At 46.2% G+C, this 288,358-nt stretch overlaps 5 protein-coding genes and 1 pseudogene across 5 annotated transcripts; 5 read left to right on the top strand and 1 right to left on the bottom strand.

The window, feature by feature from the left end:
- Positions 1-75,464: 75,464 nt before the first annotated feature.
- LOC142560735 (uncharacterized) lies at positions 75,465-78,094 on the top strand (annotated as a pseudogene).
- A 2,015-nt stretch (positions 78,095-80,109) lies between these two features.
- Positions 80,110-81,040, top strand: LOC142559306 (uncharacterized). The gene has a single exon (XM_075670923.1). It carries the CDS (start codon positions 80,192-80,194, stop codon positions 81,038-81,040), a length of 849 nt encoding a protein of 282 aa, XP_075527038.1. The 5' UTR covers positions 80,110-80,191.
- A 53,173-nt stretch (positions 81,041-134,213) lies between these two features.
- Positions 134,214-202,899, top strand: LOC142560733 (uncharacterized). The gene is made up of 14 exons (XM_075673029.1): positions 134,214-134,315; positions 137,552-137,816; positions 141,892-142,242; positions 150,058-150,411; positions 151,218-151,574; positions 158,988-159,214; positions 165,531-165,795; positions 169,696-169,882; positions 175,019-175,276; positions 177,399-177,496; positions 179,006-179,228; positions 189,485-189,609; positions 192,032-193,720; positions 202,012-202,899. The coding sequence occupies exons 2-14, from the start codon at positions 137,553-137,555 to the stop codon at positions 202,264-202,266; spliced, it is 4,653 nt and encodes a 1,550-aa protein (XP_075529144.1). The 5' UTR covers positions 134,214-134,315; position 137,552; the 3' UTR covers positions 202,267-202,899.
- Positions 202,900-208,633: 5,734 nt separating this feature from the next.
- On the bottom strand, positions 208,634-235,721 carry gny (ALG6 alpha-1,3-glucosyltransferase garnysstan). Its single transcript, XM_075673027.1, has 15 exons — positions 235,646-235,721; positions 235,416-235,496; positions 233,746-233,830; positions 232,715-232,804; positions 230,450-230,538; positions 229,505-229,596; positions 227,110-227,174; positions 225,570-225,755; positions 223,403-223,538; positions 219,945-220,030; positions 218,891-218,975; positions 215,994-216,064; positions 215,835-215,903; positions 213,981-214,107; positions 208,634-211,696 (listed from the first exon to the last, which is right to left on the bottom strand). Exons 1-15 carry the CDS (start codon positions 235,653-235,655, stop codon positions 211,499-211,501), a joined length of 1,470 nt encoding a protein of 489 aa, XP_075529142.1. The 5' UTR covers positions 235,656-235,721; the 3' UTR covers positions 208,634-211,498.
- A 195-nt stretch (positions 235,722-235,916) lies between these two features.
- LOC142560730 (asparagine synthetase domain-containing protein 1) lies at positions 235,917-285,523 on the top strand. Its single transcript, XM_075673026.1, has 15 exons — positions 235,917-236,103; positions 252,029-252,229; positions 256,144-256,266; positions 257,692-257,808; positions 259,919-260,179; positions 262,628-262,851; positions 264,799-264,988; positions 266,689-266,723; positions 273,948-274,095; positions 274,504-274,571; positions 274,665-274,748; positions 276,692-276,782; positions 280,717-280,896; positions 281,722-281,771; positions 285,383-285,523. Coding segments are annotated over exons 1-15 (1,842 nt in total). The 5' UTR covers positions 235,917-236,034; the 3' UTR covers positions 285,384-285,523.
- Scamp (secretory carrier membrane protein) lies at positions 236,375-240,529 on the top strand. Its single transcript, XM_075673028.1, has one exon. The coding sequence runs from the start codon at positions 236,946-236,948 to the stop codon at positions 238,014-238,016; it is 1,071 nt and encodes a 356-aa protein (XP_075529143.1). The 5' UTR covers positions 236,375-236,945; the 3' UTR covers positions 238,017-240,529.
- Positions 285,524-288,358: the final 2,835 nt, after the last annotated feature.

Here is a 288,358-nt window from a genome sequence, read left to right as displayed (position 1 = left end):
AACACAGATTCACAGTTAGTAATATTCAACTCCAAGTCAGGCCGTCGTTTATATGGAATGTTAGATGAGACAAATATAGCTGAACCGCCGTGATTACTCGTCTCTCTGTGGGAATGCTCAGAAGTGTATCAGTTAAAGCAGAATAGGTCCTTGTCAACATTACTAAGACAGGTTTCAGACACACATATTATTGAAAAGGCGTTGTTGTTAAGTGTCGAAAACAGGTGCTGAAAATCATCAAAATGCTTGCGGAGGCTTCTAGCATTGAAGTGAATAATTGAATGGTAGTCGCACGACATGAGTTTATTCAGCGCAGATGTTGAGAGGTAAGAATCCATGGGGGACGGTAATGACAATTTAGAATCGAGGCAGTTAGTTGAAAATAGAAAGGTCAGACTCATCCGCAATGCGACAAACACGGCTCTCATTCGTCTTTCTAGCCTTAATGAGAGCCGTGTTTGTCACACTGCGGATGAATCTGACCTTTTAGCAACCCAGTTGTTAACTGATTGGCGATGTCATTAGTATATCGAATTGCGCCAACGTCACTGGTATATTCAAGATGGTCGCCAATTGATGACGCCACCGATAAATCCAAGATGGCGCCCCATAGTAAATGAATAGCAAGCAATTGGTGATTGGTGACGTCACGTGACCGTGACATCATAATCCAAGATGGCGGCCGAATTCTGGTGCCAATGATCACGTCGTAATCCCATATGGCAGCTAGAAGTGAAACCACGTAATTATGACGTCATAATCAAAAATGCTGGCCTAGTTTAGGAATCTGAAATCCAAGATGGCGGCCAAATTTGGGTGCCAATGATGACGCAATGGCCCAATATGGCGGATAGAGGTGGAACCACGGGATTCTGAGGTCATGGGACGAAATGGCGCCATAGTTTCGGTTTCCAAATATAATATGGCGGCTTTTGGTGTGACGTAATAGCCAAAATGGCGGCCACTAAAATTAGGTGGCGCTGCGGTCAAAGTGGATTTAAAACCCCTCAATCTCCAAAACTAGCGCCAACCACTTCCCTAGTCCTCCGCTCCACGCCCGGCGCGGCCTCGACAGTGGCGCCGCCCACGCTGTCCCTGCCGTAGCAGACGCCGGCGGTCATGCTACCGGAGGAAATCTGCGGCAAATTTGATCGAGTTCTGCGGAGCAGTTTCTCAGGCAAGATTCTGCTTCCTCAGTTGGTAACTGGCCTGAATAATGTTGTGTTGGAATTGTGCAAAAAAGTACAGAAAAGGACCATTATTTAAGGCGTAAAGCGCCCGCGCGTTGAGAGTACGTGTTGCTCAAACGCAACGCATGCACACGGTGTGCTCAAACGCGTGCGTAATTACCTCAATCTCAAGTTTTCATTGCGTGAAAGTATGCGTACTTGCTTTTGTAGGTTCATTTACGTACCTGTAACATACTTTTGTTCGGCCGGCGCTTGAGAGATTCCAACTGTCTGGGGCCAGCAACGCCTAGCAACAGATTCGCTTCTGCTCTGCGCCTTTTACAGGTGTGTGTAGCTCATGCACAGGTTGTGCATGAGCAACGTTTTCACACGTAGAAGTTATTGATAATTTGAAGAACGTACCCGCACATGAAAATATTTATTTATTTATTTATTTATTTATTTAATACAGCGCAAGTGGTTGGAATTTGATAACAAGAACGAGCTTGATGAGACAACTGGACAGAGGTTCCGAAAATAATTATCCCTACCCCTCATTGCACCACTAACAATTTTGTTGAAGCGGTAATTTTTTATGTGTATACTACGTGTGTCTGTATTCTTCTGCGTTGCAAGTTTTCGCGTGGAAGCAGTGTTGCTTTAACTGGAGCACTCAAGGCACAAAAGACAGAGAAAAAAAGATATTCTTTGGTTTTTCGTGCCAAAACCACGATCTGATTCTAAGGCACGCCGTAGTGGGCGACTCCGGATTATTTTGACCAGCTGGGGTTCCTTACCGAGCCCCTGATGCAGGGGACACCGGCGTCCTTGCCGATCGCCCCCATCGAAATGCGGCCGACTTGGCAGCCATTTGAGCCCGCGAACTCGCTCGATCAATCCGTATGCGCTTACTTTTGTCACACTGGGCCGACAATGGCGGTCGGAGCGCGATAGAACGAAAAAAATACACAAAAGCGCGTCGCGTGCTTCCACATGGCACAGATTGGCCAATGGAGTAGCGGAGGAGGCTGGGGCGGCAGGATGCGTGGAGGAGGAAACGCCGGGGAGAGCGGGGTGGCGGAAAGGACTAAGAATTGCGCTACTTTTGGAAACTCGAGCGGTTTTATTCAAAACTTCACCGGGTCAGCCCCATAGCGGAGAAAGAAGGCGAAGCATCGCGGAGGAGGAAGGTAGGCGGAGGCGCGCTGGGTTGTCCTCCTCTTGCAGTTGCTACGGTTGCCACGAGGGAAGTTTTTAACTGTCAAAATAGTAATCTTGGGATAACAGAAAGCACAGAATGGTTTCCAGACGCCATCTCTTTACTAAATACGTACAGGGTACGCTGTTAGGAACGCCCTGCCGAGGGGCCAACATGCAAAGTTTCTCAGCCAGCTGCAGCAGCGGGGTTGGCATTTTCTAGGAACCGACCATCTTTCTCGAGCCGGACGGCGCCACTGAATCTATTGTGTGAGGAGGACAATACGCCGCGTCAGTGACTCTCCGTCGCGGGAAGGCCGAGAGGAGTTCGATGAACCAGGCTTGGTTACTGAACTCGCCACCGCCGATCTGGTCTGCCGTGAGCGGGGGAGTTCCCGAAGTAAGGTATTTGGCGACACCTTTCCACGCGTCTTTCAAGACGTAACCCCGGAGTTCTGCGAAGCCCGTCTCACCTCAGTAGGGGCAGTGAAACCAGTGTGTACGTGTGTGTGTGTGAGACCTCCTCCTTCAAAAAGGCGGGTCAACTACGCTGACGTTGGACGCTACGAATAGGCGGTGAACCAACGTTTACCATCTCCTAGGGATCTAGGGAGGACATAGTGTTTATAAGCAGCTGTTGTCGGGTGCTAGAGTATGTTCGGGTACTCGTGCTCAAGAAACTGTGTGTTTGGAGCCTCGTTCTCGTATGCTGCAGGCTTCGTCTTGCGTGCTCCATTTGGGAGCCACGCAAGACTGTCGAATGTATCCCCTGTTCTAATGAAAAAGCACCTGTAAACCTAGTTTCTCCCAAGTTCCTCCCTACGACCTACAACCCTTACAACTGGACATTAGTGGCGAGATCGTCCTACAACCCCGACAACGCCCACTGCGCGCGGCCGCCACGATGGAGTCCCCCTAACCGGCCTTTTGCGTAAAAGGTCGACATTCGCTGAGGGCGACCTATGTAAAATTATAGGGAATATGTGTTTAACCAAACAGAGCATAAAGAATGAAGCCTCTAAGCTTCGATCGCACGGGTTTGAAGCGATTGACTGCGCGTCTTCGTACATGACCGCGACAATGTGTCGCTTCGTGGCATGAGCTTTAGGCCGCAGCACGCGAGCATTTTATCAACGGTACACAATCAACCAAATTGTTGCGTGGACTATCAGAGCTATTCCAAATTACTTTGTTAGAACTAAGGACATCGACTCCTGCGGAGACTTGCGACATGCCGTCAGGACGATACAATCATTTGTTTTCTTCGAAATTCTTGGACGCTTCAGTATCAGTATTGCTCAGGTTGCGTCGCACTGTGTGTTGTTGCGTACTCCAGGGTAGCGTACCGTACTGCTGCCGAGAAGCAGCGGCGCCTGCCTAACGAAGCTCGACCGACATTACTTATTGGGTAGCGTGGCGTTGTCGGCGGGCTTCAGGCATCCGGTAGATCATGGCGACCAAGCAGGGGCGAGACGATTTGCTAGTGCGAAACTTGCACGGTTTATTCAAAGGTAGTTGAAAGAAAATAAGGAAAGCAGGAAGTATGAAGTCTCAAGTAAGAAGTATATCAAAGTACATTTCGGAGCCCCTTAAATAGCTCTCTACAAGTGTGAGCGGGATCTTCCTTCCATTGATGACACGTGACAGGCACGGAGAGAGGGCCCCTCCTCCTGCAATACCAAGCACGGGTAGGAGAGGTCGATCCTCTCATCGACGAATCCAGGGAGAAGGTCGGGTGAATGACCCCTCCGGAGCACGTGGGCTCCGGTTCAGAAAAGGTCGGGTGAATGACCCCTCCAGTGCAAGTGGCCTCCGGTTCAGGCTTAGGGTCAATGACCTCTCCGGTGCACGTGGGGTCAGACGCCAACCCTAACAGCATCTCAGGCGGGGGAGGAAGATCCGGACGTGTAGGGGCCAGCAGCCTCTGTACGAGGGATCGGCGTTTCGGTATCAGGATTCCCCGTGGAGGTGACGAACCCTTCGTTCGTAGCAGGTAGATTCTGGGGAGTGGTCTTCCGTCCTTGGTGGCGCTCTTGATTTTTCTCCTTGGTCCGGTCCGGTGAAATTGGTCTTTGCCAGCAAGTCTCGCAACTTTTCGTCTCCTGCGAGGGCAAGCAATCACCCCAGAACAGTGCCGGACCCACAACCACAAAGCAGCGGGCACACGGCCACTCTCACCCAAGACACACCCGGCTTTTAACAAAAAAAGAAAACCCGCTACACCTTTCCCATTTCCTACGCGCGTCCTTCCCCCCTTAACACTAAAAACAGCCATTTCTTGAAGCGCTAAGACGTGGTTATTAAAATCAGCTAACAATCGGCTTCACTTCGGAAAAACATATGAATGCACGAAAAATATGCCACGGAAACCCGCATGAGCACGACGCTTTCGATACTCTAGGGGCAACGACTTAAACCGTCGGCATTGCCGTTAAGCTTACCCTTCTTGTAGCGAATATCGAAGGTGTACTGTTGAAGAGCCAAGCTCCAGCGCAGAAGACGACCGTTTTTCGTAGACATGAACTGCAGCCATGTGAGGGGACAGTGGTCAGTCTCTATGGTGAATCTTGAGCCAGTGACATAGCAAGCTAGCTTCTGTAACGCCCAAACTACGCAGGCGCATTCCTTTTCTGATGCACTGTATGCTTCCTCACGAACTGAAAGCTTTCTACTGGCGTACAGTACAGAGTGTTCGTTCTCGTCATCTTTCTTTTGACAGAGCACCACCCCCATACCCAACCCGCCGTGGTTGCTCAGTGGCTATGGTGTTGGGCTGCTGAGCACGAGGTCGCGGGATCGAATCCCGGCCACGGCGGCCGCATTTCGATGGGGGCGAAATGCGAAAACACCCGTGTGCTTAGATTTAGGTGCACGTTAAAGAACCCCAGGTGGTCAAAATTTCCGGAGTCCTCCACTACGGCGTGCCTCATAATCAGAAAGTGGTTTTGCCACGTAAAACCCCAAATATTATTATTATTATTACCCCCATACCCCTGTCACTGGCATCACACTGAAGAATGAATGGCTTAGAGTAGTCGGGCGCGTCCAACACTGGCTGACTCGTTAGTGCGTTCTTCAGCATACTAAACGGATTTTCTTTCGCGTCATCCCACTTTACCGTTTGTGGTTCTGTTTTTCTGAGAGCATCCGTTAAAGGACTCGCAATCTCGGAATACCACGGAATATATCTTTGGTAATAACCCGCCAAGCCAAGGAATGATCTGATGTCCCGCTTGGTGCGTGGTTGCGGGAAGTTGTCTATCGCGGTCAGTTTGACCTCGGAAGGCCGACGATGGCCTTGTCCTATTACGTGACCTAGATAAGCTACCTCCGCGCGCCCTAATTGGCATTTGGGAGCCTTAACAGTTAAGTTGGCCTCTCGTAGCCGACACAACACGGTTCGCAGGTGTTGCATATGGTCAGCCCATGATGAAGAAAAGATAGCTGTGTCATCGAGATAGGGAAGTGCAAAGTCCTCCATTCCTCGTAGCACGTGGTCCATAAGGCTAGAGAAGCAATATGGCGCATTCTTCAATCCAAGGCTCAGGACTTTCGGACGAAAGGTTCCCATCGGGGAAATAAACGCTGCAAGCCAGCTTGCCCTCTCGGTCAACGGAACCTGCCAATACCCTCTGACTAAATCGAGCGTAGAGATGAAATTAGCACTGCTCACTTTCTCAAGCCTTTCCTCGATATGCGGTATTGGATAAGTCTGGTCCTTCGTGATTAAATTAAGCCTGCGGTAGTCGATACATGGCCGCGGCTCTTTTCCTGGGACCTCAACCAAGATAAGAGGTGAGGTATAATCACTCTCTCCTGGCTCGATTACGCCTAGCTCTAACATCTTGTTTATTTCAGCGGTCATGACTTCACGTTGACGAGGCGAAACGCGATAAGCTTTCGAACGAACTGGGTCCGACGAGGTTAACTCGATATCGTGAACGATCGCAGTCGTCCTGCCCGGTGTGTATGAAAATACGTCTTTAAATTCAAACACGTGTTCCCTCAGTTCGGCCCTCTGATTGGGATTCAACTTCGCCTGTTCCACTAACTTATCAATGGTCTCGTGAATGTCTTTTGTCTCCGTCACGGCTGTTGACTCTGGAAAGTCGACAGGCATTTCCTCAGATTGGTTATTCAAAGAGGGTTTCACGATCATTCGCTTTTCCCAAACTTCAAAGCGTCGCATGCGAGCCGTCCTGTCATAGTAATGCTCAGCATTGTTTTGTGCTTTACGCATTTCCTGCTCGGCAATCATTGTGGCATGGCTTACGTTCAATAACTTGCTGCATTCTGCTTCTCGCGACATTTCAGGCTCCGCTGCTTTGCTGGTTTTTTCATTAGCTGGCGTACTTTCCGCCTCATCCCCTATAGGGCTATCCTGTTCAGTACTAGTTGACCAATCAGCGGCCAAACCGGTTTCTTTCACCACTGGACTTTCATCCACTGCTTTAGCCGCGAGCTCCTTTGCCTTGGAACGAGTTAGGGCTTGCACTGTTCCCTCACTAAACCCGATTCCCTTGCGTCGTAGCAAATCCTCTGATTTGTTAGAAAACAAACACGGATACTGCGGCGGAAGATGTGCCGAGACGGCGGCTTCAGTGTCCAGTACTCCGAAAAGGCCTTCAATACGAATTTTGGCCACCGGGAGACAAACACTGGAGGTTTCCACGGCTTGTCTTATCCAAGCACATTCTCCCGTGAAATGGCCTTCCTCTACGTACGACGGATGCACTACGTCCATTGTGGCTGCCGAGTCGCGAAGCACTCTACACGGTTTGCCGTTTACCACGAGGTCTCGAATGTACGGTTCGAGCAAGTTCAGATTCTCTGCGCTACTACTTAGTGACATCAACACTAGTTTGGGATTTCTGCATCCCACGGAGATATGCCCCGTTTGCCGGCAGTTGTAGCAAACTACTGGTTTCTTGGCCTCGAAAGCCCTTTTCTTTTGCTTTTCTGCCCTCTGTTCGGGTGACTCCTTTTCTCCTTCGCTGTCCTCGTCACTACTTTTCCCTGAATCTGATCTTTCCTTTGTTTTATACCGACTCGACTTTGACCATCGCTCTGGCTTGTCGGGTATGTATTTAGTCACCTCCTTCTTAGGAGCTTCGTTGCCTTCGAACGCACGGCGGGTTACGTACTCCTCAGCGAGATTGGCCGCCCTCGTGATAGTGTCTACGCCTGGCCTATCCTGAACCCAATACTTGGTGTTTACTGGCAGCCGGCGGTAGAACTGTTCTAAGGCAACGCACTGCATTGTCTTTTCGGCATCGCCGAGTGCACCCTCTTCTCTGAGCCATTCCTTCAGGTTTACCTCCAAGGTGTATGCAAAATCTGAATATGACTCACTCTTGGTCTTCTCGACTTCCCTGAACTTTCGCCTGAATGCTTCCGCTGATAATCTATACTTTCTAAGCAGGGTCGCTTTGACTTCATCGAAGTCCTCTGCTCCTTCTTTCCCCATGCAGGCGATAATATCAGCTACCTCACGTGGCAGTAACGTAAGCAAGCGTGGCGGCCACGTGTTTCTCGCCAATTTTGCCTGCTCACACGTGCGCTCAAACAGCACCAGAAAAAGACCTATGTCCCCTCCTAGTGCGTAGGGTGCCATCAAATCTGTCATTCTGCGCTCGCTTTCACATGCCTCTGTGCTAGGTCTTTCGCTATTTTGTGCTTTCAGAAGCTCAATCTCTAGGCGCTTCATTTCGAGGTCGCGCTCTTCCTTGGCCTCACGTGCAGCCCGCTCGCGCTCCTCTTTTTCCTCTCTTTCTTTAATGCCCTCTAGGCATTCCGTCAGTTCCTCGTCGTCTGCCCCGGTCACTTCGATTGCCTCAATGACCTCCGGCTTTCTCTTTGATTCGGCAATTTGGAGGCCCAACTCTTTGGCCAAGCTCAACAATTCCGGCTTCTTTAGTGCCTTCAAGTTCATGGCTGCCCTTAAGGCACATTCACACCGAAAGCGGAGCGTCTAAGCGGACAAGCGGATTTTCAAGGCGGCGAGGCGGCGAGCGCCCGCGCCTGTTCAGACCGGCCGCGTTGTCTAGCTATCCGCGCCGCCGGGAAGGCGGGGCATCTCACAATTTCTTTAGCAATTTCAGGGACGTGCCGCCATCTCGCGGCACTTTGGGTTTGTGCGCGCACTTTCGATATCTTTTTCTTCGTGGGTCGGCGCGCTCCCGTCCGCTATTTACTTCTGCAAAATGATGAGCTCAGACGAAGAAGACGAGATCGTTGGCATTTTACTCGCCACTTGCCTAGTCCATTTTCAAGATTTGTTACAGCGCAACACAAGACAAGGACAAAAGAAGATATAAAGCGACGACACGGCGCCGTGTCGTCGTTTTATACTTTCTTTTGTCCTTGTCTTGTGTTGCGCTGTAACAAACCTTACTATGAATCCCAACCAACTGGCCCAACTTGCCGTTTTGACGCATTTGAATAACAGAAGCGAAAAGCCCAGAGAAAGACATTCGTTTACTTTCCACCAGCGCTTCCGCAGTGTCGGGTTCTGATTGGCTGCGGCCAAAGCGGCCAACTTATCCGCGCGGAAAAAATCGGTCCGGGCGCGATCCGATCCGTATTTTCCGCAAAGCGGAAAATCCGCGGCCGCTTGGCCGGATCCGCTTGTCCGCTTGTCCGCTCCGCCTTCGGTGTGAACGTGCCTTTAGTGCTGCTAAACATTCACTCAATACAACCTGGACGTACTCAAACTTCCGTCAACGGTTTAAAGAAAAATCACTGCTATGTACTTTCCAAAAAATACGTAAAAGCCAAGTGATATCTCAGTGAAGAAAAGCCGTGCACTCACCATATGCAGTCATGATCCAGACACCTTCCTTCCGAACGTCGTTGCCAGGACGAAGAGGCTACGATCTCGTAGTTGTCGTCCAAGTTGGGGTCTCCAGGATGCCGTATCCCAATCGCTGCCAGCCAGTTTGTTGCGTACTCCAGGGTAGCGTACCGTACTGCTGCCGAGAAGTAGCGGCGCCTGCCTAACGAAGCTCGACCGACATTACTTATAGGGTAGCATGGCGTTGTCGGCGGGCTGCACGCATACGGTAGATCATGGCGACCAAGCAGGGGCGAGACGATTTGTTAGTGCGAAACTTGCAGGGTTTATTCAAAGGTAGTTGAAAGAAAATAAGGAAAGCATAAAGTATGAAGTCTCAAGTAAGAAGTATATCAAAGTACATTTCGGAGCCCCTTAAATAGCTCTCTACAAGTGTGGGCGGGATCTTGCTTCCATTGATGACACGTGACAGGCACGGAGAGAGGGCCCCTCCTCCTGTAATACCAAGCACGGGTAGGAGAGGTCGATCCTTTCATCGACGAATCCGGGGAGAAGGTCGGCTGAATGACCCCTCCGGTGCACGTGGGCTCCGGTTCAGTAAAGGTCGGGTGAATGACCCCTCCGGTGCACGTGGGCTCCGGTCCAGTTAGGTCGGGTGAATGACCCCTCCGGTGCACGTGGGCTCCGGTTCAGAGAAGGTCGGGTGAATGACCTCTCCGGTGCACGTGGGGTCAGACGCCAACCCTAACAGTGTTTACCTATCTTCTCAGCGAACCATTTCCCGCTGCTTCTTTTTCTTAATCCAGCACATTCATTGTTTGGTGCTAATACAAACATGAGCAGTTGTCACGCCTTTTTATAATCTATAAATGTATAATGTATTAAGATGTCATGCCTTTTTATAATCTATAAATAGCGGAACAGCCCGAAAAAATTCACCGAGAATGTATGAAAGTGCGTAAAATCCATACCATTGGGAATGTATCATGCGGCCGCTGGCTGCGTGGTACTGGGTATGTATGTGCTCCATGAGCCAACGGGTATCTGCCACTCTTCACTTTATTGACGTCAGTTTGAGTCATTTCAAGTATCACAACATCACACCAACACGGTGACGTTCACGTAATGCGATTTTTTTTTCCAAATGAGGTCGGCGTCGACGATGCGCTTTTTTCCACCGACTCTCAAAAAGCGCGTTTTTGCCAAATATTATCTTCAACATCACGTTGATGATCTTTAAGGAGTTAGCCTGCGAGATATTGAGCTAAGAGGTCTTTGTTACTGCCGAAGCGATGCAGGAGCATTGTTCCGATTTTATGGTTAAAACATAAATTGCTGAAGCATTTTTCAGAAGACTGCAGACATTTTCAGAATTACTGCGGTGGTTATCAGCGATGACTTATTGGCCTGTGAGGGTATGATTCTGGCTCCATCGACACTCAACCCCACGGGTGCGATTCGCTTTGCAATGTGCTTTTAAGACAGTTCAGTGTAATGTGGTTCTGTGGGCCTAAGCGCACTTCCCCTTATGTCGCCTAGTACGCGTGATTATTCACGCTTTGTATTGCATTTTGAAAACATGGCGCGTACAAATATGCGAATAATGTTGAAATGCTTAATGAGCTGCCTCAAGTTCCGAATGAGGTCCTAAAGTCTTTGTGTACGACCGGCAGCTGACGAGGTGAAAACAGCATTACCTTCCATGAAGCGTGACGCGGCCCCGGGGCTGGACGGGTTACCCGTAGAGTTCTGTCTAACATTCTGAGAAGATATTAACGCGATAGCGTTAAGGAGCTCGTGTCGCAGAAAAGCCGGTGTCGTCGGCGTCGGTGTCGGTGTCGGCGTCGGCGTCCGCGGCGTTGGCCGTGAGCGATAAATCACAGCAGGCACTTCATAAATAAAAAGCAACTTCCAAGATGGGCTGGGTGGGAATCGAACCAGGGTCTCCGGAGTGTGAGACGGAGACGTTACCACTGAGACACGAGTTCCATGTTTCAAAGCGGTGCAAAAGCGACTCTAGTGAACGCGGTGTTGCCTTAGAAAAGAGCTGTTTCTAAGGCTCAGGCGTGCGTCGCTTGCTCAGGCGCACATTTCGTTGTCGCGCCGAACGCTGCGTTGCTCGACGCTCACCTCGTCCGATGCGGGGCACGTAGTCGCTGCGCCGTAGCCCATTGTCTTACACCCCTTGGCGGGTCGACGGGAACGCTGTCGCGTTCCACTCTTGAAGGCGAAGCTTAAGCGTCCTCCAATTTTTGGAGCCACTTTCGTGTCTGTTATCAGCCGCTACTTTGAGAACTTTGAATTCCCGTGTAGTTTTCGCGACGGCCGTATTGTCCTGATACCTAAGCACGATCCATCATCAGTTCCTGCAGAGGAATGGAGGCCAATCACGCTTCTCATTGTTGACTACAACATCTTCACAGCTATTCTCATGCGACGCTTCGGAAGACTCATGCTTTCCTTAACAGGACACCATCAGGCATGATCAGTCCCTGGCAGAGAGATTCAGTCTCTCATTCGTTACGCGTGACCTAATGACGTACACGTTGACAAGATCAGCACGTGGTCTCTTAGTTTCACTAGATCAAGAAAAGGCATTCGATCTCCTTGAAGATAGCTACATGTTTAATCTACTTCCCTCGTTTCGCATTTCGTGAATTGTTTTCAACTTATTAGGACTGCCTATCATATATCCGAAGTACATTGTGTCATGACGGTCGTGAAAGTGTACCATTTCCCGTTACTCGTGGTGTTTGTCAAGGGTGTCCTCTATCCCAAGTACTCGTTGTGATCAGCCATAGACCCATACGTGTGCGGTCTCCCACTGCCTGGTTGCGGTGTTGTGAAGGTGACAGCCTTCGCCGATAACGTCATATTGTATTTCAGGAATGCAGACAGCTTATCCCGTGGCCTTCGAATTTTCACTGAGTACGGAAATATTTCAGGTGCAGCGCTAAATTTTACAAAATATCGTTGTTTCTTCATTGGTTCACCACAGGTACGACCAAGTCCCCTTTTCCATCTTCAAAACAGCGACTCCCTTCATATTTTAGGCCTTGATTACACCTATGATGGCATATCAGACTCTGAGTGGCCCTCAATTCTTGAAGATATGAGGCGAAATATTCAAGATGTTCAAGTTCATGACTTACCCCTATTAGAAAGAAGGTGCTTAGCAGAGTCTGTATTTTGCGGCCGAGTGTGGTACGTTTGTCACGTTGTACCACCACGGTTACAGGTTACTAGGTCCTTGCAGTCGCTTCTTGGTTCCTTCTGGTCGGGCAGTACAGAACTGGTCTGTCGCGTGGCTCTTGGGCAACCGCGCTCTCGCGGTAGGTTCCCGTTCCCATTCGTGTCTGTCAGCTGCCGGTTACTTGCTCTGCGATTTCAGCTCTGCCTGTTGCAGCGTGATCAGTGTCCTCCGCGCGAACTCGCCTGCTGATCCCTTGGCACAAAAATTGGTTACATGTTACCGGGAGTGAACTTAAATCACGGACCATAAGTGTTAAACGCACCTGCATTTTACTCTACGGCCATAGCATTTTATCGCCACATACACCAGGTATGTACTGATGTAGACGTTCTCTAAAACCGTGTTGTAGCTGCTATGTCAGCCTTACTGCTTCCTCTAGTTCCCCCTGCGCACCGCACATGTTCTAATAATGTGTCGTGGGATGCGATAATGGCTTCATTTCTGCCTGGCCCCCTACGCGATTTCTTGTGGCGTCTAGGTTGGCAAGTGCTTCTAACTCTTGACAGGCTAGAGCTTTGGTGATGAGTCCCATCTCCGCTGTGTCCCAATTGCCCCTTTCAAGAATCCAACAAACATGTGCTGCTGCAATGCGCCGATGCCAGGTTAATTTGGATGGCCGTGCATGCTGGTTTTCGCGGCCTTGGAGTTAACCGCTTTATTACATCTGATCGCTGCTCACGTGGCAGCTTTGCGAGGCTTTTGATTGCTTCGGGGGCTTTTGTCTCTGGTGTAACCGGTGCGAGGCAGTTGCCGCGCGGCATCGTCACCACGCTCTGTATCCACTTCTGGGGAGGCTCTACTTTGAGCTATATTATAGTGTCGTTTCCGTCAGAGGAGTTACTCTTCCTTGGGGAAGAAGAGTTCTGTCGAGAGGGGCTATGGCTTTTCCTATCAGTGGCAGATAAATGCGTAAGGCTTCATTTTAGACCAGCCCGGTACTTATAACCAGGCCATCAAGAGTATTCATTGAATGTGAATAGAATGTAGGTGCTCGTGATTTCTCTCTCTGTGTGTGCTCTCACATACATGACCATTTTTGCATATACAGATCTCATAGCATCACTTCAAAATTATGTCATGTGTGCCTGACAGAACGTCCTTGTATATAGTGATAGTGTACGCTGTATATATTGAACATCATTTTACGCATGGGACAATTAGTTTATGTGTAACTATGCCTGTCCGTGGGTCTGTGTGGTTATAGGTTAGTGAGTGAGGACTCGGACACTACTTTGAAAACGTGCCGTGTACACAACGCTTCGGTTTATGTATATGTTATAGTCCTGGTGGAATTGTTCCGTGATTATCACTGAACATGGCAACGTTTAACGCTAGAACGTTATCTAGTGAGGCGGGTCTAGCAATGCTATTGGAAGAATTAGCGGGCAGTAAACGGGATATAATAGGGCTCAGTGAGGTTAGGAGGACAAAAAAAAGCATATACATTGCTAAAAAGCGGGCACGTCCTGTGATACAGGGGCTTAGCGGAGAGACGAGAACTATGAGTCGGATTACTGATTAATAAGGATATAGCTTGTAACATACAGGAATTCTATAGCACTAACGAGAGGGTGGCAGGTCTTTTTGTGAAACTTATTAAGAGGTACAAATTGAAGGTCATACAGGTCTACGCCCCCTCATCCAGTCATGACGACCAGGAAGTCGAAAGCTTCTATGAAGGCGTGGAATTGGCGATGGGTAAAGTGAAAGCAAAATACGCTATACTGATTGGCGACTTCAATGCCAGCGTAGGCAAGAAGCAGGCTGGAGACACGTCAGTGGGGGAATATGGCATAGGCTCTAAGAATAGCAGGGGAAATTTGTTAGTAGAGTTTGCAGAACGGAATATTATGCGGATAATGAATACCTTCTTCCGCAAGCGGTATAGCCAAAAGTGGACGTGGAGGAGCCCGAACGACGAGACTAGAAATTAAATAGACTTCATACACTGCGCTAACACTGGCATCATACAAGAAGTGGACGTGCTCGTCAAGGTGCACTGCAGTGACCATAGGACGGTAACAACTCGAATTAACCTAGACTTGAGAAGGTAACGGAAGAAACTGGTGCAAAAGGAGCCGATGAATGAGTTAGCGGTAACAGGGAAAATACAGGAATTACGGGTAAAGCAACAGAACAGATATTCGACTTTAACTCAGGAAGAGCACCTTAGTGTTGAAACAATGAACGACAATCTTATGGGCATCAATAAGGAGTGTGCAATAGAATTCGATGCTAATTTCGTTAGACAGGATTCCAGTAAGCTATCGAAGGAGACGAAACATATGACTAAGAAACGCCAATGTATGAAAGCACTTAACCCTACAGCTAGAATATAATTGGCCGAACATTCGAAGTTAATCAACAAGCGTAAGACAGCTGATATAAGGAAGTAAAATGTGGATAGAATGGAACACGCTCTCAGGAATGGATGAAGCCTAAAAGCACTCAAGAAGAAACTAGGAATAGGCAAGTATCATATCTATGCGCTAAGAGACAAAGCCGGCAATATCAGTACTAATATGGGTAAGATAGTTCCTGTGGCTGAGTAGTTCTATAGAGATTTATACAGTACCAGTGGCACCCATAACGATAATGGACGAGGGCATAGTCTAGAGGAATTTGACATCCCACAAGTTACACAGGGAGAAGAAAAGAAAGCCTTGGGAGCTATGCAAAGGGGGAAGGCAGCTAGGAAAGATCAGGTAACAGCAGATTTGTTGAAGAATGGTGGGCAGATTGTTCTAGAAAAACTGGCTACCCTGTAATCGCAATGCCACATGACCTCGAGCGTACCGGAATCTTGGAAGAACGCCCACAAAATCTTAATCCATAGGAAAGGGGACGCCAAAGACTTGAAAAATAATAGACCTATCAGCTTACTGTCCGTTGCCTATAAAGTATTTACTAAGGTAATCGCAAATAGAATCAGGAACACCTTAGACTTCTGTCAAGCAAATGACCAGACAGGATTTCGTAAAGGCTACTCAACAATAGACTGTATTCACACTATCAATCAGGTGATAGAGAAAGGTGCGGAATATAACCAACCCTTATATATAGCTTTCATTGATGACGGTAAAACGTTTGACTCAGTCGAAACCTCAGCAATCATGAAGGCATTACGAAATCACGGTGTAGACGAGCCGTATGTAAAAATACTGAATGATATCTGCAGCGGCTCCACAGCCACCGTAGTCCTCCGTAAATAAAGCAACAAAATCCCAATAAAGAAAGGCGTCACGCCGGGAGAGATGATCGCTCCAATGCTATTCACAGCGTGTTTACAGGAGGTATTCAGAGACCTACATTGGGAAGAATTGGGGATAAAAGCTAATGGAGAATACGTTAGAAACTTGCGATTCGCTGATGATACTGCCTTGCTTAGTAACTCAGGAGGCCAAATGCAATGCAACCTCACTGACCTGGACAGGCACAGCAGAAGCGTGGGTCTAAAGATTATTCTGCAGAAAACTAAAGTAATGTTTAACAGTCTTGGATGAGAACAGCAGTTTACGATAGGTGTCGAGGCACTGGAAGTGGGAAGGGAATATATCCACTTAGGGCGGGTAGTGAACGTGGATCCGGATCATGAGACTGAATCTGAAGAATAAGAATGGGCTGGGGTGCATTTTGCAGGCATTCTCAGATCATGAGCAGCAGGTTGCCATTATCTATCAAGAGAAAAGTGTAAAACAGCTGTGTCTAACCAGTACTCACCTACGGGGCAGAAACCTGGAGGCTCACGAAAAGGGTCTACTTAAATTGAGGACGGCGCAACGAGCTATGGAAAGAAGAATGATGGGTGTAACGTTAAGGGATAAGAAAAGAGCAGATTGGGTGAGGGAACAAACGCGAGTTAATGACATCTTAGTTGAAATCAAGAAAAAGAAATGAGCATATTCAGGACATGTAAAGAGGAGGGAAGATAACCGATGGTCATGAAGGGTTATGAATTCAATTCCAAGGGAAGGGGAGCGTCGCAGGGGGCGGCAGAAATTTAGGTGGGTGGATGAGATTAAGAAGTTTACAGCGACATTGCCAGAATCAGCACAAGACCGGGGTAATTGGAGAAGTATGGGAGAGGCATTTGCCCTGCAGTTGGTGTAGCCAGGGAAATGATGATGATGATGATGATGATGATGATGATGATGATGATGATGATGATGATGATGATGATGATGATGATGATGATGATGATGTCATTCAGTGTTGGTATCATCTCTTGTTGACACAAACTTTTTCTAAACACCGAAACCCTCACGTAAAACGCAGCAGCGCAATGTTCAAGCCGTACACATGCTTCTCTCTTTTTCAAAGCTGTGCGCTGCGCGACCTTTGATTTCGGACGCCCCAAGCATTTCGTCAGAAAGGAGTTCCACTGCATTACACTTCTTTGACACGACTGGAACGAATGCGTTACGCTCCACATAGTGCGAGCTAAGGCACTTGTGTGCGCTCTAGCTTCCATTCGGCCACCACAATTAATCACTTTCTTCCTTGCGTAACGCCCGGGAGCGTGTCAGTCGGTCCCATTCTCCTCTCGTGGCAGCTAACGCTTTGGGCCACTGTGTTAAACTGAACCCGCGTCCTTCTTTGTCGGCTCTCATTCCCCAGTCCTTTCCTCGTAGCAGAATGCTACGAAAATGCTGCCAGAAAATGCACCGACTTCGGGTTCGGCCCAGGTACGCTGTATTGTTTCCTTCTGCGGTGAAAAATTCACAGATGATTACGATACTCCCTAATTCGAAAGCCATACATATTTTCATTTGACAATGTATCGGCTGGCGCGGACAACCTGTCTCGTGCAGCCACGGAGCAAAGTGTGGCGCCTCTGCCTGCCTAATCCAGAGGCCGCGAGAGGCAGTGCGTGGGTGAAGCGTGGGCGCGATTCAGATCAGCCGCCTGTTAAGAACGGCCCGCTGAGGTGCAAGTTTTGCGAGCCAGTTGCGACAGCGGCGTCAACTTTTCTTGGAAAGTCACCGTTACGCTCTAGCCAAGCGGCGTCACTAAATCTACTGTGTACGGAGGACAATGCCGCGTCCTCGCCTCACCGTCGCGGGAGCCGAGATGAGTTCGACGAACCAGGCTTTATGACTGAACACGCCATCGCCGACTCGGTCTGCGGGGAACAAGGGAGTCCCCGAGTGAACGTAGTACGAGGCCCCTTCCCACGCACCGTTCCTGACGTCAGCCCCGAGTTCTGCGAAGACCGTCTGACCTCGGTTGAGGACCGTGAACCTGTGCAGATGTATGTGTCTAATCCCTCTCGCAGAAAGGCGGCTTCTTTACAATGGCTGGTCGAACGTTTCCCTCACCTTGGGATCGAGGGAGGACCGAGTGTTTATAAACCGCTGTTGTGCGGCTGCTCAGTGTACTTTCTCTCGCAGCCATGTTAGACTGATGAACTACAACGTCCTGATGTAGATACTGTAAATAAATCCATATTCGTCGTTCTCGATGGGAAACAGTCCTTCCCTTCAACAACGTCCTCAGCGTGGATAAGTTGGACGACGGCATGGGGCAGCTACCATCTAATTCATGCCCGACTCCAATCCTGACAACTGGTTACGAACGGTGGGATTGACCTCCCAATCCTCACACGCCGCAGACAGAGCCTCGCTCATGCAGCGCTTTGTTTCCATATATGGCATCGGTCGACGCGCTTTCCACATGCCATCAGTGAACAGACGACGATACTCTGGCGCCATCTTGTAGCGGTCATCGCCGCAGAGCCCGTCTTGCGCGGCACTACCCTTTTCTTCTCACGCTCTAGCCATACCCTCCTCTCCCGCTTTCCTCCTCGCGTGCTCTTCGCTATCGCCGTCTTTCATGCCTCGCTGCGCTCCGCGTTCGCTCGGCTACGTTGACGCCGGTGGTCGACGCAGGAACAGGCGCATCCATGAATACTTTGTTAAGCGCAAAAAGACAGACACAAGAAAGACGACAGGACAAGGCGCTACTCTCAACTGACATCATTTTATTGCGTCACTCCTTTATAGACCGCTCAAACCAGAGGAACATGCGCAGTGAGCACCATGCGGTGGAGCCACCAACATCCGATCACAAGAGCGCACTCATGCGACCGAATCCAAAAAACCAAATTCAGCGCTGTACAAGGCTAAGGAAGGCACACTAATGCACAGTGACCCCAATGACTGAATGAAAAATGCTTCTGATAACTCTCGGGCGGTGGTGTCACGACTCTTCTTCAAAATTGTGGTATCACGAAACATGGGTTTGCATTTGCATGTTTTACAATGCTGAGCCAAATGCGAACCTGTGCCTGTTGGTATGGATCGCTCATGTTCTCTCAGGCGCTCGTTAACACAGCGGCCTGACTGCCCTACATACACTTTGCCACATGACAAGGGAATTTTATAAACCACACCGACGCTGCAATCTACAAACTTCACGTGGTTCTTTTCACAATCCGGTTTTTTACTTGTTTGAGAAATACGGCTGCACAACATCGACAGTTTCTGAGGAGCGGAAAACACTACCGGAATTTTGTATCTGGTGGCGACATTCTTCAGATTGTGAGCCACTCTGTGGCAATACGGCACAACTTCAGGCCTTTTCTTTTGTGTGCTGCAGTTACTTTTATGCCGCTTGCCTTTCAGTTTTTGAAGCAATACTTCCGAGACTGACGTCACCACCACACTTGGGTAACCAGCAGCCTGCAACCTATTTAACTGTGCAAGGAAACTCATGTTCGCAGAGTGATGACAAGACTTCTTTAAGGAAGATTCTAAACACATCAAAGCAATGGCGCGTTTCACAGTCTTTGAATGCGCAGACGCGTAAGGTAAAAGTTCTTTACGTGCACGTGGCGAGTACATCCAACAGGCGTGGCCTGTTTGTAAGGATAGCTGCAAATCTAAAAACTGGAGTTTACCGTCCCTAGATAGCTCATGTGTGAAAGTTAGACCTTTGCCATTGTCATTGAACAGAGTTAAAATATCAGCTACCGTCACGGAGCATTCGTTGTTAGTCTGTTTTATCACAACAAGAAAATCGTCAACATATCTAAAAATTTGAACAGAGTCATTGTTTAAGGCACTCTTAAGGGCGCGATCGACAAACGATAAAAAAATATTACAAAGAGCAGGCGCCACACATGAACCAATACACACACCATTTTTCTGGATAAAAAGGTTATTTTCGAACTGGATAAAAGTTGCACTTAAATAAAATTCAAGAAGGGACATGAAACTTTCCGAAGACAACCATGAGCGATCCATACCAACAGGCACAGGTTCGCATTTGGCTCAGCATTGTAAAACATGCAAATGCAAACCCATGTTTCGTGATACCACAATTTTGAAGAAGAGTCGTGACACCACCGCCCGAGAGTTATCAGAAGCATTTTTCATTCAGTCATTGGGGTCACTGTGCATTAGTGTGCCTTCCTTAGCCTTGTACAGCGCTGAATTTGGTTTTTTGGATTCGGTCGCATGAGTGCGCTCTTGGGATCGGATGTTGGTGGCTCCACCGCATGGTGCTCACTGCGCATGTTCCTCTGGTTTGAGCGGTCTATAAAGGAGTGACGCAATAAAATGATGTCAGTTGAGAGTAGCGCCTTGTCCTGTCGTCTTTCTTGTGTCTGTCTTTTTGCGCTTAACAAAGTATTCATGGATTCGCACCAACTAGCCCGCCAACGCATTGTGCAGGAACAGGCGCCTAAGAGCTGCTCTCTAAAATTATGGACAAAAAGAAAGGAGGCGTAGTTCTCCCTTTTTTTTTGTTTCTTGAGCTGATTCGCCCATCGCACATATGTCCGTAAGTTCCCGTTCTCTCTCCGTTACAATTATTTTTATCTTTGCAATGCTTCGTCATTCTTAATGTCTTAGAAACTAGCCCAATATTAAGTCATGGTTCATTTCACACGGCTCAGCACGACTACACCGTTCTGGAAGGGGGTATTGTGTTCAGAGAGGGCCCACGGCTGAGGTTCCTTCTGTAGACGTCACCAGGTAGTGCCACTTCAGCATGGACTGTATGGAAGCCGTCGTTTTTACTCTGACACGGTCGGCAATGACGGCTGGCTGCACCGGTTGCGCTTGTGAGTGTTTGTAGCTTAATTTTTTTTATTCAAGGCCCTCATATGCTACGATGTGGAGTATTGGGTGAGGTGTCTAAAAAATGCTAAACGTATTGAAAAGGAGAGCGAGCCAGCTCGTTACATAAAATTTGGCATTGCGAAATCAAGTGTTATACAACAGTTAGTCGTAGAAGTCACAATTGTTGCTTATACATCGTTAGGCTGCAGATAATCAACAAGTGTCGAAATGCACATGCGATTCATACAATTACGTGCCACACATGAAAAAAAGATTATGAATGAATACCTACTCCATCGTATGCAGATATCACTCAAACAATACGTGGACATTCTGTAAAGAGGCTGGCTCCTTAATTTCTGCAACTCCCAGAATCAACACTCTATTGGAGATAGCAAAAGAAATGAATAGAAAAATGATCATTTACCTAGCTTCTATGTTATTTAGGCAATATGCGTAATGCAAGCCAACCGCAAATTTAGTTTTAATTAGGTCATGAATTAAGTAATCAGCCAAAACGATTAATTAGTTAATTAGTTCATTTTTCGATTTATTGGTTGTCTCGTTTGAAATTATTTAATTAATCGGTATTTATACATTTCCCTTACACGAGTTCTTTCAAAGTTCCTTAATTAAAAGAAGACTTGAATACTTTATACTGCATTTCCATTTTTATGTTGCGGTGACAGCCGCTGTTTATAATTCAAAAATGGGACACCTCAGGGAAAAGCAAGCTTTTATTTTAAACGAATACGTCGTTTGAACTGCATAAACTGCAAAAAAAAAAGAGATCACTAACAACACAAAGTTCGATGCATACGATATCGGAGGGGAGGAGGGGGGTCGTCACTGCGACTGTGATTTTCGTCGCATACGACGGAAATCGCACTTCCGGTGCGACGAAAATGGCATCAAGGCTGTTTCACATGCTGCGACTGCAACGACGAAAATCGGTGCTGTCGCACGCGTCGCAATACGATTTTTAGAGGGCTCATTTCACATGATTGCGATTTCAACAATGCGACTGGTGCCACGCCCAGGGTTGCTTACTGCCAGGTTTCGTGGCACACGCTGCATAATTCTTTTATTGTAGTGAATAAAACGCTTACACTACAATATTATTGACTTCTCTTGATTAGAAGCAAATAATATGTACGTTTACTAATTTAAACAACTTTAGTTAAGGTCTGTCTTGGAGTGCGCGACGGCGGTTTCTGTAGTTCAGTGCGACATCGCGCACGTAAACAGGTGGTTCAGCTATTCTTTTTTCTATGGTTCAGCGCTGTGTGTTGTCTTATCTACCTACTATGACCGTTTCGTTCTGCCTGCGCTACAACAATCTACAAGGTGACCTATCGACAAGTTCATGTAGCTACCCTCACCGTATATGCAGTATTCGGAATTCGGCTGCCACGAAGTCATGTCAGCCCAACAAGATCCTCGCGCTACCCGTGCTCGGCTTCAGCTTCTGGAGAGATGATGCGTGTATATTGCCCGTCATTGCGCATATGTGGTGCCTGCTCCTAGCCATATTCTTGTGCCAAACGCAACAGGAAGCACCAACCCGAACGCCCGCGTGTGCCCCTGAACGAAGCCTCAAACGATCTGTGTGATTACGACGTGGAATGAAAATTGTGTTGTGAAATTCAACCTTAGCGCTAGCCTGGTTCGTCCATCGCCGTGCTTGCGCTGCGAATATATATATGGGAGCCCTCTCTAAATATTTCTAAAGGCGCAAAAGCCGACGCGTCAAATGTTTCGAGCAGTTACCGTCGCTTTTGTAGAAACCTGTACGTTGTAACATAGCATGCTAAAAGACACGCTTCTCGTCCACTTTGTTGTCCCGTGTCTCGCGCTGGTAGTATACTCGGAACTTCTAACATGGAGACCATATCAATACGCGCTATTCATAATGCAGGATCGTAGGCCCACGGCAGGCGCACTTGCCGTAGAATTTTTCAGCTTTCTGCTCAGCCTCGCACGCCTCTCACGGTTAGCCTGTTTTGTGGAAATAAGTATTATTATTATATTATTAATGTTATTAGATATTATTGTTTCTTCACTGTAATTTATAGCAATCATCCAGATTTCTTAAGCTAGTCATGCATTTAACCTGTATTAGATCAACATTGTTACGGCATGCTTATGGAGTCATTTCAAACTAGATTGCTCAGTCAGAGAAAGTACAAATGCAAGTCTCAATGTTTATTCCAATTTGGTATTCCTAAACAGATTACATTGGCAGAATTTTATGCCTGCTTGCATTTCCTGCAATTCAATGCTCAAAGCTGGAAAAAACTGATTCCTTTTCTTGCTGTCGAAAGGCTGCTTCAATGTCAATAGCAAGCTATAATTATTCATTTCGAAAGTGTTAAGCAATGACTATATGTCTAAGCTTATCAATGCGTTTTTGTTCCACGAACACAATTAAGTTTTCTCTCTCCCTCTCATTAACAGCCATGGAATGAAACCGTTCACTTTCATAAGTATCAGGATGCAAACATTCTGGAGTTTGTCCTGAGCATTTGTCTGCATTCTATAGTGTACATGTTTGCATCAAGTTCTCGTGTTACAATCGCAGTGATCTACACATATTGCTATATTGCAACAAACAAATTTATTTCAATTTGTTTTCAAATCTACAATGTGGCCAAGCAGTAACGACTGCATTAATAAGCAAAAAAGAAAACTGCAGATTCAGTGTACGTGTTGGAATTTATGCTAAGTGAAGTTTTTGTCAAGTGGTCAATTAATGCTGTTAAAGTAACTGCAATATATACAATTTGTCTTATTTTCAACAATCCAACATGTCATCTTTTGCAACGTTTGCTTATGCACCGCATAGGTCACAACCTTAATGTCATGTTATCTTTATGCATTACACTGTTCACAAACAATGCCGAAACGCAAATGGCAGTTAATGTAGGTGCACGCTGCGAGACAACAACACAGTGACGTTTGTTGAGCAAGGAATGGTGCGAGGTGTATGCAGATGAATGACTGACGTGCTTCTGTACTTATTTATTTATATACCTCACAGGCTGCAAGGTTCGAGTATTATGCAAGGGGGAATAAAAAAGTTGTTACAAAAGGAAGAAGGGCGCAACATTATGAAAAAAACCAGCAAAAAAAGCAGTACCAATACATTGCACCAACTAGCCCAACCTGTTTTACTGGCACAACATTATACAATACTTAACAAACAATAACAGAAAAAGTTACTGCCCATGCATCCTGTACAGACGGTAAACCAGCGAAGCTGAAATGTGCAGCCCCGGTGTTTATCACTGGGTTAAATACAATGATTTATTCAAGTCTTTCTATATTATTGGTTATGTCTGTGTTTCTTAATGAGGTTATGCGCATGTTTGGCTTGGGTTTAACACATTGTTTATTTGGAATGCCACACATTGCACTTTGCAAGATCACCATCATGGAAAGTGCAATGAGTGCTTCATTGTGTTAATCCAGCGGGTCCATCAAAGTCTTTCTGAATTATGTTATGCACTTGTGTTTTGTAATGCGTTAATCATAATGTTTATGACTCAGTTATACACTGTAGTTACGAAGTGACACACCGGGGCTGCACATTTCATTTAATTAAATACAGGGACACATTTTCGAACCTATTGGGAAGTCGGAAAGAGACTGCTGCACGCGCGCTCTGCTGCTAGAGAGAAACGACGTCACTATCGGTCTAGCCAATGGCCCACCACACCTTTGCTGCGAGATATTAAAGACATCATGATCTTGTCCTAACCCCATCCCCCTCTGCGTTCCTTCCCTGCATTAATATGCAAGTAAATGTATGTTTGAAATGCATAAGCATTTCTGTGTCTACCCAACAAGAAATGTCTCCGCCATCATGCAAGACGAATGCAATGGCTCACACCCCCTTAAACAATGGCTCATACCCCTATACTAGGGTTTTTAGGATCGGACCATGAGTGTTTCGCCTAGGCACATACAGCTTCACTGTAAGAAGAATGAACACCTTTCTGCTAGAGACCAAGACAATCACGAGGTGTATTAACAAATGAAAGTTAATTGAACATGCCGAGTAAATGCTGTTCGACAAGCAATAAACCGAATTTACACAAAAAGCAGAAGCAAGATCTGATGTGTGTCCATACAGATCCCAACAGGAAACGCATCCATCTTTGAAAGTGTAACAGAGGCCATGCTGACAAGATTATCCCAGTGTTTTTGCATCTACAGCTTCCATAATTTCTCTAGGCAGCCGATCTCCACAGAACGCTAGCTTCTTCCGCGACAATGCACTCTCCACATCTGAGCGTGCATTGTAGAGGAAGAAGCTAGCATTCTGTACAGATCGGCTGCCTAGAGAAATTACGGAAGCTGTAGATCTAAAAATGCTGGGTTAATCTTGTCAGCACGGCCTCCGTTAGAAATGGATGCATTTCCTGTCAGGCAACGCACATGAATTTTTGCTTCTCCTTTTTGTGTATGTTCAGTCTATTGCTTGTCAGCGAGCATTTACTCGGTATGTACATTAAACTTTTGGTTGTTAGATCATCTCGGTTTTCTTGTTTGTCCTATGTGTTCTCTGGTGCCATTTGCAGCAAGGGTACTCGTTTTTTTTTTTTAGACTGCAACAAGTCAATTTAAAGGCCCTCACGATACCTTATAAAATCTTTTATTTGGCCAATGTAGCAAGAATGTACAGTATGAAGCAGTACGAACAGGGTATGCTAACTTCTAATTAAAAGGTTTATTGTGGAAATGCAGTGATCTATAAAGGTTACCACAAAGTAGTACAGCAATAAAACCTGATAAAGACTAGTGCTTGATGAAACCAAACATGAAAGCAGGAAAGGGAGAAAATACATATAGATATAAAGTCCAGGGAAAAAAACATTGTGATCACCAAGTGTGCATGTGGCTACCTTCCAGGAAACTCATTTTTTTCCCAATGGCATGGAACTGGAAGAATGTGCTTGCATAAGCAAGCTGTCAGTCTGTCTATTGGAATAACAACAGTGTTTCTTGAAAGGTGCTGGCATGCAGGATTGGCAATTGTAATGATTTTTTCCTGCGCTTGGAATTTTTCTCTGTTTTCTTTCTGTAGCATTTTTATTTATGTTTGGCTGTATCAAGCACCAATGTTTATCTATCCTTCAAAGATGTCTTTCTTTTTCTGGGTAAAACTCGGGGAAGGCAGGAGATGGAAATTCAAGACGATGAGCAACATGAGAACAAGGTGAAAGTAGGAGCCAACGTTTCCACACGTGGACCTTGAAGAAGACAAGTCCACTTGTCGAAACGTTGGCTCCTGCTTTCACCATGTTCTCGTTTTGCTCATCGTCCTTTTTTTCTGATAATTTATATAACTCGCCACATTTTTACAAATGAACCTCAGTTGAAAGTTAGTCCTCATCCATATATAGTGTGATCCTGCGTGTGTGTGTGTGTGTGTGTGTGTGTGTGTGTGTGTGTGTGTGTGTGTGTGTGTGTGTGTGTGTGTGTGTGTGTGTGTGTGTGTGTGTGCGTGCGTGCGCGTGTGCGTGTGCGTGTGTGTGTGTGTGTGTGTGTGTGTGTGTGTGTGTGTGTGTGTGTGTGTGTGTGTGTGCACACGCTTGGATTTGGATGTGAGATCGGGCCCTTGGGCAGAGGTATCATTCTTCTCCTGTGCAGCCTTATGAATTCATTAACTATAGTGCAACAGAAATGCGATGGACAGGAACGAAGTGAACACACAGAGCGCTTCGTTCTTGTCTCTTGTCTATCTGTTGCACTTTAGTTAATAACGAATTCACACAAACTCATCTAGTTTTCAATTATTATGTCGGGCTTATAAGCCCGCTTGTGTCCTAGAATATCTGCATGGCTATGTATCCTGTAATTTAATTTCTGGCCATGTGCTTGCAAGTCGCGTGTCAATCTCCTGATTTTCCTGACAATCTTGTGTGATGAGCAGGCCCAGACAGTTTCTGGTGAATCCATGCAGGGTGTTGTGCAGGGTGTAATCTGCACTACAAGTGCTACTTTGATTGCTTTCATTACAGCTTTTCTAGGTGTATGATGACCTGGAATGGTACTCACTTATATGGAGTTTAGTTTTATGTAGTGTCATACTACTGTTACACTGCTATTGCCAGATCAGTGTACTATATGTGACTTATGTTTGTTTGCATCTTCATGATTAGCAACCTCCTCTGTGTGTTTGGCAGTTGCATATAGTCTTCTGGCCTAATTGTTTGCCCCCATATTTCACGGTATGGGCCTGTTGTGCTTCAAGTCCAGGTACTCCCTAGGTTGTGTTTCTGAAGGGAGGGGTAGTCGTCTTTGCATCTCATATGCTAGCTGGCATAGTATCTTGGGACCATGTTCTGAGCTCTTGAGACAAAGAATTTCTGCTGCAGGCTGCAACTCTACTCTGTTTAGGTGCTTGTTCGTTAGCTCTTTCTCATAGAGGTCTTCAAGCACGGTAAAGTTGGCGAGACCTGTTATTACTACCCGATGCCTGTATTCGATGAGTTGTCTTTTCTGTGTGCTGCTGGTAATTTATACCGTACCATACCTTGGCCACAAGCACAGCATCTGCGATTTTCCTTAGTATCAACTCGCCCACCGCCATGATTTCGAGATTATTCTTTTCACCAGGTGTGGAAGTTGTGTCCAGGCATTGCATAATTGTTTCACCCACGTGCTGGCTCTGCCGTCATGGTTTTACACTACCTGAGGATTTGTGGATGTTGACTTGCTGGCATATTTGTCCAGCTATGTGGATCACAATGTTCAATCTGGGGTAGTTCTTGATTCTAGTCTTTCTTTTTTTTTCCGACGTCGATATGAGCTGACTTATCAGAAAGCGAGAGGCGAGACTGGCCAAGAAAGTCTGCAGTGTTGTCGAGGGCTTGTTGCATCATTCTTGATTTCTGTATAAGATAGCTTTCCCATAGACTGTACTACACCATAGGCTGTAGTGTTTCTTGTAGTATGCCAGTGTTGTTGGTGTGGGTGTGAGCCAAATGTACCTCCAACTCTCACCTGGAATTTTCTGTCTTTCAGAAAGTTACTGTTTAAGTGCTCTACCAGAAATGTTCTTGCTCATCGTTCCTCTTATTAGAGCAGCATGCGATACTGCTGTTAAAAGCCTCTTCACTCTTTTCATTCTTTCATAAGCGGTATTACACGATGTCCTGCAATAATGTTTCTGCTGGTTATGGCCCAGTTATATCTGCCAGAAGGGACAACTCTTGAAAAAGGTTTTCTTTGTGCTATGTGTACGACATAGTATGAGCATTCATGCCTTGACATTTATACATATTGTGAGCATTATTCATACGCTTTATATTCTCACCTGTACATACTCATCATCACCGTTTTCGACCCTGGTGGTGGGGCTCTCACTCGGGAGAATAAAGAAGAGACTGATTGCCTAAACCTCGTCTCGCAAGTGGTGGAGTGTGCTGTCCGGTTCCTTCGCCCTCTCGCTCCCGGTCTCTCTCCAGCTTCACCTACGCTACATCCCTGGAGCTCCGCTCGGGTCGCCGCCTCTACCAACTGCACTCAACCATGTCGCAAGACCAGCAGACCAGTACCACGACATCCACCTTGCCTACTCCTGCGGGAACCCCTTCTTGGACCGTCACCACCCCTCAGAAGGATCCACCGCTATTTGCTGGGCTTCCAGGCGACGACGTTGAAGACTGGTTGGAGCTATACGAGCGCGTGAGTGACTTTAACCACTGGAACGAATCAGCAAAACTTGCTCATGTCGCCTTCTACCTAACCGGAGTTGCGAAAACTTGGTTTTCCAATCATGAGCTCGATTTGGTCAACTGGAGCATCTTTAAACACCATCTACGCCAGATATTCGCGAACTCGTCTGTCCGCTCCGATATCGCTAAGAAGAAGCTTGCTGAGCGTGTACAGCACTCAGGCGAGTCCTACACTTCGTACATAGAGGACGTCCTCGCCCTCTGCCGCCGCGTGAACACCTCGATGGCAGAGAGTGACCGTGTACGCCACCTGCTCAAGGGTATTGGGACTGTGGCATTCAATGCTCTTGTAGTGCTGAATCCCACTACCGTCGCCGACATCATCAGTACGTGTCAGCGTCTCGATGACCTTCATATGCTCCGCTTACACCCTGACACGTCTGATTTCAAGGCGTCCAACGACAGCGAGCTACGTGCTTTGATTCGCTCCATCATCCGTGAGGAACTGCACACCCAAGCTTCGTCAAACCCTCCTGAGGTCCATCTGATGCCCCCTGGTGGCGGCCTACGCCATATCGTGAGGGAAGAGATAGCTGCCGTGACCTGCCCGCAAATCACGAGCCCGCGCCCTATCCATACGCCAACGTACGCTCAGGTTGCCTCTATAGCGCCACCCTCCCAGCAGCCACCACAACAGGCACCTGCACCGCACATGTCCCTGAATCCTATCACTGCAAAGCCATCGCCTGTTCCGTCTTATAACGCATGGAGCCCACCTCGACCGGTTTGTTACTACTGCGGCATCCGTGGCCACATTTCCAGGTTTTGCCGACGCCGTCAGCAAGATGAAAGACGTGGCTATGACGGCTTTGAAAGGGATCAGTTTTCTGGCCGTGTACCACGACGTCGGCGTTCTGACTACGATTATTATCCACGACGTTCCCCATCTCCACAGGACTTCAACACTGCCGGTTCATTGCGTTTCCCGCGTCGTCTCTCTCCATCACCGATGCGGCGCTCTTCTTCCCCTCTACGACCGGCTACTTCGTCCTCCGATCACCGCCCGGAAAACTAAATGGTGCAGCTTCAGGAGGGAAAGCTGCATCTTTTGGACAACGTGAAACTCCTCCGGAGCGCCCGTCAAATGTACTTTTGGTGTGTGTTGAAGGTGTCCGAATCGAAGCCTTGGTTGATACAGGTGCATCGCTTTCCGTTATTACTGCTGACTTGTGTTCTCGATTGCGAAAAGTGAAGACACCGTATAATGGCCCTCCCCTTCGTTGTGTTAATACAGTTCTTGTTCAGCCCTCCAGTGTTTGCCCTGCGCGCGTTTTCATTGATGGCATCCTCCACCACATTCAGTTCGTCGTGCTATCTTCGTGCACTTACGCGATGATTTTGGGATGGGACTTCCTGTCCTCCGCCTCAGCTTTCATCTCTTGCCGTCAGCGAACTATTCATATGACGGACACTGAATCTTCGTCCGCTGTCAATGCTCATAGCCTGCGTTTTGTCACGTCTACCGACTGTTTCATTCCCGCGGGTAATGCGCATATTCTGACGCTGACTTCCGACACTATTATTAATGGTGATGTGTTCCTTGCACCGAGCGGTTACTGCGTTTCTGGTGGGCTTAGCCTTACTCCTAGCCTAGTACGGTTTCAGGACGGTAGAGCGTTAGTCGCTGTTCATAACCCTACTTCTTCGCCAGTTGTGCTCTCCCAGGGCTCTACTGTGACCTGCTTTACTGACACCGAACCTCTTTCGCTGGTACCGCTTCACACCGAATCACCACCTTTGTCTACCACAACTGATTATCACATTGCTACCGCTGCTTTAACGGCCGCGATAAATCCCGATTTGACCGCTGCGCAGAAAGAAGACCTTCTGGCACTCCTGCACAAACACAGAGCCTTATTTGACGTCCACTCCAAGCTTCTGGGGCGCACTTCCGTCGCAGTACATCGCATCGAAACCGAAGGCAGTTCGATTGTACGCCGCCGCCCGTATCGCGTGTCTTCCGCAGAACGGAAAATCATTGCGGATAACGTTGATGACATGCTCAAGAGAGACATCATTCGGTCATCCTCCAGTTCTTGGTCGTCTCCTGTCATGCTGGTTCGCAAGAAAGACGGCTCTGTACGATTCTGCGTCGATTATCGAGCCCTTAATAAGATCACGCGCAAAGACGTATATCCGATGCCAAGAATTGACGATGCCATTGACTCCCTCCAGGGTGCAGAATATTTCTCTAGTCTAGACCTCCGATCCGGATACTGGCAAATCCCCATGCACGATGCGGACAAGGACAAGACAGCCTTTGCAACACCAGACGGACTTTACGAGTTCAACGTCATGCCATTCGGTTTATGTAATGCCCCTGCAACATTTGAACGCATGATCGACACAGTTTTACGTGGCCTTAAGTGGAAGACCTGTCTGTGCTATTTAGATGACATCGTTATTTTTTCTACAACTTTTCGTCAGCACCTTGAGCGCTTGGACGAAGTTTTCACATGCATTTCCAACGCTGGACTCCAACTCAACACAAAGAAATGCCATTTTGCCAGAAAGAACATCAAAGTGTTGGGCCATCTTATCAGCAAAGATGGCGTTCGACCGGATCCCGAAAAGGTTGCTGCCGTGCTTCGCTTCCCTCGCCCTGAAAATCAAAAGCAATTAAGAAGTTTCTTGGGCCTGGCATCCTACTTCCGCCGCTTCATCAGTCATTTTGCGGCCGTGGCGTCGCCGCTACACAAGTTGCTCACGTCGGGCACTGCTTTCCCTTGGACAGATGAATGCGAACTTTCTTTTCTAGCCCTCAAGCAGGCATTAACCACCGACCCTGTCCTCTGTCACTTCGATGAGAACGCACCAACTTGCTTGCACACCGACGCTAGTGGCCATAGGATCGGTGCTGTACTTTTACAGCGTGATACCACCTCACGAGAGAGAGTTGTTGCCTATGCCAGTCGCGCTCTAACACCTGCCGAAAAGAATTACTCGTTCACAGAACAGGAATGTCTCGCAGTAGTTTGGGCACTCCAAAAATTTCGACCATATCTTTACGGACGCCATTTCACGGTCATAACCGACCACCACGCCTTATGCTGGTTGTCGTCAATCAAAAATTTGTCCGGACGACTTGGTCGCTGGGTGGTACGCTTACAAGAGTACGATTTTGACGTTGTCTACAAGTCTGGGAAAAAGCATCAAGATGCCGACGCTCTCTCTCGCTGCCCGCTGCCACTATTAGCTTCGAGTACACCTCCCCATTGCGCGCCACTTGATGATGAGACTAAGTCGTCACTCCCGTTATTACCGTTATTACTTCTATCGGTTACTGATACGTTATCTTCCAATCGCGTCACTCACCTCGCCTCGTGTCAACGTTCTGACCCCTACTGCGACAGCATCATCCAACGCCTGTGCGGAACTACATCTGCACCAAATGCCAGATTACGTCGACAACTGCGACTCTTTAAGCTTGACAACGATGTGCTGTACCGCTACGTATACAACTCCGACGGACACCGCTGGGTACCTATTCTTCCACGTTCGATGCGCACACAAGTCCTTGAAGCCTTCCACGACGACCCATCTGCTGGCCATTTGGGATTCCACAAAACATACCACCACGTTAGGAGCCGTTTCTTTTGGCCAGGCATGTCTACCTTTGTGGCCAAGTACGTCGCTTCTTGCGTTCAGTGTCAACGGCGGAAACGACCGACTTCGCCTCCTGCTGGGCTTTTACAGCCCATTCCATGTCCCGAGACACCGTTTGCCATCGTTGGGATAGACCTAGTCGGCCCTCTGCCCATAACGCCAGCGGGTCATCGATGGGTCGTGACAGCTGTTGACCAGCTCACACGTTACGCAGAGACCGCTCCTCTACGCTCTAGTTCGGCCTCCGACGTTGCCACCTTCTTTCTAGATGCCATTGTGCTGCGCCATGGTGCACCTCGTGTACTGTTCAGCGACCGCGGCAAGACTTTCATGTCAACAATGCTAGCAGAAGTACTCGGAGCTTGTGGCACAGTTCATAAGACAACATCCGCATATCACCCACAAACAAATGGCTTAACCGAGCGATTTCATCGCACACTAATAGATATGATATCCATGTATATCGGGCCAAACCACGACAACTGGGACAAACTTTTACCTTTCGTCACTTTTGCTCACAACACCGCTATCCAACGAACTACGGGATACTCACCTTGTCTACCTAGTTTACGGCCGTTCCCCGACATTCACCATCGACGCCGCTTTCTTCAATGCCCCAACTAACACCTCGGCCAGTATACCCGAACAGTTCGTCTCGAGACTTGAGGAATGCCGTCAACGTGCTCGCTTCAACACAGAAGTCAGTCAGCTAGATCGCAAGCAACGTTACGACATCTCTCGTCGCGACGTCTCCTTTCGTCCTGGAGAGGAAGTGCTCCTTTGGACGCCCATTCGTACACCCGGTTTGTGCGAGAAGTTTGAATCCCGCTTTCTTGGACCCTATATTATTAACGAACAAACATCCCCCGTGAACTATCGCGTTACTCCCGTAGACGTTTCTTCCGACCATCGTTGTCGTGGTTCGGAGATCGTTCCCGTTTCGCGCCTAAAACAATTCGTTCGGCGTTCCCCTCCTGGCTAAGTCGCGGCCTGGCTGGCCGCTTGCGCGTGCGGGGAAATTAGTGTGAGCATTATTCATACGCTTCATATTCACACCTGTACATACTCATCATCACCGTTTTGGACCCTGGTGGTGGGGCTCTCACTCGGGAGAATAAAGAAGAGACTGGCTGCCTAAACCTCGTCTCACAATATGTATAACCAGCTTCCTGACAGAGCACTTGCTATACCTGATCATGCTTGCTTGTGCAGTGCTGTTGAACAATACATATTGATGCAATGAATATTTACACACTCGAATTATCATGAAAGATGGTTGTTTTACAATTCTGCCCTTTGCTTTCTATTGGTGTTAGATTTTGCATAAGCATGTCCCCCTATGCAATAGTATTTTGAAGTGTAAGGGTTCAATAAAAGGTGATGAACTAAATCTAAGTGCAAGAGCTTTTTTGTCACCTATGACTCCCATCGAAATGGGACTTCCATGGCTGGCAAATCAACCCCTCGCCTTGTGTTAGCAGCAGAATGCTATAGCCACAGTGGCAGGTGAACAAATTGAAGAACAATATTTCTGTCTATAATTTTTTTCTTGCCTGTATGTAAGTAAAGTTTGGAATAAGTCTGTCATTGCAAAAAAGCCCAGTTTGTGGTCTTTTATTGAATGAACCACATATTGTGTATAGTTGAAATGCAGAAATTTGTTCTAAAATCATCGGGTGATATATGTTCTTGCAAGTAGCATGGTATTTCATTACTTATAAAGATAGGAATCGCAGCGGATATCGTTATATGGGTTTACACGCTGATATATGTCATCACAAACTTAGTAGAAACTTACTAGAAACATGTAAGGCATGAATGTTTCTGCACTGGTGGTGGGGGCGCCCGTCGTAATGACGAAATTTCTGTAGCGCTTGTTCTTGCCTTGTAAGGGAGCGAGCTAGTTGCCGACATTCTTCTGCATACCGGGCGGCTTCGGAAACCGGTGTACCCTCTGATAAGTCGGGACGGTAAGGGAGAATAGTGTCAATGGGAAATGATGGTTCGCGGCCATATAGAAGAAAGAAGGGAGAAAAGCCCGTCGTTGACTGGGGTGCCGTGTTGTAGGCGTACGTGACATAGGGAAGGATGAGGTCCCAGTTGGTGTGGTTGGAGGCGACATACATCGAAAGCATGTCGCCAAGAGTCCGGTTAAAGCGTTCTGTCAAGCCGTTTGTTTGCGGGTGATATGCGGTGGTACAGCGATGAATAATGCGGCATTCAGCGAGAAGTTCTTGAATGACATCGGCGAGAAAGACGCGGCCACGGTCGCTCAGGAGTTCGCGGGGAGCGCCGTGACGTAGAACGAAGCGTTGAAGGAGGAAGGAGGCAACGTCACGAGCCGTCGCGGCTGGCAGAGCGGCCGTTTCTGCATACCTCGTGAGATGGTCCACAGCTACAATGACCCAGCGATTGCCAGCAGCTGTGTATGGCAGAGGCCCGTAGAGGTCTATCCCAACCCGGTCAAAGGGTCGCGAAGGGCACGGCAAAGGTTGCATTGGTCCAGAAGGGCGGCAAGGATCGGGCTTCCGGCGTTGACATTCTGTGCAAGAGCGAATGTACTTTTGCACAAATGTGTACATACCACGCCAATAAAACCTATGACGTAGTCTGGTGTAGGTCTTGAAGAGACCAGCGTGTGCGCACTGAGGGTCGGCGTGGAAAGCGGCGCATACATCAGTGCGGAGCTGCCGAGGTATTACAAGCAGCCATTTGTGGCCGTCAGAACTGTAGTTACGGCGATAGACAATTCCGTCGCGGATGGCGAAGTGCGAAGCTTGTCGGCGTAATGCTCGGGATGGTGGGCGTGTAGGTGAATTAGAGATGTAATCTATCAAAGATGAAATCCAGGAGTCCTTGCGCTGCTCCAAAGCCATGTCGACAGAAGCGAATGGGAGAAGTGGGTCGTCTAGGACGGACACACTGACAATTTCGGTGTGGACAGGCGAGCGCGAAAGAGCATCGGCATCGGCGTGCCTCTTGCCTGAGCGGTAGACAACCCGGATATCGTACTCTTGGAGCCTCAGTGCCCACCGGGATAGGCGGCCGCAGGGATCCTTGAGAGACGACAACCAGCAAAGTGCGTGGTGATCGGTAACGACATCGAAAGACCGGCCGTACAGGTATGGGCGAAATTTTGTGATGGCCCAGATGATCGCGAGACATTCTTTTTCCGTGACGGAATAGTTGGCTTCAGCTTTCGTCAGAGTGCGGCTCGCGTAAGCAACAACATATTCTTGGCAGCCAGGCTTTCGCTGGGCGAGGACAGCGCCAAGACCAACACCGCTAGTATCCGTATGGATTTCCGTGGGAGCAGTTGGATCGAAATGGCGCAGTATCGGTGGTGTTGTGAGCAGGCGACGTAGCGTCGCAAAGGCATCATCGCAAGCCGGGGACCATGAGGAAAGATTGGGGTCTCCTTGAAGAAGCTCTGTCAGTGGTGCCATAATCGAAGCGAAATTTCGAATAAAGCGGCGGAAATACGAGCAGAGGCCAATGAAACTGCGCAAGTCTTTTAGTGACGTTGGCCTCGGGAATTCTGTAACAGCACGGAGCTTAGCGGCATCAGGGAGAACGCCGTCCTTCGACACGACATGTCCGAGAATTGTGAGCTTGCGTGCGCCAAAGTGACATTCTTTCAGGTTTAGTTGGAGGCCAGCGTCACTGAGACAGCGTAAAACCTGCTCCAAGCGATGAAGGTGAGTAGGAAAATCTGGTGCAAACACTACTACATCATCCAAATAACACAAGCACGTGTTCCATTTGAGGCCTCGGAGAATAGTGTCCATCATCCGCTCAAAAGTCGCGGGCGCGTTGCAAAGTCCGAATGGCATCACACGAAATTCGTATAAGCCATCTGGTGTGATGAAAGCAGTTTTAGGCTTATCGTCTGCAGCCATAGGCACCTGCCAATAACCAGAGCGCAGATCGAGGGAGGAAAAGAACTCAGCGCCTTGTAAGCAGTCTAGGGCGTCGTCGATCCGCGGCAATGGATAAACATCCTTTCGGGTTATATTGTTTAGCCGACGGTAATCCACACAAAAGCGGATCGAGCCATCTTTCTTTTTAACTAAACCTACTGGCGATGCCCATGGGCTGTCGGATGGTTCAATGACACCACGCTTTAGCATGTCACCTACTTGCTCATCAATGACGCGCCGTTCGGTCGACGATACGCGGTATGGGCGCTGCCGTAGCGGTGAGTGAGAACCGGTGTCAATCCGGTGACATACAGTCGTCGTTCGGCCCAGAGAAGTGGTATGGCTGTCAAAAGCAGGGCGAAATTTCTCGAGGAGACAAAGAAGGTCATGACGTTGTTTGGGGTTTAAGGCATTGTCGATGACATGGTTGAAAACGTCTTCAGGCGATGTAGACGTCACGGGACTACAGTAGAGGGTGTTGACCTCTGACGATCCAATAGGAAGTTGCAACGTGGTAATGGCGTCGTAAAGCTCCACAGTGCCGAGAGATTCACCGCGAAGCAACGTGATCGGGAATGGGAAGTAATTGTACACAGGAAGGTGAGTCGCGCCAGCTTGAAGGCCAAGCAGCGCAGTTGGGAGTGGCGAGAGGTGGTGATGAACGAAAGCAGTCGAAGGTGTGAAGAGTACGGTAGCGTCGGAGGCAACGGAACAGGATACAGGTGCCAGAACGGATGCGTGTGGCGGTATTTGGATGTCGTCAGTGAGGGACAACTTGGTACAGGAAAGCGAAACGTCATCAGATATGGCATTGCCAAGCGAAGAGAAGGCGACTTCTGCACGGGAGCAATCAATGACAGCTTGGTGACGGGAGAGAAAATCCCAACCTAAAATAATATCGTGGGAACAGTTGGGAAGAAAGACGAACTCGACTGCGTAGAGCACTCCTTGAATTTCAAGTCTGGCGGTGCACGCAGCCACCGGCTGGACGTGCTGTGCTGTGGCCGTGCGGAGTAAAGTACCGAAGAAAGGCGTCGTGACTTTTCGTATTGAGAGGCAAAGTTTTTCGGCAATTACAGATATGGCGGCACCTGTGTCAATGAGGGCAAGCACAGAGACACCTTCAACAGCGACATCAATAACGTTGGTCGGCGACAGAAGGGGGCTTGAGCGTTGCGGCGATGACGCAGTTCTTGCCTCAGGAACTGCGCCATCTAGTTTTCCGTGTCAGCAGGAGAGGGACGTCGACGCATCGGGGAGGGCGAGCGACGACGAGGAGAAGGAGAACGGCGGTCAGAAACTTGGCGAAGGCTTTGGCGGGAAAGGGGTAAATCGCGGTCAGGAGCGTAAGGCAACGGATGGTCGTACGCGGCTGTGCGTGGGTCGTCACGTGGATGAAGTGGACGGCGGCGGCACAGGCGTGCAACGTGACCGGGAATACCGCACGAATAGCAGATGGGCCGATTGTCCGCTGTACGCCAGGGATTCATTACTCGATTAACTGGAGATCGTGGCGGCGTGGGGGTAAAAACAGGGCTAGACATCGGAGGCGGAGCCCGGAAGGTCTGTGGTCGTGGTCGTACGACGGCGTCGGCGTAAGTCAATGGGGCGGTGAGTTGAGGCGCCCGTTCCAGAGGAAGGACCTCGGACACTTGTTCTTCTATAACGTGTCGTAGGGTCGGACTAAGGGACGAACGTGACTCCGGTGGGTTGGAGATGAGGGAGAGCTGGCGAGCAACTTCTTCCCGGACGAAAGCCTTGATTTGCGAGAGGAGGGTGGCATCTGGGAAAGGAGAGGTCAAGCCGGACAACGATTCCTGATGGGGAACCCGACGACGGGTGAGGAGGCGTTGACGGCGAAGCTCGTCATAGCTTTGGCACAGTTCAATAACTTGGGCAACAGTAGAGGGGCTCTTTGAAATGAGCATCTGAAACGCGTCCTCGTCGATACCCTTCATGATATGCTTGATTTTATTGCCCTCATTCATAAATGCATCGACGCGTTTACAGAGATCGATGACATCTTCGATATAGCTGGTAAAGTTCTCACCAGGCTGCTGAGAGCGCGACTGCAGACGCTGTTCGGCACGAAGCTTTTGAACAGCAGGGCGGCCGAAGACCTCGCTGAACTTTGTCTTGAACACCGGCCAGCTTGGGACTTCGCTTTCGTGGTTCCGAAACCACAAGTGGGCAATTCCGGTGAGGTAGAAAGGGACGGTGGTCAATTTCGTGATGTCATCCCATTTGTTGTTCCGACTGACGCGTTCGTATGATGAGAGCCAGTCATCAACGTCGTGGTCGTCAGTGCCGCTGGAGATAGGCGGGTCCCGCTGGCGGAACGTGCCGGGGCATACGGTAGACTGGGGAGCAGGTGGTGGTAAGCTCGTGGCGCTTTCGGTGGTCATGATGGCAGGGAGAGTCCGGCTGCGCAATTCCAGGATTGCAGGAGACCCAGCAAACCTCCACCAATTATGGCAAAGAAGTCCGACACGGCTGTGGACGACACGAAGGACGCGGACAAGAAGACGCAACAACGTAGGCTTAGCCAGTCACAACCGGAACAGCGTCTAGCCCGAGCCCCACTTCAGTAGCGCTGGCGGTCCGGCTGCGGAGCTCGGCATGGCGCACTTCTTCTTCCTTACACTGCACACTTGACCAACTGTGAATGTGCAAGAACTACTTGTACTGGCTGACTTCACTGCACAGTTTTGATTTACTTTTCTTCAGCGTGTCGTTTTATACTGTTTTATCCCCACAAGAACAGGCCGTTTGCCTGCTTTTCGCATTGTTGCACGAGTTCTACATAATCGTGCAGGAGGGTACGTTGTCACTGTGCCACTATAGCAAGCAATTTACTTAATCTACTAGCTGTACAGTTAATTACCTTGCAGAGCAAGTGTTCATACAGATTCAGTAAGGATACAAAGTCCGCAACATACTCAATGTTTATTGGTTCCTTGGCAAGAAAAAAAAATTCTCCAGAGAAGAGGTGCAACTTAACGTGCATGTAATATTTTATTCAAGCCACGGATTTAATGCTATCGTAGCAAATTCATTACGATAGCCGACACTTTTTCTCTGTCAAATTTAATAGAAGGCAAGATAAGCTTTCAAGATGCATCGGGAAATTCGTGCTTGAAAACCGACAAGAAAATGCAACTGAACGGCACCGCGTTCAGCGCAACGTTGAAGCTTCCGGTACTTTGCTGTCTTGCCATTTGCCCTTGCCGAGGTTGAAATAATTCAAGCTGCTCCGTAAGCGCGATTTTTGCATGCTACTCAACAAAAGAAAATTGTGACGACCTCGTCGTCTGCTGGGGATCGAACACCTCCTAGCACTGAAAACTCGCAAAGGCGTACGAAGCAAATGTGAAAATGCACTTCATTTGCTGTGTAGCGTGTCAACAAACGCATAGCAATCGGAGAATGCAATCTGCGGTACAAGTTCTTTATTCTCCCTTCGCGTACGTACCGAATTCGACGATCCACGTCTCCGCGCATTGCACCTGTCGTGCGAGATGCCATTTTCCAAAACGAACCGGCGAAATAGCTCCGTTGGCAGCTCTCCGCGCAATTTCGACGGAAAATCGCAGCGATCGGTGCGACGGTGCGACTGTGCGACAAACCGGTTGGTCGCAGCCGAAAATTGGGGGGTCGGCACTGCGACTGCGATTTTCATCGCAAACGACGGAAATCGCCCTTCCGGTGCGACGAAAATCGCATCATGTGAAACAGGCTTCATGTGAAAAAACACGCTTGAAGGCTGTTTCACATGCCGCGACTGGAACGTCAAAAATTGGTGCAGTTGCAGGCGTCGCAATGCGATTTTTGGAGGGCCCACTTCACATGATTGCGATTTCAACAATGCGAGTGCTGTAACGCCCAGGGTTGCTTACTGCCAGGTTTCGTGGTACACGCTGCATAATTCATTTACTGTAATGAATAAAGCGTTAACATTATAATATTGTTGACTTTTCTTTATTAGGAGCAAAAATTATGCGTGTTTTGTCATTTAAAAACTTGTTGAAGTTAAGATTTGTTTTGAAATGCGCAGCGGGCGGTTTCTGAAGTTCAGTGAGATGAGACACGGCGCATGGAACTGGTTCAGCGCATTGTGTTGTCTCATCTGCCTTCTACGATTGTTTCGTTCTGCCTGCCCTTCAACAGCCTACAAGATGACCTATAAACAAGTTCATATATCTACCCTCACAGCATATGCAGTATTCGGAATTCGGCTGCCACGAAGTCGTCGTGTCAGCCTGACAAGATCGTCGCGCTGCCCGTGGTCAGCGTCAGCTTCTGGAGAAATGGTGTGTGTATATTGCTCAAGATTTCGCATGTGCGGTGCGTTCTCCTAGCCATATTCTTGCACCAAACGCAGTAACAATCACCAACCCGAAATCCTGCGTCTGCCCCTGAACGAATCCGCAAACGATCTCTGTGTGCTTACTGGACGTGGAGGAGGAGGAATAAACTTTTATTGTAGAATCAGCACTTTATGATGGCCGGGCCTAAGCCTCCCACGAAGGGACGTCGAGGGCTTGCCTCGCCGCCGCCTCGCGGGCGTGCTGGGTCGCCCAGGTTTGGTCGTCGAGGGCGGAGCTCCGCAGAGCCCCGTGCATCCTCGACGAGAGAGTCGTGGTGTTAGTCTGTGTGTACTGTGCTGGGCACTCCCATAGCATATGCGGAAGCGTAGCCGGGTGAATTCCACAGCACCGGCAGTTGAGGGTCGTGTAGACGTCCGGAAATATAAGGTGGAGGCGGGCGGGTGAAGGGTACGTGTTTGTTTGTAGTAGACGCAGGGTGGTAGCCTGCGCCCGGCTGAACTTTGGGTGAGGCGGGGGGAAGATTCGGCGACTGAGGTAAAAGGCCTTAACGAGATCGTTATAAGTTGTCAGACTGTCCCTGGTGTCCAACTCATCTCCAGTGACTCCGGCGCGGTTGACTAGGCCTCGCGCAATGGAGTGGGTGACCTCGTTGAGATTGGGGAGGTGTGGGTGGACAGGACCCGCATGGGCCGGGATCCATGTTAGGGAGATTATGCTGTCTTTAGAGTGTGGTGCCTGGCAGAGGATCCGAACAGCTTGGGGAGAAATATGGCCTTTGCCTAAGTTAGTAACGGCTTAGCGAGAGTCACACACTATGGTGAGACAGGTGGGATCTAAAGTGGCCAGGGCGATGGCCACTTCTTCAGCCGTCTCGGCAGGGGGGGTAGTGACGCTGCAGGCGTGGTGTAGGACTCCATCGCGTGTGGCGACGGCCACACGTGGAATGAAAACTATATATATATATATATATATATATATATATATATATATATATATATATATATATATATATATATATATATATGGGAGTCCTGTCTGAATAATTCTGAAGGGGCAAAAGCCGACGCATCAAATTTTGTTAAGCAGTTACCGTCACTCACTTTTGTGGAAACGAGTACGTTGTATCATTGCATTCTAAAATACACGCTTTTCGTCCACTTTGTTGACCTGTGTCTCGCGCTGGTAGTGTACTCTGAACTTCTAACAAGGCCATATAATACGCGTAATCCATAATGCAGGATCGTAGGCCCACGGCAGGCGCTCTTGCGGTAGGGTTTTTCACCTTTCTGCACACCCTCGCACGCCGCTCATGGTTAGCCTGTTTTGCGTAAATAAACATTATTACTGCATTGTTAATGTGTTTAGAGATTATCACTGTATCAGTGATATTATCACTGTAATTTATAGCAATCATCCAGATTTCCTAAACTAGTCATGCATTTAACCTGTATTAAACCAACATTGTTATGACATGCTTATGGGAGTCATTTCAAACTAGATTGCTCAGCCAGAGAGAATAGAAATGAAAGCCCCAATATTTATTTCAACCTGGTATTCCTAAACAGATTATATAGGCAGAATTTTATGCCCGCTTGCATTTCCTGCAATTCAATGCTCAAAGCTGGAAAAAACTGATTCCTTTTCTTTCTGTCGAAAGGCTGCTTCAATGTCGACAGGAAGCTATAATTATTCATTTCGAAAGTGTTAAGCAATGACTATATATCTAGGCTTATCAATGCCGCTTTCTTCCATGAACACAGTTTCCTTTCTCCCTCTCATTAACAGCTATGGAATGAAACTGTTAACTTTCATAATTATCAGGATTCAAACATTCTGGAGTTCGTCCTGAGTATTTGTCCACATCCTATAGTGCGCGTGTTTGTATTAAGTTCTGATGTTGCAATCACAGTGATGCAAGCATTTTTTTATTATGTTGCAACAAACTAATTTATTAAACTTTGTTTTCAACTCTACAATGTGGCCATTCAGTAACTACCACATTAATAAGCAAAAACAAAAACTGCAGATTCAGTGTACGCGTTGGAATCTATGCGAAGTGAAGTCTCTGTCAAGTGGTCAATTAATGCTGGTAAAGTTAGTGCAGTATGTACAATTGGTCTTATTTTCAAGAATCCCACATGTCACCTTTTGCAGGGTTTGTTTATGCACCACATAGGTCACAACCTTAATGCCATGTAATGTTTATGCGCTACACCGTTCACAAACTATACCTAAATGCAAACGGCACCTAATGTAGATGCACAATGCGAGACATCAACACAGTGACATTTGTTGAGCAAGGAATGGTGCGACGTGCATGCAGATGAATGAGTGAGATGTACTTATTTATTTATATAACTTGCAGGTTGCAAGGGTGGAGTATTGGGTGAGGGGGAATAAAAAAGTTCCAAAAGGAAGAAGCGCACAACATTAAGAAAAAAGCAGCACCAATACAATGCAACTACTCCAACAACGTGTTTTACTGCCACAGCATTACACAATAGTTTACAAACAATAACAGAAAAAACTACCGCCCATGCACCCTGTACAGATGGTAAACTAGGAAAGCTGGAATGTGCCGCCCCGGTGTTTATCACAGGGTTATTCGACGGTTTATTAAGGTCTTTCTGAATTATCGGTTACGTCTGTGTTTCTTAATGAAGTTACGCGCACGTTGGGTTGGGTTTATCACAATGTCTATTTGAAATGCCACACATTGCGCTTCACACAATCACCATCATGGGAGGGTGCAATGAGTGGTTCATTGTGTTAATCTAGCGGGTCCACCAAATTGTTTCTCAATTATGATATGCATTTGCGTTTCGTAATGCATTAATCGTAATTTTTATCACTCCGTTTTGCACTGTAGTTACCACGTGACACAACGGGGCTGCACATTTCATTTATTTAAATTACAGGGACACATTTTTGAACCTATTGCAAAGTCGGAGAGGGACTGCTGCACGCGTACTCTGCTGCGAGATAATTAGGTCATCTTGGTCTTGTCTTAATCCTGTCCCCCTCTGTGTCCCTTCCCTGCGGTAATACGTAGATAAATATATAATATATAAGTAAATAAATATATAGAATAATAAATTAATATATAAATATTATGTATATAAATAAATATATTAATAAATGATATATAATAATAAATTAATATATAAATAAATAAATAAGACGAATGCAATGGCTCATACCCCCGCAGTAGGGTTTCTGTGGTCGGACCACGAGTGTTTTGCCTAGGCATATACAGGTTCGCTGTAAAGAGAATGAACACCTTTCCGCTAGAGAGCAAGACGATCATAAGGCTTACTAACAAATGAAAGTTTATTGAACAGGCTAAGTAAATGCTGGTTGACAAACAATAAATCGAAGTAAAACAAAAAGGTGAAGCAAAAACTGATGTGTGTTCACACAGATTCCATCAGGAAACGCATCCACCTCTGACAGTGTAACAGAGGCCCTGCTGACTCAGGTTTCTCCCAGTGCCTTTGCATTTACAGCTTCCATATTTTCTTTAGGGAGCCAATCCCCACAGAATGCTAGCTTCTTCCTCTACAATACACTCTCGACATCTGGCCATGCATTGTAGCGGAAGAGGCTAGCATTCTGTGCAGATCGGCTGCCTAGAGAAATTATGGACGCTGCAGATCTGAAATCGCTGGGGGAATCTGTCTGCATGGCCTCCGTTAGAGATGGATGCATTTCCTGTCAGGAAACACGCATGAATTATTGCTTCTCGTTTTTGTGTATGATTGGTTTATTGCTTGTCAGCCACCATTTACTCCGCGAGTACATTAAACTCTCGGTTGTTAGATCATCTCGGTTTTCTTGCTCGTCCTATGTGTTCTTTTGGGCCGTTTGCAACCAGGCTATTCTTATCTTCTTTTAGACGGCAACAAGTCATTTTATTGGCACTAAAGTGCTTCTGTGTACCTTATAAAATCATTTATTTGGGCAATGTTGCAGGAGCGTACAGTGTGAAGCAGTAAGAACGGAGTACGTTAACTTCTTATTAAAACGTTTATTGTGAAAATTCAGTGATTTATAACGATTACCAGAAAGTAGTATAGCAAGAAAGTCTGATAAAAACTAGTGCTTGATGAAATCAAACATAATCAAAAATAGAAAACAGAGAAAGTACAAATAAATATACATGTCGAGGGGGAAGAAACATTGTGATCACGAAGTGCGCATGCGGCTACATTTTAAGAAACTCGTCTTTTCCCCAGTGTCATGGAACTGGAAGAGTGTGCTTGCATAAACATGCTGTCAGTCTGTCTACTGGAATAAGAACAGTGTTTCTTGAAAGATGCCGGCATGCACGATTGGCGATTGTAATAATGTTTTACTGCACTTGAAATTTTTGTGTATTTTCTTTCTGTGGCGTTTTTAGTTATGTTTGGTTGCATCAAGCAGCAGTTTTTATTTAACCTTCAAAGCTTTCTGTTTTTCTGGTAAACTGTATAAATCACCGCATTTTTACAATGAACCTTAGTTGGAAGTTAGCCCTCATCCGACGCTAGTTCCACCCTGTTGATACCGCTTCATACTATGCACCCTCGCAACACTTATGTGCAGGCGTGTGTGCGCACACGCGTTTGTCTGTGTGCGTACACACATATGTACACACACGCACACACACACGCTATGTGAAATCGGGGCCTTGGACGGGGGTATCGCTCTTCTCCTGTGCAGCCTCATGAATTCATTAACTATATATATATATATATATATATATATATATATATATAGTGCAACGTAAATACAATTGACAAGAAGGAAGTGAACACACAGAGCTCTTCGTTCTTGTCCGTTGTCTATCTGTCGCGCTTTAGTCAGTAATGAATACACACTAACTCGTCCCCTTTTCAGTTCTTATGACGGGCTCAAAAGCCCTCATTAGTCCTGGAATATTTGCTTGGCTATGTATCCTGCGCTTTAATTTTTGGCTATGTGCTTGGAATCGCATGTCCATCTCCTGATTTTCCTGACAATCTCGTGTGATGTGCAGGCGCCGGCAGTTTCTCGTGAATCCATGCAGGTGTGCAGGGTGTTGTAGTCTGCAAAGTTGCACTGCAAGTGCTGCTTTGATTGCTTTCAGTTCACCTTTTCTATGTGTAGGACGACCTGGAATGGTACTCACTTGTATGGGGTTTAATTTTATGTAGTGTCATACTACTGTCACATTGCTATTGCCACATCAGTGTACTATATGTGCCTGATGTTTGCTTGCATCTTCATGATTAGCAACCTCCTAGGTGTGTTTGGCAGTTGCATATTGTTTACTGGCCTAATTGTTTGCCCCCATATTATACGGTATGGGCCTGTTGTGTTTCAAGTTCAGGTGCTCCGGAGGTTGTGCTCTGAAGGGAGAGGTAGTCGTCTTTGCATCTCATGTGCTAGCTGGCAGAGTATCTTGCGACCAGGCTCTGAGCTCTTGAGGCAAAGAATTTGTGCTGCAGGCTGCAAGTTTACTTTGTCTAGGTGCTTGTTCGTTTGCTCTTTCTCAGAGAGGTATTCAAGCATGGTAAAGATGGAAAGACCGGTGATTACCCGATGCATGTATTCGATGAGTTGTTTTTTTTTGTGCGCTGCTGATAATTCATACCGCACAATACCTTGGACACAAGTACAGAATCTGCGATTTTACAAAGTGTCCGCTCATCGGCCGCCCATGATTTCGAGAGTATTCTTTTCCCTAGGTTCAAAATTTGCGTCCAGGCAAGGCATAATTGTTTCGCCCGTGTGCTGGCTCTGCCGTAATGGTCTTACACTAGCTGAAGATTTGTGGTTGTTGACTTGCGAATATATTGGCCCAGCTATGTGGATCACAATGTGCAATCTGGGGTAGTTCTTGATTCTAGTCTTTCTTTTTTTCCGACGTCGATATGAGCTGATTTATCAGAAAACGAGAGGTCAGACTGGCCAAGAAAGTCTGCAGTGTTGTCGACAGCTTGTTGCATCATTCTTGATTTCTGTATAAGATAGCTTTCCCATAGACTGTAGTACTTATTGTAGTATGCCTGTGTTGCTGGTGTGGGTTGGCCAAATGTACCTCGAATTCTCACCTGGAATTTTCTGTCTTTCAAAAAGTTACCGTTGAACTTAAGTGCTCTACCAGAAATTTTCTAGCTCAACGTTCATCTTATTAGAGTAGCATGATGTGCTGCTGTTAAAAGCCTCTTCACTCACTTCATTCTTTGATAAGTAATATTTGTACTCCTATCTGCCAGAAGGGACAACTCTTGAAAAAGGTTTTTATTGTGCTATGTGTCTGATGTAGTATGAGCATTCATGTCCTGTCATTTATACATCTGTAGAACCAGCTTCCTGACAGAGTATTTTATATACCTGATTATGCTTATTTGTGCAGTTCTGTTGAACAATACATAATGATGCAATGAATGTTAACACAATCGAAGTATCAGAAAAGATGCTTGTTTTACAATTGCGCCTTTTGCTTTCGATTGGCGTTAGCTTTTGCATAAGCATGCTTCCCTATGCAATAGCATTTTGAAGTTTAAGAGTTCAATAAATGATGGTGAAATAAATGTAAGTGCAAGAGCTTCTTTTTGCCTTTGACTCCCATCGAAATGCGACTGCCATGGCTGGCATTTCAACCGCTCGCCTTGTGTTAGCAGGAGAATGTTATAGCCACAGTGGCAGGTGAATAACTTTAGCATTTTTGTTGTCTACAAATAAGTTTTTCTTTCTTGCCTGTACATGTATGTAGGCTAAAGTTGGAATAAGTTTGTCATTGCAAAAAAAGCAGTTTGTAGTCCTTTGTTGAATAAACCGCATGTTGTGTATAGTTGAAATGCGGAAATTTCTTCTAAAACCCCAAGGTGATATGTTCTTGCAAGTAGCATGGTATTAAAAATAATAATCACGGCGGATGTCGTTATATTGGTTTGCACACTAGTGTATGTGAGCACAAACTTATTAGAAGCCTTTACTAGAAACATGTAAGGCATTGATGTTTCTGTACACTTGATCAGCTGTGAACGTGTAAGAACCGTTTGCACTTAAAAGATTCAGTGATTCAGTGAAGGGATGCAACTGGCCGACTTCACTGCGCAGTTTTGATTTACTTTTCTTTAACGGGTCGTTTTCTACAGTTTCATCGCCACAAGAACAGGCTGTGAGCCTGCTTTTCGCATTGTTGCACGAGTTATACATGATGGTGCAGGAGGGTACGTTGTCACTGTGACACTATAGCAAGCGAATAATTTACTTGGCTTACTAACTGTAGCGTTAATTACTGTTCAAAGCAAATGTTAATGCAGGTTCAGTAAGCATACAAAGTCCGCAACATATTCAGTGTTTATTGGCTTTTGTGGAAGAAAAAAAATTATCCAGAGAATAGATGCAACTTAACCTGCGTGAAATATTCGAAAACAATTTAACGACGCGGTTTATTCAAGGCACAAAGCTAATGCTATCGTAGAAAATTCATTTCGATAGCCTACACGTTTGCTCTGTGAAATTTAATGTGTAAGTGAGATAAGATTACCTTTCAACATGCATCTGGAAGTTCACGCTTGAAAACCGATAAGAAAATGCAACTGAACAGTAACGCGTTCAGCACAATAGTTGTAACTTCGGGTACTTTGCTTTCCTGTCATTTGCCCTTGCCGACGTTGAAATTATTTAAGCTGCTCCGTACGCTAGATTTTTGTATGCTATTCAACAAAAGAAAATTATAAAGACTCCAAAAGGCCATGTCGTCTCCTGGCAACTCGCAAAGATGTGCGAAGCAAACGTGAAAATGCGCTTCATTTGCTGCGTAGGCTGTCAGCGAACGCATAGAAATGGGAGAATGGAATCTGCGGTACAAGTTTTCTATTCTCCCTTCGCGTACGTACCAAATTCGGCAATCTACGTCTCCGCGCATTGTACTTGTTGAGCGAGGCGCCATTTCCCAAAACAAACCGGCGAAATAGCTTTTAGCGCAATTTCGACGGAGGAGGAGGAGGAGCAGGAAAGAAACTTTATTCTTGTCCTGTACAAGGTGCTGCCACCTGCCTGGCTAGTCCCATGTTGGGACCGGGAGGTCAAGCCTCCTAGCCCTATCACGGGCGTACTGGACAGCCAGGACTTGAGGGATATGATCATGAGATCTGATCATTCCTAAAAACCGATTCCGGGAAATGCCAGGGCCGAGCGACCCACACTACCAGAGCATATGTTCAAGCGTGAATATCTCCTTTTTGCATGCCTTGCATATAATATTCATGTGTGCAATGTCATACCATTCCTTTATTTGTGCAAGTGAATAATAAGACTCTGTTTGGAATTGCATAAGTGTAACTGCTTGTGCTCTGTTTAGTCTATAGTGAGGGGGTGGAAACTCCCTCCTTCCCATGTAGTAATGTTTTGTAATTTCATTGTATGTAATGAGCGTATCTCTCTAAGTTCTCCAATCCAGCAGAATCAAAACCATACGTAAAAGCGGCCAGGTCTGTAAGGTCGCGGACGACGCTGTTGGCCGATTCATTTTGATTGACAGGAATACCATCAAGTGAACCAAGGTGCGCCGGGAACCAATAAATGTAACGTGTAACATTTGTTTGCCTTTTGTTAATTATTTTCGCAGCCTGTGGGGCAGTTTTTCCCCTATTGAAAGCTCCAATAGCTGTTTTCGAGTCGATATAAATTTCTGTAAGTCTATCATCTGTTAGTGCCAATGCAATGGCAACTTGTTCAGTGACTTCAGGTTCAGGTAGACCGTGGCGCAGTTGGTGCAATTGCTCTGATGATCCACCACTGCTGCCACGAACTTAGTTCGATCGTTGTAGGCAGCAAATTAAACAAAGCAGGCTCCTCTGCCCCTTTTGTCCATTTTCTTGATTAACGCCCTGGCTCGTGCAACTCCCCTGTTGATGTTATGTTTTGGCTGCATATTCCTGGGTAGCGGTGCGACAATTACGTTGTCTGCGAATTATTGATTAACTTTAGTGTACTGTGCTGGATCCGTAATCTGGTTGATCATGATCTTGTCCAGGATTGATCTTCCCGTGCTGGTTGTAGATAGTCTCACTATTTGTGATGTTTCTTGAGCCTCCGCGATCTCCATGGTCGTGTTGTTTATTCCTAACTTGAGCAATTTTGCTGTGCTGGTTCGAATTGGGAGCCCCAATGCGCTTTTAACAACTTTCTTGATCGCTGAGTCAAGCTTCTTGAGTTGAACCTGCGTCCTGTTGTACATGGCAGCGGCGTATGAAATATGACAGAGCACGAAAGAGTTGATTAACCTGATGAGGTTATCTTCTTTCATGCCCTTGTGTCTTCCTGCCAGGTGTCTGATCATCCTGCACGCGTTATCCGTTTTAAGGATGATTTTCTTGACCTCCGTATGGTTTCCACCGTTTGCATCAATGAAAAAGCCTAGTACCCTGATCACGTTGACTCTGGGTATATTGGCATCATTTTCTGTATGTAGGTGTATATTGCTTTCCGATAGAGGTTTCCAGCCCTTAGGGCTGCCCCCTTTTTAACGTCTATAACGTAGCAACTCCGATTTATGTGGAGAGCACCTGAGTCCAGTGGGTCTCAGGTATTCTTCCACCGTCTTGATCGCTTCAGTCAATGCGTCCTGTATCTGCCCTTCACTGCCACCAGCACACCATACAGTGAGATCATCAGCATAAATGGTATGGTCAATGCTCTTAATGTTGCCCAGCTTTCTGGACAGACCAATCATGCACAGGTTGAAAAGGACGGGAGGGATTACCGATCCTTGGGGGGTTCCTCGATCTCCGAGCTGAACCACTTCCGAGTTTGTGTCTCCAACCTTTATCTTCGCCATGCGTGCTTCGAGAAAGGATTTGATGTATTTAAACATCCTCAACCCGAGTCCAATGTCTTCTATTGTTTTGAGGATGTACTCATGCTTGATGCTGTCGAACGCTTTCTCCAAGTCAAATCCCAGTATGGCCTTAGTATTTCTAGAATATCCATCGAGTATGTGATGTTTAATTTGCTTCATGGCATCCTGCGTGGCAAGTGCGGACCTAAAACCCAGCATGTTGTGGGTGTATATATTATTGTCCTCTAAGTGGTCCTTTAGCCTGTTAAGGATTGCGTGTTCAGTGACCTTCGCCACGCATGATGTAAGTGATATTGGCCTTAAGTTGTCCAAGCTTGGAGGTTTACCCGGTTTCGGTATTAGTATAACTTGTGAAGTTTTCCATTCTTCTGGCACTTCGCCTGAGATCCATGCTTCATTGATGAAGTCTGTCAGCGATTCAATTGACGGCTCATCGAGATTGCTAAGTGATCTGTTTGTTACTCCATCAGAACCGGGGGCTGACTTTCACTTTAGTTCACTTAACACCCTCCGGATTTCGGATGTGGTGAAGGGTTGGTCGAGTTCAGGTTGAGCGGCTCCCCTGTATTCTGATGGAAGTGGCTGGTCCTGCTCATTTCTAACTGGTAGGTATTTGTCAATTAGTTGTTTGGTTACTGTTTCGACAGGCTGATCCTTAAGGGCTACGTGTACAGCTTGGGCAAGGCTGTGTCTCTGGTTGGATTTAGTGCCTTTTTCATCCAGCAGATGCTTGATCAATTTCCACGCCTTGCCGTTCCTTATTTGCCCATCGATTGACTCAAAAAACTCGTCCCACTGTTGCTGGCAGAGGGTGTTACAGTATTGTTCGATTTGTTTATTAAGTTCTGCGATTCTTTTTCTCAGCCTACGATTTAATCTTTGGGCCCGCCACCTTCGGGTTACGGCTTCCTTGGCTTCTATTAAGTGGGCACGTTTCGAGTCCATTGCCTCTACATTAGTGTCTGTAACAATTCTTTTGGACGCTGTTTTAATGTCCCTTCTGATGCCCTCACACCAGTCTCTGAGATTGAGTTTGGTGCTTTCTTTTCCGCTTTGGGCTCTTAACTTACGAAGAAGGTCCCAATCCACGACCTAGAATTCTCGAGTTCGGCGTTTCTCTACTTCCAGTTTGACATCTATTACGTAATGATCGCTGCCAAAATTCACGTTTGTGTTAGTCCATGAAACATGCTCTGTGTTCTTAATGAACGTAAGGTCAAGTGTGGCGTCTCTGCAGGCAGAATTGCCAACCGTTGTAGGATGTGCGTTATCCGTGATTGAGACGAGGTCTAGCTCATCCGCGTGGTTCCACAGATTCCTGCCCTTGACATTCGTCGTAACGTAGCCCCACAGCTCGTGGGCTACATTGAAGTCTCCTAATATAATCAGAGGTGTACTTCCACCTAGATTAGTAGCCTTTTCGAATAATCTCTTGAAGTGTTGTTTCTGGTGTTTCGGATTGCTGTAGATGTTGAGTAGGAATAAGCTATTGTTCCTTTTATTTTTGTGTGAAGTTGGTACTACAACCTCAACCATGAGGTACTCTAGATTTTTGTCTACGATGCCTAAGTCATGTGGGATGTGTGTAAGCTTATTTACAAGCACGTACAGGCCCCTACCGAAGGTTTGACACTCTATGGCTCTGTATCCAGTGAGTGTGGCATATCCATATCATATCATATAAGAAGCCAACAAACACTGACACCAAGGACAACATAGGGGAAATTACTTGTGCTTAATAAATGAAATAAAGAAACGATAAATTAGTGGAAATTAAAGCGGATGAAAAAACAACTTGCCGCAGGTTGGAGCCGAACCCCCAACCTTCGCATTTCGCGTACGATGCTCTACCAATTGAGCTACCGCGGCGGCGTTTCTCCATCCACTTTCTTGGGTATTTATGTGTACTAGTAGAACCTTGGGAGTGTTAGCCAGCGCCACCACTCACAGACCTAGGCGGCGGACGTGGAACGTCGTTTTTGCCGCAGGCGTCACGAGAACGTGATCTTTTTTGGGTAAAGGCAACTGGTCAATAAACCCACATATGCTACCTGAAGGCATCAATGTTGCCGGATTCGAGATCCTCGTTATGTAATAGACGAGAAGAAAGGGGGTTAACCGAGGGTCCCGATTTTACTAAATCGGGCCCCTCGGTTAACCCCCTTTCCGGCAACAGTGATGCCTTCAGGTAGCATATGTCGGTTTATTGACCAGTTGCCTTCACCCAAAAAAGATCACGTTCTCGTGACGCCTGCGGCAAAAACGACGTTCCACGTCCGCCGCCTAGGTCTGTGAGTGGTGGCGATGGCTAACACTCCCAGGATTCTACTAGTACACATAAATACCCAAGAAAGTGAATGGGGAAACGCCGCCGCGGTAGCTCAATTGGTAGAGCATCGCACGCGAAATGCGAAGGTTGTGGGTTCGGCTCCCACCTGCGGCAAGTTGTTTTTTCATCCACTTTAATTTCCAATAATTTATCGTTTCTTTATTTCATTTATTAAGCACAAGTAATTTCCCCTATGTTGTCCTTGCTATCAGTGTTTGTTGGCTTCTTATGATATGACTAATAAAAATCGGGCCCCTCGGTTAACCCCCTTTCGTCTCGTTTATATCCATATCCTGTCCCTTGAAGTGCGATAATATCCGGTTTAGACTGAAGTGACCTAAGGTATTGCTGGATGATGTTACGTTTGTTATTGTACCCCCGCTATTCCACTGCCATATTCGAAATTCCTTCTCATTGTGAGCCATATTGTAAATTCATCTCCCCCACCTGGGCAGTCAGTGTAGCTCTCAGGAATGACGACCCGCACTGTTCCATTACGTCCATTGACATAGTCATCATTTTGAGGGTTTTGATTCTTTCGCCAAAAGCCTTCAGTCCCTCCTTAGGGTCATACTGTGCCGTCTGTATTTGGCCTACATTCATTGTCAACTGTGAGACACTGTCCATAAACATCTGCATGTTGTCTTTGAAAGACGCCAGCGCTTGTTTGACTTCCTTCATCTGTGTTTCAGTGTTCTTGAGCTTACTTTCAACAGCCCTACGCTTGGCTGACATGGGTCCCTCACCAGCAGGCGCGGGGACTGGGGCTTCTTTGCGTGTATTAGTGCTATCTTTGTTTTCTGCTTGTTTAGCCTCGATTAGGAGTTTCCTTATTGCCGTCATCTCTCTAATCATGTTCTGATTCATTTCCTTTAGTTCTGCATTCTCTTGAGTCTTTCTATTTCACTATCCTTACTTTGCTCTGGGGGTGGGTCACAAAGCATGGCACCTACCGGATCGGTACGCGCGTCGGCGGCCCAGATAAGTCTTGTTTTATTGGTGTCCTGGTGAGGAGGCGTCTTGTCCGCTATGGCTGTTCCCTTGACTTTCTCGGCCCGCGTGGATCCATTGCTTCCTTCCCCGGGTTTCGATGCAGCCTGTTGACTCCGATCTCTTGATCCGGATGGCGCCCTGGATTGGGATCTGGATCTGAATCGGGATCTGGACACGCTTCTTCCCCTGGAGCGCGAGCGACTGCGGGACCTGGACCTGCCGCGGGACCTTCATCTTGGCTGCGGGTCGTTATTGTCCTTGTTGACGTTGATTGCTAGTGCTCTTTCGTTTCTCCGTTTTCTGACCACGTATGGAGTTGTATAGCGCTGCTTAGACATTTTGTCCGCCGTTGGACGTGGGCCACCACACAGTTCACACCTGGGTTGGCACTGATGTTTGTCAGACGGATTCCCTGCACCACAGCCTCGGCATATTCTCTCTTGGGGAGACGGGCACACGTCGGCTCTGTGACCGAGCCGACCGCAAGCGTAGCATACGTCGACTTCTTTCCTGTATAGTGAGCACCTTACAAGGACCGGGCCGTACCTGACGAAATTCGGAACCTTGTGTCCATCAAAGGCGATGATCACCGTACCGGTATTCTTGATTCTTTTAACGGCGAGAGCCAAAGGGTTTCATGAGTTTACTATGTTCTTCTCCAGCTCCGTCGGGCCATCTGCTAAGTCAATGTTCCTTATCACTCCCTTGCACGTGTTGTGAGGTGCAGCCTCAAATGGATTGATCTTGAAGCTGCATCCATCCAGGTTAATTGACCTTATTCTCACATATTTCTCAGCATTCTCTCGTTGGGGTGTACTCGCTACAATTATGTTTTGGTTGACGCTCGGGCATATGATGTCTGATGCATTGTGGTCTGAGCTTAGACCAGCTGCTTCGACGATGGTTTTACCTATCTTGGTGGAGCCAATCTTGCTAATATTGAGGCCGCCGCGTGGTCGGTGTATGATCTTAAAGTGATCTCTCGGCAAGTATGGCATTCGGGACGCCCTGGCAACACTGTTCTTGACTCGACTGCCGTTCTCGTATGTTCTAGGCGACGTAGCCATATGAGGCCTAGCTCCGGCTGAATTGTCGCTAACAGCGGATCTGGTCAAAATTCGCCTAGAAACTGCTGCCTGCCATCCGCACTCTTCGGTGCACTCATCGGGAGGTAGTTCCTCCCCTTCCATCATGACTTGCATGTCTGACTCGCCTCCAATTGCCACACTCAGGCAGCACCTGGCCTAGCGCGGCGGCGATGGTGGCGGCTCAAGAAGTCTCTTAAGATGCGAATAGTCGACCCACCGTAGAACCATCGAGAGGATCCCGGTGTCGCAGGGATCCTCTCGATGCTAAGCGTCGATTGATGTAACCGAACCAAGGATACACTCTGATTAACGGGTCAAAACCGATGTTGAAAGCGGGAGCCGATCTTTCTCCATGGTATGGTATGGTATGGTATTCCTTATGCGATGGCGCACACCCACTGTGGGGGATTGGCCAAGATTTGGATGAAATTAGGCTATCTTTATTAAAAACTGAAAATGGTAAAGCTAACTGGAGGAAATGAACAAAAATAAAATGTTTAAGAATTCAAGAAAATCTCTTTGTAGCAATTATAAAATCCTCCACGGTTGAGCAAATATCCCTGTGGCACTGTCCAAGAGAGGAGGCTCCTAGAGAAAGGATATTTATAATTGAAAAGCTCAAACCAAGCTGTGTAAATCTTGATTCTAGATTTTTTCTTAAAGAAGTGAAACGGCGGCAGAATAAGAAAAAATGCTCTATTGTTTCACCTTCTCCACAGACTGGGCACAGAGGGGAGGGCACCAGACCAGCCCTGTGACGATAGAAGTTTAATTTTGGTATTCGACAACGTAATCGGGTAAAGATGACTTCAGTTTTTCTGGTGTGAAAAGAATTTTTAGGCCAAGGGAATAGGAGCTGTCGATATTCTGAAAAATTCGCTACAGCTGGGTTCAAAAAGTCTTGAGTAATTGTATATCTCCTGAATCTAGTAGACGTCAGATAAGCTATTGTAGGAAGTAATGGTAATACAGGGCCACTGAGGGCCGCTCTCGCGAGACTGTCAGCCATTTCGTTCATGACTAATCCTTTATGCCCAGGCACCCAAAGCAATCTAACTAAATTTATGTGGGCAGGCACTAGAAAATGAAATGTACGTAAAAGGTTAGTGACACCATTTGCTGTGAGCGAGGAACATAAGGATAAAGAATCGGTTACAATTACTACCGCCGATGTTGAAAAATTTAGTTTGCGTAAGGCTAGGACCACAGCTAGAAATTCAGCCAAAAATACGGAATAAAAGTCCGGAATCCTGATTGCAAATGACCAGTTTAGAGCAGGAGAGAAAATGCCAATTCCAGATTTTTCTTCACACTGTGAGGCGTCTGTCGCAATGACCGTACTTATAGATAAACTCAATAAATGGTCCTGTAATAGGCCGTTTAATATATTATAAGAGAGATGTTTTGCATTATTTGGGTAGATGTCATCATATATAATTTGTAGGTTCTCTCGCACATCGCAAATAGGCGGTACCTCCCAGAGACATACATTTAAGAGATTTATCAATGTTTGTACGAAGACCACCTGTGGTGTATGAAAACGATGCCAGTGTACTCCGAAGAAAAGTGCAGGCTGGGAAATGAATATGTATTTCAATCTTGTAATAGGGGATTCATACAATTTCAAGACTGTTTGCACCGTCAGTAACCGAAATCTACACAATATTGAGGGCAACCTGACTTCTTGGTGTAATATGTTATTGGCAACACATTTCGGTAATCCGCAACACAGTCGCAGGGCTTCCCGCTCAAGTAGAACAAGGGGACGTAATTTATAAGCTGGGGCACCAGAAAATAAAACACATCCAAATTCTAAAATGGGCCGCACATACATTTTGTATATCATTAAAAGTGGATCTCTCCGCATTCCGGACCGACTATTGCACAGCTTACGTAGCATACCAACTGCTCGTACTCCTTTTTTAACTATATGGTCAATATGGCCGAGCCAGTTGAGGGAACCGTCATATACTACACCCAAGTATTTCACCGACTCCACTTGAGGTATAGTCTCGAGGCGATAGGATATCGATATATTAACGGGAGTGTTAAGAGGGAAAACCAATATCGAGGATTTGCTAACGTTAAGTGAAAGGCGAATTTTGTTTAACCAGGTTTCTATGGCGTTGAGGTAGTTTTGTAGTCGATAATATAGAGAGTGAATATCACTGTCTGATGCGAAGAAAGCAATGTCATCCGCGTATACGTATGTTTGTACATCTTGATGAAGAGGAATGGAACACATCAGAATATTAAATAGTAATGGTGAAGTGACAGCGCCTTGAGGAACACCTCGTGATTGATTATATGTACTCGAGGAAACGCCTCTCAGACTGCAGTAAAATGTTCTTCCATTTAAAAATTCCCTAATCCAGTTTGAAAAATAATTTGGAATCTCTAAATTTCGCAATACATCTAATAAAATTAAGTGTTCTACACTGTCGTAGGCTTTGGAAATGTCTAATGTCACAAGAGCACCTATTTGCCTCTGTCGCCGAGCTAATTTTATTCTACTTTCTAGGTCCACGTGAGCATGCCAAATTGAACATGATGGTCGGAATCCAATTTGGCAGGGGCTAAGCAAGTCCTTGTTCTGTATAAATTTAATCATGCGGGCATATAGAATTCTTTCAATTAATTTAACCAAATTTGAAGTTAGCGCAATTGGCCTAATGTTATCTAGTGTATATCCTTCCTCATGATTTTTAAGAATAGGGATGATTTTAGCAATTTTCCACGCAGACGGAATCCATGAGAAGCGAATTGAGTCATTTACAATAGCTAAAAGGTCATCAGGAGCTTCCTTAAATAAAATTCTGATCATAGTAGATGTTAACCCATCCACACCGGGAGCTGAATCTGGAAGTCGCTCCACGATTTCAGCCAATTCTAACATGGAGATTTCTGTAAAATCATCTGATGCCCTTCGTAAGCGAGAACCACGTGGCAAGACAGAAGAAAATCGTATTTCTAATCCCTTCGCGATTTCTTCTAGTGATTGTTTCATTTCATCGCTACTTAAGATTATAGAGGCAATATTAATTTGACGCGGAAGAATCTTTCTACCGCGGAGAAAACGGAACAATGCACGCTTATTTTTATTGTTAGATAAGAAATCAAAATGCTTACAGTCGAATTCATCTTTGGCTTTAGAAACTGTATGTTTAAAGACAGCTCGAAAAAATTTATACTCACTCCGATTTTGGGGACTCTGGTTATGCAATAATTTTTTCCAAGCAGCTTTTCTCTTTCTGTAGTCTCGGGTGCATTCTTCATTCCACCAAGGACTGTAAGAGTTTCTTTTATTCAATCCAATCTCAAATTGAGCCTTTTTTTGAGAACTTTCCAAAGCGGAACAGATAATCGTGGTTTTTTGTTCTGTAGGCGCATCAGACAGAGATGAAAGAACATTTCGTAAGCATTTTTTAAAGATGTTGCAATTTATGAAGGTTCGAACCTGATCGCTTATAAATGTTACCGGACGTGCAACGTCAAATACTATTGGAAGGTGATCACTGCTTGTCGAACAATCAATAGTCGACCAAGAAGTTACGGAGAGACTCGGGCCAGAGAATGTAAGATCTAGTGAAGAGTAAGATCGGCCTCTAACAAACGTAATAGATCCGGGGTTTACACACGTGAGGCGATTGTCCAACGACCAGTTCCACAATCGGGTGCCGCATAAATCTGTTCTTAAACCCCATGAGATATGGTGAGAATTGAAATCACCTGAGATTACAATGTCACGTCCACAAGAGTTAATAACACTATCCAGTCTGCTAGTGTCCTGTACGCCAGATGGAAAATATGCATTAACTATGGTAAAAGGACAACATCCCGGGAGAGCCAATTTTATAGCTAGGATTTCACACTCTGGAGTAGAAACTTGAAATGAAATGTTAGCCTTATGGCAAATTTTAGATGAGATAAGTGTAAGTAACCCGACACCTCTTGTAGGACGGTCTAATCGAAATGACCTGTAGAATTTCAGTTGAAAAGATTTCTCAGGTTTTAGCCACGTTTCTTGTAAAATAATTAAATCAGGATTAAGTTGAGAAGTTAAACAAGTTAAATCTACTGATGCAGAATATAAAGAGCGGCAGTTCCACTGAAGCACTTTTAGTGATCCTATTTTTTGGAAAGTGCCGCAGTCGAAACTGCCTTCTCACATCCGCTCACCCACTGCTGCGCTCACTAGTACGCTCACCCACTATTACGCTCACTACTACACGGTAGCAATGAGGCAGCTTACGGATCGAGGCTCGGTTAGCCCCGACTCACCAACTACCAAGGAGTGGTAGCGGGAAGATCGAATGACCATATTCCACAGAATTACACAACACCACACACTGCAGAGGCGCACATTCCCACCGCCGCATCCAAAATTAAGCAAAAATCAGCCTGTCGAATAGCGGCAGTTACAAACCAGGTCGTTTCAGAGTACAGCTATCATGCACCTCATACACCCAGATTTATACACGACTGACAAGTGCAGACATTGCGACTCTAGAGCCGCCCTAGAACATATCATATGGGAATGTACGGGTATGATGCAAACTAACGGTGATGCTGCCTCGAGCAGCGACAGCCTCCGCGCCCTCTGGGAGTCTGCGTTGCTCAGCTCGGACCTGCAGCACCAACTCTGGGACGTCCAGAGAGCCGAGGAAGCCGCTAAGGGCCAGAAACCCTTGGCCTAAACTTATGCGGGGTCAAAGCCCAGAACGCAGGGCAATCAATAAAGGCATTTGAATGAACGAATATACGGCCTCATAAGCGCTATCAAAAGCGCTAGTCGCACGTAGCGACAGCTTTTGATTCGGAGAGCGTCTGCTAGTTCCGGGGAGCCAACGCCGGAGCAGGAGGCGGAGAGAAGAAATATTGCTTGCTTTATTTTATTTAGGGGCAAATTTAGTTCGCTCAAAGCGCCCTCGCACAATTTTTCCTCACGCGGCGCCTCATCGTGAGAGCCCCATTCGGCCCTCTGCACCGTTGTTTGTACACTGTTGTGTTGGATGGGCATCTTGCGCTGGTGTATAAGGTATTGGGGGCGAGCTCCACCACTGGAAAAGCTGGCGCCACCGTCGGCGTGACGTGGCATGTGGGATCACGTGAAAACAGCGGTCACGTCGGCTGCTTCGGAAGCGCCGAAACGAACTGAAAACGAAAGTTTAAAGTCCCACCTGTGCAACGGTTCTTATTAAGTGGTGAGGATTTACCGCCTTGGGTGTCTGCTTGACAACATTTAAAGCACTATGATAGGTAGTGGCGGCCTTTGGAGGCGTGCAGCAGGGTAGGCTACTGTTCGGTGCCTGACGCACGCAACGGAGCCCGGTGCCAGCCTTATTGACACGTAGCCGCAGGACAAGGAGCTGCGTGAAGCTTGGCTCGCGAAACTTAGAACCGGCAGACAGCCATCGGCTACAACTCGGGTTTACGGTGCCGGGACTGCGATGTTCGGTGAGTAGCAGAAAACGCGCACTGAGACGTTCGCCCTTGCCCGCTGCCCGGCTAATGTCGTGATGGTTTGGTCTATGAACTTGTTTATGCTAGACACCGGTAAGTTCACTGGAACGGAGAGGGAGCGGTAAGACGCACATTAAAAAAAGGCATCGCATATTGCCATGCATGTTTGCGTTATGAATGAATGCACTGCATTACGAAAAAGAAGCAGGGGAAAATCGCATGCTGAGCAGACCAATAAACATACAGTGCGACGCAACTTGAGAAATAATATTGGAATGTCCAACAATTTAGGAGCCAAAAAAAGATTGAATCGGCGCGACGGCACATCACAGTCGCCGTAGGCGTCAAACTTTCTATGACGAAATTATTTTTGAACAGTGCTGATAGCGTCCACGCAACAATGGTTGCTAGTGTACTGTCAAATGCTGCGGCCTAAACCTCACGCCACGGTGCGAAAACGCACTCACAGAGAAAGCAAAACATTGTAGCATGCATGCAGACGCGCAGTTGGTCGCTGCGAACCCGTGCGCTCGCTGCATCGAGGCTTCATTCTGTTGTGCTCCATATGGTTATACAGACAGCCCACTATAAGAACATATTTCACATAGTTTACTCTCAGCGTTTGCCTACCTTTCACCCAAGAAGCCGGTTCGGGAGACTCCATCGCGGCGACCGCGCTTAGTGGTGTTCACTATGCGTATTGGTACAGAGATAGCGTCTTTAAACGAGTCTGTGCTTTCAGTTTGCCCAAGATTACTATAACCACAATCAAAAACTTCCCTAATTTTGAGAGTACTTACATAAATGCCCAGGGGAGGCGCTTCCGACATATGGCGACTCCGCCCCAACCACTGGCGCGCGTCGGCAAGCTTCGGCGCGCGCCGACAAGCGAACGCTTCGCTTCGCGTTGGTCGGAGGAAGAGGTCACGCAACCACGGCACAGAAGCTCTGACGCGCGCCGAAGCTCGCACCTCGGCTGCGGCGCACTGTTGCTGGACTATTCCGCCTTCATCCGTCAAAGTACGGCCTAAAACAGCCTGCTGTAAACTAAGCTTGAAACAATAAGTTAGTGATCTGTATGCGCTTTTAGATATAAAAAAACACCTTTGAATAATGAATATACGCCTGCCGCAACAGTTTGTTTTTTATTTTTGAAGTAACAATAGTGCACAAAATATCGACATCAGCGCTCGCGCGTCGTCTGTCTGTAAGATCGCTTTGCAAACACCTGCACGACGATGCCATATCATATCAAAAACTGTTGTACTATTTCATTTTTTGATAGCTCATGCACAGCCAACTAAAATATCTGTGTTGGAAATATTGCCACGTAGTAGGGGTGGTAAATAAATAGTGCCGACTCAATAGCAACGATAGCGGCAAGCAATGCCAGCAATCGTCGAAAATCACATCTGCGGGTCAAGCGCGTCGGTTCGCATACATCAGTCGTCGAAAGTTACAGCCTATTCACTGGTGCCCGCGCGCCTTTCACAAACTGCTACACAATTCGTGTCGCGTACGCAATCATATTAACAAGGTTCGTCGATAACATTCGCTAAACTTCCGATACGTTCAGGCGCATCCCGCACCGAGCGAAAACGCTTAACAATCTTTAGCCGGTGAAATACGGTAAACGGATAAGATAAATCATCCCTGTCAATATAATTATGCTTGTTGGCGCATGAAAGAAACGTGAAAAAGTGGGTTCTGAGAATATCAGCAAAAAAGATTTGAAACACCTGTAACACTCACAAAAAAAAATAGAATAGCTAAAATTTATGTAATTCGTAGCTGCTCTCCCGCCGATTCTTGATTCTGTCAAATCTAGCCCATGGAGCGCCTCCATTATTCTAGGTTGTTTTGATGCATCAACACCGCATCCGGAGGCCTTCACTTTGAGTGTATTGCTACAAAACATTTTCAAAGTGTAAGGGCCCTGTTCTATTGTAACTGGTTTCCACATGTCAAGTTTGTCTTTCTTTACATTAATGAAATGACATACCGTCAGATAATACAAGCTTGAGAATTGGAGGGTTTTAATAGGGGTCTTTTGTTGCCCTTTGCCAAGTCGTACTATTGAAGCGCTAATTCGAACGCATGGGAGCAGCTCATTTGCATAGTATAATAAATATATAAACAGGTTATTTTCACAATTTATACACTTCGTCACCACAAAAAAAATTGCAGTTTATTGTTTTCAGCCTGCTATGATGCTTTGACTTAGAAAGATATATTCAATTTGTTCTGCGAGGCACGCAATAATTGCTGTGGCATATTATTTTATTGCACAACACTGGATACAGTAGCCAGCCATTATCAAAACTCAGAAGAAATTAATAGCACAATGCATATGATCAGGTACATTGCATATTATTATTGCACTTTCTTAATTCATGCCCTTTCTTTTAAGTGCACGAAAGCTACTGCCCTGAAATACTATAGTAGTACATACTTAAGAAGCACGATATTATACTATAAAAATCAATCATTCAAATGTTTATTGTAGTGCCCAGGAACAGCTGGAGGGCGCTTATACTGGTGCGCTTAACGAGCACTGTGTGAGACAAAATGTACAGAAATCATGAATGTGCTAGACAAAAAAATGCAAGATAGAGAAACAAATAGGGAAAAAGGAAACGAGGAAAAGTAAAAGGGAGTTAATCCTAGGTGATTATCTAGGTACACAAAACACAGGAAGTGAACTTCGGCTACAGGTCCGACAAGCGATTGTTACTTGTGTATAATAACCTTAAAAAATAAACATCTTTCTTTCTTACTTTCTAACTCTGAAGTATGTTTTGGAGTCGAGTCTTATATAGCACAATCTTGCAACAAGGCCAGGCAACGAATGTGGAATGCTACCTGGTATACTGTTGCGGCACGAACAAATGCCTATGATCAAGAAGATTTAGGGAATGTATAATGTAATGGACCACCTTATACAGGAAGAAAAGGTGTGATTAATTAAGTCTTGAATCTAGAGGTGCAAGTTGAAGTATACTTGAGAAGGCTCAACTGTGGTCGCCAGAATGGCAAAAGTGGCGCTTTAAGGTAGATATCAATTTATTCTGGATGTGTTCAATGAGGCCACAATTAGAATTTCTCGTTGCACCCAGAAGCGTAGTTAGGTCGTCTGGCACCCGGGGCCCATAGGTTTTCTGGCACCCCCCCCCCCCGGGTGTAGCCGGCGAAAAGAGGGGTGTCTTCAAACGTAAATGACCCCCCCCCCCCTCTGGCCCCTTAAACCGGCGGCCCGCGGCCCCTCAGCCCCTCCTGTTGCTATGCCACTGGTTGCACCCTCTCCTACAGAGGCATACTCTAGTAGTTGGAGGCACACAGCAGAATTTCAGAAACACAACACGTGAGTGGAAATCATGCAATTCCAAGAGCGTGAAGAGCATGTTGTGTAATTGCCTATGTGAACAGAAGCTTAGCATTTTGTCGAAGTGCACACCAAGATCTTTCATTTCATCGACCCTAAGGAGTGGAGCATCACGCAGGGTGTATCAAAATTTCACATGGGGGCGTTTTCTGCAGATAACTTAATGCCATAGTATTGGAAGAATTTTAGAGTACCTATAGTTTCTTCTCCAGTTTGAAAATGAAAAAAATGTCTTTTTGCAAGTCGATGCAGTGGTGAACACTGTCGACATTCTCCAAAAGTTTTAAGTTGTCGGCACACAAAGTCATGCTGTTCATTTATTAAAGTGATCTTAGCACTAACAGAAAGCAAGGAATCCAATGTCGATTCAAACACTTTGGCCCACTGCAGAGGATACATATAGGTAGGCAGGTAGTAACTGCACATCTAGCACCTGATTTGTGCATGGGCAATGTCCATGCTACTTTCCGAGTGCTAGAAAAGGTACTAGACTTTAGGGAACTATTGAAGATGCTTGTAAAAAGAGGGAAAGAGCATGCTTCCATGCGTCTTAACCCTTTCAGACACCACTTTATCCCGTTGATTGAAAAATTGCTTTCACGACATCCCCTGCATCTTCAGAATCGTAGAAAGTGTACAGCTGCAGAAAATATTAAGAATTTTCAATTGTTTAGCGTGTTTTGTCAATCTTACAAAATTTCGACACCATGCGTAAACTCACCACAGGAACACAAAATATGAGAACATGTACTATTCCGTGTTTTGAAAACCTTGAAAAGCACTTGTCCAGCCACTTGAAAATTATGCCTGGTACACGACATTGTAAAAAATAATGAAAGAAGTGAACCCACTACATACAACATACCGACACAGTAAGAACACCCAGCCGTCTACCTTCCCACTCATTTTGCTAAAACATTCTGCAGGTTATTCAATATCACAGCACAGTTTGACCCCGCGACCTCCCTCGATCAATCCGTCTGCCCTTACTTTTGTCACATTGGGCCGACAATGGCGGTCGGAGCGCGATGGAACGAAAAAAAATACACAACAGCGTGTCGCGTGCTTCCACGTTGCACAGATTGGCCAATGGAGAGGCGGAGGAGGCCGGGGCGGCTGGATGCGTGGAGGAGGAAACGCCGGGCAGAGCGGGGTGGCGGAAAGGTCTAAGAATTGCGCTACTTTTGGAAAAACGAGGGGTTTTATTCAAAACTCCACCGGGTCAGCCCCATAGCGGAGAAAGGACGCGAAGCGTCGCGGAGGAGGAAGGTAGGCGGAGTCGCGCTGCGTTGACCTCCTCTTGCAGTTGCTACGGTTGCCACGAGGGAAGTTTTTAACTGTCAAAATAGTAATCTTGAGCAACCACAAAGCACAGAAGGGTTTACAGACGCCATCTCTTTACCTAATACGTACAGGGTACGCTGTTAGGAATGGCCTGCCGAGGTGCCGACATGCAAAGTTTCTCATACAGCTGCATTAGCAGGGTTGGCGTTTTCTAGGAACCGACCATCTTTCTCCAGCCGGCCGGCGCCACTAGGTCTATTGTGTGAGGAGGACAATACGCCGCGTCAGCGACTCTCCGTCGCGGGAAGGCCGAGAGGAGTTCGATGAACCAGGCTTGGTTACTGAACTCGCCACCGCCGACCTGGTCAGCCGTGAGCGGGGGAGTTCCCGAAATAAGGTATTTGGCGACACCTTCCCACGCGTCTTTCAAGACGTAAGCCCCGAGTTCTGCGAAGCAGCCCGTACGTCTCACCTCGGTGGGGGAAGTGAAACCAATGCGTAGGTGTGTGTGTGAGCCCTCCTCCTCTAAAAAGGCGGGTCAACTACGCTGACGTTGGACGCTACGAATAGGCTGTGAACCGATGTTATCCCTCTCCTATGGATGTAGGGAGGACATAGTGTTTATAAGCAGCTGTTGTCGGCTGCTAGAGTGTGCTCGGGTGCTGGTGACCGTGCTCGTTAGCAGTGTGCTCGTGCTCGAGAAACAGTCTGTTTGGAGCTTCGTGCTCGTATGCTGTATGCTTCGTATTGAGTGCTCCATTTGGGAGCCATGCTAGACTGTCGAATGTATCCCCTGTTCTACTGTAAAAATATCTGTAAATAAATCATGTACGCCTAGTTCCTCCCAAGTTCCTCCCTACGACCTTCAACCCTTACAACTGGATGCCAGCGGCGAGATCGTCCTACAATCCCGACAACGCCCAATGCGCGCGGTCGCCACCATGGACTACCCCCAACCGGCCTTTTGCGTAAAAGGTCGACATTGGCCTATGGCGAACTATGTAAAATTATAGGGAGTATGTGTATAACCAAACAGAGCATAAAGAATGAAGCCTCAAAGCTGCGATCGCACGGATTTGCAGCGATTGACTGCGCGTCTTCGTACATGTCCGCGCACAATGTGTCGCTTCGTGCCGTGAGCTTTAGGTCGCAGCACGTGAGCATTTTATCAACAGTACACAATCAACCAAATTGTTGCGTGGACAATCAGAGCTGTTCAAAAATAATTTCCTAAGAACTAAGGACATCGACGCCTGCAGAGACTTGCGACGTGCCGTCTGGACCATGCAATCATTTTTTTTATTCGAAATTCTTGGACGCTTCAGTATCATTATATTTCTCAGGTTGCGTCGCACTGTGTGTTTACCTGCCTTCTCAGCGAACAATTTCCCGCTTCATAGTTTTATTAATCCAGCACATTCATTGTTTGGTGCTAATACAAACATGAGCAGATGCCATGCCTTTTTATAATGTATAAATGTATAATGTATTAAGATGTCATGCCTTCTTATAATCTATAAATAGCGGAACAGCCCGAAAAAATTCACCGAGAATGTATGAAAGTGTGTAAAATCCATACCATTGGGAATGTATCATGCGGCCGCTGGCTGCGTGGCACTGGGTATGTGCTCCATGAGCCAACGGACATCTGCAACTCTTCAATTAACCTTTCTTGACGTCAGTTTGGGTCATTGCAAGTATCACAACATCAAACCAATACGGTGACGTTCACGTAATGCGTTTTTTCTTCCAAATGAGGTCGGCGTCGACGATGCGCTTTTTTTTCCACCGACTCTCAAAAAGCGTGTTTTTGCCAAATATTATCGTCAACATCACGTTTGTGATCTTTAAAGGCTCTGCCTGGGAAATATTGAGCTAAGAGGTCTTTGTTACTGCCGAAGCGATGCAGGACGATTGTTCTGATTTTATGGTGCAAACATAAATTGATGAAGCATTTTTCAGAACACTGCAGACATTTCCAGAATAACTGCGGTGGTTATCAGCGATGACTTATTGACTTGCGAGGGTAAGATTCTGGCTCCATCGACAATGCCTCTTCCAGGCTGGATTCGCTTTGCAATGTTCTTTTAAGACAGCTCAGTGTAGTGTGGTTCTGCGGCCCTAAGCGCACTTCCCGTTATGTCGCCTAGTACGCGTGATTATTCACGCTTTGTATTGCATTTTGAAAACATGGCGCGTACAAATATGCGAATAATGTTAAATGCGTACTGAGCTGCCTCAAGTTCCAGCTGAGGCCGCTTAAAGTCTTTGTGTACGACCGGCAGCTGACGAGGTGAAAACAGCACTACCTTCCATGGAGCGTGAATCGGCCCAGGGCTGGACGCGTTACCCGTAGAGTTTTGCCTAACATTCTGAAAAGATATTGGAGCCACTTTCGTGTCTGTTATCAGCCGCTACTTTGAGAACTTTGAATTCCCGTGTAGTTTTCGCGACGGTCGTATTGCGCTGATACATAAGCACGATCCATTATCAGTTCGTGCAGAGGAATCGAGGCCAATCACGCTTCTCATTGTTGACTACAAAACCTTCACAGCTATTCTCACGCGACGCTTCGGAAGCCTGATGCCTTCCTTAATAGGACACCATCAGGCATGCTCAGTCCCTGGTCCCTCAGTTTCACTAGATCAAGAAAATGCATTCGATCTCCTTGAACATAGCTAGATATTTAATCTACATAACCTCGATCTGCTTTTCGTGAATTTTTTTCAACTTATTAGGACTGCCTATTCAAATATCCGACGTACATTGTTTCTTGACGGTCGTGGAAGTGCACCATTTCACGTTACTCCCGGTGTTCGTCAAGGGTGTCCTCTATCCCAAGTGCTCGTTGTGATCAGCCACAGACCCATGCGTGTGTGGTCTCCCACTGCATGGTTGCGCTGTTATGAAGGTGACAGCCTTCGCCGATAACGTCATATTGTATCTCCGGAATGCAGACAGGTTATGCCCTAGACTTCGAATTTTCACTGAGTACAAAAATATTTCAGGTGCTGCGCTAAATATTTCAAAATGTCCTTGTTTCCTCATTGATTCACCACAGATACGCCCAAATTCCCCTTTCCATCTTCAAAGGAGCGATTCTCGTCGTATTTTATGCCTTGATTACACCTATGATGGCATATCAGACTCTGTGTGGCCCTCAATTCTTAAATATGTCAGGCAAAATATTCAAGATGTTCAAGTTCATGACTTACCCCTATTAGAAAGAAGGTACTTAGCTCAGCCTGTATTTTGCGGCCGAGTGTGGTACGGTTGTCACGTTGTACCGCCACCGTTACAGGTTACTAGGTCCTTGCAGTCGCTTCTTGGTTCCTTCTGGTGGGGAAGTACAGAACTGGTCTGTCGCGTGGCTCTTGGGCAACAAGTTCTCGCGGTGGCTTCCCGTTCCGATCCGTGTCTGTCAGCTGCCGGTTACTTGCTCTGCGATTTCTGCTCCGCCTGTTGCAGCGTGATCAGTGTCCTGCGCGCGAACTCGCCTGCTATTTCTTTGGCACAAAGATTCGTTACATGTTACCGGGCGTGCACTTAAATCACGGACCATAAGTGTTAAACGCACCTGCATTTTACTTTACCGCCATAGCATTTGATCGCCACATACAGCAGGTATGTATTGATGCAGACGTTCTCTAAAACCGTGTTACAGCTGCTGTGTCAACCTTACTGCTTCCTCTAGTTCCCCCAGCGCGCCGCGCGCGTTCCAATAACGTGTCGTGGGAGGCGATAACGACTTCATTTCTGCCTGGCCCCCTAAGTGACTTCATGTTGTGGCGTCTAGTGTGGCAAGTGCTTCTAACTCGTGACAGGCTAGAGCCGTGATGCGTAGTCCCATCTTTGCTGTTTCCCAATTGCCCCTTCAAGAATCCAATAAACGTGTGCTGCTGCAATGCGTCGTTACCAGGTTATTTTATTGGAGGGCCGTGCATGCTGGTTTTCGCGGCCTTGGAGTTAGCCGCTTTATTACATCTGGTCGCTGCTCACGTGGCCGCTTTGCGAGACTTTAATTGCTGCGGCGGCTTTTTGTCTCTGGCGTAACCTAAGCGTAACCGGTCCGAGGCAGTTGCCGCGGGGCATCGTCGCCGCGCTCTGTTTCCACTTCCAGGGGAGGCTCTACTTTGAGCTATAGTATGCTGTCGTTTCTGTAAGAGGAGTTACTGTTCTTTAAGAAGAGTTGCGTCGAGAGGGGTCATGGCTTTTCCTATCAGTGGTAGATAAATGTGTAAGGCTTCATTTTAGACCAGCCTGGTACTTGTAGCCAGGCCATCAGAAGTATTCATTGAATGTGCATAGAATGTAGGTGCCCGTGATTTCTTTGTGTGTGTGCTCTCGTATACATGATCGTTTTTGTATATACAGATCTCGTAGCATCACTTCAAAATTATGTGAAGTGGGCCTGTCACATCGTCATTGTACATAGTGATTGTGTACGCTGTATATATTGAGCATCCTTTTACACATGGGACAATTAGTTTATGTGTAACTATGCCTGTCCGTGGGTCTGTGTGGTTATATGTTAGTGAGTGAGGACTCGGACACTACTTTGAAAACGTGCCGTGTATACAATGCTTCGGTTTCTGTATATTTTGTAGTCCTGGTGGAATTGTTCCGCGATTGTCACTGAACCTGGCAACGTTTAACGCTAGAACGTTATCTAGTGAGGCGGCTCTAGCAGTGCTATTGGAGGAATTAGCGGACAGTAAACGGGATATAATAGGCCCAGTGAGGTTAGGAAGACAAAAGAAGCAGACACAGTGCTAAAAAGCGGGAACATCCTGTGCTACCGGGGCTTAGCGGAGAGACGAGAACTCTGAGTCGGATTACTGATTATTAAGGATATAGCTGGTAACATGCAGGAATTCTATAGGATTACCGAGAGGGGGGCAGGTCTTGTTGTGAAACTTAATAAAAGGTACAAATTGAAGGCCATACAGGTCTACGCCCCCACATGCAGTCATGATGACCAGGAAGTCGAAAGCTTCTATGAAGACGTGGAATCGGTGATGGGTTAAGTCAAAACAAAATACACTATACTGATGGGCGGCTTCAATGCCAGGGTAGGCAAAAAGCAGGCTGCAGACAAGTCAGTGGGGGAATATGACATAGGCTCTAGGAATAGCAGGGGAGAGTTATTAGCAGAGTTTGCAGAACGGAATAATATGCAGATAATAAATACCTTCTTCCGCAAGCGGGGTAGCCAAAAGCGGGCGTGGAGAAGCCCGAATGGCGAGACTAGAAATGAAATAGACTTCAAACACTGCGCTAACACTGGCATCATACAAGAAGTGGACGTGCTCGGCAAGGTGCGCCGCAGTGACCATAGGATGGTAAGAACTCGAATTAGTTTAGACTTGAGGAGGTAACGGAAGAAACTGGTACATAAGAAGCCGATCAATGAGTTACCGGTAAGAGGGAAAATAGAGGAATTCCGGATCAAGCAACAGAACAGATATTCGGCTTTAACTCGGGAAGAGGACCTTAGTGTTGAAGCAATAAACGACAATCCCATGGGCATCACTAAGGAGTGTGCAATAGAAGTCGGTGGAAACTTCGTTAGACAGGATACCAGTATGCTACCGCAGGAGACGAAAGATATGATTAAGAAACGCCAGTGTATGAAAGCATCTAACCCTACAGCTAGAATAGAACTGGCAGAACTTTCGAAGTTAATCACCAAGCGTAAGACAGCTGACATGACGAAGTATAATATGGATAGAATTGAACATGCTCTCACGAACGGAGGAAGCCTAAAAGCCCTCAAGGAGAAACTAGGAATTGGCAAGAATCAGATGTATGCGCCAAGAGGCAAAGCCGGCAATATCATTTCTAATATGGATGAGATAGTTCCAGTGGCTGACTAGTTCTATAGAGATTTATACAGTACCAGTGGCACCCATGACGATAATGGACGAGGGCATAATCTAGAGGAATTTGACATCCCACAAGTTACGCCGGAATAAGAAATGAAAGCCTTGGGAGCTATTCAAAGGGGGAAGGCAGCTGGGGAAGATCAGGTAACAGCAGATTTGTTGAAGGATGGTGGACAGATTGTTCTAGAGAAACTGGCCACCCTGCTTACGCAATGCCTCATGACCTCGAGCGTACCGGAATCTTGGAAGAACGCCCACATAATCTTACTACATAAGAAAGGGAACGCCAAAGACTTGAAAAATAAAAGACCGATCAGCTTACTGTCCGTTGCCTACAAATTATTTACTAAGGTAATCGCGAATAGAATCAGGAACACCTTAGACTTCTGTCAACCAAAGGACCAGGCAGAATTTCGTAAAGCATACTCAAATATAGACCATATTCACACTATCAATCAGGTGATGAAGAAATGCGTGGAATATATATAACCAACCCTTATATATCGCTTTCATTGATTACGAGAAAGCGTTTGCTTCAGTCGAAACCTCAGCAGTCATGGAGGCATTACGGAACCAGGGTGTAGACGAGCCGTATGTGAAAATGCGGAATGATATCTACAGCGGCTCCACAGCCAGCGTAGTTCCCCATAAAGAAAGCAACAAAATCCCAATAAAGAAAGGCGTCAGATAGGGAGAGACAATCTCTCCAATGCTATTCACAGCGTGTTTACAGGAGGTATTCCGAGACCTGGATTGGGAAGAATTGGGGATAAGAGTTAATGGAGAATACCTTAGTAACTTGCGATTCGCTGATGATACTGCCTTGCTTAGTAACTGAGGGGACCAAATGCAATGCATGCTCACTGACCTGGACAGGGAAAGCAGAAGGTTGGGTCTAAAGAATTATTCTGCAGAAAACTAAAGTAATGCTTAACAGTCTGGGAAGAGAACAGCAGTTTACAATAGGTGTCGAGGCGCTGGAAGTGGGAAGGGAATGTATTCACTTAGGGCCGTTAGTGACCGCGGATCCGGATCATGAGACTGAATCAGAAGAATAGGAATGGGCTGAAGTTCGTTTGGCAAGCGTAGCTTGCCATTTTCTATCAAGAGAAAAGTGTAAAACAGCTGTGTCTAACCAGTACTGACCTACGAGGCGGAAACCTGGAGGCTTACGAAAAGGGTTCTACTTAAATGGAGGAAAACGCAACGAGCTATGGAAAGAAGAATGATGGGTGTAACATTAAAGGATAAGAAAGGAGCAGATTGGGTGAGGGAACAAACGCGAGTTAACGACATCTTATTTGAAATCGAGAAAAAGAAATGTACATAGGGAGGACATGTAATGAGGAGGGAAGATAACCGATGGTCATGAAGGGTTACGGACTGAATTCCAAGGGAAGGGGAGCGTAGCAGGGGGCTCCAGAAAGTTAGGTGGACAGATGAGAGTAAAAAGTTTGCAGGGACAACCTGGCCACAATTAGTACATGACCGGGGTAGTTGGAGAAGTATGGGAGAGGCCTTTGCCTTGCAGCGGGCGTAACCATGGTGATGATGGTGATGTTGAAGATGATGAACGGTGATGCTGCCTCAAGCAGCGACAGCCTCCGCGCGCGCTAGTAGTAGTAGTAGTAGTATAAAACTTTTATTAAAAAAAATAAAAAAAATTACATTCAGGTCCAGTGGGTGGGTCTCTCAGTCCAGGGCCCCACTGACAATCGCGGCACGACGGGCTTGGTCGAGAAGGGCCAATTGGTCCTCCCGCACCGTGCTGGCTAGCCACACCTCCCACTTCCTACTGTTGGAGTTTTGCCCCATAAGGGGTGATTGAATTTCTTGTGGCCGACTCTGGCACGACCATGTAATATGGTCAAGAGATGGTCGCCCTCCGCACCAAGGGCAAGTGTTGGGATACCGGGTGGGGTGTATGTGGTGTAGTAGGAGTAGGTGTGGGTATGTACGGGTTTAGTCGGCGCCAGTCCCGCATTTGCGCTGAGTCCAAGGATGTGTCTGGAAAGCTATACCGTTGCCTTCCTCGTCTCTGTGCCTCCAAGATATCTTTTGCTGTGATCGGAGATTCTACGAGAGTGCGTTCCGTCGCTCGGATGCTATATTCTAGAGCGAGGCGGTCCGCCCTCTCGTTACCCCTCACTCCGGCGTGCGCCGGACACCACGTAATAGCGTGGTGTTCCGTGAGATTTCTTCCTAGGATTTTGATGGTGAGTTTGGGCAGGGTGCCTGCCATGAAAAGGCGACATGCCGACTGCGAGTCGGTTAGTATTAACGCAGAACGTGCTCTATTTTCAGCGTCGCGTATAGCCAGAGCCACCGCAGTAGCCTCTGCTGTGGCCACCGACCCTGTTCGGACTGTTGCGGAAATAGTAGTTTGTGCGTTTGTGGCTACCACAGTGAAAGTTTTGCTATCCTTTTTGCACGCGTCCGTGTAATAAACCTCTGGATTTCTACCGAACCTGCGTTCGAGTGCCCTGGCCCGTGCAAGGCGCCGTTGTTTGTGGTATTTCTCGCTCATGTTTTTAGGGATTGGGGACACAGAGATCTGAGCTCGTATGTTCGGTGGGAGCAGTTCTGTTTGGTCGTTACAATGTGCCGGTCTGAGTGGATACCCTAATCGACGGAGAAGTGTTCGACCTTGCTCCGTGGAATTGAGCCTTTCTCGTTGTGCTAGGAGTCTGCGTTGCACAGCTCGGAGCTGCAGCACCAACTCTGTGCCGGTCAGCGAGCCGAGGAAGCCGCTAAGGGCCAGAAACCCTTGGCCGAAACGTAGGCGGGGTCCAGGCCCACCCCACCAGATCACAGAGCAATAGATGAAAGTTATCGAATGAATGAAAAATACAGCCTCAAAACCGCGAGCGGCACGTAGCGACAGCGTTTGATTCGGAGAGCGTCTGCTAGTTCGGATCCGCGTAGGGCGAGCCAACGCCGGAGCAGGAGGAGGAGAGAAGAGATGGCGCTTCCTTTATTTAATGGCATTAAATGCAGTTCGCTCGCAGCGCCCTCGCACAATTTTTCCACACGCGGCGCCTCAGCGCGAGAGCGCCGTTCGGTTTCGGTCCACTGAACCTTTGCCTACTACATACACTATAGTTGAAAGGATGTACCAGACAATTGATTTCTAGCACACTCTATGTTGGATTACCCACGAGCACGTTGTCGTTGATGAATGGTTCTGAAAGCGCTGGGTGACTGCAACCGAACGTTACGGCACGTTACGGTGGGAACTTCTTTCCGTATTACGTGATTGCGACGGCAAGGACTGCCAGCAGCAAGCAGCGTGTCACCGATGGTGTCTCTGCCGACACCGAACAAGCGCAGCTCGCCGGACCGTGACAAGCTCCCGAAGTGTTGCAGTTTGCACTGCGTCGTTCATTGTGACGCGAGAGTTCGCAACGCGTAGAGACGGCCCGATGCATACTAAAGCCTACAAGCGGGGAGTGACCTATCCCGTTTGTGTCTTGAGGTCTCAGGTGAGAATATCAACTTTTAATTGTTAGAGTTTAGAAACGGCGCGCACTCGGCCATCCTGGTTTGGTTGCATATTGCTCGACGTTTCTCTTGGCCGTTCAGAGATGTTGCTTAAAGCATGCGCGCACGGAGGGTTGCATGCGCGGATGCATGCAAAATACCACTGTCCGACTGAGGCCTCGGGAGAGCATCTGAAGTTGTAGCAAAGCTGTAGTGCCCGGAGGAACATCGTTCTTGCCGATCCTGGTGACGAGCGGCATGTCGCACTGAAAAAATGCGCAGAATAAGTACTACGTAACTTTATGCTGCATACAAAAAATGTTCACGAAATATTCAAGCGAAAGCGGCGCAAATGGCTAGAGCCACGATCTGATTGGCATTCCATGGGTCGGCTTTAAACTAGACAAACTGAAACCCAACGTTTCGGACTCCTTCACAACGTGCGGCTTCGGAAAGCTGCAGCAATTTTCTCGATGTTCAGCCTCCGGCCCTGGCGCCGGTCCCCTCGGCAGGTGACCCCGAGAAGGTCAACACTCCCATCGAGCGGGTCATTGCCCTGGTGGCGTCTTAGATGTTCCAGGGTACGCGGCAGAGCCGTTTCCGTACATTCTTCTCAGTCGCAACAACGACGCCATGATGTCAATTCGGTGCTACAGTGACTCGCAGTGTTCAAAGGCGACAATGCGCTGGCAGTCCAAGCGACGGAGATCGTTTCTGTTTTGCCGCAGTCCTTCTGTGAGGTTTTGGGGCTCCCCTACATATGGCGGCAGGCAGCCGTTGCAGGTGTACGACGACCCGCGATTTCTCAAGGGCACTTTCGGCCTGGGAAGGAAATGTCGGAGCGTAGCGGAAGGTTTGCATGCAACTTGGATACCCTTCCTTAGCACGCGCGCGAGCTCCTCCCCTCCTCGCAGGTGGGGAAGGCAGACGCGTCGTTTCATTTTTTGTTGTTGTTCACTAAGCGATGCATTGCTCGGCGGGCAAGTTGTTCTGGGTAGTCGCTCTCGTCGTGGTCCAAGGCAACCTTACTTGGTTCAGCCCACCATGATTTGTCTGTGTAGTGCATTTCTCTCGATATTCTGACTAAGAACGCGACGACGGAAGTCTTGTAGGAAAGGGTGATTTGAACTGGTATTGGCCTCGAGCTCCACCACTGGAAAAGCTCGCGCCACCGTCGGCGTGACGTGCTAGGAGGGATCACGTGGACATAGCGGCCGCGTCGGCTGCTTCGGGAGCGCCGAAGCGAGCTGAAAACGAGAGTTTAAATTCCCACGTACGCTGCGGTCCTCATTTAGTGGCGAGATTTTCCCGCTTCGAGTGTCTCCTTTACAACGCTTGAAAGCACTGCAATAGGTAGCGGCTGCCTTTGAAGGCGCGCAACATGGTAGGCTACTGCTCGGTTCCGCAGGGCCGGACGCACGTAACGGAGGCCGGTGTCAGCCTTATTCACACGTAGCCGCAGGACAAGAAGCTGCGTGAAGCTTGGCTCGCGAAACATAAAACCGGCAAACAGTCATCGGCTGCAACTCGGGTGTGCAGCAAGCACAGACGCGAGGAAGATTTCTGCTACGGCGCCCGGTCTGGAAGACGCTGCTTGCGCGCGACGGCGTAAGACGTGTGGTGTGTCGGCTCCGTCAATTTTTGGCTGGAGTCACGGCTCAATCCTCTGCACCCCAGCAAGACCGACGTCAATCGACGCAGCAAACCGTCTGGACCACGTGGATACTAATGTTCACCAGGTGGGACCACTTTTGAAGATTTTACGACCGAATTACACCCGCCTACGTGGGCGACGCCGTTAGGCCACACGGCGACGCCGACTCCCGGCGGCGTGGAACCGGCCTCCCGAGGTAAAATGGCGGCTGCCGCGTCATTCCTGAGGGGTTACGATCCCGACGCCATGGCCTGGACGACGATTTCAACATCAGAAGATCACAACTCCGCTCCTATTCCGACATTTCGGCACCAATCTCTCAATGAAGCGGTCGCGCGTCGCTCGCTCGTTCAAGCCAAGACGGCGGCGTCCATCGCCGCTTCAGCCTCCGGCACACCGGCCGGCAAGACGCAGCCTCCCGCTTCGCGCGCTGCGGGAAGCAAACGCAAGGCCCTTACCAAATGGAAGCCTCGGCCATTTCCAAAACCGGGCCCTGTTGACTTCGTGGTCGTGCTCAAGCCACGCGAACATGTGTCGCTGCATCAAGCCTTCTCGGAGAACCGCTACGGTGCCGCCATTACGGCCTACCTCGGGCCTGAGGTGGCAAGGTCTGTTACGGTTCTGCCGTCCCGTGAACAAAACCTGATATTGATCCACACCCCGAACCCGGCAGCGGCAGATCGGCTCCTCGGGGACTTCTCAATCAACACCGACCGTGGGCCGATTCCGCTCCACGGATACCTTAGGCAAGACGGAGGCGATATCTGCCACGGCGTCATCGCCGTCAGCAACTCTGACACCACTGAATCGCTTCGAGAGCAGGTGCAGTGGAGAGCAGGCACCATTGTCGAGGTGAGGAAATTCGGCTCCTCTAACAAAGCTCGGGTAACCTTCGCCGGGAGGGAGAAAACCGCGTTTTGTGCACTGTGAGAACATGCTCATCCCAGTGCAAACCTACTACCGGACAATCCCGGCCTGCGGCCTGTGTGGGGCTGTCGGCCACCGAGCGGATGCTTGTCCCAACACGCAGCAGAACACGTGCGGACTCTGCGGGCAACAAGCCCCGCTTGTGGAGGGGGTGCGGGCCCCTCACGAGTGTGTTCCACGGTGCTCTGTTTGTGGCGGCGGACACGCCACAAACTCACGTGAGTGTGCGGCAAAATTCCGGACACGCAAGATGGCCGCCCCGAAGGGCGGGACAAAGAGGAAAATGGCGGCCAAGAACAAGAGCCGCCATCTTGGCCTCCCCGGTGAGTCACCGAGCCGGGACGACAGCAACACCAAGAAGCCGGCACCGAGAAGCTCTACCGGAGGAGCCGGCAAGCGACCGCCGACGCAGCCGCCACCACACGGCGACACTGGAAAACTGTCGACGTCGCCACCACGAGGCGAGGCCAGGGCCTGGGCCAACGCCGTGAAACACGGAACGCAGGTGAGCGGTACGGGCAGGGCTGCCTCCTCTTCCCCTACCTCCTCCCCCCCTGCGGCACGCAGTGCCGAGCAAGCCAAGATTGCAGCTCTCGAGGGCCAAATTGAGATGCTGCTAAAAAAAATTACGCTCCTGGAATCGCAGTCAAAACAGCCTACCACTCCCCCCTCTACACCCGCAACTGAGGCTATGGAGAGTGAGCCCGCGGCACCGAATGCAGCACTGAGCGTGGAAGCTGCACTTGAGGCCCGTCTAGAGGCCCGCATAGATGCCCGTTTCAACACCCTAGAAAGTCAAATTTCCGCGGCAATCACCTCCGCCATCGCCAAAATAACTGAAAGCATACCGACAATCGTCGCACAGCACATCGCTCAATCCTCGCGTGGCGTCCGACGAACCGGCGGTCTTATAAAAGACGTGTCTGGCCGCTGTCCGAAAACGTCGCGACGCACCATTGAAATTGAAGTAGAAGACAATGACAGCTGCTCGCTCTCCGGACTGGAGGATGCTCCCCTCCCCGCGAGTGCTGGCTCCGGAGCAGCGTCCCTTCAATCGGTCTTTCCCTTCAATGACCATGGCGGACAGCCCTCAAATTAAGCGTTCTCTCCGTACCAATTCGGCCACCCCCATCCAAATTACCCAATGGAACTGCCGGGGATTCCGCTCCCGCGCCAAGCGGGCGGACCTCCGGCTTTTCCTGTCAACATTCGCTTCACTCCCCGCGGTGGTTGCCCTCCAGGAGCCAGGGAGCGGCGCCACCCTTACAAATTATACCACGTTCCAGCAGGACTCCTCTTCCTGTATCTGCGTGCACAAAAATTATACAGCCAACCAGGTTGATTTGGAACTCAATACTGATTATTCCTATGTGATGGTCACCCTTCTTCCGCTTAAGAAACAAAACGCACCATTACATATACTCAACATCTATTGTTCTCCCAAGCTCAAAAATGTAACTTTCGCAGCCCTCTTCAGTCGCTGCCTGAAGGCTGCGGGCAGGGACCCCCTGGTGATCGTGGGCGATTTCAACGCTCACAGCACACTCTGGGGGTACATGCGTGAAGAAAAGCGCGGGCGCAAGCTAGCGGAACTTGCGTCCACGCTGGGCCTGACTCTTCACACCGACCCTGCACATCCAACGCGGGTGGGTAACTCCGTGACTCGGGACACGTGTCCGGACCTTACCTTCACCAAAAACATTAGACAAGCAGAATGGGCCAACACCGAGGAAACCCTCGGCAGTGACCACTGCATACTCAACACAACCGTCAGAAGCAAACCATTGGCAAGATCCCACGCCCAAGCCCGCCTACCCGACTGGACCAAGTTCCGGCAAAACTACACTAATTCGGCCCCTATCCACGAACAAGGTTACCACGCGTGGTCGCAAGAATTGGTTGCGCACCTTCGTTCGGCGGAAACTCAAGTTCAACTATCGGAGGCCACGCCGGAGGTCGACAACCACCTCCTGCACCTATGGGAGGCGCGGCACAGCCTCGTCCGTAGGTGGCGCCGCCAAAAACACAATCGGAGGCTCAAAATTCGCATCGCCGAGCTCACCCAACGAGCGGCAGAGTACGCGGCCCAGCTCGCCGACTCGAATTGGGTGGACCGATGCAACACGGCCGCTAGACAAATGTCTAGCCGGAGCACCTGGCGTCTCTTTCGCGCCTTGATCGATCCGACTCAAACCAGAGCCGAGACACAAAAACATCTCCAACGGGCTATCCATAGCTTCGACGGAGACATCTCAAAATTAGCATGCAAACTACGCGATCAATACCTTTGTATACAACAGGACCCCCGAGGGCCAGCGTACTCGTATGCAGGTTCCGAGAACGCGGAGCTGGACCAACCGTTCCAGCTCCACGACCTGAAGGCGGCCCTCACTAAAATGAAGCGAGGAACGGCGCCGGGAAGAGACAAAATAACAGTGAAACTACTTGCCAACCTTCCCGACCCGGCCTACGAGGCGCTCCTCGCATACATAAACTCAATCTGGCTTGGTGAGGCAATCCTCCCAATCGAATGGAAGACCGCCCTGGTCACTTTCATTCCGAAAGCCGGCAAAGCCATAACCACGGACAACCTCCGCCCAATCTCCCTCACGTCTTGTGCGGGAAAGCTGATGGAGACTATGGTGCGAGATAGGCTGTCCGAGTATCTGGAAAACCAAAACGTTTTCGCAGACACCATGTTCGGGTTCCGCCCGCACCGGTCCGCGCAAGATGTTCTGCTTCAACTAGACCGCGAAATTCTAAATCCCGTCGAATACCCCCTCAATGACAAGGCAGTACTCGCCCTCGATTTGAAGGGGGCTTTCGACAATGTCACACACGACATAATTCTGACACACCTCTCCCAAACCAACTGTGGACACAACACGTTTCAGTACGTTAAACAATTTCTCTCCGACCGGCAATCGTACATCCGGATACAAGATGAAGAACACGGCCCCTACCAATTAGGCACCAGAGGTACCCCGCAGGGCGCGGTCCTCTCACCCCTACTATTCAATTTGGCAATGCTGAAACTTCCGGCTCAGCTGGAGAATGTAGAAGGCATACAGCACGCGCTGTATGCCGACGACATCACCATCTGGGCTAAACATGGATCGGTAGGAGACATTGAAGCCAACCTGCAGCAAGCGGCGGAGATCGTGGATGCCTACGCCCGCCGCTGCGGCCTTCAATGCTCCCCGGCCAAATCGCAATTTGTGCACATTCGCCCCTCGCCGAAGTGCACTACCAAAATCGAACTGTCCCTACCAAATGGACCCATCACAGAATACGATCAGATCAGAGTACTGGGTCTCTTTATTCATAAACACCGCCGAGTCGACACAACACTGGCCAAACTGCGCAAGGTGGGGGACCAGGTGGGCCGCATGGTTCGCCGGGTTTCCAATAAACGCGGGGGGTTACGGTGCAAAGACGCTTTGCGGCTGGCGCATGCATTCGTAACCAGTCGAGTGTTGTACTCGACTCCTTACCTCCACCTTCGCAGGTGTGACGAGAACGCCCTCGAGGTGATTCCCCGTAAAATTTACAAGCGTGCTCTCGACCTCCCGATCAACACATCCAACCAGCGCCTCCTCGGCCTGGGAATGGTCAACACCTTCGCGGAACTCCGAGAAGCACACTTGACAAACCACTACACAAGACTCTCAAAGACGCCGTCGGGTCGCCGCCTTCTTGCCCGATTACACATCCACCATCCAACACTGACGGAGGAGCGCGTGCGCATCCCGGAAATCTGGAGATACGCCCTGCACGTGCGCCCTCTTCCGGCCAACATGACACGAGACGACCATAGTGGCCGGCGCCTCGCGCGCGCGGAAGCGTTGGCACGTCACTATGGGAACAAGCACGGAGTATTCTACGTGGACGCCTCCGGCCCACACCATGGGGGTTGGTTTACGGCCGCAGTCGTCCACCAAAACACCGCGGTGAACGGCCTTACGTTCAAAGCACAAGACATAACACATGCGGAAGAGGTGGCCATCGCGCTCGCCGCCGCAGATCAGGACTCGCGCGTCATTATTAGCGACTCACGAGGGGCCTGCAGGAACATTGAAAGGGGCTTTATTCCCTATTTGGCGTACCGCTTACTTCAAGGCAGCAATTATCTCGGGGTTCCCGCGCCCCGCACGATAGTATGGACTCCCGCGCACGAGGGTCTCGAGGGCAACGAAGCGGCCGACGCCGCTGCCCGCGCGCTCACTCTCCGGGCATCGCCTTCGCCTCCCGTCGCTGCGGACTCCGACCCCAATCCGGTATTTACCTTCAAGGAAATCACCCAACACTACCAATATGGCCATGCAATCTTTCCTAAGCCCTGTAAGGGCCTCACGAAGGCGGATGAGCGTTTACTCCTTCGCCTCTATACTAAAACACTGTTGTGCCCGGCAATCCAAAAACATTTCGACCCTGCGTGCACAGGGAAGTGCCCGCACTGTGAGGAAAAATCTTCGGACATTTTCCACATGGTGTGGGCATGCCAATCAACCCCTCACCTTCCCCCTATACCCAACCCTACCCGGGAGGACTGGGAGGCGGCCCTGCTCGGCTGCTCCGACCTGGCGAGCCAGAAGGCCCTGGTCGGCCGTGCCCGAGCCGCGGCTACAGCCAATGGGTTCCTGTAATAAGGTGCCCACCTAGTTTCTATAAGGAACGGCCCCTTAAGGACTGCTCCACACGCTCCCTCTAAATACTTCAAACAATAAAGTTTTTCAGTCAGTCAGTCAGCCCGGTCTGCGATGTTCTGAAAACGCGCACTGAGACGCTCGCCCGAGTCCGCTGCCCGACTAATGTCATGACGGTTTGGTGTATGAACTTGTCGATGCTATTGATACTGGCAAGTTCAGTGGAGTGGAAAGGCAGTGGTAAGAAGCACATTTAAAAAAAAGCATGGCATATGGTCATGTTTGTGTTATGAATTAATGCACTGGATTACAAAAAAGGAGCAGAGAGGAAATTGCACGCTGAGAGCACCGATAAACATGCAGTGCGACGCAACTCGAGAAATAGTATTGAAAGGTCAAAGAATTTAGAAGAAAAAAAAAGATTGAATCGTCGCGACGGCACATCACAGTCCCCGTAGGCGTCGAAGTCTCTACAATGAAATTATTTTTGAACAGCTCTGATAGCGCCCACGCAACAATGGTTGCTTGTATACTGTCAAATGCTCATATTCTGCGGCCTAAAGCTCATGGCACGGTGCGAAAACGCGCGCGCGGAGAAAGCGAAACAGTGCGCGGACAAGCATGCAGACGCGCACTCGGTCGCTGCGAATCTGCGCGATCGCTGCATTGAGGCTTCGTTCTATTACACTCCATTTAGTTGTACAAACACTATAAGAACATATTTCACGTAGTTTTCTCTCAGCGTTTACCTACCTTTCACGCAAGAAGCCGGTTCGGGAGACTCCATAGCGGCGACCGCGCGCAGTGGCGTTCACTGTACGTATTCGGTAAAGAGATAGCGTCTGTAAACGATTGTGTGCTTTCAGTTTGCCCAAGATTATTATTTAGACAGTAAGAAACTTCTCTCGTTTCGAAAGTTCTTACAGAAATGTCCGGATGGCTCGCGCGTGGTGTTTTCAGTGGGCGCTGACAGCAAAACCTATGAGGAGCGCGCCACGTGATCCCTCATACTACGCCAGCGAGGCGCTTCCGATAGATGGCGACTCCGTAACTTTTCGCCGCTAATAGAAATGGCGTCCTGTATGAGTAGGGTTCTGATTAACATATGAGGATAGCCCGGTGTTTTCTTGGTTCAAGTGTTCCCCAACCAGACTGATTCCGGTCAGATGTTCTCTTTCGAATCGTAGCTCGGCTTTGTTCCAGATTTGCAAACACTACCCCGATATGTCTTTCCTGTTTAGATGAATCTTGAAGAAAAAAAAACTTAGTGAACATTCGCGAGGTTTCTGTAGGCAAACGACGGGTCTTCGGTTAGATTTGTAGGCGATCATTGTACTTCAACTATTGCATTGGCGTCTGTACCAGATGCCCTGCATTTGCCTATTAAGCTTATCTAGTCGCGTTGGACAACCCGCCAGCATTATCGGTGCCACGGTGCCAGACATCAACGACGGAAACTCGGAGACGGTGTCGAACGACCAAGACCGTTGGGTCCATTTCAATCAGTAAAACCCACGACGTATACGCCTGTACCAGAAATATTTGAAAAGCTACCGCGTTTGTGCCTGGACGACCATCGGTCGCTTCGGGGTTTGCAATAGAAATTCTTGAGACACCAATTTTCTTTCCTTGCAAGAGTGTCCTAGCCCCCGTGGAGACACCTCGCAGTTACTGCGACGTACAACGACGTTGCGATAGACTGCAAGTCATCCGTGCATTCCGGTTGGGTCCCCGCTAATCGCCTTTGTGGAGCTGTTCCACATTTGTGTGGAGAGGAACAAACATTCGACAACTTCGAATAGCCAAATTACCAAATAAGGTGTCAATCGAGTGCCACCACTCTCTATGCCATTCGTATAAAAAAAAATCCAGATATTCGCGCAACTCTATTTAAGGTTAATCAAGTGCCCGACACTTCGTATACGCGTTCCATCGCAGCCACTCGACCAAACGAAGACACAGCGCCTGAGGCGCCACTGAAGCTCAACTGCCTTGAGGGGGTTTCGCCTCCCACGACCTCGCCACGAGCTGTTCGCGTTCCGAAGTGGTCGTCGTGTCTGGGTGGTGGCGCGTCGACGACGGCGGCATCACTGAGGACGCGCCGCCGTCGCCCCGTTGTTGTGGCGGCTGTCGGCTGCCTTCTGCGCTGCGGCGCGCGGGAGTGGGGCCCTTTGTTTGTTGAGAACGGCGACTGTCGAAAACGCGGGAGCGAGTGCCTCGTCTGAAACATTACGCGAGCGCAAGTTGCAGAGACGAACTCGAAGCGCTCGTGGGTGATCGTTTCTCGCGACGCTTGTGGGCCCTTTGCGTTCTACGAAGTGTCGGCCCTTTCTTGCTTTCTTCTTTTTGGGGGGGGGGGGGGGAAAGGGGAGTAGTCAATCTTTATTTGCAAATGTCGTCTTTTCTTTTTCAGAAAGTGCCGTGCCCCGAGCGTAGTCGCGTGCGCAAAAAAGAAACAATAAAGGAAAAAAACTGAAAAGGAATGGCGTTCTCTCTGTTACAAAAAAAAAAAATGCTTGTCTGGGCATGGGAGGATCGTATGACGTTTTCACGACATCACGGCACACTACCAATTACAAAGACGCATATACCCATTCCCTCACGCTAGGTTAGACAGGACGCAAGCAGTACACTTCAGACAATTACAAACAGACTCTTACAGAAACCCCAGACTCATGCACGCCATGTATCCAGACATGTACACTACAAACAGATGCACATCGTGTGGCGAGGTTGCCACACTAAATCACATGTTATGGGAGTGTCGGGACCTAACAAACAGGTCGGGCAGTGCCGACCCCTCCGTCTCTTCCACCGCCAGCCTCCGGTCACGCTGGATGACCGCACTGCTCGGCTCTGACCTGACAGCACAACTCTGGGCCGTCCAGCGAGCCGAGGAAGCCGCTTCGAGACAAGGTCTCGGAACCGCGTCCGCGGCGGGTGCCCAGACCCACTAAAAAGACGCCGGACTCAAAACTTGTTGATTTGAAATAAAAGGTTACGCTCTCTTGACTCTCGACAGTGCGCTTACGGCAATGTTGAATGTTGGGCGGCATGTAGAACAGAGAATTGTACGCAAAATGACGTCCGGACTGTGCACGACAGCGCGCTTGACGCTTGCAAGTGCGGTTCCAATTACGGCTAGGACTTGAGACTTGACTCCAACCAAATAACTGAATTTTATTAGCCCGACGTTTCGAAACCCATTCGGCTCCTTCCGGGGGGGGGGGGGGGGGGGGTGTTCTTCGGGGGGTGGCGGTGCGCAGCTTTTAAAGCGTCTTTTGTAAAGAAAGGAAGGGAGAGCACGGGAGGTGGGGAGACACTTCACAGACGGGAAGGTGCGGGGAAACAAAAGGGGGAGAGGGGGGGGGGTTGTTGACGGCTGCCGTGGTGCTGGGATGACCGGTGCTGGCGAGGGTGCCCTTGATGGGAGGCGAGGGGTGGGGGAGGTTACAGGGTCGCGCCGAGGTTTTTGTGTTGGTGTAACAAGCGGGAGTCTACCTGGCTGTGCGTCCTTTTCTTCTTTTCGTCATGTCGCCAAGGCCAGGGACATACATCGAGGGTAGGTTGACCTTCATGCGGTTTATGTTATTCGCCATATTCTGAGTGTGCCATGACTCCGGTAGTAGTCTCTTCCTGGAGTTCGTCCCTGTTTTAAGGATTTCAGTTTCCTGGAAAGCAATTCTGTTGTCGGCATCTTCAGAGTGTTCAGCGACGGCGCTGCGAATACGGTTGAATGTTCTGACGTCGTTCTGGTGTTGTCTGGTCCTTTCCTTTAGATTTTTGGTTTCCCCGATGTACGACTCCGGACAGTCGGCGCAGCTGATTTTGTAGACGACGCGTTGAGCTTTTTCTTTAGGTCGACGATCTTTTTGTTTAGGGAGGAGGATATTGAAAGTGTTTATTGGTTTGTGCGCCACATTGAGGCCTTCTTTTTTTTAATATTCGGCTGAGCGCCAACCAGACAGGCAATTCTGTCGAAACGTTTAGCTCCAGGGTTCCAATTACGCACGCGACTCAGCTGAGCGAGGAGGCAAACATTTCAATTGTCGAACATTTCAGCGCCGACGAGGAATTCAGCGAGAGCAGTTATTTTAGAACATGACGCGAAGAAATTCGAGCGAGTGTCAGTCCACCATCGGTAGAGTTTCATCGAAACGAACGGTATGCAGGATGATGCTCGGACGTTTCTCGATCCTGTGTGCGTCTTTCACGGAAGTGCGCGCGCTGACCGCGGCTAGGAAACTCGCAGCTACTTGGTCTACGTGATCACGTGTCGGGCCGACATTCTCTGGCTTCAGTTTTATACCGTGACGGCCCCTCCTAAGCTCTTTCCTTCCTCCATGCTCTCAATAGGCCGGCTGGCTTCCCCCTCTCCCTCGCAATATCGGCAGCGTCGCGTGGAGAGTTCGTCCTTGTATCGAAATGCGAAACGCTTTAGAAGTGTCGAGCGAACTGGAGTTGTCTTCGAATATGCTCGTCTTCAAGATTCTAACATAAACATGCGTCATAATCGCAAATTTTTTTTTTTATTACGCATATGTGCGCCATAATTTTGCCCACCAGAGACAACCCGTGCAAGCAGCCTTTATGTGGTCAGCGCAGCACCTTCACTAAATTTGTTGATAGTACAACTTTGGAGGCCATGTATGAAAATGATGAGCATTGGACCGAAGAATATCGACCGGTGGCGGCAGACGCACTTTTATGCACCGCGAAAGAGGAAGACGTTGATAGAATTCGTCAGTCTCATTGGTGTGTTGTGTACCGCTTTATTTCTGAAGTTTGGTTGAAGTTACGTGAAATATCCATACACAAACTACCTACTATAGTATACCTGGCTTCTTTTTTTTTACAATATACTGAATATTTAAACATAGCCTTTGGACGAGATAAAGCAGTCGTTTTTGTAGACGCAGCTAGGCTCAAACGCAGGAAATGGTTGAGTGCAGTCGTAGTCAATCACAGAAAAAAAGAAAAGTTGGCTGGGGCTTAGCTAAGGTTAAGCCTGGATATCTCGAAGCGAAAAGGTTCGATGATGCTTATGGTTTAGCTTATGGTTATGCTTTATGATTTAGCCTATGGTTATGCTTACGGTTTAGCTTATGCTTTATCATTTAGCCTATGGTTATGCTTACGGTTTAACTTATGGATATGCTTATGGTTTAAGTTATGGACATGCTTACGGTTTAGCTTATGGTTATGCTTATAATTTAGCTTATGGTTATGCTTACGGTTTAGCTTATGGTTATGCTTTATGATTTAGCCTATGGTTATGCTTACGGTTTAGCTTATGCTTTATCATTTAGCCTATGGTTATGCTTACGGTTTAACTTATGGATATGCTTATGGTTTAAGTTATGGACATGCTTACGGTTTAGCTTATGGTTATGCTTATAATTTAGCTTATGGTTATGCTTACGGTTTAGCTTATGGTTATGCTTTTGTTAGCCTATGGTTATGCTGTACGTGTGCCTTGTGTAGTTATGCAAATTGCTTATCAATGATATATACCATAAGTTATGCAGGATTATTAAACTTCTTTATTCATCATTGTTGGGCAGATGGTTTTGCGATTTCTGTGCAGCCATAAACACAGCTCTCTGCATCGGTAGTATCACTCTCTTCTCCTTCCATGTTGAATGCGCACGCCTATTTCTGGCAAGCGGTTACCTCCGCGATAAACGCCCGCTTCCGACATACGCCGTCTCGCACGAAGCGCGGTTTTGACTAGCGTAGTGAAAAGCTTTTCGCTTCAGAAGAATGTGTAACAAGCGTCACAATAAAGACAGAATATACAGAAGCAGCCGAAGAAACGCCGATGCCACTAGCAATAACACAAATTAAACCACACATACACACTTAAGCTCGGGATACATGGAGCGTTCTTTCACGGCGAACACCGCCCGGCACAAATAGACGCGGCGCGACGACGCCGGTGGTTCGCTGGAATCGCTTACGTGCAGCGACAAACGGGCATATCTCTCAGTGTTGCCTGACTTTAGGAATGTGTTTCTGGATAAAAAAAAAAGAATAGGTAGGGTTTTTGTTGTATTATTTGTTGATAACGACTAAACAACTTCGAAAAAAGTTGCACACAGGCGCTTACGAACCATTTCTACACATTTCATTGAGCTGCAAGCATTTTAGCGGGCTAGCTTTGCTCCGCCTGGCTACGTTGAGTGAGCGGTTGCAACGCGGATTGCAAGATGCAGAAGGTTTTGTGGTTCTCCAAAAGCCACGTTTACTTTGTGTAAAAATAAATTGTGGTGATTCATGCTTACTTCAGTTTCAGTTCCTGTTATAAAGCCTCCTCCAAGAACAAGCGTTTAGTACTGCAGCCGGAGAGGATAGAGTTATCGATATTTGGTGTGAAATGGGCATGTCACCGGCTCTCGTTCTCGGTGCCCCAGGCATTGCGTGTGCCGCCTGGGCCCACACAGATGCAAACAGCCAGGAGAACAGGCACGGTCGGCTTCTAACTACAATGTGTCGTCCCTCTTTTATCCTCGAGGCATTCGAGCAGAAGGCACTTTTGGTTGTAGTAGAGCAGGGGTGATTTCTGGCCAAAGAAGCACAAAGCCAAACTTCACGAGCACGCGTGCCGAGAGCGGAAAAGAAAGAACAGCTTCGGGCGCCGCCAAGGAGAAACCGTTTCGTCCCCTATACCCGAGCCCATATGGGCGCCACCCCCCCTCCCCCCCCCCCCCAAAAAAAAGGCAATAACAAGAAAATCAGTACAACGCACACACTATTTTGCGCCATGGAACCTTAGATCGCTTCGTTCGTCGTTGGTTGTCGTCTGCTAGAAAGAAAAGAAAGCGTCGAGCGCACGAGCTCCAGCGCGCATTGACACCGTTGTGGGCAAAGGGATATGCTCACGCGACGGACCGCCGCGCAGGTTCTGGGACAAAACCTCTTCCTTTTGAACAACGCAGTCCTTCCTTTTTTTCGCTCTCTGCTGTTGGAAAATTAATATCCCGAAAAGCATCGCAGAGAAGACAGCATTTCAACGTTTCCATGGGAGTTCTGCGGCGTTTGCTTCTTCTGAAGAAGAAGCTTATACTGGAGGCAGCTGCAAGAGCCTTATGAAAAGAAGCGAAGGTTCTGGGTGCATCCCGTGCGGCGACAACAAAAAAAGAAACAAGGTGAATATTACACTACTGTGAGTAACTTTTCCTGCATACATACGCTTTATGTCGAGAACTGCAATTTTGCTGCCTCTTTCATGCATATCCTACCAGTGTCTAGTTTCTGACGCCCAGCAAGAGGCGATAAACACAGCACGAAATGCGCTAGAGTACTTTCTTTGAAACTGTTCGGATGGCTGAACTGCCGAGTTGGTAATTCTGTATGTAAGCGGTATATCACCTGTCAGAGCTGCATGCGGGCACTGCTAAGCCACAGCTGCACCAGCGCTGGGCGCCTTCCTGAGATGCAATGGTATGGAGCCGACGTCTGTGACTCCACTTCCTCTATACTCTTCAGTCAGTGAAACAAAGCTGTCCATCTACATTAGGCTGTAGCTTGTAAATATTCGTTTTGGTTTTCATTTTTCAACGTCGTTACTGGCTCAAAGATGCGTCATCGTAATCGCACAGATCGGCCCCTTGGTGCGATGACGAGCGACACGAAATTAATCGAATAAAATCAATACCAAGGCCTTAGATTGCGCTGTACTTTGTGAAATTCATTTTAAACCTTCGTGATACAGTTAACGAAGGGACAAATGTATGATTTATTCGCTCTAGACAATATTTTCCGGACAGCCTAATTAGCTGTTTAGTGTACGTTATCTTACAATGCCTTTAATTGATGCTCGAGCCAAGAAAAGCGCTATCTGAACCTCCGCCAAACCGCAGATAGGCTTAATTGCTTTTGAACAAAAGCGATGCATTAACAAAGGTTATGTTATTGCATTTACGGCTAATCAAGAAGGACCCTCCCATATTTTTCAAGTATTATCGAACGACTCCCGATATGTTCGACCAGCTTCACTGCCTTTTAAAGGACCTGACCAAGAAGTTCATTTGCAGGGAACTGGTATGCTCAGGAGAGAGACTGGCAATTACTCTCAGGTACACCAAACCGTAATTGCAACATCAATAGCGTGCACACACATCAGAATTCAGTGCGCGTAAACTCCCTACTTTTTCTTTCAAGTACTTGTCTTTGGGAATGACCACTAAGCAAATTGCCAAGGTCTCTAAAGTGGCACCAACCACTTGTCGTGTGACTATTCATCAGACGTGCAAAGCACTCTGGAAACGCTTAAAGCCACTCTAAATGTCTGTAGGTATGAGCCAGCATACGTCAAGACATAAATACTTGAAAACTATTGGTAAACACTGTTAACTTTTTTGTTATCTCATGAAGCATTAGCCAGGACATAGAAGTATCCATGGGAAATCAGGTCATAACGTTAGGTCAGTGATTAAGAGTGCAATGGCGGGGATGAGCCAAGCTAAAAAGCAGCATATACCTAACAAAGGTACACTTTTTGTGTGATGTAGGTTCCAGGTCCACAACGTTGGCAAGACATTGCCCGTGGCTTTGCCATGCACTGGAACTTTCCGGACTGCGTTGGGGCAGTAGATGGAAAGCACATGCAAATCATGGATCCTGCAAATTCGGGCAGCAGCTACTTTAACTACAAGGTAGGGGTGATAAACAACGGCTATACACGAACGAACTAGCATCAGTCATGAGTCATATAGCATAGCTGCTAACGCGGTTTCTTTACGACGTTTTCAGGGCACATTCTCCATCGTTCTGATGGCTGTAGTGGATGCACACTAAAGATTTGTGATGGTCGACGTCGGCGCTCTAAGGCGACACAGTGATGGGGGTGTCTTTAAAGCCACATCTCTTGGAAAACAAATGGAAGACAATGCCCTCGCCTTACTATGGCCGCCGCGCCTCCCAAAGGGCAACATCGTCGCACCACACGTCTTCGTCGGGGACGAAGCATTTCAAGTGCGACCAGAATTTATGAGGCAACATTATAATCCTTTCACACGTGCGCCTATGTGCCAACGGCTCAAGCGATAGCAGGCCAGCAGGCAGAGAAGGGGAGAAATTGCGATCGTATCGACTACAAATAAATATAATAGCTTTCTTCTGCACAGCCTCAAGCTTTGATACATCAGATACGCAGTGAGGCAAAAAATGCATAAAATGCATAGACCACAAAATGCATAGCACGCTCCTGTGGCGATGTGAATTGAATTGAATCTTTATTTTTTCTTGCGTACAGTTCAAGAAAGGTGCAGGAGCTAAGGGTAGGCAAAGCCTAACAGAGGCTCCGGTATCCGTACAGTATAGATATACATCCCTTGATTATTAACATAATGTTGACAGCTAAACAAAAAAAAACGTTGCATACTGCAAGAGACTTTACATATCTTACACAGAAAATTTGCAATAATAATAGTTTAAACAACTTCACAGTCACAAAAATTGTAACAAGAAGTATATACGTAACAAAATGGAGCTTTCACAAGTGACTTACAAACATACACTTATAAACATTTTTGTCATTTACTGCATGCATATGTGCGTATTGGTATCGCACATGAAACATGATCTAAACACCAATACCTTTATTATAAGAAAAACAAAGGAAAGAAAGGCAGAACGTAGATATACATAGGCACAATAAAACCTTAGCAATTCCCGAATGCTTCTCATTTTTGAAAAAGGGAAAGAAAGCAATGAAGAGAAAAAGCCTTCCTCATTCCTTTCCACCATCCGTCTCCTAAACACTGTTAGAAATAAATTCTTCGAATATTTCTAGAACGCATTCTGAATCTCATTAAATTTAGATAACTTTCTAATCTTTATTAACTTTCTAACCTATTTGGACTGTTATTCCCTATCTGACTGTGTGCTTGTCATAATTATTCCTTGTTTGTAGTGCCTGTAGTTTTTGTTTCTCGTAATAAGAAAATAACTGCGGTTATCGTGCAGTCAGAATGTGTTGCTATGTATACGTTGCAGTACGTAGTTTCAAACAGTTAACCATGCTTCTAACGTGCTATATTTGAAAGCAGTTGAAAGGGAGCAAACAGCGCGAATGGTTGGATATAGGGGAGATGGCAGACACAGCATCTTCCCTCGCGTTGCGTCTTTGCGCTGCTCGATCACCTTCGACATGCCCCAACCAGCCCAGTCCAGCACACTCCTGCTGTTCAAAGATCGTAGTGACGTATGTAGATCGCGAACTGGCGCCTGGTCGTTTTCATAAGTGGCTTATTTTTTGTGTGGAATAATTAGTTGTATATTTAATCAACCTCATCGAATGTGTACTTCTTAATAAACTCTATAAGCTCAAACTCCATTGCTTTTTTGGATGTCTTCGGACACAGACGCAGTTTGTGGGCTACGATTTGTCCGTGCAAAAAGCCTCGTCTCTGTCATCATTGGTCAGCTGATCTATTTTCTCTATCCCAAGCTCCCAATGATTCCTGCCTTTCGTGGTGCGCTTCCCCTTGGATGCAGGAACACTGCAGTGAAGTATTCGCGAAGGGCAGCTTTCGGAGCTTGATGCGTCGGAGCTGCTTGGCTCAGCACTGCTTGTTTCTTGGCTGCTCATTTCTTGGACACCGTGAGGCAGTACTTCACCCGAAAGCTCTGCTTCTGGCACTTCCAAGTCTAAGAAATTGTCAGACAGCAGACAAGTTATAGTGCGTTAATTGTGCTACAATGCAACATTTCGAAGAAGAATTGCTCAAAAACTTCAAAGGCACATCTGACCAAGCAAGGTCGTATAAAAATACTTGATAGTTATGCAAGCAAAGCGCGAGCTTTTCAATTTAGCTGATCATATTATAGTCAGAGATGAGAGGAATGACCATTACGGTTCAACATTTATTTTGCACGCAGCACAATATGTGACCATACGAAACGTTCAGAAGGTATAGCTGCCAGCGACCGCAGCAGTGTGGCAGTGGTACGTAAAGTGCCTTTGCGAGAAACATTTTTAAAGTGTCATTTTGTTGCTTTCTGTGGGATTATGCTTTGTCTAAACAGGCAGAAGTCACGAAAGCTAGCAGTATCCAACTATTCGCTTTTCGATTCCGGGTATAGTGACAGGCAGTACTATTCATTAAAAGTGTAATATATACATTGCAGTAATATGTCAGTGCAGGTATGATGAGATCATGGTTGCAAGATTGTGATACGAAAGTTTCTTTTTTTTTACCTTCGCTGTGCATCCCCCGCAGCAAACTTTCTGCCGTGTCTTCAACTGGCTCCCACATGTTGGACATGGTCCTCAGAACAATAAATAGAAGTGTACAAAAATATGAACATAAACAGCACTGCACAAACAAAAACGAACAAACCATGGCAGCTTCAAGGCTATCACATATCTAGAAACAAAATTTATCTCTTTGACAGCGCGATCCTTGCCTGACTTAGACAGGAATCTGCTTTTTCTTCGATATGATAGGCCTCAAACATTTCCCTCGTGTTTTGATCGTGTTACCTGCACAATACAACAGTATTATAAAAAAAAGGGACAGATCCGCATTCTCGGCAATGCAGAGCTAAGTGCAACTTTTCATTATTTTTACTGCATTTTCATGTTCAATAAAGCGCACATTAACACACCCCTCTATCAGGCCAACATTTTTACGGCAGCATGACAAACATATTTTCCTTCTTCATGACCCATCTTTTCGAGTTCTTCCAAAAATAAACCTACAGTAACTCACCCAACTTTCAATATACAAATAGCCAAGAGACAATGTTTTGCAAAGTTGTGAAACTGAGTAGTGCTAAAAGAACGAGTATGTGGACACAGAAACGCACATCGGCGTGTGTTGCCATTCTCAATCAACCTTGTCCCTTTAGCTCAACTCAGTTTCCCTGTCTGACAGACCAACTCGCCTGATTTTATTTCTTGGTCAACAATGCTGTCTATCATTTGACAATCAAATTTTCAATAGCCAGCAACGAAATAAGTCAACATTGCAAATATTGTGAGATAATACCAGGTGCTTCATCAGCATTTTTATCTAAATAAGACATAGCACCCAAACAATAAATGGACACACCTGCCAATATCCACCTGGTCCTTCAGAAACATCAGCTGGTGGAAGTACGGCCAGCGTACACGCTTTGTCTCGCTCGCTCCAGAGCCTCTGCCTGCACCATCCTTCCAAACGCGGTATTTTTTTTCCGAATGTGTCCCTGAGGCTCTCCCACGTTGCTTGGACATTTGAACCTGGATGCAGGACCACATTAATATTAAGCGTATTTATAACACATCACAAGTTAACAGCAAAATATCTTCCCGAACGAATACTTCCCGCTCTGATTAAAGCTAAACGTTCATCGATTTCAGCTGTGGTCTTCATAGAAGCGCATCGCTCACCTGATTGCGCGTCGCAGCCGAGCGTGATCCTAAAATAACTGGGTAAAAAAAATTACAATAGTTTCTAACCCAAACACGCGCTGTGTAAACAGTGCCTGGAGCTGCTGCACCCAAACACGGCTTGGCGCGCAAAACATTCCGTGTGTATACACACGCACACATAGATCGCGCACTGGTTTTGAAAACTATGTACTGAGATAAAGGGGAATGAAAAAGAAATCAAACAACAACAGGAAAGCAGAAAGGAATGAGTTTGATGGGGCATCAAGGGCGCAAGAGTTATACAACTATCCCACAATTAGAACGACAATAAGCTGACGCGACGAATATATAAATCAACGCGGTCGTGTACAGAAAGCACAAGGGGTGGTATCATCGGGTGATTACTTCCGGATATAAATTTCTTTCCATCAGTACCAACATTGTAAACTTACCTTCTGTATCGGTTCCGATATCGGCGATGATCTCTGCCCACGCCGCAGCTTTCTTTCGCTGGTCCTTGTCCTGGCGGTCACAATCTCAAATTATGCCACGTATTTGCACAGCTGAAATGAGCTTATCATTGTATTCTAATCTCGCTGCTTTCGATGACATTGCCGTGGTAACAGTATTGTCCCTAGAGCCACTCGGATATTGTGAAGTCTCCGCGCGCCTCTCTTGCAGTACGCGGCAGCCGTATACCGAGCGAGCGCTTTCTCTTCGTACCAACGCTTGGCCCCCAGTGTCATGTAGTTGTCTAGAACACCCGCTTTTTCTGTAAACTATTCCGACGCCTTTCGGCATTTCACGTGGCAGCAGAATTCTTCGGTAATCGCCACATGTGCCCTCCTAGGATCCGCTGTTATGTTTGTGCCTTGGGATTTGCCTGACGGGAGGCCAGTGCTGTGGTGTGTCGACCGCGGAGGCAGCATTCATCCCCACATGGTGCCCGCTTCGGGCACATGACGACTACGTGCACGGCTTGGGTGTCCTCGCGGCTGCACGGCGCCAACGACGGAAGCGGCCGCCGGCTCACGGACTGCTATTCGGCCCCTCCTCGTGCCGGCAGCAATGCAGACCCCCCCCCCCCCTCCTTGGTGCGGCGGCGCCCAGGGGCAACCCTTTTACCGACCACCCAAGGACTATGTTTCGACACCCTGCCTTGCAGATTGTTCCCTTTGTCCTATGCCGGGCCATTGAACTTGCCCGGCGCACCATTCCGACCGACCGCCAGATTTGCCTGACGACGCCGCGCGGTGCCCGGAGGCGCCGGCCACTGAAAGCGGCGTTGCGAAGGCTGTCCGGACCCTCTCTCTCTCTCGCCCTTGTTCGTCCTTAGGGACTGTCTGGGGAATTTGGGGACGGGGAGGTGTTATTTAGGCAGCTTGGAGCTGCTCAGTTGCTCTCTCCTGATAACCACGCCAACTTGTACACATTGTATGAAGAATTGTTCGCCGAGAAAGCTCTCCTCGTCTCTGACTCTGAGTGAAGTGGGGTCCAGACCTCCTGCCGGCCGCGCATACCTCGGCGGACGCAACAGCGCACCGGTGCACGTGCGTCACCATATGTGTATCATTAGTTCCGTCTGCCGCTCACCCCGGGGCATACGGCTTGCCGTGTACCCTTCTGGATTTCATTAGGCTCTTTGCGTAGTCGTTTCAGTTGTCCCTTTGCATGCTCTCTTTGTAAGCGCGGCCTTTTCTTTACGGACGCCGACAACAGTATACGTGCAAGCTGCAACGCGGAAGTCAGTACACTCTAAGAAAAATCCCGGGGAGAACGGGAGTAACTGAGCCGTTAGTCCTAAAAAGGGCGCTTTCGTCCTTCAAAGGACTAACTGCATCAATGTGCGTGCCGTGTGCGAAATTCGGAGAGTAAGTGTGCAATTTTCGAGAGTCCCTGGTCGGAAAGAGAACAACGGGAGGACGAACGACAACAGTTACTTCCCATGCACTTCTCTGTTTTCGTCCGTGTCGTGGAGCGATGCGGCGAAAACGGTATTGTCTATAGATCGTGAAAAATTCGATGTTCGTGCACTGTCTATTGAACTACGTGCAAAGCAGCACCTTGCCTCCTCGTGACAAAATTGCGTGAAGGTTAGAATGTGAAGAGCCATGCCTTTCGTGCCCACACCATAAGTGAGCGATACACATTAAACGCGCAAGTCATTGATAGACGGCTAGATTTTCTTGGTCAATAGTACCTAAGTGTCTTCCGTTCCAAGGAGGTTCCGAACGTAACTGAAGCGATGTGTAGCTCAAACGGGACACACTAAGCGACAGAGAAATTGGCCTTCTCTGAGGTGCCCCGTTTGAACCATCTACAAGTATACATCGCTTAGAGCCTCAGTTTAAATCACCCTTAGAATACTCGGGCTGATTTCTTTTCGCAGTCGCTTATGGTGACAAGTACACTCAACGTTATACTCTCACTGCATAGCATGCACAAACTGCCGAGTCGCTTTTATATTGCCGCACTTGCGTTCTGATGCTTAACCTTGTCCCAATATCCGGTCCTGTCAACCGACCACCGTGGTGAACAGTGTAACCATAAATAAGAGATATCGCGCTAAGTTGAACGTAAATTCGATCAAGCCTTGCATGCGAGGTACCCTGGAAGTGTGTATATCGACATCCCGCCTTCCATTTTCCCCAATGTCCACAAGCTGATAATCACATATCAGGCGTTGCAACGCATCACTACTTGGATCATAGATCATGGAGCACCCTATATTCTTTAGTGACTATTGGATAGTCTGAGCATCGTTTGGCAGCCGTCGGTACCACGGCGTATGTGCTGGGAGCTGTGGAAGTTTAATAACCAATTACTTTCGCGTGAGTGTTTATTAAATCGTGTTACTGAGCTTATAGCACATGTCTCACGCCGTAAGGACTTGCCACTCTTTGCTGTGTGGGAATTATTTAAACAAGAAGCTAAAACGATAGTTATCGAAGAATCGTCCATATTGGCCTTTGAAAAAAAGAATAATTACAAAACATTGTATACACTTCTGAGTGAATTGCATTAGTTTGAATGTCTACATCCGCGTCATTAAATTGGTGATATTCAAAAGGTCAAGGTACAGTTACAAACTTTGAACACAAAAAATACAGAGGTGCACTAGTGCGTGCGCGAAAGCAGCGTTTCCTGTAAGAACAGGAATTGCAGTAGGACCCTAGGTACGTGATGAGCGCCGACACGCGCTGTCTAAACAAATACTAGATGTAGAGTATGATGGAATCATTGTTAATTAGCCTACACTAATAACTAAAGCGTTTTTCTAACATTATCAAAAGCTATTTTGAGACCATAAGCCATTGAATACAGATGCTGCCAGAAAATTGTATCGTTGCTGCCCCAGTTAAACCAGGATGATTATGATTATACAAATGAAAATATTTATATTAATGAGGTAACTGCCTGCATCGATTTGTTAGCGAAGGGCCAGATGCCCGGCCCGAATGGCCTTACTGTAGAATTTTATCAGTGTTTTCGTTCCCTCTTATCGCCATTATTATTTCAGGTGTACCGTGAGGCCTTGGAAGTAGGGTACCTAACCGTCACAATGTACGAAGGACACACCGTCCTTATAGCCAAAAGCGATGATGAGACTAAATTTAAGAAGTGGACGGATATCGGCCTATCTCCTTATGTAATGTGAATTATAAAATTTTTGCAAAGGTATTAGCTAACCGTTTGCAAGTTGTAATAAGATCTGTGGTCGGTGATCATCAAACATGTGGCATCAGGGGCTGGTTCATTCAGGGGAACATTCATGTTGCGAGATTGGTGCTAGAGTGCGTAGCTGAGGGCATTGGACAGGTGGCGATGGTACAGCTTGATCTGGCTAAGGCGTTCGACAGGGTGAATCACTCATTCCTGTTTGGTGTACTAGAGCATATAAATATCGGATCCCTACTCCTTAAAGGTGTCAGGATGAGTTATGCTAATGGCTCAACGAGAATGATAGTGAACGGCTCTCTCTCCGATCCGATTAGGCTTGTATCATCAGTACGATGTTGTAATCGCACCGCTGGCACGAGTTGTTGGGAACTCGGCGCTGACGCCCGTTGTTGCACCTGGGTCGCAAGCCCCAAGGGTAGCGTTGGCCTGGCGGCCTGGGGCACAACTGGAAGCATTCGAAGGTCCCGGCAAAGCATGAGTCGACTGGTAACAACAAAACAACTTGTTTATTCTAACATCGCAAAGAGTTGGTGGTCAGGTTGACCGAAGTAGAGAGACGGGAGAGCACGTTACTCTACAGAAGAAATCGGAGCCCCTTTTGGCGTCCGGGGGCAGCTGCTTTTATACTCTCGCAGTTGAGGGCAAGAAGGAACCCCTCTATAGACGAGCACGTGACTGTGCCGCTCGGGCACAATGGCATAAAGTGGCGCAGCGTCGTGTCGGCGCCACTCGGGCACAATGGGAAGAGAAGGTGGCTCATACGTCGTGTCGGCGCCTGTCAGACCCCCTCGCTTCACAGTTGTTGGGAGCTCCTCTCCCCGGCTGCCGCGCTTCGACAAGCGTGGGCACCAACATGCACATACACACACACACGCACATGAAGACACGTGGCATTGGAACATGCCTGGAAGCGCTTGGCGGGGAGGCGTAGCGGCGGCGCCGAACGGGCCAAAATGTCTGCCGCTTTGAACGAAGCCCCGGCGTCCGTTGCAGCCGCGCCGGCTAAACCGCGCGTCGTAGGCGAAACGTAACAGACCGCCCCGCCGGGGGAAGGAGATCCCGATGGTCAGGGGACTGCATCCGCTGTCCGGAGGGATGTCGCTCGATGATGCTCATAACCGAAGTCGGGCGTCCCTCGACGTTTCTTGAGGGCAGCGCACAGAGAAGGCCTCGTTCTCTCGTTCAGGTTCGCACGGGACACTGCAAAGTGACGTCGGGAGAGTTCACATTTTTGTTCTCGTTCCCGGCAAGCGTTAGAACTACGCTGAAACTATACCGCTTAGTCAGCAAGCACGGCACAACCCTCACTAAGCCCTGCCAGGCTCTTTCCCCTTCTATACCACTGCCTAGTTCCTTACAGTAGTCTAGCAGCACTCAGAACGCGTCCACAAATTGGAAAATTGCACTAGAAAGCATGTCATCACTTTGAAACACTAAACAAAAGCAATATGCTAAAAATCCTGCCTCAGGAAGAAAAACATCAGTAACAAACAATTTTGAGGCTGATTCCTACGTTAGGGGCTTCGACTTAAGCCATCGGCGTTACCGTTGAGACTCCCCTTTTTGTAACGCACCTCAAAGGAATATTGTTGCAAAGCGAGGCTCCAGCGCAGGAGGCGGCCATTTTTGGGAGAGATGGTCTGCAGCCATTGGAGAGGGCAGTGATCCGTCTCAATGATAAACCTCGAGCCGGCTAGATAGCATGACAATTTCTGAACGGCCCACACGAGACACGCACACTCTTTCTCGGTGGCGCTATACGCCTGCTCACGACTGGTCAGCTTACGACTAGCATACAGGACGGGGTGTTCTACTTCTCCATTTTCCCGTTGGCACAGTACAACGCCCATGCCTCGCTCACTAGCATCGCACTGAACTACGAACCCTTTTGTGTAGTCTGGCGATCGTAGCACAATCTGGCTTGTTAGGGCACTCTTTAGGGCGCTAAAAGCTCTTTCCTTTGTCTCGTCCCATACGACTGTTTGGGGCTCTGTTTTTCTTAGAGCATCCGTCAGGGGAGCCGCGATATCAGAGTACCTGGGGATGTACCTCTGATAGTAGCCGGCGACACCTAAGAACGACCGAATATCCGTCTTCGTGCGCGGTTGCGGGAAGTCTCGCACAGCGGCCACCTTTATTTCAGAGGGGCGGCGACGACCCTGACCAATCACGTGACCGAGGTAGACAACCTCGGCCTGTGCTAACTGGCACTTAGGAGCCTTGACTGTCAAGCCCGCTTCGCGCAGGCGGGTTAGCACTGCCCGCAAGTGTGCCATATGCTCAGACCAGGATGCGGAGAATACAAGGTCGATTCAAATAGGTCGCGAAGCTTCGGGCGAAAAGCGGTTCAGTACAGATTGTCACCGACATCAGCATGGGGGGTTATGGGAGCAGCGATTGAAGCGCGACTATGTTTGGAGGGAACAAACATTGGGAAAGAAATACGCGTTCTTTAATTAAAACGAGGCAGAGTTAGATTCATTCAACGAAAATAAAATTCCTAGTCATTCTTATATATTCGTGACGAGTTAAGAAAATACAAGTTTAATTTTATTATTATTAATAAATGCATTTCTTTTTAGCGCCCATCGCTACAGGGGGCGTTGACGCCACTATCACTCGCAATGCAAGGCACGTATTGAAAGGGGCAGAAAGGCGCACTCGTAAAGTTCACCAGCTGAAATACGCCCCCCTCACAGTTTGTGCTTTCTTGCTCGTCGAAGTTTGTCTGCATTTGGTGACGCGGGTTCATCGCTTCTTAATCTGTTCAGTTAAAAGGAGTGGGTTGCGACCGCCAGATAATTCTGTAGTTGTTTTCGTGAGACTGCGCTGGCCGACGGGCTTGGCATCCGACAATAGGGTCAGCACTCTACACCTAAAGCTTTCTTCGGCCTCCAAAGAAAGTATGTTTTGTGCAGGGATGCGATTTCGACAACCGTACGGCTGGCCTCTTCGTGCATCGCTTTCCACGCTGAAAGCTCGAAACACCCGTCAAGTCGAATGGCGGGGCATTTGAATATATAGCGCCAAAGGAAGGACAACAAAACAAATTTCGCGCCTTCGAAAACAAAATGACGTAACTTCTGCTTTTAACGGACATGGCGTCACATTATTTTTTCTTCCGCCGGAAGTGTTCCCACCACATACAGATGGCGCTAAGCCCCATGAACTGCCCAAGGACCGCCATGTTTTGAACGTATGGGTTCCTATGGAAGCTTCGCTACCAGGTATATTTACCTTGGAGAATATCGCTACGTCGTCTAAATACGGTAAAGCGAATTCTTGCTGTCCCCGCAACACTTTATCCATGAGGCTTGAAAAGCAGTATGGCGCGTTCTTCAAACCAAAACTCAACACTTTAGCACGGAATGTTCCCATTGGTGAAATGAACGCCGCATACCTACTAGCCTCTTCTGTAAGTGGAACCTGCCAATAACCCCTGACAAGATCTAGGGTGGAAATAAACTGAGCGCTACTAACTTTCTCAAGGCGCTCCTCGATGTTAGGGATCGGATAAATTTGATCCTTAGTGATGGAATTAAGCCTGCGGTAGTCGACGCAAGGACGAGGTTCCTTGCCCGGTACCTCAACTAAAATCAAAGGGGAGGTATAATCACTCTCACCTGCCTCAATAACACCGAGCTGTAGCATTTTCTTTACCTCAGCCTCCATAATATCGCTCTGGCGGGGTGACACCCGATACGCCTTGGATCGTACTGGCTCTGGGGAGGTAAGTTCTATATCATGAGTAAGGACAGAAGTCCTACCAGGCCTCTCAGAGAACAGACCTTGAAACTCTTGTAAGAGCTGGTGTAGTTCGGTTTTCTGCTCAGGCGACAGCGGTGCTTTACTGATAAGGTCACTAATGACTTGATCGGTGTCTTCCCTGTTCGTCACTGAGCCTAGTCCCGGAAGCTCGACCGGAAGCTCTTCGGGAACGTTTACCATCATGCACACCACTGCTTCCCTTTGTCTATAAGGTTTGAGCAGATTACAGTGGTAAACTTGCTGTGCTTTCCGCTTTCCTGGCAGACTCACCACGTAGTTAACGTCCGACAGTTTCTGAACAATTCGTGCTGGGCCCTCCCACTGCACGTCTAGTTTGTTGTTTAGCGATGTGCGCAATATCATGACCTCATCGCCCACCTCAAAACGACGGGCCCTGGCGGTCCGATCATAATAAACCTTGGCCCTCTGCTGGGCCTTTGCCATTGCTTCACCTGACAACTCCTGTGCCCTTCTTAAGCGTTCGAGGAGCTTAAGCACGTACTCCACCACGACTGGGTCGTCGCCCCTGCCTTCCCACGATTCTCGAAGCATGCGAAGCGGAGATCGCAGCGAGCGACCGTACACCAGCTCAGCTGGCGAAAACCCCGTAGCCGCATGCGGCGCGGTCCGTAATGCAAACATCACCCCAGGCAGACACAGCTCCCAGTCAGTTTGATGTTCAAAACACAATGCTCTCAACACGCGCTTCATGACGGAGTGGAGCTTCTCAACGGAATTCGACTGTGGGTGGTACACTGAGCTGTGTAACAGCTTTACCCCACACCTTTCGAGAAAAGTTGTCGTCAAAGCGCTAGTAAACACTGTGCCCTGATCTGATTGGATTTCCGCAGGAAAACCAACTCGCGCAAATATGGACAGTAGTGCATTGACTATCTCAACTGAGCTGAGTTCTTTAAGCGGCACTGCTTCAGGGAACTTTGTCGCTGGGCAGATCACAGTCAAAATGTGTCTGTACCCCGTGGCTGTTACCGGCAGACGTCCCACTGTATCAATAACGAGCCGTCTAAAAGGCTCCGTAATGATAGGTACCAATCTCAACGGCGCCCTTGATTTGTCCCCTGGTTTGCCCACCCGCTGACAGGTGTCACATGTCCTCACGAAATGGTCTGCGTCCCGAAAACACCCTGGCCAATAGTACTCTTGCAAGAGACGGTCCTTAGTTTTCTTAACTCCTAGGTGTCCGGACCACGAACCCCCGTGCGACAAGCGCAACAGATCCTGACGATAGCATTGAGGCACGATCAGCTGATCGAACTCCACTCCTCTGCGGTCTAGATACTTCCGGTACAGGACTCCACCTCTTTCCACAAAACGAGCATTTTTCTTGGCGATACCTTCCTTGACAATGCAGCGTATGTTTTCTAGGCTGCCATCCTTTTTTTTCTCGGCTATCAAAGCCGACCGGCTGACTTTTAGCAACCTATTAAGTCCCTCTGACGTAGGCGCGATGAGCAAATCTGCAGATATCTCTTCTAACTTTCCCGTATCGGGATTTTCCTCTCCAGTATCTGGTGCCTTTAACGTTACAGACTCAATTTTATTCAGTTCGGGCGTGCTCTGAATATCGGCTTGCTGCGCCTCTGACCCTTTTTCATTGTTTGATAACGTCGGCCCCGCAACTACCGCCTTTGCAGCGAGCTCCCGAACCTTCGATCTGGTTAATGCCTGAACGCTAGCCTCACCAAACAAAACCCCCTTCTCGCGCAGGAGGTGATCGGACCTGTTCGAAAATAGGTACGGGTACTGGGGGGGCAGCATAGATGACACTGCCGCCTCCGTCTCAAGCGCTCCGAAAGGTCCTTCAATAAGCACTTTTGCTACGGGCAGACACACGCTATGAGCTTCCACGGCTTGCTTCATCCATGCGCACTCGCCCGTGAACCTATCGGGTTCTACGTAGGAGGGGTGAACTACATCCATCGTAGCTGCGGAATCGCGAAGCACTCGGCACTCTTTCCCGTTCACGAGGAGGTCTCGCATGTAAGGCTCGAGAAGCTTCATGTTCTCGTCAGTGCTGCATAATGACAAAAACACAACCTTTGGTTTTGTTTCCGGACACTGCGCCGAAAAGTGACCCGGCTCCTGGCACGTATAACACACGCGCGCTTGCCTCGTCTCGAACCGCTTTCTGCGTTCGGCTTCGGCTGCCGCCGTCTCCTTAGGTTCGGTCGCACTGCTTTCACTCGCATCCGCACTACGTGTGTTCCCCTTTGCTCTCATGGGTGTGAACTTCGGCCTCTCAAACTTCGAGCCAAATTCACCCTTTTGACCGTCCTTAGCTCCGCGAGCCCGACGCGTCACAAACTCCTCGGCTAGCTCAGCGGCTTTAGCCACCGTACAAACGTCTGGCCTATCCAAGACCCAGTACCGCACGTTCTCAGGTAACCGACTATAAAACTGTTCCAGCCCGAAGCACTGCAGAACTTTATCGTGGTCACCAAACGCTTTCTCTTCTTTGAGCCACTCCTGCATGTTTGACATAAGCCTGTACGCAAACTCTGTATATGACTCACTTTTGCCTTTCTCATTTTCCCGAAACTTCCGACGGAACGCCTCCGCTGACAGCCTGTACTTTTTTAGCAGACTCGATTTCACTTTGTCGAAATCCTCTGCCTCCTCTCTATCCAAGCGAGCGACTACGTCGGCCGCCTCGCCGGGTAACAAAGTGAGCAAGCGCTGTGGCCACGTTTCCCGAGAGAACCCCTGCTTCTCGCACGTTCGCTCAAAGTTAACCAGGAACAAACCAATGTCCTCTCCAAGCTTAAACGGCCGCATCAGGTCAGTCATTTTGAACAATACGCGTTCTCCTGCACCGTGTGCCTGACTTCCATTACGAGCGCGTTCGATCTCTATCTCGAGACGCTTCATTTCCAAAGCGTGTTGACGGTCGCGCTCTTGTTGCTCTCGCTCTTTCTGTTCTTTACGTTCACGCTCTTCTTTTTCTTTCTGTTCTTTTCGTTCACGCTCATCTTTCTCTTTCTGTTCTTTAATTTCGCGCTCCTGTCTTTTTGACCTCTCCTCAATAGTCTCAAGGCATTCCGACAGCTCGTCATCCTCAGCCTCTAACTCAAGAATAGCCTTTAGCAGTTCTGGTTTTCTGAGTTTGTCTGAGACATCCAGACCCAACTCTCTTGCAAGCTCCAGCAATTTCCGTTTGCGCAACGACTTCAAATCCATGGCTGCTCTGAATGCTGCTTTCTCTACTGCCTATTATTGTCTTGCCGCAAACTAACCCGGCAGCAACGACAACCACAATTACCAGCTCTGTTTCTGACACTAACAAAAGCCTGGCAAAGCTCAGAAGAAGAAAGTCCCGCACTCACCAAACCTCGCAGCCAAGAATTCAGCGCAGTCGTTCCGCTGCAGGCAACCAGTCATCACACAGGGCTCGTTGCACTGCTCCCGGATGGTCGTTGAGCTGCTCAGCATACAGTCAACTGCATCTCTTCGCTGCTGGCCTCCGTTGTCGCGATCCCACCGCTGGCAGACAGTTGTTGTAATCGCACCGCTGGCACAAGTTGTTGGGAACTCGGCGCTGACGCTCGTTGTTGCACCTGGGTCGCAAGCCCCAAGGGTAGCGTTGGCCTGGCGGCCTGGGGCACAACTGGAAGCATTCGAAGGTCCCGGCAAAGCATGAGTCGACTGGTAACAACAAAACAACTTGTTTATTCTAACATCGCAAAGAGTTGGTGGTCAGGTTGACCGAAGTAGAGAGACGGGAGAGCACGTTACTCAACAGAAGAAATCGGAGCCCCTTTTGGCGTCCGGGGGCAGCTGCTTTTATACTCTCGCAGTTGAGGGCAAGAAGGAACCCCTCTATAGACGAGCACGTGACTGTGCCGCTCGGGCACAATGGGATAAAGTGGCGCAGCGTCGTGTCGGCGCCACTCGGGCACAATGGGAAGAGAAGGTGGCTCATACGTCGTGTCGGCGCCTGTCAGACCCCCTCGCTTCACAGTTGTTGGGAGCTCCTCTCCCCGGCTGCCGCGCTTCGACAAGCGTGGGCACCAACATGCACATACACACACACACGCACATGAAGACACGTGGCATTGGAACATGCCTGGACGCGCTTGGCGGGGAGGCGTAGCGGCGGCGCCGAACGGGCCAAAATGTCTGCCGCTTTGAACGAAGCCCCGGCGTCCGTTGCAGCCGCGCCGGCTAAACCGCGCGTCGTAGGCGAAACGTAACAACGACAAGGATGCCCATTGTCACCGCTTCTGTTCTGCTTGTATTTAGAGCCACTTTGTATGAGCATTCGTAAAGAACAAAATTTCCAAGGGTTTGAATTATTGACTAACGAGGTTCGGATTCTCGCGTAGGCAGACGGCGTGGCGTTTTTTTTCCACCGATAAAAAGAGTGTAAAGACTGCTCTTGTAATTACAGAAAATATTGTGCGGTCAGTCTTCAAGAACATAATTTCCAAGGGTTTAAATTACCGACTAATAAGGTTCGGGTTCTTGCGTGTGCAGATGATGTGGCCTTTTCCTGTACTGATAAAAAGAGTGTAAATACTTCTCTTGCAATTACAGAAGAATTTTGTGCGGCTTCTGGTGCAAGCGTTAACTTTAAAAAAAATTTACGTTTTCGGTTTGGGTTATGGGCCGCAATGCCATCACATTACGCAGGCATTCAGTGGAAAGAGGATCTGGGTTATTTAGGTGTGCCTCTCTCACACTATAGAAATAGCAACGCCCATTAGTCGGGAGAAGTTGGCAAAATTCAACGTAAAGTGAATTCATGGCGAGGGCGGAATTTGTCAATGTTCATTCGTGCTGAAGTGTGCAACGTGTTCTTAGCTTCCCGTCTTATGTATGTGCTGCAAGTACTGCACTGCTCACGACTTCACCTTCAGGCACTGCATCGCGTATTTGCAACATTTATTTGGAGTTCGAGCTGTGAATCGATGCGGCGCGACAATCTGTTCCTCCCCCTTGAACGTGGTCGTCTAGGATTAGTCCACCTCTTCGTCAGGCAAATTGTTTCTCGCCTGTTTTTCTTTCGATACAGTGACCATCCGTTTTTGCTTGAAATGTTGCAACTCCGTTTAGTTCATTATGTTCCTAAGATAATAGTGTCATCAAATGCCAAAGATGTCCCACAGGTTCCTTGGGGCTTTCTCAAGGAGGTTGTTGACACATTTCTTTTCTTGAAAGTTAGCTTCAGCCTGGAGTACGTGTTCACTGCGAGTAGAAAAGCAATTTCTGCGGCACTGGAGGACTCTATTTTCCCAGATCCTTTGTATCGTGCACCTTATTTAAGCCGACCTTATCAGGATGTACTTAAGCGCGTCCGAAAAATGTGTGGACCTCCTGGAGTAAAAACATTCTTCTTTAAATTACATTCGGAAACACTCCCGTTAAAACTTGGTTAACTCGAGGGGTTGCTTTGTGTCGTGGTCAACAAACTCTCGACTCTGTCCACGTGCCGAAACCATAGATCACTGCTTCATACACTGTAGGGATGGTGTATTTTTTGGGGACATTCTCCAACGGACGCTTAAGAGAGTATGGTAGGGTAAGCCCCCAAAAAATCAAATTTTCAATTTTGGCACAAAAAAATCGACAACACTATGAGAAATAAACCTGCAGTAGCGCGACCTTAAGCGCCCGCTCAAAGCGGTTCATACGTCGCGCCGAAGTGCGCCGCGCGCCCAGGCGTTTAAAAATGGCGGGCGGAGGCCGTCTTGTTTATGGTTGTCGTTCGCGGTTTTCGTCGTTATGGCGTGGTTTTTTTTTGCTTGCGTGTGTGTGTGTGTGTGTGTGTGTGTGTGTGTGTGTGTGTGTGTGTGTGTGTGTGTGTGTGTGTCGAAAGTAAATGATTTGTACAAAAAGATCATGTAAAAGAAAATGAGACATCAACCCAATCGTAGAAATTGCCACAAAGAAATCCCATACGGGTTCCTCGAAAGAAAAGCATCGCATTTGAAATATTCGTCCTGGTCCGGGGCTCGAACCCGCGACTACCGCCTTTCTGGGGCAGCCGCTCTACAATCTGAGCTAACCAGGCAGCTAGCAGATGGCAGGGCGAAGTCGAATTTGTTAACAACTCGAAGGAAGAGTTTAACGTAATAAGAGAAATCTCCACCCTGGATGCCATGATCCGAACAGCATTTAAGACAGCACTACACCTACCCCTAAATACCTCCACCGAGAAACTCCTCCAGATAGGCCTACATAACACGATAGGTGAGCTTATTGAGGCCCACAGACAGACACAATACATACGTCTCGCGAGAACCACCACCGGCAGACACATACTACACACCCTCGGTATCAGGATACCAGCCACGGATCCCACACAGCTCCAGGTGCCCCACCACATTCACCGCGAACTTCTCATTAAACCTCTCCCTAAAAACATGCACCCCACCTACCATGAACCCCGCCGCAGAGCTCGCGCACGGGCGCTCCACAAACACTATGGCACGGAACCGGATGCTGTGTGGGTGGATGCCGCATGCACAGGTGAGGACGCGGTTGTTGCCATCACGAACCCCTCCCTACAACCGATTACCACCCTTCACATATCCCCAACTGCCACTTCGGAGGAGGCTGAAGAGGCTGCCATTGCCCTAGCTATTATGCGCACGGAGGCCCGGTATATATTATCAGACTCTAAAACTGCGATACTAAATTTTGCTCGCGGGAGAGTTCACGTCCCTGCATTTCGCATACTGAACTCTCTCGCTGCATACCCGCCCCGCCACATGGAGCTCATATGGGTGCCTGCCCACTCTGGGAATCCTGGAAACGAGGCTGTCAACGCTTTAGCCCGAGGTTCTCTCAACCGGGCAGCGGCGGCCTCCGATCCAGGGTTCTCACGGGAGCGCATGCATTCATTCACTGAATTGACGCAAGCCTCCAAAACTGAGCGTCGGCTCTACCCCCCACCCCATCCCTCCCTTGACAATTATCACCAGACACTTTGGAGGCGGCTCCAAACACGCACCTTACCCTCCCCTTATATACGCTCGCGCTATCACCACGTCCACACCGACCCCTCCTGTACCCTCTGCCACCACCCCAAAGCCACTCTCGATCACATTCTTTTCCTCTGCCCGGCGGATCCTCCCCCGCGGGGCCTGGAGCACCTTACTACTTGGGAGGCTTGGGAGACCCTACTGCGCTCCGAGGACCCGGCCAAGCAAGCCATCGCCACAGGCCGGGCTGCCAGCGTCATGAGCCTCCGGGACATGAACGTTTGAGTGCAGTGGGGCCGTGCGGGGGCCCAAGGACCTGCGTGTCCGCAACTCCCCTGTGTGCAATAAAGTTATCACCACCTAACGTAATAGTCCTTTGTAGGAAAGAACTATTACGTCAAACTCTTGCTTGTGCTTACGTGGTCGTGGTCGCCTCTGTTTCGAGTTTCAAGCGTGTTACTTGCCCGAAGATGCCACGATCGTCCAGCTAATGGAACAGAACGAGAACTTTGAAAGGTAATCAGTCTTCTGAGCAAATGTATTCATGGATGAACACGGAACACCTATGAGTCGTTCAACCGACTCATCTGGTGCCGCTGCCCTAAGAAAACTTTGTCAGTGCTTACACACTGAAGACAGCAACTAACAATTCCGTAGCCTACTACAACGACGGTAATTCTGCATGAAAAGCTGTTCTGGAGGCCCTTGGAATTGTTCCAGATCGGTTTCGTAATATTGCCCTCGACAGGATGGACAAAGAGTGTGTTGACAGGGAAGAATTCTATTACTCCGCCGAGAACAAGGAAGGACAACGGATAAAAAGGAACACTAGGAAGGGTTTTGGAGACACCTGCAAGAAAGTCAGCCGTGAAATGTATTCTCCTGGGGCATTTTGAGCATCCACAAGCAGTATTCGAACATAAAACTTCGTTTTTCTCAAATTGCATTTTTTTATGAATTTTTCAAATTCAATGTACCTTGTCTCAGAAAGTATTCATCCGATTCCAGTGAAACTCTGTACATATGTACTACAACCAGTCATAAATATTCCGAAATAAAAGAATCTTTGATAATATGAATGATAACACTGGAAAACTTTACACTGCAAGGAACACCCATTGTGGCTTTGTGCAAGCAGAGAAATTATATTTTTTTTTGGCTGCGAACTCCAAATCGGATACAATATCTTTTTAGTTCAGATAACCTATGGGTATTTAGAATAAAACTGTATAATATCATCGCATTCCTCTGCGTGGTTGCAGAGAAAAGGTACATCAAATAATTAAACACACCTGAAATTTTGGGAGTGGGCCACAGGAGAGGAAAACCATCTAGACACAAACAAAGTGTCTTGTGTCTTTGTGTCTTGAGCAACTTTTGCGAGCGCGTGAAACTTGAAGTGATTATCTGCGGCTGTTTCCAAAATATTACGTTAAAACTAACATGTATCATTTACCCTACCATACCTCCTTAAAAAGGACATTGACATCACTCCATATTCAATTAGGTTTCTACCGGTCAGTCCCTATGACATGTTCATAGTACTTGGTTTATACAGCCCATGGAGATGTAGACTGTGTGATCGCCATGCCAAAAGCCCGCGATCCACAAAATCCTTCTTTCGCGAAAGTGCTGCTTATGCAAGAGGTATGTACGCTGCGCAGGAACCTCCGCCAGATTGGATGCACTTGTTGAATGCATCTGTGTGTGTTTGCCTGAGTTTGAAATGTGTAGTTGTGTCCGCTTTGTAATATACCTTCAGTTTTGTTTTCCATGTAATGAAGGAAAAAAAGACCACTGTGGTGAAGTGATTAGAGTACCTGACTTGTAAGCGAGAGGACGTGAGTTCGAATCCTACTTTCGGGCACTTTTTTTTTAGCTGAGTAATTTTTTATCAGGGTATAAATACATTATCTTGTTAATTCCACCTTTGCGTAGCATCGTAAAGAATGACCGTTACTCCATTGAGGAGCATCGGAAAAGGGCAACTGTCAGTCCTCGAAGGAGTAAGCGCATGGGGAGTAGCCGTTCATCCCATGTCATTTAGTCCTCAAAAGGACAAATGGTTGTGGTAAATCAATTATTCCCCAAAAGGACTAACCTCCCTACCCCTTTTAGTCCTTTTTTCTTAGAGTGTAGGAACACCTACCTGCCCATACACCGACCTCACCTACACTCTAAGAAAAGTTTACACCCTTTGGAGTGTATATTTGCCACACTTCGATAATCGTCATCTGTCTTGCCCGCATTTCCTTTCTTGAAAACGCTGCGTTCGTTACTTTCCTGTCGGGAATGCTATCTCATGCTGGTAACGCGCATGCCGTTCATTACTGGAAAGTACCGGGCTCGCTGCGTTAAAGCAAGGAAATGCGGACAAGACAGATCACGATTATTGTTGTGTGGCAAATATACACCCCAAAGGGTGCACCTGTTTTTAGAGTGTAGGGATGGCTGAAACAACGAGGTGGCACACAACGCAGCTCGAGGGCTAACCGACCGAGTTGCGACACACATTAGTGCCGTCAACTCGGCTGGCCGCCGAAGAAGGTGAGGACGCAGATTGGGAATGGGTATACGTATAACAATACATTGCAAGATGCAGAGGTGTATTTATCCACCACCTCATCCGAAAGTAAATAAGTCGCAGTCTGTCAAGTAGCGGCGATTGCAAACAGGGACATACAGTAATCCAATAATGCTGAGTATAACTTATCCAGATAGAAACAAGACAAAATAGTGTAAATTATGTAGCTCAATAGCAACCCTCGAACATGTGCTCTGGGAATGCAATGGGCTGACGAGTAGCCACGGGGATGCAACCTCCAGCGAAAGCCTCCGTGCGCGTTGGTGTGCCGTGCTGCTCAGCTTAGCCTGAGGAGATCAACTGTGGGCAATACAGCGGTCCGACGCCGCTGCCAGAGCCGAAGGGCTCGTGGCAGACGCCCAGGCAGGCTGAGGCCCGCCCTTTTAACTTACCGGGCAAAGATAAACCTTTTCACCACCAGCTTTGGCAGATAGCACAATTTTAGTCGTTGGGCTGGATTACTCGAAGACTTTGCTTGCAAGGGAAATTGAACGCATAATGGCTGCGACTTAGTCAAGCTGTTCTGACAAGCAGGTTTTTGTCACAGTCCTTCTTTCTGTATCTTTGACAGAATGAAAATAAAATTGATTGATTGATTTATTTATTTATTGATTGATTGATTGATTGATTGATTGATTGATTGATTGATTGATTGATTGATTGATTGATTGATTGATTGATTGATTGATTGATTTACAAAATTATCTAGTTCTGTTTTTAATGATTTACTTGATGGGACATATCGCAAATTACGAATCATAGGTGGTGAGTTCGCCAAGTGTATCCACTTGGAATGAAAGTTTAATGTATGACACCAGATTCCCGATATTCATTCTCAAAGTGTGTGACAAAATACACCGGAAAATAATGGAGGCCTTCTACATTGCCCACTCGGGACACTTGGTGGAAATGGTGTCCAGTGTATGCTCCTCATTGTATGCTGTACTTTGGTCTTTCGCCGTGATTTTGGGCTTTCCATTTTACACAAGTGCTGTGTCATTGCCATCGTGTATTTTTGTTTCTGAACCCCACTCTAGTCTCTGGCTATGGGTTCAGTCAGTGTTTTGATCATTTGTATGGCAAGGGTAGCAATAAAATGAAAATGAATGAAATGAAAATGAATTAATGAATTAATGAGTGAATGTGAGTCCTGATGACAACGACTGCGGGGTGTCCGTTGATGTGGTTTCGCTCCTCGCTAGTGTGTCTGCGCCCCTCGCGCTTTCTGTGAAACGTCGTGTGCTGACACGTGACCCCGGACTGAAATACCGCACTCTCCTTTCTATTTATCACATCTCTCTGTTATTTGAATTCTTAATTCTCTTTCAACAACCAGCTCTACTAGTAGACAATAGTGGCACTACTGTGGGTTCCGCAATCTCGGCCACAGTCGCCGCACTCACCACGGAGGACGCCGAAAAGCGGACGCTTGGCACCTTCGCCCTCAAGCCAACGTAGATGCTTCTGCGCTACGTGGACGATTTGCTCGCTTAACACTTAACACTCCGTGGAACAAGTGGTACCGTTTAACAGTGGAACGCGAAAATTCTGGTCCTCTCCCTTTCGTAAATTTCCTCGTGAAAAGGGAGCGACCGAACCCGTCCTTTTCCGGATTCGGAAAGCCGACGCATATACAGGACGACATCTTCACTTTAATCCTAATAACCCCACCTGCCGCAAGCTTTCTGTATAGTCCGAAGCCTCATCAAGAGAGACGAAAGAATTCGCTCGTCTTCGCACCTCCAGAAGGAAGAGAGCAACTCGGTAATCCGCACCTTGGGATTAGAGGTACGAGATTAACGGAACGAACACCACCCAGGCAACGGCGCCGTGTCTTCTTCTTCGGGGTTTGGGTGAGGGAAAGTACGCTTATTCCGCAGCCCACATGGGAGCACGGCGCAGCGTATCGGGGATGGGGGCGGGGGATGAAGGATGAGGGTATAGAGAGGGAAAGGGAGAGTGGGTGTCAGGCAGCATGCGACAGCATCACCCAGGGGGCGATGGCCGGCGAGCGAGGCAGAGGCCCATGGGAGGCCGATGTCTAGCGGCGGTATTCAAAGCAGGCTTGCCAGTGCTGGTTTGTTTGTCCTTTTTCTCAAGTACACGTGGAAATGCATTTCTTTCGTCGCCAATTACAGCCGGAGCTCTACGTCCGTCCGCGTGGGCGCTCGATGCGAGACACCTATACCCGACTGCCATATGTGAAAATCGCATGTGAAAAAAAAATAAAAAGGAAGAAAGGGAGCTGCCGCAAACGGGCTGTTGGCGGTAGAGTGGATTCTTGGTTCATTCTTTGCTCGCTCGTCACAACAAAAGCAGGATCAGAAAAGAGAGGAAGAAAGAGAGATAAGGAATGACCGAAAGAAAAAAAAAAAACCTTCGTGACAAGTGAGGGCGGCATTCGCCCAAAGGTTATTCGAGGGATGGAAAGGGGAGGGAAGGCGAAGGGGAGAGCACCAGTAAAAGCGCAGTTACCCCTCCCGAGGCATGTATGTAAGCGCTGTGCTTCGAGTAAAAAAAAAAAAGCGACTGTTCGGGCAAGCACGTGGACCTAGACCATCGTTACAGCCGCCGTGCCTTGGGCGTGCGTGCCGTGCTACTCTCCCCCCCCCCCCTTTTTTTTTTTTTCTGATGCTGCCATTACGCCTTCAACGGTTGCGCAGGACGTGCAAGCTGGGTTATGGCGCTGCTGTCGAATTCCAATGGCATAGTCGGAGTGGGAGCGCCTCACTACGGCTATAATTCTAGTACACTGTACGACGGCGTAGAGCGACGCCTCCAACTCCGCATTTGGAACACAAGCCCTGCCGCCAGAGCAACGAGGCGCTAGTGCGGACCGTGCAACCCCAGCGTCCCTTGCGAGCCGGTCCGTCTGCGTCTCCGCGCGCCAGCGACGGCTTCTCCGTGATGCATTGCGTAGCGCGCACGACACTATACGTGGACCTAGATACATGCTGCAACACAAGCGCCAATCAGCAATGGAACATTTATTTCCTAAAAGGCAGGGTACAAGCAGGCGTACAAACAAGCACACAGGAAAAGAGAAGCTTTTACAACATTGCTGACTTAACCGTTGCGGCTTGGCAAATACGGTTGTCGGCGTCTGTGAAGAAAAGGAGGCCATTTTCGAAAACAACATGTAGAGGGACAATTGCAGCTACAACGTACTAAAAGCCTAATGAAATTCATAAGGGGACGGGGCAAGCGGATATGCCCAGAGGGGGACGGGAGATGGAATCTATAATGGGACACGTATGGGAAAGGTCCCGTTGTTAACAGTGTCGACGTGCCGGGATTGTAGAAAGGCTGCGGGGCAGTGTCGAACTGGAACGCCAGTACGAAGCGAAACCACGCTCCGTCTAGCAAAATGCACTGCTGGCACGGCGCGGAGAGAGACGGCACACTGCATAACCGGAGCTATCTTTCGCGGTCGCTTGTCGCCACGGTTACGCATCAGCCACTGTAGTTACGCTATGTTTGTAATAGTTATAGCCTACTAGACTACATCGTAGCAATTTTCGTCTCCACGACCCTCCGGCAGATGGATATAACACAACCGACACCAGCCGTTAGTCTTCTGATATTGGCAATGTTGAGCAGGGCCATTCACGCCAATCGCGGTAAGTAATGTTTGGTTCGCGCATGTAGTACTATCCCGACATCACGGCGAGTAACTTGTGTCATAGCCTTTCAAACCACGTATCCTTACAACTCGCGTGCAGCTTCTGAGCAAGTAGGAGCGAACGACATCCTTCATGTAGCCGACTACTTCCGATCTCTTGGCAGGAAGCCAAAACGTATTTCGAAGGCTTGCTGGTGGCTTCGGCGTCGTGGTTAGGTTCAACCCTATACACTGTTCGAACTTTAACAGTCACATTGAGAGCTCTCACTTTCAAGCAGCGCGAGCAAAAGTGCATGGCGCGATATAGCGGCGTCCATGGCATCCGTTGATATTGGCGTAGACAGAGGCTAAGAGGCATGCTGGGAAAAAACAGGAAACACTTCGGTCGTCAGTTCCGGTTCACTCTGCCGATTTTTGGCCGAGCATTTTTTATTTCTCCGCGGAGTGATCGCGCCTCCGCGAGTGCTCTCAATCTGCCATTAGATTATTGTGTCAGTGTTGCTCCAGAAAGAGCGGAAAACGTTGCTCCGGAAGTGATCCGAATCTGCATCGGAATTTGCTCCTCATCCAGCCGTTTCCCATTCTCACACGCGCGTGGTTGTCGCTGGACTTCTCGTGAAATCTTCGATTGAAAGCGACTAGAGCTCAGAAACAAAGGACTAATAACAGGAACAGGCACGAGCGCTGCTTACGTTCAAATAAAGGTTCATTTCTCAGTTTCATACATGTACGCACCATGAATTCAGGAACACCAATCGCAAGGCCCGCGATAAACCAAGGAACGATGCCGAAAGAATCGAACGAACGCAGAACGAGCTAGATACCTCGCAGCAACATTGCATGCTGCACTACCCATTCTTACGACTGGCCTGTGTGGTGCGCCTTCAGTGTCTTTCCCTGTACTGGGCCTATGGCGGTTAAAAAATCCGTAGAGCTGTATTTCGTCTCCCATGTACCGAGCGGCGACCGCAAGCGTGGAGAGCGTTGGCTCTCTCCTTCTCCTGAGCTCGCGGGCGTTCGAAACCGTTTCATTGAGGGCGCCGCCCATAGAGTTTCTCAGTAGTGAGAAACTCTATGGCGCCGCCGGATGGATGGATGGATGGATGGTTGTTATGGGCGTCTCCTATGAAACGGGGCGGTGGGTTGCGCCACCAAGCTCTTGCTATTATACTGCCTAACGTCCTAGCTAGGTTAAACAATAAAAAAAGAAAAGAAACGCTATGCACTCCCACAACGAAATTTTCTGATTCCCTATTGTGAACTGTGCTTTTGTACGTCTCCGTTTCTTTTTGTTGTTTTGTTGTTGTTGTTTCCCTACTTTTATTCCACCAATCCTCCAATCGCCTCTTACTAACGCCTATTGCGGACATGTTTACTTTTCCACTGCTCTCCACTCTTCCACTGCTCCACTTCCACCGTGCAGGAAGGAAACTCGGGAGAGGCCCTGGCATCACTCTTTGTGAAGGTCAAGTGAAGCCGGAAGTTGGCGTTGCTCATGGCGTTGCTCCGCCTATCGGGCCAGCTCTCCTCTCTTTTTTACGTTTCTCGCGAAATCACGCCGCGCTGCGCGCCATCGGCCATCTCGGACGCGCGCGCTCCTCAGCAACACTAAACAATCGGGATGTCTCATTGCATTGCCGTTGCCGAATTCATGTTAAAAGAAGTTCATAATGAACTTCGCGAATTGGACCGTGAGGTCGAATCGGCTGCTTTTACCGGCTTTTATGAAAATAAACATGCCGTAAAAGGCCAGCCAACTGAACTGTTCTCATCAACCGCAGGTACCGGCCGCTGCCCAATTCTTGCGTGTTTTTAAAAAAACGTCACCTTTATCGCTGCCTTCTACTTGCTTTTCTCTGCTTGGGCTTCCTGGGGCTCTCAGACCGTCTTGCGATACGAAAAAAAGTGAACGCATTCTCACTGCACTGCAAGAACGCACTGGAGACACGTACGACACACCGACCCATTTGTGGTTCATTTGGAGTTTATAAGCACAACCACATTCTCGCTTGAGGAATCGTCGTGCTTTATTCAACAGACTTCGGGTGGCCGCGCATCACTACGACAGCGCGCCGGCGAGAAGGCAGAATGTTATTTCTGACTCCGCGTTTAGATGCATTGGCTGCGGCCTGAGGTGCCTTAATCTTACCACGGTAAGTGAAGCATCACGGAACCAAGGTTTTGCGATAGCCGGCGCATGGTGCAGAACAGTACGCGCGTAGAACCGGCCTACATGCGACCATGGAACAGCCGTTTGGTGTGTTCGCAGGCGTACGTTCTGTGGAGCCTTGCCCCACTCTTGCAGTGCATCTGCTAACCTTCACTTCCCTGCGCTTCTCGCGAGCACAGATAGGATACGCCTGCAGTAGGGAGGATTCGTTCCTTAAGTCAAAGCAGCCGCTTTTTTTCCGATCTTCCAGGATGAAGCGTCAGCTGGCAGGCGCACGGTGCCGAGGGCAGCAAAATGCACACATTCTGCGTAACGCTCTATCAGCACGTGTGTTGAGTGTTGGAACCTCAGCGCTGACACCCGTTGTTGCAAATGGGTTGCAAGCCCCCAAGGGTAGCGTTGGCCTGGCGGCCTGGGGCACAACTGGAAGCATCCGAAGGTCCCGGCAAAGCATGAGTCGACTGGTAACAGAACAGCTTGTTTATTCTAACATCACATAAGAGCGGGCGGTCAGGTCGACCGAAGTGGAGAGAAGGGAGTGCACGTTACTCAACAGAAGAAATCGGAGCCTCCCTCTTGGCGTCCGGGGACAGCTGCTTTTATACTCTCGCAGTTGAGGGCAAGAAGGAACGCCTCTATAGACGCTCACGTGACTGTGCCGCTCGGGCACGTTGGGACGAGTAGGTGACGCATCCGCCGGGCCGGCGCCGCTCAGACCTCCTCGCTTCACAGTTGGGGGAGCTCCTCTCCCCGGCTGCCGCGCTTTGACAAGCGTGGGCACCAACATGCACACACACACACACGCCCACACGAAGACACGTGGCATTGGAACATGCCTGGACGCGCTTGGCGGGGAGACGTAGCAGCGGCGCCGAACGGGCCAAAATGTCCGCCGCTTTGAACGAAGCCCCGGCGTCCGTTGCATCCGCGCCGGCTATACCGCGCGTCGTAGGCGAAACGTAACAGACCGCCCCGCCGGGGGAAGGAGATCCCGATGGTCAGGGGACTGCATCCGCTGTCCGGAGGGATGTCGCTCGATGATGCTCATAACCGAAGTCGGGCGTCCTTCGGCGTTTCTTGAGCGCAGCGCACAGAGAAGGCCTCGTTCTCTCGTTCAGGTTCACACAGGACACTGCAAAGTGACTTCGGGAGAGTTGACATTTTTGTTCTCGTTCCCGGCAAGCGTTAGAACTACGCCGAAACTGAACCGCTCAGTCAGCAAGCACGAAACAACCCTCACCAAGTCCTGCCAGGCTCTCACCCCTTTTATACCACTGCCTAGTTCCTTACAGTAGTCTAGCAGCACTCAGAACGCGTCCACAAATCGGAAAATTGCACTAGAAAGCACATCATCACTTTGAAACACTACACAAAAGCAATATGTTAAAAATCCTGCCTCAGGAAGAAAACATCAGTAACAAACAATTTTGAGGCTGATTCCCACGTTAGGGGCTTCGACTTAAGCCATCGGCGTTACCGTTGAGACTCCCCTTTTTGTAACGCACTTCAAAGGAATATTGTTATTGTTGCAAAGCGAGGCTCCAGCGCAGGAGGCGGCCATTTTTGGGAGAGATGGTCTGCAGCCATTGGAGAGGGCAGTGATCCGTCTCAATGATAAACCTCGAGCCGGCTAGGTAGCATGACAATTTCTGAACGGCCCATACGAGACACGCACACTCTTTCTCGGTGGCGCTGTACGCCTGCTCGCGACTGGTCAGCTTACGACTAGCATACAGGACGGGGTGTTTCACTTCTCCATTTTCCCGTTGGCACAGTACAACGCCCATGCCTCGCTCACTAGCATCGCACTGAACAACGAACCCTTTTGTGTAGTCTGGCGATCGTAGCACAGGCTGGCTTGTTAGGGCGCTAAAAGCTCTTTCCTTTGCCTCGTCCCAGACGACTGTTTGGGGCTCTGTTTTTCTTAGAGCATTCGTCAGGGGAGCCGCGATATCAGAGTACCTGGGGATGTACCTCTGATAGTAGCCGGCGACACCTAAGAACGACCGAATATCGGTCTTCGTGCGCGGTTGCGGGAAGTCTCGCACAGCGGCCACCTTTATTTCAGAGGGGCGGCGACGACCCCGTCCAATCACGTGACCGAGGTAGACAACCTCGGCCTGTGCTAACTGGCACTTGGGAGCCTTGACTGTCAAGCCCGCATCGCGCAGGCGGGTTAGCACTGCCCGCAAGTGGGCCATATGCTCAGGCCAGGATGCGGAGAATATCGCTACGTCGTCTAGATACGGTAAAGCGAATTCTTGCTGTCCCCGCAACACTTTATCCATGAGGCTTGAAAAGCAGTATGGCGTGTTCTTCAAACCAAAACTCAACACTTTAGGACGGAATGTTCCCATTGGTGAAATGAACGCCGCATACCTGCTAGCCTCTTCTGTAAGTGGAACCTGCCAATAACCCCTGACAAGATAGGGTGGAAATAAACTGAGCGCTACTAACTTTCTCAAGGCGCTCCTCGATGTTAGGGATCGGATAAATTTGATCCTTAGTGATGGAATTAAGCCTGCGGTAGTCGATGCAAGGACGAGGTTCCTTGCCCGGTACCTCAACTAATATCAAAGGGGAGGTATAATCACTCTCACCCGCCTCAATGACACCGAGCTGTAGCATTTTCTTTACCTCAGCCTCCATAATATCGTGCTGGCGGGGTGACACCCGATACGCCTTGGATCGTACTGGCTCTGGGGAGGTAAGTTCTATGTCATGAGTAAGGACAGAAGTCCTACCAGGCCTCTCAGAGAACAGACCTTGAAACTGTTGTAAGAGCTGGTGTAGTTCGGTTTTCTGCTCAGGCGACAGCGATGCTTTACTGATTAAGTCACTAATGACTTGATCGGTGTCTTTCCTGTTCGTGACTGAGCCTAGTCCCGGAAGCTCGACCGGAAGCTCTTCGGGAACGTTTACCATCATGCACACCACTGCTTCCCGTTGTTTATAGGGTTTGAGCAGATTACAGTGGTAAACTTGCTGTGCTTTCCGCTTTCCTGGCAGACTCACCACGTAGTTAACGTCCGTCAGTTTTTGAACAATCCGTGCTGGGCCCTCCCACTGCACGTCGAGTTTGTTTTTTAGCGATGTGCGCAATAGCATGACCTCATCGCCCACTTCAAAACGACGGGCCCTGGCGGTCCGATCATAATAAACCTTGGCCCTCTGCTGGTCCTTTGCCATTGCTTCACCTGACAACTCCTGTGCCCTTCTTAAGCGTTCGAGGAGCTTAAGCACGTACTCCACCACGACTGGGTCGTCGCCCCTGCCTTCCCACGATTCTCGAAGCATGCGAAGCGGAGATCGCAGCGAGCGACCGTACACCAGCTCAGCTGGCGAAAACCCCGTAGCCGCATGCGGCGCGGTCCTTAATGCAAACATCACCCCAGGCAGACACAGCTCCCAGTCAGTTTGATGTTCAAAACACAATGCTCTCAACACGCGCTTCATGACGGAGTGGAGCTTCTCAACGGAATTCGATTGTGGGTGGTACACTGAGCTGTGTAACAGCTTTACCCCACACCTTTCGAGAAAAGTCGTCGTCAAAGCGCTAGTAAACACTGTGCCCTGATCTGATTGGATTTCCGCAGGAAAACCAACTCGCGCAAATATGGACAGTAGTGCATTGACTATCTCAACTGAGCTGAGTTCTTTAAGCGGCCCTGCTTCAGGGAACTTTGTCGCTGGGCAGATCACAGTCAAAATGTGTCTGTACCCCGTGGTTGTTACCGGCAGAGGTCCCACTGTATCAATAACGAGCCGTCTAAAAGGCTCCGTAATGATAGGTACCAATCTCAACGGCGCCCTTGATTTGTCCCCTGGTTTGCCCACCCGCTGACAGGTGTCACATGACCTCACGAAGTGGTCTGCGTCCCGAAAACACCCTGGCCAATAGTACTCTTGCAAGAGACGGTCCTTAGTTTTCTTAACTCCTAGGTGTCCGGACCACGAACCCCCATGCGACAAGCGCAACAGATCCTGACGATAGCATTGAGGAACGATCAGCTGATCGAACTCCACTCCCCTGCGGTCTAGATACTTCCGGTACAGGACCCCACCTCTTTCCACAAAGCGAGCATTTTTCTTGGCGATACCTTCCTTGACAATGCAGCGTATGTTTTCTAGGCTGCCATCCTTCTTTTGCTCGGCTATCAAAGCCGAGCGGCTGACTTTTAGCAACCTATCAAGTCCGTCTGACGTAGGCGCGATGAGCAAATCCGCAGATAGCTCTTCTAACTTTCCCTTATCGGGCATTTCCTCTCCGGTATCTGGTGCCTTCAACGCTACAGGCTCAATTTTATTCAGTTCAGGCGTGCTCTGAATATCAGCTTGCTGCGCCTCTGACCCTTTCTCATTGTTCGACAACGTCGGCGCCGCAACTACCGCCTTTGCAGCGAGCTCCCGAACCTTCGATCTGGTTAAGGCCTGAACGCTAGCCTCACCAAACAAAAGCCCCTTCTCGCGCAGGAGGTGATCGGACCTGTTCGAAAATAGGTACGGGTACTGGGGGGGCAGCATAGATGACACTGCGGCCTCCGTCTCAAGTGCTCCGAAAGGTCCTTCAATAAGCACTTTGGCTACGGGCAGACACACGCTATGAGCTTCCACGGCTTGCTTGATCCATGCGCACTCGCCCGTGAACATATCGGGTTCTACGTAAGACGGGTGAACTACATCCATCGTAGCTGCGGAATCGCGAAGCACTCGGCACTCTTTCCCGTTCACGAGGAGGTCTCGCATGTAAGGCTCGAGAAGCTTCATGTTCTCGTCAGTGCTGCATAATGACAAAAACACGACTTTTGTTTTTGTTTCCGTACACTGCGCCGAAAAGTGACCCGGCTTCTGGCACGTATAACAAACGCGCGCTTGCCTCGTCTCGAACCGCTTTCTGCGTTCGGCTTCGGCTGCCGCCGTCTCCTTAGGTTCGGTCGCACTGCTTTCACTCGCATCCGCACTACGTGTGTTCCCCTTTGCTCTCATGGGTGTGAACTTCGGCCTCTCAAACTTCGATCCAAATTCACCCTTTTGACCGTCCTTAGCTCTGCGAGCCCGACGCGTCACAAACTCCTCGGCTAGCTCGGCGGCTTTAGCCACCGTACAAACGTCTGGCCTATCCAAGACCCAGTACCGCACGTTCTCAGGTAACCGACTATAAAACTGTTCCAGCCCGAAACACTGCAGAACTTTCTCGTGGTCACCAAACGCTTTCTCTTCTTTGAGCCACTCCTGCATGTTTGACATAAGCCTGTAGGCAAACTCTGTATATGACTCACTTTTGCTTTTCTCATTTTCCCGAAACTTCCGACGGAACGCCTCCGCTGACAGCCTGTACTTCTTTAGCAGACTCGATTTCACTTTGTCGAAATCCTCTGCCTCCTCTCTCTTCAAGCGAGCGACTACGTCGGCCGCCTCGCCGGGTAACAAAGTGAGCAAGCGCTGTGGCCACGTTTCCCGAGAGAACCCCTGTTTCTCGCACGTTCGCTCAAAGTTAACCAGGAACAAACCAATGTCCTCTCCAAGCTTAAACGGCCGCATCAGGTCAGTCATTTTGAACGATACACGTTCTCCTGCACCGTGTGCCTGACTTCCATTACGAGCGCGTTCCATCTCTACCTCAAGACGCTTCATTTCCAAAGCGTGTTGACGGTCGCGCTCTTCTTTTTTTTCTTGTTGCTCTCGCTCTTTTTGTTCTTTAAGTTCGCGCTCCTGTTTCTCTTTTTGCTCTTTAAGTTCGCGCTCCTGTCTTTTTGCCCTCTCCTCAATGGTCTCAAGGCATTCCGACAGCTCGTCATCCTCAGCCTCTAACTCAAGAATAGCCCTTAGCAGTTCTGGTTTTCTGAGTTTGTCTGAGACATCCAGACCCAACTCTCTTGCAAGCTCCAGCAATTTCGGTTTGCGCAACGACTTCAAATCCATGGCGGCTCTGAATGCTGCTTTCTCTACTGCCTACTATTGTCTTGCCGCAAACTAACCCGGCAGCAACGACAACCACAATTACCAGCTCTGTTTCTGACACTAACAAAAGCCTGGCAAAACTCAGAAGAAGAAAGTCCCGCACTCACCAAACCTCGCAGCCAAGAATTCAGCGCAGTCGTTCCGCTGCAGGCAACCAGTCATCACACAGGGCTCGTTGCACTGCTCCCGGATGGTCGTTGTGCTGCTCAGCATACAGTCAACCGCATATCTTCGCTGCTGGCCTCCGTTGTCGCGATCCCACCGCTGCCACCAGTTGTTGGAACCTCAGCGCTGACACCCGTTGTTGCAAATGGGTTGCAAGCCCCAAGGGTAGCGTTGGCCTGGCGGCCTGGGGCACAACTGGAAGCATCCGAAGGTCCCGGCAAAGCATGAGTCGACTGGTAACAGAACAACTTGTTTATTCTAACATCGCATAAGATCGGGCGGTCAGGTCGACCGAAGTGGAGAGACGGGAGTGCACGTTACTCAACAGAAGAAATCGGAGCCTCCCTCTTGGCGTCCGGGGGCAGCTGCTTTTATACTCTCGCAGTTGAGGGCAAGAAGGAACGCCTCTATAGAAGCGCACGTGACTGTGCCGCTCGGGCACGTTGGGACGAGTAGGTGACGCATCCGCCGGGCCGGCGCCGGTCAGACCTCCTCGCTTCACAGTTGGGGGAGCTCCTCTCCCCGGCTGCCGCGCTTTGACAAGCGTGGGCACCAACATGCACACACACACACACGCGCACACGAAGACACGTGGCATTGGAACATGCCTGGACGCGCTTGGCGGGGAGGCGTAGCAGCGGCGCCGAACGGGCCAAAATGTCCGCCGCTTTGAACGAAGCCCCGGCGTCCGTTGCATCCGCGCCGGCTATACCGCGCGTCGTAGGCGAAACGTAACATGAGGTACACCTGTGCAGGTGTGCATGAAGCTCGAACGCACTCTGCCTAAAAGACTTCGTGCTGTCGCGAGTATTGCGAGGAACAAGCAACAGTTAAGCAACATGTGTTTTAATATGCACAAAAGCAAGTTGTTAGTACACACGAACTATGAATTCATAACGTACGTCATGCGTGCCGCAAATGCACCATATGCGCTGTCAAAAGCAGGAATCACTGACCTGCAAGGCGTTCATTGTACAGATTCTGAAACGCATGGGTTTCGGCCTGAGATTGCACGTTAGCATGATTCCCCCAAAGAGGGCAAAAATTTCCCGCCGATATTCCTTCGTCCGTTGCCGTTGCCGTGGCGCGGTACATTACGTACAGCGTTGCACGCGCGTTCATTTCACGAACTTTAGTTCCTCCTGTCCCACCGGGCCACAGCAACATCCAAGAAAGCACGGTCCAGATAACGCAGCGCAACAAAACGCAGAGACAAACGCAAACCTGCCCGCACGGCGCCTTTGTCATGGTACGAAACCTACGGAGCAACACGTATGAGCGCACAGAACCATAACAAAGCCTGGCCCGAAAGGCGTGGCCGCTACAGTAAAGGAATAAAAAAACGGCATAAAAGAGGAGAACCTACTACGTCATTTCCTCCACACTTCTCTCCTAGCGCGCGGAGGGGTTAGGGCCGCTCCTCAGTTTCCTTCCTCCATGACTTCCACTGTTCCACTGCCGCCGCTTTGCGATCGCAGCGCCGTCTATCGTGCGGCGCCATGCTGGTATGTGGGATCGCCATAGGTGCTCTGTGGGTGCACAGCGAATGTGCTGTTGACGACGAGTGTCCAGTTTTCGCGTTTTGCCGAGAGGTGTCAACGAGTTGTTTGGATTGGAAAAGTTGTTAGCAGTGTCGTCATTAAGCTTTTAACTTCGACATAGCTGCAATGTCGGACGGCGATGGGCCTAGAGGCGCTCCCGCAGCTCTACCCTCGATCGAAATAGGAGGCGAGTCAAATCTGAAAATTGTTGACACGTAACGCATACATGCGACGTGTTAATATTGTATCTGTAGCATTGAACTCTATTAAGGTATCCCTCAGGCGACAACAATCGCGGGGGCCTCCATGTGTCATGCGGTGTGCTGCACCAGCGTACATCCCAATTCAGGTAACGGCGAAGCTCCGAGGAAGCACGTTTTGCTAGCTTTCGTGGTCCTAAAATGTTCGCGGTACGATTTTCTAAACATTGGTCAACAGGCACCCGAGCATCACGCTTTACAAAATAAAGAATTGTGCAATAACTCCATCCAAAGGGCTGTGAACGCGGATAAAATGAGCTGATGATAGTAGCTGCGAATAGTAGTTGCGTATAGTAGTTGCGAATAGTAGCTGCGAATAGTAGCTGCGAATAGTAGCTGCCACGATCAAGCAGACGTACGCGACGCGTTGAAAGATTATGCGCACTCGAACGGCGCTGCGCGTGGCGCATCTACATTCGCTCGCCTGTGCAGCCGGTCGACTGCAGCGCCGCCCCCGCGGCACCAACGGGAACTATATATCTAGGTAACTTTTCGCCCTAGGGGAGCCTAGGTCCCTAGTTGTCGTGTAAAAAACGCGCCTAGCTCCTGAACCGCCCTAGTCCCATGCGTGCGCGTGCAAGCTAGGGCACCTCGACTACTCGAGAGAGCTGAAAAACGAACTAGTACTCTTTGCAACAGCAACTTTATTTTCTGCAGTATTACAGTGCTCGATGAGCCGCGTCAACAGCTTGCCGGCGAGATTCGGGAGCACGGGAGAGTCCGCGTGAACTATATAGGGCCGGCCGGCACACGGAAGGCATGGCTTTGGTTACAGAATGGCAACGAACACGGCTTCATTTCTTAGTCGGCACGTACTGTCTTCATAATACGTCCTCGGTCAACTTCCGCCAGAACGTTGGTTGCCAAGCATGATAATCTTAGAATACGTTTGAACAGAATTAGTGTGCGTACACGACGAAAGAGTTAGCTTCATCCATTCGCAAAAGCTGACCGATGGTCACGCTAGTATTAATGTCGACCGTTTGCTGCCGCGAGTATCGCAAAAGAAAGGATGTGAAATAAAATTAACAGACCCTGTTTTTTATTCTTTCCCGGCAAAACTAAAAATATCTGCGTATAAATTAAGTTATACTTTGTGACTTGTGTTACCTAGCGACCGGACAATTACGCGCCAGTTGCATGCGTCAGACATACCGCCGAAGCGAACGAGGCCGGCTGCGCATGTGAGCGTTGGCCTGTTCGACAACCCGGCTGACCATCTTTCTTATTTTCTTTTCTTTTTATTTAGCCTGGTTCGTTGGGCTCCCGGCGTATTTTTGCATTCCTTCTGCACTTCGACACGGCACCACTGCACTGTTGGACTACGGCAAGGTGAGAAATTCTGTTCGACAGTCTGTGACTCATTTCAAGCAATTAGACTTAAAGGGATACGGACACAAAAATTTGTGGGCGGCTTTCTGCGTCAGAACAAAAGTTGAACTGTTAAAAATGACGAATACAACAAGCTGCTTAGAAAAAAAGAACGAGAAACACCTTTCTTTTGCGATTTTCTGTTGCGCCTTGCCTCCAAGCGGCCGCCGGGAGAAGCTGAAACTTGGCGTCATGACACCCCCGCGTGCCCGCGCGCGCGCGGCCAAGGTCAGCCACAGCCGGCGCAGTCTTTCCGGAGTGTCGGTCCCTTGCAGCGTTTGTTTATCGCCGTCGGCTATGTTCGCACGTGGTCTGTCTGAAACATTATCCCCGGCAGTGCTCCATGCAGGTGGTGCATCTTACACGCGTGTTCGCATGGTCGTCGATCGGTATTGAAGCATTCTTCGTAGCGGAAGAAAATGCCCAGACATTACTGCGCCCACGGCTGTTATAACAGCATTATCGGTCGTGATACGCCGTCGCGCACGTTTCCCAGAGACAAGAAGGTGCGTGAACTTTGCATACGTGCCTGTCAGCCACCACACCCAGCATGGAGACTTCTAAAAAATGGCTTCATTTGCGCGGACCACTTCGTCAACGATGCTTATGCGACCAGCCCGGCTGTGCTCAAAAGCCTTGGCATGCCGCTCAAAAGGCTCCTGTTGAGGCAATACAATTCAAAGAGCGGGTGCTTAGTGATGCATTCGTAACAGTTAGCTGTGTTCGCCAACTTTTGATGTTCTAGCAACAGACCCTCTCTCTTTCTGTATGCATGTAGCCGCAGCGGTGACCGCAGGAGTGCCTGTTGAAAGAAGGGAAATTACCGTTTCATTGGCTGTGCAAGAACAGATATTCTCGGCTTGTGACAGAAATTGTTTACCCTGCGGATGCATGTGTTTATCATAAAACAAAATAGTCATGTTGTGTGCACTTTCGCTGCGTCTAATATTGAACGACAGCATACGAGCGCTCTTCTAATTGATCAAATATACAAAACACAGCCAGTGAATGAACGCCAGACAACAGCATACATGTGTAGTAATCTAAAATGCGCAGCACATTTATCTACATTGCCGTTTCACACGTTGCTTTTCAACCTCAAGCAAAAAATTACGGATTTTCATAGGTCTCTGCATAATCATGCGTCGGGTTTCATGACTTGGTTGTTCGCGCAGCATTTCCCTATTAAATGTCCCAGCTAAAGGCCTTCCTTTGTCTATGGCCACAGAATCGATGTAGCTAAGTGATCTGGTCGACGGGTCCCTAGCGCAGCCGCCCATCTCAACGAGTTCAACCAGTAAATGGCTTCTAATGGCGCGAATGTGAAAGTAGCCGTAAACACAGGGCTATGAAACGGCTGGAAAATTCTACACATGCCGTGCCTCGTCGCGTAAAAACGAAGTGTGCAGCGATCGAAAGCCGACAGCGTAGGTAAGCACAAAGCGACGAGCTACGCTACCTACGATTCAGCCGTAATAGCTCCCTTTCTGCCTCAACGCGGGTCACGAAACTAGGCATTTTGCATCCTACGTAACATAATTTTAGGAACTGCTGCTGCTGCACTTCAAGTTTACTAGAAAAAGAAATTACCATTTTGCTGGCCCGGACTGCCTGACCGGCACGTTCAAGGCCGCCTGCTCTTCTTTGCCGCTTGACGTGGAAGGCTCGTAACCGTAAGCGATTATATTTCTTGCTAAGTTGGAACGGCCCTTATCTACAGACGTGTACTCATCGCTGGTAGAGGCAGCAGAACCCGAATCCATGCTCGCGATTGCGGCGGCGGCGCGCCTCGAATGACCGTGGCCGGCCGGCTGGCTATCCGACGGGGGTGTCGTGACGTCACGCCTTCCAACTCGCTTGGGCCGGGCGGCGTTGCGCGCGCTCACAAAAACGCCAAAAATAAAGCCATCCGCTGAAAAATGAGCGAAGTGACTGCTTGTTTTCGGTGTACTCGCACACTGAGGACTCATTTTCTGTATTATCGTAAAATGTTCAGATTTTGTGTCCGTATCCCTTTAAGAGGAAGCTTTAGCTCGGGCCCAACTCCGACGCGGCCTATTCAAATACATGTAAAACGCAAAAACGTTTTTATGAGAGAACCTCTGGACAGATTTTGATGAAATTTGTTGCATTTGAAAGAGAAAGTTAAATTCTAGTGACTGTTGGAAGCGGAATTTCGATTTAGGGCTTGAATTTTTTAAAAACGATTTTCAAATATTTGACCGTTTGAAAAAAATAGAAGCACCAAGTTTACAAATTCCTAGCTCTGCATCAAGAACTGATATCGCAGTTCTGTAAACGGCATCCATTAGATCATTCAAAGCGGACAAATTCAATATGTCATTTTACATCTTACGTGAATTTGTTACGTTGGTTACAACGGTTTTGCAAAAGTTGTATTTCACTAGGATTAATTCTTTTTATATTCATGTGTAACATATCAATTTTGTCCGCTTTAGATGTACTATTAGATGCAGTTCACAGAATTGTATTATCATTTTTAGTGGTTAAGTTACGGAGTCGTAAACTTGATAGTTTCGTTTTCTGAAAATTTTCGATTTTTGCCAATTTTTAATAAAAAATTAACGATTTAACTCATAAATTCGAAACCAACAGTCACTAGATTTTAAGTTTGTCTTTTAAATGCAACAAACCTCGTCGAATTTGGTGCAGTGGTTGCCGAGAAAAACGAATTCTCCTTTTACATGTATTTAGATAGGAGCACTCGAGCTAACGCTTCCTCTTAATTAAACACGGAACCTAGACTTGTGACACAGCGAAAAACAGCTCGGCCATCCTGGCGCAGTTAATTTGAGTTAATGACTCGTACTGGGTGTTGTTTGCGATGCTTTCTGTGAATCCCGCATTACTGTAACTAAAAGTGCGCTAGTTTTTGGGCGCGCTCGCCGCGCCTGCTGTTGTGACGCAGTTAGCAAAAAAAAAAGGCAGTTCGGCCGGGTGACGCAGTTAGTTTGGCTTGTACTGAATCTTACTGGGACAAGCTCGTGACGCTTTCTCTGATCCCGAGCATTATTGTTATTAATTTCGCCACATTTCGGGATAATTTTGAGGCACACTCGCCGCTGCGCCTGTCGTGACGCAGAGAAAAGCAGCTCGGACATGGTGGTAAGGATCGTTTGGCGTGTGCGGAATCATAGTGGGACAAGTTTGCGACGCTTAATTTTTGTGGTCCCGCAACAACATATACCTTCTTTCGGTACTCACGCTTGTCGAAAACGCGACGAGCGGTTGCCCAGAGTGATAACACGGGAGTGTGTTGCTTGCGCCGGCAGAACGCGCGCAAGATAACGCCAATGAGCTCAGATACCAGGAACCTAATTGTAACTCGAATATCCTGTCTTCTGAGCGACTGAAAACAGGTTTTGCACCCAAGCATTTGCCATAGTGTGTGTGTGTGTGTGTGTGTGTGTGTGTGTGTGTGTGTGTGTGTGTGTGTGTGTGTGTGTGTGTGTGTGTGTGTGTGTGTGTGTGTGTGTGTGTGTGTGTGTGTGTGTGTTTGTGTGTGTGTGTGTGGAGAGAGAGAGGGAAGGAAAGGGAGTTAGGACTGTACGTTGAACCTGGACAAATGATCATGAAAGGAATAATCACACGTTTAACAACAACAAAAATACTATTATTTTCTGTCCTACTGGCGGCCCAGCCTTCATCGGAGTGACCGAGACTACTGAAAATGTTCGTTCCCAAAGTGTTGTAGGGGAAGAACACGTGGAAAGGACATGTGGCTCCAAACGAAGTGTTAGCGAAAAAATAAACAACTAAAATGCATGTTGTCTTTTTCCTGCACGCACGTGTGCCGAAGTGCAACGTATATCCTCATTCTTGTAGGCCCCCCGCCTAGCGCAAGTGCATATCGAAATAATTTAATTTCCTAAAATACTGTCACGTAGCAGTGACGGTGAAGAAGGCAGCAAAACTGTGATTAACGAAACTAGCGTTTCATTGGGCGAACTTGTGCCCTCAAAAGCGGGCTACACTCAAAGAACAACGATAGCGGCGAACACACTCGGCGATCGTCGAAAATCTAATCAGCGGGTAAAGCGCGTCGGCTTTTATACAGTAGTCGTCGAATGTTCCAGAGAAATTGCTGGGACCCGAGTGTCTTCCACAAAGTTCCACACTGTTCGCGTCGCACATACATGCAATCAGATTACACAAGGTTCGCTGACAGAGAGCGGATGGAACCGTCGATAACATTCCAGAAACTTCCGATACATGCAGGCCGTCCTGCGCTGTGTGATAACATTTGTTAAGCGGTGAAACGTGGTCTCCTGATAAAGATAAACGAGCACACGTGTCAATGCGTCCAAAAATTGGTAAAGTAAGACTTACACTCCACCCGCAGACATGATAGCTTCAGATTGTAATTCGAATATGCGAGAAAACGTAATTCTGTTACGCGAAAACTCAAACACAAACCCGTTTTCCAGCTGCCGTATGAGGTGCTTTTTTTTCTTGTTTTCTTTTTTCCATTTCCATTAATTTATCGTTCCTTTATTTCATTTATTAAGCGCAAGTAATTTCCTCTCTGTTGTCCTCGGTGTCAGTGTTTGTTGGCTTCGTATGACTAATCGGGCCCCTCGGTTTAACCCCATTTCTTCTCGTTTATTACATAACGATGGTCTCGAATCCGGCAACATTGATGCCTTCAGGTAGAATGTGTGGGTTTATTGACCGGCTACCTTCACCCAAAAAATATCACGTTCTCGTGACGCCTGCGGCAGAAAGGATGTTCTACATCCGTCGCCAAGGTCTGCGAGTGGTGGCGCTGGCTAACACTCCCAGGGTTCCGCTAGGAAACATAAAAACCCAAGAAAGTGGATGGGGAAATGGCGCCGCAGTAGTTCAATTGGTAGAGCATCGCACGCGAAATGCGAAGGTTGTGGGATCGTTCCCCACCTGCGGCGAGTTGCTTTTTCATCGATTCGTTTCCATTAATTTATCGTTTCTTTATTTTATTTATTAAGCACTAGTAATTTCCCATGTGTTGTCCTTGGTGTCAGTGTTGGTTGGCTTCGTATGATATGACTAATAAAAATCGGGCCCCTCGGTTAAACCGCTTTATTCTCATTTATAGCTTACATATGTAGCATGCTGGTTCACCAAACGCAGTGATCGCTGTGTTGAGCAGCGCCATCGGCCTCATGCACGAGGCTAGCGCAGACATATAGTGATGTCAAGCCTACTGGACTTGAAATGTGTCAGAAGGATGCTGGTATATCCCAAATATTTGATAGCGCCTGCCGCTTAGATGTTTCGTGGTTGCCTTATGTTGGCCGTGCACGAGCATGCGCTCTCATGTTTTAGTCCCTACGCCAAGCGATCAGATAGTGAGCAGATTTACCATTTCATGCTGGTAATACAGAGAGGCCGGTTACCTTCCTTGAATTAAAACCGATATACGCAAAATAGTTCACAACACATACACACACCGCGCCTGACAATGTGCGTCGCGTGTTTGCGCCACCAAGGGATATTTCCGCGTACTGTAGTTACCGATGCACCGAAAGGCTTCCCTGACGACCTTATATGAACAGACATAGCGTAAATTTTACAAAGTACGATCTAAAACATCTCAAAATCGTTCCGCACCACGCGATAGCATTACTTTCAAGCATTGCCGCGCCGGATAGCACAAGCCAGAGAGGAAGAAAGACTCGCCGCGCACCCTTTCCTCCTTGTCCGATGATGATGATGATGAAAAACTTTATTTATCCCTCTTTAAAGGGAAGAGGGCAATGGAATAGAGGGTGGGGGGAGGAACTACTTGAAGTAGGCCTCCTTTATCCTCTCAGCCCACTCCAGGATGTCCTGAAGATCGGGCCTGGAGCTGCGCAAGGCACCTAGCCTCCCACTGCTCCTCGCTAGATATTAATTGCTTGAGGAAAGGGGGAAGGGGGTGCTTAGATGAAAAGGTCTATAGCAACATGGAGGAAGGATAGCAAGTATATTCTAGGCCTAAGCACTACACTCTAGCGGTGTTCAAATACATGCTCCCATGAAAAAAAAATCTATGCACGCTCCATAAGGTGATACCCTTTGAATTTAAAATGCCGATCTTAAAGGCTATACTTGTGGCGAAAGCGATTATGACAGCCGCAAAGACGTCATAGACATTGGCTTTTTCGTTGTCCAGAAGCGCCGTCATCACGTTGATTATCATCATCATCATGTTTATATCTCGCATGCTCTGTTTCTCTCGCCTCACGTAGCGCTATAAATTCTATTTTTTTGTAGATTTATGCGCCTAATACTCTATTTATTTGTGTACACGTACAATAAATTGTCCTATGAACACTACTATATTCGTCCGCCTCACGTTTTAGCCAACTGACAATAACGTGCCTGAAATTCAGTGACAATCATACAGAATTTCAAATATTGCTACACTCTTGGACAAAGGTACACCCTTTGGTGTGTATATCTGTCACACTCTTACGCAAAGTTACACCTTTTGGAGCGCTCCTTCACTCTACACTCTTAGGCAAAGTTACACCTTTTGGCTTGCCCCTTCTGCCGCACAACAATAATCGTTATCTGCCTTGATGCGTTTTCTTTCTTTAACGCTGCGAGCACGGAACTTTCCAGTAACGAACGGCACGTGCGTTATCAGAAGGGGCACTCCAAAGGGTGTAAACTGTTCTATGCTGATAATGCGCGTGCCGTTCGTTACTGGAAAGTACCGGGCTCGCAGAGTTAAAGAAAGGAAACGCATCAAGGCAGATAACGATTATTGTTGTGTGGCAGAACACTGTAAGAACAGTTTACATCCTTTGGATTTCACCTTCTGCCACGCAACGATAATCGTCATCTGCCTTGATGCGTTTCCTTTCTTTAACGCTGCGAGCCTGGTACTTTCCAGTAACGAACGGGCAATGCTATCATGCTGATAATGCGCATGCCGTTCGTTGCTGGAAAGTACCAGGCTCGCAGCGTTAAAGAAAGGAAACGCATCAAGGCAGATGACGATTATCGTTGTGTGGCAGAAGGGGAAATCCAAAGGATGTAAACTGTTCTTAGAGTGTTCTGCCACACATCAATAATCGTTATCTGCCTTGATGCGTTTCCTTTCTTGAAAACGCCGCGCCCACTACTTTCCTGTCGGGAATGCTATGTCATGCTGATAACGCGTATGCCGTTCGTTACTGGAAAGCACCGGGCTTGCCACGTCAAAGAAAGAAAATGCGGAAAAGACAGATGACGATTACCGTTGTGTGGCAAAAGGGTGTAATTTTGTTTAAAAGTGCACACACTCGAAGAACAGTTTCCACCTTTGCTATCATGCAGATAAGGTACATGCCGTTCGTTACTGGAAAGTACCGGGCTCGCAGCGTTAAAGTAAGGAAATACGCACAAGACAGATAACGATTATTGTTCTGTGGCAAAAGGGTGTAATTTTGCTTAAGAGTTTACACTCTTAGGCATAGTTACACTCTTTGGGGTGTATCTCTGCCACTCAACAATAATCGTCATCTGCCTTGCTTGCGTTTTCTTTCTTGAGAACGCAGCGCCCGTTACTTTCATGTCGGGAATGCTATGTCATGCTGAATGATGTCATGCTAACGCGCATGCCGTTCCTTACTGGGAAGTACCGGGATCGCAGCGTTAAAGGAAGGCAATGCGGACAGGACAGATGACGTTTATTGTTGTGTGGCAAGATACAACCCAAAGGGTGTAATCTTGTTTTACTCTTAAAAAGGTTGCACCCTTTGGCGTGTGTATTTGTCCCACAACGATAATCGTCATCAGCCTTGCTTGCGTTTCCTTTCATGGAAACTCGGCGCTCGCTACTTTGCTGTCGAGAATGCTGCGTCACATCGATAACGCGTATGCCGTTCGTGACTGGAAAGTACCGGGCTCGCAGCGTTAAAGAAAGGAAATGTGGACAAGACAGATGACGTTTGTTGTTGTGTGGCAAGATACGACTCAAAGGGTGTAAACTTTTCTTAGAGTGTAAGAGTGTGTAACAGCGAACTCAAGCTTGCTACATCTAAAAAAAAAAATCCTGCATTTTCTCTGCATACACTTGAAACAAGAATTTTAACGATAGTTTTAAACGAAAAATTGCAACCTGCTGTAAAAGCATCGTCGCATGAACACTCTTAGGCAAAGTTACACCCTTTGGAGTGCTCCTTCTGCCACACAACGATGATCGTCATCTGCCTTGATGCGTTTCCTTCCTTTAACGCTGAGAGCCGGGTACTTTCCAGTAACGAACGGCATGCGCGTTATCAGCATGATAGCATTCCCGACAGGAAAGTAGCGGGCGCGGCGTTTTCAAGAAAAGAAACGCATCAAGGCAGATGACGATTGTCGTTGTGTGGCAGAAGGGGCAATCCAAAGGGCGTAACTTTGCCTAAGACTGAACGGTAACCGTGTTCATTGACGAATAAATAAACATCGACATCTGACATTTACGCCGCCAAAAACGAAAGCGGAACCGAAAGCGATGTCAAACTTGGACGGACTACTTGGTGCATTGATACAAATGTTAGAAGCTCCGCCCCCGTATCTTTGCCTGCATAGGCAAAAAAAGTTGTCCACGAGTATGCGAGTATGCCGTTGGTTGGTAGTCGGGCCAGGCTGGCGGAGTGTCAGCGCTCCTGTGATACAGCGCACGACGAGCCACATGCGTCTCACGTGCGCGTCCTTATTTTGACAGGGCTTCCGTGGGACTTCTGGGATGTGATGCTGCGGACAGCTCGAGAGAACGCGCAGCACGTGAGTCGAGCGCTCTCGTGATCGCGTTCTAATCGACGTGATGCTTTCAGTGCTCTTATCCAGAATGTTCTGTCGTGTGCCGAGTTGACGGCGGCAGCGCGTCGAAAGGTAAGCTCGGCTTTTACCTACGTTCGCCGAGTCGTGAAGGCTTGGTCAGCTTGCAATTTGGCGTCTTGTCGCAGGGTCCATTATCTGCAGTGGTTTATACTTCCTATTCTGACTCGGGTTTTATTCCCCGTGTCGCGTTTTAGCGTAGGTACTGTCCATTAACATTTGTCGCGCATGGCATATGTGCTTTGTCACTCGTGATAACAGCTAGCTGGCACACGGCAAAACTGTAAGACACGGGAAAAGGAAAAAGACTGGAGAATCGCTGTCCTCTTTTCGTGTATGCATTCTGTTTTGCCGTGCACTGCTGTCATGGATATGTTCCAACTTGCCCGAGCCGCCATCCTTGTACAGTTCAGTCGAAGCCGACTGGTCCCGTACTTGCTATCGGCACAGTAAAGCGAAAGAAAACGATTTTGCATATTTTGCGCAGCGCTGGCACTTGAAACATATGGCCGTAACGCACATTCTTCGAGAAATTTGATAAATTTTGACTCCATTGTTGGCGAACGAGTGTTCACCATACATGTATAGTGCGTGAGCGCGTGCAGACGACAGGGCGCAGGCCTCCGCGCGCGTCGTCTGCTGCTCGTCTCGTTCTAAGTGGCCTAGCTGCGCATGTACCAAAACTTTCTAATGGCAAGTGAAACATCGTGGTGTTATTCCTATTGGATGGGCTCAGCACTTACGAATAATTCGAGTGGACATGGCAGAAATCAAAAAGAAAATGACGATCATCGCGGTGGGGTGGTACTGGTGTAAATATAACGTACGACGCGTACCCCGCATGGCATACCCTGAAACATAACTGAGAAACTGTAGTAAGAAGTCGCCCTCCACAAGCTGTAGACTGGCAAATGCGAGTGCCGCCCGTACGCAGCAGTGTACTTAATATATGTAGGATTGCTGTGAATTGTTCAGTTTGTTTTCCGTATCACCGTGGCAATTAAGGAGGCGAAAATAGCTGCCCCCGTGTATGGCTATGTAGTCAGCGTTGCGGATCGAGCTGGGGGCCCAACGCGCAATCGGAGTTGTCACGTACGTGACAGAGTTTGTCGGATTTCGGTCGCGCTCCCAGGTAAAAGGTAGCAGCGCCTCCGAGCATAGTGTTTCATACTCTACACCTCCGAGCGCTCCGAATGACCCAGTTGAATGTGTTCCGAGCGCTCGATTTAAACTGCGCTGCAAGAATTAACGCGCTCGAAAACGACTTGTCCAATGTATACCTGATCATTGACCTGATGAAGCTTTCGCTTGGATATTTCTGTCTAAATGCATGCGATTAATAGAGAAATCGTTTTTCTCGGCAACTGCTACAACGAATTTGAAGAAGTTTTTTTTCAGATGCAAAAGACATCATTCAAGTCTAGTGACTCTAGGCAACAGATTTTCTGTTTTGGCCGCTGATTCTTTAAAATAAGATTCGTTGAAAATCGCAAAATTTCAAAAACGGAATGTAATCTTTACAACTCAAACTCGGCAATGAAAAACGATATCAAGTCTGTAAACTACAGCCATCAATACATCTAAAGCGGACAACATTAATGTTTTATGCAACACTCTGAAACATACCACTAATGTGCGAGTGGGACTTCTGCAGAGCCCTTGTAAACATATATTGTAATAAATTCACGTCAGCTGTAAATTCATCTATAAAAGTCGTCCAGTTTAGATATTCTAATGGATGCAATTTACAAAACTGCGATACCTGTTTTTAATGCAGATTTGTAAACTTTGTGTTTGCATAGTGTATGTGTGTAATACCGATTTCTGGCAATTTTAGTACGATTCAGACTGTAAATTAAACTTCTGCTTGTAATGTCACTCGAATTTAACATTCTTTCAAATGAATCAAATTTCATTCTGATTGGTCCAGGGGTCATCTCATAAAAGCATTTTTGTGTTTTATGTGTATTTGATTAGGCGGCATCCATGTTGGCCCTGAGCTAAAACTTCCTCTTAGGATGTTTATTTGTCTTTTATTCGACAAAAATTTGCTCAGTTTATTCAGCTTGTAATGAAGACCATGACTCAAATATTAGTGTCTATATTTGAAACCGGATAAACCGAAGGACACCAGTCAGCGGTAGGTGGATGTTATGTTTTTTCATTATGAAAACACAACCCACCATTTCTTGACTGCCTATTTGTTTGGACACATCTAGCTTTTCTTTCTTCCCAAATTTTTTTTTATCCTGTCACCATAAGTTCTGTTTGTAACAGGTTCATAAAAAAAAAAAAAACACGCCCACATCGCTACTCTTCTATCACATGGTTTTATCTTTGCATTTGTGTAATATGGCACAAACTGCTGAGCCTTCTTGTCTTCTAGAGGTACATGTGCCTTGCTGAGCAATTGTGTAGATATTGACAAATAATCTAAATTGTCCGTTAAGTTTCTGAAACCTGTAATCAACTTGTAATTAAGAAAGTTGGAAGGAACCTCAAAACTGCGGGGTAGACGCATTGCTGTGAATATAACTTTCAGTGACATTCTACTGTGGGTGTAACTTAAAGTTACTCGATCGTAAGCATGGACAGCATTTCCACACAGGAGACTATAGTTATCCAGGTAAATCTTTGCGGAATGTGAGTAGACCCGGTGCCAGTATTGGTAAGATACTGCCTGGCAAAATAGTAAAGCCAGCGAGTAATGTCCATATATTTTGCAGTTTTGTTGTAAAGCATTAACTTAAGGTTAACTTAAGGATAGATACATACATAGCAGCCTCCATGCAAAATTTGGTTTGTGACAGGAGTGAATGTTTCATGAAACGCTAGCAAAAAAAAAGCATTTCTGATACAAAAACTGGACAAAATACTACCATTACCCCTTAATGGAAATACGCGCAGAATCTGGAATGTTAAGAATTCGTGTGGGTGCTCATCATGATTTTCATATGGACTGGCTTGTTGCCCTGTGATACTTCAGAGATCCTGAATGAACCAGGACTAACAACTGAGCAAATGCAGTGCATTTTTCCGTGGTGGCTTAGTGGTCACATTCTGCTGCAGAGCACAAAATCGGGCATTTGACTGCCCACTGCCCATGGTCAAATTTTGGTGAAGAGCGGAACGCAAAAAGGGCTAATCTTCTTTGATTTGAGTGCTTGTTAACGAACCACGGCTGGTCAAAATTCACCCAGGGTACCCAGTCCGCTATGGCGTCCCTCATAATTCATTGTGCAGCTTTGCGGCATTAAATTACGGAATTAAATTTCCTAAATGCTATGCAGCATGCCCTCCACGTACCACCAGCTGAAGCTTCAGCTATGGTGGATCCTGTCTGACCGTGGAGAAAGCCACGACCAGTACCTAGATGAGTACCGAGCCTTTTTCAGCGAGCAGGCCCCGCTGCTGGACGTCGACGCAACGTTTTCGTTCAGCGAGGTGTACCGCAAGCCAAGCAGGAACCTCTATGAAGAGCCGATCTACCAGCTGGATTGCACCATCGAGTGGCCCGGCATCACCTGGTTTGGCCCATCTGCAAAGCACCTGCAGGTTAGAGTTCACAGGAGCGATCAACGGCGATCATCTCTGTGACACGCAGTTTGTGTGCGACACAGTCTTACAGCTGCGCTGAGCATCGTCATTAAATGTAGTATAGGAAGTCTGTAACGCGAATTGCGGTTTGTGGAATGCTGGAATTCTTGAGACATAGGCGTCGTAAACAGCCAAATTGGCGGTGCTATCTTGTGGCACAAAGCAGTGGCGCAGCCAGAAATTTCGTTTGGGGGGGGGGGGGGGGGAGGGCTCACGTTGCAGCTCAGCCTCCTCCTTATAAAATTTGTCGAGAGATCAAATACATAAATAATAACTGCATTGCCATTACGAAAGATGCTGCAAACGAATTCTTGAACGCTACGTATTGTCAAGACAAGTAAAATATGTATTTTTTCATTAAAGAAAACACTGGTATGTCCCAAAATTTGTGTCCGAAATGACTGATATCAATGCTTCCATGTTTTATTTTTTTCTATTTAACAAGTAAAGAAAATATCGCACAAGCTTTAGAAACTATATCAGTTCGAAACCAGCAAAGCAGTGCATGACGCCGATATGAAAAATAGTAAAGGCCGTGAAATGACCAAATTGACGACAAATGTTTTAATGAAACTTTGTCATTCAAGAACCTTGTTTACATTCTCATACATATACAACGGCCAGGGAAAAATCTCAAATGATGCTGTCATTTGTTCCAATGTATTGCTCAGGAGAAGCTGTCACAGGTCATGTATGGGAATAATTTCACCGAAATTATAGTCGCAACGGAGAGTACATATAAAAAGCAGGAGTTCTGAAAAATATACAAGGGTGAGTCAAATGAAAGTGAGCCAATGTGAATATATGACAAATGGGGTACTTTATTTAAAAGTAGTCTCAGTGAGCATTTAGACATATGTCCCACTGACTGAGTCGCATGATTTTCGTCTCTTAAAACTCCTTGAGTTGCTGCTTCAAAAAGTCTGTAACTGACCCTTTCACTTTCATCGTCTGACACGAATCTGGTTTCCTTGAGCTGTATATTCAATTGCCCAAAAATGAGGAAGTCGCAAGGCAACACGTCTGGGCTGTACGGCGGAGGTTTCAGTGTTTCCCACTTGAACTTTGCCAGTTTTGTATTAACCACATTGGCAACATAGGCATGGGCATTGTCGTGGAGAAAGATGACCGCATTCGTCAACTTTCCACGTCATTTGTTGTTGATTGCTGCGCGCAGCCGATCCGCTATTTCAAAATATCGGAAAAGATTGATAGTCTCTCAATGTTTAGCAAATTTTATCAGTATAGGTCCCTGATGATTGAAAATAAAAGTCAACACCACCATTCTGGCGAAAATGACGGCCTTTGCTTTCTTTGGGGTGGTGAATTCGTATGGTTCCACTGGAACCTTTGCCGTCGTGTTTCAGGCTCGTAGTAGTGGCTCCATGGTTCGTTCCCGGTCACAATTGCAGACAAGAAGTCGTCACCCTCATTGTGATACCGGATCAGATTAGTCAATGCAGCGCTGAACTTCTCCATGTTTTGGCGGTGGTTCAAAATCTTGGGCATCCCATTGCACACACAAGAGCCAATAACCGAGATGTCAAGGAATTATGGTGTGAACCGAACCCTGGCTGATGTTCACACGCTCTGCCAGTTCATTGATGTTTGTCCTCCATTATGGTCTAATCAGCTCGTCAACCTGTGGAATCGTTTTGGGGGTGATTGCATGGTGGCCTTGACCCGGTCTCGAATAGTCTTTGCAACTCTCACGGCCTTCTTTGAACCGTTTGCCCCCACGTTTCACAGTGGCCAATGAAATGCAATGCTCAACATACACAGCAGCCATACGGCGACTAAATTCTTTTTAGGAAAGACCTCCAGCTGTCGAAAACCTCACGACACCACACTGTTCAACTTTTGGAGTGTCCGTTATGTCATGCAACCATGTTCAACCTAGTGTACGAGAGCATGAACGAACCTTTATCCTGAAGGCCCCATAAGCACCCCGCCCCCCCCCCCCCCCCTCCTGGCTACGCCCCTGGCACACAGTATAACCGGAGAAAGCAGCTTTATTGCACGAACAAACCTTAATGTGTAGAGTGCTGCTGTAAAACATCGTCAAAAATGGCGATTAACATGCGGCTCTCCTCTACGGTGTGCCTCGTAATTCAATTTTGGTTTTGCCACATATGGAACCCCAGAAATCATTTTAATCTATTCCTCATAGGGGCTAGATGTTTTAAATTCTTTTTTACGCAGTCATCATATTGACGCCAGATATACAGAACAGCAGGGGTAGGGTAGCCAAAGAAATGCTCTCGTTTAAAATGAGATGTATGGCTGTCATTTTCTCCAGTAATAATGACCTCTTTATTCTGAAGAAATGAAAATGAGCATATTAAGACTACCACTCTAAACTGATTATCTGGTGTTGCTGATTGGTGTCTCCCTTTGAAGTACCTGCAGCGGTTTCTGTGAATATACAGCAGATCGCACAGGTCCAAGGATGTTTTGTCAGCTGCTGCACAGTACAACACAGGAGAGTTTTAAATCATCCATGTGTGTCTATTACCCTTCATGGTATACGGAGTTACCGAAGACATGAAGGGTAGTAGCAACACTGGTGTAGCATTACCTTGTTTTCACTTTGCCCAACCACAACATTCATAACGAATGTGAACCATCACATTCCTCAGTGCCAGCAGCAAAGTGGAACATGGTTGGTCACTGCAATAATAGCTCTGTGGCCTGCACCATGTGATGGTATTAGCATCACCGCTGGTTTCATCTGTGGCTGAGCCCCAATACTCGTCTTATACAGCTAAATAAACAGCAAAGCAGATAAGAGCCATTTTTTAAGCTCGGCTTCAGGCTGTAGTGGGCATTGTGCTAGGCAGACCGCCGACGAAGAGAATTCGGAAGGCGCTGGCATGTGAAGTGTTCTGAGGGTGGCTTACTTATGGCTTATTAAATATCAGCCCTGGACCTTGAGTTCGTGCAAGATGAAGCCGACAAAGAAGACAGCTCTGTGAAGGCGGCGTCACAGCTGGGAACAATGCTGGCTATTGAGATGGTGACTTAGCAGCCTCCCCAGAAGCTTGGCCTACATACAAGAAACCATAGGCGGGCTTCTTTTTTGCATTTAAAGTAAGCCACACCTTGTGTTTTCCTCGGGTTCGCGCACATGGAGCATTAAAATACAGCATTTGTTTTTATTACCTATTTTGTAGACACAAAGTAGCATCAAGTCGCACGGATTCACTCCAATACTTCGTATTGAAACTGTCTTTCTGGCCATCAATGCCAAAACGCCACCAACAGGCTTCGTTGCTGGCCAGAATTAAGATGTGTCCAGTAACACAGTATTCCATAAATGCTAATGTATGTACTGACATAGTGTCAAAGCTTTCTCTTGGTAGCATTGTCGTTCTCCTTCCTCCCTATGAAGGTCTGTGGTAAGCTACGGCAGACAGACCATACAATATACACTGCCTGCAACATTGATTAAATATGGTGCCTCCCATCATGGTAGTTCCGTTAAATACTTTACTAAAAGAATCCAATATGATGATGTTTTTGTGATGTTCAATTTGTTTACATTCTTATCCTGTGCGATCTGGTCATAGATCTTTCATCTCCAAACGTTTCACACGGCGTCTTGTACCCTTGGTGGCTGAGATGCTATCTTATAGTTGCACGCTGGCATACAGTACATGTAGGCTCCTCTGTATGTTGTCCGTTTTCTGTGTCCCACAAGTCCTCAAACCACCTTCTTGTAGGCTTTTTTTGTTGTTGTTGTTCAGGGTTCCTACCCTAAGACGAATAAAAAGCACTCATTCATCTTTCGTGGTGGCTTAGTGGCTAAACATTGCACTCTTGGGAACGAGGTCATGGTCTTGATTCCCAGTTGCAGTGGCAAACATTTCAATGCTGGCAAAAAGAAAAGAAAAAAAAATGCTTTTGTACCCAAATTTATGTGCGCATTAATGTGCAGCTGGTAAAAAAAAATTAATCCAGATTGCAGTTTTGGCAAATGGAATCCCAGAATTATAATTAATTTTCAATATGTAATTTTGTTTATTCATTCAAGGTCGGACGCGCGTGGTGCAACGCCGGTCGGGACGAGGGGCGCGACAAGGCATTGTTCCAGTGGCTGGTGCCAAGCCCCCTCGAGGCCTTTCAGTTGGCCACGCATCCCGTGGATCGGGACGTGGGCCTCTCGTCGCTCTCCTTTGGCACACTGGTGGAGCTCGCGACGTACTTTCAGCACTACAAGTTCTCCGCATCAGTCCTTCAAGGGCACCGCAACTATTGGGTGCGCGCAACCTTCCAGCACGACCAGCGCACCCTCCACGTTGATCTGCACCTCAACCACCATAGTGGCTGCGAAGAACGAGTCACCGAGTACCGATTCATCGTGCCCTATCTCAACATCCTCAAGGTGCGTACCTTCAACCTAGTGTATTGGTGGCCATGGGATCATGCTGCTGAGGGCTAGGTTGTGGGCTCAATTCTCGGCCACAGCCTCTGCATCTTAATGGGGGCAAAATACAGAACTTGGGTACACTCGAGCTTCAATTGAACAAATATGGATGCAACAAATGATCACATATAAAGAAATAAATGTGATTTTTTTTTTGCCAATATTGGCATGTTTAATACCATTGTTATATCTGCTCCGTTGAACGTTGCAACCCCTTCAAGTGATACAATCGTTCACAAAAAGAGTTCTTCAAGAGCACTCAAAACCCAGCACAGCATTGTAACTTGCCCCCCTTAGGTGCCAATTAATTCTGCCCATTGAAACTAGAGTTTCAGCATATTTGTTGCATCTTCAGACTCATGCAAAACATACTGCTGCCGAAAGGGTTAAGAAGTCTCAATTCTTCAGTGTGTTTTGTCAGGATTACAGAATGTGGGCTTTATGCGAGAACTTGCTACAAGCATGTATAATATGAGAACAACTATTTCATGCCTAGCATACTTGGAGACCATCCATCCAGCCATGCTAAATATATGCTGGATGTAAAGCATTGTGAAAAACGAAAAGTGAACCTGCTACACAATTATGCACCGACACCAGGATCAAACACCCAGCTGTCTCATCTTCCAACTCATTTCACTAAAGGACACATTACACATACTATTCAAACTTCCAGCACAGGTCCAATCGTGAGCGTTTCAAGGTGTTTGCGACACATTTTAACTATCATATTTGTATATCGGTGCTTTTGCTCTTGAAGCACTCTTTTAATGAACAATTGTAGCACTTGAAGTGGTTGCAACTCTGACAGACGAGATATGACAATGGTATTTTCTGATGGATGCGACTTCTTTATAAGAAGGTCTGATTGTACTTGTAAAATGCTCAACAAAGATCCCCATGGGTCTGAAATTTAATCCGGAGCTCCCCACAACGATGTCCCTAATAGACCATGTGTTGCCTTTGGACAATAAACTTCAGAACTTGATATTTATATATTTGCCTACTCTCTGGATGTCAATGCCTGTACTCTGTTCCATAATTATGGTGCAAGGGTGTGAAAAGTGGAGCTACCATGTGCCCTGCCGCATTCTCAAACAAGAAAAGTAGGGACATATATCAGAAAAAAATGAAAACATTAAATGATTAGACTTTCTTCATTGAAATGAAAACCATACATAAGAATAGCTATACACTAACAAATTATGCAGGTGGTTTCTGATGCATTGCCTTGTTTTCTTTCTGCCTGCTTTTTTCCCCACTGTGTTTTCGCTAGTGTTTCACAATTAACTGATTGGAATTGCTTCGGAAATGTCTTTGCAAGCGTTCCTCTTACTTCCGTAGTGAATGCCATCTGTGGCATTAGGATATAGAAATATTTATTCTGCTTGACATGTTCCACAATATTTACATGTAAACAAGATAACGAGAGGTGTCGGTGCAAGCACCACCACCTCTCGTTCAAAAAAAAAAAAAGTGCCCACTCAAGTGTCACTCAAGTGGGGGACCAGAAACACCAATAGTAAGGCGGCGGCGGCGGCGATACCTCGTTGTAAACGTAGCAGCAGTAAGTAACTACAGTTTGCTTGGGAGTCGATTCATAGGCGACGCATCTTCAATGCTGTTGGCATGCAGCAAAAGCAATACGACAGCCATTGCCTGTGCATACCTTGGGGTGTGCCATGCACATGTACTATTGCAGATCTCGTTATTGCCATCTGAAGAAACGGCACGCAGTTCACTCGGGGTATACATTCATGTAATTCCCCGTAAACACTAAAGCAATTCACATTCTTTTGATTCAGAGTTGGGTGTCCAAACCACTTGACCATAAAATTTGGGGTGTGCATGGCGGGCTCTCCCAAGTCACAACCGGCACCTTACCATTGGGCTTGAAAAGTACTACAAGGAAGCTTGGGAAGAAGCTAAGGACTGTGCAACAAGCAATGGAATGAAATGAGTGCATAAGGCTAAGAGCTGAGGAGATGCAGGTAGCTGGTAATCTAAATTATGATGGATTTCAATGGCAGAGCTGGAGCAGCCAATGGACTCCACAAGCGAGCACCTCTGTTTGGCATAGAGTAACGGCTCCTAATTCACAAATGGAACACAACCCATGTCGCCCGAGCGTAGCTTGAGAATGCAAGCACGCTACCGGATCCAGAGTTACCCAGGCTACCCTCCGTGTGGTCATTCGGTTATAGCCCTGTAATCCATTATATGGTGTAACCCGGTTTGCCAAAACAGGTTTGTGCACTAAAAATAGTTCAATATATCACGTAATTCAATATTACCCAAAATTGCCTACAATTTCTGCTATGCTCTCATTGTACACGGATTTGTTACCTACAGTGCCAAAGACAAACCAGGGAGGAATTCTCATAGGCAGTATTAAAGGGACACTAAAGTGAAAAATTATTCCTTCTGCGTCAGTAAATTACCATTCTACAACACCAAAAATACGGCTCTTATAACGATAAGATGTTTGGTAAGCCAGAAAAAGCTCAAGAACGAAATATGGGTGGCGACGCCTACTTAACTTCCCGCACCTGGGGGCTGTGACGTCTTGGATTTTGATGGCATCTTCTAGGGCCTACTAATTATATATAGCGATACAGACTGACTAAATTGTGTTTTAAAGGAACCAAATATTAAACATGGCAAGTTTCTGGGACTTTTATTCAGCCAACGCGGCCCAAACGCGAAAACATACTTTGGAATCCCTGGCATCATGCTGACGTGTACGCTGGGCTTTCAGCGCGAAATTCAAATACTGATACTTGGACCTTCATTTTTTCATCTAATAATCAAACTATTTTTTTTAAATGACTGCTTGCAGGGTTCTCAAACAATGTTTCATTAGTCTAAACTGATTTATTGTTTCGCTTTAGTGTCCCTTTAAGCATGAAATGCTTTTAGCTCCCATTGTCGGCGACCTTCAAGTGACCTTGAGCCAAAAGCCAGAGCTGTTATCTGGGCACTCAAACGAGAACATCCAGGCATCGTTGTGAGAACAAAATGAGATCATCCGGGCAATCAGTCAAAACTTTAAACAATGTGGTCTCTGGCCCCCAACCCTTTGTATAGAACTGCATTACATACACTAGTTACTGCCCAAACAAGTTACAAAAAATATTGCTTCCGAGTTCTTCGTGATGTTAGTTAACAATATCACTCAAGCTGTAACTTCTACTGCGCTGAAGTTTTATATGTCATTTCCAATGGCGACATTCAAAAGGCAGATACCAGGCACCATACACTTTATTGACGTCTTTTGGTACTGAGACAGGGTTGCCTGTGCTCTTTTGAATGCCAGCGGTCCGCGAGTTCCACAGCACGCATTTTGCGTCATTTCAAGAGATGGTGCCACACAGCATGGCGCCTACTTAAGGTGGTTTTCTTCTTCTAGCTGGGCAGCACCCATATGGACCAGTGCACAGTATGGCATGGTGTGGTGTGGGGTGTGCTGTTGCAAACATGCACTACACCCATTTTAAGATTGTGGCTGGTATCATCTCCAACCAATCAGCAGTTTTTTTACCTGTACCTTAAAGTGTTCATCGGCATCACTGAGAGTGGCGTTCTCAATGCACAAGACCATGCGGACGTGCTCTAGTCTGCTTCCCTCTACGTTGTCTCGGTGCTGGCAGAGCACATCCACCACATAACTGCATCCTGATGCATCGGGCGAGGCAGCTCCTCACTTAGCAGTGGACCACCCCCTTGAGTTTAATATATCAAATGTTCAATTTGCTGTAAGGGAGTTCTTTTGCACGAGTATCTGTTAGTAAGTTTCAAGTGTTCCATGTAGAGAATAGTTTGTTATATTCAAGTTCCACAGTGCTCTGTTATACTTCGCAAACAACGCTGTGGAAGCTATGCAAGTAGTGTGGCTCATGGCAATGTCACTTTGCGCATTTCATTGTGAGCTGGCTTTTGATCTCCTACGTTTTTCAACAGAATATAAAATAAAGGAACCATAACATACGGAGTTGACATTTAGCCAAATCATGCATTGTTTGTCTGCCTTGCGCCTCCAGTACGTACCGAGTGGACTACGTCTCGGTCATGAATGCAGGTGGTGTGCCGTGGAAGTTGTGTAACAGGCGGGGTCAGTCGAACATGTCACTCTGTTGTTGTTGTGCCGTCATGGTTCAAGGCCCGTATGCACAAACAGCTCTAGGGCTAGAATTTTTCGTAAGAGAAACTCTCGGCCAATCCCAAGTTGTATACACTTGCAAAAGCGGCGGGCCAATAGCAAGCGGCACTTGCAAAAGAAAAGTTTTGCGAATTTGACCCCAGATCTGCAATGTGCTCGTGTCATAATTGCTTTATAAGTTGCACCTGTAACAAGCAAAGCCAACGAAATCTCTCATGTGCAGCCAACAATCTCTCTTGCTCTCTTGTGCAGCACAATACTTTCTGGTCACAGATGCAGGTAGCGTCAAATGTTGCACTAGCATCTCCAGTGTTGCCGGCTACATAGGAAACAGAATATAGGTGGAGGTTTTCGCTCCAGTATCTGTCGCGAGTTAGGAAATAAACATTATTTTGGAGCACCCCACTATGACATTCCCTGTGGTCCCTCTGTTGTCTTGGGACATTAACCCCCATCAGCCAGTAACTTTTAAGAGCAGCATGTATTCTCGTAGAGAGCAAACACAGGTAATGTGACACTCCGTACTTTATCTCGTACCTGGCAGGCAGTGCTTTGGAAGCTGCGCAAGCAGTCCGGTCATAAAAATCTCGTTCTGCGTGTTCTGCAGTGCACTTGTTGATTGGCGATGCCTTCAGTGGGATAACTACTTCGCATTCACAACTGCAACTTGTGAATGTAAAATAATGTCGAATCATGTATTTGCGCATCTTTGCGCTTGCGGCATGCGACTTACTATGTTTTCGTCTCTAGCACAGCCTGTGCACCGAGGCAGCCAGTAGCAGAAATGTGTCAGTCAGCTCACGCGACACTAAGTAGGTTCATCTCTGCAATGCCTTTCATGGGGGTATTATGTTGTACCTTGCAACATAACAGTATAAGACCTAACGTTACGTCAAATTACACGACAGATGCTATAATTTTGTCTCGTGCATGACACTATTTGCTTGTTGTGAACACAAGCAGTAGAAATGCCTTTAGCCTTTGTAGTGTTGTCAGCTATAGTTGTGGAGTACAGTTGGGACTAAGAAGCAGTATAGTTGAAGTTTACATAATGGTGCCGAGCAGGGCACCAGTGGTCTGTCAGAACGACAGAGTGGTTGCTGAGGGAAATGAAGCATAGTCGAGGACGGCAGAGGATTATGGCAAGGTGAGAGTATGAAATTTGCAGTCACGGGATGAAGCTGGCCGATGGTTAACATGAAGAAACTGGCGCTTCCTTCCTGCAGTGGATGTAAATGAATTGATGTTGACGTGTTCACATTGTTCCTCTACTCGCCTTTTTCTTCACTATTACAATTTTGCTTGCTCTTTTCATCGCCATGCTTGTTTACACGTTCAGTAATAGCATTGGAAAACAGATGAGAAAGTGAAAAGAAAAACGAACAAAATGGAGGACCAGAAGAGCATGTCGATGCCTGACTAGGCTTCTGACCTGCATGCCTGCCAACTATCCTGAATTCATCATAACGTTTATGAACCTGGGGCTCGTTCTATAATTTTACGAATGCTGCGTCAAGTGTTATGAAAAACATATCCCGTTCATGAAAAAGTGTCACTCGTCTGTCTCGGACCCTGTTGCTGTATTCTGCATGAGGATGAAGGGACACCAAAAGGGTAGCTGCTTTGAGCAAGCTCGCATAGACTAATTCCTGAAGCAGGCGAAATTGGCAACAGCAAAGCCAGAAAAAAATGTTGCTGTAGTCTAAATACAATGTGCTTTTTGAGTCTCTGCTATTCGAAACTTGCTGCTGGTTAGTGTGCTGAGTCTAAAGGTAAATCAGCTTCAATAAAATGCATTATTATCCCATAAAAAAAGAATGCATGCTACCACCCCCCTTCGTGTCATATCCACAGGGTGATCATGTACAAATTGGTGAGTGCATCTGCCAGCTCTCGAATTTTTTATGAAGTTTACAAAGTTGGGCTCATTTTAAGATTTTACAAGCGAACAATTTTCGCTCCTAGGTCCTTGAACCTTTCGTTTGAAGTTTCTGATGGTGCAGAAATGCAAGTGTGGAATACTTTCTTCAAACAACTTCATACAGACGAGTTCCCAAAGCAAGAAACATTGGCGACACCAAAGTCATCGAGAAGGCCACTGTAATCTTAAAACAATGCTTTGCTGTCAGTCAGTATTTCCTGTGAAAAAAGTATTCTGCTGCTTGTGAGCTGTGCCTAAAAGTAAATAATCTTATAAAGTGGTTATGCTTGCTGGAAGAGGTGTATCTTTAGGGCAAGGTTTTAAAAAATATAGTGCTGTCTCTTCCTCATTGTTGTCTGCAAAATGTTTCTTTAAATTAGGTTTTAATTAATTAATTAAGATTAATTAAGCAAGTATGCACATATTTTGTTTGCATGAGCAACAACAGTTTGATCTTGCTGTAATGTTGCAGATAAGAAAACATATGCCATAAGGTGCACGAGCTTTCCCATAATGTAACAAAATCAACATAGATGTTTCGACAGGAAGTACATGAACGAGCAGAGAGATGCTTCTGCCGTGAGGGAAATCAACTCGAACTTTCGTGTTGAAGAGAAACAACATTACACATTTCAGAAAATTCAACAGAGAACAAATTCTATCCGTTCTGGCATCAACACAATGACGTCAAAGTAAAACCATATTATGCTTACCATGGCAAGTTATATCCTATCAGATCAATGGGCCAATAAAAAAATCAAAGCGTAAGGAGGCCCTGAAACACTTCCTGAACATACTAAGAAAGTGTTGCTGATCTGTACAGGAGGCTCCTGTACAGATCGACCAAGTATCATCGCACTGCATGCAGCAGGGAATTCAGTCTGTCAAAAAAAGTGTAAAATCACTCGCGTTTGCTTCCACAATGTCTTCATGCAGAGTCATTGCAAGCAGCTGGGCCCACCTACAACTATTGGCTGATTTTGTGATTGTGAGAACATTCTCAGTAATAAATAACCGCTAATTTGTAGCTTAATGCATGGAAACATTTATATATATATATATATATATATATATATATATATGTATGAAATCGCAGAAAGACAGAAAAACCATTTCATCTTTGCAGTGCCAATCTAAGCACAACAGCTGCGCGCAGCTGCACCTGCTGCATGTGGGCTCCAAGAGAGCTGCGGCATGCTGTGTAGTGCAGACTACTGCAGTTGCCAAGAAATGCTGCGACAAGCCCTTGTGCCGCTGAGACACTCAACTTTTGCACTGGACTAGCCCCCCACCCCTTGGCTTCTCCCCTGTGTAGCTTCCAGCATGCTAGCAGAGACTAAAAAAGAAAGCCACGTATCAGTTCGATAACTTGGCATGAGATTCTTGAGGCGTCTTTTAATGCTGAAGCCGCACTTTGAATATTTTGAAGAGCGTTTCAAGGCTCCTTTGAAGGAGGAATGACACACATTTGTCAAATTGTAGCAATGACGATTCAATTATGTAATTAGCATTGCAACAGTTTGTTTGCTTTTCTCGGTGTTGGATATTTCATGCGAAACAATGACTTCTGCAGGAATTATTAGACAAGAAATGGTTAACAAGAGGAGGGGCAGCTCATTGACACGGTATTTTGCGATGTAACTCGCTGGCATATCTCAGGAGTGGTGTGCCCCCCCTGTACTTGACATTTCAGGTGCTGATCAACGAGAAAAACCGCTTTGTCGAGCTGTACCTTCACCTAAAAATACCGGCGATGCTGATGGGTGAAGTCGTCAATGACATTCCGTCGAGGCCCGGCAGCGCAGGGGCTCCGCTCCGCTGGGAGCGCTACCTTGCCATTGGGTGCAACTGCATCGGCGGTGCCGCGCATACGGCCTCCCTCTGTGGAGGCCTCGTCCTCAAGCTGGTCGTACGGGACCACTCCCTTGCGAGGCGCGTGGTTGGGCGGCTCTCGCAGCGGTGCTCCCATGGAACCCTCATCTGCTACGCACCCATTCGAACCTACTGCCCCGACAGTGCAGCGGTCCGGTGGACCCACAAGGTTCAGGTATGGGTGCTGTGGCGTTCCTACTGTAGGTAAAAATACTATGGTTGCAAGCACGGTTGTGAACATGGCTGCAGCCTCCCGAGATTGAGACAGCTTAGGTGTGATGGCTTCTCTAGTCTGTTCTTATTGCGAACCGTTGTCGCAATATGAATGCACAGCTTTAGAATAGTATTGGGCACCTTGCATACATTAAACACAAGCCGGACATGCTGTACATTTCAGTTAAATGTCCACTAAAAATTAGTTTTCTGCAATGCTGGTGCCAAATTATAAAATGACTACTAAAAAAAACACTGTGGCAGTCGATTGACCAAAGGAAATCGCTGGACTAGTGAGACTCATCGTTGGCATGGAAATTTATTGGAGTAATTGTGTGAGTGAAGCTATCTCGGCAATTCACACTGAAGGGAGAGTCACGGGTGCTGCTATATCTTTAACAATGCTATTTCTTAGCGTGAGTAAACACAATGTATGGCGAATGTGCCATATAATGTGTGTTAAAGTGTCTAAGCCACAGAAACTCAGTAGTGTAAAAAGCATGTGCAGTGAGGAGAAAGCAATTTATTCATGTATGTAGGGCGCATGTTTGCTTGCAAACAAGGAACACCAGAATTTGGGAGCACCAGTTCTGCCTTGTTTTGCTGCCTGCCTAAAGCATGCTGCAGGTTGTTGGAACAGTGTGCGTGTGTGAGTGAGTGTGTGCTTGCATGGAACCAAACGTCATCACTAATATTGCAGCTAGAGTGTGTGTATAATTGCTTTTGCAATAGAAGAAGCGGGTGGTCCTCCTGTTCGCCATCTTCTAGGTGCGGGCCGAGACGATGGAGAGGACTCTGCCATATCCCTGTGCCTACGCATTCAAGGCGGCCCTCCACATCACCTTCGATGCCCTTGACCAGATGGTCCTCATGTCCGAGTCGGAATTCGACAAGCTGGTGAGGGACATCGAGAGGCGATCTGAGAAGGAGCCGTTAGTGGTGGAGCGGGCGCTCAGCCATGTCGTGTCCAGCATCGATGCAGGCAACGTCGTCGTGTTTTCACGCGCCTTCTACGCCGCCTGCAGCCTGTTCCACGACGAGAAGCCGCCACAGCTGGCCCGCGGCACCTGCCTCGTACGGAGCGTGTTTATCACACCGGGCCGGCTCATCTTTCGTCCCGCACAGGTGTGTAGATTCAGCGTTGCGGAGTCCTTTCTAGCAGCAGGCACTGCACCAACTGTGTGTACGCACGCATTTACATGATTTCAACAGTAAGCGCATGGGAGGTACGATTGTTAGAAGAACTTACTGCCAGTCATGTCTGGCGACTATGCAATAAGAAATGCGATAGCATTTTAGTGTTACAGTGCGATGCGACAAAATATGTAAGGTGTAGGGTTCCCCCGCTGTGGCGTCTGCGTCAGCAGGCGTTTGGTGGGTTGCGACACCACGTACCCAAGCACACGAGGGTTGGACCCTCCCGCATGTAGCCCTGCGTGGATTAGCCGTGTCTAAGGGGGATCCTGGAGGTTGAGCCGATGCTGAGTGTTTGGACCTTCAAGGCCCCCCCGGCAGAGGCAACACACCTCTTCGGCCTCGACTTCACATAGACGGCACCTCCAGATTGACCCACCTGGGGGAAATCTGCAGTCGCCTTTCCCAGTCCTCCTCTCCTTCTTCATCTTTCTCTGTCACCTTTTCATCTTTCCTGTCTTCTCTTCACTTCCTATTACTTCCTTATTTCCTGGCGGCAAGGGTTAACCTGGTGTAGTTTAGCCAACCTTGGATCTACTATATTAGGTTATAGCGGCTGTGTACAGCTGGCGCCTACATTTCCTTCGGGTTTTGTAGTATCCTCTTGTTGGGCTCGATGGTGGGTGGCTGGCAAGGCTGCAGAAATTAAATAAACGTGTATGGATTTATCCTCCTTACCCCATCTGTTTGATCGGCCTCTTAACAAAAGAGGACACACCGAAGAGAAGTTGCAGTGTTTTTGTCAACCTAAACAAATGTTCACACGATTTCACGTTATTCATAGTGAAAATCCTGAAAAGACAGAATGATTTCACCTTTCACGGTTGCGAAATGTCTCACTGAATCAGTTGGCCCAGGCTACAAAGTCGCAAAAATAGCTAGCGGCGACCTCCTACTTGAGGTCTGTGATAAACAATAGCATGACAAGCTCCCTAATCTGGTCTCCTTCGGTAATGTAAACATACCAGTGACTCCATATCGATCCATGAACACAAGCAAAGGAGTAATTTCTGACGATGACCTTTTGTATCTGAGCGAGGAAGAGCTCCTAGAAGGTTGGGAGGAACAGAACATCACCATAGTAAAGAGAATTATAATCAAATGGGAATTCCAACTAAACATCTGATTGTTACCTTTGAGTCCATTGTGCTGCCAGAAACATTAGAAACAGGATATACTAAAATCCGAGTCCTACCATACATCCCGAACCTGCGGAGATGTTTCAAGTGCCAGAGGTATGGCTATGACTCACAAAGCTGCCGGGGCCTACAAACCTGCGCAAAGTGTGGTGTCCACGATCACCTTTCAGGTAACTGTAATGCTGCACTCCACTGTCCCAACTGTGACGGTGGACACGCGGCTTTCTCTAGAGCTTGCCCTACATGGCAGAAAGAAAAAGAAATAATCACCCTCAAAGTAAAAGAGAACATTTCCTTTCAGGCAGCATGAAAGCATGTTTGCCTTCTTCATGCCGCTGGTTATGCTGGTGCGGCGCGTAGGGGGCTACACCGCAGCAGACTGGGGCATCAGCACGACCCACAAAGAGCGTGGCTGCGGCAGTGCCCCAAGCCCCCCAGGCGACAGCAGCGAGCGCTGCTGCGCCACCTCTAAAGGAGGGCCAATTGACCTCTGGTTTGGTGGCCTCCAAGGCTCTGCTTTTTGAGGCAAGGCCTACCTTGAAAACACCCCGTTCTAGTGAGCGGAAGTCCAGCGGCTCCCAGGAGCCAATGAACACAACCACAAACCAGGCAGAGCATTCAGCGCTTCGGGAGCAACGCACTTCTGGCGACCGCTCCAAGAAAGACAAAACCCGGATCATGGGGTCAGGAAAGGCTCCGTAAGCCAACTGGCTCCTCTTGACACACAGCATGTGAACACAAACAGTATGGATACACAAATATTACACTGGAACGTGAGAGGTCTGATCCACAACCTCGATGATAACAACAAACTCTTACACAAATACAATCCAAAGGTGCTGTGTCTTCAGCAACTTTCTTAAGCAATATGCTATTTTCCGGAGAGACTGGGATGATGCTGTTGTATCGTCTGGTGGGGTAGCAATAATAGTCGACAAAGGCATTGCTTGTCGGCGACTGAAACTTCGAACTCCTCTTGAGACAGTTACTATCGAAGTAGTGCTATTCAATAAACTAGTTACCATCATGTCTGTATACATCCCCCTAAGTTATCTACTCTCTAGCACAACATTTCAAAGCTTTATTATGAGCTCCATCACCCTTACATAGTCGTCGGTGATCTAAACGCACATAGCACACTGTGAGGAGACTCTCGCTGTGATGCGAGAGGACAGCTTATAGAAAACATCCCATTCTCTTCAAGTTCCTGCTTGCTTAACAAGAAAAAGGCAACATTTTACAGCTCTACACACACAAAACATTTTCTTCGATAGACCTAGGCATAGCATCTAGTACAATTGTGCCATATCTAAAGTGGTATGTCATTAATAACCCTTATGGAAGTGATCACTTCCCCATCGTTCTAAACCTTAAAAAAACAAAGTGAGTGTCCTGCACATGTTCCTCGATGGAAAGTTGATTCAGCCGACTGGTCGAAGTTTCACGAACTAACACGGCTGCCCTGGAATGATATCTGTGGACTTAGCCTAGATGATGCAATAGCATACATAACAGAGTTCATTATTGATGCTACATCAGTATGTATCCCCCAAACAAAATGGGTCGCCCTCGAAACGACGTATTTCATAGTGGAATGAGGAGTGTAAGGAAGCCCAGAGAAAGCAAAACCGAGGCTTGGAATCTCCTCCGTAACTCCCCAACCACAGAGAACCTAATTAATTTCAATGCGATCAAGTCGAAAGGCAGAAGAAGCCGCCCTAAGCGGGAAAGTTGGAAAAACTGCATAAGCAGCATCGATTCATATACAGATGAACAAAAAGCCTGGAACAGGGTGAACAAAAAGGCCGCGAAACTCATCCTTTAACTTTATTAAATGCACAAGGAGGCACTCTTCAGTACGAGGCAGGTTGTCTAGGAGCACATTTCGAGCACATTTCCAGTACATCTCATTACACAGATACATTCCCAAAATACCAGCGACTAGCAGAACAGCTGCATTTGGGCCAGAAAAGCACATCTAGTGAAGTATACAATCGTCCATTTAAAATAGCTGAGTTCCAGGCCTCACTGAACTGCTGCAACAAGTCCGCTTCAGGAAGTGACAGAATAATGTATGAGGTGATCAGACACTTACACCCCAAAACCCAAGAAGCACTACTGTCACTCTTCAACTCCATGTTCTCCGCTGGCTACATTCCATTTGCCTGGAAAGAAGCAATCATAATCCCTATTCTCAAAGAGGGCAAGGACCCTTCGTCACCCAACAGCTATAGGCCTATAGCTCTGACAACTTGTCTATGCAAACTATTTGCGAAAATGATTAACCGTCGCCTCATCCATTCGCTGGAAAGCAACAAGATACTCAATCCCTTACAGTGCAGTTTTAGGCAGGGTAGAAATACAACAGTTCACCTTGTTAGCATCGAGACAAATATCCACAATGCTGTTGTCCACGAACAGTTTTTCCTGTCAGTATTTTTAGATATGGAGAAGGCATACAACACAACTTGGTGCTTTGGAATCCTCCGTGATCTGTCTGAAATGGGAGTTCGAGGCAACTTGCTGAATGTGATTCAGAGTTGCCTCTCCAATCGCATGTTGTGTGCTAGAGTTGGTAACGTTCTGTCGCGTCCATTTACGCAAGAGGCTGGTGTTCCAGAAGGAGGTGTGCTGAGCTGCACTCTTTTTATTGTCAAAATGAACTCTCTCCAGATTGCCAGACTGCATACTATGTTTTATTTTGTATATGTGGATGGCATCCAGATAGGTTTTAAATCGTGTAATGCAAGTATCTGCGAGCAACAAGTACAGCTGTGCATAAATAAATTGTCTAAGTGGGTGGACGAAGATGGTTTTAAGCTATACCCTCAAGAAAGTATGTGCGTCCTGTTCTCTAACAAGAGAGGTGTACTGACGGACCCCGTAATCGATCTCAATGGAGAACGGTTATCTGTGAGCTGTGAACACAAATTTTTAGGAATCCTTCTAGACAGTAATCTAACTTATATTATATTTAACTATATTATGGCAAAGTGCCTCAAGACTATAAATCTGCTGTCGCTATTGTCACACACAGCTTGGGGAAGCGACAGGAGATGCCTTATAAAGTTGTACAAAAGCCTAATAGTAATGCACCTTGACTATGGGGCCATAGTCCATAATTCTGCTGGATCTAGTACTCTGAACATGCTAGATCCTGTCCACCACTTCGGATGCCTTGTAACAGGTGCATTTAGAACTAGTCCTGTGCGAAGCCTTTACGTCGAATCTAATTAATGGTCTCTATACTACCAAAGGACATATTTGTTTCTTATGGCTTGAAGGTAAAATCAGATGTGGATCATCCGTGTCATTCAAACATTCACGGCTCCTCCACAGCCAGGCTGTTCCGAAACCGCCCGGCCTCTTCTGTCCCTCCGGTTGGAAGCACTCTCAGAAAAAACAGGGGTCCCTCTTTTAGAGAATGTCTTAATGGCTTCTACTCGACTTCCACCTCCTTGGGAGTGGCAAACTATCCAGTGTGACATCTCTTTCTTGAAAATATCGAAGCAGGCACCTGAGGCTCACATACAATCACATTTTCTTGAACATAAAGAATTCCTGTGATGAATTTTACCCAGATGCTTCAAAGTCTCCTGCTGGTGTTGCTTACGCAGCTCTAGGACCCTCATTTTCAACATCTGGGGCACTAAACCCACACACCAGTATCTTTATAGCAGAAGCATACGCCATACTTTTGGCTATTAAACACATAAGGCTCAGAAATGTCGCTAAGGCTGTTGTCTTCACAGACTCATTAAGTGTCATGAGAGCCTTAATTAGCTTACGAAAACTTAAGAATTCCATTTTAAATGAGCTGTATAGCTTGTTGTGCTCTGCGTATATGTGCAACCAAGCGATTGTCTTATGCTGGGTGCCAGGCCATAAAGGTATAAAAGGCAACGTAGCTGCTTACGACAACGCTACGTCAGTGAGTATTAGCGACATTTTCTACGTCGTAAACTGAGGAGTCATTGGCAAGGAGAGTGGGATACACAAACATTGAATAAGCTACTCACTATAAAACCAAAACTGGGGAATTGGATAAGTGAGAAAACAGCACGGTACAAGGAAGCACTTCTTTGCTGATTAAGAATAGGACACACTTATACAGTACTCACTCCTGCCTCTTGACTGGGGGGGGGGACTCTCCAACTTGTAGTAGGCGCAGCAATAGCCTGACAGTCATCCATGTTCTTATACAGTGCCCTGCAATAGAAACTGAGAGGAAAAAGTATTTCCATTTTGCATATCAGGAAAATATACCTCTTCACCCTGCATTTTTTTCTTAGCGATGAACTGCTTTTTAATCTGCAAAAAGTCTTAGATTTCTTAGCCGAAACCAACACCCTGAAAATAATTTGGCCAGGAAATTTTAATACGTGGATTAACAGCCCTTGTTTTTGAGGGCCGTCTTCATGCCTCTAGTGTGACCGTTGTTTCGTTTTCGTTTGTTTTTACCAAACACAATTGCCATCGTCCACATCCCTAACTAATCAGTGTCATTATTTTAGTACGTACACATTTTACGCCATTTACAGCAACAATTTTTAGGCCCTTATTTAGCTACGTCACACTTACTGTGATGAATGCGCTGTCCACGCCATTCACAATATGTCATTAAAATTACCATTTGTCATGGCGCTCTTTGGCCATAACTGGCCCTTGCGCCATAAAAACCATATATCATCAAGGTGTAAGTTTAATAAAAATAACGCCATCAAGCTGCATGAAACTGGGCTGAGTAGACAGCCCTCTCAAAGATGTCCTAAAGTGGCTCAAAACAAGTGAAATATAATTCATACACAAAATGTCTAAAAATTCAGATTGCTTATTGACTGAATAATTGTTGACTGATCTTGGTAATAAATTTAATTGGCTGACAAGAAGCAGATCTTGAAGTGTTTTTGCGGTTTACATAGATTCACGTGAAATAGCCACAGCTCAAGCGCAGGCATGCTGTTGAGCAGGCTTAAGAGAACTTTTGGCATCAATCTGTTGTGCCATCTGATAGATGGAACTCGAAACACTTTTTACAGCAATGCGAGGCACCTTTCATTATGCCTACAACATACTCTCCTACTCTCCCGCTTTGCCTCGAGACTCTCAAATTCTGACTAGTGCTTTCGATAGTACCGGCAGGGCCATAAATCTCCCATAAGACTGTCCCCACCCGAACGCAGAAGAATAAAGGGGAAAAAAATGTCTTGCCACACAATTGCATCGTAATTGCCATTACACGCTATGTAACTAGCTAAAGTCTGATTGAATTCCACACCATCTGTGAGTAGGCAGTGTAGGCTTAGGGGTGATGCTGCTCAAAAATTTTTATTTTATTGTTTGTACTAGAGGCTTGAAAATTGAGCCGATTAGAGAGTTCTTCAAGCAGATTTAGAATGTGTCATTAGTTTTTGTCTAGCTGCTACAATTTTTTTAGTTATGTCCCACACAACGGCAAACTATAGTGATCTTTGTGGGCACTTTGTTGCATATTAATCTTTCACAAAAAGCATCCTGCTGTAGCTTACTTAGCTCTTTGTAGACAGCAAAGTGCCCAAATCTATCCAAGCAGCATGTACAATGAGTGGAACTGTGCAAGAAAAGGTCAGTACGCTTCAACTAAATTTTTTCAGTCTCATGAAGTTATAGCCTTGTTCTTTCACGACTAATGCGGAGAGATATTGCACTTTCAAAGAGATATCAGCATTCTACATATCTTGAAGGGTATATATGCTAAATGTTGTTAGTATAGAAAATTGAGTGCACAAGGTTATTCTTGTGCACAGAATCGGTGCACAGAATAAGGTTGTTTCCAAGTTTCGAGGTTCCTATTTTGGCAGCCACGCCAACAGTGTCGCCAAGGAACAGCCGATCTCAAAAACAACGCAAGATTGCTAATACTTTGCCCTCAAACTCGGTAATTAAAGCTAAGCAAAAGTTGATTGTATCATTTATTTCTCACTGTCACGACGAAGCGCAAGGAGCAAAGGCAAGTTCTTATTGAAGCGGGTCGCCTGGGTGCAGTTATGTTCTTACACTAGCTATGCAAGAGACCCAAGGTAGTTAGTGTGTGTATGTAATGCACAAAGCCCTTCTCTGCATTCTTTGTGCGCCTACTCTGGGCCTGCTACATTGCAGCATTGCACACGTACGTGCGTGGCATATGGTGCAGTAAAACTCTGAATTGCATTCTGCCGCACCGCAGGTTCACTTTGAGAACAGAATCCTCCGACAGTTCAACACCGAATTCGCCATTCGGGCGTCCTTCCGGGACGACAACCTGGACAAGCTGTCGTTCACGCTAAATCTGCACTCGGCTCGGGACTCTATGCTGAACGCCATTGTCGGCGCCTTCCTGCATCGGGGAGTGCGTGTTGGCAACCGCGAATTCAAGTTCCTGGCGCCTTCCACGAGCCAGCTCCGTGACCACGGGTACATAATGAGAAGAGCAGTTTGTGCTCTTTAGTTGTGTAGGACTTCGATATAATGAATGCGTGTAGTATAAATATAGCGAATGTTTTTGGATATTATAACAAATTCTTTTTTGTGTAAGAAATTTATTTGTGTGAAATTTTAAACGTGAAGAATTTTAAAGTGCGGCATATCTTACGGATTTCTATGCACCAGTTTTTAAATATGGTGAAGTGATAGATATGACAAATTAATGGATATATAACAAACAGTCAGATAAAACTAAAGTATCTTGATGTTGATATTTAGGCAGTAAAAATGTGCGGTCTAGACACCTAGAACAGACACCAAAAGCCTTACTTTAGGCATAAGGACCAAAATAGGTGCTATAAATTGTTTGCAAACCACAACATCTATTCATGTACATCACCATCATTCTACAACATCTATTCATACAACATCATATGTGTGTAGCCCATATTGATGAGAAAATTGACATAGCATTCACTTCTATGGTCTGAAAGGCAGAAACCACATTGCACAAGCCCTCAAGTCACAGGATTTTGCTGGGTACATGAGACACGCTTTTTTTTTTTGTCAGTCTGCATACTTTAGGTTAATATGTTTCATACGTTTGTTCTGACACAATGGGCAGGTAGTGTACATTTAATAGCCAAACTAGGGTGGCTAGAAGGGGTGGCTAGCCACCCTAGCCAAACTTTCACAAAACCCATCGCGATAGCCCAGTGGCTATGGCATTATGCTGCTCAGCTCGGTATTGCACAAAGCATGATCAGAGGCGTACGATGGGAAGGGCATTTTTTTATGGTGCATAGTTGTGACCCGTACCTTTCACCGAACAGCATAGAGCTGGTGACAGTATGTGCAGGGTTCGTGCGGGTCCTTGAAACCCTTGAAAACCCTCGAATTTGAAAAGATCGTTTTCAAGGCCTTGAAAGTCCCGGAAGTTTCGGAGATCCTTGAAAATCCTTGAATTTCCTGAATTTTTATTTTCAATAAACTTTCAGTGATTGTATCCGAGAAAATTTCAACCCTCCTGAATTCCCGCAGCGATTTTGTTTTTTAAAAAAAAACGGGAATTCTCAGGCATTTTGAATTGTCTGGTAAAACACAGGGAAAAATCAGGCAATTTGCGCTTCAATCAGGGAAAATTGGCTGTCATTTTATTGAAAGGGAACGATAGTCGCCCCACTGCTGGCTCGAGTAAAAGGGAGGACTCGTAACGAATTGTCATTGACGCCGCGTCGTTGACTGGAGGAGTTGCCTGTGTGCAGTCAACAACCGATTTTCTGGACGCCCGATTTTTGTGAAATGTCCGATAGCGCTCACGGCTTTGCGGCACCACTACGCGCCGGATAGAGTCAGTGTATAAGAAAGTCTGTAATTTCAGACGCAAGAACCCTTCGCTGTCCGATTTTCCGGAGTTTTTGCTGCTTCCGCAGGTCTAAAATGGCATTAATCAGATCCATCACCGCCGTTTTGATTATCTCGCCGCCTCGAGCCAGCGCTCTCGCACGCCGATCCTCTGGCAGCCGTAGCCACCACCGCGGCAACACTAGGCTTCACTGCTTCGACGTCCGCTATTCTTGCCGTTCGGTGCCGTGTTCTTCATTGAACGAATTCACCGCTGTCAGTAATCGCACCAACTCCGCATCCGTAATCCTCGCGTATGGCTTCGAAGCTTAGAATGCAAGGCGCGTGGCGTAATGCTGGTTCCCGAAAGGCAGCTGCGCCTCGGCACAGCAATGTTACGCGGTGAAGCGTACGTGAAGTATTGCAGTGAAGCTTAACAAGCGTGGGAAGGATCAATTGTCGCGGGACACAGTATGTATTCCATAATGGTACACGCGTGCACCCTCCTTGAAAAGGAGGGTGCACGCGTGTATAATTATGGCCCTGTGTGTGGTCCTTGAAGATCCACACACAGGACCTTGAAAGTCCTTAAAAACCCTTGAATTTTTGTCATATACACCAGCATGAACCCTGTATGTGGTATGGAGAGAATGCCTGTGTAAAGGGTGGTGAAGACGAGGGAGAAGCCATGATGGTCATAGTCATTTATCCAACACTTGTAACTTCGCTATTATGGCTTCACTTCAAAAATTTTGTGGCTGTATGTTCATTGTAGACTGACACACAGCTGTGGATATATACGAAATTTTCTAACCTAGAGTAGGTCTGGGGCCCCTTAGTCATTGTGTATAAGAACAGTAAAGTGGCTGGGACATTCAATTTTAAGCTGTAGTTCTATTTAGGCGAGACATGGCTAATACTATATAGTAAAGGTTATAGCTCAGGGTTAGCTAGGGGTCCTTTAACTATTATATGAAAGGCCCATTGAGTGGCTGACCCCTGTATTCAGAAATGCATCTTAACTTGAAGCCCACGCTTGACCTGATTTAGATAACGCCTGTCATGAACCCACCAAAGGAAATGCAATGAGCGTCTCAAGCACGTTCACGCCAGGCGTCATTTATATCAAGTCAAGCATGGCCTTCAAGTTAAGTCATTTCTGAATACGGGGTGAGTCATGAAACCTTAATCTGGCCCATGGAGGAAGAATATTTAGGAGCTGAAACTCTCATCAGCGCAGGCGCGTGCAGGCGACCAGATAAAGTCGCAAAAGTAGCATGCGCCAACCAGGGTGCACGCAGTTAGTATGGCATGACGCGCTGCAAGGCGCCGCGTCATGAAAACTGCAGCAAAAAAGAAAAAAAAAAGATGGGCAGGCAGATCAGGCGTGCTCTCTTTGGCAGCACCCGTGTCTTTAATACGACAACAAGCACACGGCACGGACATTCGCTTCAGAGGGCATGCCATAACATTGTGTTTATGCACCCTTAAGTCAAAAGCAAGAGTTCTTATCGGCGTCTGTTAAAGGGCCATAATGCTAACGGTGCTGCTACATGCAAATGCCCTTCTTCAGAATTTGCTAGCCTAAGAGAGGGTGCAGGTGTTTTGTAGGAAACTGCAAAAGTGGGTACAAGTCTTGGAGGACTTGGACTGCCTTTTGAAAGCTCTGCTTCCTGAAACATAAACTTCAAACCACCCCAAGCAATGTTAAACTACCATGTTGTTATTCCTTAATCAGACCCAAATTAGAATACGCCAGTGCAGTATGGGACCTGTATACTCAAATAAACATTGTCTTGAAAGAATACAGAGGAAAGCAGTCTGGTTTATTTATAGCAAATTCTCAAGAACTGACTCTCCATCCGAAATGATAGCCAATGACATTCCCCTTCTTAAAACGCGTCGAAAACAGTTCCAAATCGACTTCCTTTCACTACTTAACCATAAACTTGCGATGGATCCATCACCGCATCTATCATCCTTACTTACCACACCCACAAGGCACCATCAGCCTAACTCTTTAACACCTTATTTTGCTAGAACTGACACTTATAAGTATTCCTATTTTCCACGCACGGTCTTAGATTTGAATGAATTAATCCACACATCTGCTTAGTCTCTCCTACCACACCAAAATATGACTGTTGCACCATTTCACATCTGTTGTTTTAGCACTATTATTGCACTAATCTAGAAACAGATTCCGTCATTGTTTTGTACTCAGTTGTAATATATCTTATTACGCTAATCTTTAAACCGATTCCATTGTTGACATTTTGTGTTTTATTATCTATGTTATTTCTTCAAACAGTTTGTACTGTCATTTTTTGTATTATGACTGTTTTTTAAAACTACCCACCTGCTTGGACCCAAGGGTCTGCAGTATGTAATAAATAAAAAAAAAAAATAAATAAAAAAGGTGAGCATCTTCAAGGCTCCGAATCATCCTGAACGAGTGCATGCATGGGCTGCGGCAATTCCTGGGGTCAGCCGTCAGCTCGCATCGATAGATTACCTCTGCGAGAAGCACTTCATGAGCAACATGATGAGAGGAGATAAATATCACAGTGAGCTTAGAGGCGAGGTAATCCTGGACCACCAAAAAAAAAAAAAGAATCTGGACTGCATCCAGAGGCTGTTCCTTGCGTTTTTCTTCCATCTCCATCACCTTTGACATCCCCGAAAAAGAAGCGGACTGCCTGGGAAGCTTCATCAAATATCAATCGTGCTACCATTAAAATATCAAGAATGGGTGTATACAACAAGCCAGGAACATCAACGGCAGTGAAAGCCAGCGTTGTTCAGACAGCGTGTGAGGCCCATGAGTTTGAGGAAAATCAGTTTGGTCATATACACAAAGAATGTGAGGGCATGTTTGCCTTCGACGAATGCCAGCAGCGCTTGCACCCATCTAATCAGTCATTGCGTCGGTGTTAAATAATAGCGCCGCATAACACTGGAAGCTACGGGTAATCTTATTATAGCAGTCATCAAAAGGCATGCATTTTATTTTTTACTGTGCTCAAATGGTTGAAGTGTGGCACCAATCGCTGTCCAGGCTACCAGCGGCTAAAGAAGCGTGCATGAGTGGCCTCAGTAGAACATGTGCGAGATGCGTGGCCAAACACAAGCAACAGATGTGACTGGTTGCCTTGGCATCCGAAACAGCAATAATTTTTTTCTGCTGCCAGGTACTGCCAGCATGATGGTTGCTCCGCGGGGTCTTGACCTCTTCTGGTCACCGCAAACAGCAGAGTTTCCACCCCTAAATGTTTCTTGCTCCATGGTAAGGGTTGAGCGCTGTTTACGTGAGAAGCACTGCTTTGGGTAAAAAAAAACAAAATAACGCATGTATAGGAAATTGATGTGGTGCAAGCCATCCGAACAGTAAAGGTATAATTAATCAGTTGCTTAAAGTAGAAGGTTGAAGTCTCATGTGGTGCTGCTACTACTACTACCCTTTGTAGGGAATTACTGCATGGCTGCAAAGAGACACCACACAATACCCATAGAAGCCGTGCATCTTCTTTTGGGATATCTGTCTTTGCCATTCAGAGTAATTGCCTAATCATACCTAAATCAAACTAAATCAGCTGCTCAATATGTTCTGTCATAGTCCTTTCCCTTGTGTTTCCCCCTTACCAGTTCCTTCCACACGCAGCACACAATGAGCGTTAGTTGCAGGTTAGTGCATCACCAGCACCTTCTTGCCAAGTCCCATGCTTTTGACCTGTCAAGATGCACCAGCCAGCTGGTACCAGCACCGTCGTTCATGTTCTACTACCAATCATCCTGGCAGCACTGCCATACCTGCAGCCACCATAAACACTGGTGCCTAATTTCCCTCTAGTAGTTTTCTAGGCGGGTATTTTATGGCTGGAACAAATTAGAGCAGTCTTTTCTAATGATTCGTGTCATTTTTCATTCTTGTTGCCTGTCATCATTGGCTTGAGTGACCTGACTTGGCATGACTCATTGGCTTGACTTGACTCGCATGCTGCCATTGTGCTGATATCCCAGAGATCGACCACCCTGCGCACTGTGCGACAAGAAAAAAAGCACTAGCTGGTCGGCAGTCGAGATAAGCAAAAGACATGTCAATTATCGGTGGAAGAAAAGCAGAGAAGAAATTGATGGAACTGGAGGTGTTACTAGCATAAGTAACTGTACAACTTAGAGGTAAAAAGTTCTAACGAAGAAAAAGATAGGAGAGAGAGGCAAAATGCTTGGCTGCGATAGGTGTAGTCATACTGACTCTGTTTAAGGGGTCCAGTGCCACCCCTAAGGCTTGGTGAAGTAACATAGTTTACAGATAGCATACACTGCTCTGAACATCCCAGCAAAGTTATGCTGTTGTATGCAGTGTGTGGGGCTTGCAAGCGGAGTGTGAAGTTGCCTTTCTTGAGTCCATTGGCTAAGCACACTGCAGCTCGCTGGGCAGAACCATGTTTTGCATACATTTAGCATGTCGTAGGCACCAAAATCGGTAGTAGTGGCGTCTACGTTAACATCCGAAATGAGAGCTGAACTGCGCACCACAGTGAGCTTTAGAAGGCAGAGCGTTGTGGGCTCCACCTTCTAAAGTGAAGGCCTCACTCCACCGCAGCGTTTGCAGTGCAAGGCATCAAAGGAGTGGAAGCACTGCGAAGGACCTGTTTGATTGACAATAACTCCGCTTCTATTGAACGCATTGAAATACTTTTTGAGGCAAAGTATTTCTGAAATAGCCTATTTTAACTTGAAATGCATTTCTCCTTTTCTATAAAAAGTGGTTCAGGGCCTCTTTAAGCAGGCCAAGTGACCATAGGTCACTGCCTCGTTTTAAAGGGGATGCCCATAAAAATTGACATCATCAGAATGAAAAATGCTATGAAATGTTACAAAACACAGGCCGAGATTTTTTTTATTTCCATACATCTTCCTCTACAAGGAAGAAAGGCTTAAAGCTATCATCTTCTTGCAGGACATGGATGTACGCGGCTGACGAGCAGCAGAACAGTGCGGTGACAATCCGCCAGTGGATGGGCCAGTTCGAGGGCATCCCCAACGTGGCCAAGCGCATGGCGCGCATGGGCCAGTGCTTTTCCTCCACCGAGCAGGCTGTCTGTGTGCGGGCCAGCGAAGTGCAGGACGTCCCCGACATCGTGGGTGGCTGCCACCCAGTCAGCAAGAAACCGTACATTTTCTCGGATGGCATTGGCATGATGTCTGTGCCACTTGCCGAAGAGGTGAGGGCTCGGAGCATGGGCTTGTGGCCCCGGATGCCTCAAACGGCTCCTCGCCAGGTTTGGGCTTTGCGGGCAGACCAGTGTGATGTGTGGAACACTTGTAAATATAATACGCATAGCACTGACAGAGGTAAAATGTGTTTGAATTCACTTCGGCTCCCCCTATGGAGAGCTATGGAGAGCCTAGATGTGACATTTCTGTTCTCTCACTGACAACCCTGTCTGCAGGGTATTGCAATGTACTCTCCAAAAACAGCTTAAAACATCTAATGGCAGCCCGTGTGCCCTTACTGTTGAGGGTTCCTTGCTTCCAAGCAGAGACTGCATCACATTGAAGATGCGTCCATGTCACATCTGTTGTCCGCAAAGTCATCTTTTGTGGCGTGTTGGTAAATTTTCTAACATGCAGTACGTACCGGAACTTTGCCATGCAGCAGAAAAAAAGGAAGAAAAGAAAAAGTTGAAGGGGCTCATCACATAAAAATGACACAGTGCCTCGGCTTTGGTATTTATTTATTTATTTATTTATTTATTTATTTATTTATTTATTTCTCAATACTGCCAGTGCCATTAGGGACCATAGCAGGTGGACATACAAAAATGAAATACATGGTAGCAAACGTGCACATACAAATTGCGTGTCAATAAGCCAAACAAGGAATGCAAAGGAGCAAGGTAAGAATGCATAAAAGTACAAATGTAGGTATCACATGCAGTAAAACACGTTGTGGGGCTAGTTGGTGCATAACTTTTAATAGAATAAGCGCCAAAATTGACGACACACAAGAAGTCTGTATTTCTTCTTGTGTGTCGTCAATTTTGGCGCTTATTCTATTGATAGGTATCACATGCCTAGCAACACAAAGAATACATCATGAAGAGGACAGCAAACGGGAAAAATAACAGTAACACCTTCACTATGATCAGCACGGCTTACAAGTGTTGCAAAGCAATATTATGTGAATAAGACTGCGTTACTGATTGCTTAATATGGATTCTAACCGTCATGTGAACTGGGATAATGAGTCTGCAGAAATGACTGAAAGATTGAGGCAATTCCATTCCCTTATCACGAGGGAGAAATAAGAGTACATTAATGTGTCGTTATGGCATGAGTATTCTGTTAAAGCACGTACACGTTTATGTCTCGATGATCGTGACTGCGAAAAACATATGTATATTGTTAGGTCTAACTTATAATAGTTGTGAATCAAGTTAAATAAAAATTTGAGCTGTGCTTGTTTCGCTCTTGATGATAGCGTCAGTAAACCGGATATAGATGCAAGGTTAGTGGGTGAATCTGTGCGTTTGTACTTGTTGTGAATAAACCGCAGCGCTTTCCGCTGTACTTTTTCCAGTTTCGTTATATTAGTTACTGAGTGGGAAAACCGAACTGTGTCAGCGTAATCCAAAACCAGTCTAACGAAAGTAGTATACGCGAGAAGCTTTCAACGTGGGTGCGAAGCGCAGACATCTTCGGAGATAAAATAGCTTGCGTAATGCCTTTGTGGTCACGTTGGCAATGTGTGCGTCCCATTTCAGGTCAGAAGTTAGAGTGATGCCTAAATATTTATGCTGGTGAACTTCTGTTAGCATTGTGCCATTAATAAAGTACGGAAAGTCGTAAGGTTGTTTTTTTCTTGTTACCGCCATGCAAACTGATTTAGTTGTTTATCGTCATTTGCCATTTTTTGCACCATTCACTTAGCTGGTCTAGTGAATTGCTAAGCGAAACATGATCTTCGTAGGTGTTAATTGTTTGTAGATGATGCAGTCAACAGCAAACAGTTTGATGTTACAGTCAATATTTCTGGTTATGTCGTTAATGAAAATTAAAAGTAACAGTGGCCCCAACACGGATCCTTGGGGGACGCCTGATGTGACAGGCACTGTCGCAGATTCCACATGCTGAAATACTACGAATTGTGTCCGGTTTGTTACGAAATCTGTTACCCAGTCTAAAATTTCCCTATTCCATTCCATTAAGAAAGGCAGTGAAAGGAATGCAGCCTGAGGACGCTATTGCTCTGCTTCCCTGTGACTTGGCAAATGAAGAAAGCTGCTTGGACCTCTGCACTCCACACTGAAGAGAGCCATACAATTCTTGACATAGTTTAGAAGTTTTTCTTTTTTAATGCGAGTCACTGTGTTCAAAACAATTTCGTCATGCTCATCATCCGACATTTCTTTAAAAGTGCTAATTCACCTGAAATGTTTTTTTTTTTTTTTACACATGTGGTGCCACCTAGCTTTTCAATTTGGAAGCAAGTCGGGCCATGGCCTCCAAGATCAGCCGACGCGCACTGTCTGCACGCGTTGCCCGATCTCGGAGGACAGGGTGGGCCGACATACAAAGGGGGCGCCAAATGTACAGGAACATGCGGTGCATAATGTTGTGTGGACATATGCATCTGGAAGGTCTGCACTATGGCTTTGTTTGTTCATTTTTTTAGCAGATGACAGCTCCCACTTCAGGCGGCGCATGAGCGAAGTGATACACTGTGAGGAGTTGTGTGGCATTCTAGCATGATTCTGTTAGACCACAGTGCTTGCAGCCTTCCCCATTTGGCAAATTACGGTGGACAGCGTATAAGCTAGGCATGCTTGCATTGAAGCTTGCCTTGTAATAGCATGGCTTCACAGCATGTTTCTTTCATCTTTTTTTAATGAACCAATTTGAATTTTTTCTTGTGGTGTTCTGTCTCTCTGTTTAACCCGAATTTTCAATAGTGCCTGGTTGGGGGCTCTTTAAAAAAACGTATCATAAAATTATTGAGGTATTTTCTTTTTGTTGAAATAATGTCTAATCCCTCTTAAACCCAGCCAAGAACACTGACAAGGGTTACTGCACAAACTAATTTACCATAATAATTGTGTCTACAAACCACTTTTAGTCTTTTAGTAGATGCATCATGACACTGAGATACACTGCTGCGCTTTACTGATATGATCGTGGTGATTCAGTGCAGTCAGTCGTAAAAATAAATTTTTGCACTTGTAGCACTCTTACGATTTCTTTTATGAGCAACTTCATCATACCTCGCATTATTGCTAGGCATGATGCAGCAAATATTGCTGTCATAGCGTCACAGTAATGTTGATTCCAAGCCTCATTTCTACTCGCTCTAGTATTAGGTTTAGACATTGCATAACTCAAGTCAGTGCATTTTTATTTACGAGATACTTTTGGCTGGCTGTCTGAACTGAAAGCTGCATAAACAGCTTGACAAAGGCCCAGGCAGCGGCTATAAGGCAGACACAGAAAAACAGCATGTCAGATGTAGAAATGAGCTGTGCAGAACAAGGCAAATCGCAGTACAGAAATGAACTATATTTGCCCACTATGAAAGCCTGTAAATAAGGGGAATAGCTAACTTAAATATATGAAAACAAGGATAGTGACATGAACTAGTATCTTTATATAAACCTGCCGTGGTTGCTCAGTGGCTATGGTGTTGGGCTGCTTAGCACGAGGTCGCGGGATCGAATCCCGGCCACGGCGGCCGCATTTCGATGGGGGCGAAATGCGGAAACACCCGTGTGCTTAGATTTAGGTGCATGTTAAAGAACCCCAGGTGGTCGAAATTTCCGGAGTCCTCCACTACGGCGTGCCTCATAATCAGAAAGTGGTTTTGGCACGTAAAACCCCAAATATTATTATCTTTATATAAAACATTAAAAATGCAACTAACCAGCGTTAAAGAAAATGTTTTAATATATGACAAGTAAAAGGCAAAAAGAAAGTGACAGGTCATTTTTCTCTTTGAAGAAGAATTGACAAGTGCTTCCCAACCTCGCCAAGTGCGACTGTTTTGCATGCGAGATACATGTTGTGAAGTTTCTCCAACTTTGAAAATATGTGCCTGGAGTCCTTAAAAAGTGCAAAAAACGTGTGCACAGGTGTACAAAGTGATGAACCTGAAAGACCGTCCATCGGCCATCCAAATTCGGTATGCCGGCGCCAAGGGCATGCTTTGCGTCAACCCCGCCCTGCCCAACAAGAAGCTCCTCTGCCTGCGGCCCAGCATGCAGAAGTTCCCCTGCACCAGCTCGGAGTACCTCGAAGTGGTCAAAGTCTCTGCACCACGTATGTTGATTCAAGCCAATATGTCCAATCCAGTATGTCCAATCAATCAACATACGTGACCATACGTGACCAGTACGTGACCAACATACGTGATTAATCAACATACGTGACCAGTCACGTATGTTGATTGATTGGACAAGCATTCCTCTGGGCCTCTTGGTCAAGCAGTGATGAAGCACGGAGCATGCGGCCAAGGGGAGATGAGATGGACGACACAAATGCTTGTTGATATTTGTTGGTAGTGCTTGTCATGTCCATCATCGTCGTACTTTGGTCTCGTGAGCTTGATGGCACCAAGCAACACTGAGGCTATGAGAGACACCATAGCGTTGAGTCTTAGCATTGCACCATAGATTGGCACCATAGGTTCGTAACTTGGCTTCCTGAGATTGTTAAACATGCACCAAAAAGCACAGTGTTTTTGCATTCCACCCCCAATCTGAATACGAATGCCACGGGGGCACTTGGGTTCAAGTGAACTTCCATGGTGGACTCAAGTACCATGTGTGGTGCTTAAACTTGCGACCTCTTATTCAGGCTTGATTTGAATTTTGATGGGTAATTTATTTATTTATTTATTTATTTATTTATTTATTTAAAATAATTTCAGGGCTCAAAGGCACTTGGGCCCAGGTTATGATAGATTTAGAAATATGATATAAAGTTGAGGCACTTCACCTTATTGAGTCTGTTTTCACGTAATTGGTGTTAATGTCCCTTAAAATTTTCAAACTGTTTGCACTGGAAGTTGTCAATACAGTGTGGAAATGTTGATGGCTGTACAGACGGTTTAAGTCCTAACACAAGAGCATTCATGCCATGAATGCTGCCACTCACAAGTTTATATCAAAAGTTTCTGGTGTTCTAGCGTTTGCTTCCCCTCTAGTGGATGACAATTTTTTCTTCACTGTGAATTTTACTTCTCAGAATGCCAAACTCTAAAAATTAAATATAAAAAAATCTTCAAAATGTTCTTCATTGTCCATTCATTGTCCATTCATTGTCCATTCATTGTCCATTCATTGTCGATCAGATGAGTATTCTTTTTTTTTTTTTTTTTGTAGCCTTTAACTACCTAGTTAAAATGTGTGGTATGTCTGAAATGTTCTGCAGCGCAGCTCTTGGGCGCCTGTTCCTGCGGTGAGCGTCGGCATTGTTCCTTGTAACCGAGGCAACAAACACAGAAGGATGAAAGCGAACGCGGAGCACAGCAGGATATGAAAGATGGCAATAGCAAATAGAGCATGAGGAGGAAAGCAGAGGAGGAGGGTGCAGCCGAACCATGAGGCGGAAAGTGAAGCAGGAGGGTATGGCAAAAGCGGGAGAAGAAAAGCATAGCGCTGCTCAAGAGGGGCTCTGCGGTGACGACCACTAAAGAGTTGCTCCAAGACAATGTCATCCAGCCGTCCACAAGCCCGTTGGCCTCCCGTGTAGTGTTCGTAAGAAAGAAGGACAACACACTATTCTTGTGTGTGGATTACAGGCAGTTGAACCGTGTCACCAAACGCAATGTTTATTCATTGCCACACATCGACAACGCATTGGATAGTCTACAACATTCCAAGTTTCTTTTCTTTGTTGGATCTTAAATTTGGGTACTGGAAAATCGAAGTTGATCTACAAAATTGTGAAAAAACAGTGCTTGTGACAACTGACAGGCTTTATGAGTTCAAAGCTCTCCTCTTAGGTCTCTGTACCGCACCTGCCACCTTTCAGAAGATGATGAATATCGCCCTTGCTGAACTCAAATGGCAAATCTTGGACGTCGTCGTGTTCTTGAGCGCATTTGATGAACATCTCACACAACTCAGGAGCGTCCTCGCTGCCATCTGTACTTCAGATCTCGCAATCAGACCTGAAAAATTCTGCTTCCGGTTCTAAGAGCTCAAATTTCTTGGCCATATAGTTGGTCCTAAAGGCATCCAACCAGGCACCAGCAGGTTAGCTGCCATCGCCATGTTTTCACCATCCACAAGCAAGAAGGTTGTCCAACGCTTCCTTGGTTTTGCAAGCACATTATAGGAGCTTCGTCGAGCGATTCTCAAGAATCGCTGAGCCTCTGACACGGCTTACACACGACAATGTGCCTTTCATTTGGGCGGACAAGCAACAGCGGTCGTTCAGTGAAGTGCGCCAGCGTTTGCGAACTGCCCCTATACTTGCTCATTTTGATGCAGATGCTGACACATAAATTCATACTGACTCCAGCAATGCAGGCCTCGGCGCAGTTCTTGTGCAGCGGCAAGATGGTGCGGAATGCGCCATTGCTTATGCAAGCCGCAGGCTCACCAAGGCTGAGAAAAACTACTCAACCACTCAAAAAGAATGTTTAGCGGTTATTTGGGCAATTAGTAAATTCCAACCCTACTTGTGCAGTAGACTGTTTAAGGCTGTCAGCGATCACTACGCCCTGAGCTGGCTTGCCAACCTCAAGGGTCCTTCAGGCAGAGTTGCCCGTTGGAGCCTGTGCTTTCAAGCATATGACATTTCTGTTCTACAGGGATCTGAAAGGAAGCGCAGAAATGCTGACTGTTTCTCACGTGCACCACTCTCTAAGCCACCATAGGAACCTGACCATGACTTGCCATTTGTCAGCGTTATTGACGCCCTAAAGATGGCTAAGCACCAGTGCGCTGACCCCGAGTTGCTGCCGCTGATTGAGCACCTTCAAGGAGTTTAAACTGTTTTACCTCGCTCGCTCGTGCACGGCTTATCATCTTACTGTCTGCACAACAATGTCCTTTGCAGGAAAAACTGCGTAAGTGGTTCAAATACGTACCTCCTTGTCATGCCATCGGCGCTGTGCCAAGGCATTTTGCAAGCCTGCCATGATGAGCCAAGTGCAGGACACCTGGGATTCGCTAGGACATTAGCAAGGATACAGCAGAAGTATTACTGGCCCCTGACCTTTTCTTCTGTGTAACAGTACGTGAAAACCTGCCGGGGCTGTCAGCACTGCTAGAAACTGCCCGTTACATCAGCTGGCTTTTTCCACCCTGTGGACCCTCCTCAAGACCTCTTCGTGCAACAGATGGATAGTCATTGCTACCGACTACTTAACCCGGTACGCCGAAATCGAAGCTATTCCGCAAGCAAACTCTTATGAAGTGGCCAAGTACTTTGTATGGCACATCGTCCTACAACATGGTGCACCGTCTGCTGTCATCGCCGATCACGGTGCAGCATTCACAGCCGAACTTATGCAGGACGTTCGCCAGCTGACGCACAGCGCTCGCCGCAGGAGCACTGCACATCATTCTCAAACAAATAAATTAATGGAGTGTCTCAACAGAACGCTGGCCGATGTGCTTTCTACGTATGTCGACATAGGACATAAGACATGGGACGAGAGTTTGCCACATGTGACATTCGCCTATAACACTGCTGTACAGAAGACCACACAGTTTACGCTATTCGAACTTGTATATGGGTGCCGCTTCACGTCAACAATTGACGCCATGTTACCTGTGGCTGATAATAGCCCGACCAAAGAACACATAAAAAGAGCCAAAGAAGCACGCCAGCTTGCTTGGCATCGTATCCAGAGCCAACAGCGCACCGACACCCTTCAATACAACTGGGGTCTCCGACGCGATGTCCATTACAATCCCGGAGGTTGCGTGTGGGTCTGGATGCCCATCCATTTCCGGAAACTTTCTGAAAAGTTGCTGCACCGGTATTCCCTACAAGGTTTACCCACTGTCTCAGTGACGTAACCTACGAAGTCGTCACCTATAGTTCTGACTCTGGTTCGCTCCGTCATCGTCCTCATGCTGAAGTTGTTCATGTAGTATGCATGAAGCCGTATTATGCGTGTGCATGAACATTGCACCTCAGGAGCTCCATTTCTGGCCATCAACTCCGCTGAAATAACTTTTTCACATGACAGACACAGTTGCTTTTTGCATGGGGTGGGTGGGGGGGGAGAGGGAGCAATTTAAACAATGATGTGGGGCTTCTGCACCACAGGAAGGCGTGCGCAAAGGTTGACGGCATGAAAGACAATGAAGCACGTTGGCTGCACGTTCTTCTGGCCCGCCATTAAAAAGACAGCGTCTATTTTTACAGCCTCCGTCTTCAACCTCCGTTACTGTATCAGCCCGCCCACTAAACATGCCTGTGCTGTGCTTCTTCATGAGCTAAAACCAGGCTTCTTTTTTTTTTCGGCTTTCTTCTTCTTCCTTTTTTTTTTTTTATAGGAGCTAACTCTAGCCCCCTTTCAGGGGGCTCTCAGGTTCCCGTGCTGGCCACACAGTCGCAGAAAACAAGATGCAAAACTTGCGACCATTCTGTTCAGTTGGCGTTTGTGTTGTCCTTTTCGTCTCTAGGTACAGTGTTTGTGCACCTGTCTTTCGGTAACATGAATTCCTACCATCTTGCTCTACTTCTGGTCACTTAAAAAACTCTGAGGATTTCCTCTTGTGACCTTGTCATCACCTCGGTGTCTTAGTTGACATCATGTCATTGACGTCGCACTGTCATCGTTGTGCCTTTGATGTGCCATCACTGCCACGAGTGTTGCCGTGATTTTGCTGGTAGTAGTAAAAACGTCTTTATTGAAAGGGTGGCCTCAAGCCCTGTGAGGGGATGGGGAAAATATCACTCTCGTCTTTCACAGCAGGGAGTTCAAACTGGCCTCCTGAATGTGAAAGAGGAGTGGGTGATACGAGGTGGCCATTCAGCGATATCTGTAGGTTATGTTCATCTTGCATGCTGACTTTGGCTTAGGTAGCATGATGACGTCTGATATTTGCAGTAGCCGGGAAAGTCTTTTGTAAGTTAATTGTGTCCACAAGCTCATCATCTTGATGGCAGAGGGGGCAGCTAGTGGTCAATTTGGTGGGTTCACTGGAACTTCAGTTTTGCTTCCACTTTTCCGGGGCATGAGGTGAGGTGCAACACTCACATGATGCCCTGTGCTTGTCATGCCAGTGTCGTTGATCAATTCCTGGTTCTTGTGCTTTCCCTTGTAGTGTTCCTTTGCACCTCATCGAACCATCAGACAGCATAGATTGAGAATATAATCTTGCAAACTGTCATTATAATCTTTCACCAAGATCCTGCGTTCCCATACTACCCTGTTGTGTGCTCCATTGATTCTTTTAAGTGCCTTCATTATTTTCCTCTCTATTCCAGGCTCGGTGACTTTGAACCGACCCCTGATCACCATCCTGGAGCAGCTGGGAGTGCCGACGGACACATTTATTCGTTTGCAAGAGAACATGATTCTCGAATTCACTGACGCCCTTGTCGAGGAGTCCAGCGCCGTTAATGTGCTGACAGCGTGGTCCAAGCTCCCACTGCCATACCAGGACCTGTCCAAGGCAGGCTTTCAGCTCACGCTGGACCCTTTCTTTCGGTCGCTGCTTCTTGCCGTGTACCGAAACGCAGTTGGTAAGTCATCATAATATCTTCACAAGGTGAAATTGCAGACTGTTAGTTCTTTTGAGACACGAAACAGAAGGACTAATGGAATGGAGCAGGAAACGACCTGCAGTATCTAGCCAAAGGATGCCACACATAAAAATGTTTCACTAAGCATCGCATGTGTGCTCCCGTGCTGGTTACTGTATTTACTCGAATATAGGTCTACCCCTATATATTTAACTCACCATTAAATGAAAAGTAATTCAAATATAGATCAACCAATATATTAAAAAAAAACCGGAAAGCTTTAAACATGACACACCTTTATTTACCATGAACTCTGCTACTGAATCTCGCTACTAATTGCTACCACAAGCTGCATGCTCATCAGAACTGCCAGAGAAGTCATCCTCGTTCGCTGCCTCACAGGCGACCTTGGCACCCCAAACAACGTCATTCTTGGTGCCGTCAAATGCATTGTATATGCAGCATTTCTTAGAGCCAGTCTGGATAATCTGCGGGCTGACTGCGACGTGCGTGATGAAACTTCAGTAGCTTGGTACTGTTGCTAGCCTTGGTCACGAATGTAAGTTGATAGCTCATTTTGGGTAACATTTTGGGGGGGAGGGGGAACGGTTGACCTGTATTTGAATAAATGTGGTAATTCCTGCAAGCTGCTATAAAATGACACTAGTCTTTGCACGAAAAATCTGTCGGCAGGTGTAAATGTGTTCGTAGCCGGCCGCCAGTGGTGGCGTTTGTTTGCATTTATTTGCACAGCAGTCTGAGCACAGTTTGAGGCTACAGTGAGTAGCTATAAGTTCGCCTTGTGTAAGGCCTGTACTCAATAAAAATTTCGAAAAAGTATGGGCCTTGCACAAGTAAATACGGTAGTTACCTGTCCAAAGGTGAACAGGAAATTTAATCTTGTGTGCGCTCAGTGATTGTTAGAGAAGCAGCAGGCAGCAGAGTGCAGCAGCTGTAATCGTCATTGTTGCTTTTGAATTTGCAAACACCATCTTGGAAAATGAATACGGACTGAAAGGAACAAATGTAATAAAAGCAAGTACATTGTAAAAGGGCTATAGCAATGCGACAACTGCATGTGGGAAAAGGACAAGGAAATAACTCATTCCCACATACTGTGGGGATCGATGTTAAGCGAAGCAGTTTTCATGTGCTGTATAGCTGGTTATTCCGCACCAATTGCGATTCTTTTACTAGATGGACCAACACATTTATGCAAGACGTGCGATTGTGTGTTTGAGTGCATGCGTGTGACAACAGCAGCAACATGACGTCAACGGCATTGACAGTGGTATGATGGTGACGGTATGTCTTACAATTTGTTGCACACTCCAGTGAAAAAATATTGCAGCCTGTTCGTTTACAACCTGGGTCAATCACAGAGGTGGTGCAGTGTCATTTAGCGTGTCAAGGTGCTAGCTGCCTTGAGGGAAGAATGAAGGGAACTGGTGCATTCTCACTTTTATAAGCAACTTTCGTTACTATGTGACAAGATGCGTGCCAAGGAGGGGGGGTAAGATTGACAGTTATGCGTGCATTCCATTCCTGCATGTGCGGTTCAGGACTGGAATGTTCTGCACTTGCCCTTGGTCCTTTTTAAACGAGCTGTTGCTGTACAGGTTGACGCAGAGTATTATAATCTCAAGTACCATTTGACATTGGGACAAAGAGAGGCATGCATGCGTCAGCATGCATACTGCCACAGTGTATAGGCAGGAAACTGTAACCTGGACAAGTTCATGTATGTTCATCTTCAGAACAAAGCACCAACAGACAAGCGACATAGCAAAGTGTACTGGCGTTTGCTTCTCTACATCCCTCTTGTTTATGCTTCTTGAAGGTGACTGCATAGCCACCCTTTTTGTGAGCAAGAACAGATTGCAAGTCCATCTTTGATGTGTTCACGTGATCAAAGCACAGAACATCGTGCTGCTCTGTCATGGAAGGATGGAGGCAAGTACAGATGTTGGGGGCTGATAGCTGCGAAAGTTGGCAAAAAGTTCGCCCCCCCCCCCCCTTCCATGGGGACATAGATGGGGATGGGCTGTTGCTGCATGACACTGAAGATACTGCCATGTCTTGCACAAGATTAACAGTGCTCCTCTTGTCTGTGAATTTTCAGCGGGCCTTCGGTTCAAGACACGCATAGCGCTGCCCGTGGATCGTGCCCGCAACATGCTTGGAGTGGTTGACACTACATACAAGCTGCGGTACGGAGAGGTGGGTAACAAGAATGCTAACCAGAGCAAGTGTGATATGAAAGGAGGCATTTTGGCTTCCTTGTAAAGCAGACAGCTAAAAAAAAAATTGCTATGGTTGAACGTGGTTGAACCAAGTTGGTCGTGTGATAGCACGGCTTTGCTTGCTTTGGGAAAGGACCCAAACACTGCTCGGCACCGTCAGCAGCCACCGCATCTACAAGTGCAGCACAAGACAACATACAGACGCTGCTCGGTGCGGCAGCAGCACGTGCGAAGCTACCAGCACACGACACACTTTGTACGCATCGCAGATCACTTTCAAGATACGGGTGCCCATGCGGTGCGCACAGTAACCGCCGGTAGTGGCAGGCTATGTCCCAGTTTGACCTTGGCTGAGCTTAAAGGTCAAATTTACAGAACCGGGTGTTTTCTGGGTTTGTGCCTGGAGTAGCAGAGCTATCGCTCTAAAATTTATGCCAATCTCATAGAGTGTTATGCAAATGTTATGCAAAGTATCAGCAATGATGACTCAAGGTTGTGTTGCCCACCTTGGCCAGATCTCAAGTAAATTCTGTCACCTACTGAGCCATATTTTTTTAGTGTCTTGGGCACTGGGCCATGACCAGTCATGCACACTCAGTTATATGGGGTGTCCCAGCTATGATGCATCGCATTTTGTAAGAAAGACAGGCAATTCGATGCAAAGACAGCCAGCTGCATATTGTTCAGTTGAGTAGAATAGCCATGAGTAATTGTTTGTTGATGCCATTTAACTTAACAATTACTTGCAATAAGCCAATTTTTAAATTACTGCTCTTAATGCCACGCTGATCCATGAAGAATTGGTAGGAAAAAGAAAATTTAATGGCATGTTTTCAGCAAGGTACTTTTTGTGCATTTATTTTTTGCGGCTGATAGAGAAAGGCCCACAAAAAACAAAAAATGTCTCATAACCGTCTGCCCACATCCAAAAGCAGTGCTTTCAAACAAGTTCCATAGTATTTCATGGAAGAGTTGGCGCTTTATATGGCGTGCACTGCCCACGACGGTGCGATGCAGCAAATCGCCCACTAACTCCTGTGGAGCGTGTTTGAAGGCACTGCTTTTTGATGCAGGCGGGCAGTTAGTCATGCGCTATTTTCATGTTCCGCAGGCTTTCTTTATCAGCGTCAAAAGAATTGCTGGTGGCTGCTCTACTTGACAGTGAACAATATGCACTTAATTAACTTTGCATAAAATGACCCGTCTTTTTTAAAATGTGTGAAGCATGATGGCCACACCCTGTATAGGTTAACCTGGTATGCAGTGCAACCAAAACTTCCGCAATGTACTTTTCTGCACCTTCAAAACTAAGGTCTGCCAACACAACTCATCTCAGGCTAGCTTGATTTTGAAGGTCTTAGTGCAATGCGCCGAGTTGCAAAGCTTTGTTGCTCCCTAAAACTTGCTCATTCTTTTTTTTTTCTCTGTTCCTTCAAAACTGCGGTCTTCCACTGCCCTTCACCTAAGGCTGGCTTGGATTTTCCAGGTGTTTGTGCAGTACACCGAGATACGCAGCCCACATGTACAGTACCAGGAACCACCCAAGCGGACCATCGTCACGGGCACGGTCCTTGTCACAAAGTGCCCCTGCCTGCACCCGGGCGACGTGCGAAAGTTCACTGCCATCGACGTGCCCGAGCTGCACCATGTCATTGACTGCATTGTGTTTCCGGCACAGGGACCCAGGCCACACCCCGACGAAATGGCTGGTGAGCCCTTCGTCTTTGTGGCTACTCGCAGTAATTTTCCGTCTTAGTTTTAGTATATTCAGTACCTGAAGGTGTTGCAACATAGTGTTGGTAAGTGAAAGAGAAAAAGAGCATAATGAGGAGGATTAGTCGGTTGCTGCAAGCTAGTTCTCAACCCCGTATTCAGAAAGATGTCAACGTGCCAAAGGATGCACATGAGCGTCTTCGGCACATTCATGCCAGGTGTCATCTAGATAAACTCGAGCATGACTGTCAAGGCACATTTCTGAATATGAGGGTCAAATTGGGTTACATGGAGTCCAGTGGTTCCGCAAACAGCATTTTAGGGTTCTGCATTCTGTAAGCAGCTAAAACATAATTAACCTCATCTCGCCTCCTCATTGGTGGACCCAAAGCAATGCAAAAAGCTATAAATAAAAGTTGTAACTACTGCTAACTACACCTTGGGAGCTGCTATCTAAATGCATTTGACCCCGATGTAACAGACTTTAGTATAATGAAATTCTTGTTATAATGACACATTTCACTTTACACCTTTTCGTCCATAGAACACCATGTACTTTATATCTCAATATAACGAAGCGTATGGTAGTTGGGGGCGGGGGGGTCAAATGAGCCTGTGTCTTCTCCTCTAGTCAAGCCGTGGCTTTGCATGGCTTTCAGTGTGGCTGAGCACAGATGTTCCCTGCGTGCCTTATCTTAGCAGTAATCTGCAGCAGGTGCCAAGGTTGGGCGAGTCGAGATGGCCGTGGCTTCACATGCGATGCCTTCATCTACGTTTAATGCTGCAGGTCACGTAATCTCGTGTTTTGGAGAAGCAGACAGAAAGTTCATTCCCCTCTGCCTGTGCTTTTCGTGATAGTGTCGCGTCATCCCACTGCGAGCGACGCCACTTAGCCGCCACTGCAGACTGGATGCAAAAGCTTAACAGGCTATGCTTCATACTGCAGATGTGAAGATATTGTTGTGGTGAGGTGAAGAAGAGAACGATGATGGCTGCAAAGATGAAGAAACGTCAGCACAGCCTGACTGGGCTATATTCCATCTCCGCTAACATTCTGTATCTTTATAAATAGGTCTTGTAAATAGTTTTATACATGCAACATTTGGTAGAAGTGCGGGGTACTCATCTTCTTCACAACAGAGCTCCGCAGCGAACACAACAACCAGCTTGTGATCATGCCTGCTGGAGACGACACATCGTCTACGCCTGCGCCTACATCTTCGGCTACCCAGTACATTGGCCTTCCACATCCGCATGACACTGGCAGATTCTCCAGCCATGCCCACCATGGTTGCTTAGTGGCTATGGTGTTGGGCTGCTGAGCACGAGGTCGCGGGATCAAATCTCAGCCTCGGCAGCCACATTTCGATGGGGGCGAAATGCGAAAACACCCGTGTAGTTAGATTTAGGTGCACGTTAAAGAACCCCAGGTGGTCTAAATTTCTGGAGTCCCCCACTACAGTGTGCCTCATAATCAGAAAGTGGTTTTGGTACATAGAACCCCATAATTTTAATCCTCCGGCCTTGATGCTATTGAAGTAGAAGAGTGGCGGAGAATGTACGAATGGCATCAGCAAGGGGACCAGGTGGGACCCAACCATAATGCTTAGTCAATGTACCTGCACAAAGCCCTGCAGATTTAGTTCCAAACACATGAGGAGGAATCCACTAGCTGGAAGCTTTTCAAACAAAAGCTGTCTGACCATTTTGGCAATCCATCTGGTGGAAATTTAGCTAGGAGCCAAAGAGAAGCTCACTGACTGCACACAAACTGCTACCCAAGTCGCATAGTTCTTACATCCAGGACGTACTCGCTCGTTGTCACAAAATCCACATCCATGGCTGAAACTGACAAAGTAGGACATCTCCTCAAAGGCATTGTGGATTATGCATTCAACATCCTGGTTGTCAACATCTCTACTGTTGACTTCATCATAAAGGATCACAGCTGGTCCCCAGCTTGTCCTTGCAGCCGCTTCTGGCCATCTGCCGTTATCGCAAGCATCACATTGTGCACCTGTTTTGACAAGCAAACTGTGGCGTCTCTTTCTTCGACCGTCCTGCTCATCAGCATGTCATAGTTTATCAGTGTCTCATCAGCGTTTGTTTTGTGAGCAGATAGTATATGCTCACAAAACTCGGCTTAAGGCCTATCACACATATCGAAACCCAAGGCAGGCAGAAAAGCGAGCCACAGACACATGAATTCGGCACTACGCCCGCCTACGCCCACTACGATTACTACGACTATGACCACATGTATCGTCACAAATTTGGGAGTGCGTTCATTATGTGCGTAAATAGGGTAATTGTAGAATGGTCTTGCTATTAGAGGACGTCATCTCACAAATATCGGGCTACAAAAATGTTTTTAATCCTTCGACTATAACTGGAATTGCGGCACCGATGCTCGGCTTTCTCTCTTTTCGTCTCTGCTGGTGTGCTGGAAGCCACACAGTGGACAAACCAAGAGCGCAAAGCCCCGGACAAAAGTTCAGTGCCATGACGACGAAAGGGCTTGTTGCGGCACCCTGTGGCAGACGTGGTAGACTACACCACGCAGCACTACACTGCCCTCTCGGAGGCCACACGCAGCTGATGCAGCTACGTGCAGTGCAAAGAGGAAATGATATTTCTGTCTTTTAGAGATCGCAGACTTGCATATTTTTTAGTTATTTAACTAAGGATTCGGAATTGTGTGTTAGGGCCGAGAATGCGCTCGTGATTACGAAATCAGCCTAGTAGTGTTGGTGTGTGTAACTACTTTCGATGCTGCTGCATGACGACATTGTGAAAGTGAGAGCAACTGATTTTTTACTGTGTTTTACCGGAAACTGTAAACTCCCTGCCGCATTCAGTGCAGTAATATTTGGCTCGCACTTTCACAGCAGCCTCTACGACAGATCGCCAATGTTTCCTCACTATGTTCAGAAAGCGTTTCGGGGCCCCTTTAAGTTGTGGACTTATCTCTGCTACTTTGATGAGATTATGGTGTTCTCGCCTATGTTCAATGCACACCTTGATTGCTTTTCTGCCATTCTTGGTGTTTTTCACAAGGCTGGCCTGCAACTCAGCTTGAAAAAAAGAGTGCCATTTTGACCTGTAACTGTGCTAGGATATCTCGTCATAGCTTCTGGAATCCGACCTGATCCAAAAAAAATTTGTACCGCAAGCTCTTTCCTGGGGGTGCCACTCTCAGCAAAAGATGTCCGCAGCTAGGACTTCGCTCTTATTTCCATCGCTTTAAATATTTTGCCACCATAGTAGCAAGGCCTCTCACAGACTTACACAAAAAAGGGGTGCCTTTTTCATGGGGCTCCTCCCAAGCTGCTGCATTCTCTCATTTCACCACCTTACTACCTTACTCACCACCCCACTTTGATGCTTCAGCCTCTGCACAGTTGCATGCTGATGCAAGTGGCCATGGAATCGGTGCTGTCTTGGTAGAAGTACAGTGTGGTCGTGGCCATGTTATTGCATACACCAGCTGCCTTTTGTCACCTTCGGAGCTAAACTACTCCATCACCGAGCGAGAGTTTCTGGCTCTTGCCTGGGCTGTTGGGAAATTCCGTCCCTACCTATACGACCTGTCCTTTTCTATTGTCGCCGACCATCACATACTCTGTGGCCTTTAATCCTTAAAAAACCCTGCAGGGAGGCTAGTCGATGGGCTTTGCATCTGCAGGAGTATATTTATATTCGATGGTCTGCAAATCTGGGTGCCAACACATCAACACCGACTGCTTGTCCCGTTACCTCATTGACACGCCCGACGTCGACGAAATGGACGTTTTTGCCTGCGTCTTATCTGTTTACCAAGTTTTTGACGTGGAAAATGAGCAACACTGATGCCACCTTGCGGGCTCTCATTGAGTGAGTTGAGTCTGCACCTGCTGACCTATCATTATCTGGGACGGCATTTTGTACCGCTATAATTTTCACGTTTACAGTCCTTCCCTTCTCTTTCTCATCCCTCGACACCTTCGCTCAGTCCAACTGAGCCATTCTTTTGAGTAAGTTTGAGTGAGTCCAGGTCTGGTAACGGCTGGATCGCTGCAGCCACTGATTTCGCAACACGCTGCGCCATTACCTGAGCGCTTCTGACCAGCTGTGCAACTGGCATCGCGGATTTTCTCCTCCACAGCATAATTTTAGTGTACGGTGCTTCACCACAGCTACTCATAGATCATGGTCATACCTTCCTCTCCCAAGTCATGGCCGACATCTTACAGTCTTGGTCTACCAAGCACAAGCTCGCTACTTCCTACCATCGTCGGACCAATGGTCACGATTGAACCGGACCATCACCGACATGCTGTCTGAGCAAGTTTCGCCAGACCACTTCGACGGGACCACTGTGCTACCATACGTTACATTCGCTTGCAGTTGCTCACGCCATAAAGCTTCTGGTTAATCTCTACTTTACCAGTTGTTTGGTCACGACCCTGCATTACCCTTGGATGCTTCACTTTCCTCTACTAGTGCCTCCAGCATTGCTCACACTGACCACCACATCAATTCGCGTGTACTCGTCTGTTAGCGTCCCAAGAAAAGCAAAAGCACATTTACAGTCACCGGCACCGTGACGTCCACTCTTCACCTGGTTCCCTCGTGCTACTTTGCTACCCTTTCCATTGAGTGGCACTCCTTTAAAAACAAGCCCTTTTTGTGCGCTACGTCAAGGGACCAAAGTCACGTATGAGATAGTTCCTGTCAGTTCTACCATTTCATTTGGCATAGCCGCCGCTGACACCGTTCACGTTGCATGGCTAAAGCTCTACCACGCTCTTCCTGATGGTCCCGTTTGACACAACGGGACGGTGCTTTTTCCACCGGAGGTCGTATTACAGTGAGATGAAGAGAAAGACAAGGGCTCCAAGGACGAAAAAAGTCAACACATCCTGGCTGGGCTCTCTAATGTCCCAGACAATGTTCTTTGTCCTTGTAAATACACCTTGTAAATAGTTTTATACACTTAACAATAAGATCGACATAGCATGAAGCCGTATTTTTGGTCGCTGATTCTCAAATTTATCGAAATTTCTTTTCCTCATTGAAATTCATTTTTTTCTATAGCGTGATGATTCTGAAAATTTTGTGGCCCCTACTGTGTAAGGAAAATTCGTCGACGACTACTTATTTGCATAAAAAGTTGAATTTCAACGTAATGAAATTTCGCTCTATGAAAGTAAATTGACAATTTTACCGACTTTATTATATCGAGGTTTTAACTGTACGTGGGAATGGAGAAATGTTTTGCTTGGCATCCACTGCACCATATTTGATTAGGCTTGTTATATTTGAATGAATGCCATTCTACCAACTGTAGAAAGTGCATTTTAGTTTACGCTACACATTTTTTGAAAACATTAAACAGTTAATGCAAATTGCAAAATTTCAGATTCAAGTATCAAGGTTAGCAATGTGTAACTTTGCAATAAAATTACCGCAGTTCTGTAGACTGCCAACTTTTGGTACATCGATCTAAAGTGGACAAAATTGATGTACTGTCAAACCTCGATATATTGAACGCAGATATATTGAATTATTGTGTATATCGAGCACTTTCTGTATCACCTGAAAAATCACATGCATTTAAAATTTTTTTATTTCGAATGGGTTCGGACGTAAAATGACTATATCGAACTCCGCCACCCCTGACCACATGCGTTCTGTTGACAGGCGGAAAGCTTTCCCACAACGCCCTCGAGGATAGCGATGGGTGTTCCCATTTGAACGTAGCGGCATATGCACACGGCCTCTTGGCTAGTTCAACATCAACGACGCGTTGCATTCGGCACGCTGGCTCCTCCTCGTTGCCGTGCCTTGCGACGAATGGTGGTTTAAATCCATCCACAAAAATGCACGACAGCGCGTCCTCACTGGGCTCACTCATAGATGCCTTAGCAGACGCCACTTCATTCTTTGTTATTGACAGTGTTTCAAAATGCTTCGATTGACGGACGTGGAAATTGCAGTGGGAATAGCGGCTAAACTTGAAGACGCTGCCGATGTTGATCCGGCAAGCATTGATGATGTCCCGTTCCCGACTTCAACTAAGGCTGTAGCTGCTTTGGCCCTTCTTTGCTGCTACTGCGGCGCAATAGATCACTTGTGGATCGTTTAGACTATGTTGAGGACTCCGTGTTTAAGCACGCGGCTGCCAATACGAAGCAGGCTACACTGCTGCAGTACTTTCAGCCAAATAAATAAATATTTTGTGTGAAGCTTCAAATGAGTATTTACTGCGCCACGATTGGGGCACGATCGGGGATCGTTGTTCGGATTGCACGATTGGTTGCACCATGCGCGATTGGCCTAGGCCAAGCCGACTTCGCTCGGCTGACAAAGCTGGCACGGCCTAGGCCAATGGCGCACGGTGCAACTGAATGCGCGCTCCAAGCAACGATCCCCAATCACGTCCTTCATTAATTGATTGACTTGTAGAATTTTGACACATTTCTAAATGATATTATAGATTGAATTCTGGCTATATCAAACTGTTTCACAATCACCACACTGTTCAGTATATCGAGGTTTGACTGTATTATACAGAACTCCGTAACATACCAATGATTTGTGAGGACATTTAGCAAAACCCTCGTAAACATTGTAAGAATCTCTCATAGACTGTAAACTCGTATATCTCATTTGTCTGCTTCAGATGATCTAAAGATTCTGTGTACGGAACTTCAATATCTATTTTTGCTAGGCTATAAATTTCTAAACTTTGTGATTTTTTTATATTGCTGATTTTTTGCAATTGTAGAATAATATTTTAGGTGCTAAATCAAAATTACGCCTCCTTCAGTAGGCGTAATTCAGATTTCCTTTCTAAGTGCAACGAATTTAGTTCATATCTGTTTAGCAGTTGCCTTGTGAGAGCATTTCTGTGTTTTACAATTGGCACCAAGGTAAAGCTTTCTGTTAACACTGGCTGTGGCTCTATCTGCTAAGCCTTGCTACTGTGTGATGTCAATATCGTCTGCTTCCAGTCGATTTCAGTTATGGCTTTTTACAATAATTGCCAGAGAAATGTGCTGCTGTGCTCATTCAGCTAGCATAGGAATTGTGGGTAATCGCAGAGTAGCTGGCTAGAGGCTTATGATATGACTAATAAAACTCGGGCCCCTCGGTTAACCCCCTTTCTTCTTGGCTAGAGGAATGTATCTCAGGCCGACCTCACTGCATTTCATATCATTAAACCTTTCTCTCTCTCTCTCTTGTGAGTAATACATAGATTTGTCTAATAAGCTTGTGTATTTGTGGCTTCAGGCACTCCTGTGGCATAATTTATTGCGGTTTATTTTTTGAAATTTCCTAGCAGTTGTATTTTTCCAAATGCACAAAGGCGATGAGTTTCTGTACTTGCATGTGATCATTGTGAGTTGTTGACTTTACAGTGCAGTATGTTGCTGAAGATGATCAATATTACAATATGCCGCAAAGCTGTTTGAAGACAGAAGGACAAAGTCTTGGTGGAAAATCTTATTCTGGCAAAGACAAATTCGTGTGCTACCCATAATTTATGTGCTAGCAGAATCGTCAGGCTTGTAGGTCCCTTACATTAGTTCCAGAGTTGCTGTAGTAATTTTTGTTGGAAACTATGCTTTTAAGCAGTGCGCTTCAATGCATTCCCATGTTGGATGCCGTGAATGAACAATGAAACTTGTTGAGACTTTATGTAAAGTTTGGCACACATTCGGAGTCTTCGTGTTGTCATTGCAAATAACTTATTTATAAATAACACATGTAAGGCATACGAACAACACAGCAATATGCGGCCGTCTAGATAGCAGCACAAACTCTGGTTTAAACGGGCCACATTTAAGAGAGAACTAATGCGAGCTGTATTAGTAAATTGCCTTTATGTGATGCCATAAAAGCCACTCTTATCGTTTCGAAGACACTTGCTCGGCCCTAGTTAAATTTTTATAGGTAAAGCTCAACTGCACTGTATATTCTAAAGTACCCAAGGACTAAGCTTGGCAAGTTTTGAGAACATTTACTGAGTTATAACAGCTCAGATACGAAGGAATGTTTTGCAATGCATGACGTCACATTGCCATACCAGCACAAGGGCGTAAGCGAAAAATTTAAAAAATGAAACTTTGGCCTTCAGTTTCTCTACTAATGATCAACCTATTACGACAAAATTAACGAAAATAGTTTTCAAGGAATGCTTTGTTAGCCTAAAATAATCTAGTGTTTCTTTCTAATGCCCATAGGCCATGGAAAGTTTAAAGAGTTGAGAATTCGTTTGTGACAGTTCAGTTGTCTGCTATGTATAAATACCTGACACAGCAGTTGTGCACAAAGATAGGGCGTGAAAAGCAAAAGCAGCAATGGAAGTGACACTTCAAATGTGTTGCATACGTCTTCAAACACGTCTGGTTGGCAGTGTTCTGCGAGCTCAGATATCCATAAAGTGTTTTTTAGTAAAGCGAGTTAAAAAAAATAGATTACCATTGTTTGCTTTTGTTGTCAGTCTATCATGGGCCGTGGAATCTGTATAAACGGAAATTGCTTAAACGGAATTGCCACGCAAACGGAATGCCAACCTCATGCTTGGTTGGTTTTGTATTCATGCAATGCTAAAATCTCCTGATAAATGGAACTCTTGGTAAAGGGAACCATTTCCCTGGTCCCTTGAGGTTCCGTTTAAACAGAGTCCGCTGTAGTGGGTTCAGTTCTTTTGTTGTTTTTGAAATGTTTTGCATCGGGCATACTTGTCAAATGGCTAGACATGTGCTTTACAGGTATGCTAATGAATGACAAGGGGAATTGAGGGGTCCGATATATATTAGCCAACATGAATGAATGAACAGATAATGGCTTCATTATCTGTTTGCTTCTTTTGGTTGTGGCTTTTAGGTATGCTAGGCACGACGTAGTTAATGTCTCAAGAGTGACGTTCGTGTAGAGAGTTCTCGCACAGAGTAGAATTCTGTTTTTGATAGAACTCACTGAAGAATTGAAATTTCTTCATTTGTTTTGCTGCTGTGTGCTTTTCACGATTCTGAAGATGTAAGAAACGTGGTTAAACTAAATTTCCAATTTGCAGTGTTAAATGGTGCCTGAAGCTAGGCAATGATGTGCCAATTTAGGGAGAACTTACACCTGCCCCTGAAGTTCCTAAATGCCATCTCCAACAAATTCATTGCATTTGAACACAAAGCTCTTTAAAAATCGGGCATCCTGTAGCACATCACTTAACCTACTTGCTTACGTGGCCTGCACTGAGCCGGCCAGGCCAGAAGAGGCCAAAGTGCAGGTCCCTTGTGGCTGGGCCGGCTTCCTTTAGAGCAGATGTCTTAACAAGATTTTCGTAGACAGCACACTGCAGGCTATTTTCTGGTTGCTTTGGGCTTCGAACACTGTGTAGCAGTATGCGAGGTTGCGCTTATTTTTCAAGGGCCAAGCCGAAAAGTCCCAGAGGCGTTCTGAGTGCAAAGGACACAAAGCGTAACTCCATCATTCCTGCACGTTTTGAACTTTCTTATGCCCACTTCAAATATCTTTTTGACTGTATCTTATGCAGAAGTCTTTTGTAAACAAAATAAACCAGGCATTTTGTAAATGCGATGTCTGTATCAGAATTTAAAGTAACTTTCTTACAGCGCGAAACACACTGAATGGAGCAGGAAAATGCGCCGCAGAACACCAGGCATGGGGGAGCGCTTTACGGGCAGAAGTGAAGGTGTTAAGTACGCTTTTACTGTTGAACCAAAAAAGCATTTCTTTAGATTAGCATCAGCAGACCCAACAGCCATTTAAGTATCTGTTCCCACTACTGTGTCTTCATGGTTATGGCATTCGTGGTTATGGCATTCCGCTGTCGAGCACAAGGTCATGGGTCACATTTCACAAGGTTATGGGTCAAGGTCACTTTTCACCCACGGCACCCGAACTTTTTGGTAGGTGCAGAAAAACGCTCATCTACTAACTAGCTAACTACTAACTAGCTAACTCCAGCTGGTCGAAATTTGTCCAAAATCCCCCACTACAGCATGCCTAACAATTAAATCATGATTTTTGCATGTAAAACGTTGGTATGTAATTTATTTAATTTAACTTGTTCAACTCCGACTGATCGACACTAATCCAGAGACCACGGTCTCCCCCATAACCTGTGTGTTGATTTGGAATGTTAAACTCCCAGATTTTATTTAAATCTGAAATCTCTATGTTCAAAGTATGTGGGAGCACTGACCTCCAATAAGCATGGGTCTCTTCTTTTTCCTACATGCAGGCTCTGACTTGGACGGGGACGAATATGTCGTCATTTGGGAGAAGTGCCTTTTTTTCCCAGGACCAAACAGAGCGCCCATGAACTTTTCGGACCGGAACCCTGAGCCAGACAACAGAGATATCACGGCAAGTCTTGTTCAATAATGAATGAATAAAACCTTTATTTATGGAAAGGATTGCTTTATGGGGGGCGGGGCAGTATTGGGGGGGGGGGGTATGGAGGTTGTTGGGTGGGGTTATGTAGGCATTTGTACTGTAGGTGCTAACGGCATTCTTATTCAAGCCCTTAATTGGATTTAACAGGCCCACCTTTGTATAATATTTTAAAGAGTAATAAATATTGTTACGCGAACGAAGAATTAAGACTGGAGACTATTTACAAAGTATATTTACAAAGGATAATGCAGCGCTGGCCAGTTCAGCCGACAGCTCAAGAGCCAGAGAGCATTCGTCGTCTTTGTCGGAGTGCCCATGTGCATCGGCCGCAAGAAACGTGCAGTATGCATGTATCAATACTATTAGTATTATATATTAACAAGCTTAAAGAGTGATTTTAGACTACAGTTGCTTTCAGTATAAGCTTTTGTTTGTTTAGATTCAGTTGTTGTTATTTGGCATGTTAAGAACAGTGAACTTTCGGATACTGTAAGCATGTGTTGTGCCAAGTGATAGCTTGATAACAGTGATAATTCCGTGAGAATTAACACCATAAAAAAAGTTAAGTGCAGTGCCACTGTTCTTGCGACTCCGCTATTTTGTAGCAAGTGAGGTCTTAGATTGTGTGCACATTATACATTATCTAATAAACGTGGGCACCATCGATTTCTCTGGAATGTACGGTGAGACTTACGTGGATGCAGTTGGCCCATGAGATTAGATTTGACGAGTGATTGTGCTCACCACTATCGTTGTGATCTGAGCGTTGCTCATCTATCTGAGCTCAAGTTTGTCCAATAAAAAGCTACCACCCCTCAGGCTCGGCAAAAGAACCGTCTGCGGGTAGCATGTGCTGCTGTGAACATGTCAGCCAAATTTTGTCGTACGCGGTGTGTGGAGCTCGAAAGTGGTGTGTGACATCGTCTTTCTCTCAAACGCTTTTTTCAGCAGAAGCCTGCTCCTCACTCTTATCTGGATGGTTTATTTCGTAATAAAGTGGATTCCCATATGCAGCTGTTATTGGCCAATAGCTGACTTCAATCGAGAAGGATGCTTGGATCAGTGTGCTTCTTCCTACTGTTACTGTGTATATTTATTGCCAAGGGGGAAGGGGACTTTCACTCCCCTTCCCTCTTCCCCAGTGCAGAGTAGCAGACTAGAGCGCACTAGCTTGGGTCAACCTCTCTCTTTCCTATCAATAAATTCTATTCTATTGCCAAAGTTCAATAAACAGGCTGAAGTAAGCGAAAATGTGCTTTCGAATTGCAATAATAATTATGTAATGCCAGAAAAAGCCGACTATTGACTTCTCATGCTCGGCCACGGCTGCCCACATAGGAGTTAAACTCTGGCCACTCCGCTTATCGATGTCGTAGCCAGCGTGTCTCGCTAATTTAGACTAGTTTTGAATGCTCAACAAGCCTCGAACTATACGAAACTGAAGGTCAGACCACACGCACACTTGCCAGCGCATGCTTTCTACTGGCCATTCCTGGTTGGCCACCTTGGCAGACTAATTGATAGCGTTTCGAAAATGCACAAGCTGGATGTGGCTACTAGCTGTCGGTCAAGCTGGGTGAAGAACAAAGCCAGTCCGCAACACATGGCATGGTCAGACTGTAGCATATGAGCATGAGCATGCACTCAAGTCCTGTCGTGCACAAAGCAAGCGCTGCGCATAAACTCTACAGTTGCGTGCAGCTGCATCTGCAGCCATTGCGACAAGTCCACTGGCTAAGTGCACTATGACTCGCTGAGGACAACTACGTATGGCTTACATTTAGCGTGTCATAGGCACCAAAATCGGAAGTAGTGGCATCTACGTTAGCATCCAAAATCAAATTTTAACTGCACGCTATGGTGACATGACATTAGAAAGTGGAGCATTGTGGGCATGCCCTGCTCCATCAGTCTTCGCAGTGCAAGGCATTAACGAAGGAGCGGAAGCACTGCAAAGGCCGTGTGTGATTGCCAATAACTTTGCTTCTGCTGAATGCTTTGAAGTACTTTTTTGTTGCAAAGTGTATTTCTGAAACAGCCTATATTAATACAATGCATTTCTCTTCTTCAATAAAAGGTGGTTCAGGGCCCCTTCAACTCACTTTTAGCAGTGTTTCTGGTTCTTTACTGTCACTACAAGACTGTATGTAGGTTGCCTTGCATTTTGTACTGTTTTTGTTGTAAAGTAACACAGAAGCCATCGCCCCCATGTACTTATAGGTGCACGTTAAAGAACTCCAGGTGGTCAAAGTTTCCAGAGTCCTCCACTACGGCGTGCCTCATAATCGGAAAGTGGTTTTGGCACGTAAAACCCCATGATTTTTTTTAAGCCATCGCTGAACACTGCAATAGCCTCTAACACACTCAGACATCTCTTCGGTCTTCATTGCAGATTGATGATATGATCAAGTTCATCTGCAATTACATCAAGAACGACTCCATCGGGATCCTGTCCAATGCACACCTGGCATGGGCTGACCAGGAGCAAGAGGGAATTCACTCGCCAAGGTGCCTTGCCATCGCAGAGAAGATCAGCATCTGTCTCGACTTTGCCAAGAATGGTCAGACAGCCTTTCTACGGCGTGATGAACGCCCCGCGTTTTACCCAGACTTCATGGAGAAAGGCAGCCACAAGACTACATACCGGTCGGACCGGGCGCTCGGGGCCCTGTATCGAACCTGTCGTTCCCTGGAAGCTGCCGTCGGCAGGCTCGGCCACCGGCACGTCGATCCAAGCCGGTGCCAAGCGCTCGCTGTGCCAGGGTGGGAGGATTACCGAGAGTCAGCGATGCAAGCCCTGACAGATTACAATGCAAACATTCGCCGCATACTGAGCCAGTATGGAATTGGGTCGGAGGGCGAGGTGATGGCCTGCATGGTCAACACATTTGACACCTACCACTGTGCCCAATCAGACAAGCTAAACATGGAGGACCTTGTTGAGAAGATGACAAAGTTTTTGACTGAGACGACACGCGATGTCTTCTATTCTGATGTCCTGAAAGAAATGAATGACGACTGCATCACTGATGCAGAGGAGCGGCGCAAGCGGAAGCTTCGCAGGGCCTCGGCCTGGTACATGGTGACTTACGAGCCCAACGTGGAGAGCACCTTCTTCAGCTTTCCTTGGTGCATCGCCGAAGTTCTGGTAGAAGTTTTGCGCAGCTCAGCTGTGGAGGCCAGGGTGTGGTGCCCAAACATCCTGTACTGGAAGATTGACCAGCTTGTCAAGAACCACAGTGACCTTGCAGAAGACGACGGTCTTGATGCGGGTTGTGATTCATTCAAGAGTGCTTTCCAAATCATTGAGAAGTGGCTTAAAGAGGAAACACTTCTTGGTAAGCCTGAACCAGGTGCTCCAACCAAGCCTGGGCTGTGTTCCAACTGTCTGCTCGACATCTACACAGAGTTTCTGGGAAGCAAAAAGCTTGCACCAGTGGGTAAGATCATCACGAGGAGGCGGCATGCAATGATGCTGCCGGTGGAAGCTGTACCGAACATCACTGAATCGACGGCTCAAGAGGCATCGGGAGAACAATGTGTGCATCAAGAACAACTCCCCGCGCAGACTGCTCCTCAACAAGCTTGGCAAGTAGTGAATGGCTGCCTGGAGCTTCTTTTCCTGGATGAGTCTGAAGACCAAACAGAGGAGCCTAGATACCAGAATGGACACGGTGATGGTGATCAGCAAGACCTAGAGGTCTCTCGTTCCCTGGTGTTTCCTCTGCACCAGCCATCAGACACGAACAACTCTGAGGCGGACACTTGCGAGGACCCCAGCGTCGGAACTCTCGTGATCGCCTTCCTGCGGTGGTGTCTTGAGCAGCACCAACTGCCGCGGGAACTATGCCGTGTCGGTGTGTGTGCAGGTGGTGGCTACGAGTGCCAGACCCACAGGTTGCCAATGGTGGCATTGCGGGCCTATAGTTCTCTGGCAGTGTCACTGGACCCATGCCACATCTCGCTGCCCTGTGACCCTGCGTATCACGAGCCGCACCAAGAGGTTATTGAGCGAGACCCAGTCCGGATCCAGATAGCCAATCCGGTGATGGATCAGATGCTGAAGGACAAGTTGGATGCGGTGAGAAGATGCATTTCAGCTGTATTAATGCGTTAGCATTCTTTGGATACTTCATACGCTTTCTGGGGGCTAAGTACCTATCTATGTCTCTGTTTGTATCTAACCATTTTCCTGCTTGCCTGGGTCACTGGATAGTCTGTGGTTGGGCTGCTGTGCTGAGGTAATGGGGTTCGAAACCAGCCGTCAGACCAAGGGCCCTATAACGTAAAACTATTCCGATATGTTTTTATTCAGTCTCCTGACGTCAAATTTGCGTAACCGCCGACACAAGCGGTGGTGACCCGCACCGTTGCTTCAACAGCCCAATCAAATGCCCTCTTAGTTTATAGATCACTTTTCTTTGCTTTCAAAATGAATAACATTGCCTACGTTGAGTCGTTTTTCGTTTGTAATTGGCTTCCAGGAGGCGAGGAGCACGCTCAAGTGGAGAGGGTTTCGATTGGGCTGAGCCAGCACACTGAAAATAGATAACTGGAGGAAAAGGGTGATGCCGGTGCCTGCGATTGGTCCGCTTTCCCTTACTTAGCTTGCGGTGGCTGGCTGAAAATCGTGGGGGCGTGCAACGGAAGCTTAAGAATGCCGCTAAAACGAATCCTCAGCAAGGAAGATTTGGCAGAACTAGGTTGTAAACATGCTGAAAGTGCTCGAAAACGTTACACGGTCGCGCAGAAAATTTTATTATATGCAAATAAACCCAGCCTCTCCGGCAGGTGCAAATAGCCAGTGCCTCAGCGATTGGCGGCAGCCATCTTTTATTCCTTTCGGAACGGGGCAACCTGCAGCTATCGAGAAAAAATTGTTTTGTTCGGCATAGTAATTCATCTTTAATGCGTACACGACGCTTTGACGCGGTCAAGTTATTGCAGTTTTGTGACGTTGCATAACAGGTGGGTGAAGTGGGTGCAGCCCGAAAACTTTTGACCAATAGCGGAGGGCTAATGGCGAAAAGGCGTCAAATGAGAAATAACTTTTTCTTTTGTTCAGTCCAATCATGCATAATCAGTGTGTACAAGTCATATCAGATGGGGAGCTACCACGGTTATCGTGGTGTTGCGTGACAGACAGGAGAAATGAGGGTGGTCCAAAAAAGTTTTTGACGAATCACAGAGGGCTCATTGCAGAATTGGAATAAAAAAGTTTGGAATAGCTATAACGCCCCAACTTGGGTCAACGAGTGCAGTTGAACCTCGCAATTATGAAATCAGCGGGGAACGTGAAAAGTTTTGCGTTTCCGAGAATTTCATTGTTGCGAAATGAAGCAGCACAGATAGGCAATGCATCGCAGGACAAAACTTCAATATTCGAATTTCGTTAGCCTACATTGGCAAGCTAGCTTGAGGATATAGAACCACATTGCCGACAGCACAAAGTCCGCCGCATGTGTCGATCAGCAGTGGCAGCACTGCCATGGGGCAGTATTCTTGGTCAATTGCTTTCGGAGATACGATCACTTCTGTGACAGGTTGCATAATTCGGCACCGGACACAGAGGGACAGCGCTCCACGCATGCAGCAGCATTTCTCCACCACACTCTATTGGCCGTAGGCACCGACGCATCCGGTGCTGAGTGCGAAAGTGATCGTATCGTGTATACCCAAAGGAAGTCGCATCGAGATTGTGGCCCCTTAGTGCATATCTATGTCCAGTGACGAATCTGCAAGCAATGCCTGTCGGGTGCCACCAAAAGCAGAGTTCTTGAAGCAAGGAATGCGTATTCCCAGACGATCGCTCAATTACGGCCTGATACGTGGCACTCCATGCTGCGTCCGCCATCTCAAGGGCTATAAACAATTCTACGTCGGTGGTACATGGATTTCTTTGTTTTTGCTGCATTTTTTTGCACTACACACTGCACTAGTGTGTAATAAATTTGGAGGACACATTAAGCTTCGCCTTTAAGAGCGGAACGCGATAGCATTCGAAGATCCCAGACTCTTTCTCACGCTTCCTGGCAACTGCAGCGTATGTAACCGTAATGTTTACAGTGAAACGCTCGCAGCTAACAATATGCACGAAGGCGGGCTTTCTGGTAGAAACGTGGCCTCTTGCAATGGCCGTGATGGATGGATGGATGTTTTGAGCATCCCCTTTTTAACGGGGTGGTGGGTTACGCCACCAAGCCCTTATTTTATTGCCTAATATCCTACCTACGTCAAAAAAGAAGAAGAGAAAGGAAAGAAACATGATGAATTCCCATAACCAAAGCTTCTGAACCCCTATTGTGAACTTAGTTTTTGTATGCTTCCGTTTGTCGTTTCGCATGTGTTTGGCAATGGATAGATGGATGGATGTTATGAGCGTCCCCTTTGGAAAGGGGTAGTGGGTTGCGCCACCAAGCTCTTCCTATTATACTGCCTGATGTCCCACCTAGGTTCAAAAAGAAAAAGAAAAAGAAAAAAATGCGCGATGAATTCCCATGACCGAATTTTCTGACCCCCTATTGAGAACTTTGCTTTTGTACGTTTCCATACTTCCAACAATCTTCCAATCGCCTCTTACTAATCTCTATTGTGGACATGTTTACTTCCCCCTGCTCTGGCTGAACCCAAGGGGTTCAAGGAGTCTAGTAGTGCCTAAATCGACCGCTGGGCAGATATCTTCACATTCTAATAAAACATGTTCCCTAGCTTTACCGCAGCAAGCACATGCTTCTTCTTCGTTCTTATATTTCGCTTTGTAAGTGCGTGTTCTAATTAAGGCATCCTGAGCTCGCTTCGAAAAAGTAATGAGCTTCTATTTGAGTTATCATAAATTGTTTCTTTCCTAATTTCGTTTCTTCCTCTTAAGTAGTTACTTATGGCAGGTTTCTTTTCCATTGCCGCCACCTATGAGATTATTTTAGCCTCTCTGACTTTCTGCTTGACATTCTTTGTTGTGCGGCGATGCGGCGGAGGTGAGCACCATCTGGAACTGTTTCAAGGAAGCAGGCGCGCTGCTCTGTGGACTCCGAGATATGTACACGCTGGCGTGTACAAATGTCGGATGCCGTCTCCAGTCTATGCATTGTAGAAACGCTGGAAAAGGGGTTAGTTTGATTTTCTGCATAACAGAATTATGTTTTATCTATATTCAAATTACCATTCGAGAGCTATCATGTCTGTAGGTTTGTGTAAGCCGTAGTTTACGATTTTCCCACCTATTTAGCTTGAGAAATTCTGTTCAGTGAATTCCTTACATTACATGAAGGGCCTGGGTATGTGTGGGTCGAACATTTTTGCCGATGTGACGTCCGACGTCGAACGTGGGATGCCGACGCTGGATTTTCTGCGACACGGCCTACTTAGCACTATCGTGTTAAAACCATCGTATCATGCTCCTGACAGTGGAGCTTCCCGGCAACGGCCGCGCCACCTGTAGCGTCGAAAACGCAACTCTGGTACTGATCGAACTTCAGTCGACAGCGTAGTGGTGCACGTGTTGTTGTTATGACCGCTTGTGATTCGAAACTTCTGAACCACGTGCGCCACCGTCCTGCGGGTAAACATTCTCATACCGCTTTTTTTACGATGGCAAATGTGCAAGACATCGAATACAGCCCAGGAAGAAAAGTGTAGGGACGGCGGTACTGCAGCGTCAAAGGCTGTAACGGCCATGCAGGGCTGCCTGCTCTCCGACTCTACAGATTTCCTGGCCGGCCATGGTTTTGTGCTCGCGCTTCCTTTCTGTGCGTTCTTTCTTCGTCCACCGTCGTTTTAGCGCCTTCACTTTAGATCATGCTTAACCAACACGCCCAACTATCCATCCTAACGTCCTTCCTGGATGATCGCACTAGAAAGTATTGTAGTCAGTAGACTGAATTAAGTTTTTGGTTAAGAAAGAGTCTTGCCGGGCAGCCGGCTTACATATTTTTGCAAATTCTCCATATCTTTTAGAGCTATTTATTTTGCTGTATGCGAGGCGTACTGTGTGGTGGCCGCAGGTGCTCTGGCTTGCATGAGTCGCTCAGCACTTCACGCTGTGTGGCTCTGCTTGGGTTCAGGTTGCCGGATACGGTCACCCGAGTCTTGGCGGCCGGAGCGGCCCAAGCTTGGTCGTGCCAGTGCCTCGGCAGTTGTAAACAAAGTACTGTGGTTGCCTGTCAGAACATGGCAGTCTAATAAAATTTTTGTGCAAGTTGTTTAAAAGAGCCTTTTAGTAACTCTAAAAGATATGGCGCCTATCATCCCTGGCCAATGAGGCTTTGCAAGTGTGTCAAAACAGTACCACGGAAGGACACGTTTTGTCTACGGCACGGGTCTACAGTAACTCAAATGGTTGGATAAGAACACCTACGGTTTCGTTAGTAGCAATTGCTACGAACGGGTGGGTGTCTGATTTTCCCTTCTTTAATTACTTTTCTCCACCTTGCGGGTTTCCACGGAACTATTGCGTCAAACTCTTGCCTTTGCTTCGTGTTGTCGACTTCGCCCTGCCATTTGCTAGCCGCCTGGTTAGCTCAGATGCTAGAGCGGCTGCCCCGGAAAGATGGCGGTCCTGGATTCGAGTCCCAGACCAGGACGAATTTTTCTTCAACTTTGAGGCTTTTCTTTCCAGGAACCCGTTTGGTTTTCCCTCTTAGCAATTGCTACGAACAGGTGGATGTCTGATTTTCCCTTCTGTACCTATGCCTAACGCTTAATAAGCTCAGCCATGCCTGCACACTCAATTGAGCTGCTTGATCAAAGCATAATATGATAGTTGAGTGTACTCAGGCTAGAGATAAGCTGCAGTTGCGTTTTCCTTGGTGGAAGTGGCACATCTCATGATTCAGTTCTTATGATATGACTAATAAAAAGATCGGGCCCCTCGGTTAATCCCCTTTCTTCTCGTTTACTTCGCCAGCACAGTCACACCGGCGGTTTCTTTCACGCTGTGAACGTGCCCGGCAGCGTAGAGCTTTTCTCCTTTACGACGAATGGCAGGGCGTATCCGACCATCTAAAGTTAAGATTGGTCTGAAACCACACAGCAAAACTTGCGCCATTTGTTCGTTTCAAAACAAGCATGAACAAGCGATCATGTTGGCAGATCCGCGTGGGCAGCATGAGTAGCGTGGTCCGTCAGTGTCAGTTTTGACGGAAGGTGCCGCAAGAGGCGCTGATGATCGCTGCTTGGATGTGCCGCCTTCCGCCACTTGGTTACTTTTGTAAACAAAAATGGTGGCACCCACGCAAGTGTAATGTGGTAGTATTTTGCGCAATTTTAGTGCAAAGCAATATCATTTGAGCACATTTTGGAGCCTGCTAGCCTTGCGCGAGTAGGTAATATGTGGTGTTGTGTTCCGGCGAATTTCGTTGATGCGAGGGTGTAATACAGTGACATTTTAATGTTGCCGAGAAGCACGAAATGCATTGAATCATATGAGCATTCGCCGGAGATGCGAAAACATTTCGTTGTTACGAAAATTTCGCGGCATTTTGTCATTGAGGATTTTGACTGTATGTGCCAATGTGTACATACGTGCCGCTCTTCAATGAACTTGTTTCACGCAGACATGGGTCACTGTAGATGCAGGACTGGGTAGGTACTACTGTTCGCAGAAAGTATTTGACCTGGATTTGGAGCACTGTGTATGCGCTATTCGGTCTGTGCTAGGGAGGTATTCTGTAGGAGTCCACTTAGTGGACTGTCCATTTCGGCCGATGCTAATTGGCTGGGGCCACTCGTATCTTCCTCGCTCAAACAGCTGCATCCAATCAGCAGCGGCCGAAATGGACAGTGCACTAGGTGGACTCTTAGTTTAACACTCCGTAGTGTATTTAGCCTCAATTTCGCTATATTGAATGAGATGTTCATTTTCTCTTCCCCAACTTAAATTAACATGGTTGAGAAAGTGGAGCTATCTTGAAGTGCGCTCTTGCTTGTGTGCACATTTCCTTCAGAGCTTTCCCTTGATTGCCACAGAAAGTTTACCGTTCACATACCATCTGAGCTCTACCAGGAAGCTGCCAGAGCAGCGTCTAATTAATCATCCTGTAGTGCAGAGATCCGGAATACAACAAATCGATTCTGCAGAAATCCACAAGGTGAAAAAAGCTTCATGAAAAGAAAAAAATTGTGTGGCTTCATTCCCTAAACCAAGACAAATATCTTAACTGCAACACTTTCTTTCTGAGAAACCCAGATACTGATATGGGTTTTATTTGTAGTTTCATGCTACTCACGGGTAAATGACAATTTTCTCTGAACAACCATGATCTTATTTCATAAGTGATGGATTTAATTTCTAAGTTAGCACAGAACAATGCGAGAAGTGAACTGAGGTGACACTCAGTGGCAAACTGCCAGAAACAACTATTGATCGAAACTACTCTTTAGTTTGCTTTACTAGCAACACCTTTTGTTACTGTGCTCAAAAAGTGACACTTTACAGTTGGTTTTGTTGCTGATAGGTGACGCGGCAGTCAGCAGAAAACCTCTCTATTTTTCCACCAGTCATTCTGTCTGGTTTTTGAAACATGTCTGGGGATTGTTTTCACAGCCATCATGAATGATGACCTCCAAAAATTACTATTCCTGACTAAAGAATGTGGCCCACTTGGTTAGCTACATATTCTCGAATCACTTTTAACTCTTGGTGACACCATAATTATATGAATGCCAATAAGGTCTGCTTAACCTTCTAGCTCTCACGTTCTGTTGTAAAAAAAAAAAAGTGTACAGAATTAGACAATATTTTTTATCCCAGCAAATTATTGTGCGTTACATCCACATTTGTACATTACGTACAAAGGCGTAGCATGACCTAGCTTCTTGCTCTGTGCTGAGCGTCTTGCCTAGTAGATAAAGTAGGCAGTCTTTCACACAGTTGAGGCATGAAGAGGGAAGAAAGGTTAATGCATGCTAATGTATTAACATCAGCGTGGAGTTTAAGCAAAAAACATTTTCTTAGTGGTGCTGGTTGGTATGTTGCAGATGGTATTCGTATAGTCCAGTGAAACCTTAAAGTACATTACCATCTCAGTTGGGAGCTGCAGTTGATCATTAAATGTGAAGCTACGGTGGTCACCAAATGTTTTCAACGAATAAAGAAGTCATTTGTGCGTCATAAGCAATGTTTGCACATGCATGGAGCCTGGCAGGCCATGCAATGCATTGGGCAGATACCGGCGGTCTGTTAGCCCGTTGCGGACCGATATTTTTTGTCCTATGCGACTGCCCAGGGTCGATTTTTTTATTCCAGATTCCAGTTCTTCTTGGGGGACTTATTTCTAAAAAAAAATTTACCGTAATTTTTCTAGGGTGACCGGAAAGTGAGAAAAATATATTTTGCATTGGTATACATGGACTCTTCATTCATGAATAACAAGAAAAAAAGAAAATAAACTTCTAGGAATTAAAAATTTGATGCATTGTTATACACATAGTTAAAGGCTTTGAATATGCGCACACGAGAATATTTTGCAGCTCTCGCCTGTTCCTGCTCTTACACTAATATTTACGTCCATAGCATAATCGAACTGCATAGATGCGTGCACTCGAGAAAACTGCTTGGTTGCGTGCCTGTCAAAAAAAGCTAAACGTTTGACAAATTTCCGCAAATCTTCATCTAATCACCAACCAGAGGCAATCAGTTTTCGCGAGTGTACAAAAAAAAAAAGCAACGGAAACACATGCACGGTGGCATCCTTCCTATATGCACCCTCGTGAGCACTAAATGAGCGAGAAACAAGCGGTAGCCCTTTGAGCAATTAGTAACGAGATAGCCATCAGTTTTGCAAGCGAAAGAAGCCGAAAGCGCCCACGAAACAAAACCCAAACCGCTGCCCGCTCGTGCGTGTGCCAATGCGCGAGAGCAAACTAGCTCTAAAACCATGCAACGAAAACTGAGAGAGGGAGGCGCAAAAGAAATGCCCTGTATTCCCACATAGTGGCAGCACATGATAGAAAAGAAAAAGTTTGGGAATTGGCGCACTTTTTAAACGTACAGACGGTGCCGTAAATATACGGCATCGACCATTTTTGGACTTGTTCGCAGCGCCATATATTTGTCATTGACCCTCAAAGGGTTAGTTACGAAATGGGTGCTAAAAGAAGAGAAGCACAGTTGAGAACAACAGAGGATTAGGCGGCATGATGACAGTGGGAAATCTGCAGGCATCAAACGGCGTCACCTGGCTCAAGATGGGTAATTGCAGGTCAGTGGGAGAGGCCTTCATTCTGCACTGAGCATAAATAGCCCGATGACGATATCTTCATTAATGTGACGTCGCATAACATCCAACACATTTAGCATCAACAACAAGCATCTGCATCGAATAAGCTTTGCGTCCACCAATTTTCGTAATTTCTTTCTTTTCCTTGCACCTCCAGGTACGACAGCTTCTTATGCGCTGGACGGGTGTTCAGGACGTCCAAATACAGCGGCAGGATGACTTCGACAACAACTACATTGTGGTGACGGCGATGGGCCGAGACTGGCAGATTTGGTTCCTTGAAGAGCTGCTCCTCCAGCGCTGGCTGCCACAGGCTATTGACTGTGGAGACCTTCACAGGTTTCTAGGAAAGAGTGGCCAGGCTGGCCCGGCAAGGTGGGGCTCTAGGAGCCTGGCGTCTGCGCAGCGCTGAGTACTTTTTGCTCAAGTAGCCAACATTGTGTGATCAGGCAAGGCACCATTTGATGAGCTGTGATAAAGGAATTAGTCATTTTGTTTTTATAGGTCACAACCCACCAGCAGAAGAGACTTGAGAACTCAAGACTGCATGCAATTTTCACATTCGTGAGACGTTAAAGGTGTTTACATTTCAGTTTCTTAAGTGTGCTCTAGCATGTGCGTGAGCTAAGGGTTCTTCAACAAGGTTGCCTGCGTGTGGGATTCCGTGAAAAATGCACACATTGTTGGGAATTGTACAAATGGATTCCTGTTTCCACACGTTCACTTGACGTGCACACTTGTTGCATCTGTTTGTGTTACATTGTTGAATGTACTCCAGATTGAAATACAGGAAGACAGTCATTAGTGAAGCATACGTTGTAGCATTACCTCATTATTTATCATACCCCTGCTTTTAAAAGGCCTTTTCTATACAAAGGCTATACAGGTGGTATAATGTATTGTGTTTATGCTGTTTTGTGACCGGGTTTTTATGTCCCACTGCCACTTTTTAACATTGCCTTAGGAATTGTTCTTGCCCTTTGGTAACATACTAGTGTGCTTTCTCGTTGCATTAAAACACTATTTTTTTTCTTGACAAAGCATTGCCATGATGTGACATTTTTAAATGGAGCACTGGAACTGCAATTTTGTGCAGCACTGCCTTTTCAGATTCTATTTACTTTTGTGCCTTGTCAGTGGTCAGAGCAATGCTCCGCCCACATCAGCATTGGGATCAGCCAGCCATAGACTGTTGATGTTAAGTGGCAAGAATCGAGCGGAAGGCATCGCTACAATATTGCCGTCCATCTGTGGAGCCAGTATATGACGAAAAACAATTGCGGTAAAATCAATCTCGCGATGACTGACAACGATAATGCATTAGCATCGAATCAATATAGCGACAGAAAATATTGCCACCGCCAAATTAAGTTACATATGAGGTGTGTACTGCAGCAGACGAGACTCCTCTTTCACGCGTCCCTAAGAACACTCGGCGCCACCTAGTGCTACTGTCGACATTGCGCATTACCATCGACAGTCATCGTGACGTGGGTTCTGCTGCAGTTTTTATCACCGTGCAATATGCTTTTTACAGTCTTCCATAATGCCACTTAGTCGCTTGATAATTACAGGTGTGTACAGGTATACTCACTCAATGTGCATTGCCTTTTCTAAAGCGTTGTCACATACATGTAGTTGCTCAATGTGTGTGTACACTGCCTTTTTTTTTAGGATACCGACTTTATGAGGCCTTGTTCAAGGATATCTGTGCAAGCACTTTTTGCATCTATAAAAAGAAAGCTTAACCTAATACTAAATGCATTTTTATTACCTCAACGTTATCCAATTACTCTGCCACCCATAAGCATCCGTAAGCTAAAAAATTTCAAGTGGATAGTAAGTATGTACATAGTTATAACTAAGTCGCATCTGACATGAAAATATTTTCGTTAGAGCTTTAGCTTGTCTGTAAACATCATGGAGGATGGAAAAAGATATGAGGAAGCATACCGCAATGCGATTGAAGCCAAAACTCATGGAGGCCAGGTGGCCCAACAGGTGATGGCACATCAAGATGCACGGTTGGTTTTACTGTTCCCGCTCTGCAGGCAGAGCTACAGGAGGGCAGCTGAACAAGCACACACTGAATAAAAACTACTGGCATAACTGGTGGGAACCAAATGTCTCGGCAAATCTCGGTTCTTGCTCCCTGATCTCGACGCAAGAGGTCACGTGTTGGGGCACCACTGTGGCTTCACGGAGCGTTTGCTTGCCAAGGCTGGGTGCATGACGTAACGTTCCCTCCTTATTTTTCCTTCCTCCATGGTAAACATATTAACTTTCATGGAACACCGCGTTACCAGAGATGCGAACTGCATCATCAATGCTAGTAGTGTCATCTTGTCGCACTTCGTTCAGCCGCGCCGCATCGGGCACATTGCCGTGTTGCCTGCTTGAGCTCGTAAAAGAATAAAGAATTCGTGTTAACACGATCTAGTCACTGTCGACCCCAGTAGCTGAGTAGAATATGGTCATTTACAGTGACAATGGCTCTGTTTCACCTTGGTACCACTAGGTGGCACCCTCAACCCACTCGTTCACATTTACATTTCCAGTAACCTAACATTTTGCAAGTGGCACAAGATTTACGTATGAACTGAAACTCACTGTTATAACCAATATTCGTTACCATATTTGTTGCATGCTAATATCAGGAGAAGCATGTAAAATTTAGTCCATTATATCCGATGATTCATTGTTTGCGCGCTACATCAAGTTATGATTTAAAAGCTAAATGACGTCACTCTAAGGAAACGAAACATCAAGGGAGGTTTTTAGGGACTGGTTGCCAGACCATATTGTACAGCAGCAATTGAGGCTGCCTGTATTCAAATAGATGCAAAAACAAAGGGTGGCATATCGAGCTGATCCGTTGTAGTTGCTGAGATGCATAGGTGAAAATTTTCAAGGTTCGAGGCAATGGCAATGATTTGTATAAACGACCAGCCTCTGTTCTAGTGGAGTATGCTTGTTAATTTATTCCTAATGTGTTGAGAATATTAATAAAATTCCAGCACTTGCACCTGTTTAGAATGCAATGCAGTGTTTTCCAAGTGTTCAGAGTGGTGCTGTAACAGACATTTGTGCTGTGTACATGTAGTGCTCAGGAGCCCAACTTAATTTTTTCTCTGATATTTGTTTTAAAATTAAATACAAATTTATTTTCACGGAAGTGTGAGTGTGTCTGTCATCCCACGTCTTGAAACTTGGAACCAGTCACAAACGTAGACCACAACCATAGGCTCAAGGCATAGATCTTCTGCCTGTTCCACCGGGGTGCAACAATTGGTGGAAGGCTCTGTGACCGTGCGCAGACCAGACTAAATGGCAAGTATCACAAGAACTGCAAATAGTACCAGTGTGTGCTAAGAGAGACTATTGTCAGCTATGGCCGTGGGAGAATCATGATTGAATGCTGCTACTTTGCAGTGGTCCACATGAAATATGAAATGTGCACCTAATTGTAAGTGCGCAAGCATTTTTGCATTTTGCCCCCGTCAAAATGCCGAGCCACAGCAAGGCAACAAATTCTCAACCTTGTGCTCAGTAGTGGAGCGCCATAGCTACTGGGCACCAGGTAATTTCGTAAATAGCTAAGCCAAATATTGCTTGAATACATACAGCCAAGGGGCTTGCAGCTTTACTCAATAGATGAAAAGGACTAACCTGTACTTTCAACATAATGTAATCTTTAAACTTTCCATGCCTACTGCGATACCCCAGTAAGCATAACAGCTATTGGTCAGATTTCTTTAGCAGTCTTGGCAGTGCTTCTGGTGGTGCCATTTGCCGACAGGGGTGATATGATGTCACTCACCACAAGGTGAGTGACATCAGAGTGCCAATACTATGGCCTGAAGATCGGGCTCTCTGATGTGCTGATCCTGGAGGCTGCGACAATACCAAAGTGCAGCGCGATCAAGGATGAAGGAATCTACAGCAGGGCCAATAAAAAGTCAAGGCTGTAAATGCCTGGCAGAGGCAGCATTTGGTAGCTGAAAAGTATGCTCGCACTAGATGCACCCAAAATATTTTGTTGTAGAAATTAACTTCCCGAGGCAATTTCCTTTAATATAAACGAGATTTCAAAGAATTTTTTTGGAAAGAACTGTCCACTAATAAACTAGTGGTAAACCTATATCATTTTAACTTCCAAGCATCAATATACATGTGCACTACTATGCTGACCACTTATCACAATAGTTTCAATGTTGCAGATTCAAAGTGTACGAAATTAGCTTAGTAACACCAACATACCATTATAACGATCAAGTTTGTGTTTTGCACGTTTTGTTGTTACGTTGAGTTATTGGAGCTCTCAAAGTCAAACGTGCACACTATGGCCTGCATAAGCAAATGCTATGGGATCGACTGAACCGAGCACTTCAAAACAACAGAGATGCTATGAGATATGTCATAATGGAATTCAGTAGATTATTCAACCACCTAAGTTTCTTTAATCTGCAGCCAAAGCTATGTACAGAGGCATGTCTGCATTCTGCCCTAATCATCTAATGGGATTGATTGAAACGAACACCTCAAAACAACACAGATGCTACGAGAGATGCCATAGTGGAATTCAGTAGATTATTCAACCACCCTAGTTTCTTTGATCTGCAGTCAAAGCTTTGTGCAGAGGCATTTCTGTGTCCTGCTCTAATTGGAATGCTGCTGCCAAAGTTTGGTATCGAGCCTGCGACCTTGTGCTCAAGAACTGTATGCCATAGCCACTGTTGTGGCTATGTTAACAAGAAGTAGCAGATGAGTTGCAAAACAAAAAGAAATCAAAAACGTGTAGTGAATTGCACTTGTTTTTTTACATCCCCAGGGTGTCTACCAACCGGGAAAACCGGGAATTCTCAGGGATTTTGAGTAGTCTGGAAAAACTCGGGGAAAACGCAGGGAATTTGTGCTTCTATCAGGGAAATTAGCAGTAATTTATTGAAAGGGTCGAAAGTCAAGGTAATGCTGGCTCCGGAATCGTAATGAATCGTCTTTGACGCCCTGTCGTCGTCGGCTGGAGGAGTTGCCAATGTACAGTCAACGACCGACTTTCCGGATTCTCGATAATTTGGACGGCTTCGCGGCACCACCACGTACCCCGTAGAGTCAATGTACCAGAACGTCTGAAATTTCAAACTTAAGAACTCTTCGCCGTCCGATTTCCCGGAGGTTTTTCCGTGACCGCAGGTCCGAAACGGCGTTAATCAAAGCCACCACCTCTGCCATTTTGATTACTTTGCCGCCTCGAACCGGCGCTCTCGCACGCAGATCCGCTGGCAGCCGTAGCCACAACGGCGGCAACGCTAGGCCTAGATGCTTCGACGTTCGCTATGAAGCTTCTTGCCGTTGGAGGCCGTGTTTTTTTATTGAAAGAAGTCGCTGCTGTTAGCAATGGCACGGACCCCGCCTTTGTGGTCCTCGCGATTGGCTTAGAAGCTTGGAAAGCAAGGTGCGTTGCATAGTGCCGGTTACCGAAAGTTAGCTTTGCCTCCGTACACAAATGTTCCTTGGTGAAGCTTACGCAAAAGTACTGCAGTGAAGCATAACATGCGCGGGAAGGGGCTATTGCCATTGGACACAGTATGTATTGCTTAATTATACACGCGTGCACCCGGTATTTCCTGTCACAGTACGAGCACCGATATGCCTAATACGTGTACCGGCAGGCCTTCACAGCGTTTTCGAATGTGCCTGTGGCGGTTTGAGCCCGTAAGGGCAGTAAACGACATGCATTTATTTTTTCCAACTGGCCGATTTTTCTGACGTTTTTGCGGCCCCTAGGGAGTTCGAAAAATCGGACGTGGACTGTGCAACTGACCAAGAAGGGGCTTCAAGTGGTCTGTGGGGCGAACGAGCAGCAGAAGGAGGACAAGAACAAAAAGGACCTACGCATTGAGGAATGAACGGGAAAGGAAGTGTGCTGCCGCCGTTTTGAAGGAGTTGAGAGATATAGAGAGAGTGAACTTTAATGAGAACCAGCAGTTATGTGGGCTGGGCCTAGGCCTCCCACGATGAAACGCTAAGGTCTTGCCTCTTTGTCGCTTCGTAGGTCTGCTGAGCTCAATAAACAAAGTGTTGGCTGATGCCGAGATGCAGGTGTCCCTCATACAAACCAAAATAAACTCTTTAAAGCAGCGAAACACAACACTGAGGCGTCGTGCCCGGGCTGAGAGTATGTCAGGACAGTTGAGGTTGACTTACGAGTTGTTGAGAATCGCAATTGTGACAACGTTCCGGCCTCATACCACTGAGCTTGCTATCAGTTGATAGAAATAGCTCCTATTCGAAAATATTTGCTTCTGTATGCATCTCCACTTTATTCGTATTTGAGAACGTCCGACTCGATTTGCAATATTTTTTGAAGACATCTTATTTGCTCTGCATTTTACGCACCCCTCCGTTCTGTTCTCTTTTTGAATAACATAAACACTTCTCCTTAGTATTCAAATTGGACTAAATCGTTTTTTTTTTTCGTATGCTTACTAGAGAGTGACAGCATCGGCAGATATGGTTTCAGTCCATCTTGACATAAAACATAGTTCCCCATCACTCAGGGAATTTCACAAAGGCACTCGGGGAAAACTTGGAAAACTCGGGGAATTTGGAAGTGTCAACTTGGTAGACAGCCTGATCCCTATAGGGAAAAAGCTCCCAACTATAAGGCATGCTATAGGCAATGTAGGAAATTTTCATGCTCTTGAAGGGGAATCTGCTGGCAAACAAATTATGAACGACAAATGTATGTGCTGATAGATGAGAAAAAGGACAAATGGTGGCACACAACCAAGAGGGCTTTATTATGAAGAGCAGACATGCACTTAAAATATATGCAGTAAAGAAAAAGTATCACACTTCAGTAATCTTGCAAACACAGGAAATGATAAAGGGAAAGAAAAGGGATAAAAGAGGAACACATGCCTTGCAGAGGGTCTACATGCTGTAATATCAACATTACATCAGCAATGCTAACATATTAAGTAGAACTTCGTTCATACGTTTTATAAAGAAAAAGACATACTAACCAGGAAAATGTACAATCCAAAGTCGCAAACGAATTCAGCAAACTCGCCCGTATTTGAAGTCTACGTAATGCAAAGCATTGCGCGAATCGTTGCAGCATGAGGCATTGACACGACATGCGTCCAGCTGGTAGGGCCTGATACGCACTTTCTTCTTTTTTCGTTTTTTCTATTGTGTAGTGTTTTAAAACAGCAACCCGAAACCGAAACAACATCAAGCTGGTGGGTGACACCACAATACAATGCCGCTGGCGCAATACATGACACTCACTTTGCACAGCCTGCAACAGGGAATGGTGGAGTGCTTGGTTTACAGTTTATAAAAGAGTGCAGTATGTTTACAACCGCAGTACACCACATATGCTGTGAAACAGATAGGTGAAGATGCTTATTGCAATAGGGTTGGCAGCGATAGCTATGAATGTGACATATGATTACCTGCGAGGAGATGTGCTGGTACCGGATAAGGGAACCGGGTGTGTTCCGGCATTTTCACAAGGCATGGGCAGACAAGTAGTGCGGTGAAGCTGCCGCGTCGGGCGCCTACTGCTCTTCATCATGCGTGCCTCGCACCTTTTCTTGTTCACATGAGATCTAGCAGTCGGAAAACATGTCATGCAATCGCAGTTTGGCATTGTAATCAACCTGGGTGGCGAAAGATCCATGTTTTCCAGGAACATATTTGCTGGTAAAAAAGAAGCGAAACCATACCGGGTCATTTTTAGTTCTCTTGATTGCGAACTTTGGCATCAGGAAATCATATGAAACAGGATTGTATCAACGAGGTTCACTTTTCATTTTGCTCTTAATTATGTTATTGCTTTCAATAAGTCCTTGGGCCAACAATGAACCATTTCAATGTACTATTATCAACTAAAGAAATGTGAACAGTGAGGCACACAGTTCTTACACATCCGTATCAGAAGTGAATCATAAAAATTTTACGTTAATCTGCATCCCTGACATTCTCTCGCATAGAATTGCTCTGCATTCAAGGAATGGTTAGCAAGCGTTAGCGACTAAAGCAGTACAGGCACTTAGACAGTTAAACAGGCTGCAAATGAGAACAAAATTTTTTTTTAAAAATGAAGAAATTGCCTACTAAATATGTTTTCGGCACATGCTGCTAGAGTTGCCCTGCCACTGCACATGTCCAAACAACATGCGCAGAAAAGGCAAGCTGTTCACATCAGTTACAACTACACAGCAATAAAAATTCGCATACTAAGCACAAGAAATGTGCTTGAAGAACATAATAAGCTTTCATGTGAACGGCCACATAAAAAAAGAAGTTGCCAAGTCATGTAACCTTGGTATGGGCCTCAAAATTTTTTCTGAACAGATGCTAAAAGAAAAAAAAATTGGAAAGGAACCATATTGTATGTATGGCACACACAGGTACCATCATAATTTCAAATGGGAAATACCTGATAACACCTGGTGTGCATAAATACATGGAAGTGTGACATTTAATTGCTCCATAGCCAGTTTCTATGCAAGGTGTAGTACCAAGCGTGCCTTTTAAGGTCTGAATTAAGCCACTGTTAAAAATTCAGGTGAACTTGGAAATGAAACAAAGCACTGTAGTAGTTTCTGAATTGTTCACATCTGAATTTATGCTAATGGATACATTGTATGAACACAAAGCAGCCTGCCTGGCATTCTGTGCACAAATTCACACACAAGGTACCAGTGCACGACCTCGCAAATATAATCATGCCCACAAACGCGATGTGCCTGCCAGGTCGCAAAGCTCAATGCCTGTCAAGTGCTGTGCCACCTGAAAGCTTGTAAAACATGCTGATGTATCTGATCAGCAACTACTAAGGCACTGCATACAAAAATTACAAGAAATGCAGACACACAAGTCGTACGACCAACAACAATGCCCTCCCAGAATGCCCATAAACACTATGATGACACAATATTTTTGTGTCACAAAAAGTAAGCTCTTTGGTAGCACGTGGTGCATTTCTTAACATTAACAGATATTTTGGCATTGGCAATGGTAGACTAGTGGCTCATTGCGCTATAGGTTACTGGAGCTAGTGATTGCTCGTTTTTCTAAATGTCTAGATAAGACGCCTGCCTGCTACACTCACTCAAAACCTCATGGCACTTGGCAGCAGTTGCTTATAGCTGCACCAAACACGGAAAAAATAAATAAATAAAGGAGCCCCAGATCAATCTACTGACCTCCCTCTTGACTCAACTGCTTTTAGTGGAACACTGTCCCTGGAAGACACCTGGTACACGAAACATGGCCCACATACAGACAAACCAGAATTAAATGCCGTGCACAATTAGGTGTGTAGTCAACATCATTTTAAGAGACTGAGACAATTGGGATCAACTGTTCAAGCAACAGCAGCGCTCTCCTCCAAATGCAAGCAGTGTGACACGCATTGTGTGGAGAGCCTCAAGTCCTTGAATTCGCATCTCGTTCCAGCCGTTGCACAGCGCACATACGGCTGCTGGCACCACAGAACATTCACTGTAAAGGATGAAGGAGTTTTCCTTCAACGCTGCGACTATATTGGTCAAAGAAGTGTGCAGTAAACACTCTCTCGTTCCACTGGCCCTATCGTGACGTGGGCTGTGCACCAGAAGTGTTGCACCTCACTTCTTCTTGATTTTGGTGAATCGCGATGCTGGCAGCTGGAACTGCAGGTAGTGCGTGTAGATCAGAAACAGAACGAAGTGGCCACAGCTGTAAGCTGCGTTCAGAAGCTGATGCAGATCGGGGTAGCGCGCTGGTGGCGGCATTGTCAGATGCAGGACGTTGAGTGCAACACAGCCCGCAAGTGACAGCATGAACTGGAAAACCGAAGACAGAAAAATGCAGTGAGCAAAGATGTAATGGACATACATGTTCGTTTATCACTTTGGTACTACTGTTCTGGCCCTGGTAATGCTCTAGTTGCACAAGACAGTGAGCAGTTCCATACAATAGATGTAAATTTCACCTTGGTTTCGTGGAGTTACTCATAAAATTCTGCTGGAATTTGTAGTTCTTTTTTTCTGTTTTATTTCTTTTATGGGCTGGGGCAAGGGCATAAGATTGTTGGCATTCAAATGACACCCGTCTCAAAATGTGGTTGTGGTTGATATGCATTTTTGCCTTCACACGTTTCTTGACTGGATTACTCAAATCTGGATGTGCAATTCTTTCTGAATGAGGTAAGGCAACCTAAAAGCTACAGAAATCATTGCATAATATCAGTGGGAATTCTAATTGATCTTGACTGAAAAATTTATGTCGGTGCTTACAGCAAATTTGGCCATCCCCTAAGACATCTACTTTTTTGGTTACTTCAATACGGACAGAAGGTCCCCGCTGCCTGTGCATGTGCTTCTATGGGCCCAAACTTTCATTATTAGCATTAACGCACCTTTAGAGCAAAGTTCTCTGTTATCAGTGTCGCCGAAGATGTAGGGAGAGATCAGCTGGCTAAAGATATGACGTGGATGACTCGAGCGTCTGCAAATGGAGGCTTTCCACAAAGATTTGGGTGCTGTATGCAGTTAGTTTCATTTTCATTTCATTTATTTACCCTAAGGGCCCAGAATAGGGCATTACATAGAGGGGGACAACAACAAGAAATTTCAAAAGGGGGGTTATAAGCATGAAGATCAAAACACAAAATAAAGAGCATAACTATTTTCAGCATTAATTTGCGTACTATATGCGCACATTTCCTTTCTTTTTTTTCCTCCCGGAGTGTTGTATTTGGGGGTGAAGCTTATAGCAGAAAAATATGTATATTCGTTTATTTCGAACACTTCGAATACTGAAACTAGAGCTGTAGCGAATATCGAATAGCATAGTATTTGATTGTATGTTTGAAAATATTTAATATTCACAGTACTTTGAAGCGGCCGAGCCTGTGTTTCATGCAAAAGATGCGCAGCCTTGACCACCAAGACATTGTTGGCTCGCTCCGAATGTGTCGGATCATACTTTTGTGTTTTGTTGTCTTGTCGTTACCTCCGGCACCCTCGACTGGCTTTCTTCTCATAGTCGTGTGACATTTCATGTCATGCCCACCATAAGCCAACTCTTCCATTCCTGCTGAGGTGTCTATTACTAGCCATTGGCAGTAAAACACTGCACAAACTTTTACTAGGATTATGTAAACCTTTCCAACCATTTGCTGCAATTTCATCGCACACCAACTGCAGGTTATGAATTGGGCTGGGACGCTTAATTGAAATATGTTTAATTATCGGGTTTAACATCACAAATCAGAGGCTGTGGAGATGCCGTTGTGGGTGTGCCCAGATAAATTTAGAACACATCAGGTTCTCTAATGTGCGCCCAGAGAATGGTACAAATTATTAAATGAAAAAAAAATCTGGACTTTCACATCACATGCTTCATTATAGCAACTACTCAAAAGCATTCCCACAATTCTCATTTGGAAAATAAGGCTCTGCAGGAGCAGCTACTGAGGGCTATGAAAAACTGCTGCATTGGTAGCATAAACTCGGCTATGCAAATTAGGAGCTTCACCTTTCCAACATTAACTGTTGTAGTACAGTAGAAGATGACGCACAGTATGAGCTGTTGGATATTGCAAGTGAAAATAAATACTTTGAGACAAGGTGAACATAAAAAAAAAAGACATCTTTTGCAGCTTAGGTGGAGTGTTAGCTATGCATGACAAATCAACAAATGCTAAAGTCCCTCCCACACACGCACAAGTGTTCTTAGGCAGATTTGTGTGCGATTGTAAGATTTAACCAAGCTGAATTACTAAATAGCCTAGTTACACATTCTCCTGGGTTATAGTCTCATAACAAACAAAGAAATTTCATCACACTCGGGCAGAGGACGGTCTAAAGAAAAAAACAAACCTATTTGTGTTCCTGTTGCACAAACACAAGTGCAATTCACATATTTCTTTTGTTGAAAAAAAAAAATTCAGTCATAAAGAGGTCGGAAAATTCTAGAACTCCTGCATCCACAAGCACGCTTGTGAAGGCAAAACTGATCTTCAATCCCAATAACAGGATTTCTTTTGTGATGGCAAATCCTACACATGCTGAATGAAAAGTTTTGTGAAAAGCACTTTGCTGGGAACTTGCCAAGAACACTTACCAGCAGCGTAACGCGTGTGCTCCTGCTCGCATCTTTCAAGTAGGCCTGGTAGACAAACACTAGGTTCAGCACGACCAGGGCAATGTATGGAGTCGCCAAGCCATCCTTATAGAGAAGAGGGAACATGCTAATGGAAAAAGAAAAAAAGAAAAAAAATCAAGGAAAACGAAAGGAAACAAGTTGATGTGGTGAATTGGGCGTGTTGGTACATATTCGAAAAGGCAGCAGTGCAAAAAGAAAGACATGGACGGAGACAGCACGAGAAGGACGAGCGCTTATGTTAACTATATGTGCTGCAGTGCTGCTTTTTGTAAGCCCCCTGAATAAACTACAGATAATGTCATTCCTCCTCACCCGCACTTTCCCACATCACTCGCCTTTCTCAGTTTGCTTGTCTTAGTTGCAGTGTGCATAACCCCCATAGAAATCAGGTGCACCATGCTGGCATAGTGTAAGTTATTAAGATGGTTGCGTATGTAGTTTTGTCACATACTCAGCGTTTATTCTGTGAACAGCTCTTGGCACAGTATCCTAGAGTTGTTAGACCAATGGCAGGTGCAAGATTTATTTCTTTTCTGCAGTATAACAGTAAGTTGTGTATGTTATAATGCGTTGAAGCAGGCTACGACAAGTGGCAGTGTTCTAACCCGATTAATAATTTGCTGCCATGATATACACGACTTCGGATAACTGCATAAACATGACCTATCTGAATGATGATCAATATAGCATGTTTGTAGCGATCCTAAATGTAATGCACTCATTACTTTTGCACTGCTTGTATGTACGGTCTCAAGTTTGCATTTCTCATCCTGCTTTGTTTTGATTTCGCACCATGCAAGGAACGAAGGAAATGATATGTAACATAATACAAGCACTTGTTGCCTATTCATATAATGTTGCTCCTCTTTTCTATGGCCAGTCTGCGCTCACTGTGTGCCAGTCTCAATTGTATATTTTTGTTTGCTTCACTTACCTGTCGAATTTATCTGACCTTATGTGTTCAGCAGCATGATGCGAAAGCCACTGAGCTACCATGGCAGTTGTTTTCAGGCATTTGAAAATGATCGACAGTACTACTATTTTGTTTCGTCATATGTGCTAAAGCTAAACGGAGCAACAGTGCATACAACAGAACGAACAGAAATAACAGACGAAGCGCTGTGGCCATTCATTCCATTTGTCTTGTCACACATGCTATTTCTCCATTTAGTTTTAACATGTAAATGACCAGCCCAAATTAGCATTTTTCTGCCCTTGTTGGTTTCACAAGTAAATACACTACCACTTGTTACCAGCAATAATAGTTCAGTGTGCTCTTGTTCAAGTCGTAAAATGCCTGCATCAGAACTGCTGTTCACAACTATATTTCCAGCATTCTATAAGCGGTATAATGTGTATATGGGCATGCTCACTCTCTAATAATTTGAGTGTAGAATGAAAGCACAGCATTGTAGACTGTTGGGCCAGTTGGTGCATCATGTAGTGTCGTTGAGTGGAAATACGGGCGGGAAGAAACCGAGTGGATAGGACAGACGCTCACTTATAGTCAGTGGCGTAGCTAGGTCGTCTGGCACCCGGGCCCGTAGGTCTTCTGTCACGCCCCCCCCCCCCCCACCGGGTGTAGCCGGCGGAAAGAGGGGTGCCTTCAGACGTATATGACACACCCCCCCACCCCCCCCCCCCACTGGCCCCTTGCACCCGGGGCCCACGGCCCCCCGGCCCCCCCTGTTGCTACGCCACTCCTTATAGTGAGCGTCTGTCCTGTCCACTCTGTTTCTTCCCGCCCGTATTGCCGCTCAACAACACTACACAAGGCACAGCATGTCCACACCCCCCCCCCCTTTTGCATACCTAAATGTTGCTACTGTTGAAAACCACACCACCAGGCCAGGATGTTTGTGTAAGATGAGGTAGAATGCGCTGAAAAATGGCATAAAGATATGAAGCAATAGTGAAACACATAGAACAACATAATTTTGGAAAAATGCAGTAAAAACACACAATACTCACAGTGCTGGGAACAGTATGGTCTTTTCGTGAACTTGGTAGGAGCAGAGAAAAAAGGCCAGGGAACAGTTGATCTGTAGGCAGTGACAGTAGAAACAAAAGGTTGCCAAATAAATGCGAGTGCATCTAAATCATCAACAAACAAATTGGTGTAAACATAGAAAAGGTGTATGCTGACAGACCCATTTTATGTGCCAAGCATTAAATGACAGAAGCCAGATGCTTCAGTTTTGCACAGCATGTGCTTAAGGTATGGTATAGTTTCGGTTTAAGTGAAATAAACATGTGCATGCACAGAGCACCGCACACTTATAGGCCTGTCAATCTTGACTGTGTTAACATACAATAATCAAATCATCAGGGGCGGAAATCTTTAGCATATGAAACGAACAAAGTAAATTGCATATTTCAGTGGGCGAATGTTTGCTCACACTTTGCAAGCAACAATGCCCTATGCATGAAGACCGCATTGTGTTTTGACATTTCATGCCATGTTTCATGCTCCATAATTTTGCAGAGTATCTTGTAGCGAACTGCATGCGCCTTAAGTCTGTGTTAACGAGAGAAGAAGGGGAACCGAGGGGCCAGATTTTGTTAATCATGACAACGTAAATGTCTGTTGGCTTTATGTTGTCATGATTAAGCCTGTCTTGTTTTTCTTTATCATGCGTTAAAAAAATTGGCAATACCACTTGGGCAACCTAATACATTTGTGGTACAATAATTTATGAATGCATCTTGCATGCAATTTGGTATACATGCTATGCTTTACATATAAAGTCATGGTAAAGAAACATACATTCTCACATGACCATTTGAACTTTCTGAAAACAGACGCTTGCAATGTGTTGCTATACAAACTGAGACTGATACTGCTGTAGAAGTGTCTACAGAGAAGAATAAGCAAGTGAAAGTCCCCGTAACACTACCCCGTTGAAATTGTTTTTTTCCTAAACCATATTATGCTCTATCCTTACCGATCTCGAAAAATCCCATACTGGATTTACATCTAAATTGCAGTAATAGTTTTTTGCCACCTTGCTAGCTTCAATTCCTAAAGCCCCTTTACAATAGAGAATTTTAGCTTGTCTGGTATTCGGGTAATCGCGGGCGGACTGGGGCGTTGGAGAGGAGGGGTGGAGGTGGGTAAACGTGAGCGGCCTGCATGGCACAGCCTACTGGTGGCACAGGGCACAAACAGACGAAAACACCTACTATTACAGCAACCAAGTGCATTCAACTTTGCTGCTGGTGTAAAATTTTGCCATTGCCGTAATTGTGTTGCTGCAAAAAATTTACACCAGCAGCGAAGTGGAATACATGTAGTTACTGCAATATTCGGCCTGCATTTACCCGAATACTGGACAAGATAAATTTCTCTAATAACTTGGCCCAGAGCCTACAACAGACAAATATGAACACGAGCTTTACAAAGAAAAAGTAAAGTAAAATCCCATTTCACATTTCATTTTTGTACAACGTAATTTGATGCCATCTTGCTCAAGCTAAACTTGCAAGATTCACCCTAATAAATAAGCACCCCGACAAATAATTCACCCCAAATAAACAAGCATCATGACACTCCATGCTTCATTCTAGTTCTAGTTAGAACACAGTTTTTTTTCCCTTCCAACACTCTCCATCACGCGAAATACATGGTTGCATCACAGATGCGCAAATATGTCACTCACTCCCACTGTATTCATGCAAGACAACTCTATACAGTGCAGGAAGAATTAAATTAACTTGTTAATTATGAGCTTCAACGTCTCAAAGCAACTCATAGGCTATGAGAGAGATTGTAGAAGAGCTCTGGGTTAATTTTGACCACCAGGCATTCTTAAGGTACAACTACATCTAACTACAGGAGCGTTTTTGCATTCCACCCTTATCAAAATGCAGCCACAGCAGCCGGGAATCGAACCCTGGACCTTGCACTATGCCATAGCCACAGAGCTGCTGTGGTAGGTCTAAACAAGTTCAGTTCTACAAAGGCAGAGAGAACAAAATCGCAGAAAAGACGTACAGGGCGCATCAGTAGAGTACTTTACCCTCCTAGCAAGGGCTACAACAAAACTGAAATGTATATGTCCCAGTACAACATTATCAGCACTGACATGAAATTTTCATTTTTTTTTTCTTTAAACAACATTCTGAGCTTTCTGTGCCCAAGAAGGCATACTGGCAATCGTCACAGCTCCCTAAACTATTTTTTTTGGGCTGCTGAGCACGAAGTCGCGGGATCGAATCCCGGCCACGGCGGCCGCATTTCGATGGGGGCGAAATGCGAAAACACCCGTGTGCTTAGATTTAGGTGCACGTTAAAGAACCCCAGGTGGTCAAAATTTCCGGAGTCCTCCACTACGGCATGCCTCATAATCAGAAAGTGGTTTTGGCACGTAAAACCCCAAATATTATTATCCCTAAACTATTTAATGTAATAATTGTTGTTTTTAATAACCAGCTTTGGTTTGGCATCAAGGAGGTGAGTGCATCAGAACGTTGCTATACACTGGCTTGCTTTGTGTGATCACTGTGGCCACTACATGCTATTGCCAGTTGGAAAGAAATGCACGCAGCATGCTTGTTTGCCATTTTATGATCAATGTCATCATGCCTAGCCCTACAGCTACATAATGTCAGCAAATTTTGCTCTGTGTCATGATATGACGATGCCCATGACACCAAATCCGGCATTTCGAGACCAACTTTAGTGTCGAATTAAAATGTCTTATAAGACGTTTCCCAACTTTCACACTTGCTGAGTGCCATTAAGCACGTGGTTAGCTTCTCCACAACTTACGAAATTTGCATCAATACTCCTTTAACAGACAACGCACGACCCATTATCGCACTAACCACTCACAGCAAACATTCCTTGGTCTGCAATGCAAGCTTACCAGGCTGAATCGAAAACGTTCCGGCATCGGTCGCAGCAGCACGTCAACTGCCGAGATGCTTGCCGTGCCAAGCGTCACAAGGCCGCTAGAGGGATGAGCAATTGCTTTGAAAAATGCAAACTTGCACAATACACTCAAGAGCGAGAAGAATGAGGGGGACTGAGGGTTGTTAGTGACAACCACAGACACTCAGGGCTAGCTCTGGTACATATGCATAAACATCCAAGAAAGTGTATCGGAGGACAGCTGCTGTGGTGGCTAAATGGTAAATCACTACATGCGTAAAGAGATGTTTACCTGGCTCCCACCTGTGACAAATTGTCTTTTTGTCCACTTTCATTTCCATTTTACTTACTATTCATACATTTCAGTACCAGTGCATCCCGGATACAGTGAACACGTATCTAGCACAGACACGTAAACCACCACCTGCAGTGCCTGTGTTTATGTTATTGCGTTTACTATGTCAGCAAGTGTCCCCAGAGCAGGTCTACCAGAGAGCTATTGCTTCACTTTAGAGGGGTCCTGAAACACCTTTTGAACATGGTAAGAAAATGTTGCTGAACTGTTAATGAAGCTCCTGGGAACATGTGAGCCAAATATTATTGCACAGCATCAAGTAGAGAATTTACAATCTCGTGTCGAAAGCAGTGAAAAATTGCTTGCTCTTGCTTCCGCAATGTCATCACGCAGCGTCATCACAAGCAGCTGCGCCTACAACAGCTATTGGCTGATTACGTAATCGCGAGAACATTCTCAGTAATACAATTATTGCTCATTTAAGTTAAATAAATTAAAATATATATTTGACTGGCACCTCAAAAGAGACAGGAAAACCCTTTCATCTTTGCACTTCCGGTCAACACACGACAGTTGTGCGTTGCTGTAGTGATGGTAGTGATAGTAGTGATGTCATTCTATGATTAGTCAGAAAAGTGTTTCCGGGCCCCTTTAATCATCATCGTCCAATGGTTTCTGCCTTTTTTTTTTCTATGCACACTGCAAAGTGAGAACAAAGGTTGCAATATGTAGGACAGCCTTGAAGCAGCCTTACCTGACCAATGCGAGTACAGTTGGTGAGTAAAGGTTTTTAAGCTTGATGACGATGGACAGAGTGCACCAGATGTTGGCAACCTTGTCCTGGAAACAACAAGGAGTGGTAGCTGCAGTGAGATGTATGAATGTTTGTAATACTCTTTGCAAGCAACAGACTAAAATAGCCTTTAAGTGTGTTCAAGTCCTGAACTAAATTGAATACAAATACAGTAGAACAGCATTCATACGTTCCCATTACGTATGTTTTCCTGGCGCCAACATTCGCAATCGAGAACACAAAAAAATGACCCAATAGAGTTGCGCTCACTTTTTAACAGTTCATACATTCCCGGAACACACGATTTTTCGGCACCAGCATTCAGTATGTTGCCAAAATGCGATTATATGATACGTTTTCTGGCCACTAGATCCCATGTAAACAAGAAAATCCGCGAGGCGTGCACGATCGAGAACAGTATACAGCTTCCCGTCGCGGCAGCTTCACCGCAATACTCGCCCGCCCGTCTCCCGTAAAAGCACCAGCACGCACTTAGTTTCTCATTTCGGTACCAGTAAATCCTCTCCGGGGTCATCGCACACGGCATTCACAGCAATCACCGCCAATCCTACTGCGATAAGCATTTTTGCCTATCTGTTTCACAGCGCATGGAACCGTTGGAAGCGTAGCGCGCGCTTTTAATAGGTGATAATTGATACGCGATGCCATTCCCTGCCGCTTGATCTCATGTGAACAAGAAAAGGCACGAGGCGCACGCGATTGAGAACAGTGTATAGCCACCCCTCTCACGTGAAAATGACAGCGTGCACAGCTTCTTACTTCAGTGCCAGCAAATCTCCGGCCGGGTTGTCGCACGCCGCATTCACAGCTATCGCCGCCAAACCTAATGCGATAGGCATCTTCGACTATCTGTATTACAGCGCATGGTGCGTAGTGACATTGGTAGTGTACTGCACACTTTTAGTAGGCAATAATCCAAACGGGGTTTCGCTTCGGCGGGATCCAGCGCTGCCCATCAGCTCAATTTCGTTTCAGTCTTGAGATGGAAATATGAAAACAACAACGCGTCTCCGGCTACCGGAGCACCAACAGCTTGACGTGCATCGGCGTCTTGTGCTACAACGATCCGCGGGACGTCTCGCATTATGCAGATATCAACAATAGTTGGGTCTGTCAAATTTCTTTTGTTACTTCAGATCGTACGTTTTCCCAGTCAGTAAGTTTCTTTTCGTGTGTTTTTTTTTTTTTTTTTACAAACCATATGAACGAGGTTTTGCATTATTTGCTAAAAAGAACCTTTGAATGTCCAGCTGAATACCAAATATCTTATTTTTCCTTTATAAACAGTCTGAAGTATAGAAATTGTGCGAAGTGCATTTCATTTCGCAAAAAAAATTTAATTCTGCAGTTTTACGTCTTAAAACCACAATCTTATTATGAGGCACGCCACCCTGAGGGACACCTGATTAATTTTGACCATTTGGTATCTTTAACGTGCACCCAATGGTGTTTCAGCATTTCACCCCTATTAAAATGCAGCCGGAGTGGCCGGGATTCAATCCCTTGACCTCTTGCTTAGAAGGGCAATGCCATAGCCACTAAGCCACCATGAAGAGTATAAAAGGAAAGGCTGATTTACATTGTTTGATACATGTAATGCTGTTAAGAACTGGTGTCCGGTCAACCGAGGAGCTTGTAAATGAGAAGCGACTGCAAGGTGATGGTATCCAGTGCACCATCGCAATGACAGTAATGGAACACAGGAACAGCACATTCCCAGATGGACGTAGTGTGCAGTGTTCATAGAAGGACCAGAGACTAACATAGTACTATTGCGACGCACATTGCTCAAAAGGAATGCAAACATGTTGATACTGTACAAGAACAAATTGCTTTGCCAAAATTGGTCAAAATTCGTAAACTGCCTCGTGATGCGATATTCTTGTTGAATGACTAGGTATTATTCAGTCAAAGTTGGCTGCTCTGCGATTTTGCTCAGCAACTGCAGCTCCACTGCAGCCGAGTCATTTATAACAGGAACCACTAGCATCTGTCTTTGTCCATGTAGACAGCGAAAGCAACATTTGAAAACATTGAATTGCAAATGTTCGTATTTGAAGTTTCAAATGTTCACACACCCCTACTTATAGCCATCTATGGCTGGCTTTCCCAGCTACCAGGAAGAATAAAACAATACTTATTTCACTTTCTACTCTGTATCTTGCAACTGTAAGAATTAACTTTAGAACTTGTGACTAACATGTTATGCTGTTGCAGTAACTTTACATTACATAATTTTTTCTTTTTGCAGTAGCTTTTTTTTTTTAGAAAGCAAAGAAAATGAAATGATAGCCCTCATTTGTGCCATGATTGCCAGTCAGTTAAACTGTAAACATCACACCTAGGTGATTCTGTAAAACTTCTAGTTGCAAAGTGATTTTTGGTGAATAACAAAAACGACCAAGTAAATTGGATTGCAAGGCCAAGATCATATGGGTGGGAGAGGCATTTATTTTTAAATCCCAGTTAAAAAGCAAACTCATTCTGGACTCCTAGAGGGACAGCCAAGATTCTGCATAGACTCGTGTAACCTGCCGCAGGGCAAGGGCACAGATTGGCCTATTTATCATTTTTTTCACAGCTACTGTGCTACTACTGCCATATCACCTTGAAGCTTTTGCAGTCTCACTGGTATTCACCGAAGGCTTTTCATTGGCAAGAACAAAGCGAAAGTTAAATCAACTGTTTTGGCAGCTCCTTCTGTTTATGCACCTTTCCAGCAGGGTGTGAGACCAAATGCCTCTTTGTGCTCTTGCCTCATAGGTATAAAGCACAGCTGCCACTGCTCCTGCTAACGCTTTTGAGCAAGTGTTTGCATTGACTCACAACGTTCAAGTAGCATTCAAATGAGTAACTTATGCACTTGCTTTGAGGCAGTGATTCAGTCCTTTTCACAAACAAAACACAAATGACTTTCAAAAATTAAGTTAGGAAGTTTAACGTCTTGAAGCAATGCATGGGCTATGAAAGGTGCCACAGTGTTCCGGAGTTGTTTTGGTGACCTGCAGTTCTTTAATGTTTCCCTACATGAAAGTACACAAGTGCTTTGGCGTATGGCCCCCACTGGAGTGAGTGCCGACACAGTGGTTGGGCATCAAACCCGCAAAGTCGCGCAACACAGCAGAACGCCATAGCCACTGAGAAAACTGTAAACAAACTGACCTTATGCTAAATCAAAAGTTTTTTTTTTTTAATTACTGCGTGAATACAAGGGCCCAATTATTCTCCCACTGGGGGGGCCTTTTGATGGAGTCTGCACTGCAGCGGCAAAGATTGTGCGATTTTGATATGTTTGTTGACAGTCCATCATAACCCATGACTGAAGGTGATTAGAGCAATATTTGTATGACATATTTTACAATGTAGGTAGTTCTAGTATTGCTCACCATTACGCTTACCTCAAAGAGACCCCGGTCTAGTGGAAACAGGCGCCTTACAACTTGCAAGGCTCGGTCAGGGCTGCCCAAGTAAGGTGCCCAGCAGATGCCAAATGTGGCACCGACTGCTAGGGCAAGGCCAAGGAAAAGCCTCAGCCTGAGAAAAAGATGTTGTGTTACTACATCAACACTGCTAGTTTATTAAACTTCAGAGAATATGAGAATGGGCATGTTGGCGATCAATACTGATTTGCACCTTGGTGCTCCCAAATCTTGTATGAGCGATTTCTGAAAAGACATGTTTACTATGACTATGAGCGCGTATCACACATGTTTAACATTAGGCCCCTAGAAATGAGGTGAAAACATTGTGATTACTTATTTTTGTATAAATTAGTCCATAATTGCGTCTTTTGTTCATGTTCACTATCTGCCATAGTTATCTCTGTGCCATGCACAAACTTGCATAATCCCAATGTTTTCTATGTTAAATCAACTTCTATGTCTAGCTATGATGCATGTTTCAACCAAACAAAATGCCTTGCATGACGATCTTGACATTTATAACCTCCATGTGTCTTTTTGACTCATTTCTGTTCTTGTTTATAACCATTTTTTTTATTACTATCCTGTGCTGCTGCTTGTTCATATTTCGTGCTTCGTTTTCTTTTTTTCCTTCTTTGTCAATGCACAAGGGCACCTTTAACAAGGCTTATATGTGTTAATGGGCACTTCGAAAATAGATTAATCCAACTGAAATAAATAGCACGAAGAGAAGATGAGGACAGGTAAGAGAAGACAAAAGGTAGTCCTTTGTCTTTCTTGTCTTGTCCGTCCTACCCTCCAATTTGTACAGTTCAATTTAGTAGTTTAATAACATTTGCTTATCCTGGAGTAGTCCAAAAGAATCACACCTTCCTTGGAAACAAAAAGTAACTAAAATATTCAGTGCAGTCTTCGTGCCATCGTGCAATGGAATGAACAAAGCGATGGCCCAACAGTGTTCCACACTTGTCCCTAGAATCCATAGAGGAGCTTCAGCTTAACCCGTTAATGATCAGTGTATTTCAAAGTCACAGAAACTTTTAAACTTGTATGGGTTCTCATCCCTTTGCCATGTTGCAAATTCGAAACACTGGACATTTGGACTTTTCTCCTCCAACCAAAACCGACAATTTAGGAAACTTTGACTCCGAGTTAAGGAGTTCTCGGTAAACTTGTTAGTTGGGTCTCGATGGCTGAGCTGCTGGTGGAAATTGAAGTTCTAGTAGTCGTGTTTGTTGAGGCACAGGTGCAAATTGCATTTGAAATGCACGAAAACCATGTGACCTTTACAGTTGTGCCGTCTGCACCTCTGCCGTGCATCTTCTACAATGTTGACCCCTGACGCCCATACGAGGAAGTGGCATCACGGGCCCTCCGTTTTCCGCCTTCATCTTGTGATTTGTGCAGTACTCATAATAAAAAAGCAGCTTTATATGGTTCCTGAGCTTCAATGAGCAAGTTCAAAGACTGAAGCATGCTGCTCTTCCTGCACTTGCTATCTCTCAGGCTTCCAAAAAATGCGCAGCTCACTGAGCACGAAATAAAAGCAGGCCCAGGAAAAGTAAACAGGCAGGCAAGTCAAACAGATACGCTGCCACTCCATATGCACCCAAGTTGGCACACAACCTGTATAATGTATCAAAGCATTGCAGAGTGACCGTGTATTTTTCCTCATCCAATAAGCTCATGGGCATTCATGCAATGACAAAGAAACAGTTCAATGCGAAAGAAAGTGACACAGGGTGTATCATGAAACATGTGCCCAAGTTTGTGAATTGTAAGGTTGGTACCAGTTTCCAAATATTGGCATCATGCAGTAAAAACATATAGAGTAAAGCCTCGTTATAATGTTGAAGGGGGAGCCATGCTTACTTTGCTACATTCATTACACTGTTGCAACAATTCTGACATTGCAGCCAACATAGGCCGCCAGGGAGGGATGCTAGTAACCTGCTGGTTACCACTGGGTGAATCGGCGCAAAAGCCTCCAGTGCACCAACAAAGGACAATGCAAAATTTTCTGCCTCATTTTCATTACCAAGGTGACTGGTTTCTCTGATTCAGCTGTCAACTCTAATCCACCTGACAGGCTCTAACCCATCTTTCAGCAATGGACGTCAGCAACGCAATCACCATCACTCACTTGTATCCAAGGCCTCGCTGCTGGAAGCAGCATCCCAGCAAGTAGCAGAAGAAAGGAATCGCATAGTACAGCGCCATCTGCTTGTAGTTGAGTGCCAGCGAAAAGGCCACGGCGCTAAGCAGAGGGCTCTCGCGCTCTATGAAAGCTACGGCAGCCAGGGCGAGGCCCAGGCTCACACAGTTGTACCTGGTGTTGCACTCTTGTTAAGGGCAGTGATATCTCTAAATTATCAGACCATTCTAGAACACAGTGCTTGGTAGAATGGATGAGTGAATGATTCCTCAATTTCACTTAACTTCACAAAGTCCAATGTATCACTTTTGAAACAACAAGTCACGTACCTAATTCAGATTTAAGCGCGATAAACTGAGTGCAAAGTCTGTAACAACATTTTGGTACCCTCAAATGAGATCCCTCCCCCTCCCCCCCCAGTTTTGGGTAATTCAGCAAACCGATTATTAAATTACTGATTACTACAATAAATAATTCCTTGCTGAAAAACACTTCATTGCCTTTTTTTTTTAAATACAAATGTACGCTCTATGGCCATAAATAAAACTGAACAAGGTTCTCTTGTTTTTCCCTGATGTGAAATGGTGTTTAGCCATTACGTGGTTAACAGGTACAATAAAACTACTAGTCACAGAAAATCTGGCGTTGGTGTTGGCGCCAGCATCCGTAGCCACGAAAAATCTTCTTGAACCACGTAGGCCCTTCGCGTGGCGCATAGGTGTTACTGAACTAATTGAATTTCTCAAAATAATATGTGTCCGAAAACTCGTAAAGTATGACTTACACACAACCTACAGACATGATAGCATCGGACTGTAATTTGAATATACGAGAAAACATAGTTCTGTTACGAGGAAACTCAAACATAAACCTTTTTTCCAGCTGCCTGTCTGTCTTGGCAGAAGCAGAGCGGCCCGTTCGGTTCCTTGCAACGCCATCAAAAGAAAAAGAACAGAACCAGGAAGCATAGTGTTCGCCGCCAGTGATTTCAGGAAAACATTACGGTTACATAAGTTGCAGTTGCCAGGAAGTGTGAGAAGCAGTCAGGGATCTTTGAATGCTATTGGGTTTCACTCTTAAATCCCAAATTTTGTAGCCCTTTTGGGTTATAAAATGTGTCTACTGTTTCATTTGGCTTGGTCGGTGACCACAACTTCTTCATTTGCCTGGCTACATGACCCAACAAATTTTCAACGAACCCTTTGCTAGATATAAGGGTGTTTGTGCATCTCAAATGTTGTAGCCAGCCATAGAAAAATAACAGTGTATTGACGTTCTTAAAACTGCACGGATATTTTACAGTGCAATGGTGGGCCTTATAAAAAGGAGATAGCACGATAGCTGCATCGTTTTGGTTAGATGGTTGCTGCTGCCGCACCTGAAGAGTACTCAAGTTTTCAGAACATCGGTTCACCCAAGTAAGCAGATCAGTGCTTGTTCTATAGTTGTTTTAGTACTTCTTGCAAGCTCACCATTCCAACACTATAATACAAAACACATAATGCGATCACATAACACAAAAGGATACTGGAAATGACCATGGTCGATGAGAACCAACCCAGGCACAATCAAGGTGAGGGTGCTGGCGATAGCCTGCAGACATGATAAAATTCAACACTGTCACAATTCTCATCCACTACGGGGTAAAGTTCACACAACTGTGTTTGTCATTGTTTAACAATGCAGGTACCTTGTTCCAGCACAGTAGCAATGTTATGCGAGAAGTTATGCAAGCATTCAAGAAGCATTGAGGAATCTTGAAGAACTGCACTGTCAGCTAAGGAGGTAGACCGCTGGGAAGGCACGTGATTAGCGTTGCTGTCTGCATTTTCATTCTGTCTCTGGGTTTTTCTTGCTTGCGCATGCGCGACTCAGGTGAGGCTTGTTTTAAGCTATTTATTTGAGTGACTTTAATGAGATCTTCGAGTTGCGAGCAGTGTCGTTTTCCGTTGTTTTTTTACAGTGTTACAGACGAAATTTTAATTCTTCTTTATGCATAGTAAAGCTACAGATGGGACCAGTTGGTTATATATTGCTTAAGGTCAACGTGCTGTTCTGCGCAATACACACATGTATGCGTGAACATAAATGTACAGTCCAGAAGAAAACGCTCTTAGTCTGCGCTCTGTGTGTCCCGTCTTGTTTTGAAGCAATTCTTGATTTTTCCAAAATGGCATGTTTATCTGAAACAGTCCTTACGTGCATTTTCGGTTGTTTTAATTCTAAGCACAATGACTTCTCATCGAGTAAGGGAATTGGGAAGTCCCTCAGTGCAATTTGCATACCACCTATTGTTTTAAGGCAAGGTTCATTCACAACGAACGACAAGTGGGAAAATGCATCAGTGTTTGCTCGGTGAACACACGGTATCAGTGAGGGAGAGAATGCATTTATAGAACACTACACTTCTTGCTGCACTGTTATCGTTATTGTTCATTTGGCCACAAAACGTTACGCGACATGGAATTTGTTAATAAAGTTGGATTCTCGCGAAGCCCAGACGCATGGTCTTGAATTCGAAATTTCAGTCTGTAGTAGTCTTACATGAGCTACATAAGTATCTACTGAATTAATAGCACATTGCCATGACAGAGCAGAAATTCACAGTTGCCATGGGATCCATGCCCTATGAACATTTCTGGCCAACTGTGCACATTGCACTAATGGCAGTGGCATCATAACATTAACTGAGAAACAATACAATACTGTTATGAAAAGGAAGCCCGATGCACGAATGTATTTACAACTATTTACACGAGGAAAAGTTAGCAGTATTCGCGCAAGCTGGTACAAAGGTCGCAGCTCCAGGAGACAGTCTTCCTACCACTTCCTCTTCGTCTTCCACGCACGGTCTTGTCCAAATGCACAACATAAACCTAGGGTGCCATCCCGGCGCTTCTTAGAATGACAGCGAACTAGACGAACAGTACGGTTTCAAACGGGACACATGGACGATGTCAGTTCGTAGCTGGGATGAAAACAGCGTGTGTATAACAAGGGTAATTTCATTATTTAATTGGCCTAATTGTCGCAATACTCGGTAGGGCCCAGTACAGCATGTGAGCAGTTTTTCGGACAGGCCAGCATGGTGACTTGGAGTCTATGTGTTCCGCATTAGGCTCGTGTCATTTAACAACAGAAATAATCTCTCTTAATTTTTTCTAAAGGAACTTTTTAAAGCTTTTGAACCCTTGATTTCTATTCTATTTTCACCAATTCCTTTACATTTGCACCAGGCAACATTCCAAAATACAGTTAAAATTCGATATAACGAAGTCTACAAAATCGGCAATTCGTTTCGTTATATGGAAATTTCGCTATATTGAAATTCAACCTTTTATGCAAATAAGGACAGTCACTGATGGATTTTTCTTACACGGAAGGGGGCTGCGACATTTTCCACATTATTGGATAACTGGAAGAAGCAAAGTTAAATGAGGAAAAAATGGATTTAATTCAAGTTGAGAGCTCACAACAAGATATATGGTTTCATGTAGAGACGACATTGGCGGTACAAAGCAAACCCAGCCAAATTTTTACGTTAACTCTGCTATTCAATAAATACACGCCACTAAATTGAAAGCCTCAAAACGGGCAATAACTCAATCCAGTCAGCATTCAATATAACAAACACAGATATGATGAATTGCTAGATATACCAAAGTAAATCTGAAACTTTTCTTGCCAACACGAGTTGGTAACGAATATATGCTCATAACAAATATCAGAGGTAATGAAGGAATTTTCGTGTCAGATGAGACTTCTTTAAAACAGTGATAGACCGCATTTTCCAGCTCAACACGAGCAGACTGAACTGTACAATAAGTACGAAAAGAGAAACCTACTGGGGCACTTGCGAAAAAGAGAGCAGCAAGAAATAAACTCAAAAGAAAAGCGAGATGTCAGGTTGCATCCTGGCTTACCACATCTCTTGTCTTCATCCTCACTGGAGACCAGAGCGAGTTCCAGAAGAAGAGCACAGCAGGAAAGTACACAAGGATGTCAGCAGCCAGGACTGCAAGAACGGTGGCATCAGAGTAACCAACCACGTTCTGCTGAAACCACTACAGACCATCAAGGAAATCCTAACCTAATTCATTCAAAGTGCCTATTATGCAAAAAAGAAGTGAGGCGTGCAGACAGGACACAAGAGTAGAGAAGTGGACAACACGAACGCCATGACGTTCGTGTCCACTATGTTCACTTCTTTTTTGCATAATGAATCCTTACCAACTAGCTCAGCTTTCTGTTGTTCAAAGTGCCTAGTTATGTCCCTGTTTAAAGAACATGGAAGAACTGCAGAAACAGTAGGCATGTGTGCACATTTAAACTGTGCAGGGATGTACCTCAGCAAAATAGTGATTTTGTGCGTCTCCTTCTTCTCTTGTGCACTGTCTTTTTGTGTTACAGTTAAATATGTGCAGGGATGCGCTACACTTCATTTCATACGTTGCAGGCAATAATTCAAGAATGCATTATATACCTGCCACATAATGTGACGAGCTCAGCGTGGCAGCTACCAGACTCGCAAGGTAACAGCGCCATGATAATGTGTGCATATCTTGCAGGAAAGTGAAAAGTGTAATAGTATAAATAGATGTACAAACTGATCAGAAGCATGTTGCGGTACACTTTGAGGTGATACAACTCGATCACTTTGGCCAACCAAACTACCAATGTTAAAATTTTTCAATTGCAGCAGACATAATTACACACTAAAGCATATTTAAATTATAAAAAAGACACAATATTAAGAATCCAAATCGTAGAGGTAATACACAGTTGGACACAACACAGTCAAATGGGCCCTGCTTCCATCTACATGTACGAGCAAAATCTAGGCGAACTAAATTCAGGTCTTTCCTTACCTGTGTATCGCATGAACAGCTTGTGGTCATAGCTCTCTGTACCTCGAGATGTACTGAGGGCAACCCAACTGCCGTTGATGACTTCTGCACTAGGGATACAGAACAAAATGAAAGTGCAGAGGAGTTCCACAACTGTTCTCGCGCAGCAGCAGCAATGTACGGCAGTGTCACTCGTACTGAAGTCAGCTGAGGACAGACAGTAATGCAGACTGTGTTGAAGCCTTTGCAATGGCACATGCAAGGCGTCGACGAGAACGCACAGGCCCAAACACCGGCGATGAACCGTCATTAAAGGGGCCCTGAAACACTTTTGTAACAGAGTAAAAAAACGTTTCTGATCTGTTAACGAGGCTCCTGTGGACCAAATATTATTGTGCTGCATGAAGCAGGGAACATACAATCTCGTGTCAAAAAGCAGTGAAAAAGCATTTGCTCTTGCTTCAGCAATGTCATCGTGCAGCCTCATCACAAGAAGCTGGACCCATCAAGAGCTACTGGCTGATTTCAGATTGCGAGAACATTTTTTATCAATACACTTATTGTTCATTTGGAGTTAAATAAACAAAAAATATATATGTTTGTGATTTCAAAAAAGATAGAAAATCCGTTTCACCTTTGCACTGCCACTCTAAACACGACAGTTGCGCATTGCTTTGTCTGCTGAACATAGTCTCCAAGATGAAAAGCGCAGTGTAGACACCGCAGCTGCCATGGAGTGCCACAATGCGCTGTCTTGCGTTCAACCTTTGGGCGGGGCCAGCAGGTCATTGCTCCCTTGCGCCCCACTGCCACCTCCCCTGTGTAGCTTCAAGCGGGCTAGTGTAATAAAAGGAGGCAGAAAGTAGTCGATTGGTCCGATAGCTACATCTAACTTTGCTTATGCGTGAAGGATTCGAAAAAAAGTTTGCAGCAGGAGATTCGTGAGATGATGTTCGAGGGCGAATCAGAAAGTCCTTGCCCCTGCATTTTATTGGCCAAGATAAGGTACATACACGTAATTACAAATATGCATACTATTCTACATACCTTACTCTATTTTTCCACATATTCCCCATACCGGTTCAGGCATTTGTCCCATTGCAGCACTAAATTTGAGGTGCCCCTCTGCCATGTCATCAGTCAGCGACGCACGCTCATCATCATGCAAGTCTTCACGGCCTTTTGCGAACTTTCAACACCACCACCTCACACTTCTCGAAGCAAGACACCTTTCCCTGTATGTGGGCTGTATTTCCCTGTGGATATGGATGGGCATTTGTCCCTTGCTCCATAGAAAATGAATCACACTTTGTTGCTCGTACACCGCGGACGTTTGAGGCACAACTGCTGTCTTCAACAACTGACAGCATTGCTGTGCCACGGAGCTACGGCAGATGAGGCCGGGCCGGTCCAAGAAAGGTCCACCGGTGAGAACGGATATGTTGACTTCACATTAGCAGCCGCAATTTGGCTAACAAAACATAGGGGCAAATGCTCTCTGATTTGCCCTCGTAATTTATTAGTGATGTCATTCTGTCATTAGTTGGAAAAGTGTTTCAGGGCACCTCTAAGAATAGCTAGTGACGCAGCCTGCATTGCAGGCCCGAAGCTGCCATATGACCAAGGCCGTCGGAATGTGCATCGAATATAGCAGAGAGTACAGAAGTACTAAGCTCAGATATAGTGAATCATCTGAAAAGACTCTAGCATAGCAAAGGAAATGTGCCATACGTAGTGACACAAATGCAAAGTCTTGGGTAGATTTTGTGCAGCGGCAAACCAGAACCCCCAGGGCTTCTGACGGGTCTGAGAACTTGCTTATACAGCTTTGCTGCCTTTTATGTACGAGTTGCTCAGATCTGCACACATATGCGAAGGCTTTTATTTATGCATCTGAGAAGAGGTGCTGGGACTCAAACCCCGTCGCTTGTAACCCTGGAGCTGCGATCAACACTGTTATTAACACTGTTATCACAAAAACAGTGTTACAGTGTTATCACTGTAAAATTATCAACACTGTTAATCACAAACATCAACAAAGGCCTCTCCCAGGTATCCGATACCTTTGTCCCGAGTCGACTAAAGCCATCCTATGCCTGCAGGTTTCCCAACCCTGACACTCCATCGAAGCCTCTGTAGCATTCGATTGCATTTTCCTCGCAATGGCATGCATTTTGTTGAATTTCGCTCAACATTTTTTTCATGTACTGTGTGCTATTTCAAGAAGCGCAGCATTACTAAAATTTACAGCAATGATCGCAACATAGCAAATGAATTATTTCTTACACTTTGCCACATAACCAGCTATGGTAGGCCGTCAGAGGTGGGTAGTCCAGGCCCCAGTAGAGGAGATCATTGTCTGTCGAGTTCTCATACCTGTACAATACAATGACATTGCCACTTCATGGGAGAACAAAAAAAAGTCATGCATGGCAAACAGATTATGTCAACAAACTGTAACGTTTTACGTTGCGTAACTGCACATTCAATTATGAGGGATGTCGCAGTGGAGTGCTCTGGATTATTTTTGACCACTTGGGGTTCTACGGCACACAAGCGTTTCTGCATTCTGCCTCCAACAGAATGTGGCCACCTCGGTCAGGAATCGAACCTGCAACCTCGTGCTCGGCAGGGCAATGCCATAGCCACTGCCTGCAGTGGCAGGTAAACGTAGAGAAATTATGAAGATCCTCAACTTGCGTTAAAAGGCGCATAGTGACATGACATTTCTGACTTCTCATTTTCCTGCACTAAATGTATGTCGAAACCCCATAAACGCTAGAAATACACTAATCCCTTCTACGAACCGCTTTTGATTATGGTAATGAGGACGGGGATACATAACGACGTCGCAGTGCATTGGTGTGCTTCATTCCTACAACTGCTGTAGCTGCCACACGCAAGCACAGCACTCTTGTTTCCATTCTTATAAGCAGCAACATCATATCCAGCCTTACGTCTGCATGACATCGACAAATCTTGCTCTACGTCATGACATCTCGCTAATGTTGATCCATACTGCAACAGCACCACTTTCAACAAAGACGAGTGCAGGTTGTCACCAACCTGACCGTGTTTGCCATCCTAATTATATAATGTTAATGACACCAGGCCAATTTTGAGACCAACTTCATTATCAATTTAATATACATTACATGTATTTCCCATACTTCATAGTCTCTAAGTGGCATCCTCTTATGTGCAAGAAGCTTGCAGTAAAGTTTTTCAAACTTCGAATGTGTGTCAGGATTTGTTCAATTAGCCAGAAGAATAAGTGTGAGATATAAGACGAGAGAATTGCTAACAAATGCCATTACCATTTTGTCACTGGGAGATTCACGGTGACTTCCTGCCAATGCCTCTGAGCCTCGTAATCTCCAAACATAGGTGGCTTCCCAGCACCTGCGAATCGTGTTGAAGTCATTGCTCGAAGAGACTAACAGTGAGTAGTCGATGTCAGCAGTCGGGCCTCCCGAGACCCCTCCGATTGAAGCTAATCTACATACCTTCTATAGTTGGTTATTTTCCAAAGCAGTTCCTGGTAAATCAGAAAAAGTGCGGCAGATACAGCGCACTTGTTGGAATCAATGTTAGGGGAAGATTTCTTGAAACGTTTCACTTTTCTTTTACTTCCAACTACGTGCAAGTAACTGTTCGCTTTCTTCTCCAGTCGCATAAGTTTTGTATTGCTTGGTTGGTGCATAGCGAATACATGCCTGCAGGCAGAATGCTTCTTCTCGGTTTTAAGAATGCAATTCAGGCCCATATGATACAGCTGCAAATGCCGCACGCTCACCCAATGCAGGTTTTAATAATCTCCGAGATTGGATTGTTTACTCAGCGACAAACTGACCGAGCAGCCAGGCCAAACCCTGGGAATCTAGGCGAATAAAGCTTTACCTTAGAAAAAAAAGGTGTGGTCAGGTGTCATGGGTACGGGCGCGGGACAGGTGTGTACTTCTACGTATGTGGGCAAAGTGACCATCTCTGAAGTTTTTGCAGGTAAAAAGAAATCTGTTTTCGCCACAAGGACAAAGCAATGAATGCGCTAGTAACATCTTAGAATATCACACAAGGTTTAAGAATCGTAGCTGTAATGGCAGTATGAGTCAAAGTTAACGTAAGCTGGCTAAGTAAAAACGAGCTGTTGTGCTAGGGGTCCTCTGTTTGAATCTTGCCATCGAACACTCATTTATGTTTATTAATTAAAGCCAATGTCTGTCTAAGCAACTTTACTAACACTTTTTCGTATCGGGTATGTCAAACCTCCTTCCTGGGCCGATCCCGGAGGTAGTGCACAGCCGCGCCGATAAAGTAATATTTAAGTCTGAGAATGTTTAATAAAATACATGCGCTGTCGATGTTTTGTTTCATGGCATTTGTTTGTGGGCTGCCATTCGCAAAATTCTGGGGAATAATTTTGCCAAGAATCTAACACCTGGTACGAGCAACTTCATTGATAAAATGTTGTGGCAATATAAACCACATATAACGCATATAGCACACATATACCTAAATATATGCGGAAGCTCACGGCGACGACTACGGCAGAAATTTGCTTATATTCGCATACAATTGCTATCGCAATAAAAATTTCGTCAGCCTAAGCGCATTTGTAACGGTAACCACATCGCAGTTCGTTGTGTTGATCGTTTATTTTGCACAGCAGTTGCACAATCGGATATTGCACTGAAGTTCACTTCACGGAAGTTTTTCATCGTCAGTGATGATGAGCGGTCTTGCGCCAAAATTTATTACCGCAGTTTTACCTACTTACATTAAAAAAAAGAACCAGATGGCATCAAGGAATCATTGATAGTGTGGCACGCGCCTCTGGCTAAATTCAAGTTAGAGCTGGTTTTTTTTTTTTTTTACGCTTTTCGTTTGATATTAACCAGGAATTTTTTATGAGTATGCACATGGGGATGGACTTGGGATCTCAGGAGATTGCGTGATGACAATTTTTATCAAAGTGACGCGTTCATACCCGAGTAAGGCCATAACGAAGTCGCCGAGCGAAGCAACAACGCTGTCAGGACTCCGAAATAGCAAACGTCGTCGATATCCCCTGGGAAAATGAGATCTGCGGTTAATGAACGTCTTCAACTGCGCTGAGATCATGCCGCTTGTGGAAATCAATCTGTCCAAGAGCGGCTTGATTTCAGATTTAGCGACATTTTCTCACGTCAAGTTACTTTCGGAAACAACGCTACTTACCGGCAATCATCGTGCCACACGGTCAACCACGCGGCCAAGACGACGTAAACACAGGTCTAAAAGGTGAGACGAAAAACGCGAGTGTAATTTAAAATAAGACAAACTAGCAACTTTTACTCGTTAAAGATATTTAACATACCAATTATTTATTAAAAAATACATTTGTTGTAAAACCGGCAAAATTGGTCGAGCTTTGGAGAGGAAGATGGAAATATTCTCTGATTTCTTTGATTTTATGTGTCGTTTTGCATCAAGTTTTTGGTGCCCGGTGTGCGGTGTACGTCTGCCAGCCATGCGTCGGAAGGAAATGTCGTCCGGCGCATTTTACAAAGTTTGTTTTTAAATTGTGCATCTATCGTCGCTAATTTTGCTGCAAGATCACCGTAAGCATGTGCGGGATCGGACTGTGCGTCAGACTGTGTGGAACCAGCCCGTCGAAAGACTGCGCGCCTTTCCTGGTGAGTGGAAGACGAATTGCGTTGCCGAGGTCGCTGGGCGCGGAAAATTATTTTAGTCTGATTTTCTAAACATGTAGCTCGTTCACATCTTTGATCATACCACTCACACGCATTCAGCATTTTACATACGACTCGGTATAAACCTCGCGCGTTACCAAGCGATCGCTAGTCGTGAGCAGGTCGAAACAAGGCTGTGCGCCGCCGAAGTGGCCCTTCGTGCCTATTTCCCCCTGTATCTTGTGCACCAAGACATTGCCGGAATTTCCATTTTTCTATATTCCTCAGGCATCTATATGTTCTCGTTATTTTGTGCACCGCAAAAAATGTGCACATCTCTCATTCAGCGCAGTGGGTGCGAGCATTCATTGTAATGTGTGCGAGCTTTTGGAGACGATATGTCGTGCTTCGAAAAAGAAATATTCAGCAAAATAAGTTTTGTTGTCTAGTTGATACAGTGATGTGACTGCGTGTTGGTACAATGACATAAACGCCGTCGTTTTACGTTCATGAAGGAGAAATTCGTCTGCGAAGCGGCGGCCACCGACTCGCGCACGCGCATACGGGACATCCGGGGAACTGAGCGCTACTTCCGGCAGCGGGAGCGGCGGCGCTCGCGGCGTTTCCTGTCGCCCTTTCGACTGACTTCGAGAGTATCTCTCGTCGTCACTTCTTGGCGCAGTTGTTGCGAGGTTACGCGAGATGGTCTGGGTCGTGTTGGAACTCCCACCACCATTCGGCAAGTTGTCGGCTTAAAGCGGGGCGAACACAGAAGCAAAACAAACACCGGCTCGTCCACATCACGAGCGGTGCGACTAGCCTAGGCGCCCACCGCCAGCTCCACCATGTCGGGCCTGGACTCCAATCCGTTCGCGGACCCGCACGCCCCGAGCCCGTTCGCGGACCCGGCCGTCACGCAAGTGACAAGCCGCAGCCAGCAGGCGCAGTCGGGGTTAGGCCTAGAGGACTACAACCCGTTCGCGGAACCGGCGCAGCCGCGACCGCCGACCGCGAGTCCGCCCCAGTACAGCAGGCCTTCGACGGTTGCGACGCCAGCGGCGCCGGCGGCCGTCGTCCAGCCGGCCGTTATGCAGGCCGTCACGGAACCGCCTCCGGCCTACACGGCGGGCGGCGGCCAGTCGACCACGATCTCCACGGCCGAGCTCCAGAAGCGCCAGGAGGAGCTCGAGAAGAAGGCGGCCGAGCTGCAGGCCCGCGAGGAGGCCCTGCGCGGGGCGCAGTTCAACGCGCGCGCCAACAACTGGCCCCCGCTGCCCGACAAGTGCTGCGTGGCGCCCTGCTTCTACCAGGACATCGGCGTGGACATTCCTCTCGAGTTCCAGAAGATCGTGCGCACCGTCTACTACCTGTGGATCTTCTACGTGCTCGTGCTGGTGCTCAACTTCCTGGGCGGCCTGGCCATCCTCGTCAAGGAGGGCGGCGCCACGCACTTCGGCTTCTCCATCCTCTATCTGGTCCTCTTCGCGCCGCTCTCGTTCCTCTGCTGGTTCCGGCCGCTGTACAAGGCGTTCCGCTCCGACTCCTCCTTCAACTTCATGGTCTTCTTCTTCGTCTTCTTCGTCCAGCTCATCGTGTCGGTCATCTACGCCGTCGGCATCGGCACCACGGGCGCCTCGGGCTTCGTGGTCGCCATCGACGCGTTCAGCAAGTCCATCGCGCTCGGCATCTTCCTCACCATCGTGGCGACGGGCCACGCGGTGAACGCGGCCTGGTCGGGCATCATGCTGCTGCGCGTCCACCGCCTCTACCGCTCGACGGGCGCCTCGTTCGCCAAGGCGCAGCAGGAGTTCACCGCGGGCGTGCTGCGCAACGAGCACGTCCAGGGCGCCGCCGCTAACGTGGCTGCCGAGGCGGCGCGCACGGCCGTCCAGCAGAACCTCGGCAGCCGGTACTGATGGAGGAGTCGCTCGCCGCACCAGCGGGCTGCACTTCGGGGCTCCCTGCGCGATTTTACCTCCCCCCCCCTTTTTTTCCCCCTTCTGTGCGCGGTCGCTGCTGCCCGCAGGAGAAGGTTGCTGCCGCCTATCTTTTTACCGGACAGTCGAGGAGGCGGCGTCAGTAAAAACAAAGAGAGAAAGTTGTCCCTTTGTGTTGTTCAAGCCCCGTGTTGTCGCCGTCGTGCGTCCGTTTCCCGAAAATAAACATGCAGCGCTGTTTTGATTAGACACTTCTACTGTCCCACATGCTCTCTTCACCCCCTCCCTCCTCCCCCCCCCCCATATCACCTCTGGCCTGGAGCAGACTTCAAACGCCTGCATTCGACACACTTTTTTTGTTCTTTTCCCCTGCGGCCTGTGGTGGGAAAGATGGGCGCAAATGGGAAAGGTTTCGGTGCTTTTTATTCCCTCATGGTCTGGACGCACGGTTTTAGAAGTAGAGATGCTTGTCACACGAGGATGAAGATTGTTTTGCCTTTACCCTGCAAGGTGGCTGTGCAAGCCGCTTTGGTAGCAGAACCGCAATCAAGAGATAGGCGTGTGGAGTCTTCTTGCGTTTGGGTGGCGTGGTGTGTTCACTGGCCTCTTTGTGCAAAGCTGGAGATGTGACTGCACTTAGCTTGTTTTGTTTTGTTTTTTGAGCATGAGCGGGTAATGCTGGTGAAATAATCTTTCTCTGGCAACTTGAGGGTGTGTGCATAAGAAAAGGGCAGGTGTCGCAAGCATGTGCCGCTTGTTCGTTGTACAAGTCGGAGCTGTGTCTGGTTCAGTGTTGAAACAGTGGGTGCTGACTTTTGAGAGCGTGAAAGGGTGAGACTTGCTTTGGATGAGTAATACCAATTCACATCGCAGTTGCTTTATAATGCAACATGTCGTTGCAAGAGTTCTTGTGCTTGTTGCGCTGCGACAGCTGACTGCATTGCTCTCGTAACTACCGTGGTGAAGTTTTGAAGCTCGCGGATGAGCTCTGTCCAATCCCATTTGTTGAGTGTAAGCAGTGCTGAAACATACGAAATGAAGCTATGCACCTGGGACCCTATCTAGGCGGAAATTACATGCACACACTGGCACTGTTAGTTTCCTGGCATACCATTTGTTTGGGAAAGCCTGCCGAGACACATAATTGGTATTTTGACTGGAATGAATGCTTTGAGTTTATCCCAAGTATGGTGCGAAGCGAGTGTTCTGGTTCTTGTGGACACCCAAATTGAGAAGCGTGCTGTGAAAGGAAATGAAGTTGGTGGCTGCTGAAATAAAGTTACTAGTCTTTCTTGAAAAAAACGCTGACATGTAAAGTGGGCTGTGGGAAATGTTGGCCACCCTCCAAATACCCATCCTTGTCTGCAGAAGGACTCCTACACATTCTGGAGTTCCTTATCTTGAGAAAGATGAGTAATAAGTCTGTTGGCCTTTGGCGTTAAAACTTTTACTTCCTGTTCAGTTAGTCCTAGTTTCTGCTGCCAGGGACTGAATCGCCTGTGCATTTGTTTACTGCACCATCAAAAATAGATGCACTTTTAAGAGAACGCATTTGAAGTGTCTTGTCTCTGCTTTGTCTTAAGCAAACAGACAAGCCTGGAATGAGTGGGCTTGGGCAACAAACACAAAGTTCTTTGCCAGGCAAAGTTCTTGTTGGTACATTGCATGTGATAGTCATGTTGACAAGTGCTTATCACTTGCTTGTTCCGTTCTAAATGTCTGGAATTGTCTGCACGTTTTCGTATTGGGCGTGCTGTTGCATGTTTGATGCGTGTGTCTGAAAGTCAAGATTTATTTATGTATTGCTAACTGTGTGATCTCCGATTTTCTGTTCGTCTGGAAATTCGCCACCGCTTTGTTTCATATCAGTGGCTGGGAGAAGATTTGCGCGCATAGTGTCATCACAGGGGTGACTAAAGCGCGATTCCATGTGGTTGCTTCAGTTTTTGCCAGAGTGTACTTACTACTACTTGCAGGGCTTAGTGCGTGAATGTGTGTGTACTTGTGTTGAAACATTGGCCACTTGCAGATTTTTGAAAAGCAAGATGTTACACATTTATGCAGAGTGTCGCTCTCCTTAGATTATGACCGTGTCTTTTTTTTAATCGGCAAAAGCACAGCTTTCTTTGATTGCTAGCATGGCTTGATAAATATGCGCTCCTTTTTAAGCAGGGGGAGTTGTGGGTTGGCCCCACAATAGGGCGCTGTGAAAGGTTGGTGGTCGGACAGGCCCCCTCCTGCACTGCAATTTTGATTATACCTGTGTGTGTACATAGTTTGGGAAATTTGCGCATATGATCAAAAATGAAGCGTGGAAGGGTACAACAAGCAATCCTCTTAGCTTTGTCTTTTTCTTTTACATGCTGGACAGTGGCACATGTCTTGATAAGATACTTCCCTCAAGATGGTAGCTTGGTGGATATAAATATATATATATATATATATACTTCTTGCCACAATGTTCGTGTTCTAATAAAGCTCGAAAGAAGAAACATTTGTCTGTCAAGTTGCTGTGTAAGATGTGCACTTATTGTGCTATGTTAGGCCTGCTGCAGCAGCTGAAGTTCAGCAGTGCTTTGTACTTTGAAACAAATGCGTTCTTTTAGTGAGCTAGAAGAAACAGAATAGTCGTGTGTGTGGCACATTGGCTCAAGACACGGTGCATAAAAACAGGCCTTAAAAGTGACCCTAAACCACCTCCGAGCTCAAATTTTTTATACAGTGACTGCTGTGCACCAGTCTACAATGAGCTGCAATAATTCTTCTACATGGTGTCATAATGGCAACTGCAGGCATTTGACTAATTTCTGTGCAGTTGCCATGCTTTCTTGTTCATCCTTGCTACCCTCCTCGCAACCACTCTCTCCTCCTTGTCTCATACTCTCACAATAAGTCTGCATACTCGCGAGTTCACCGACTCCTCCTTGCTCCAGACTCATTTCGCTGGCTTCAGATGGGTGCATGTATGAATGAAGGCAAGTGGCTGATATTGAGTTGACGTGAATATGATGAAGAGATACATAGAGACAGATATGCCGTTAATATACGAGTGACAGTGGGATACGAGTGAATGGACATGGATGCTTTGAGTCGATGAGTCTGGATAAATGGAAGTTAATGTGACTATGAACACGAGTGAGTGTTCATGAGCACAAGTGAGTATCCAATTATTTTGCTGACCCACGACTCCTGCTAGCGTTGCAGTGCAATGAAACCTATGGGCGATGTCATGCAAAGTGAAAAAAGTCCTGAATTGTCTGCCTGTGATTGCCCTATGCACAACCGCAATTATATGAGAGCTTCATGGAAGGATCAATGGTGCACTATGGGTGAGGTCCTTTTGTGGTCCTTTGAAGACACACAGCCGGCTCTTGTCGCATTGGCGATCTTGCCCTCGTCAAATGACTATTCGGCAGCTTTTGCCTTGGTGATGTGTGCGCATGACCCTGATTCGAGGAGTCCGAATGGCGAGACTAGAAATGAAATAGACTTCATACTCTGCACTAACCCTGGCATCATACAAGATGTGGGCGTGCTCGGCAAGGTGCGCTGCAGTGACCATAGGATGGTAAGAACTCGAATTAGCCTAGACTTGAGGAGGGAACGGAAGAAACTGGTACATAAGAAGCCAATAAATGAGTTAGCGGTAAGAGGGAAAATAGAGGAATTCTGGATCAAGCTACAGAACAGGTATTCGGCTTTAACTCAGGAAGAGGACCTTAGTGTTGAAGTAATGAATGACAATCTTATTGTTGAAGTAATGAATGACAATCTTATGGGCATCATGAAGGAGTGTGCAATAGAAGTCGGCGGTAACTCTGTTAGACAGGATACCAGTAAGCTATCGCAGGAGACGAAAGATCTGATCAAGGAACTCCAATGTATGAAGCCTCTAACCCTACAGCTAGAATAGAACTGGCAGAACTTTCCAAGTTAATCAACAAGCATAAGACAGCTGACATAAGGAAGTATAATATGGATAGAATTGAACATGCTCTCAGGAACGGAGGAAGCCTAAAAGCAGTGAAGAAGAAACTAGGAATTAGCAAGAATCAGATGTATGCGTCAAGAGACAAAGCCGGCAATGTCATTACTAATATGGATAGGATAGTTGAAGTGGCTGAGGAGTTCTATAGAGATTTATAGAGTACCAGTGGTAACGGAGAAGATAATGGAAGAGGGAATAGTCTAGAGGAGTTCGAAATCCCACAAGTAATGCCGGAAGAAGTAAAGAAAGCCTTGGGAGCTATGCAAAGGGGGAAGGCAGCTGGGGAGGATCAGGTAATAGCAGATTTGTTGCAGTATGGTGGGCAGATTGTTCTAGAAAAACTGGCCACTCTGTATATGCAATGCCTCGTGACTTTGAGCGTACTGAAATCTTGGAAGAATGCTAACATAATTCTAACCCATAAGAAAGGGTATGCCAAAGACTTGAAAAATTATAGACCGATCAGCTTACTGTCCGTTGCCTACAAAGTATTTACCAAGGTAATCGCAAATAGAATCAGGAACACCTTAGACTTCTGTCAACCAAAGGACCAGGCAGGATTCCGTAAAGGCTACTCAACAATAGACCATATTCACACTATCAATCAGGTGATAGAGAAATGTGCGGAATATAATCAACCCTTATATATAGCTTTCATTGATTACAAGAAAGCGTTTGATTCAGTCGAAACCTCAGTAGTCATGGAAGCATTATGGAGTCGGGGTGTAGACGAGCTGTATGTAAAAATACTGAAAGATATCTATAGCGGCTCCACAGCCACCGTAGTCCTCCATAAAGAAAGCAACAAAATCCCAATAAAGAAAGGCGTCAGGCAGGGAGATACAATCTCTCAAATGCACACAGCAGTGTGCACTGGCTTAGGAAGACAATAAGGAAAATGACTAAAGTGAAGCAAAAAACAAGAAGAGTAGCTGTTTTTATTGATTGCTGCACTTGCAACACCACCTCGGCACGTTTATGTGGCCGTCGAGTCGGCAATCGCATAGTGTTAGTAGGTATACAGAGACACTAATTCAGCGAGCTTCATGGTGCCCCATGCCGGTGTTGCCAACCGTAGAGTAATTGCCCTATTTGTAGGTTGTTGTTTTTTATGACATTGGTTACATTCGATTTAGAAACGGTGCATGGCACCAGAAACGAAAAGGTGCAGGTTGTGCTGTGCCAGGCTGCACTCCCATCCACTCGTTGCAGAGTTCAACAGTGCGCTATGAATAGGTGCAGAAGGTCCACAGAAACTTCATTGAACTGAGTAGGCGTATTATGTTCATTGGCTTCTTTTTCAACCAGATACGGGGTTCTTTCAAAGTTTTACATTTATCCAATGAAAAGTAATATAATAGCTTTCAAAACACACCACAGTGTGTTTACTCAACTCAGTTCCTTGCTATTAAACTGACGAGATGCCACTACCAAGTCAGAATCCCTGCATTCAGGATGGACTCCAATTTCCTTAATGATAACAATGCACTGTTATGCCTGCCATCCTATACCAGCGACATCGCACATCCACCACTTTACTTTTTAATTATGAGTTGGAGTGCAGCATAGTTTATTCACATTGAGAACTCCTGAACACATTATTTATGAGGATTCAACGAATTCAGATTTCAACATGAACATATAACGGTATCATGTCAAGAAATAAGCTTTCATGCGATGCTGCTGTACTTCAAGGAAGGAGATACTTTTGTCAAACTGTTGCTCATGCAAGTGAGGCATATTTACAGCACTGGAAAACAAAGGCAGCTTAAAGATAACTTGACATATTGTGACAGACCAATCACAACGGACAGATGTGAATGTAAAGTGTGGGATGATTTGCAGAAGTGGTCATACACATAGCCAACACATCTGTCTGCAACGCATTACAGCCTTTGGATAGTTGACAAGGTGAGATTGTTTAAAAGATGGGTTGTGACAAAATATAGCCATAATAATGCTTGACGTCACGCGTCACTGTAACATCCTTAATCACATGCAGTGTACCTGTTATTTCTCTGTTATCAATAAACTTCAACTTCAATTGAGAAAATCGCTGCCTCGGTGGCAACACTTCCCAAGCTACTGTACTATCTGAACATGGCCTCCACTGACTTAGTGTCCCCGAGGTTTAAAGATGGCCTGAAGGGAAACTATTTACAAAGTTTTGGGACGATCTTGAAGATTCAGGCTGTAATGATGCATGCTTTGCTCTTAAGACCAAGACTTCCTGCACTCCCAGCAAACAGTGGCAGAAATGTGCTGGAATCGCTGTGCCTGATGCCCGCTGATTTAATTTTGAAAAAGATTGAGTGTATTCAATCTATTGATAATGGAAGAATTGCTCCAAAATTAATCTTGTTTCATTCGAGGTGGACTGAGTTTTCTCGTGCACTCAGTGGAATACAAGTGGCGGATCACAGACATACCATCATCATCACCAGTCTATCATGGGACTCTACTTGCGGAACAAAGGCCTCTCCCAGCAATCTCCGATTACGACCATCTTGCGACAGTTGATTCCTGGCCAGCAAATCTTCTGATCTCGTATCACACCACTTAATCATGCACTGGCCTTGAGTGTGTTTCACTTCCCTTGGCATCCATTCTGTTACCCATGAGTAACAGACCACATGTTATCTGTTCTGTGTATTGCATGACCTGCCCATCTACACTGCTTCCTCATAATCTCATCGAGGATGTTGGCTACTCTGTTTACTCTCAAATCCACGTTGCCCTCTTTGTATCTCTTAAGCCTTTCTGCTTGAATGATTCCTTTAGGAGTCGTAATGCTTTACAACAAGTATCCTACTTGGAGAAAAGCCAGCACCAAGACATCTTAGAAATCTGAGCGTCAGCAACGCTGATTACATTAGTTGTGAAATTAGTGCTGCAGTTAAGTGTAGTTCTCTCTGATATTTTGCAAATGACCATGCGTGTGTGATATCCCTGGACATTGCTCCCTAAGGCATATGCACAAAAATAGACTTCAAATATTTCGTGGCCATACTTCACACCATTATGATTGTGTATTTAGAAGTTTGAGAAATCATACACTGCCTGCAATGCCCTGATTTGTTGGCAATTAATGAGGAAAGCCTTTAATATGTTGCCAAAAACGGCATGGAAAATTTTTTCTCTATTTTTGCCTGTCTTTTTTTCATTCTGATGCACCCAGTACAAATTTCTCACTTTAGTGATAAAGTTTGGACCATAAAGGGCCTACGCTCTTGTCTCATAACCATCTTGCCCACCGTTGCTCATTGCACAGTCCTCAGTCCTTTGCTCTCTCTCAAGCTTCTTGGTAATCCACCAACCTTCAGCCTCACAATATAGTAGTATTAGAATACACCAACTGCATCCTTTTGTTGCTATAACAAATGCACAGTCACTCCAGCTGCACTCACAGTGTCAGCATCGATACATGATATCTTGGCCATATGCAGACCATTTAGTTATCAAAATAGAATGCAGAACTGGCATTCCGTATACACCACTCATGGCATTCCTCTGCCAAACACAACATGCCATGCTGAAACACTAGCACCGGCACGTGAATGCAGTATAAAAAATACATCATCTTGTATTATGGGCAATGCCTGATGAGATGCTGGCCACAGCATATCTGGAAACACAACCATAGGTGCAAGGAAAATGAATACATAAAGTTCCTTGTATCGTTGGAAAGTGAGACTGAAGGCTACTGGCCGAGTGCACTCCGACAATGTCCGTACGTCGCTGCACCCATACGCCTCATACTACTAACCAGGGGCGTCTGTGTCAGCAGGCGTTTGGTGTGTTGCAACACCACGTACCCGAGCACATGAGGGTTGGCCCCTACCACGTGTAGCCGTGCACGGCTTAGCCGTGTCTGGGGAAAGGGGGATCCTGGGGGTTGAGCTGATGCCGAGTGTTCGGACCTTTAAGGCCCTCCGGCAGAGGCAACACACCTCTTTGGCTTCTGCTTCACATAGATGGCATACCCGGACTGACCCACCCGGGGGAAATCGGCAGTTGCCTTTTCCTGCCTCTCTCTCTCCCTCTCACTTTCCTGTCTTTCCTGTCTTCACTTTCCTCATCTTTCCTGTCTTCCCTTCCAATTTTTCCAGGCAGCAAGGGTTAACCTTGTGTGAATAGCCAACCTACGTTATTTCATATTTGGTTATATTGGTAATGTACAGCTGGCGTTTGCAGGCCGTGTTTTGCAAGTTCTGCAGCGTCCCCTTGTAGGACGGTGGTCCCCTCCACGGTGGGTGGCTGGCGTTACTGCCGAAATTACACTCTCTTATGGCTACTTCCTTCCCCCCACTACCTGATCGCTCTCTGAAGAGGGGGCGCACCGATGATGGTCTTCTAGTATTTTGCCCGTCAAAAAGAAACTTTCCCTAGATTCCATGTAGTCCACTCCGAACAACCAGACAAACCCGTGCGAACAATCTCACCATTCCTCGAGTCTAAGTCTCTCACCCAAGTTTTTAATACAAGTTATAAAGCATCCAGGATGGCAAGCGGTGATCTCCTCTTGGAGCTCCGCAACCAGAAACAATATGAAAAGCTACCTAACCTAGTATCGTTTGGGGATGCCCAAGTAACTGTAACTCCTCGTTGTACTATGAAAACCACCCGTGGCGTAGTCTCAGATGATCTCTTGGAGCTGACTGAAGCTGAACTCCTGGAAGGCTTCAGTGAGCAGAACGTCATTAATGTTAAACGAATTAAGATGAGGCATGACGATAAAGAAATAAAAGACCAAACACCTGATACTTACATTTGGCACAAGTATTCTGCCTGAGTCCATCGAGGCCGGGTATATCAAGCTTCATGTTCGGCCATATGTTCCTAATCCCCTGCGATGTTTAAAGCACCAGCATTTCGGCCACAGTTCACAGAGCTGCCAAGGCCGCCAAACCTGCGCGAAATGCAGTGCTCATGAGCACACCTCTGAATCTTGTGAAAACTCTCTCCACTGTGTAAACTATGATGGGGAGCACGCCGCATACTCGCGGTCGTGCCCATCCTGAAAGAAAGAAAAGGAAATTGTTACAATCAAAGTCAAAGAAAACGTAAGTTTCAAGGAGGCACGTACGCGGATTTCATACCTGCCCAAGAACATCTTTGCTGATGTGACGTGTCAGGGGACAGCGACACAACGGCTTCCGGCGGCTGTCTGACCCTTAAGCAGCGAGTCGGCAGTTACGCCATCTGCCCCCGCGGTGGTTGCAGCTAGCGCTGCTCCGCCACCCCAGCAGAAGGGGCCATCCACCTCCGGGCAGGTGGCCTCAAAGGCCTCGGCCAACGTGCCGAGGCCTTCACGTCAAACAAAGCGCTTGGAAGTGTGCGGGTCCAACGCCTCGCAAGAAGCAATGGGCACAACCATCAGCAAGATGGCGCCACCAGCGCCTAAGGTGTGGCGAGGCTCTCTCGATCACTTCAGAAAAGACTAAACTCGCATCACAGCGCCTCCAAAGGGCCGGTGAACTTATCTTAATCTCTTAAACACACAGCACCCAACACATTTATCATAATGGAAACACAAATGCCACAGTGGAATGTACGAGGACTTCTACATAACCTGGACGACATTAGGTAACTATTGCACAAACATAATCCAAGGTTGCTGTGTGTTCAAGAGACACATCTGAAACCCACAGACAAACTTTCTACGTCTGTACATAATTTATCGTAAAGACTGCAACGAGGCTAACGCCTCCAGTGGTGTTGCAATAGTTGCGGACAAATCTGTAGCTTGTCAAACGATCGCCCTCCAGACGCCCCTTGAGGCAGTGTGATTTCGGGCAATCCTTCTTAACAAACTGGTGACTGTGTGTTCTATATACATACTGCCTAACTATCATCTGAGAAAAACCGATTTCTATAACCTAATTAATCAGCTTTCTGACCCCTACATACTCGTGGGAGATTTTAAGGCCCACAACACGATGTGGGGAGATTCGCGCTGCGACGCGAGAGGTCGATTGATTGAAAATTTTCTTCTGACCTCTAGCACCTGCCGGTTTAATAAGAAGGAGCCGGTGTATCACAGTGTCCGACATAACACATATTCAGCAATAGATCTAGCAATCGGTTCTTCTCTTCTGCCTCACCTAGAATGGTCCGTGATCAATAAATTGTATGGAAGTGACCACTTTGCTGTAATTTTAAACCTGATAACTCTGCATGAGAACCCTCCGCATATTCCTCAATGGAAATTAGCATCGGCGGATTGGGAGCATCTTAAAGAATCGTCTTATTAAACACGAGATTTTATAAATGATTTTACTATAGATGATGCTGTTGCATATTTTACCGCTTTTATTATTGATGCAGCCAAAAAGTTTATCCCGCAGATGAATGGTGGTTCACTTAGAAGACGTGTTCCCTTGTGGAACAAGGACTGTAGAGAGGCGCGAAAGATCACAGAACAAGCCATGGGATGTATTGCGCAGATCGCCTAATGCCGAAAACCTAATTCAATTTAAACAAATTAAATCACAGGGGAGGCGGACATGACATCAGGCAAAGAGAGAAAGTTGGGTGAGGTTCCTTTCTGGCATTAATTCATACACGCAGGAGGCAAACATGTGGAATGGCTTAAGAAAGCTAGAAGGGCAACAAATCCATGCGTTGCCTGTGGTGAACGACCAAGGGAATACCTTGCAAGACCAGGCAGACTCCCTTGGGGAACACTTTGAGCATGTGTCGAGCTCAATACACTGTTCTCAATCTTTCCTTAAATACAAAGAAATAGAAGAACTTAAGCCATTCGTACGTAAATGCAAACACGACAAAGCGTATAACTTGCCATTCAGTACTGCCGAGTTGAGAGCTGCCTTGATTTCATGCAAGAGCACTGCGCCGGGACCTGACCGTGTCATGTATAACATGATCAAAAACTTACACACTGACACACAAGTTGCACTACTAGCACTCTTCAACACTATTTGGGCGGCCGGATACCTTCCACACACATGGAAAGAAGCGACTGTGGTCCCTGTTTTGAAGCAGGGGAAAGACCCATCCATGGCGGAAAGTTATCACCCGATAGCTCTTACAAGCTGCTTGTGTAAGCTTTTTGAAAAAATGGTTAATCGCAGAATCATACATTTCCTTGAACTCAACAATATACTTGATCCCTATCAGTGTGGCTTCAGAGAAGGGCGGTCGACAACAGATCATCTTGTGCGCATTGAAGGATATATCCGCAATGCATTTGTACCTAAACAGTATTTCTTGTCAATATTCCTCGACATGGAGAAGGTGTATGACACAACCTAGCGTTACGGGATCTTAAGAGACTTGTCCGGAATGGGCATCTGTGGAAATATACTGAAAATAATTGAAAGCTCTTTGTTAAATCGTATCTTCCACGTGAAAATTGGCAACGTATTGTCGCGGCCTTTTACACAAGAAACAGGTGTACCCAAGGGAGGCGTGCTTAGTTGTACACTCTTTACCGTGAAGATGAACACACTTCATGCTTCATTACCGCCTGCCATTTTTTATTCCGTCTACGTGGACAACATTCAAATCGGCTTCAAATCCTGTAACCTCGCAGTATGCGAGAGACAGGTACACCAGGGCTTGAGCAAGGTGTCCAAGTGGGCAGACAAAAACGGATATAAAATCAGCCCCCACAAAAGTTCTTGTGTTCTTTTTACTAGAAAGATAGGCCTGGTTCCAGATCATTGTGTTCAACTGTGTGGACATCAAATACCTATCAACAAAGAACATAAATTTCTAGGTATTATACTTGAATATAGGTTGACTTTCATTCCACACATTAAATATGTTAAAGAAAAATGTCTAAGGACAATGAACTTACTTAAAGTTCTATCCCACACAACATGGGGTAGCGACAGGAAGTGCCTGATGAATGTTTATAAGAGTCTGATTCGATCACAATTGGACTATGGCGCCGTTGTATATAACTCTGCCGCTCCGAGCGCACTAAAGATTCTAGATCCTGTCCACCATCTAGGTATCCGCGTAGCGCTTTCAGGACAAGCCCTATTGAAAGCTTATACACGGAATCAAACGAATGGTCACTCCATCTGCAAAGAACTTACATCAGCCTCACATATTTCCTGAAAATACACTCCAATCATCAACATTCATGTTTTAACACTGTTAACGATATGACATGTGCTACACTTCTCTGTAATCATCCCTCTGTAAGACAGCCTTTCTCGCTGCGTGTGAGGGAGCTTAGTGATGAAATGCATGTCCCACTCCTCGAGCTTCGCTTAATGCATTCAACCAAGCTGTTACCACCTTGGGAGTGGCAGGTGGTAGAATGTGACATATCCTTTCTAGAAGTAACAAAACATGCACCAGAGATTGAAATCCAAATGCATTCACCAGAACTCCAGCACAAGCACTACTGCGCAAAGTTTTACACAGACGCTTCGAAGTCAAATGCCGGGGTGTCCTACGCAGCCGTCGGCCCATCCTTCTCAGAAACCGATGTACTGCATCCGGAAACATGTATCTTTACGGCCGAGGCCTACACATTACTGTCTGCTGTGAAGCATATAAGAAAATCAAAAATTCAAAAAGCAGCGATATATGCAGACTCCCTAAGCGTCGTGAAGGCCTTGATTTCACTCTATACACAAAAAAAAATCCAGTATTTAATGAACTCTATTCCGTCTTGTGTAAACCTAACCAGCGTATCATTATATGCTGAGTGCCTGGCCATAGGAGCATCAAGGGTAATGTTCTGGCGGACGAGATGGCCACATCAATCGCATTGAAAGCTGCTAACCCTGCCGCTGATTTGCCTGTCACAGATCTGAGGCCTTCCTTGTGGAAGAAACTGTGAAACCACTGGCAGTGCATGTGGGACGCAGAAACAAATAATAAGCTCCACGTGATAAAGCCACAGTTTGGATTCTGGCCCTCTGCAACAAAATCACGCCGAACAGATGTCCTATTCTATCGTCTCAGAATAGGACACACATTTGGCACCCATAACTTTCTACTCACCGGAAATGACCCTCCTACCTGTGTAGATGCAGGGAGAGGCTGATCGTCCTCCTGGAGGGTCGACAAGCCCAATCTGAGAGAAGGAGACGTTTTTCCTTAGCATACCGGCAGCACATTCCTCTTCATCCTGTAATGTTTCTCGGTCCAGAACCGCTTTTTAATACAAACACAGTCCTAGGTTTTCTCAGAGATATTGTCTTACATGTTATTAGTCCAATACATTCGCAGTGCTTCCTGTCTACAGAGGATGCCGCTGTGATAGTTGTACTGTATAGCACATGCCTCCAGGCCCTTGTGTTTCAAGAGCTCTGGTGAGGCAGTTGCGCTGTAGCTAATTTTTGCATCTTACATGTTCTGTATATCATATCATTCTTCCGCAGTGCAGTGTAAGGCTCATAGTACTCGTCATTAGTCATTGCCATAATCTTATTGCATGTAGATTTTGCGCACTTTACAGTGACTATATTTTAGGCCCCTTTACAGCCACGTCATATCAACTTCACAGAACTCATCATTCCACCGCGAAATCACTAACAGTCTTGGCGTTCTTTGGCCATACCTGGCCTTTGCGCCACTAAACAACACACATTCATTCATTATTAAACGATAGAGATAACCAATCACTGTCCCAGCAGCATATCTCAGCACATTTACTGGGAATTGACTTTGACATTCATCCTTTGATGCTCAATTCTATTCTGTTCATTTTTCTTTTTGTGTGGATTTATTCATTCACTGTTTATTTGGGCTATAAAACAAGAAAAAAATATGGAGATTTGTCTAGGTAGCTGATAAAAGGTATGAATGCCTTACAGTGTATCATACATACAACACTCAGTCAACAGAGGCAGTTTAATGTAACTATAACATGAGTTTGAACATGAGCATAAAGATAAAGAACTATTCACGACTTCAAAATACCACTCAAACCCTTTCGTTTTTTTCCCAGCCATTGCCACTTTCATTCGTTGGTGAAAAGAACAGTGACAGGAGCTTGTCTGTGGCTACTTTTCTCCAGAACACTGAGACAATTGCACTGCTAAAGCGACGGGGCCCAGAAGGATGCCAGCTGGAAGAGGTGAAAGCGGCCAGTGCGGTTCGGTTCACGCTCCTTGCAACGGTGTTGGGGCTCAGGGGCCGCCACCTGACACTGCAGCCCGTAAAGGATGAGCTGGGGAACCTGCTGGCATGGAACGGGGAGATCTTCGGGGGCCTCAAGGTAACGCCTTTCTTTTTTTCTTCGTGTGAGTTCACCCTTTGGCAAGCTAACATTAATAAGATAGCAGCAATGGGATCCATGAGGTCCCCTGACTGCAAAGCCTCCATCAATGTCATCAGTGCAATGTGGGTCTTCATCCAAGGTAACACTTGCATACCTGCCAGCTCTCCCAAATTTTCTGGAATGCTTTTGAATTTGGGCTTGTAACGATTTTGTTAATGCTGCATCAAGATTTATGAAAAATAAATTCCGTTCACAAAAAAGTTTCACTTGTTGGTCTCTGAATATCCATAAGCAGTCTTTTGCTGGTAAATGGGTGCTAGATGTGGCACTTGCTTCGAGCAAATTTGTACAGACGAGTTCCCAAAATAGGCAAAATTGGGAACATAAAAGTTGGGGAAAAGACATTATTATATAAAAACAATGTATTGCTTGTCATCCTTTGTTGTTCTAAGTTTGCTGCTGCTTGTACACAGCATCTAAAGGTAAGCCATCGTTAACAAAGTATGTATCCCAGAAAAGGCATGTGCTCAAGGCAAGCTAAAAAAAAGATAATAATAATGTGCGCTCTCCCTCCTCTCCTCTTGGTGCCGCGTCTGTGGGACATTTTACTAATTTTAACTCTTTCGTTACCACGAGAAATGTGCTCATTTTCAGTAATTTATGTTTTAAAATTTTATTTCAAGACCTATAGTAGTCGTAACGTATACTGCGACACCTAAAATTATAGCCTGACCACTTGTGTTTTGAATGGTTTTTAAGCAGGTAACAATTTCTCGGACAACTTTTGAAAATTCTTACATGAAACTTAAAAGAAGCACCTGAAGGAACATCAATGAAAGTAATCATTTGCTAGTTTTAGTACTGATAGTAAATACATCTAAAATAAACAAAATGAGATCCTGGTTCCTAGTTCCCAATTTCTGCAAGTCAGATCACACACACAAAAAAAAGTTATTATGAAGATTTGTTTGCATGAATACTAGCCATAGACCCATGCTATGCAGGAAAGTAGTAGCCTCGCAAATGTGAAAATGGGTAAGCTCTTGTCATAAAGAGAGCATTTATTTTTACTCATTGCAGCAGTCATCTAGCTCATCTTTTATTGCATTCTTCAGGCCCACCAAGCAATGCTTGTCAGGGAGCATGCAGAAGCCTCCTCATACTTGATTATTTCAATTCGATCAGCTCTTCTGGGCAAGAAAGATGGCCTAGTGGGCATTCAACTGGTGCTGGAGCTTCTGCATGCATTGTTAATGTCCTGTACAGTACTGTACAGTAATGTGGAATGTTGTGCTACATTGTACAGTAATGAATAAGGGCACTTGAACAGGTGGTCTTCAGAATGTAAGAGCTTAGAAAACTAGTCAAGTTTCGGTCGAAGGTCTAGTTTCGGTCAAACACCAGAGGCTAATCTCACTGATACCTCCAGTCGAAATTTCATTTTTCCAGACTACCCAGTCTCCCGAAAATTGTCAGATCTGACAAATAGCAAAAGTTCATTTGTCATTTCAGGGGGTGCATGAGGGTCCTAGTAAAAGAATTCCAACAGAAATGTATAACAATGCATAGAAAAACTGCCGATCGAATTGATCAATTTCTACACACGCAGTAATGGAAGACTGCGGTAAAGTTCACAGGTTGGCAGCTATGCACTTCATTCTGCATGCCACTTGCTACACACAGGCCTACTGTCCTCCATTTCAATCTTAGCTCCAATGGTGCATAAGCTATGCAAGTGGTGCAATCTTTGAAATCGATTACTTCACACATCCTGTAGTGAACTGGCTTTTGATCTATGGCATTTTACTGAATGTCTTCATATGTTAAAGCTAGAACATATGGAGCTAGTGTTATGAAATTGATTGTATCTCCAAACGAAATTTCTAAAACCTGACATTTTGGAGCCTCAACGGCTCCGTTTTACCGGTTGAACAACAGGTGGCAATGGGTAGGCTGGTGACCAGACCAAGAAAACAAGTTTACCAGCCCAGGTGACACCCTCGGCCTCTGTTATCAAGATCTTCTGTAAAGCTGCACTCCGCTGCCACCCGTCATTTAACGCACATGTTAAGGACAAGACAAAGGATGCAAGCATAGCATCATCTTGTCTTCATCCCTTACGAAGCAGCTCCCCATGTTGGATATTGTGGTTAAAGGAGAGGTTAGCAGGGGGCTTTTCGTTGATCGTCCGCTGCTAACCGACATTGCAAGGCATTTTGCAAATGCACACTCTCCACAGGACACTAAAAAGAAAACTCAAGTTTAGTGGTATTAATAAATTATACTCCTGCAATACAGAAAAATGCATTCCTACCATTGCTAAGCCTCCGCTAAGCAATCTGGAAAAGGTGAAAAAAATCAGATTGGCTGCAATGTTGTCTGTAGCTCCTGTCCCAGCTCGCTCTGACGTTATGTATTTTGACAGCGCCTGTTCGGGGCCCAGTTAGCATTTTACTGCAAAGTGGAGCCACATTGTATCGTAAAAATGCAAAAGTTGTAAGTCATCAAAGAAGTCGGGGTTGGCTGCTGTTGAGATCACATGCTGTGCATGCATGCGTGTGTGTGCACGCGTGCGTGCGTGCGTGCGTGTGTGTGTGTGTGTGAAATGATTTGCTGCTATAACTTGTTCAGTGATGTCATGTTTTTGCCATTGCTTTAGTTAAGGTTCCCAGTAACCCCTAAGAAATTAGATTTATTAGCAGTGTGTGTCAAAAAGATGGAACTTGGCAAATTTCCAGAACTTCTGCTGCGCCATGACGATCTATATTTATGAGAAAATAGTGAAGACGCAAAGGTTTTGTCACAACATTTAGTAAATTGAATTCTGACTCCGTTTTCGTTTCTAGCAATCAACCTCTTACCATACAATTAATGAAAATTATGTTTTGAACGAATATTTTATCAGTCTATGCAGATTTGGCATTTCTCTTTAGTGTCCATTTAACCCTGTTTTGAGAGAAATCACTTTTGCACGCGTTACTTAAATTTCATCCAGGTTGAATTACGACTTTAAGGTAGAAGCACCTGCTTGCCATACAAACTTGGTTGGCAACCTAGGAGAAATGTTAGGATATTGCTCCCATCCTGGACTGTAACAATTTCAGATCTGTTGTTCATAATGCTTTTTCTTAAATTAAGTGCATGTGCATTATTATTTTTCGTAATATTTTTATCACTCCGCTCTGAAATGCATTTAGGCTTAGAGTACAGTCAGAACTTGTTATAACATAGTCACATCTAACAGGAAAATATCTTGATTATTTCCAGTATTTGTTAAAAGCATACGAGCTGATATTGATGAAAAAAAATCTTTAAATTTTCTATTTACTTTATTATATCCGATAATTTGTTATGTCTGTGTATATATAGGTTAATCTATATTTACAATAAGGAAATAAATTATGTGTACAGATGGATTGAACTTGGTGCAGGAAGTCCTTTCAACATGTTATGGTGGAAAACAAAATGAACCTTGTGCCCACTGGTGCCTTAAGCATTGGGACTAGCTATGGCTGCTTCACCTAAGGGCTTGTTTAGTATTGTATACATTCTTTTGCTTTCCTTTTTCTTTTTTTTTACAGAAGTTTTTTTTTTTTCTAGTACCTCAAAGGCCCCTTGTGAGTGGCCTCACAACAGGCATTGGCTGTATTCATACATGAGTTCTTCAACGATGCGTTTAATGTGGGCTGGGTTTGATTGAAGCACAGCATTTGTGGAAGGGGTTATTGCAGTTCTTTGATGTCTGGATAAAGAACGAGAAAGCGTGGGAAACCGCACCGCCTCGGGATGGGCATTCAGTCTTGTTGTATTGACTTCTGATGCACTTTTGAGCTGTGTTCTACCGCAGTGTAGAAGCAGTAGCCACCAGCAAGAGTCGAGGCACTCATCTTTTGGTTCTGTCGACTTCGCAGGTTTCGGACAAGGAGTGCGACACCAACTTTCTGCTTCACCAGCTATCGCACTGTGCCTGCGAATCTGAGCTGCTGAACACCGTGTCACGTATCGAAGGACCATGGGCATTTGTCTACTTCAAGGTACAAACGCTCATTATTGCTTTATCAATGTGAACCATTTTTTGTCTCATTCGAAGCACTTTGCGACAGATAGGAGGTAGGTAGGTAGGTTCCTGTCACACATCATTTAGTGCCTCTTCAATAAAGAAATGATTAAGCCATTAAGAATGCCCAAGAAAAATTTATCAGTCAAATTTCATTTATTTTTGGTAGCCAATAGCCTTTTCACATTGTAACTGTGTTATGAGAGTTTCATGGATTATGTTGTAGTCTTTGAAATGGTATGACAGTGTACTTTGCTAAGCACTTTAGGCCGTTATGCGAGATAAGCTCAATGCAGTTTCTCAAAGGTATATATTATGTCTTCGAGCCTAAAACGAAAAATACTTGCCACAAAGAGTCACACCAAACGTCTTGCTTCCCACTTAGCTTTGTGAGGCCAGAATTAGCATTTTAGTGGCAATTATTCTGCTTAAGAGGTGTGCTTTTACTGTTCATGTGTTTATGGCATATCACTAAGACAGGTAGTGGTGAAGGGTTTCATTGTCGCTTTATGAGGTACAAGCAATGCTGATATTACAATTGATACAGATGATGACATTATGTTTCACAGTGGATGCAAGCATGCAAGAATTCAGCATTTCGTTCAGTGGTGGTTGAAAACTCGTGGTCTATCCTGTGATGACAATCGATTTCTTGCATTACAGTCCTGTTTGCATAGGAAGCGGCTTGTAAAACCAGAAAAGATGCAATACGATAGACTGGTGGCGACACCACCTTGAACTTCCTGCATCAGCTCATCCTGACATCATCTGCACGACGCTAGCTAGTTTTCTATCGATAAAAATGTACTACATTGTATTCTAAAAGATCCAAAGAATGAGCTCTGCAAGTTTCAAGAACCTCTTCTGAGTTACTACCTCTTATAAATGCGAAAAAAAGCACTTTGAAATCTGTGACGTCACCCAGACGTCACAGATTTGAGTGTGACGTCGCGTCTGTGTCGAGACGTCACACAGACATCTCGACATTGTTGCTTCATTCAAAATATGAAACATTGACCTTCATTTTCTCTTATATAAATCGACCAATTGCTGGGAAGTTATTGAAAACAGCTCTTAAAAATTCTTTGTTAGTCTAAACTGACTTGGTAGTTCTCTTTAATGTCCCTTTAACTGATACAGCTAGCCAGTAAGTAGCATACCTCAGCATGTCTGTTGGGAAGCTATTGGTTGACTTTGACAACCATCCTTCAGTAGTTTCGGCCCCCATTTTATGTTATTTTGTTTTATTTTCTTTTTCTTTTTGGCCAAGTGCTAGGTTGGACACAACCAAGTGTAGGCATTCTTGGCTGAGCCCGTTGCTTGGTTGAGTACAGGGAGCACAGATGTGACACAGGTTTGTTTCACGCCCCCCCCCCCTTTTTTTTTCTTGCATTTTATACAGAGGAACGAGCAGCAGCTTTGGTTTGGGCGTGATGTCTTTGGACGTCGAAGCCTGCTGTATCAAGTCAAGGGCACCAGTCTCACGCTTGCATCGGTGGTGGCTCCAAAACCAAATGAGGTATGGCTGCCTAAACATCATTTGAAATCAGTTTCTTTATTATCTTCTTTTTTGCTATGCAACGTGGAACATCCGTTGCAATATTGAATAGCTGGAACAAAGGTTGGCGACGTGGACGTGTGGAGGGACAAGAAAGGAGCGCTTCACCTTTCCTCAAATCTATTTATCCTTACACGGAAGCTTTAGTTCAGCCGCAACTCTGACGTCGCCTATTCAATTGCATCTAAAACACAGAAATGTTTTTTCTGAGATAACCCCTGGTCCAATTTTAAGGAAATTGTGGTGCATTGGAAAAAATAGTTAAATTCTAGTGACTGTTGAAAGCAAAATTTTGATTTATGACCTTGTTTATATGACAAAGGTTGCAGAAATTGGTCAAGTTAGAAAAACAAAATAGAAGCATGAAGTTTACAAATTCCAAACTCTGCACCAAAAATAAATATTGCAGCTTTGTGAATTGCATCAGTCAGAACATCCAGAGCGGACAGATTTAATATACATGTACACATTAATTTATATTGTACATTACGTAAATTTGTTACAATTTTTACGGAGCTTTTGCAAAAGTTTTATTCACATCTTAGTGGTATATTTGAAAGTGATGTATAACACACCAGCATTGTCTGCTTTGGATTTACTATTAAGTTCACTTTACAGAATTTCAATATCTTTTTTCATTGCCGAGTTACAAAGTGGCAAAGTTCATAGTTTCATTTCCTGAGAATTTGCTATTTTCAACAATTTTTACTAAAAAATTAACAGCTTAAACAAAAAAATTCCACTTCAAACTGTCACTAGGTATTAACTTTCTCCTTTAAGTGCAAAAAGCTTCATTAAATTTCGTACAGTGGTTACCGAGAAAAACAATTTCTGCTTTTCCATGTACTTAGATAGGAGCCCCAGAGCTACAGCTTCCTCTTAACTTTTATCTCTTGTCACTTTGCGCATACTTATAAGAATTTCTCTGAACTCTTATTTTTCCATCTCACCTTTGGTGAACATTTGAGCCACCCAGATTGGCCAATGGTGAACTATACAGAGTTACAGAGGCTCCCTGAATCCCGAATGCTTGGGTTATGCTCATCTGCCAGAAGACGACGTAATGCTGCTTGCTGGATCCCAGTGGTGGAAGTTGTCACATGTAGATGGCAGAAATAAGCTGTCCTTGAATTTTTAGTGGAATCCATGCCTAAAAGGCAAAACAAGGGCAATCCACCATTCAGTGACGTGAAATGAGCCATAAAAAACCTGAACCCACTCTGAATTGAACATCAGAACACAAAATTGTCACCGTGGAGCAAAAATATAACAATAAAATGCACTTTAGATGTGTTAGTGCAATTCACCTTGACATTCAGAAAGCTGCAACAGATGATGGATTACATATTGAGAAGAAACAACAGCTTCATTGATGAAAAGATTTTCACATTTGTGAAATCAGTTGCCACAATTGTCACAATTGTATTCACAATTTTATTGCCACTAGCTTGGAATAAAAGCATCCTGACCATCATTTTTTCTTGAAGCAATAGCCGAAGGGAATGCACTACCACATAATCTCGCAAACCTGCCTAAGCGTGAACACGTTTGTCTCTTATGCATGGGCACCTAATGACACCACAGATCTTTCTCTTGCTTAACATGATAGTATCACTAAATGTCTTGCTTTCTTTTCATCGTTCAGTGCATCGCGCCTCTCTTCTTTCAATGGGGGCATTTGTCGAGAACCTTACTTGTCAATATCTTCTTAAGGTTTTCTTTTTCTTTCCCCACATTTTTGCCTATTTAGACTTGTTGCCAACATTTGTCTGTGTCGGGCCATACAGATGCACTCTCTCACATGCAGACGTGCACATGCACGAATTCTGGCATGGCTAGTCTCACTGTTTCGCGTGTAGCCACTCAGGCACCCTCTGATTGATTGGTTAATTGATTGATTAATTGATTGAAGTCAAGCTTGAGTTTGAGAGAATTCACTGCAGTGACCTAATATGGAGCAATGCGTTTGAAGACACTTACTGTAGACTGATATACAGATGCCAGCTTGCCCCGGAACAAGTTCATCCAGGTTGCGAGATGTGTAACAAGGGCACCCAAACCCCCTTTGCAGAGCTGGACCGAGCTGCCAGCGATCGGCATCTACTGCCTGGACTTGAAGCAGAGCGTGGCCCAGGGACGCCTGGCCGTGCGCCTGTTCCCGTGGCACCGGCTGCCCGCGGGCGACCTGTTCGAGCCTGATGGCTGGCAGCCCGGCCCCCTCGGCGAGACCCTGCTGTGCCCCATCGAGCCCTGGCTCAGCAGCTCTCTGAACAGGGAGCTTGGAAATGGACCGCCACCCATGCCGACCCTGGGACGGGCCTTCTTCAGGAAGGCATGTTTGCTTGCTTCGTATGTGTCTGTTGCAAGATGGCTAGTTGGAATAGTCAGCCAATTTTCATCGTAGATGTCACGTATACATTGTTTTACATTTTGCCAGGGTCTGTCTTTTTTTTACCAGATTATCACAAGGCACAAGGCGTGCCTACCATATTGAAAATTTCTTGAATGTTTTGGCTATGGTTCCATGGCAAAAGAGTCTTGTCTAAATAGATTGCGTGCACGACAACACTATTGTGCAGTAAAAGCTCGTTACTAAGAACAGCACATTAACAAACTTTTCAGATTAACCAACTTTTCAGAAACCCCCAGCTGACTTGATATAGTTTCGGTGTAAAGGTATTTCAGTACTACGAACTTCAGAATACTGAACTTTTCAGAATAACGATCGTTATTCGGTTAACTTGTCATGTTCAGAACACCTCCGTACTATGAGCTAATATTTCAAAATCTGGGATTCTTAGGTTTCTGTGTATCCTTCATGGCAGCCGGAACAATAGGCTAGTAGACAACAGGGCACAGAAAGTGGACACCGCAGCACATGGGTTCGGAAAACCTGAGATGGTGCCAGAGGAATAAAAACGCGGGCGACAGCGGGCAAAAACTTTTTTGTTTAATCTATTACAGAGGTGACGATGCATCAGGTTTTGTGAGCTTACGCTCTGGCCAGAAAAGTGTCGCTTAGCAATGGAGACGTGTCTCTTTCTTCTTTCGCACTTATTTTTGCAGCCGTACTAGCTACGCGTGTGGAGAAATGTAGCCTCCGCACTCGCAGGGATGCCACACGGTCGTGCTTTGCACTTTCCAGATGGTGTAGTTTACGCATGCTTGCGCTTTGGCATAGTGTCTGCCTCGAGCGGGACAGATGTGTTGTCTACGGCAAGGAACGTGAAAAACAAAAAAACCGCAATAAACATTGTGCTTTGGGGGCGACGTGGAACTACCTTTTTGTCAGTAGTTTTCTTGGCATCAGCATCTGCCTTGCACACATCACTCTTATTATATGGTACTTCGGTGGTGTATAGTGGCGGAATCGATGAAAAATAGCAACAGCGGTGTTTTCGTGGATCGCTCACGTGTTGACGACTTATGAGGGTTGATGGGCGGAATGGGCAGTTTTGGGGCTTTCACTGTAACAACCCTTCAGAATAATGAACAATTTACCGCGGTCCTCTGAAGCTCGTTGTATCGAGATTTCGCTGTACAGTCTTTGTCAAAAGTGTACAGGTTATTTTGCACTTTCACCACATGTGTTGCTCCACTGTGTGGTGTGGTTTCCGTCGTGCTCCTGACACTCCAGGCATGTGGATGGTGAGTACGAGGGTTCTTCTTTTCATTCCTCAGCATGTTGGAACTTATGGCACACGACAGGAACTCCCTTAAAGACCTGTACAGTTGCTGCAAGCATAACCCGTATACTCTTGGCAAAGAGCGTATGTTCTCGAGTGTACACATGAACCAGCAATTGCTCTGGAATGTACAGCAATATACACATATAAAGAGTGGACGAATTCGACCCATGAGTTAGATGCAGTGACTGCACTCGCTGCTGTCAATGCAATCTAAGTGTAGCTTGTCCTTCCGGGCACAAGTTTGCCCACTGGAGAGTTAGATTCTCAACTCAAACTCTTGCCAATGTTTTAGTCTTCCATGGTAAAATCAGGGTACTGTGTGGAAACAGGGATGAAGAAGAACGCCCAAATGTCAAGCTGGTTGTTTTAGTCTTTACCATCGTCTACAGCATAAGAGTGTAATGTTTTTTGAAGTGTAACAGCTGACACACAGAAACAGAAGATGGAACAGAAATGGCAAACGGTAGTGGTCTCACAAGTGGACTTATCACGATGTTACTTTTGCTTATTTCCAAAAAGGAAGAGAGTATCGCCATGGCATGTATTCAGAGAGAAGGTTCCAGCTGTGTGGTCAGTGTAAGCCATCTATACCTAGGGGCACGGGCTGGGGTAATTTGATTTACTTTTTTCTTTTTAACCCCAACATATTACATGTATGATCAGTGTGGCGTTTGCAGTCGGTGTCAGCTTTGTTGGGGGGAAGACAATGCACACTTGCAGTCATGGGGGCGACCTCTCTAGTTATGTGCGAAATGTCAGATGGTGGCGAGTAGCTCCAGCAGCCTGACTTGGCTGGCTTGCAGTTGGCGAGCAACTAGCTGATATTGTGTGATCGCTTCGATCACAGAGTTCTATATTGACAACAGTGAGAAGTGCACATTTGTAAAATCGACAGGAGGCCTGTCGTTGCTTGCACTTGCATTTCTTTTGCTTAGAGCTGACAGGGAAAATTTTTGTTGTTGATGTCACCACATGTGCTTATGACGAATATAGAATATCACGGAGGTACTTTCGTGCCGGGTGCAACTCCTTTATACCGAGGTTTTGTACAAATATCTGCAGGAGTACATTTGCTTTTGTTTTGCATGCAGGTTTTAGACGAGCGCGCAGAGATAGCGACTGCTGTGGCTGAACTGGACAAGGTGCTGTACGAGGCCGTGCGCCGCCGCCTCTCCAACCACAGCATGGTCTGCCACTTGTGCATGCCCAGGCATCGTTCGGGCCTCGCTGACATTCCAGAGTGCAACCATGCGTCTGTGGCTGTTCTCTTCTCCGGTGGCCTGGACTCCATGGTCATCGCTGCACTTTGTGCCAGGCACGTTCCTTATGCCGGCATTCGCTGGTTGATTGGCCGATTGGTCAGTTGATGGATTCACTGCTTGATTGATTGATTAGTCGAGTGATTTAATAATTGGCTGGTTAGTTGGTAGGTGGATTGGGACCCTTTTCGGGTCATTGCTGCGCTCTGTGCCAGGCATGTTTGTTGCACCAGCATTTGCGGATTGATCGGTTGTGTTGCGTGACGATTGGTTGGGGGCAAAGTTGCCTTTCATGAACTTTCCTCCACCTTGTGAGCTTCCGCAGAACTGATTGATGGTGTTCATTAGTTTATCAAATAATTAATTGGTGACTTGGTAGGGTGATTAATTTGTTGATTTTTAAATATGTTTTTCAGTCACTTAGTCTCAGTAGGCAACCACTACACTTAATTGTGTGAAGTTTGGTTGTTGTGTTGAATTGATTGATAGGGTTTGAAGTCACAAATTTTGAAATTCATCACATTTAAAAGGGGCCAATGTGGCTGGTTTATTTATCACATTTGACCACTCTAGGTGTTCTAACAGATGCAATTTACAGAACTGCAAAAACCTGTTTTTTGAACTGAGTTATGAATTTCTGAACTTTCTGCTTCAGTGCCTTTTAAGACTCATTCACACCTCCTACTTGAGGAGGTCGTGCGACCATTCGCAACTGGTGACCAAAAAGTGACTGAAGGCGACCGATGGTCACACCAGCAAGTGTGACTGGCCATTCGCCATCTGCTCACAGTTGCATCGCCACGTAAAATAAGTAATATTGGCATTAACAGACGTCCCATTCCTGCGCACCTGATTAGTCCAGCAGTTTTGCGACTGCGGTACCACGACTGAAAAATCGGGCAGCATGCGACTGGCCCAAAATCATCGCTTTTCGAGAGAAGCGACCATTGCGACCATTTTGGACCATTTGTGACTGGTCACTTGGCGACCAACTTGGTCGAGTGACCTTTGCCAACCGCCGGTGTGAGTGGACCTTTAAAATTGCTTATATTTGCCAGTTCTTGCCAAAATTAGAGCTTCTAAATAAAATTGCTGCTTCCGTATCAATTCGCAGAATTCAGCTTTATATCTTAAACACTCGGGTCAGTCCAGTGGTCATCTACTGACAGTGTTTAAAGTGTACTGGAATGGGGAAATCGGTGTTGGTCCCAAGCTAAAGTTCCCTCATAAACTGAAATCTTGTGGATTGCATGTGACAAGTAGCACTAGAAAGGTTATCAGTTGGTGTTGCTGTCATAGCGCGTTTCTCTTGAATTTGGACATGGCAGGCTCGCTTAGGAAGTCCACATAATCCTTGAACAATGTCAAAATTTAAGAACTCTGATTTACAGGATCCTGATATGTATTCACTATAAATGGGGGTTCAAGTGATAATGATAGTGTTGAAAAGGCCTTTCACCCAGTGAACAATTCAGAAAAACAAAATGCACAGGCAGCAACTGACGTATCACTTTGTGTGGTTCCATGCTTCAAAGAAGTCTTATACAATGAAGGATGTGTGAAAGTCACTTTTATGTTTTTAAGTGTTTTTATCATCATAAGATAACCCAAATTCAATTATTGTAGTAGGATATTAATAATTATGTTTATGCTATTATTAGGATCAAGAAAACCTGTAACATCTTCATCAACATATCACTAGTAAATAGTATTTGAATTTATAGATCTGGACGTGGATATACCGTTTGAATCTGGCCTGCTGTAGCTAATTTCTTACTTTTGCCGTGCTTGCATTACATTCAGCCTTGAAAATTTTCCAGCACAGAACAGGCCATAACACTCGAAATGCAGGGCACACAAAAGGATTAAATGTTGGCAAGACAGATGCTGATACCAAAAGAAAAGTTGGACAGGCATTCCTTTTGCTGTGTTCCTGTCTTTCCCCTGCAAGTAGATGACAGAAGTTAGCCATTGATAGGTCGTGTCCTGCCATCATGTCACAGGCTTCTCCCCAGGCGCTGCCCCATAGACCTGCTGAATGTGGCCTTTGAGCACCAGGTGCACATGATTGACAGCCAGAGCAAGACCAAAAAATGGTTCAAGTCCTTCGATGCCCCCGACCGTCTCAGCGCCAAGCTGGGCCTTGACGAGCTACGCGCAGTGTTTCCTGACCGCAAGTGGAACCTCGTTGAGGTGATGGCCTTTTATTTTTTTTTAAAGCAAAGCTTTCTGATCAAACCCTCCCAGGCTTTCAGACTTTGCAGGCCATACCTGCCATTGCTGTCTTGTCAAATAGCTCGAACACGGAAAGTAAGAATGATGTGCCCAATGGTAGGCTTGAACCTTGGTCTGTTGGCACAACGACATGATGCTCTAACCTCTAGGCCACAACTTTGGGCATGCTTCGCTCGGACCCGCCGTGGTTGCTCAGTGGCTATGGTGTTCGGCTGCTGAGCACGCGGTTGCGGGATCGAATCCCGGCCACGGCGGCCGCATTTCGGTGGGGGCGAAATGCGAAAACACCCGTGTACTTAGATTTATGTGCACATTAAAGAACCCAAGGTGGTCGAAATTTCCGGAGTCCTCCACTACGACGTGCCTCATGATCAGAAAGTGGTTTTGGCATGTAAAACCCAATAATTAAAAAAAAAAATTAGTGCTTCGCTCGGGCCAGTGTCAAATAGCTTTTTGAGATGATTCATGTGTGCGCTGCATCTTGTAGCATGTGCCCTCACCAACTTCCATTAGACGTAGGTGCTCTGGCCTCTGGCAATTTAGCCTATTCAGGTGTAGTACCTGAAGGGGCTGCCCCAAGCTTGCTGCCGTGAAGTAGGAGAGACATGAAACGATTCAACGTCTAATACGGCTTCCGATGTGCCAAACTGGCAGCCAGATCCGAGGCGTTTTGCCGTGCCATAGTGCCAGATCAGGCGCCCACTGTGCTGCAAAAGTAGGAGACATGCGTTACAATTTATCATCTGATACGGCGTCAGATGCACCAGAACGACAGCCAGATCCAAGGCATTTTGTCGTGCCATTGCACCATATCTGACGCCTGCCATGCAACAAATCAGGAGGCATGCGGTATGATTCGCGGGAAAGGCAGCCGGATCCGAGGCATTTTGCCATGGCATATTGCCTGTTCATGCTAGGCACCTGATTCAGCACTATGGTCCAGCTGAATGCCTCGAATCCAGCACGTTCGACACTGTATCGGACGCCGAATCATACCGCATGTATCCTGCCTTTTAGGCGGCGAGAAAAAAAATTGCTCGAAATTTTACCTGCATAATGAACCCTGACTTCGCACAAATTTTTTGGGAGAAAAGTGCGATCATTATGTGAGTAAATATGGTACAGCCCTAACTTTCTGTGTGGGAAAGTGACGGGTAGGCCATAGTAGGAAGAGGGGAGTTGCTGCACCCCATCTCCTTGAAATCTACCCGTGGAACTATCACGGGCAGCAGCCGTATAAGCTTTCATGCCACAGGAAATGACGCATTGGGCATTTAATTAGTACTTCCTCATCTTCAATGAGGTCACTAATCCTACTTGCTTTTACTTTGATGTTGCTCATAATGTCACATAATGAAAGTGGCTTTGTTGCACATTTGTCACAATGTACTACAATACGCTTTGGATTCTTGCTCCTTGTACTACTGCTCCGGGCACTCACAAGGTGCACGACCTAGAGGTTTTACACTTTGTGAATGCGAGCCTATATCTTGGTCAAGCACTGAAGAACATTACTGAAGCTTTGGCGAAAGCATTTCAAGCTTAACCATCTCTGTATGCTTGTGGAAGGCTACATTGACTGTACTTTGACTCTAAATCGTGCACTACTAAGAGGTGTGTGTCCTGTCCTAACTAGGGTTTGGTGATGACATTTGCAGATTGACGTGGGCAAAGAAGAGCTGCAGTTTGAACGGTAAGTCAGATTACCAAGACTCTTCTGACTTTCATCTTGTCTTATTTTTTATGATAATATTGTTTTAGCTAATGAATCTCGTCAAGAGATACTGGATATTCTGCTCTGTCCTGCTGCACGGATGTCACATGGGGGTGGTGTCATATCGTGGTATATTAAAGAGTTTGCTTCAAGACATGACTGAAAGGTAGCTGCCAAAGGAATCCTGCGTTACTGCGTTATGCACGTCCTGCAGTGTCCCACCTGCAAACTATCCTGGTGTATTTAAAGCTTTTGCATTGCCCAAGAGGTGTCAATATTTGGTCGATCTCTGGTTGTCTTGCTTCAATAGATAACTTACAATCGGATCATGCTCTACAACCCAATTAACTTATGCCCACGTAAATAAACACACAAGAGAAATGTTAGAGAGATGCTAGAAACAAATGTTAAATCAAGCTAGTGATAAAGATAATGCTAAAGGCTAGCATTCCAACACATCCAAAGTGTAACTTTTGCTGATAATGTAGCTGTCATAAGAAAGAAAACGTTGTAAACATAGAAAAGCATTGTCACCACAGCTCCGAAAATAACTATGCCAGTTCCCATACCAGAACATGTCTTGTTTACAGTTGGTAAATTGTAGTCAATTACTGAAAATTTGAAAAAGCACATTTTCTGCGTTTTGTTCTCTGCATATTGTCACGGTGGTGACATTGAAGAATACAGTAGTAATACTGTGAACGGCAAAACTAACTTTTATTGGGCAAACCTGTGCCCACAAGACAGGCTACACTTATAGCACAACGATAGCGGCGAACACGGTCGGCGATCGTCGAAAATCTGATCAACGGGTCAAGCGCGTCGGCTTTTATACATCAATTATCGAATGTTCCAGACTAATTGTTGGGACCCACGTGCCTTCCACAAAGTTCTACACCATTCGTGTCATGCGATGAAATCAGATAACATAAGGTTCGGTGACAACAGACACCGGATAGAAGCATCGATAACTTTCCACCAACTTCGGATACATGGAGGCGCGTCCCGCGCTGTGCGATAACATTTGTTAGGCGGCGAAACGTGGTCGCCCGATAAAGATAAATACACGTGTCATTACGCCCCTCTTAAAAAGCATAGACCTGATGCTACAAACAAACGAAAGTAAAAAGGAAAAGCACTCATAGCAAAGAAAACAACAAAATAAGAAATTTCGTCAGCGTCCGTAGAAGAGTTTAAGGCGCACCACGTGGACCCCTTCAGATCGTGCACGGCGGCACTGTGAATGGGAAATGCCATCTGGCACGACCTCATAATCCAGTGCATCAATACGTCAGATGACCTTGTAGGGTCCGAAATAGTGTCGCAGTAGTTTCTCACTGAGTCCTCGTCGGTGTATCGGGGTCCATACCCAAACACGGTCCCCGGGCCTGTACTCGACGAAGCATCGTCGGAGGTTGTAGTGTTGGCTGTCGGTCTTCTGCTGGTTCTTGATCCGTAGGCAGGCGAGCTGTCGGGCTTCTTCAGCGCGCTGGAGATAGGTAACGACGTCAAGATTTTCCTCGTCAGTGACATGCGGCAGCATGGCGTCGAGCGTCGTCGTCGGGTTCCTGCCATAAACCAGCCTAAATGGCGTGATCTGTGTTGTTTCTTGAACCGCTGTGTTGTTAGTGAATGTTACATACGGCAGGACCACATCCCACGTTTTGTGCTCGACGTCGACGTACATTGCTAGCATGTCGGCAAGGGTCTTGTTCAGGCGCTCTGTGAGACCATTCGTCTGCGAATGGTCGGCAGTTGTCCTGCTGTGACTTGTCTGGCTGTTTGCAGAATGGCTTGCGTGAGCTCTGCTGTAAAAGCCGTTTCTCTGTCGGTGATGAGGACTCCTGGAGCACCATGTCGCAGCAGGATGTTCTCGACAAAAAATTTCGCCACTTCGGCTGCGCTGCCTTTCGGTAGAGCTTTAGTTTCAGTGAAGTGGGTGAGATAGTCCGTCGCCACGACAATCCACTTATTTCCGGAAGTTGATATAAAACGGTCCCAACAAGTCCATCCCGATCTGCTGAAAAGGTCGGCAAGGAGGCTTAATCGGCTGTAGTAATCCCGCTGGTCTTGTCGGTGGTGTCTTGCGTCGCTGACAGTCTTGGCATGTCTTGACGTAACGGGCAACATCGGCGGTTAGGTGCGGCCAGTAATACCTTTCTTGTATCCTCGATAGCGTCCGGAAGAAACCGAGGTGCCCAGCGGTCGAATCGTCATGTAGGGCGTGCAGTACTTCTGTAAGCAGCGCCGACGGAACAACAAGAAGGTAGTTGGCGCGGACTGGTGAGAAGTTCTTCTTCACGAGTAGGTTGTTTTGAAGCATGAACGAAGACAATCCACACTGAAATGCCCTAGGGACAACGTCGGTGTGCCTTTCCAAATACTCGACTAGGGCTTTTAGCTCCGGGTCTCCTCGTTGCTGTTTTGCGACGTCTTCCGCGCTTATTATTCCAAGGAAGGTGTCGTCATCCTCGTCATCTTGCAGCGGTGGGTCAATGGGGGTGTGTGATAGGCAATTGGCATCTGAGTGTTTTCGTCCGGACTTGTATGTTACAGTGATGTCGTATTCTTGTAGTCTGAGGCTCCACCGTGCCAGCCGTCCTGAAGGGTCCTTTAAGTTAGCTAGCCAACACAATGCGTGATGGTCGCTGACCACTTTGAATGGCCTGCCATATGGGTAAGGGCAAAATTTTGCTGTAGCCCGAACGATGGCGAGGCATTCCTTTTCAGTCGTAGAATAATTGCCTTCCGCTTTTGACAACGACCGGCTAGCGTAAGCTATCATGTGTTCATATCCATCTTTTCTCTGGACTAGGACGGCACCGAGGCCTAGGCTACTGGCGTCATTGTGTATTTCGGTATCGGCGTGCTCGTCGAAGTGCACAAGTACGGGCGGTGACTGCATGCGTCGTTTGAGTTCTTGAAATGCATCGGCCTGTGGCGTTTCCCCCTTGAACTCGACGTCACATTTAGTTAGCTGTGTCAGCGGCTCAGCGATGCATGAAAAATCTTTGACAAATCGCCTGTAGTAGGCAGACATGCCAAGAAATCTACACACTGCCTTCTTGTCGATGGGCTGCGAGAACATTGCGATGGCAGCTGTCTTCTGCGGGTCGGGGCGGACTCCAGACTTGCTGATGATGTGGCCTAGGAACAGAAGCTCATCCTAAGCGAAGCGGCACTTTTCTGGCTTCAGATTGAGCCCTGATGACTTGATGGCCTCGAGTACTGTTGCAAGCCGCCTAAGGTGATCGTCGAAATTTCCGGCGAAGACAATGACGTCATCCAAGTAAACGAGACAGGTCTGCCACTTCAATCCTGCTAAAACCGTGTCCATTACACGCTGGAATGTTGCAGGCGCCGAGCACAGTCGAAATGGCATAACCTTGAACTCGTAGAGGCCGTCCGGGGTGATGAAGGCGGTCTTTTCGCGATCTCTTTCGTAGACTTCTATTTGCCAATAGCCAGACTTGAGGTACATCGACGAGAAGTATTTAGCGTTGCAGAGCCGATCCAATGCGTCGTCTATCCGTGGGAGGGGGTATATGTCCTTCTTCGTGATCTTGTTCAGACGACAATAATCGACGCAGAAACATAGGGTTCCGTCCTTTTTCTTCACCAGGACAACAGGGGGTGCCCACGGGCTTTTCGGCGGCTGGATAATGTCGTCGCGCAGCATTTCGTCGACTTGGTGCCTTATAGCCTCACGTTCTCGTGTAGAAACTTGATAAGGGCTCTGGCGGAGTGGTCGAGCACACTCTTCGGTTATTATGCGATGCTTTGCGACTGGCGTTTGTCGAATCCCTGATGACGTCGAAAAGCACTCTTTGTATCATCGAAGTAAGCTTCTCAGCTGTTGTTGCTTAATCATGGGGAGACATGGATTTATGTCGAAGTCTGTTTCGGGAACTACGGTCGTCGGGGTACATGCAACAGAATCCGAGAGAACAAACGCATTGCTGGTCTCCAGAATTTCCTCGATGTACGCGATCGTCGTGCACTTGTTGATGTGCTTGAACTCCTGGCTGAAGTTTGTCAGCAACACTTCACTTTTCCCTCCATGCAGTCGAGCGATCCCTCTTGTGACGCAAATTTCATGGTCTAGCAGTAGACGTTGGTCGCCTTCGATGATGCCTTCTACGTCAGCAGCTGTTTCGGTGCCGACTGAAATAACAATGCTGGAGTGAGGCGGGATGCTCACTTGATCTTCGAGCACACTCAAGGCGTGGTGACTACGAGGGCTCTCCGGCGGTATCGCTTTATCTTCCGACAGTGTTATTGACTTCGACTTGAGGTCGATGATTGCGTCGTGTTGGTTCAGGAAGTCCATACCAAGAATGACGTCTCGTGAACACTGTTGGAGGATAACGAAGGTGGCAGGGTAAGTCCGGTTATGAATGGTTATTCTTGCCATGCAGATTCCAGTCGGCGTGAAGTGTCCTCCAGCGGTTCGAATTTGAGGGCCCTCCCATGCAGTCTTAACCTTCTTCAACTTCAACTGAGCGGCGATGTGGGCACAGGTGTGCCCACATCGCCGCCCATTGCACAGAACCTGTGACCACAGGACAGGCTACACTTATAGCACAACGATAGCGGCGAACACGGTCGGCGATCGTCAAAAATCTGATCAACGGGTCAGGTGCGTCGGCTTTTATACATCAATCATTGAATGTTCCAGACTAATCGTTGGGACCCGCGTGCCTTCCACAAAGTTCTACACCATTCGCGTCACGCGATGAAATCAGACAACTTAAGGTTCGGCGAAAACAGACAGCGGATAGAAGCATCGATAACTTTCCAGAAACTTCGGATACATGCAGGCGCGTCCCGCGCTGTGCGATAACATTTGTTAGGTGGCGAAACGTGGTCGCCCAATAAAGATAAATACACGTGTCAATATAGTGCTCTGCTTATCTTGTGACGGTTGCCATGTTTGAGTACCGTGTACCCCGTGAATTCTGTCTGGTTTGTGGAAAGTAAAGAAATTAGTTTGAGCTTACAGCTAAGGCTTTGGCGCTTTTGGTTTAGACCTGAAAAAAAGGGGAATAATGTACAGTAAAAATCTGTTGACTCGAATTTGTAAAATCTGGGACAATGTTCTAGATAGGCGGAGTAACTCGGAAGCTGTAAAAACTGGGAAAATTTTTTAGATAAGTGAATTCACAAAAATATAGGCCCCCGGTCGCACATAGGCCACCTAGAGCCTTTTGAAATAGGTGCCAGAAGCCGATAAATTTCTCGCAACGACTCGATGTATTAGCAGCAATATTTTTTGTAGATCACTTTCGCGAAATATTGACTTGGCACTCAACACGTACGTCAGGTGTCTACAAGCAACAGCGATCCTCGCACATAGCAGTTTCGCAAAATATTACGAAAGGGCTTGTATCCCAAAAATTAATCGACCAGGGATGCCACCCCAGGGCTGCAATTTTAGAGCATTGCCTTCCGCTCAATAACGCGCCACTCTTATCCACCATTCTCGACTGGCTTATCCCATTGACGTTGTGGGCGGAGTGTCGCTACGACCAGTGACGAAGCATGGTAAGAAATGTCGTTGGAAGAGGGATTGATGCAAAATGGTGGCCCTGAACTTGTTATCCACAAACACGGAAACGCACAGAGCACGGTGAATAAGCAGACTGACGATGCTCCGCAGATAAACGAGTATGCATGTTGGAGAGGTCACGTGTACCTCCTCGCCCTCATTGCGCTTCATCAGGGGTCAAAGCAACACTTCGGCAGCATTAGCAATGAAACCACAGCTAGCCATGAATGGTGGATCAAAATAGGGACCTAAAAAGATGTGGAATTCACTACAAACTTGCGATCCTGTCACTTTTTGACAGTGTCACGGCTGCACACTCAAGGTGGAAACCTTCAGGTAGTGACTTCTTCCCAACGTTTTTGCAATTGAGGTTTCGAGACATCAGCAGTATGATGCAAAAGCATTCAGGATAAAAGGTGAAAAGTACATGGGATTGACACCGAGCTAGGAAAAAAATTCTGACCAATATTTTGAGATATCAGAGTTCGAGTTAATGAGGTCTTACTATATGGCAAACTTTTAAAAAATATATATTTTTTTTAATCGGGAATGATCCGTGAAAGCAGATTTACCAGAGAGCAAGGCAATGGGCACACTGCTGCAAGATATATGTGTGTGTGCATTCCAATACAAGGAGCCTGGCAAGGTGAAGGTTGTACAGTCAACCACAGAAGTTTACGGACCACAGGATCTCAGAAAACATTCAATTTCTGAGCTGCCTGTAACAGTAGTCAGTAAAACCAAACATCACAATGTTGTTCACATACACTGGTAGAAGCTGCAAATGTGAATACTAGGCTGCCGTTGTGAGGCTGCACAGATATTCAGCATTTTCTCAGACCTCGTGCTCCGTAAAATTTTGAGGTTGGGTGTACACCAGCCTACCGCCCAAGCAGTACTTTTTATTTTAAATTTGCATCCCGTTGAATGTTTGGTTCTTTTTCCACAATGGCTCACAAGACCTAGTTCTATATTCCTAGTCATTCTTTATGCATTAATTGTCAGAGCTCGGCACCCACATAACATTACGAATAAAGTCTCACTCTAGTTCTCTTCGAATCTCAAATGTGCAGACTCCTAATTCCTGCATGATCACATTGCCATATGGCATTGTGCACTTACTCTAAGACCTTGTTATTGTGTGCATTTGATGCAACTGCATTGTTAAAGAGCAGTCATACAACACGTTTCAGCACCATCAAAATTAGCTGATGAGCCAGTTGAACCTTGTTGCGACAAAGTCTCATCCAACAAGAAAATACTTTTGTTATACCCAGTACCTTTATAAGCATGTATTTGTTGCATGCTGATATTGGTGCAAAACAATCTAGGTTTGTTTCGTTATATCCTATATTTGTGTCTATTATATCGAGGTTTGACTGTGTTCCCTGAAAAAAAAAGAACAGTGAGCTCAACGCAAAAACTTATTCCCTGAAAAATAGGCATTGAAAGGTCACGCGGAAAAATATATTCACCAAACAAAAGCCAAATTTTCAGATGCAAATAGAAACTGAAAATTCTGAGCCGTACCTACAGCATTATGCTCTGTCACACTTTGTCTGGCTTTGCATTCCTTTAATTCTAGTTTTCCTTCAAAGTACTGTGATAAGCAGTGTTGGCAGCCAGCCTCCTACACATACAGTGTTCTTTTACAGTGCCAACCACATTCGCAAGTTGATCTACCCACTGGAGACGGTCCTAGACGATAGCCTTGGGTGTGCCCTCTGGTTCGCCGCTCGTGGGAGGGGAAGTATCTCGGGCACTGCGCTGCCCCCTGGTAGTCCCTATGAGAGCCCAGCAAGGGTAAGAAGCCTTCGTGCTGATCGGTAACACAAAGGCTACCGATTACAGTTGCTGTCTACACAGAGACCTGGAACACGCACAAAAGCTTCACGTGCATTGCTTTCAGTTCACTTTGGGAGCGTGATAACGAAGCATGATGGTAATCATGATCAAAGTATATAAGCACACAGGGATGTACATTTGCAACCTATCCTTATTCAGTTTACGGTGCCGGTTTCATGCATGAAAGAGGACTCTGGAAGATGACGGAAACAAGCAAATCAACAGTTGCCTGCCCTTCTCCTTGTCCTCGTTCTTCTTAGTGTTGTCTGTTTTGTGTAATCTAGTGCAGTCAATTAAACAACTGTCTTGCCAACCAGAACCAGTTGAAGCCTTGCTAAACTTTGCAGTTTTGTTTGTTCCCTGCAGGTTGTCTTCCTAGGAATGGGTGCAGATGAGCAGCTGGGTGGCTATTCAAGACACATGGTGAAATACAAGTGCGTGCCTGTGTGTGCCATTGTTGTCTCTTAAGCTCAGTGCTGTCATTTGTTCCAGTTTATAAGTTGTCTTTCGTTCTTCACCTGCTGCAGAAACTTTGGCTGGCAGGGTCTTGTTGATGAGATTGCCATGGAGCTCAACAGAATAGCCCACCGGAACCTCGGCAGGGATGATCGGTGAGAGGCCGCGATTTTTGCCTTGGCAAAAGTTCTTGAGCTTTGCATGCAAAGTTGGGCTGCTTAATTGAACTCTCACATTTAAAACAGCCTGTTAGCAAATGTGCTTGTTTCTTAAATGTTGCAAAAATTTCTTAGGGGCACATCCTTTTTCTTGCTGTGAACGACGTAAATGACTAAAGGCTCGCACTAAGCTAGCATTTTACATGGTCTGCAATAGAGCGTAAAACAGTTTTATGTTACCATATATTTATATGTGTAGTCCTCACAAATACCTGCCTACGACTATGTTCAACTCTTTCAAGAGCAGCTTGGCCCTTTATTCAGAACTAAGCAATGGTGGAGAAAAACATTTTTTGTATGCTCAATCATGACCACTTTCATATGCTGCCAGTTTACTTACGATGCAGTTTTGTAGCGATTTGTTGCACTTTTGTATACCATTTCTGCCTTCAGGGGCTCATACCACGCAAGGATTCTTTTCAAAGTTCTTTCTTTTAGCCCTTTGTCATTGGCTGGCATTACATCACGGACGCTTGCACTAAGAATTTTATCCGTAGGTAAATTTACCAAGCAGTAATTAGGCGCGCCAGGATCCTAAATTCACACAGCTCCCAAGTCAAGTGCACATCAGGTGATCAACGCAACCTTGTGTGGCTGACTCGCCCCATAGCAGTATCTCACCCTTTGGTGTGGCTTCACAGCAATGTACTACCCATTGTCATTAGGTTGCATGTCGAATCAGAATTTGCATATCATCTGCATACCACTTCATGCTTAATTTTAACTTTTGATGGTGAATAAACATGCAAAAACAGGCACACTTTTGATTAAAAGGTGCAACCATTTGACAGATCTTTCGACTAAGGCAGCCTTTAATACCTGTTATTTATACCTCTTATTCCAAGTCGTAAAAATTGAGATAGCTAATTGTCCAAACCATCATAAACATGTCTGTGACAATGCAAAACCTTGAAGTTACCACTATTAAAAGTACCTTAAAAATTTTAACTTCTTGAACAAATTTGCATGGACTTGAGCTGATTCTGGACCCTTGGCAAGTCAGCTGCACCGATTACTATGAAGTTTGTAATGCACATATATGTGTACCTTTATAGTGAAGGCAGCATTTATTTATTTAGAATTTTGTGCACATTTTTAAGCATGAAATGCTTTTAGCTTCTGTTGTCGGCGACTTTCAAGTGACCTTGAACCAAAAGCCAGAGCCATTATCCAGGCGCTTAAACAAGAACATCCGGGCATGATGCGAGAACAAAACGAGATCATCCGGGCAACCAGTCAAGACTGCATTACACACACACTAGTTACTTCTCAAACAAGGTACAAAAAATATTGCTTTGGATTTCTCCCAAATGTTTGTTCACAATATCACTCAAGCTCTAACTTCTAGTACGCCGAGGCTTTATTTGTCGTTTCCGATAGCAACGTTCAAAACGCAGATACAGGGCACCATACACTTTATTGTCATCTTTTGGTGCTGAGACAAAGTTGCTTGAGCTCTTTTAAAAACCAGCAGTCTGTGAGGTCCGCAGTGTGTCCAGCGTGCCGGCAGAGCCAGTGGCGTCTGGCAGTGGCCAAGCCGGCAGCGTCCAGCACACTGCGGATGGCTGTTTGACCGAGACGAGACTTGCAATGTGGTTCTGCCTGTGGCAGGAAACTATTGCATGCATATGGACCAGTGCACATATGGTGTGGTGTGGTCTGGCGTGGTGCACCGTTGCAACCATGCACTACACCCATTTTAACATTGTGGTTAGCATCATCTCCAACCAATCTGCTTTGCCGGTAGCCATTTCATGCTTACACCTACTCTCGGCTATGGGAGAGCCAGCTATTTTTTTCTTTTTGTTCTTTAGGTTGTTGTTAAGCTGTGTATTGAGTTATATACGTGTTCAAGCATTTGCGTCTGCTATTTTTTGCAGCATAGTGTCGGACCATGGGCGGGAAGCCAGGTTTCCATTCCTGGACAGGGATGTTGTCAATTTTCTGAACCGGGTACCAATTTGGATGAAAGTAAGTAGGCCCATCATGATCGGCAGCTTACCGCTATCCTTGAAAAGAAAAGTGTACAATCATTGCATTCTACTGGTGCTAACATATGGATCTGAAGCTTGGTGGATACCAAAGAGGCTTGAGGAGAAGCTATAAGGATAGTAGTCCAATGAGTGATGGAATGAAGAATGATAGGCATAAAAGACGTGAAGACAGGGCTTGTGGATTAAAAGCAAATGGGGGCAGCCGATACTCTAGGTGAGAGCAAGTGGGTAAAATGTAGTAGGGCAGGCCACGTAATTGGTGTAGCAAATGACCAGTGGTCTGTTAGCGAAACAGAATGGGTGTGAAGGGAAAGGGAATACAGTAAAAAATGGCAGAGAATTAAGTGGTGTGATGCGATCAACAAATTTGCAGGCATAAAAAAGGGTTCCTTCTATTTTTGTTTCAAGGGGTTCTGAACCACCCCTTGAGCTAGGTGAAAAAGCATGTTCTGCGGAGAGCATACGCTGCTGTGAATATCTCAGCAAAATTTTGCACTCGCGCACGGCACGTAAGGCTCCCAATCGGAGCGCGAAGTCACCTTTTTTTTTCAAATGCTCTCTTTTCAACAGAAGCCTTCTCATCACCCTTTTCGAAGCTGCCATGTTTCGTCACGTAGCAGATTCCTGTACATGGCTGCTATTAGCCTATAGTTAACATCAGTCAAGAATGGTGAGCCGACTGCCATCAGCTCGCGCTCAGCCACGCCCGCCCATGTATGAATTCAGCTTTGGACACACTGCTTATCGAGGTGTCATAGCCGTCAACTCTCACTAATTTCGATTAGTCTGGAACACTCAACTAGCCTCAAACTGCGCGAAACTTAAACCCAGACCACACGTATGCTATGTGATGAATAGCGATGAATTGCGATGAATAGCGGTTGGCATCTACAAGGGATACGTGCCGTTGCACACTCTCTCCCTGTTGCTCCTGGCTAGATACGCTTCATATTGAGCCTCATATTGAGGGCTTCAAAGTGTGCATCATGGATTTGCCTGCTGTCCCGGCAGGGCAAAAATGGTCGGCACCATGCAGCATGGCCAGGCTGGAGCACGCCCTCCAGCCGTGCACTTACAGTTGCGCATGGCCACACATAGCTGCAACTGCTGCATAGTTTAAATACCACGCTCACTGCGGTGTGCTCGCCCACTCACCGTAGCACTGTAGGTGGTGTATCGTCACTCTATTGCCGCTGGCGCTCCTCCACTCCTTCGGAACAAAGGACATCGAGGATGAATAGGAAAGCTAAATGCCGCACTCTTGAGTATCTGTTCTCCTACTAACTCTTATTGAAAAATTATTTCAGTAATATGTTCCCGAGAGGTACTGTACTCATTCAAAGGCGTTTTTGGGGCTTCAGAAAGACATGGTTTGGGGCCCCTTTAATCTTGGTCCACAGTAGCCGGAACACCCTGTACATTATTCTTATGAAATAAATGGTCACTTCAACAGAAGTCTATCGTAGCAGTTGGTCACGTGTACACTCGCCCACTACATTTTGCAGTTCTTTTTCGCAATAAACGCCATTTGGTGGCGGCTGGCCTTTCTATCTGCCATTCAGTTTAAGCCTGTCATGCCAGCTTTTGTAAGCACCATCTGTCTCATTGTGTTAGGTTGCAAAGTAGCCTACCGCTCTTGCATGTTTGGTGACAATGTCAGCTCAGTTGTAGAAGATGCTAGCCATGCTGTTCAGCTCTGGCGAAATGTGGGCCCTACTTTGCTGAAGTGTTGAACGTCAAATTTTGGAATGTAATGTCCCGAAACTGCACCGTGGCCTATAAAGGATGCTGTAGTGGGGAACTTCGAAATAACTTACGCCACCTGGGGTTCGTTAATGTGCATCTAAATCTAGCATTAGTACACAAACATTTTTTGATTCTGTCTCCATCGGAATGCAACTGAACCCAAGGCCTCGCGCTCAGCAGCACAATGCAACAGCCACTACATTTGTATTGTCTTTGTGCTTGTGGTTTCACACATTCTTGTGGCTTTACTTGTTACATTTAATCTTTCTGTATTTCCAAGCCATCATATTTCGCTACGGTTACTGCTTTAAGACATAACCAACTAGTTCCAGAACAAGTTCTGCTAAGCTATTTCTTTCTCTCCATGCACATGCTTAATCAGTGCAAATTGTTGCACGTATAGCAAGATCTTGTTGAAAAGGATCTGTATTCAAAAGTAACTAAGCGTTTGAAGCTGGAAGGACGAAGTTTATGGAAATCCGCTGCATAATCCAATGCGGGCTAAGCCGCCATGCTTGCAAGTAGTGCAGTCATAGATGTCTCACTCCACGCATCTCACAGTGCAATTGGTTTAGAGCGCAGCTCTTTGGCGTTCCTGGGTTTCGCGTCGTCGTCGGCGTTGTCGTCGGCCTCGTAACCAGCTCCGCCCCCCTTTCATCCCCCCAGCGCTAGCAGCGACCGACTGATACCGCTGGATGCCGCTGACGCCGCTAGAGAGTCAAGATAACGTGACTGCATAGAACACCGTCGCCGCCATGCAGAAAGAGGAGGAAAGGGTCCCCCCCCCCCCCTGTTCTTGTCTGGCGGATAGGGTGCTCTTCAGTTGCCGACGCGCCGGTTATTTCACGTAGGCCCCGGCTCGTCGACGAATACGTGACCACCTTCCCACGGCTAGACCTGGTTCTTAGCACTGCGGAAGCGAGGGTATCATATTGTTTGTGTTGGCATCGGCGGCGTTGTCCCTGAAACCAACTCCGCAGCTGGGGTTGACTCACTATCGGCGTCAGCGGCATCAGTCAGTCGCTGCTATCTCATTCCTCCTCCCTTTATCGTGTTGTCCGCTTGCTGCGCGCGCTTCTGCCACCATCGTTTGCCGCTGGGTGTACACGCCGCCCCCCTCCCCCCTCTTCCTGCGAGTCTCCGGTTGTCAAAGCGCCGGCTCGAACTTCATTCCTTTCTTCGCTCCTCCTCCAATGCAACCCCTGTGCGGTGGCAATCAGAGAGCCAGATCGGTGGCGGCGGATCTGTATATGTGCACCGCCCGAGCCGAAATTGCCGCTGCCGTTCGCCCTGTGCGGTGGCAATCAGAGAGCCAGATCGGTGGCGGCTTGACATAAAGACAAACAGCAATTTCCTAACACTTATGCGGGAGAACATCCCGTTCCTCTCGCTCGTAACGCGTTCCACGGCTGTGACAACCTCGCGAGGCACTTGTATAGATCTCGTCTTTGAGAATCAAGCATTGGTGTACCAAGTCGAACATATATCAGTCTATTTCTCCGACCACAAAGCTTCCTTCATGACTGTCAAGAACTGTTAGTGGAGTCTTTGTTAAAGGAATACGTGTGAAAAATAAAAAAAAAATTCTGTGATAGCGCATACATGTGTTGCTCGATTTCTTTGCCTCAATCTATCGAAAAGGTGAAACAGCTTATTTGCTGCGCTCAAATTTCGCATTAGGAAGTAACGTAATCGTCGGTAATTTTTTGATCTGCAACAGTCTCTATAAAACAATGACTTCATATTTTAGAACTTTCTGACACAATTTACGTCAAATGAGGTATTATTTGTGCACCTTTATGCCTGCAGTGTGTAGTGATCCATGTTTCAGTCACGAGTGGGGTGAGATGTGCTGTGACTGTCAATCACCAAAGAAACACGCCGCTCCACTAGTTTCTCCAACGCCGTCCACGCTATTAATGCGTTTTATTTCATGACAAATACGAGACGTACTACATGGAATTTCACTATGTGTACCTGCATCCTTCTTTTATGTACAACGCACTATATTTTCCTCGCAGATGCAAGCACTGAGAGAAGTCTCTCTCTAACCTTTGTCACACTGCCTGCTAATTGTGAAATGGAATGTGGCACTCAAGTTTTCTCTAGGAGTTTACTGTAGGAAACTTCTGTAGCCGAGCCGATTGTGCGTTGACGCGTTGCAGGTGAACCCCCACCTGCCTAGAGGGATCGGAGACAAAATGCTACTGCGCACGCTAGCAGCAAGCCTGGGCCTCAACGAAGCTGCCTGTCGACCTAAACGGGCCATGCAGTTTGGCTCGCGCGTTGTGCACGCCGAAGAAGACCGTGCCAAAGGTGGAGACATCTGCAAGAAACTCATGGACGTAAGTTAATGGGTCACCGGCATTTAAAAAAAAATTTTTTTTCATACCAATACTAGTGAAACTTTACATTCCTCTTGAGTTTCCTTTTGCATTGATTTTAGATATGTAATGTGTTTTGGCGTATGTCAGTTGCTTACCAAGATAATTTACATTAAGTTATGCTTTTAAGGTGACAGTAGGAGTAAAAATTGGTACCTGTTACAGAAGTTATCTCTAAGGCGTGGTTAGATAGCCACTCCAACAAGTTGAACACAGCATCACGCTTTGACCAAAGAAGACACTACACTTCTCAAGAATTGCCGTGGATCATCTAAAAGCGCAGTGACTACTCCTGTCAAGGGGTGGCACTGGTGTACACTTTCTTGAGTCTAGGTGAAGTGTCAAGTGGAGGAACGTTCCTGAATACGGGGGTTATCGTAACCGTGGCAACAAAGGCCTGGAGTCATTTTGCAGTGCTGACTGTTATGGATTCTCATACCTATCACAACAGGCCACACCACGAAGCTAGCTACCGCACACAACCTCTCTTATTGCTTTGAGTACCCGCGCTCAGTTTGTTTAAATATTCCTCCAACACTAATAACAATCGTAAAGTGCTAGCAGTAGCAACAATATATTGTACTTCAAACACATTGTTTTAAGCTAGTACTTTATTGCTGCAGCACTGGCTTTTGTGTTTGCCATTGTCAGCTGTACCAATTTAGTCAACGTAACCCCAGATGTGCACACACCGAAGCAATGGGACTCGCAAGTGAATTTAATAGAAGTGAACTCACCTGTTCATCTTGTAAGTGCCATTTTGTCTTTCTCTTTGAACCCATTCAGATCGATTTAGGATCTGTTCCCGAGAGTGAACGAGCTTACTGGAAAGCATGGTATGCATTTTTCCAATTACTTTTTGGCTGCTGCAATTTTTGTTGTGCACAAAAAATCCCTGAGGTTCGAGCTCAATGCATGCATGCCACGTGTTTTTGTGATGACTGTCTTTGATCATTGAAAGACAGGGGATTCAAGATAAAATTATCATTTTTGCTTGGCCAGGACCTTGGCTAGCAGCCAAGCCATTCTCATGGCTTCATTTTGCTAATATCAGTGTTGGTATAAGTTCACTGAACTTTTGCCTCATGACATTGATGAAAAAGATACTTCCTTTCTTCGTGCCACATGTAGCCAGCTTTTACACTTGCGGTGGTTGCATTAGCATATCTCATGCATTTCTGTGTTTTTTAATCATTCTGTCTAAAAACAATTCAATGTTTTTTCTTAAGAGGAAGCTTTAGCTCGGGTACTCCTATCTAAATGCATGTAAAAGCAGAATTCGTTTTTTTCGGCAACCACTGCACCAAATTTGACGAAATTTGTTGCATTTAAAAGAAAAACCTAAAATCTAGTGACTGTTGGTTTCAGATTTTCGATTTAGGTCGTCAATCTTTTATTAAAAATTGGCAAAAATCGAAAATTAAAAAAAAACGACACTATCAAGTTTACAACTCTGCAACTCAGCAACGAAAATTGATAATACAATTCCGTGAACTGCATCTAATAGTACATCTAAAGCGGACAAAATTGATACGTTGCACATGAATGTAAAAAAATATAGTAAAATGGAAATATGGGTTTTGAAGAACCCAATGTAAACAACGTAACAAATTCACGTAAGATATAAAATGACGTATCGAATTTGTCCGCTTTCAATGATCTGATGGATCTCCTTTACAGAACCGCGATATCTGCTCTTGATGCAGAGTTATGAATTTGTAAACTTCCTGCTTCTATTATTTTCAAACTTTCGAATTTTTGAAAATCTTTTTAACAAAATTCAGGACCTAAATAGAAATTCCGCGACCAACAGTCACTAGAATTTCACTTGCCCTCTCAAATGCAACAAATTTCATTAAAATCGGTCCGGGGGTTATCTCAGAAAAACGTTTTTGCGTTTTTATATGTATTTGAATAGGCCGCGTCGGAGTTGGGCCCGAGCTAAAGCTTCCTCTTAAGAGGAAGTTTTAGCTCGGGTGCTCCTATCTAAATGCATGTGAAAGGAGAAGTCGTTTTTGTTGGCAACCACAGCACCAAATTTGACGAGGTTTGTTGCCTTTAAAAGAAAAACTTGAAATCTAGTGACTGTTAGTTTCGAAATATTGATTTAGGTCATCAATATTTTATTTAAAAATTGGCAAAAATAGAAAATTTTGTGAAACAAAGCTATCAAGTGTACGCCTCTGTAACTCATCAATTGAAAATGATATCACAATTATGTGAATTGCATCTCATAATACATCTAAAGCGGACAAAATTGTATGTCACACATGAATCTAAAAAAAATTTTGTAATATGGAAATACAGCTTTTGCAGAACCCTTGTACACAACGTAACGAATTTGCCTAAGATATAAATTGACATATTGAATTTGTCTGCTTTGAATGGTCTAATGGATGCTATTTACAGAACCGCGATATCTGTTCCTGATGCAGAGCTATTAACTTGTAAATTTCGTGCTTCTATTTTTTTTTACTTTCACATTTTTGAAAAAATTTTTAACAAAATTCAGGCCCTAGATCAAAATTCCACTTCCAACAGTCACTAGAACTCAACTTTCTCTCGCAAATGCAACAAATTTAATTAAAATCAGACCAGGGCTCATCTCAGAAAAATGTGTTTGCATTTTACATGTATTTGAATAGGCCGCGTCGGAGTTGCGGCCGAGCTAAAGCTTCCTCTTAAGATAACAATATTGATACTTGGTCATTCACACTTAACACATGTTAAGAGGGTTTAATAGCAATTAGTTGAAGAAATAAGGGATAATGACTCTTTGCGTCTTTGCTGTTCTGTTCAGTATGTGCCACTTGTTTCCGTGACAACCAAAATAAGGGATTTAAGATTTTTTTTTTTGCTGAAAGATGGCAGCAGCAGTCGACATGAGAAACTGTGTAATGACAATAAGTTCACTAATTTACTAAATTTCGATAATTAGCCTTCTAATTAGTAAATTTGCATGAAAGTGACTTTAACAGTAAAAATTTGTGAGAATGGTGGTGACAACGAAACGAGCAGGACATGCTTAGTATGCAGGAAAAGTATGGGATGGCTGCAGTAACCACCATATATGATAATAATGCAATGAGAGGCTTTATGTACACACCTGCATTCAAATATGGGACAAATAAATTGTTGTTTTACTGTTGTTGCAACATATCTTCCACAAAATTCTCAACACACAAAAGCACCTCATTTCTGCTCTTTTGTAGACTTCACAGCAAAACAGTTTAACTTCCTTATGACAAAAACACATTTGACTCAAAAATACCTTTTTTATATACTAAATTTGCTATAAGCATGCACATTGGTATCTGCAAAAAAGAAATTGCTATCAGGTATGCCAGTTGTCCCAGTTCACTTGGATCAAGATTAAAAAAAAAACGCAAGAGCTCTAGAGAAATCGTACCGGCTGCATAGTAGTGGCAGTCGTGTGTGCTTACAGTGAGTATTTTTTTCATCACGAAGTATAATAATTAATTGATTTTACTTAGTGGACTTTTAATTGTTGCTTGAATCACAAACATATCAATTACAAAGTTGTGGGGCACCTCAAATAACCTCCGAATCAAGCATTTGTTTCGTGCTCACCTTTGCGTCGTTGGTTCTTCCGAAAAAAGAGTGCAAAACGTCCAAAATACGAAATAGATACGTGCACGCATGCCGTTACTCAAGCGCTCCCAAGCGAATAGCCACAGATACACAGCTTTACCAGCGGCAGCAGCTCGATACAAGGCATCACGCTATGTGATGGCTTATTGTAAGACACCTTATTATGCAAATTTCTCAAGGGTATCTTGGTCCAAGTTAACTGGGACACCCAGTATGTATGTCAAGGAAATGCAAGTGTGATGCCTGATGGGCCAGCGAAAGCTGTCTTGTGGATTTTGATAGCCTGTTGATGACTTGCTCTGCTGACACGTGGCAAATGAACAGCACTGAATTATAAATGAGATTGTCACTGTCATGAATCCACGGCCATGCAATCGGTGTGAGAACATGAGACTTGCACGTTGGCTTGCTGGCTGTGGGTGAGTGAAGCCAAGCCAGAAAAAGCATGCACATCTGGGATGTGCTGTTTCAACTTGCTCTTGCTACATGTACAACATTTTTGCCACCCGAATTTACATTTCTGCTGCCAGATTACGTATCTCGAGCCGCGAGGAAAAGAAATTGGCTTCGGTGTAGCCAATATAGTCTCAGATCTTGCATTTTCAGTTTTGTTGAAGTAGCAGAATACTCACTGAAATAAGGCAGTGTCACCCACATTTTAGATCCACTTGGCTAATAATACTTCAGTTCCATGTTCGTTTTAGAAAGTGCCAAGTGTACTGATGACTATCAATTGTAGAATTTTGTCTAGTGAAATGAACCAAGGGTAGCAGGTTCACTTTAAATAAGACCATCTGTTCATACCGAGCTGCTTTTGTGTCTTGTTTTTGCGCAGAGCACCTACCGGACACTGCAACTAAGATGTGGAATTCAATGCGGGCACCTACTGTGATATCTGGCAGATCTGAGTCCTCGGAATTGACTGATGTCGAGGAGCATCTGCTGCTGTAAATTATAAATATTATTGTCATAGTGACTTGCTTTGTTGTTGTTATCCATTCTGTCAGCCTAATTTCTCAAGGCATCATGGAAATTTTCTGTCATGAGTGTGAGCGTAGCTGGGAGGGATTTAAAACAGCGAAGCACACAGCGTCAATAAAGCGGCAAAGCCACCCTCTAGGTTAGCTACACAAATGTTGTGATTTAAGCTCAGCTTTCGTTTTAAAATTGCTGTGTAGTACCTCAACAAAAACAAACAATAATGAATTTTAAAAATTAATAAAAATAATTACTTATTCGTTGGTTGTCTGCACAAGCATGGGCTGACTTCATTTGTGTATATGCAGCATTTGAAAGCAAAAGTCGTAGTACTTCTAAGAGTGGCATAGCCTCCTGGAAGTAAGTAATCTTATTGTAAGACACCTTATTATGCAAATTTCTCAAGGGTATTTGTCTATTCCCAGCCAAGTCGTTCAATGTTTTCTTATATTTTTGTTGCGGCAGCAATTATATGGACACTCCAGGTGCATTTCTGCCGTCGGCGTCGTCGTGAGGTTCCGTATGAGGGAAGGCGTATGAGAGAGCCGGCGAACGCGTTCAATCTCGCGTGCGCGAGCAAGGAACGCGGCCGGGACGCATGCCCCCTCTTGTCGCGCGCGAGGCAGGGGGGGTCAGGCGAGAGCGGAGGGGAGTTTTGCTCCGGCGGCTGCTAGGGTGCCTCGATGACAGCCTCGCCCGACGCTCCGTACAGAGTGGAGACAACCGCGGCGTCTACTACGGCGTTGGCCTCGCGAATCGCGGACGCCGTATAGTATAGATCCCTGTGGCGGACGTTATAGGGACGCGTTGCCGGCGCTCGTGTGTCCTGAAAGCGATCTGCAATGTTTCCAGACTGCGCGTAGTGACGATAGGTTCGTGTGCGCTGTGCTTTCGACGTTTCGTACGCGTCGAAGCGACATATGCACGGAGCTCGATTGGCTCGCGCCGGGTGCCGCGATTCCCAACTCCAGCGTTATCACGGACATTTTGTCATCGAGCGATGTTTGTTCATGTTTAAATGTTACAAACATCTGTACATATTTAACTGCTGCTGCTTCGCATACATCACTTCCCACGCATGCGCTGACGACGATTTACTCGATAAATAAACGAATAAGCAGAGACAATCTTTTTTCGCGAAATATGGAAAATCTGTAAGCCTCTAGCCCGTGAAAATATCGTCTCAGGCACGGAAAATACCATCTGTCGAAAGTGCTGCTGCTTCGCGTACACCACTACCCACGCATGAACTGACGACGATTTACACGGTAAGTAAACGAATAAGAAGAAATTCATTTTCTCGCAAAGAAATGGAAAATCGTAGTCAGCATGCGCCACGACCGGCTTTATTACTGCTGCGCTGAGAAAGAAAAATATTACCGCTATCAGCCGTTAGTCGGGTACAGCTTTTTGTGGCCATGCAGGGGAATTGCTACGAGCGCGAGACGCCTGCTTCTGCGCTGTTCTCGCACGCTCATGAGAGAGAGACTTAAGCCTGTTAGCTGACAGCTCGCGCTCTTAACTACCACTGTATACAGAAAGCTGTCCACGATTATTGCATCTTATAAATATTAACACGTCTTTGCGGTGCGTGCTTAAAAAACGATGCGGTTTAACTCTGCTTACCGGCAACACGGTAACGCAAGCGTACTGAAGCTAACAGAAGCGCACGGCGGGCGCTGCCGAAATGAGGGTAAGTTGTGGCGCCACCTGTTGCGGCGCGCTGTCCCTCCTGAACAGTCACGTGGTATTTACGCGGACACGCGCCGCCATAGGAGCCGGCGTAGTCAGCAGGTCGCGAGTAATAAAGCCGGTCGTGGCATGCGCTGACTACGACTTACGCGGTAAATGAACGAATTAACAGAAATAATTTTCTCGCAAAAAATGGAAAAACCGTAAGCTTATAACCCATGAAAATATCTCGGCCACCGAAAACAATTTCTGTTAGAAGTGCTGCTGCTTCGCATACATCAATTCCCACGCATGCGCTGAGGCGGATTTACGCGATAAATAATCGAATAAGGAGTAATGAATTTTCTCGCCAAAAAATCGGAAAACCGTAAGCCTATATAGCCCATGAAAATATCGCCTCAGCCACGGAAAAAAACTTCTGTCGAAACTGCTGCTTCTTCGCTCACATCACTTCCCACGCATCCGCTGACGACGATTTACGCAATAAATAAACGAATAAGTGGAATTAATTTTCTCGCCAAAAATGGAAAAACCGTTAGCACATGAAAATATCGTCTGAGCAAACGGAAAACAACTTCTGTCGAAACTACTCGTTCTTCGCGTACATCCCTTCCTACGCATGCCCTGAGGACGATTTAAGCTATAAATAAACGAATAAGCGGCAATAATTTTCACGCAAAAATTGGAAAAAGGGTGAGCCTATAGCCCATTAAAATATCGTCTCAGCGACCCAAAATAACTGCTGTCGAAACTGCTCGTTCTTCGCGTATTCGCTGACTACGATTTACGCGATATATAAACGAATAAGCGGAAATAATTTTCACGCAAAAATTGGAAAAACGGTAAGCCTATAGCCCATGAATATATCGTCTCAGCGACCGAAAATAACTGCTGTCGAAACTGCTCGTTCTTCGCGTACATCCCTTCCTACGCATGCTCTGACGGCGTTTTACGCGATAAATAAACGAATGAGCGGAAATAATTTTCACGTAAAAATTGGAAAAACGGTAAGCCTATAGCCCATGAAAATATCGCCTGAGCCACCGAAAATAACTTATGTCGAAACTGCTCGTTCTTCGCGTACATCCCTTCCTACGCATGCGCTGACGGCGTTTTACGCGATAAATAAACGAATAAGCGG

This window comes from Dermacentor variabilis, chromosome 10 (genome assembly GCF_050947875.1).
Source record: "Dermacentor variabilis isolate Ectoservices chromosome 10, ASM5094787v1, whole genome shotgun sequence".
Taxonomy (NCBI): Eukaryota; Metazoa; Arthropoda; class Arachnida; order Ixodida; family Ixodidae; genus Dermacentor; species Dermacentor variabilis.
Note: the sequence above shows the minus strand (reverse complement) of the source record. Positions and strands in the feature narration are given on the sequence as shown.

What these genes read in the sequence shown, in the direction of transcription:
- LOC142559306 (XM_075670923.1), top strand. Translation starts at nt 80,192, where the DNA reads ATGACACGAGACGACCATAGTGGCCGGCGCCTCGCGCGCGCGGAAGCG.
- LOC142560733 (XM_075673029.1), top strand. Translation starts at nt 137,553, where the DNA reads ATGCCCTCCACGTACCACCAGCTGAAGCTTCAGCTATGGTGGATCCTG. An exon ending in CTGTGCCACTTGCCGAAGAG is followed by an intron (nt 165,796 to 169,695) that starts GTGAGGGCTCGG and finishes ACGTGTGCACAG; the next exon opens with GTGTACAAAGTGATGAACCT. An exon ending in GGTCAAAGTCTCTGCACCAC is followed by an intron (nt 169,883 to 175,018) that starts GTATGTTGATTC and finishes TCTCTATTCCAG; the next exon opens with GCTCGGTGACTTTGAACCGA.
- gny (XM_075673027.1), bottom strand. An exon ending in AGCTGGTTATGTGGCAAAGT is followed by an intron (nt 230,539 to 232,714) that starts GTAAGAAATAAT and finishes CTGTATCCCTAG; the next exon opens with TGCAGAAGTCATCAACGGCA. An exon ending in GCACACGCGTTACGCTGCTG is followed by an intron (nt 211,697 to 213,980) that starts GTAAGTGTTCTT and finishes TCGGTTTTCCAG; the next exon opens with TTCATGCTGTCACTTGCGGG.
- LOC142560730 (XM_075673026.1), top strand. Translation starts at nt 236,035, where the DNA reads ATGTGCGGGATCGGACTGTGCGTCAGACTGTGTGGAACCAGCCCGTCG. An exon ending in GACGGGCCTTCTTCAGGAAG is followed by an intron (nt 260,180 to 262,627) that starts GCATGTTTGCTT and finishes TTTTGCATGCAG; the next exon opens with GTTTTAGACGAGCGCGCAGA. An exon ending in AACCTCGGCAGGGATGATCG is followed by an intron (nt 274,749 to 276,691) that starts GTGAGAGGCCGC and finishes TATTTTTTGCAG; the next exon opens with CATAGTGTCGGACCATGGGC.
- Scamp (XM_075673028.1), top strand. Translation starts at nt 236,946, where the DNA reads ATGTCGGGCCTGGACTCCAATCCGTTCGCGGACCCGCACGCCCCGAGC.